Below are 279,315 nucleotides of genomic sequence, written 5' to 3'. Positions count from 1 at the left end.
GCTTGAAAGGTCTGGCTCAGACTCTCCACCGTCTCTGGCGGCCTACCACCGGTGGCTCCTTCCTCCTCTTCAATGGTCATTGTCTCTTCCACATCCTCTCCAAAAGGTGTCTGTTTGCCTTCATCCTGGCACATTCTTAGTTTAGTAACTTTAGGTTTTGTTGCTATTACGGTTCTGTCCTCCTGCACTGCCACTCATCCCACTTTTGACGCCATGTGTAAAGGGTTACTTTGGATGAGGGTTGGGTGAACATGACAAGGTGAACCAAAAGTTGCAATTATGCCAATTTAGTGCTTCTTGGAAGGTTGAAGAGAAAAAAAAAATATTCAAAAATAAAATAACAAACTTACAAGCTTCAAATCAAGCAAACAGCATAGAGCGTAAGGATGAGATTTCCACCATGCACTGGAAGAAGGCTGCTGTCAACAGACAACACCTGGACGTCCTCCACACCCAGGCCGAGAGACCTGCTGGAGAGGCTGACCACACGGGCAGAGGCAGCGCAGCCATCTTATCCATCTCCGCTCTCCGGGATGACCCAGTGGCTGATGACGGTTGTGGACGATCCCCAGTCCTTCCTCGAAGCCTTCGAGACTACGGCGGTTGTATGTAAGTGGCCGGCAGGGGAGTGGGCCGTGTGGCTGCTCCCACTGCTGTCGGGAGAGGCGCTTGCCTGCGTGCCTGCCTGCAATGGCCATGGCGTGGAGGCACAACCAAGGGGAATTGGCCGACTGATGCTGGCACCCCACAGGCGGTTGGGGCTTCCGCTCCCACTCTCCCCCCAACCCTGATCTAACCCTCTGTCTCTCTCTCTCCAGCCAGGGTTCAGCCACTATTAGCACTGCTCCTGACCCACAGGTTGTTCCTCAAGTGCCAGGGCTGGGCTACTGGAGGTGCAGCTGTTGAAGAAAAAACTATCTGAGTCTAGTTCCAGGTTGGCTGAGGTGGTGTGAGTTTATTGAAGTTCCAGGTCATGGTGAGCCTACCGACACAGAGTGGGTCCGGTAACAGAGATTGACCGACACTGGCCGGACACTCCCGGACACTTCCGGGAGTTCCCCCTCATGGAGGTCGGTCAGGTGGTCCGGGTGGCAGGCCCTCTGACTCCCTCCCCCGGTCCAGGAGCAACATACAGCATCTCCTTGAAGGGGGTTTACATCAGGCAATGGTGGACTCAGTCCACCAAAGCCTGGTTCGGCCTATGGCTTTGGTAGAGGCATCATGGGTGATATTAAATGTGTGCATGGGGACATTCATAGAGGATCTGGGGTGCCAGTGGAAATCAGATATAGGGGGAAAAAGCATTGTGTCAAGGCCGCAGTTAGTTCCCACCTGACACACCCCATAATCTTGGGCACCGATGGGCCTGGGCTTAACAACCTAGTGGGGCAATGTGTGGAGGTGTGTTCCTAACCAATAGGGACATGGCATGTGTGCGCAGTGCCCAGTGCGGGGGTGCCTCCTCCAGAGACACCACAGGCTCCCATGTTGTCCTCCATGGAAGATTTCCCTCTTGAGCAGCCTCGAGATGGTACTCTATGCTTTGCCTTCGACCAAGTGATAAAAATTGATGGTCATCCAGTGCACCCCACTTTTGTTTGATCACGGACAGACTATACAGAGTGAGTTGTGACACTCACAACAAACGAAATAGTAACCCAGTTGTTGGTTCCAAAAAGCCAGGAACTGCTTTTCCAGGCAGCTCACTTTAACCCGATGGCTGGTCACATGGGGTTCGAGAAAATACTGAACCGGACATTGGTCAACTGGTTAATCAGCTGGCCATTCCATGAGTGCCATTGCGCCCATTGCCACTGATGGAGGTACTATTTTAGTGGATTGGTATGGACCTCATCGGACCATTTCACCAGAGTGCATGAGGATATCATTTTGTGTTAGTGTTGGTGGACTAACTGGAAGCAGTGCCATTGCACACCATCTCAGCTAAGAGTGTTGTGCAGCTTCAGATCATCTTCTGAGTCAGGGTCCTGAAAGAAATTCTGACTGACCAGGGCACCTCATTCATGTCATGTACACTAAGGGAACTATACAAATTATTAGAAATTAAATCTATTCGGACCAGACTGACAGGCTGGTGGAGCGACTGACTAGGACTTTGAAATCCATGATCCGTAAGTTCATGCACAGGGACGGCTGAAATTGGGATAGGTGGCTAGACCCTCTGTTGTTTGCAGTGTGGGAAGTTCCCCAGGCCTCCATGGGATTTTCTCCCTTTGAACTGCTATTTGGCAGGAAGCCACGAGGGGTGTTGAACCTGCTTAAAGAAACCTGGGAGGACGGTCCAAGCCCCAGTAAAAACAAGGTTCAATATGTCCTGGACCTGAGACCAAAACTCTACATACCGACTTTGGGAAAACATGGTTAGTAAATGCCATACACCTATGCCTAAAACTGGGAGAAACTGTGATTTTCAAGAAGCATGGTTATTGTCAGCGCATGCATGGAGGAGGGGGAGAGAGAGAGAGAGAGAGAGAGAGATGCTCAGTCCTTCTCCCAGTAGCCTAGGCCTATGGCAGCATAGCTAAAGAGTAGAGGACTTTAACTTTTTAACTATAAGCTCTGTCATACAAGAAAGTTCTAAGCCTGGTCTTGCTAAAGAGTCCGACCCCTGGACCGATACTGGAAGTTGGTTCCATAGAAGAGGAGCCTGATAACTAAAAGATCTGCCTCCATATTTACTCTTGGAGACTCTAGGAACCCCCAGTAAACCACCATCTAGAGAGTGGAGCTTGGCCATTAAGAGCTTTATTTGTTAACAGAAGGATTTTAAATTCCACTCTGTATTTTACTGGCAGCCAATGAAGAGCAGCTAACACAGGAGAGATGTGATCTCTTTTCCAAGTTCCTGTTACTGTTCGTGCAGCAGTGTTCTGAATTAACTAAAGGTCTTTCAGAGATTTGTTTGGACATCCAGATAGTGATGAGTTACAGTAGTCCAGCCTAGAAGTAACGAATGCATGGACTAGTGTTTCTGCATCATCCTGAAAGAAGATGTTTCTGATTTTCCTAATGTTTCTCAGGTGGAAGAAAGCTGCCCAACTGACTTGTTTTATGTGAGGGACAAAGGACATGTCTTGGTCAAAGGTTACTCCAAGATTTCTTACAGTGGAGCTGGAAGCCAAAGTAATGCCGTCCAGACTGATTAGATGATTAGATAGCGTTTCTCTGAGGTGCTTAGGGCCAAGTACATTAACTTCAGTTTTGTCAGAGTTAAGGATCATTTGGCTTCATTGATAAGTACAGCTGAGTGTCATCTGCTGAACAGTGAAAGTTGATGCTGCGTTTCCTGATAATGTTGCCTAAAAGAAGCAGGTGTTACAGTTGATTCGGAAGTTGCTGTATTCAGTAGAAAATTATTGTCCAATGTAGGCAAGAGCTGATGAATTCTTTCTCTGATTGTGACAACTTTATCTGTAAAAAAGTCCATAAAATCGTCGCTGGGGAGAATCTGGGTGGCTTACGGCCACAGACCCCTTTCACCGACCTACCTACTGTTGGTTGTCAAACTTCTTCCTGCTACAGTCCTGCTCATTTCTTTTTTGTGATTACTCACCTGTCATTACACTGAGTTTCACCTCCCATCTTAAACCCACCTTTGTCTTTTCGTTGTCAAGTGTTTACCTTACTTCTTGTTTCCTGTGTTTTGAATTACCTCTCCGGATTTCTGCTGCCTGTCTGCCCACCTGTTCCTCCACCCATCTCTTTGTAGAGCTGTTCATATTAAAGTCCTCCCCACTCGATTGGCTTTCCTTTAGTCTTTCTTTATGTGTTGTGCTTGTGCTGTTGCTAGCAAAGCCTAACGCAATTTTTTTACCGCTAAAACTAATGGTGTTTTACTGTTATGCTGGATATTTCGAAATATGGATTTAATTGATTGTTAAATCTGGGGCCACTAGCATAAAACTGCACCTAGACACCTAAACTACAGCTATCTGTAACCAGAACACACAACAGAAATCAACAAACAACAACAACAACAACAAAAACACAGGAAGATGGCTGTCAAAAATCGTTCATTGTGGAATTTAACACATTGCCAGCCCCACAGGTAGGTATGAATGGATGTGCTCCCCCTCCTAATCATCCATTTGCATGTCACTCAATCCACCACAAGAGGCCCATTATTGAAAAAACAACTAGAAAGGAAGAGCAGTTTCCTTGATTATATCAGCATGGTTTCAACAGAGTAGGAGTAGCTGCTATGACCATCGTGCATAACTCCAGCTATTTATATCACCCACATCCTCATACCTGCAAACAAAAGTTACTAATGTAACTATGGTTCTATGAATCCTGAATGACTGTCAGAAGTGGTGCTTTAAGCACTTAATATTCCCCTTCGTGCACGCACAGTTCAGGTATGTATACCAACAATGTCACCTGTGACCACTGGATGACCCAGAGGAAACCATATCTTCCAGTGTCACCTGAGGATTGTTTCCTACAGAACCTTCTCGCAAGCACACAAGGATTCTGAGTGACAGAGAGTTCTGGTGGTCATTCGGGATTCATAGAACCATATTTGCATTAGTAACTTTCGTTCTATTCATCCCTGCTGACCACCAGAGGTGGTGCTTTAAGCGTTGAAGGACTCATAACAGCAGAGTCACAAATATGGAGTACAAACCTTCAGTGTCCAGAGCCAGAAGACTCCGGCCACATTCACCCTGTAGAATCTGGAGAAAGTGTCTGGCAACGCCCACAAAGCCGCAGCACAAATGTCATCCATGGACACTCCCCTCAGGACAGCCCATGATGTAGCAACACTCCTGGTAGAGTGTCCCTTCACACCAGATGGAAGGAGACGGTTACTTGCCCAATATGCATGGGCGATGACATCGAAAATCCAGTGGGACAAGCGCTGTTTGGAGATGGCGCAACCCTGTTAGGGCCACCATAAGAGAGAAAGAGCTGCTCAGACCTCCGAATACATGCAGTAGCTGCAATGTAAGCCCTCAGGGCCTGCACTGGGCACAATAGTTCAGGTTTGTCCCCTCTTTCTAATGGAGGAAGGTTGTACTGCGCAAGCCAAATAGGCTGGTTGAGGTGAGCGCAGGAGAGCACCTTAGGTAGGAATGCTGAGTTTGGCCACAGAGTGACGCCTGAACCATCTGAATTCCACCTTAAGCACGAGTCACTGACTGACAGGGCGTGCAGCTCACTGACACACTTTGCAGAGGAAATGGCCAGGAGGAATGCAGTCTTACAGGTAATCCACTTCAGCTCCGCTTGTGCCAAAGGATCAATTGGTGGCCAGCATAGTGCAGCCAGCACCAGTGGAAGATCCCATGGTGGAATTCTTGTGACTCTAAATAGAAAAAAAGAGATCAATATTATCAATATCAATCAATATCAGTATTAATAATAACAAGTTATTGTCTGTTTAAAAAGAGTAATTTGTCTTATTTCAAGTGTGGCAAATGTGGTTTTTTTTTTAAGTGTACAAGAGCCGGGTGAGGAGTTCATGTGATGTAAAGTAGCGTAACCAATCAAACGCCGTCAGGGCAGTCGCGTTTTTTCTGGGTTTTTTTTTTTTTTTGTCTCTCTCTCTGCCGGACTGTCGTCAAGGTAGCTACATGCTAACCCTTCGCTATGGATATTGCTGTTGAGTAGGAGCCAAATATTCCGATGTCTGCCTCTGGCTGGGTCTTTTTCTTTGTATGGATTGCTAGGATTGAGATTCTACAGGAATTCCTCATCATCTCTTATGGTGGCCCTCTGCTGGGATTTTCCTCAGTCCGTGGAGGTAGAAGGGGGGGTTGTGGTGAGCCACCCAAAAAAAAAAAAAAAGAAAAAAGAGACTGATTTATTCAATTACTGGGTTTATGGAAAGCTGTTGTTAATATCTTATGTGTGCGCGGAAGATTTAATTTTTTTTTTTTTTTTTTGTTATTTTACTTTCTTTAATTCAACATAATATAGCTTCAAAACTTACCAATTTGGTTGTGTGAGTTTTTGCTCTGTCACTTAACGCATGTTGCTAATACCCCTTTCTCCTGTAGCGATCTAGGCTTCTGATTTCTCTGGTCCACAAGGCAATTAGTACGCTGATAAGATAAACATATCTGTATCTCCCAGTCTTAACCTCAACAGTTGGAGCTAGGCAGGTTACACATGCCTGCCGCTTAGGTGTGGCAGGAAGTGCCTGAGAGTCAGGTGAACTGCCCGCAGCTACAACACATTGTGGTGAGTCTCACTGTGAGACAGAATGGAGTCCATAGGGACACCCCCAAGCATGTAAGCCCTGTCCCTCCACGGGGTCAAAGCGAGGACAGCCTGTATGTTACATTCAGGCCTCTATGAGCCTGAATGTAACATATGTCAGCTGGCGGCCCTCCTGGAATAGGGCAAGAAGGTGCAGGATATTATCAACCCAGTGGGGGGATGGTCTGGCTGTCATCGTGACACTGTTCAATGTCACCCTAATGAAGGATCTGGTGAGTAATGGTACCAGGCAACTCTTCTCCAAATTCTCCAAATTTTCCTGTCTCCAGGCCCGAGGCAGGCCATGTGGGACAAGAGACGCACTGTGTCCTGGGATGCCTGGGCCCTAGATGGCGCACAGATCAGCCAGTCCTCCAAGTATGGAAGAATTTTCATACCCTGAGACTGGAGAGGTGCAAGGGCTGTGGCAACACACCTCATGAACACCCTTAGAGAGAGGGAGAGCCCGAACTGCCAGAGGCTGCCTCAATAGGCGAAGAAAAGGAACTGCAGAAGTTGCTGAGCGATGGGGACATGGAAGTAAGGGTCCTTGAGGTTGATGGATGTGAACCATTCTCCAAGCAGGACATCCGCTGTGGTCAGGGTATGACCTTCATAAATCTGTTTAGTCCTCTGAGGTCTAAGATCGGGCCACTAAAGTGGGTCGGCAGACATAAGCTGGTGTGGGAGGCAGCTGAGGGGCCTGTCAGGAGGAGACATTTGCCTAAGGTCCACAAGCTGCTGAGTGTTCGCTGCTCCAACTGACAATGGTCGCAGAATAAGGTAGTTGTAGTGAAGCAGTCTGAATGCAGCTCAGTGCTTCCCAGAGCAAATTGTACACAAGAAGAAAAAAAGGAAACAATCCTCAGGTGACACCGGAAGATATGATCTCCTCCAGTTCATCCAGTGGTCACAGATCACATTGTTGGTATACATACTTGAACTGCGCATGTGGGAATATTCAGTGCTTAAAGCACTGCCTCTGGTGGTCGGCAGGAATTAAATAGAACCAATGAACTGTATTCATCATCATAAGTAAGCATCTGAAATATTATCTTTGTGGCGCTAATGGAAATTGCTTCACAACTGAGGATAGAGGAATGAAGAATTATGGCTTTGTGTGTATGAGCAATTAATTAAATTGATTAAAAACAATTAAAAACAAAGCCTTCCAGATGTTATATTACAGTATTCTGATATGACACCTCAATACTGTGTCTTTCAAATCCTCAACCAATCGCATCTGAAAAAAATCATTGGGTTCTACTGTATTATATGGTTTGTTAACAATTCACAGTTATTCCCTGTCTATAATAGAGGTAGGTTCTGACGCTGAAAAGTGAAGTCATTGCTGAGGAGTCTATCCAGTAACCATCAGACTGTATTGAGTCTATGTGAAAATAACCCTACTGACTTGATTTATTATCTCTGGAAATCTTTTCCAAATTAGTTTATGGCGTCAGTCTCTGGTTTCAAGACTTCAATTGTTGTATGAAAAAGATGGTCCATTTAGAGAATAATCGATCATAGCACACAGAAAGGATTAGGTGAAATCACACTTATAAGCTCCAAATATGGTTTCTTTTGGCTTCAAAAAATCATCAAATTCTGCTTATGCTCTCTGAACATTTATTGTTGCACAGCTCACCTTTTCATGTGTTGCAGCAGTGTAACACTTCAGGTTAAACTTTCCCTGGTTTTCAATCTTTAAACTCCTTATCTGCTGTGAGGTCCCCCACTTTGTCCCACTTCTGCTCCAGTGCTACCTCTTCTTCATCTAACGTTTGTGCCCTTGTCACTTCTCCTCCCTTGTGATCTCCCATTATGGCTCTCCTTCCTCCTGACTGCTGCTGCCACATGTTGTGATTAGGACTGAGATTATTCCCTGGAGCTTTTCTGTTTGTCTCTGTGATTGATTGTGCTATCTTACAGTCAGCCCCACTTGTCATGGCTGATTGACCAGTGTGACACTTATCGAAATACTCAGACTAAAAAACGTGATAAAAAATTTTATGGTAAACAGTAACTCTGTTTTGGGTTATTTAACTAATTAGTGACACTAAATTAGACTGGTAAGCTAGACAAACATTCACCCGCTTTCCGCTGGACAAGGAGGAAAATTAGCAGTAGAGACTAAAACTGTGTATAAAAAGCAATAAAAGGCAATAACATTTTTCATACATCTTCTCTCACATGCGCAAAATTTCATCTGATTGGAGGATCAGTGTAATCTACTGTTCTCATTTAACCAAGCTCTCATTCAAATACCAGTGTTTTTGTATTTTAGTCTTCTTTTTGGAAACAGTACCAATATAGGGGAGCAATATACTGCCACACACAAAAAATACTCAGCTCTCTCTACATATATGTATATTTTTAGAGAAACACAAGAAACTTGTGCGACAAAAAAAAATAAAAAAATGGACACCCTCCTACCAACAAATTTTCACACTGCTCTATGCTCCCTACAGATGATATCCAACTAGGCCAGTGAGCGGTGGTAGCTATCATGTCTTCGGGGTCATCAGGTGGGAACCTCCTTTCACCGGTGTTTCGTCTAGTTAGGCCCACAACACCTCCAGAAGGCTAGACCGTGAACACTGGAGTCCCAGCGTCACCCCCCTAATGCCAGCCATCACCACTCCTCACACAAAGACAACTATCTCAAACAGCACTGCTATCACCTACTCTGACCTCTCACCAACTGCACCAGTGAAAGCGGGGTGGGGATACAGACCCTGGTTCGGGTAGGGGGGGAGAAATAGAAGAGGTGGAGATAAAAGTAGGGATGGGATACAGACCCTGGTTCGGGTAGGGGGCATGAAAGTATAGAGGGTGCAGGAGGTGGAGGCAGTACAAGCTACAAGCTACACTAGCAGATTCAGCGACTAACCATCTACACAATCCTATATTCAAGTAAAATCAACACACCAACACAAGCCGACTCACCTGGACTAACCGCATAGTGGCAAAGAGGCTCAAACAGGCCACACCCCCGACTTAAATACACTTCCCCTTCCTGGATTTCTTCCTCTGCTTCTCCATAGAGTCTGTCTATCTTAAGAGCTCCCCCTGCTGGGCCCCCAGCTACTATTACCTCTTCTAACCCAAATCCACTGACTAGATCTTACTGCCTCATCTGACATTTCCTTCACTATTTTCCTCACCCTCTGGCTGCTTCCTCCTAACTCCCTCAACAAAGCAACAGCAGATCTTGCTACAAACCCTCTACATCCTACTTCCACTGGACAAATCCTAACCTTCCATCCTCGCTGCTCAGCATCCTTACCTAAATCTGCATACCTGAGCTTTTTCCTTTCATAAGCTTCTTCAACTAAATCCTCCCAAGGCACAGTCAGCTCTATGAAATATACTTTCTTTCTTCTCCTAGACCACAAAACTATATCAGGCCTTAGCTTTGTGCAGGCTATTTCCTGGGGAACCACAAGCTTTCCTCCTAAATCTACCTGCATCTCCCAGTCACTAGCATCCTCTAAACTGCCTTGCTTCCTCATTATCCTATTAACTTTCCCTCCTTCCTGAACAAACTGTATTGCAACTCTTTGTCTTAGACCCTCCTAAAACTGCCTGCCTCCGTATATCTTCAATACCTGCAGCTAAGCTTTTTAAAACCTGGTTATGTCGCCACGTATATCGGCCTTGTGAGAGACTAACCTTACAACTGGACAAAATGTGCTTTAGAGTTGCAGTACCTGAACACAATGAACATAACGGGTCTCCATTTACTCAGAGCTTTAGGTTCTGGGGAGTTGGCAAGACATCATATGTTACCCCTATCAAAAATCTAATCCTACTTTCCTCCATACTCCACAGCTTTTTCCAACTAAGCTTCTTCTTCTCTACACCTTCCCAGTTCAACCACTGTCCCTGCTTAGCCTGAGCCACTGCCCTCGCACTCCTTAATATTTCCTCCTGTCTACGCACCTGCTCTACAACCAGCTTCCTCTTCTCTTTGGGACCTGCTCTACTCCACACCGGTTTGCCTGAGCCAAGCCCCAAGCCTCCCCGGCCTATCTGTACATTACCCACAATCTCGGTATGCCTAAGAGCTGCTTCTGCTTCCTGCACTGCCATTCTTGGATTCCATTTTCTCCCCTTGGTTGGGTTCGGAACCACTTTACTAACAACCACGTCTTTACTCCCAGATAACAGGAGCTCTGTCCTAACCTTAGTACATTTAAACTCCTCCACTAAACTAGATACTGGGAGCTGTAGTATGCCTTTCCCATACAGTGCCACCGTGCTTAAACATCTCGGAACCCCGAGCCACTTCCTAATGTAAAAGCTTACTAGTCTTTCCATTTTCTCTACAGCAGATATTGGAATCTCATATACTGACAGTGGCCACATCAATCTAGGAGACAATCCAAACTGCAAACACCACAACTTCAACTTTCCTGGAAGTCCTGATTTATCTATTCTGTCCAGTCCCTCAGCAACATCTTTCCTAAACTGCACTACCTGTTCTCTGTCATTCAAATCTGCCTTGTACCACCTACCTAAACTCTTTACTGGTTTTTCCCTAATTATTGGAATTGCTTCTTCATCTATTACAAAATTTCGATCACTTAATCTTCCTCTACTTATTGAAATACTTCTAGACTTACTAGGCTTGATTCTCATACTAGCCCACTTTAAGTTTTTATTAAGTCTCTCCAGTATTCTTTTCATACATGGCACCATCGTAGTTATCAACGTCATGTCTTCCATATATGCCCTAATTGGTGTAAGGCGCATCCCATCCTGCCGCCTCTCTCCACCTACAACCCACCTAGAGGCTCTAATAATTACCTCCATTGCCATTGTGAATGCTAATGGAAAAATCATACACCCTGCCATAATACCTATTTCTAACTTCTGCCAACCTGTTGTAAAGCCTGCCGCACTTAAACATAGCCTGATATCCTGGAAATAGTTTCTTACTAAATTGACAACTACTCCAGGCACTCTAAAATAATCAAACGCCTCCCAAATAAGACTATGTGGCACTGACCCAAATGCATTTGCTAAGTCCAAGAATATCACATGCAAAAAGGCTTGGCTGCCTGAATTTGATGCCAAATCATGCTAGTGTGCTCTAAACACCCTGCGAAACCTGGTATTCCTGCCTTCTGTGCTGAAGTATCTATTAAGCTATTCCTTTCTAAATAACTAACTAGTCTCCGTGCAACTACACTAAAGAAAATCTTCCCCTCTACATTCAGGAGAGAGATCATACGAAACTGACTCAACTCTGAAGACTCCTTCTCCTTGGGAATAAGAACACCTCCTGCCCTACGCCATGCTCTGGGAATAGACTGTTTTTTCCAAACTATTCTTAACTGCCTCCACAAAAACTTTAGAATATCAGGTGCGCTTTTATAGACCCGGTAGGGGACTCCATTTGACCCTGGCGCCGAAGAAGCCTTCGCACGCCTGACTACCTCCTCTACCTCCTTCCAGCTAGGTGGTCTAACATCCATTTCTTGATCTATCTCCCCTAATGGTGGCATGTCAGGTGGAAGTCCTACTACTCTATTCTGCTCTGAATCTGAATATGTATTTCTCAGGTACTCTTCTACTTCTATCTTTGTCGCTTTAAGCTGCCCTCCCTTTTCCTGGCTAAACAATCCTTTAACAAATTTGAACGGGTCCCTGTAAAATGCTGTTCTTACATATTCTTTCCTTTTTCTCTTTTTCCTAAGATTTTCAGCCCTTCTAAGCACAGCTAGCCTATTTCTCAATCCCTCTTGCAACACATTAATTCCCTCTCTCTCTTCTTCTGTAGCTCTTTTCCACTGCTTTCTTAATTGTCTTCTTTCTTTAACTAATTTCTCAATTTCTCTTTGCCGTCTAGACTTAGCTACCTGTACTCTTTCAACCCTCTTTCTATCTTGCACCCCAAATCTTTCGACACCGTAAGAGTAAATTATGTCTCCCATTTTTTCTAATCTATCACTTGCGTCTCCTCCTAGTCTACTCAGAATTATTGACAAGTCCCTATTGACTGTCTCCCATTCCTTGCTACTATTTGCCCGTGGCCATCTAACTCTAGCTTTCTGCTCCATATCTCTCTCTCTAACTGGCCTATTCACCTCAATGTCAGCTGCATCCCTTCTTATAATCTCCTCTTCCACCCCTGTGGCTGTGTTGTTGATATCCTCCGAACTATGGTGTTCTACCTGTCGCTGGATTTCATCCGACTTACTCAATCGACTTCTTAAAAAGTTCTGATCGATGCGGCCACACTGCCCTTCCTTTCCCACACATCTCATTCTTCCTTGATGCACTCTAAGGCCTCTGACTGATGTTATTTTCTGCCAACCACAAGGACAAACCTGGAGCATCTTTCCCTCTAATCTACCGTCTTTATTCCCTCCAGCCACACTCGCTATGCCCTTCAAACTATTCTGCCCACATCTAGTCCTAGAGAATAGGTCCGTGCCCCTATCCTTCACTGAGTCACATATCCAACTCGTAGTCTTATCCGTTCCAGTATCTGTTACCGTGTAGTCTGCCTGTGAGTCATCTTCCGCCCCTGCTCTCGCTGACCCTTGGGGTATTTTCTTTAAGTGACTTGTAGCTTGTGCTGGTTGTGACAAAGCTGTTGCGCCTTGCCACTGCTACCTTGGATTGCTAGTCCACGGCAGCACCTGTGGGGTCTTTGCCTCCTGTCAGCTGTCTATCCAAGCTGTCACATGGTCTTTCCCTTGTTGTCAGCTGCCCTATTCACAGCAGTCACTAGCTATGCTAGTTTTCGGAATTTAGAGAAACACAAGAAACTTGTGCGACAAAAAAAAAAAAAAAAAATGGACCAGACTCAGTGAACACCCTCCTACCAACAAATTTTCACACTGCTCTATGCTCCCTACAGATGATATCCAACTAGGCCAGTGAGCGGTGGTAGCTATCATGTCTTCGGGGTCATCAGGTGGGAGCCTGGGGAATGTGAGATGATATTCTGGTTAATTTACTGTGTGTTACTCTCAGAGCACCCCTAGAACAACACTTGAAGGTCACATCTCTGTCAGCATCCCTTTCTGCTGGTTGCGTAGTCTGAGTACTCTGCTCCTGGATATGTCTGTCACAGCACTGGTCTGGAAAAAATTACTCTTGCCATTCTCATGGCTACCCATCTTTTAGGTGCCATTAACCAAACCCCCACATATGTAACCGCCAGCATTCTCTAGAGTTCATACAGACAAGCACTCCTCCCCTTCAAATAATAAAGTCTTACATATCCCCAAGTCACCCTCAATTGTAATGCATACTGAAGGAGAGAGTGGCTTTAAGAATTGCACTATGTGATGGCACTGAAAAGCAAGGCAAAATTCAGTATGTGACATCATATGGTCCAGCCTGCTAACAGTCTGTACACATTTTGGTCCATTTCTCTGGACATGGTACAATGGAAGTTTGACACCCTCACCACTGTACATAGGGTGATCATCTTCACATAAACATTCTCTGGATACATGGAGTTATTAATTTGACAACCTGTATGATATACAGCTTATAATACGTTGTATTGTATATATTGTGTAATTACATATATTAAATATATGTAATTACACAATATATCTTGGATACAACTTTTTTAAAGGACCTATGTTTTTCACTTTTCAGGTATTTTAGTCAGTATTGATATCCTTAAGAAGATATATTTATGCTTTTTAAGAACCAACAACCATTTTGTGTAGTTTTACTGTTCTCTGATAAGCTTATTGCTGGGTCTGTAGTAAGTTGCTCTAGTTTGTATTTAAATAAGTTTCAGAGTATTTGTTTGTTTTGCTAAATTCCGTTTTACTTTTTTTTTTTTTTGTTGCCTTGCTTGATGATGCTGAGCTCATCAACAGTAATAAATTCAGAGCATCTCTGTTTCTAAGAAAAAAAGCAGAGCTAAGAGCTATGTCCTCGGTTTTCTGTCAGCTGGGTGCTACCCAAGCTCTGCTGGTGCCAGGTGAATTGCTGACTGAAGCTTATGCAATGGTCATTACTTCAAATGTCTGCACACAAGCTGGCACCTGGGATTTGTTTCCATCTGTCTTCTGAGCCTACAATCATAGATAATCAAGGTAATTTGTGCCATCCCAGTCCCAGTCTACAGAGTGCTCAGTTGGGGATATCATAGAATTCCAAAACAATTAAGTTAAGGAAGGTAGTTTGTATTTCAGGCAGCACTCCTTCACACAACTGTCATTTCCTTGTATCTGCTTCTATCTGCTGTCACGTCCAACATCATCAGGATCAGATGGTCACTCTGCTGGCTCACCTCTGTCACCAGTGACCTAATTCCTGTTTGTTACCACAGTGTCTTACTAAGTATGTAATCCTCAACTCACTGATTTCATTTAATTATCACATGCCCTTTTGAGTCTTTGCAGGGTGGAAGGTGGAAAGTGATGCATGTATGTTTGTGTGTGTGTGAGAGAGAGAGAGAGCTCCACGTATTACTTACAACGCATTTTGTTGATATCTACCTATTTATTATTCCTTCAGACATAAAATAAGTCTCTAGAATTTAGTCTTATTTCATTCAATAGCTTGCTTTACATTAAGATAAGATTAAATTTAGGTTAAGATGTGAATCAGTCCCAATGAAATGAATGTAAGTCAATTTAATATCCTCTAGAAACATAGAGACACGACTCTGTATATGTATGTGTGTGCCACCCGTTGTTTCATTTCCTCTCTCCCCATTGGCAGTGCTGTGGAACAGATTGTCAGCTCTGCACCCCTGCTTTGATAACGCAGGATTTGCATTATGTATTTTTATCAGTAGCAGTACAGACTCTGGCACTGGAGATCCCATGATAAGCAGAGCCTGAGATGACTGCAGTGGAGGAAGTCCATGGCTAGAACAACAGCATGCTCCAAATTATAGATTAAAATAGTGTAACATACATTAGCCATAAACTGCACTACAAATTGTCATGGTTCTCTGAAATGCTCTACTTTTTTCCTGGTTGTCACGTTTCCATGATTTATGCCAAAATATGCCACGAAGGTGTAGGCATTGCTGTCATACTTGGGTGCTACCATTAAAATGTAATTCAATACCAGGATGTATTCAGATTCAATATGTAAATGGAAATACATCTGTAATACATTCAATATGGTATGCTGTGAAGCAGCAGTGTTAACCGCTGCACCACTGTGCCAGCTTACTTATCAGTTCTTTTTAATTGTCTGAGTTTTCTCAGTCCATCCTTTCATTTTTACTCCACTTGATAAAGAAGTAAACAGAACAGTCTTATTTGTTTTCATAAACAATTTTATTTGGTGGATTATAAAACTCTGCAGCACTTCCATCTGAGGCCTTTAGTCAGTTTAGTTTAGTTTAGTTAGTTAGTTTAGGCCTCAGCTGTACTTGTTGTGTGCTGCCACATTTGGACTTATCTACAAACCTGAGGCTCAGTGTGCAGCATCCTAATGTCTTTTGCAAAGCTAGCAGTGTGAGCCTAAACTGAAACTCCAAAATATCATTTCTGAGCAGGGGGATCCAGTTCCCCGTCAAAAGAATGTGTTGTTTTTAGTCTGATTATGCACTTGCCTTGTGGCATTAATAAATGAAAACCAATCCGCTTTCACAGCCCTTTGGGAAATTAGATGAAATGGTCAAAGTTGCAATAAATCAGCTGCCTGTTTAACAGCCTCCTCACAGCATTGATGCATTCGTTTTCAGAGGTTATTAGTTAATTGCCAAGGTGCACACATTGTGTGTATAATTCAAGAATGTGTATAATCTGTAATGTGTCTTTCTGTAAATTTATAGTACCTGTTTAAAGTCATGGTTAGTGGCATTGCTGTGTGAAGCCATTCATCTCAGTATCCATTCCCCAGTATCTGTATCTCATGCTCACCGTTTGTGTCTATGTGTTAGTTTGGTGTTTTTCATTTCCTCCCAACTGAGAGCTCAGATAGCAGCAGGTAGTGTTTTAAAGTTGAAACAAAAAGCAGAATTGGCCTAAAACCTAATATTCACTAAATACATGGGCTGATTTGTCTCAGTAGCAGGGGTATGTGCGTCTTTGTAACAGCTACTGATTTCCTATTGCAGACATTCTATTCTTAACTGTGAGGCAGAGAAACCAGCAGGTTTATATTTATTGTTCAAATGTTAATCACAAATCCCAATTGAAAGAAAATATAAAATAATATAATAATGTATATATAATGTAATATTTTCACACAAACCAAGCAGCATATTTTCATAGACGTCAATTCATATTTTTCTTGTTCAGCATGTAAGTCACGACAGTGTGATGTTACTGCTGTAAAGTGTGTCCTGTAGAGTTTAACAATTTTTAGCTAAATACACCTAATTTTTATACTTTTCTTTTCTTGTTTTTGAAAGCTGGCTTTTTGCAGTGTATCAGCTTGTACACACACACAGACAGACACAGAAAGCCAGTGAGGGTATCTGTCAGTTTATCAACTGAAAAACACATTGATACGCACGCTTAGACCTATGTAGACCATTAAAGTTGTTACTATTCCTCTTTCGTCAAAATTTCTCAACTTGTCTAAAGATTTTGAGAAAAACCAGAGGAATTGTATATCATGTGTGTGCCAAGTATTTTAATTACTGGATACACATTTGTGGCAGCGTAAACAAATGGGCACCTGTCATGTCTGTGTATTTGTGTGTACTCAAATTAATTTTGTTCAAATTTTAAAAGGTGGACAAAAGTCTTGTTCATTCATCACTGTTTTCTTTTATACTTTTGCCCAAAAGCTGCTGTGTGATAGGATGCACTACTAACAGGGTAAAGAACACACAGGGACATGGTGTGTAGAACACGTAAATTGCTCTTTGTGAACTGATTGCTGTGTGCACATGTGTGGGGGTCGGGTGCACTTCCCCTTACCTTTGCCACATACCCTATCTTTGATTCGGCTCCTCTGACGGCACACCTTCACCTATCTGGACTCCCATCTCTCTGTAGATCTACACAGAAACCCTCTGGAGTGAGGTGACAGAAAAAGTATCATCGCTATCCCATGTTCCTGTAATGCCTGCTGCTCCCATATCTCTATGAACTCCATCCAGCATTTCTATGAACTTCATGCAGCATCATATGTTCCTGCCTGCACCTGTGTTGAATACCTCCCCGACCCCGTGTGTCTGTCTGTGTCTCCCTCTTCCTCTCTCAGCCCGACCAGTCAAGACAGATGGCTGCCCCCACCCCAACCTCATTCTGCCTGAGGTTTCTGCCTCTTAAAGCAAGTTTTTTTTTTTTTTTCCTTACCACTGTTGCCAAGTACTTGATCATGGAGGGATCTGTTGGGTCTATAGAGTCTTACAAAGAGTTTGTCTAAATTGCCTAAGTTATTTTTTTACAAAAATTATTTATTTTTTTGCCTAAATATCATATATTCAACAAATGGTTAATTTTTTTGTTTAATGACAAATCTGAAAAAAATGACTTAAGCAATTATTTTAAGAAGGCGTCTATATGTAAAGTGCCTTGATGTAACTTTGATGATTTTGCGCTATATAAATAAATCTGATTTAATTCAATGTTTCACTCCACTAGTTCCTACCAGCACTACCTGCTTCCCTTCCCCTGTCCATCCTTCACACACCATCTTCAGTGTATAAAAGACACCTCCCAGTTCTTTAATACTTTGAGATATCTTGGACTGTGTTGTGCTGCTGTGAATAAATAAGATTCCCCATTTGACACCTGTGTCTCAGCGTCTGTCCTGACCCAGACATTATTGAGGTTGGGGCTAGGACTCTCCATTGACTTTGTGGTTTTTGTGAAGGTATCTCGTCACTCTCCATGTGCCAGCAAACAATCAAATGCCCAAAAGCTGCTGTGTGATAGGATGCACTACTAACAGGGTAAAGAACCCTGATCTAAATTTTGAGGCTGCCATACAGATAAAAAGAAGCCTTTAAGACGAGAGAAGTGGATTGAGGCAGTAAGACGGGAGGCGCCGTCGTTGGCTACACATCAGCCTCGAAGACCAGGCAGTGTGCATGCTATGACCGCTGGTTGAGGAACTAAAAGGGACTAACTGTGTGCCGTGCTGTAAATTGGCGGTGCTCATGAGCAAGTCTTTCTTAGAGGCATACCACCTCCTCTGGCTCAGGGAGGGGAAACCTATGAAGTTTGTACTCACTTAGTAATTAATATATATGTGGAAGAGAGTTACATCTCCTGAACGAGAAGCTCCTCTGGGCTACTCTCAGAGCATGTGTTGGTATACGTGTGAGTGTGTTATTCAAATCAAATCATAACAAACTTACATCAAGACATTTTTATGCACTGAGCAGGCCTAGACCAAACTCTTTATGGAGTTGTTAAAGAGACTCAATTTATCCCTCCAAGAGCAAGCACTTGACGACAATGGCAAGGAAAAAATTTAAGAGGCAGAAACCTCAGAGAGTACCGGGCTTAGGGAGGGCATCAAAGTAGGAGGTAACTTAACAAGGCTGTTGGCATTGCTACAATACAGTTGACTCACAGTTTGGCAAATTCCCAAATTTTTTACATCAAGTAACTTAAGAAAAGTCTGATATAAAATGCAATATATTAAAAAATAAAACAATTATTAAAAATTTGTATTGTGCTAACAACTTTGGGGCTAAATACCCTGAGTACTTGAAGCAATTTGTCAAAATTTCAGAAAATTGGGAGAGATGAGCAGTGTTGAAGTATCTAAAGCAGACAAAGCAAGAAATAGGTTAGTCCACGACTAGAGACTGGAATCGCCATCCCATGTTCCTGCAACGCCTGCTGCTCCCATATCCTCATGAATTCCATACTGCAGTATCATCTCTATGAACTTCATGCAGCATCATGTTCCTGCCTACACCAGTTTTGAATATCCCCTGCTCCTACTTTCATTCTTTCCCTACGCTACACCCCCATGCCTCTCTCACTCTTACTCTCTCTCTCTACCTCTCTCAACCCAACCAGTCGAGGCAGATGGCTGCCCCCCCCCCCCAAACCTGGTTCTGCCCAAGGATTCTGCCTCTTAAAGGAAGGTTTTCCTTGCCACTGTTGCCAAGTGCTTGCTCTTGGGGGGATCTCTGTTGGGTCTCCTTAAATAATTTTATTAAGAGTTCGGTCTAGACCTGCTCGATATGTAAAGTGCCTTGATATAATTTTGTTATGAATTGGCGCTATGCAAATAAATTTGATTTGATTTGATTTGATGTGTTAAGCAGCAGAATTAGCTGCGGAAGTAAACGTCAAACGTTCTGAGGTGCTTAGGGCTGAGTACAATTACTTCTGTTTTGTCAGAGTTGAGAAGTAAAAAAAAGTTCCAGTCCTCCAGACTTTTATGTCTTCAAAACATGCCTGCAGTCTGACTATCTGAGTGACTTCATTTGGCTTCATTGATAGGTACAGCTGAGTGTCGTCTGCATAGCAGTGGAAGTTGATTTCCTGATAATGTTGCCTAGAGGAAGCAGATAAAGCGTAAAGAGGATTGGTCCCAGTACTGAACCATGTGGGACTCCATGACTGACTACAGTACATGAGGAGGAGCTGTTGTTAACATGAACAAACTGATGTCTATCTGATATTGATTTGAACCACCTTAGTGCAGTTCCTTGAATTCCAATTTCATGTTCCAGTCTCTGTAGTAAAATATTATGATCTATGGTGTCGAATGCAACACTAAGATCTAGAAGGAGAAGTATGGAGGCTGATCCATTGTCTGAAGCCATTAGAATGTTATTGGAGACTTTAACCAGCGCTGTTTCTGTGCTATGATGGGCTCTAAATCCTGATTGAAACTGTTCAAACAAACTGTTCCCATGAAGATGGTCATGTAGTTGTTTTGCTACAGCTTTCTCAATGATTTTAGAAATAAATGGAAGGTTCGATATGGGTCTATTGTTTGCCAAAACATCTGGATCAAGATTAGGCTTTTTAAGCGGGGGTTTGATGACCACGGTCTTAAGTGCCTGAGGCACATAACCCAGAAATAAAGTCAGATTAATCAAATCTAGAATGAATGGCTCAATTAAATAAAATTAAATAATTAAATAATTAAATAATTAAATAAAACCTGTCTAATAGACAGGTTGACGGTCTGGATGATGAAACTATAGAAGCTAGCTCTGAGAGATTCAGAGGTGAGAATGATTCCAGATGTAAAAGAGGCGTTGCAGCTGATTCAGGAGTTTCTGTATTCAGTCGGAGATTTTTATCTAACGTAGGCAAGAGCTAATAAATTCTTTCTCTGATCGTGAGAATTTTATCTGTGAAAAAGTTAATAAAATCATCACTGCTTAGAGCTAAGGGGATCACTGGTTCAACTGAGCTATGGCTCTCTGTCAGCCTGGCTACAGTGCTGAAGAGAAACCTGGGGTTGTTCTATGTTAGAACAAGATCAAGGATATGATTGTAGTAGTGAGTGGGTTCATTCACATGCTGGGAAAAGCCAATTGAGTCTAGTAGGGAAAGAAACTCAGAACTAAGGCTGTCGCTTTCTACATTTATATGTATATTGAAATCTCCCAGTATAATGATGTTATCTGTACTGAGTACTAACTCTGATATAAACTCAGAAAACTCTGATAGGAATTCTGAGTACGGACCAGGTGGACGGTATACTGTAACTAACAGTACCTTTCTGACAAAAAGTGTCAAGTGTCAATTCATCATCTTATAATTATAATTTTAAACCATGTAACTTCATAATTCTTTGACGACAGACCTGTCCATGCTGCGTGTGCTGCAGTCAAGGGCGTAATTTGCATGGGGGATATAGGGGCCATGACCCCGCAAAAATTTGATCCAGCCAATAAACCCCCCCCCAATATAATCACATCATTCTGATTTACTATAAATGTGCATTATCTTGCATGAATATCTTGTTGATTTTTCATTATCAATATAATTTTCCAGCAAAACAGTAGCATGTTTAATCATCCAGTAATGTACCCACCCTTCCCTCCGCCGAATACTTGGTATTACCCAACCCGCCTTTTCTGCTGAATGATCACTCTTCACTGCATGTTTGGCATGGATGGAGACAGTGGAAGCATGAAGAGAGCACAAAAAGGCGGAGGGACAACAATTTTTCATTGTTGGTTGACACCAACCCCTAATAAAAAAAGAAAAAATCCTGAACAAAAAGAGGTAATACCAATATCGTTAAGTTAGGTGATGATTTGTGACTGGAGTTGGCAGGCTAGTTGTAGATTGCGGTGTCCTGTGAGGTAAAGCCACAGGGTGTCAGGGATGTACTGTGTGGGACCGGTGATGCCCACCAATACATGAAATCAGTTTGCCATGTTCAGAATAGAGGTGCAAGCTGCATTCCAGTGTGCCACCCTGTATTGTGTGATATATTGAGTGTTATCATGAATTGTGCACGACATTTTCTGTGTGTAGTTTCTAGTCTCTTCTTTTCATAGATAGTTGGCACAAACACAAAAACAGTTGAACGGAAGTTGCGGTCTTGCTAGCTAATGCTTAAACATAATAGGAATTCTGTGTCATTTTGGCATAAATAGTCAAGTACACAACTGCAACAACATCAAGTAAAAGTGTCACAAAACTGGCATGTCAAATTACCAAGACTCTTTTAAAAAAGGAAATGATTCAATAAATAAATAAACAGGCGACGAGTTTCAGCCCTCCAATGGTAGACCCAAAATTACGCCCTCAGCTACAGTAGATACCGAGAGACGAGAAGTTGTGTGTGTGTGTGTGTGTGTGTGTGTGTGTGTGTGTGTGTGTGTGTGCAGCAAGTGGCTAGCGGCTATCTGCGTGCGAGGTGCGTTTACTGACAGTAGGAAATTGTAGAGCCTCAAAATATACAACACTGTCAGTGTGCGTGACGTTTAACGACAGTGGGGAATTAGAGTGATAGAAAATAACCCGGGTTACACCTGCAAAAACATTCCATTCGAGTTTGAAGGGGAGCCTCATGAGTGTGTAGTAGAAACTATAGGCACACTAAACTCAGGCCTGATCTCAAGTTGTCCCCAGTCTTAAATGCAGATGTAAACCATCTAATCGATGGTTCATGCTACCATGATCATCTGGGAAATCATGCACCTTATGCAGTAGTTAGACAGGAAGGGCATGTTTTTATGACAGCTGAAAAATGTGAGCAACTATGCTCAGCTCAGTTGGCAGAGCTAAAAGCATTAACAGAAACATGTAAATTAGCAGAGGGCAAGGTAGCAAATATTTACATATACTACACCTATGCTCATGTTGTTTGTTTTTTGTTTGCAACACTTCGGAAATAAAGCGGTTATAAGAGAGCTGGGATCCCTCTGCAACATGGTGAGCAGATAAAACAATCTCTCTCTGCCATGATGCTGCTGACAAGATTAGCAATAATAAAGTGTTAAGCCCATAGGAAGGGCAATGAGGATGTCATTGGAGGAAAAAAATGTTGTTGATTAGGGAGCTAAGTTGGGATCCAGGTGTCAGACAGCCATGATTGTTTTCGTCACGCCAGACGACATTTTGATGCAGGAAGAAGTGAATCAGCGTAAGTGGGATCTTTGGAGAAAAAGAGGCACAACAGTGAGTGAAACAGGGTGTTGGAGGTCATATGATGGCCTCCTGTCTGCACCAGTGGCACTAACAATTTTGATTTCAGAGGCTAACAAGGCTAACATTGGCTCAGGTCAAATATATCGAACTGATTGCTTTACATATATTTTAAAGGACAACAATCCCAAAATAGGTCCAAAGAAACAGCAGGATGAAAAGGTGGATTATCCTTTGACTGATCATCTGACCTCAGTCCACCAGCTGAAGACCACACTAAAGCAAGAGCTTAAAGTGGCTGCAATAAAGACTGCGAAGAGCTAAACTGGGAGACAATACAGTCTGCTGACGTCTTTGGGTTAAAGACTTTAGGCAGTTATTGATTCTGTTTGACCTTGTGTAACTGTCCAATTATTTTTAGTCTTTCTCTGAACTCTGAGTGCTGAGTTATGAAAGGACTCTTTCTTCTCTGAGACTCAGTAACTGTAGTCCAGTATTTTTCTTTTTCCAATGAAGTGAAATGAGGCTTGGAGTATGGGGAATAATGATTTGTTTTATTTGCACAATGCAATGTGATAGAACAATGGGTTTTCCTTAAACATTTAAACTGTGGGATCTATGAGACACTAAAGATACAGAAGATGAATCAGGTTGAAGTGAAACTCAAACCATATGGCTTTAAAATGGAACAAATCAAATAATGAAATGAATAAATGTTGAGTGGAATATTATTTAGCCTTTTCTCTTTAGACAAAATTAAGAAGCATTTCAATTGTGGCTAGTCGACTGATTAAATGTCTTATTCAGTTGCTCTGTTAAATGAAATGAAAACACATTATCTATCCAATAATGATTTATTGTCCAATAACTTCTGGGGGATGGAAGTGTGGACAGAGCTCATCAACGCTGACCCTGAAGGATGGCAAATGACAAATTGCTTTTCACATTAAAACAGTTTATGTGCCAGGTGTCTGGAGGGACCTTACTGACAGTGCACTGAGTGTGTGATTGAAGATCATAAATGACTGAAGAATTGCACAAACCTTCACCCTTAGCTCTTTCCCTCAGCTGTGATCGGATAGTTGATTACTGTCAATTTTAGATAATACGTCTTAATTTAAAAAAGAAAAAGCTCCCCTGCTCTTCCACATGAAAACTAACATCAGCTAAGGCTAGAACATGTCACACTTCTTTGTATTATACTCTCATCCATAAGCCTTTGTCGAGATGACTGTCATGATCCAAACGATAAACCAAACTAGAGTGCCGAAAGCACCGATGCGTGCTGCCATGTTTCAGCATGCCTTCAGATTTATACCTCACCTTCCCAGACAGACCACTTCTCTGCACTCCTGATTCCAAAATGCACCACCAAAATTGTCCTGAGGGTGCACTTTCTCAGTTGCTGGACTGCTTTCAATACACTGCATGTGAATGATTTGAACATAATATTATGGAGGAACATACAGACATAGTCTTCTTTTACATTAAGCACAGTGCTGATAGTGTTGCTGCTGAGTGATGCAGTTTGATGTTTCCTCATTGGAAACCACGGCTGACTAGTGAAGTCTATTTTGGTGTTAAAAGACCCAATATTGCCTTCAAGTTAGGTAATGTGTCGGTGTACAGCATGGACAGGGCTGAACTGAGAAAAGGCATGAAGAGTTCCAGAAATGGGGACGAGTCATACTTAAGTTGCACACTTCAGAGTCTATGGTGACTGACACACCTGCAACTGTTTCTGTAATGTCACCCTTTGTAATTACATTTGGTTATAAAAATTTCAAAAAAAGATGGCATCAACAAAAGAAGCAGAGACTGCAAAGTCTTTAGTACCAAAATTAAGACTGCTGGATCAACTACTTCAAGTTTTATCAGGCACCTGAAAACTCACCCGGATTGGTAACTTACGTTAAGTCACATTATGGACAGTTAGCAAACATGTTTATCTTAGCATAAGCTATGTAACATTAATTTAGTTTGCTACCAGCTTTGTAACAGAATATTTGAAAAGAGGAGTGAGAGCTAGTTTGCTTGTTACACTTGTTTGCACTGAGTGATGTTGACATGACGTTAAAAAAAAAAAATGGACAGGTAACACTGCGTTCCGCTGCCACCATCTACTGGGTAACATTAAACAAAGGAAACTACATAGTTATACTTTCGGCTTACAGACAGGTTACAGGTTTATCAGGTTACCTTTACACTGGTTAATGGCTGATAGAATGAGAATGAGACTTGAGACTGGACTTGGTCTTGCAAAAAAGACAAACATTTCTGAAGAGTGCAAAGCTGGCCTACAAGAGAAGAACTGAAAACCACCTCACTGAAACCAATCCATGTTGGATATGGCATGGGATGTGTTATATGGCCAACCATAAAGGCACCATAGACACATGTTGTGAGGTCCAAAAAGAGGGGGTGGAGATTCCCATCTCCCACACCCCTCAGGTTTCAATGAGACTGTTGCCTCCAACAGAGATTTCCCAGATCTCTGCTAAGTGCTATCCCGGACTCGTATCTGACTCTGGCATTGAAAAACCCTGCTTTCCAAAACAATAAATTGCAATTCATGCCACAAATTACCAAACCTGCATAACCCCCCCCAGAGAGGTTGCCTTCTCTTCACTCGGGTTGGCCTGATAACATTAGCAGGCGACGGCTGTAAATTGCCGCTCTGGAATGCATCCAGGCCAAGGACACGAGGCTTGATATAATAAGAAATTGGATATTCCAATCAAATAAGAGTCAGCAAACATGCCAAAATTATTCCCCCCGCGAAAAGAGGACTTCACAGCTGTTCGAACCATTTTTCTACAAGATAAATTGGCAGAGATAGAATTTACATCGGACAATGAACTATTCCAATTATGTAACAACAGCACCACCTGAATGACAAACCATTGGAACTGATGGCATATTGCCTGAGCACCGAAATCGATGTGCTTGGTTGTTGCTTGTAAATGTTCTGTAAAAAGAAGTAGAAACTTCATACACAGTTTGTAGTCATACGTTTCTGATGTTCCACAGCCAGTGAAGACATGAATGAAAATGTTCTTTTCTTCGTTAATTCAGTTGTGTTTTCTGTGATGTCGTGATTAACTAATAACCATTTAATTGTGCTTCACAGTGAATACGATAAAAACCATGTCCATCGAAGTAACTACAACAAGCAGAGAAAACTGTACTCATCAAAACGATATATGTCCCTTTTTTTGTAGATGTAGTTTTAAACCTGGGTGAATGAAAGGCATAGTTAAAATCCAAAACCGCCCTCGTTACGCTGTGGAGCTAGAAATTTGATTGGACCAAATTCGTGCCAACAACCACACCGCACCCTTGGGCTGTCCACCAATAAATAGTCAATACAAAAATTTATCATGGGAATAAGTTAAAAAAAAGTCTTGAATTAGAGGACTTCTGGGGAAGCTCTGACCAATTATTGGACCAATTATCTCCCCCACCATCACACTCAGCACCAGCTCACCACAAGGCTGTGTGCTGAGCCGAACACTGTACTTGCTGTACACCAGCCCATCCCACAAGGGTCTGTGGGATGGGCTGTGTCCGTCTTAGGATTCTTTACTTTTGAGTCAGTTTAGTTTTGTCTCCAATTCCTGTTTTATTTTGATAGTTTGCTCTCGCCTTGTGTTGTCTATGTTAGCTTCCTCTCTGTGCCCCCATTCCAGCATCCTGTCTATTACCTTGATTGCCTTCCCTGCACTAATATGTTTCATCTGTGTCTTGTTGTTTCCCCCATCCTTGTGTCTTGGTGTCTAATTACGTTCAGTTGTATTTAAGTCTTGGGTGCTTTCTAGTCCTTGTTGGATCCTTTGTCTTGCCTTGCCTGTCCCGATGGAGAGTCTGTATCATCCTGCACTATTCTGTAGAGTCCTGTAGTGACCTGTATTATCCCTTAGTGTTCTGATATGTTCAAATCAAGTTCAGTCAAGTCCTGCTGTGTTCTGTCGTGTCCAGCCTAGTTCAGTTGTTTCAGTGTAGTATTTGCTTGTCACTGTTTTTGTATCAGTTCTGCATCTTTGGATTTTCTCAATAAACATATTCACCACCACCTTCACCCCGCTTCCGCCTGCTCCAGCATTTGGGTCCTCACCCCTGTATACAACCGTGACACAAACACCATCATAAAATTTGCAGATGACACTACATTGGTGCATTGGTGTTCAGCCAACAATCTGACACTAAGACCATAAAGCAAATGAAGTAGCAACCAGATCCAGCCCTAATCCTTCCCCTGCACCACCCTCTTCCCCAAATAAGGTTTCTTCTGATTTACTTCAAAATGTCAGTTCACAAAGTAGTTGGTGAAGTGCAGGTTGCACTGTGTATATTTACATTTTGCCTTTCAAAGAACTGAATCACCTAATGTTTCCCTGCTTCAACCCAACTGATTCAAATGAGTGGCTCCTAATCAGACCTCAGCAGAGCTTGATCATTAGCTGATCCTTTGAATCAGTTGTGCTGATTCAGGGAAACATCCAAAACATGCAGGGCAGCTCTAAGGCATCTGTACTTCTCAAGTTGCTGCAGCTCAGGCATATGTTTGATATGTCTAGTCCACTAATCATCCAGATTAGCATTTTTCTGTCTTCCTTGATTGTTAACCAAGAAAGAGCTGCCATAGTACAACCAGTAAGTTACTCTCCTGGTGGCAGTCTACTGAAATTGACCATCAAAGAATCACAATGAATATTAAGTCCAATAAAATCTCAGCCATTGCAAATCAGGTTGAGATCCCACGTCTGTATTGTTTTATTCTATTTGACATCTCATGTATGAATGAAAAGACAAAATGTTATGACTAAAACATGCTAGATGTGATCAAAGATAATTTAACATTTAATGGCTGTTTATACTTGTGCTTGACAAGTCACTATGAACGTCAAATAAAATCAGGATGCTTAATACAATTTCAACTGTTTTAGGATCTGACTGTGCAGGCCACTGCCTTTGTAATAAATGCTCAGGCCAAGCATTGTCTCCCACAGGTAAAGTATTTTTTCAAAACATGGAATGGAATGTCTGTAGGAGATGAAAACATCTCTGAATTCTCTGAATGTATAATGACAAACAATTTCTGTTTTGTTTATATATCAAGCGTCACTTTACAGTACAATCCACTAGAATATGACTACATGCATTCTATTGTTTCATTAATAACTAGAAAATTCCTTGTCAGAAATTTAGAGAGTGGCTTGGGTGGGCTGCTGCCGGGACATCGACTTGGCGCAATTCCAGAAGCGTGTATATCAGTCAGACTGGTCAGGCCGAGAAGTTAGGAATTGACGAAGCCCTTTGAATAAGAGGCAAAAAGTCTTTGACCAAACCTAAGTCCTGAGTTCAGTTGCTTCCGTAACAGTTGATCAGCTGCTCTCATATCAGAGGAGTCTGATGACATCATAGTCATAGTATTCGTCATTTGTGTGTATGTGTTTCTGTTTTTTTGTGTGTCTGTATGTGTTTATGTGTTTATGTGTTTATGTGTTATCTGTTTGTGTCTGTGTATGTGTTTCTGTATGTATATTTGTTCCTATTTATTTGTGTCCGTTTGTGTTTCTGTGTGTGTGTGTTTGTGTGCATCATTACATTTGTCTGTGCGTGTGTGAGTGCGTCTGTATATTTGTCTGTGTGAATCTGTCTCTTTGTGTCTGGCTAGGTTTTTGGGTGCGTGTCTCTCTGTATACGTTTGTGTGTGTGCGCATGTCTATATATGCCTGTCTTTCTGTATATTTGTGTCTGTTTGTATGTGTTTGTGTATTTGTGTGTCTGTGTATGTGTGTTCCACTATCCCTGTGGGCTGTTTTCATATCAGAGCAGTCTGATGATATCATTGACTGCAGCTGTGTGTCTGAGCTTGGATTGCATCATCCTTCTCAGAAAGCCCATTAGAAGACAAGTTCATTTCTTTTGGCGAGCCTCTCACTCAAATTTGGTTTGTCTGACTGTTAAAGTAAACACATTTTTCAAGAGTGGACAAGAATCTCTACTACTTTGACGCATGTACCTTAAACTATGTGCCCGTGAGGGCAATTTACAAATAATTTTTTCGATAATCATCAGCACACTGACACACTCTAACTGAAGAGTTAGAGTTCTAAGCCACCAATATTCCATGCAAGACACACACAGGAAACTAAAATTTTCAGCAGAAATGAGGTGAGACGAGCATGACACTTGAGCAATCGCTGTTCGAAAAGTATAAAAGGTATCAGAAAGATGAAAACACTACTTGAAAGAGAACATATTTTCCTCTGTTTTAAAGGTAAAATGGACTGTGTAGCTGGAAGTATGCAGAAGTATCAGAGGTTTGAAAAAGCTGAACATTTTTGAGGATTTTCGCTGTCTCTCATAGTAAATTTTTAATGGAGTTTTTTAGCCACGTTTTCACCGTTTACGGCGCCAAAATATCATATTCTCTGCCCAGAGTCACTATTGTCTCTATAGCCAAAGGCTATCCACCTTTTTTTTCAAACAGTAAGTAAGTAAGTAAACAGTAACAAAGTAACAGTAAGTAAATAGTGACGAACTTCCGTATTTTTGTGCAGCACTTTCGATTAGCCGCTTTCCCTTTCCGGAGCTAATGGTGCAGGCTAATGTTAATCAACAGTGTCGTTGGTACACTATAAAGAAACCTTAAAAAAACAAGATGGGAGGCTGGTACCACATCCTCAGACACTTACCAAAGCTGATGTACTGCCCAGTCAAAGCAAAGCCGACCTCCACTCTGCCTTGGCCGGCACGATCAAAATGGCTGGCTGTTCCTGTAGTCACGCATGAAATAAAAATTCAATTGACACTTGAAAATGAGAAGATATTTTATTTAACATCAAATTGTATGTGTAATTTTATAGTCTCCAAATCTTTTGGTACCATTCAGATCTTGAAATATAATCACAAAAATAGAAGAATTAATGGAAAATAGAGATGACAAAGACAAACTTTTCAGAATAAAGCGAGCTCATTCAAGAAACAGCCTCTTTCTCATAAATTTTATTTGTTTAGTTAATGTAAACATACACATAATATATGTATATATATCATATGTAAAAAAAAAAAAAAGTGAGCTGGGATTGACTCTAGACTCTCCCGCACCCCAGAAATTGATAAGCCGTAGAAGAAAAATTAATGAATAAACAATAATCCACTCCGCTCCAATCTATTTCCACTTTTATGGACTGTTTGTGGTCCAAAAGTGTTTTACACAAATAGGTTCAGGGAGATGTTTCTTTAAGCCTGACACAAACCAATTATTACCAAAAGTAACATCTCTGAAACCAAAATTCTAATGGGATGGACCGTAAATTTGAAAAGGTTAATCATGCTAGTTGTAATTTTCTATCTAAATGTCTTTGAGCCTCAAATTCTCTGCTTATTTTACATGCATTTGAAGTAAAGTTTTCTTCCACTTAAATATGAATGAAAAAATAGCTAATCACTCGACCTATAAGTGACAAAAATAGCATAGACTTAAATTCACTCAAACATGAAAACATGTCTACCGTCATAATAAGATTAATCTTTTGTGCTGTGTCTGTGAAATTATCTTGGATTTACTAAAGTCACAGGTCAGGATTTCATGATCAGAAGGGGGTAGCCATGTTCTCTGACTCATTACCTTGTCAGCATAGCTCTGCACTAACCATTAGCAAGGAAAGGAGCTGTTCTGCGTGGCAGGTTGCCTGGCCCACTCACTGCTCATCTCTCCATATTACCCATTAGCTCAGTGCTACTCTGACATTGGAACTACACTGGTGCTGTATTTTTTGAGCAACAGCAATATCAACATATTTCACAAGCCAAACCAGCAGGTATCATAGTCAGAATTCACTGCAGCACAAGCCCAGAGCAGCTGCTGCAGATTTTCACAGCTTGTCGTAGAATACATTTCCTCCCAAAACCCATGGCTGGTAGCAGTTCAGTTTGCTTTAGATTAAGAGCAATAATACAATCTTGCAGTTTGCAGAGGACATATTGGTTTTTCTTATGATCTGTAGGGTTTTTTGTGTGCAGCAGAGTTTGTGAATAACAGCCTCAACTGAGCCCTCTGATCCATCTCCCACAGGAAATCTGCTCCGCTTCCATTACAAAGGCATTCTTTTACTTTCATCAGGTCCCATGCCTGCAGCCACAGCCTCACAGCCTCACAGTAGCACTGCAGCATCCAGCTGTGAGTTCAGTTGAGATTAATTTTGGGGAAAATTTATTTCTGTCTAAACATAATCCCAAGCAATTCAATCTGAAGTGTTTCTCCTTATCATAGGCAATGGTACAGCTCACTCACATATGAGTTTCAGAGGTCTAAAGTAGTTTAGTCCGGTTTAGTGGTCTTCTTGTCTGCTTTCAAAAACTGTTCCCAATAAAAGGTCCTGGTCCCAACATCAGTTAAATCTGAGAGGCTTGGTCGTTATCGCAGGTCATTATCGCAGCCCAAGATAGAGATGACATACTCACACACTCCCACATTGATTTATCGCCCATACAGCCCATACAGTCAATGGACACCACCGGAGACATGTAAACACACACAAACGAGAGTCCTACATTATACAAAACAGTATTGATCATATATGTTATAAGTTTTTATTGAATTAATGTTAGCTAACATTATTGAGGTGCCAACTGCTTTAGACGCTACATTCTCTGGGTCACCAAGTCCCACTTCCACATACTCCACAAGGTCTAAAATGTCCATCACCAACTCCCAAGAAAGTTGAAGCACATCATGCGTAGCTGCAATGTTTTGAAAGATTTCCAGATTTCGCCAAAGCAATAGATTGGACTCGATTCGTCTAAGCCCCACCCACTGACTTTGATTGGTGAGTTTTAATTCATGAATTCATGAAGCACTGCAACAGGACCATGAAATAATTAATTATATAGTGAAATATTTAAATATATTTTTTATATTAAACTAATTAAATTAAAAAGACTGGTATTTTAATTAATGACACATTTAAGTAATTATTAAAAGATTTATTTCAATCTTTTTAAAAAGAAAATGTAAAGATTGTCTGTGCTCACCAGATTTGGTCCAGATGTGGACATAGTATCTGACCATCATGCTGTGTATGGGCCAGATTTAAGCTGTAGGACTGGAGTGTATGATACAAAAGCAGAAACATGAGCATGTTAGTATCGGCTGAATCTATTACACTATCTTGGAACTTTTTTATTTTCCTGTGGTCATTGCTAGAGATGTAGTATGTGGTGTTGAGCTGCATACTATACAGAGCTGTTTCTTGTGTCCTTTTTAATGGGACAGACACTCCAGGTGACAAGACACTTAAGGTAAAAATATTAACCTTTATTCAAACAAAAAATAAAAAAAGCAAATATAATCACAGAAAAGCACAGACATCACAATCTCCACAGGCTGCACAACAAAAACTCAGACAAATATGAACACATCTCTCAGATATTCAGTGTTAATCTCTTTATGTCCACTTGCAAGATCAAAGATGCCATTGAATGCACAGCCAGCACATCAAAAAGTTGCTACTCTTAAACTAAAACAAGTAGTTTTGAACATTTGCTCTACCTGTCACTTATCTAGCAGTCCAACCAGGATTCTCTCCTGCACATCTCCCACTCCCTCTTTGATCCACAGACCCTTTTCTAGCAGTGAGATGAAGAGTGAGCACATGCACACACAAACTCTGCTTTCCTTTCTAAGACCTATATAAAGGTGGCTTACAACACAGAACATTGCCAGAGTTGCTGCGTGAGAAATACAAACTAATCTCAAGAGTGTGACTGTATAAAAGTGTTTCCTTTACTTTCACTGCTGGTTGTTAAGCCATGGAGAAGTCATTCCTGACTATCCACAGTCTGCAAGTGATATGCACACGCCTCCCCTGTGCTGCTCACTGCACATCAATATTGCTGACTGAAGGCTGATTGGCAGTCAGTTGTGTTGTAATGCCTGTCTTTTAGGATAAGGATACTTAATATGATCACATCAAGAGAAGCTGGGAGGAAATGAAATGTTTTAACTACAGCTGCACGCTGAAAAGAAAGGCTATATTCCTGCAGAAGTACAAGCAAAAGCTTGATTGGCTATTAAAGTTATGAAATCATCTTTGACTTCGAGCTGAATATTTTTGATCGTCAGCTTACATCTGTAAGTGAAGGGGTTTGAGTGGATATTTCATCCTATTCAGCTGTTTTATTTATATATATTTTAGCTCTTCCTACATTTTGCTCAGCCTGAAGGAGAAAGGAATCTTAAAGATGAAACACTGAGTCTTTAAAATATTAACATCACAAACTGTATGTTAAAGAGGACCTGGATTCTGAGACTGTAACGGGAAGTTAATGTTGACGAGCATTAAAGCATTCTGTCTAATGAACCTCAGAGAGCAACTCTACCAATTGGAAAAAGAAGGCAGATTTTATTGATCTCAACATTTAAATTGACTCTACTTCCCCTTTGATTTATTAGCTCAGTAAAAATGTTTCCATTGAACTTGTGGTTTCAGTCTCTAGTTTCAAGTCTTCTTTAATGCGATAAAAAATATCTATCTTACAGCACCTGTCATTCTATAGGAGCAATTAATGAATAATAATCAAGCTTACTAAGCTCCCAATTCATATGCTACCACAATGCTCTACTGGCCATCAGAGAAGGCCTATTTATATTTATTTATGTATTTAATTGAAGCTGATTACAGAGTAAACACAAAATACACAGCTATATAAGGAGCACACCAGGTAGGAGCAGAGCAGAGCTGCTTATAACCAAAGTGCTGATAGAGCTGCAGCTTCCCATATCTGCAGGCTTAAAGTCTTTTCCAATCAAAATTTTCCAACCTCCCTAAATTATATTTCTTTGGTTCCCCTAATGTGATGGAAATTTATTGGCTTTTCATCCAGAGTCCCTAGAGTTTCTTTGTATGAGGTCTCCAGAGTTTTATCACTCCAGCTCCAGCATGTAATACTCTATTTTCTATTGTCAAATGCACTCACTGGCGGCAGAGGTTAGCAGTGTTGTCCCACAAGAAGTGTGGAGTGTGAGTGTGTGTGATTGTTCATCTTTGTCTGTCTCTCTGTTGACCCTGCAATGGACTGGGGCCCTCTCTAAGGTGTACCCTTGCCCAATGTCAGCTGGGATTGGCTTCAGCAACTCCTGCAACCCAGAAACGTAAATGATAAGCAGTTGAAGATGAATGAATGAAACAAATGCTCACGCTGTGTCCTAGACTCAGGGTTCAAAGCCTTGGACTTCATTACTCAATATTCAGTAGACTCCCATCTTATCTGCCTTGGTTGATTGGTATTATCCTGGTTCAGTGTTTTACACTGAATCTATCTGTGTTAAGTTCATCACATATCACACATAGCACAAACATGGTTAATTTGGCTCAATTTATGTATGCCAATCTTATAGGTGGCTACCGGAGTCATTTCACAGACCAGGCTATCTTTCTATTCAGAGCTGAAACAAACACAACCGCAGGGATATAGGGTTATAGCAAACATTTTTTCCAAGTACACCCACATCAAGCCTATGACACAGCCCAATAAGACAGAGCATAGGCTGCCTCAAGATCTTGGCTGCAGTACAACACTAAGATATTTAAAATCCGTTGGCGGTTCAGTCCTTTCGACTTTATAAAAACTAAACTTTAACAGGTTTTACTCTGGTTTCATATAAAAGCATACTTTTGACTTAGACACGAAAGATAAAGTGTGTGTGACCCTCTCTGAAGCAGTTGTTAACTTGTGTGTGAACACCAGAGTCATTTGTATACATTTCCAGACATATACTGCAACTTTCTTGAGGAATACAAAAGCTAGATAATTCAATTAACATTAATAACAATGTCTGTTGACTAAATTGAGCTTTCATTTAGTGCAGAGTTGGGCTGATTCATCAACATGACATTATGGAGTTCTCTCATTGTAAGGTCTGGGCAAATACCCATGATGATGTCACTCACCTTAGAGACTACACATTTAAAACAAAACCTGCCCTACATCCAGTGGGCATTTATGACTGGTATGATGAAAGATGCTGTCAAGTTGGGTTGTCAGACAGATCAGCACCAGGGACATCAAACATTTGTTTATGAGTTACAAGCAGTTTGAGGGAGAATTGGTTGCCTTATAGTCATGTTGTAGCCCCATTCCCTGCCAGCTCATCTATCTGCCAGTTAGACTTAAGCAAACCTTAGGTAGAGGACATTATTCACTGGCCATCAGGGCATTAAGCATACTCCTAGTCTAGGAACTATTGTTCCTAAGTATTGTCAGGTTTGATATTTTTCCCCCGTAGGAAGAATTAACAAAGGTTTTCATTTTTGGTACATGTTTAAACTGGGTGTTGTAAAATATTTCCTGATGGATGGTGTAGCTCAATCATTTATGATTTATATGCTTCATATACATTTAGAAACCACCTTTTGTTTACTCATAATAAAGAATGATTACTGTTAATCGTCCTGCTATGCTTTGTGTGATACTGTATTTATGTGTGATTTTCAAAGATATATTTGGCTTGAATATATATTTACCAATATTTGGCAATAAGTGGCTTAATATGTTCAAAAATGGCAGAAGTGCAGGAGTGGACATAAACTGGTTCTGTAAAGTGAAGCCAATGCTGAAGAGCCTTAAACCTGTATTCTATTCAATGACTGTAGGGAGGCAACACAACTTGTAGGGGGAAAAAAAAGAAAGATTGTATTGAAGTCTCTGGGAAAATGTCTCTACTTCTCCCTTGATTTATTAGCTCTGTAAATTATTGCCCAATGAGTTTGCAGTCTTGATTGTGTCTTTTTAAAACTTGTATTGAATCTTCAGCTCTCATCACTGTCAACATCATTCTGTCACACTCACTCTATCATATATCTGTCATTCTTACACTGTCATCATCTATCTGGCACCCTGTCTCTGCCATCATCACTCTGTCATCCTCACTATGTCATCCTCACTATCTCGTCATCTCTCTGCCCCCCTCAGTCTGTCGCCCTCTCTCTTATACTCATCATAGTATTTCGCACACTGTCAACAGTGTTTGACATTGTGTGTGAGAGGCTATAAGTAAAGTTTCTATTTGTGTTTTGTGAGGTATCTGCCTAACATCATATTTGTTCTGGACACCTACCTGTGTGCTGAGATATTGTGAAGTAACAATTCATTTCGCTAACTACATTTGTCATGTTCTTCTAAAGAAGTGATCACTGTTGGGGCTAGCATAGGCAGATTGGCTGCTCTGCATCACTGCTTGATATGTATAAGAAATTATCAATAGTCAACAGTGTGCTGTCACCCTGAACGCAAATGAAGACATATTAGTGAAGGCAATTTGGGTTTGTCCAACAAGCTCTCTCCACTGTTTTTACTGCCAACTGCTCCATAACGCTGCAGTCATAAAAGGTTACTATTGTGTTTGTTTTGGACATCCTTGTGCTGTGACATCAAATCTCCATAGCTAAATCAAACTAGGAGGCCTTCTGGCAACTGTTGGAAGTATCTCAACTCAGCATGAGCTCCCAAGACCAAATGTATCTTCACAAAGTTATTCTTATCAGGAGATTGAGGGCAGAGAAAAGAGATGCAAAACATGCAAAGATGGATGCATGTTATTCAGTTCTTTAAACCCCTGCAGTGGAAATAAGCTATCAAGTGAAGATGACTGCAACAATGCAGACTTGGTTAGAATTAGATTTATGGCTTGTGAGAGAAACTGTATAGAGTCTCTAGTGACAGAGTGATACTCAGGGTTGACAAGCCAATGAAATTAAGAAGCTGATATAAGAGCTAAAGGAGATTGCATGTGGTAATTATTCCCAGTAAAGTTACAGCTACTTAATCCAGAGCCGAGGAAAGAGGCTGTGGGAATTACTGATAGTGGTAACATGGGGCTGCAGTGACAGCTTGCTGGGAGAGTTTTTTAGCATGATTCTAACAGCTGCAAGAAGAAAAATTACCTATAATGAATAAGCTAAAGGTTAAAATTACAAATACAAAACATAAAGAAAACTCTGTCAATGTGTCAGAATTTCAGTTTAACCCTGAATCATTTAGCGTTCAATTTTTGCCATTTGAGGCCTCTGATGACTGCCCTTTACATAAAAACTAACCAGGACTACAAGTCCTGCCATCTGAACATCAGTTTCACCTTTAAAAAAGCACCGCCATGGACGCACATGTACCAGGCCATGATTTGGATGGTTACAACGATAAGCTCAGGGGCTGAACCAAGAGCAGAATACCTTGCCATGGTTACCGCAATAACAGTCACGGCTTGGTTACTGTAGGTTAAGGAGAAGGTGACACTAAAATGAGGAAGCTGCAGGCTGGGGTAATCCACACCTGTCTCACCTGTGTCTCTGTCTTTTCTGTAGTTGTGACCTCAAGGTAGCCTTTGTGGATATCTACACAGGTTACCACAATAGCAGAGAACTTGCATCTTAAAACAAAGGGCTCTGTGTGCTGAATTCTTACAGTGACACCTACTTCAAATTAGGTCCACATTGGGTCATGCTACTTGTTTCACACAAGTACACTAGAAGTACCACTTAGTACCACTTAGAAGTGGTAGCTATGCTAACAAGCTGCTATGTTGTTTTTCTGAATAAGTTCTGAAAACCCATAATGCCATAGAGGTCCCAGATAAGTGAAAATGCAGGCAGCATATCTGGTTTAGATCTATCTTTCCTGGATCTGTAAGAAATACTACTCTCATCAACAGCTGATGGCGCTAATCTGATGCCCAGTCTCCACCAACAGTTGTAAAAGCTAATAGTGGCATTTAGAGAAACCTACAGCAGGAGGCAGTAGGCCTTTTGCTCATGTTAGTGTCACTGTTGACATAAGAGCTTTCAAACTGCATTGAACTTGGGATATACCTGTCAGTTCAATATGGTCTTGCATTATTTAGGAGAAAAAGTTGTTCATTGAACAATTGATGAGAAAATTTGTTTATTGTGTTGCCTCTGAGTTTTCTACATCCTATGTCTAAATGGACCTGTTGCTGGATGTCCTGTGGTGGGTTTACAGAAATCTGGAGATCGGTGAAGTTTGTTGTCACGGTAATGGGACATTTTGATGTTGGTGCCCAGGGGCACAGTCAGTGTGCAAATTATATAATGACAATTGGGGGAGCCAACATTTTCTCCAGAGCGGAAAGGGAACCCAGGTTTCAACCCCACCAATCTGTTATTTGTACCTCTTTTAGGGCAGATGAAGTCAGACACATCAAGGATGTTGTGGAGCAGTGCCACAGGCCAGCGGGCTGTCATTCGCTTGCAGGTGTATGTACCAGTAAGCTGCAATACAAGGAACAATAAATAAGAGATTGGGAACAATATTGAATCTGTCGTACACAAAATGCTATGATTCACATAAATAAAAATAAAATAAAATGCATGATGGATTAAACTTTACATTACCTTATCAAGGCAGTCAACACCTCCTTTGTTCTTGTTGTAGTCCTGGATCATAATGGGCTTCCTGTCCTCTGTGGTGCTGACAGCGGCGTCTTTGTGTAGCAAGCTCATCAGGATGACATTTCTTTTCTTCTTGGGAACATATCAAATCAAATCAAATCAAATCAGATTTATTTGTATAGCCCCAAATCATAAATTTATTTAAAGAGACCCATCAGATCCCCCGATGAGCAAGCACTTGGCAACAGTGGCAAGGAAAAACTTCCTTTAAGAGGCAGAAACCTCGAGCAGAACCAGGCTCGGGGGGTTGGGTTGAGAGTGGGAGAGAGAGAGAGAGAGAGAGAGAGAGAGAGAGAGAGAGTGAGAGAGTGACATAAGCATTGGAGGAGGGGCGGGGTGCAGGCAGAAACATGTTGCTGCATGAAGTTCATGGAGTTGAGCTGTAGTACAGAATTCATGAAGTATGGGACCAGCAGGTGTTGCAGGAACATGGGATGGCGATGAGGACAGGGAGAGAGAGGAGAGGAACTGGGAGAGACAGAGACTTTGGCAGAACATGGTTAGTAAATGCAGTATAAATGCATAGAATTGGGGGTGAAACTGTGTTTTTTAAGAAGGATGGTTCTTATCAGTGCATGCAAGGGGGGAGGAAGGGAGAGCGAGCAAGAGGGAGGGAGAGAGAAAGAAGGAGAGGGAGAGAGAGGGTGACAGGGAGAGACTGACAGAGAGCGAGAGAGAGAGAGAGACAGAGAGAGAAGCTCAGTCCTTCCCCCAGAGGAGAGGAACTCTCTTTCTGCCTCTTAAAGGAAGTTTTTCCTTGTCACTGTTGCCAAGTGCTAGCTCATTGGGGGATCTGTTGGGTCTCTTTAAATAATTATATAAAGAGTTTGGTCTAGACCTGCTCTATATGTAAACTGCCTTGATGTAACTTTTTTATGATTTGGCGCTATACAAATAAATCTGATTTGATTTGATTTGATGTGAAGAAGTTGTCACATGTGATATTATGCCCTTGGAGACCGGTTGTCCGGCCCTTCCAGTACTGGGTTTCCCCATGTATACCTGCATATTCCAGGCATAGCTGCTCCTGGCGTCACATGCTGCCCAGATCTTTATTCCATATTTCCCTGGTTTGCTTGGAATGTACACCTTGAAGGAACAGCAATCTCTGAAAGGAACCAGGCGCTCATCAACTGTCACGCCAGGGCCTGGATTGTACATAAGTGGTAGGCGCTCCACCCACCTGTCCCAAATGTTCCTGATGGCAGCCAGTTTGTCATTTCGCCAGCAGCTGGGTCGTGTATCTCTGTTATCAAATCGAATAATTCTTGAAAGGACATGAAACTGTTGTAAGGACATAATTGCCCGGAATATAGGCCTCCCAGACTCTGCATCCCACAGACTTTTTGTAGCCTCATTGTTTGAGCGATATACTCCAGCTAAACTCAACAGACCTATGTAGGCTTGGAGGTCTACCAGGTCGATTTCTCTCCAGGTGTCCCCAAACACACGCTTCCCCTCCAGGTTTGTCATCTCGAGTATAATTCCCTCAATGGACTCTGGTAAAAAGAGTTGGAAGCTGGACTTGATGCCATCCACTAGAGATGTTGCATACCGTGTTGGCCTTGACATCATCTTTATGACGTTTTCCACTCTTGCTCTACTTCCTCTGTCCTGGGGGGCTGAAGACCAGAGCAAGTGTCCAATCTTGGACTGGAATGTCTCCTCAGGTGCCTGTTCTTCAGGTGCCTCTCCCTCTCCATCCGTTGACTGGTCAGTCTCCTCAAAGTCTGGATCAAAATCTAGGTTGTCTTCCACTTCCGAGACGTCCTCTTCTATCTCTGGTTCAATTTCAGTGCCCTCTTCATCATGTCCAAAAAGCTGGACCAGAACCTCTTTGACAAAGAACCGCTTGGTCAGTGGCCTACTCATTGTGCTCAGAGTAAAAGAAGTGCAAGGCAAACATCATTCTATATATATGGGGTCTGTGTGAAGATGATACATTGATTAGTCTGGAAGGTGTGGTTCACGTGGGGGATAGGCACAAAATCGTGGGAAAGAGATGCGTTCACATAACAGACACCTGTCTAGTCTGTGTGAATATATGATACATTGTTTCATCGGGAAGTTGATTCACATGGGAGGATCAGCACATAAGCAGGAAAGAGATGTGTACCCGCAAAAGACATTGTTTAGTTTGAAATGTGTGAGTGAGTGAGTGAGTTGGGGTGGTGTGTATGGGGATGTTTTCTGTCTGATGGATGAATATGGTCTGGATACCCATTCATTTCCTATGGCGGTCACTTTTGACCGGGAACACCACAGGTGTAACAAGGTTGATTAAAACACTCAAAATTCAATGAACGAGGTGATCATCACTTTTATATGTTCAAGTGCATAGTGTGGAGGCTATCATAAGACCTTGAGGCAATCAGATGTAAAACACAATATTTATGAGTGTTTTAAGTTGTAAATCGGTCAGATTTGACCCGAACACGACAGGAGGGTTAATGCCATCAATAGGTGTTAATTCTTAAGCACAATCAGTGGCTTTGTTTATAAATGGTGTCTTTGTTAAATACCATCTTGTAGTTAAGCATTGGCATTACATTTTTGCATATATCAGCTCACCTTTAGAGGGGAAACTAAGAAAAAAACTGAATAGGATAAGAAATTTGGACTAAAAATAGAATTTCTTGTGAGCAAATAGAGTAGACTTTGATAAACTGAGCTGGTGACTTAAAATGCGAGGAGACTGTCTTCCTACTTTAAGTCTTACTGAGGTTTATAATGTGTGCACACAGTGGCAGCAGTCTATGATATTGGGTTCTCCTATAATGGTTCACTTTTATGCAGCAGCAGCATCACAGAGACACCATGTTAAAGCAGCAACAGTGTCTACAGCAATTTAATTAATTTAATTAATTTCACCAAACATTAAAAGCTTTATGCAGTTTCCTACATCACTTGTCCTGCACGTTTGCTTATCTTGTCGGATAAATGAGTCAATTCCACAATTTCCTGTTGTGTCTCAGCAGTGTCTCGTTCCAATTAAACAACATGTGAAATGGAAATGAAATGGATGAGAAAGTAAATAACCCATTCCATGGATGCAGTTGCTGTCTTCTCTGCCTCCTCTTCAGTGTGAGCTAAACAAGCAGCCAACTGAATTCACAGGTTCATTGATCAGAAATCAGTGACCTGATGACTGAATATAGTCCAATTATCAGTAAATAAAGGGAGCAGAGCCTCCATACTGACACTTGGACACTAGACCCTAGAATGGAGGATGATCTCTCTATGTTAGGCCTATAGGGCTCACTTGAAAATCAGTTAATTCAAATATGTCATGGGCTTCTCTTATGACTATTTAATGCTCTTGCTGCTCTAGCTTCCACCAAAATAAATAAGCATGTTGTAATTTTTTAAACAATGCCTTCATCACGGTCAGGTCAGGTCCTCGTCTAAGATATTGCTCCAGTCTCGTTCTTCTCCACACTGCCTCTTGCCCCCTCACCCATTTACGTGATCCTGTTTTGTTTTGTTTTTTTGCAGGTTTCTAGAAGAGATTTGTGGTTGCAGCCTTGAGATGAGATGGTCAACAAGTGATGTATCCTAGTGACTTTTTCACACTAACATCACACAAACTGAAAATGGACAATTGGACAGAATATGCTGGGCTGTAACATCAACCCCAGCTCAGAAGTTCAAACAGAGACAAACAGATAATTTTTTCACTGATACAACTGCGGTGTGTTTATTAAGAGCGCGATTAGAGAGCAGATCAGTCATAGTGGTCTGGTCACCAAGAGGTCAGCTTATGGAGGCTGAGGTATGAATACATGAATGATGGACTTGCTTTGGAGGAGGTCTTTGCTAATACGCTGGCTCACTGTTAAAACCAAAACACACTCAGGAGTGCTGCCCATTAATGCTCCTGAAGGGCTGTGTAAGAACAGACTGGCACTGAAGTTTTTTAAAGAGATCTGACACAGTAGAAGGATGATGAAGGGAATTTGACATGAAGCGTTCAATGCATTTAAAATGAGAACTCTCTTAAGAAACAGTGTCCCCATTCTTCTAAATAATCCACAGCACACACTACACACTGTTCCTATCAAGTCTGTTCACAGTTACTAAAACTTGTGCACATCCAGAGTAAGTAAACAGGCTCACCAAATTGGCAGGCTTTGAGGTTTATATGATTTTCATGTGTGCATTAATGAAAACCACTCTCTATTTCACCAACTCCACAGTCCCCCTCACATTTCCATGCTGCTGATTCGGTGAACTGTTTGTTTGCAATGGTTGTTATTTGACCCACTGTATTTGTTGTATGTGTGCAAAGATTTGTTTTAGACTTTCTCAGTCCATTCATTAGGAATACATCAATATTTGGTGTGATGTTGTGTTCAGATTTGAGCGTAACTGTAAGAGCTCCCTCTTGGCTATATTTTCCAAGAGTACTGGATGGCTTTCCTCAGCTGTGCAACCGATAAACAGATTTACTTCAATTAGCCGTAACATTATGACCACCTGCTTATATTGTGTAGGTGTTGTGGAGCACTTTGAAAAGGACTCATATGTAGATGCAGAAATAGTAGACAGAGATTTATTAACAGACCAGAGAAAATTAGGAGACAAAGACCATGGGTGGTGTGGAGAGCTGGTCAGAGTTTGGATCCAGTGAAGGTGATTTCCAGAGAGCAGGAACTGGAGGCAGAGCAGGATGGCTGGGGAGGAAGAGAAAGTGGGTCAGCAACAGGGTCAGGTCTACTGTAGGTTTGATTCTAAAACTAGTGTAAGGAGCGAGATGCAGAAAGTTGACAGAGCAGAGGCTACAATCTGTCAGGGTGGAAGTGGAAGCACTAGGCTTTAATAGCAGGCATTTTTATTGGATGAGTCTCAGCTGCTGGGGCTCTGCTCCAGCGCACCTGTCTCCACTCAGACAATTACCACACACACACTCACACACACACACACAGAGCGAGAGAGAGGGAAAGAAAAAGAGAGAGCCAGTCTGGGAGTGACCCAGGTTAAATAGCAGCAGTGGAGATGGAGGGTGTTGCAGGATGAACAGATGTAACAGTGGGCTCTTTTGCTGTTTACATCACATGTCAGTGGTCATGGCATGAAATGGTCTCTTTGACATTAAATGATTACCTGGCAGCACGGCAGCATAGTGGTTAGCCCTGCCGCCCTGCAACAAGAAGGTCATGGGTGTGGTTCCCTGCCTGGAGCCTTTCTGTGTTTGCATGTTCTCACCATGTCTGCGTGGATTTCTTCTGCATACTTCGGTTTCCTCCCACTGTCCAAAGACATCATGTTTGGGTTAACTGGTGAAACAGATAAGCGGTAGAAGATGAATGAATTAATGATTTCAATCCTATTGACTCACTTTAAAAGTGGACTGGAAGCAATAATACTCTCTTCACTTCAAGACTCTGTTTGGGAAGGGTTAGGTTTAGCACCAGTCTGGAATTAAAACATCTGAGTGTAATCATCAGTTTCAGGGACACATCAAAGCTATAACAATTCAGATACTTTTAGTTTGACCAGGATTGAATTAAGACCTTAATATCCTCCAGAGTCAATTACCAGTTCACAATAACACCATTTAACAGCTGCTGCTTATTCAGAAAGCTGAGCAAACGAAGCAGAAAGAGATCATTCCACTTCCGGTCTTTGAACTGGCTTCCAGTTTCAACTTTTACTTTTTGTCTTGGAATGGACTGGCCCCTAAATATATTTCTGAAATGTTCTTTATTAGATTATTATGAATATTGTTCTCGCATTGTGCTTTTTCAATCTATTTGTATGCATTGTTTATTTCAGCTAAGCACATTGAGTGATCTAAGATAATGTCCCCTTATTCAATGTCTATACTGCTTATCTTCACAGCATCATGGCAGAACTGGAGCTAATCCCAGCAGACACTGGGGGAGCACGGGGTCCACCCTGAACTGGTCACCAGTCTATCACAAGGCTGACATGTAGTGACATGTAGTACAAGCCATTTGGAGTCTTAAGTTAACCAAACTTAAAGAACCTTGAACTGAGTTTGATCATAGACCCATCCTGCTGTAAGACAACAATACTCACCACTGAACCATGCCAGTCTCTATGACAATGTGCTTGCCTTGATTCTATGGTTCCAGGTTTTATGGATGGGTCTGAATAATTTCTGTGATACTTGTGCTGAGCTTGTACATACAAGTTCACATAAATCTATGGTCTTTATAGCCATCGTATAGCTCACTTACACGTAGGTGAGAGGATGGGGACACTTCAAGTTTATCCACCCCAGGGCACCACACTGTGTCAATTAGGACTTGGATTAACCTGGAGCTCACCATCTCTGGCAGCTATGACTCCTGTAATTTAGGAGATTTGCCTGGTGGAGAAGAAGGAGTATACTCAGCACTTCACTTACTCCAGCATTAGAGTTTTCTAATGTTTGGAATCTGAGGTGAGGAATGTCAGGCCAGGACTCAGATAGGACTCAGATGCAGAGGCTTTGTAAGACACAGACTTTATTCTTGGCAGCAATGATCTCAGACCCAAGTGAAAAAAAGAAACAGGGCTATGAAACATTAACTTAAAGATTTAGAAAAGTACCAAAAACATAGTGACACTCATAATAAAGAAGATGTTTAGTATTGTGATTGGTGTTGTGGCTTCTCCAGTAGCCCGATTCATTCAGCCCCTCCTCTCACTCAGAGCCACTTAAAAAAGATGTGAAATGTGGAGAAGATCAAAACTTGATTTTCAGACAGTACTATAAAAAGACAGTGCTGTGACTAGTCCACAATAAAGATTTTTAGTGTCCAACGACTTTGAATTGCTCAGGTAATATTTCACTTGAAATGCAACATGTGACACTATGTTTAAAAGAGGTTTAAAGATAGCACTGATTAAAAAAAATCAAGAAATTAGAGTGGTTTGTACTGAAATAAAATTTTTCCAAAGTGAAGATGATAAAAATATGTCCCCCCCTCATCTATCCAAATATTTCATCATGAGTGGTACAATCACATCGTGGCCACAGCCCCTGAAATTTTTCCCTGCTTCATGGTCTATTTTCTTCTAAATGGTACCAACATCTTAAAAAACCAACCATCATGTCGTATTGAAAAACACTATATAATGTTATATAATAGTATATAAAAATAACACCAGTCAAAAATGAAAGTCTGACACTTGTAATGATAATGGTCCCAAACTGTGTCTGTGAGATTAGCTTGGATCAAAACTGGTCTTGGATGACTGCAAGGAAGATTAACAGCGTCTCTGTGATGTGGTGAACAGTATATCTGTTTTAAACATTGTATGGAATTTCCACTGTAAGGTAAAATGAATGACAACAAATGTCTGAGGGATGGATACACACATTATGAAATTGTCAAACACCCACAAATGCTTTGCAGATGCATCAACAGTAACGTGCACAGGCTTTGTAAGGCATGCGCTGAAACAGTGACATAGTCATTGTCTGCCAAACAGGCTGAAAATATTAACTTTGGCCAATGTGGAAATAATTGCTCTGCTGTCACCATGTTGGGGATGACATTGCTTTACTTATCCATGCCTACCAAATACTGATGTTAGTTATATTAGCTAATGGACAACAGCATTCACAAGCTATGGGTGTGAAAGGTGCGTTATGAATTAATAGACACTCATGATGTGAACTTGCTCTATTTCAGATGGCAGCATGGTGAAAGACTGACACATTTCACATCTTTACCATCCTTTAGCCACATAATCCTCCAGCTTCCTGTGCTCTGGCTGCAAAGGGGCAGGAGTCCTGCCTGTTCACATTTTACTAGCCGATAGAAACCCAGAAGCCATCATTTAAATAACCAATTAAATGAGAGCAGATCCTTAGGGAGCACATACTTGCCTGAAAGGAGCCATAAAGTCTAATAAGAAAAGAAAAATATGGAGCCTACAGGAGGCTCTGCAAAGAATAATTGCAGCTAGGGAATTCCCTGCAGCCACTCCACCCACGCCCTGCTAAGCACTGACTCAAAATATCAGCTGGTGCTGGGGAGCAGGAGAAGAGAAAAATCAATTTTCATTCATCAGGTCAACGTGGACATTACTGTTCCCAGCTGGTTTTCAGCCTAAAGAATATGGAAGGAGTGCAATGCCTCCCTCAGGGTGAGAGATGGAGTCACAAGAGTGAGCGTGGCGAGATGATTACATGCTGCATGTATGTACAATCAGGTGCCTTTACCCTGGCAGCATGACTAAGTAAGACAACAGAAAAGAAGAGCTGCGTTTGCTTTGCTTTATATTAGCAACAAATGCAATGGCAATGTTGTTTCATCCAGTGGTCAACAGCCGCTGCTTGTTCCATCAGACTACTCATATTTCTTGGTATACAAACAGAATACAGTGTCACATAGTATACATAACATACAGCACAGACAGAAAGAAAACCTGAGAGACTGTTGATTCTAACAGGGAGGTATCACTTCTGTGCAAGAAAGGGGGGAGGGTGGGCAAGGAAAAGGGGCCCATGAGACTCTTATTTATGATCTCTCTCCTCTATAATAATCACCCAGCTCTATGTACTAATGTCTCACTAAATCTAAGTAAAGCAGGTGTGGGGATGTTGGCGGGAGCAGATGTGAGTGGGCAGTGGTTCCTCATAAATAGTGATGCATTCAGAACAGAGAGGATGAACGGGAGAGGAGTGAGAAGCTGAGGTCTGAGACAACAAAGAGGAATCCTCTGTCATTCTTAGAGACAATTCAGTCTGTGGAGTTTTGATGGGTGAAGCCAACTTTCTTATTGGTAAAAATGACACTAATCGGCAAGTTCACTAGAGGCTGAGGTCTGTGAACACTGACATCGATTAAAAAGAAAAAAAAAAAAAAACAGTCATGAAACTTAACCAGTCAGAGCATCAAACAATACTAGAACTCATGAAGAGACAGCCCCACAATAAAAACATTCAAAACACACAGTTTGGTTTCAGTTGTTCTGGAAGCTCTTGATAAAACGTGACTTCCAACTGAGCTGCCTCTATCTGACACACGTACCATTGACACATGAGCAGAGAGCACAGGATTTCATTAACAGAGGAGACAACGGAATACCACAATTACACACACATATCTGGGGCTTGAGGGCTGATGATTGGTGATGCTTGGAAGTACACAACTCAACAGAATATAAAACACAAATCAACAAATAACACAATAACCAGGCTGCATATTGGAGGGAAGCCACCAGTCCAGAAGAAAATCTCTCAGAGCTGGCTCTTGCCTAGGGCACCTAAGGCACCAAAATGGCTAGAGCCCTGATAACACTGAACACTGAACGCCCTGTGAACAACAGAGAAAGGAAAAAAGAACACAAACTCAGCAAGATGTGAATTGTGTACCACTCAGTAACACGTAGAACACCTTTAACTTCCAGAGTATACAAACTTTTAATAAACAGTTTATAGCAAAATAATATGGTTTACATAGACAGAACGAAAGTTGATAATATATTAAGGGTTAGGGTTAGGGTCTTTAATTGTGTACTTCATATTTGTGTCTCTTTCTGTGTCATTCACACAAGGACTGACAGTTGTTTACTGTTTCTACAGTGTTTTAAATAGTGGATAAGGAAGCGGGGCACACAGATGCTGTACTGTACAGATATATTTATCAGGGAACACTTCATCCAAACAACACTCAAAAAACATAAAATCAAATCAAGTCAGATTTATTTGTATAGCGCCAAATCATAACAAAATTACATCAAGGCACTTTGTATATAGAGCAGGTCTAGACCAGACTCTTTATAAAATTATTTAAAGAGACCCAACAGATCCCCAATGAGCAAGTACTTGGCAACAGTGGCAAGGAAAAACTTCCTTTAGGAGGCAGAAACCTCCAAACCACGCAAAACCAGGCTTTGGGGTGGCCATCTGCCTCAATTGGTTGGGTTGAGAGTGGGAGAGAGAGAGAGAGAAAGAGAGAGAGAGTGTAGGCAGGAACATGTTCGGTTGGCGATAAGTCACCACCTGCAGGATGAGGACAGGGAGAGAGAGGAGAGGAGAGGAGCTGGGAGAGACAGAGACTTTGGCAGAACATGGTTAGTACATGCAGTATAAATGCTTAGAACGTGGGAGAAACAGTGATTTTTAATAAGCATGGTTCTTATCAGTGCATGCAGGGGGGAGGGAGGGAGAGAGAGAGAGCGAGAGAGAGAGAGAGAGATGCTCAGTCCTACCCCCAGTAGCCTAGGCCTATAGCAACATAGCTAAAGATTACATGGCTTTAACTTTTTAACTATAAGCTCTGTCATAGAAAAAAGTTTTAAGCCTGATCTTGAAAATTGCTAAAGAGTCTAGGGTTAGTCTAACCCTAACCCCGGACCGATGCTGGACGTTGGTTCCACAGATAAGGAGCCTGATAACTGAACGATCTGCCTCCAGATTTACTCTTGGAGACTCTAGGAAGTAAACCTCCATCTAGAGAGTGGAGTGGCCTACTAGGACAGTAAGGAACTATGAGCTCTCTGAGATATCATGGAGCTTGGCCATTAAGAGCTTTATATATTAACAGAAGGATTTAAAATTCTACTCTGTATTTTACTGGCAGCCAATGAAGAGCAGCTAACACAGGAGAGATGTGATTTCTTTTTCTAGTTTCTGTTAATACTCGTACAGCAGCATTCTGAATCAGCTGAAGGCCTTTCAGAGATTTGTTTGGACAACCAGATAGTAATGAGTTACAGTAGTCGAGCCTAGAAGTTACAAATTCATGGACTAGTTTTTCTACATCATCCTGACAGAGGACGTTTCCTAATTTTTCTCAAGTAGAAGAAAGCTGCCCTACTGACTTGTTTAATGTGAGGGACAAAGGACATGTCCTGGTCAAAGGTTACTCCAAGGTTTCTTACAGTGGAGCTGGAAGCCAACGTAATGCCGTCCAGACTGATTAGATCATTAGATAGCGTTTCTCTCAAGTGCTTAGGGCCAAGTACAATAGCTTCAGTTTTGTCAGAGTTGAGAAGTAAAGTATTTTTGGTCATTCAAACTTTTATGTGTTCAAGACATGTTTGCAGTCTGACTTCATTTGGCTTCATTGATAGGTACAGCTGAGTGTTGTCTGCATAACAGTGGAAGTTGATGCTGATAATGTTGCCTAGAGGATGCAGATAAAGCATAAAGAGGCTTGGTCCAAGTACCGAACCCTGTGGGACTCCATGACTGACTACAGTGCATAAGGAGGAGCTGTTGTTAACATGAACAAACTGATGTTTATGTGATAAATAGGATTTATGCACTAAGGAACCACCTTAGTGCAGTTCCTTAAATCCCAATTTCATGTTCCAGGAGTCTCTGTAGTAAAATGTTATGATCTATGTTGTCAAATGCAGCACTAGGATCTAAAAGGAGAAGTATGGAGGCTGTTCCATTGTCTGAAGCCATTAGAATATCATTTGAGACTTTAACCAGCACTGTTTCTGTGCTATGATGGGCTCTAAATCCTGACTGAAACTCTTCTTGCTACGGCGTTCTCAATGATTTCAAAAATAAATGGAAGGTTCGATATGGGTCTATAGTTTGCCTAAACATATGGATCAAGATTAGGCTTTTTAAGCTGGGGTTTAATGACTGCGGTCTTAAGAGTCTGAGGTACATAACCCAAAGATAAAGTCAAATTAATCAACTGAATAGAAAAATCTCTTTAGAGGTTAGTAAACTATAGAAGCTAGCTCTGAGAGATTCAGAGATCCAGATGTAAAATAGGCATTGCAGTTGATTCAGGAGTTACTGTATTCAGTAGAAGATTATTGTCTAATGTAGGTAAGAGCTGATGAATTCTTTCTCTGATTGTGTGAATTTTATCTGTAAAAAAGTCCATAAAATTGTCGCTGCTGAGAGCTAAAGGGATTACTGGTTCCACTGAGCTATGGCTCTCTGTCAGCCTGGCTACAGTGCTGAAGAGAAACCTGGGGTTGTTCTTGTTTTCTTCTATTAGCGGTGAGTAATATGAACTTCTAGCACTGCGGAGAGCTCTTTTATATGTTAAAACTATAGTTTAAACTATAGTTATAGATAGATATCTTTCCAGGCTCTGTGAGACTCTTCCGATTAACTGGAACACCAATTTCTTTCTAGTTTCCTTGATGTCTGCTTTAAGGCACGGATATGGGAATTATATCAGGGAGCCAGCCTCTTCTGTTTGATTACTTCCTTTTTGAGAGGGGCGGTACCATCAAGATTTGAACACAGTGTAGCCATAGTGGTAATCAACCTGTGTATGGGAGAAATTCTCATTTGAATTTAGATATGGCATTGTTGGGAATGATGACCGAATGTTCTCTTTAAATTTAGCCACAGCATCTTCAGATAAATATCTTCTATAGCTGAGTTTATTCCTCAATGCTATTCAGCCCATTAAAGTAAACTCAAATGTAATAAGGTAATGGTCAGTCAGGAGAGAATTTTGAGGAAAATTTGTTAGCTTGTCAATTTCAATGCCATACGTTAGAACAAGATCAAGGATATGATTGTAGTAGTGGGTTCATTCACATGCTGGGAAAAGTCAATTGAGTCTAGCAGGGAAAGAAACCCAGAACTAAGGCTGTCGCTTTCCACATCAACATGTATATTGAAATCTCCCAGGATAATGATTTTATCTGTGCTGAGTACTGACTCTGATATAAACTCAGAAAACTCTGATAGGAATTCTGAGTACGGACCAGGTGGACGGTATACTGTAACTAACAGAACTGGTTTTTCACCTTTCCAGTCTGAGTGGGAAAGACTAAGAGTGAGGCTTTCAAAAGACCTGCAGCCAGATTTCTAGAGTTGATCAATAGGCTTGATTGAAATATCGCAGCCACCCCTCCTCCTTGACCTGTGGTATGAGGGATATGAACATTAACATGAGTGGGAGGTGTAGCTTCATTAATACTGACATACTCATCCTGCTGCAGCCAGGTTTCTACTATACAACATAAATCAATACGATGATCAGTTATGAGATCATTAACTAGTAGAGATTTTTATGATGATGATGTTATTGAATATTCAACAGTCCACATTTAATTGCAGTGTTAATTGAGACCAAATTTGTGGCTGTTTTGATTTCAGTAACATTTTTGTTTAAAACAGACAAACAAATTTTCAGTGTCTTGGTTTCTGGCTAACAGCTCAATGTGGGAATGAGTTCACTTTTTTTAAATCCCATGATCCTTTGTGGGAGAGACACAGGTCAGACCCAACAACGAATTGTGGACTTGAAACATTATCCAAGAAAATTAAGAAATAGGGCAGTAATGCAGCATAGCGTTTAATGCTGTTACCTCACAGTAAGAGGGTTCAATCCCCAGGCCTGGGGCCTTTCAGTGTTCTCTCCATTCCTGTGTGGGTTTACTCTGGGCACCCCAGTTTCCTCCCACCGTCCAAAGACATGCATCCTTGGGTTAAATGGTGACTCAAAATTGTCCGTAGGTCTGAGTGTGTGTGAGAGTGGTTGTCTGTCTGTATGTGTTGGCCCTGTGATGGAATGAAAACCTGTCAAGGGTGTACTCTGCCCTCACGCTATGTGAGCTGGGATTGACTCCAGAACCCCCTGCGACCTGTAAATAGATAAATGGTAGAAAATGAGCCAGTGAGTGATCAGGAAATATGTGTATGGCACAAGCTCTATTGCCAATTGAGTAAGGCTTTCAATGTTGGCTTAAACTAATGTTCAGTTCATTCAGACATTTTCATATGACACTGCTGCTGGCCAAGCATGATCATGCAATTGTTAGCCAATCCACACAATATGACCACCAGCCATCATTTTGGTTAAGCAGCCAAAGTAGTACTGATGTCAAATAATGTAAGAGCAATGGTAACATGTGAGACTTTGATCAACTATTCTGTCAGTATTCTGTGAGTATGAGCATGAGATCAACATGGTCGAGGATTAAAGACACTGTAAGCTATTAGTAGGGAACAACTGAACCAGTAATCATATGAGTGACATACACCCGAATATGCTGCCATTTAAGGTCATTTATGGTCGGTAGGAGCCTCTGTGTGGTGTTTAGCAGTTTGATCTCAGCTGTGGCTTTCCACTATTCATGATCATCATTCCTGTGTTCTTTCAAGCCAGGAGAATGATGCTTTATTTACTCATATCTGGTTTCTGTTTTGACCCTTTAAGAAGTTTGTGTGCGGACAACTAAATTTAGGCTGACACATGAGAGGGTTATTTGGCCATATGCAGTTATGCTGTGCTGCTCACAGATGTGCATATATGTGTGTGTAGAAATGTATAAGCAGGTTTTAAAATGCGGGTATACTCTAGGTGTTGTTATGTGACTTAGTGTGAGTGCTGATTATAACCTTCTCTATACCAACACAAGCCAAATGTCAGCAGTTCTCAACAGTTTTTTTCACCAGTGAAAGGAGACTTTAGTGATCATCAAAACCAGGAATAGGACTCCACGGTTAAGCAAAAAAAAAAGATCCAAACTGCAATATGGGCAAATATAATACGCAAATTTCAGGAGCTGCTTTTTTAAGGTTAAACATGTTGGTACCATTAAATGTGGTGATGCTAGAGATGCCCTGCCCTGCATGTAATATTTTCCAGAGAAGGGAACATGCTTGTTCAGTACAAGACACAACAAAAACTGCATAAGCCTTTTTTTTTTTTTTTTTTTTTTTAAATGATCATTCCAACTGAAATTGCATCACATTTTGCAATGACTAATCACAATGTGATTTTTTTGCATATTGTACAGCCCAGACCAGGACCTATAATCATGATAAATTGTCCATAAGAAAACAAAGATAACCATATAATTGTAACCCACAGTAATGAAACATCATTCAACTTAGTAGGACAGACACGTAATTTTCCCAGATCTCAGCAAAAAAAACGAGTTAGTATGATTCTGCAGGAATGAGGGCTTAAAGTAAGACAAGAACACTGCAATGAGATAGAATTGTCATTATGTCTTATACATATAAAATCGACAATGGCATGACTCTGCATAAGTATTAACACATACTGTACAACACTGCCATGCATTGCATTTGGAGTATGGGACATCAGCTGAGGATAAAGTCCCAATTTTCATAGAGCACCTGTCAACAACTGATGTGCCCAGGTGTCCAGGTAGTTTGGTTAAAAAGCGATTGCACAGTGAAAACAATCCTCAATACTGCTGCATCCCGTCTGTCTCTTTTTCATTAGATTATGCTCACTGCACCCTGGGAACAGGCAAACACATTTTGGCACTGAGATACAAGTTCATTCCTTGCATTAATGCCAACCTAAACTAAACAGCCTGTCAAATTGCTTTGCCCAGCTACTGACAATACAGAAGCTGTATATTGTTCCTCTCCTTCAATTATTAAAACATCCGTTACAGCCAGCCAAGCAAAGATCATAAGTTCCATGCATCAATACTCCACAACAGATTGAGAACAAGCTTAAGTTTTGGAAGATCCTTGTGAGAAATATTGTACTCCAAATGATGTTGGGCTTAGTCTCCCTGGGCCTCACATAGAATTAAAAAATAATATTTAGTGTAGCTTTTAAATCCAGGGCAAAATATAGCTCTTCTGAAGCTAGAACAGCCATCACTGGAAAGGTCCGGAGCCGAAACTCTTATCCCACTGAGACCATTGCTGATCCAACTGATCCAGCAATCTGTCCACTGAGTCCTCTTTGTTCTCAAGTTTCAGATATCGTCTGCCACAGCCCAGGTCTAGTCGAGGCCAGCTTTGGCGAGTCTGCTCCTCCGTAGAATCTGCAACCTGTCCCAGGATGTTCACACAAACCTGTGAACCAGCCTCTCTCCTTGTGACCACTGTCTGATGTGCACTTTGGCATAGTCCCTCGTCTAGGCGCAAACCAGTTCGAGCTATGGAGGGTTTGATCCTGTAGCTCAGACTGTGGCAGCGCCTTGGCTGGGCAGCTGAGATATCCATCTCTTCCCCATCCAGAGTGGACATGGAGTTGGCAGACACCAGGCAGTTGTTGCACTTGTCAAATGGGGTGGCCTGCAGATCAAAGCTGGGACTTCCTCTGTGCTCAGCCCAAGACTGTGTGTTAAACTCTTTCTCACTTGAATTGCATGAGTTGGAGTGGGAGGAGTGGAGGGAAGGTGGTGGCTCTTCCTGGTGTTGGACAGCTTCTGTTTCGAGCACAGCTTGTTGGTAGATGCCTTCCTCACTGTCCTCGTGGTCTCTGCGGTGTCTGGTCTGCAGTAGGGGCTCAGAGCTGGCCAGCTGCTGCAGACAGAGGATGTTGAGATGGGCAGCTGGTAAACTGCTCACCCACTGGTAGTGTTTGGCCATCGAGTTTGCTACTGCTATTTCTTTGAGGTCTGCTGAGGGCACAGCTGCAGACACAGAGCACATGACACTGCGCATCTGAGCAAGCAGCATCTGAGTCTCTCTGTCCCTATTCTCATAAAGGACTGTGTTGGCACATATAAGGATGAAGAGCCCCACCCCCATGATCACTGGCCCCAGCAGTTTCATTCGTTCACTGTGGATGACGCTGGCTGTGGAGAAGAGGTCCTTCGCTCGAAGAGTCCAACCAGAGGTCTTTGCCTCAGAGATGCTCTCCCCCTCTGCTGTTCTCAGGATGGATGATCTTGATATTCGGTATGGCCAGTAACCTGCCACAGCCAGAGCGGTACCAACAACCACTACGATGACCCCCAGCACCAGGAAGGCTCCAGGCATGGAGCGGATGCGGAGTTTGCCTTGGATCACCCTGTCCTTCTTCTTTCTGCCTCGTAAGGTGAAGCAAGATTTCCGGCAAGAAGGTGAATTTGGTTTACCACCTCGGGCCTTCTGGGTCTTCATGGCACAGATAAGTCCAGAGCTATGGCTTGAGGTCACACCCTGTCATAGGACTTTAGGAGTGAAGAAATGTTAAGAGTTAATACAGCAATAACTGTGTATATACTTGTTGCATCCATTAAGGCAAATGCATCTCTATCTATAGCTGTAAGTTATATCATTCAGATAATCTTTACATATCACAGCTCTTGTGTAAACACTGGGAAACAGTGAAGTCAATACAGAGTAGCTTTCAAGAAGCAGTGTGGAGGCTTTAGCTATCTATTGTCTATCAACAGAAGCTTAACATTCATCAGTGCATTGTCACCTGAAATTATGAATGATTGAGTTTTCATTATCTAAAAATGAGCCTTTGTGAACTGTGTCACATCCTTCAGAGGCTGCATCTTAACAGTGATTGCATCAAAGCAGCGCAACTGGACTGTCCCATTTTCAACAAAGCAGCAAATGGGTCCTGCTCTTTCTGAGCAATACAGGAGCCTACAGATCGATCCTTCGTGTCCCAAGATTCATGGCCCTCCAGAGTGAAACTCCAAGAGACACTTTAAAATTTAAGTATTGGGTTTTAGCTCAGTTCCACAGTTAACAGCACACATCAATAAATTGTCAGCTCTTGTCATTTAATGATTATGCCATGAGGAAAATAGGAGCTAGTCCTTACACTGAAGGTCTGCAAATCTTTTATGGAAGAGTCCAGTCCCAACTGTGTCCAAAGACTTAAAGGAAGGGAGGGTTAGGCTCTAGGACATTCTTTGGGGAATGGAGACCTTTTCTAATCTAATTCATCTTGTCAAATGTCTCACCACCTGACTAAACTCCTTTTATCTTAGGTGTTCTTTTCTTTGTTTCTCTTTTCGCTTGTTTTATCACAGTTCCACTAACAGAGGACTTTGTGGGCTGTGTAAAGGATGTGAATGCTAGACAGGTGCTGAATTTGTGAGGGTGACTTCTCTGGCAGACCTTCACAGCTGCTGAGAAAAGTGTTGGTAACACTCTGTCTGGCTTTTTACACTGAGACACAAATATGGGCCAAAATATTTTTCTTCAGATATACATTTTGTCTATCATCAAGTTTTACATTGTGGTTATTGCCAAAGTGAGCAAAATGGAAAGACAACTTCGAATACTATTGAGTGTTTTACAGTGAGTGTGAAATAGTCTCACTGTCAAACACCTCACAGCTAAACCACTTCCCCCTCCTTTCTTGAGTACAGATGGGACTGGACTTAATCATACTGGGTTTGATGGAAAACGATTCTACAGCATTTAAAGTCTCATCAACAAAATCATCCCTACTTTCTTCCAGGACTAGACAATGACAAACTATTTGTATAGCATTCTTACGCATTTTTATGAATGCTATGCCTAAGCTTTGCTTAGGGTGTTTTTTATTTGTTATAGTACAGTATAGTGTTTTTATTTGTTACAGTATGTATCATATTAGTTCTTTTTTAGATTAATCTGGTCTTTCAGTTTGTTCTATACTGTGTAACCGTCTAGATAGATCCATATGGTCACTGTGTTCTTAGTAGGCCTAGGCTGTGCAATAATATGGCAAAAGTATCAAATGTCAGCTCAGTCCACAGAAATGCTCACAATCTGTTTTCAGAAATCATAAAACCAGCTGTCAGGACTTCTGTAACATTGTGATGTCACATTAAAACAGTCAATACCCTCAGCCATGTTCTGAGCCCGGCCCACCCAGGGCTATAATTTGGTATCTCTGAGTGTTTTGCTGAGATCTGCTGTATTTTTTCTGGCCCACTCAGAAAACAGTGAGCCAATCAGAAAAGAGACTGAGAGCCTCTCTACAGTGAGATGTTGTGGTTCTCTAAAAATGCTGATGCATCTTTTGATGGATATTAACATTTCAGATAAAAAAATAGAGAGGAGTAAAATATAGGACCCGTAAGTGATCTCATAAATATGAATCTATTAATAAATGTAATCACTATTTTGATATTAAATATGATAAACTAAATGTCTTAAAGGATTTGTATGGTGGCAAACACTAATTTTTATAATCTTTTAGTTTCAGTGTTCAGCCCCTTAGTGCAACCGTTAGCTCCTTCCACCAACATCTAAAGGGATTTGTTTGTTTTCTCCAGCTACTCTGCTTTCATACCACACTGGCAACACTAAATGAATGGAAGTGTTTTTGCGTTTATATGTGCCAGCCCCGTCTGACAAATGTCAGTCAGCACAGGCTCAGGGCCAAAAAACACAACTCATGCAGCTCAAAGTAAACAGATTTAAGAGCCTAAAGATCAAATGACTAGATTTAATATGCGACATGTTTAGCCTGATGCTCTGGGAGTGTTAAGGTTGTGTACCAGCCATAACTGAATTTGGGTATACAAACCAATTTGGAGAACTAACTGAACTAACAAAGCTTAAGTTAAAGGAGCTTCCATTTGTGAAGGTTTGATACAGAGACAATGCATTAGTTGAGCATGAGAAAAAAGAAATGTACTGGTTTCTTAGCTCGGTGTTCAGGGTGACATCATCATCATCCCATTATTAGTTCATATATTCTGGCCACATGATGACAGCTGAGCCAGCTCCACCACTACTGAGCAAACAATTAAGAATTATTATGATGTTACTTTATTGATCCCCTTGGAGAAAGTGTTCTTCTGCATTGAACCCATCCTATTCATAGTTAACCTGAACCACACATACAAGAGCAGCAGGTTGACACAGCAAAGAACCCTGGGAGCAGTCCGGTGCTCAAGGGCTCAGTGTTGGTGATGAGGGTGGGGAGAAGGGTGTCCCCAGCTTTTCACTTTCCCCATTCAAATTGTTATGGTATGAGTCATACTCACGTATTCTTTGATTATAATCATCTTTTTTGTTGTTGTTGAATTAATTAATAAATTGATTTGTAAATAATGTATGTATTAAAACATTTCTCAAAGCCTCTCAAATGTAGAGAAGCTTCTTAGGTTAATAAAAGTAAGCGGCATTGCTGATGTTCCAAACTTCAAGGTGAAAGTGTCACCTTGGGCTCTGCTGAATTATGATACAAAAAAATTTTTATCAAAAGGAAGCAGAAATTTCACATTGCACGTTCAAAAGGCAACCGCTGCAATGAAACAATGGTAAGTAAATTCGGTGTGGTATTTTGTTTGAATGTGGAAACCTAAAACTCAAACATACACACTTACTGTAGCCATGCAGTCCCAGTAACCGGTCTATCGTTCCCCTCTGGATTCTGACTGCAGTAACACAAACATGTCCAGTGGAGAAATGATGAGCTGATTCACAGTGGACTGCGTTCACCAGCCCTTGCACAAGTTTAGGTCGTGGAATCTTCAGCCGGGTGTAAAGACACGACTAATCCAGAGTGCTCAGACATCCAGGCTACACTGCTGTCATTTTATTACCCGGGAATAATGAGAGGGGGCAGGGTCCACTTTTGTCTGAGCTATGCTGATGTGTCTGTCACAGGCGGTGTGTCATGGATCCAACCCCAGCAGAGGAAGCTTGACCGTAGCCGCCTTACTCCAGAGAAGCCACAAGTTGTGCTTCATGCCGGGAGCAGACGGAGTGAGCGACCGAAACTGAGATCAGCTCTCCGCTGGCAGGGTGTAGGGGAAGCGGAGCGCCGTGACGCAAAGGATAAAGCAGAGCTGAGGAGCGTGCTGAAGCCATCGCTCTCAAATCCGCATTTGGCTTCAAATGAAAAAAAGCAACCCTGAAGACAGACAGCCGTATCATGCGGGCCTATGCGATGCTGTGCGGTGTGGTGCTGTGCCGCGCTACGCCGAGCATCTCTGGCCTGATATTGTGTCTTTTGTTCGGCAGTTACAGTGACAATCAGACAGGCAGTAGAGTCTGACTGACATTCACTCACACACCATACCACACCACATGTGTGGTGTCTGTAGTGCGCGTAGTGTGTGTGTGTATACACCACATACAACATACACGCCGCAGCACCAGGGACAACGGCAGCAGAGACAGCCTCCATCAGCGGGATAGACCTCCACAGCAGAGACAGTCTCCAGCAGCGGGGACAGTTCTCCACAGCAGAGATAGCCTCCATCAGCGGGATCGTCCTCCACAGCAGAGACAGTCTCCATCAGCAGGATAGTTCTCCACAACAGAGGCAGCCTCCATCAGTGGGGACAGTCCTCCACAGTAGAGACAGCCTCCATCAGCGGGATAGTCTTGCTCAGCAGAGACAGTCACCAACAGCGGGGACAGTCCTTCACAGTAGAGACAGCCTCCATGAGCGGGATAGTCCTGCTCAGCAGAGACAGTCTCCAGCAGCGGGGACAGTCCTGCTCAGCAGAGACAGTCTCCAGCAGCGGGGACAGTCCTCCACAGCAGGGACTTTCTCCAGCAGCAGCCGCTCTGCTGCAGCTCTCCCTGCTCTCGGTCCAGCCACCATGACTTCTGCAAACTTACCTGTCTGTCTGGGCTCCTGTTGCAGCTTGTTCATAGTTTGCGGACTCGTAGCACGCTGATGTAGGATGGATGAACACTTTCCGGAGGGAGGACCCGCCAGCCGTTAATCCCGTGAACAAAGCACCACGACTTCGCGCCGCACCTCCAGCGGACGATCTGCTTCACGAAACAGCCCAGTCAAGTGAGCAGCAACTCATTTGTCCGGCGCACAATGCTTTTCAAAATAAAAGTACCAAAGGGGTTACTAAAGCACATGTTTATGTCTAGAGTGTCTCCATTACCCAGATGGAGGGCGTGACATATTTGGATCCAAACTGACTGATGAAAACCGAAAGTAGGTTTAAACAGAGCTGCAGTCGCGGTGCATACAGTGTTACAGCCGGGACAGAAGAAGCAGGCGCAGCTACTTGTCTTCACCTAGTGGAAGACAAGGGCTGTGGCAGAGTCCGTCGAAGGACGGTTTCGTTTGATGTCACGATCTCACACACGGGTGGTTTGGGAGATATAAGGGTAGGTTTCATATTAGAAATGTGCATTGGTGTACATAATATATATATATATATATGTACATAATATATATATATATATATTTCATCAAAAATAAAGCAGATTTCATGTGAACAACCAAAATCCTGTAATAATGAATGGATGGTTGGTTCAAGTGGGCTGGGTTGTTGTGACAAAGTCCCAGTAGTCCACAGCTAATTTTTGCTAGTTACTGAAGTTATTTTCTGCACACAATAAAAAACACAGCAGTTCAAACTTACACAGCTTACTAGTATATACTTTGTTGGTGGGATGTATTCTGAAATATTGATTAGAATTTATTTTAGCCTGGCAATGATGTGGGCCCGGTGGTGTCTGAGTGAGCGTTGGGTATCCTGGTGCTAAAGAGAAAAAGATGGAATAAAAGAGGCCTGGCGTCTACGCTACCTGATTTGGAGGCAGAACTAATTGAATCTGTGGACGTGGAGGGATTCACAGCGAATGAGGCCTCACTCTCAATAGTGCCGGAATCAGTCCGTTTTCTCACATCCGAAACAATACAAATTGTTTGTTAACCCGGACTTGAATGCAATGCTTTTTCTGGCAAATATTTCATTGTGCTTTGCCTTGGCTGTCGTCCCCAGTAAAGTGCGTCCAGATGTTGCTACGTTTCCTTTGGCTCATTTTGGCATTTGTTTGTTTTTCATGCGAGCGGTGCTCTCTACATGCATCTCTTCCCCCACGTTGATACAACTGCCGATATATAGCCTATGCATTAACGTGAATGAGGAGTACCGTGGACTACCCAGAAACTCCAGAGATGTCATAAGCCGTTCACGGGTCAAATGAAAGCTGCGTGCACAATTTGTTTATTTAAAAAAAAAGAGCGGCTCGCAAACGCAACACGATTTTCATCGTTCATTTAAGAGGTCTATTTCAATGGAGACGAACGTCGCATCTCTAGTGAGGGAGGAAACCCACGAAGGCACGGGGAGAACATGCAAACTCAGAAAAGCCCCAGGGCTGGAAAATGAACCCACGACCTTCTTGCTATGAGCGGTAACCACTGTGACGCCGTGCTACCCAGGTGCTTACCGGATAAGTGGATTAAGTATGAATCTGAGTCCTAAACGTCCTAAAAGAAAGATTCTGTACTTTTCTCACCTCAGAAAGTTTACCTGAAATATTCAGTTTATTCAATTCAGGCACTGCTTTAAATCCCTGCACCTCGCTCTTGGCTTTGTGCTCCTGCAGTGTTTCGCGGTGTATTCACTGCATTAATATGGAACCTAGACCTGATTTAGAATGAAACAGGTCTACATGGATCCTTAAATGACCAGTCGGGACAAACTTTCCACAAGTAATGTATTCATATGTAAAACATGGCATAATGTAACCTTTAAAAAAAAGGGTGGGGGATGGAAATAAGATAATCATATTTTCAACATGCCTTGTAGATCCAAAATTAATCCAAATCAAAAATATTTGTTTACTGTGTGTAGTTGCACCAAATTGGTTCATAGACCAATGTGACAAATTTCATTTGAGTACAAAAATAATTGCCACTGTCAGCATTATTGGTTAGCATACGGAAAGAGCGGCACATTGAACACCCTTCAGACAAGCAAATACATTTATCCTCAGCAGTAAATGGGTTCTGGCAAACAGGAGGTCAGATATTCCTGTTCTGCAGAGAACTCAGCTGAATGCCAGTGACACTCAATCAAAGCATCATACAGTTCCTCACTGACTTCCATGAACTTCCTGTTGGCCTCCACCACATCCAGCTCTGGACAGGGATCTAAAACACAGGGACTAGGGGTGAGGAAAGGCTTCACAGATTTACAGAGATGTGTTTAAGTTTGAATGTGGAACAATAAGGGAGAAAGGCTTTTGTGAGAGAGGTGAGGCTGACAGTCATGGCTTAATTCAAGGGATCATTATGGAAGAGTCAGACTAAAACTACTTTTTTTTATTTTATTTTCAGATTCCAATCTGCTGGAGGCTTTGTGTATTTGTTTTTTAATCTCTCGTGTCCTGTTTAGTCACTGATATATCCATTAGGGTAATCAATGTAAATAAAAGAACTCAAAAAATAAATAAATAAATAAATAAATAATAATTAAAAAAAACAACTGTCAGTCAACTCACTGCATTACTACTGTTTGACGATTAGAGTTAGACGGTCCATGGGTTTTATTTTAGTGGCTAAGGCGTTCTTGGTCGAAAGAAGTTTGAGAAAGGATGGACTACAGAAGCAAAAGTCTAAGTTTCCCAGGTTAGTGTACAAAACAACAATCATTTTAAGCTCTGAATCCCAAAACCAACCTTCAAGTCCATCATCCTCAGTCTCCTCGCTCTCCTACAAAGAAAAAGCATGTGTTAGAATGAGTCATGTCTGTTAACAAGGACTACCTGATGGCTGTTTAGCAGAGAGAGCTCACCTGTGGAGGGGGGTACTGTGTGTAGTCATACTGTTGGTAGTTGTAGCCATACCCTGCTCCAGTCTGTTCATAGCCCCAGGAGGGGTAATATCCAGAATAGGCCTGCTGCTGGTACTGGTTGTACTGGTCATAATTGTGTCTGTAACCAGAGCTCTGCTGCCACGATCTGTCTGTTGAGTGCTGCTGCTGCTGCTGCTGTTGCTGCTGTTGCTGCCGGTTCCTTAAACTCACAAAGGAGAGACACACTCGCACTGCTGACCTCCACCAATCATAGAGCTGCTGCTTCCAGCACAAATGAATCAGCCTGCAGCCAAAAAATAGAAAGACTCTTATAGGAACTCACTTGTTGGCGGCCAGACTCAGTCTCAGGGGTTTACTACCCAGTCCCATAGCACCCTGACACTCCTCTAATGCCCGCTTCTGCAGTCGCTCATCTGGGAACTGAACAAAACCACAGCCCCTACAATGAGATACAGTGTAGGTGGTTACCAAAAACAGTCTGTGGTGAATGACAATCCTCAAACTAATGAAATACTGATAAAATATTAATGAAATACTTCAACCTGGGAGGAAAAAAAACAAAAAAAAAAAACAGACATCTTTATACAAGACAGGACCTTTAACATTTAGATACATCCTGGCTCAAATATTACAATATGTGCAGAACAAAAGTATGAATAAAATGATTTTGTTTTCATGGTAACTATAGCAAAGTTTCCTACAAATAATTCATATTTCACATGAGTTGGGATACAAGAGGGATATGAGTGGTTGAGGTATACAAAAATGAACAAGTCACACTAGTTTCAAATGTTTCCACCCTGTGTGATGCCATGTAAAGACTCACTTAGAGTTGCCCATGCTGTCCAGCACCACTTTTCCACCCCGACATGAAGGGTAGCGGTTGTAAAAAAACTCATAAAGCATACCATCATCTACTTCTGGAGTTAGATCTCCCACAAACAGAGAATACATCTGACTGCAACAAGAGCATACAAAAATAAGAGCATCACAATCTAAAAGTAAAAATTGGAACAAGAAGATGCAGAATGTAACTGAGACGGAGGACTCATATAAAACAGATCATGTCATCTCTAAGTCACCAATGATACTCACCCACCCTCCTGTTTCCCAAAGGTGGCTCGGTTTAACTTAAATCTCGTGGGCTGTGTGAAAGAGAGGTTTTAGTGCACCAGACCAGAGTCTTCATCACCCATGATAGGAAAAGAATAATACTGTGAATTATCAATGCTCAACATACTGGGGTGGCTCCTGGTAAAGCTTTTCCATTGATTTTACGGAGACACCTCTCAGCAGTGGCCTCATCCGTCATCTCCACGAAGCAGTAGCCCAGAGCACCCCTGTTTGATGGCACACTGTTTTAAAGCAGAGTAATGCAACTGCACAATGGACAGCTACTTGCAGATTTAATCCTCACCCTGTCATTTTGTTGCGTATGATCCTCACGTTGACCACCTGCTCACCCATGGTGGAAAATGCTCTGGTGATGAACTTTTCGTCCATGTAGGACTCCAGCTGTACAGCAACACAAAAAAATTACAGTTGAAGAATAGTGCTCTGTGTAAATAGGGGTATACACACAAACATTTATATCTTTATTTATATACGTGTGTGTGTGTGTAGGGTATGAGTGTGAGAAGAGCATTTTTCATTGACTGAACTCTTACTATTGTTTGTATGGCAAAGTCTGATTTATCGACTGATCTAAGAAGCACTTTGAAACTGTAATTCTGGTGAAGTTCTGACATGTCTACGTGTGACGGTTGTCTGGACTACTTGGCCTCGATAGACCTGGGTCAGCATTGTCCAGCAGAGTCCACAGTTAGAATAAATGTCACCCTCCTGAGAAGACGCTTGAAGCTGTGCTTAGTGTTTAGGTTTGGCAAATATGAGCACGGTCTGGCCCACCTAGACTCGAGTCTAGTCTGAAGTGGTTTCACTTTTCGTGCATTCTATTACGTGTGTGTTCCCGTGTGTTTATGACTGAGACCTCCCGCGGGAATTGAACAGGCATCGAAGTCATCCGACACGCCATACAGACAAATGACGACAGACAAACGGACATTAGCAAATGCTAATTTCCTCCGTGGAGCCTTCCCACTATATCCCATTCATGCACCACATTAGGCTGGTGTCCATTCGTCTAACACAGTGCTCCCACTCGACTATTTGTCACAAAAAAAATGAAAACTTACGTTTCCCATCCACAAGGTGCTCATGGTGCAGTCGGCTATGTGAACTTTCCTCACAACGTGACCTCACAATTACGACGAAGCTTTAGAGTCACATGCTAACCACTAGCAGCGTAGTGAGGAAGAGACGTAAAGCAACGATACGTCATGACGTCAACCGACGGCGATCGGAAGGGTTTTTTTTGTGTTTGTTTTTCGTGTCAGAGGCTTGCGCCCCGCGTCCGTGGTGTGTTTTATGAACTGTGGGTTAATTCTTAAATTCAAAACTCAGTGTCCACAAACTGATCCCACGAACTAACAGGTGAGCAGCAAAGAGTTAGTCAGTTACTCTCAGCAGAGAGTTGTGAACTAGAAAATTATTTTTCTTGTGTTTTTTTTTTATTGTTCATACAATTCTCAAATTATTAATCTTCTGAATTAATCGTATTTTTTTTATTTAACTTGTTTTTTTGTGTTTCATTTTCTGTTTCATTTATTTCATTTTTTATAATTTAATTCGTAAGAATTGTCCATATCTTTTCTGATATGTTATTGATGATTTTGGACATGAAGAAGCTCAATTATTTTGTATCATATATTTATATAAGTAAAACCAAATCCATTCAATTTAACAAAAGATAAAAACTGAATTTAAAAAATACATTTGTTTGTGTATAGGACATACATAAACTGCAGTTCCTTTTGTAGACGTTTTTCCAATATATTGTCCATCCCATTTGTATCAGTGATTATGGCGCATATTAATAAAAATCTCTAGGCACAATTTACCAGCACCACAAAGTACAGCCTCTGTCAATGTCAAACACCACTACATACAAAATAAATTTGGTTATTAAAAAGACACAAGGAACTTAATGTCATTGTTCTCAGTGTTATTGAAACTGATGGTGAATATTAATCAGTATTGTAATAAAACAAAACAACAGTCTGTGTCTGGAGAGCAGTGAAGACCACTGAGGACAAATAATCATTTACATGTTCCACAACAAGCTAAACTGAGTCTAGCCTCCAATATCTCAAATAAGACTTTCCAACACTGTTGATATTTTAAAATTATATATTGACAGCTATTTACATGTTCATAGTTCCCATTATTCAACCTACAGACGTACACTAAGGGTGTATCACACATCATCAGTAAAAAACAAGAACCTTAGTGTCCTAAAAGATTAGTTTCATTAGTGATTAGATGAGATATAATCACCACAATCACAAATGAAAGAAAATGAAATCGAATAACTGTGAAATTTCAAGCTGTTTGTTGATTGTTGTTGTTGACAATACCTAATGACATACTCTTACTGCTCATTCAGGTAAAACCAACGCATCCACCCATAAATTACATGTAATACATTGATCTCATTTTAAAATTTGCAGGCATTTTAAAGACTTCACAAGTGACATGACAGTAATAAAGAATTTATTAAAGATTCAGTGATTCAGCTTCTATCGCTTATTCATTTCTGGTCACCAGTCCATCACAGGGGCAACACACGGAGACAGACAGAGACCAAAAACCACTTGTGTTATATTATATCACACAATATTAATACAATGAAACTGTTAAAAGGTCTTTGTCTTAGAGAAATACTAAATCTGTATTCAGGAACTGAATCTTAAAGCGAGCTGTCAGGACTTCTGGGACTACTGCGTGATGCCACAACAAAGTAGTCACTGCCTTTCCCAGGCCAAACCCACCTGGACCAGCCATCCAACCTTGCAGACTTCTCTCCTGATTGGCTGAGTGACCTGTTATTCAAGGGCTAGAGAAAAGCCTAGCCCTAGTGGTAGTCTTTCATTCCTAAAACAAAAAAATATATCTTCTTATGAATAGTAACACTTAAGATAAAATCACTGGAGGAATTAATCTAACAAGTAAAATACGGCACCTTTAACTCAGTATGCACTTCCTGTTTACTAAATTTTATTTTGGTATGATTGAATATATAAGTGAATGCTCAATTGGTCAAAAACACCTGAAGACCACACAGTGAAATCACAAAGACACATTTACATCACAGAACCATTGCAAAGCACAATAATCTCAATCATGATGATGTTAAAGGTTCAGATGTCCATGCTCTGTCCCTTGAGGGGCAGGTGCTGTAAAGCAGTAATCTGAGATAGGGGTTGCATTCATTTTGTTATTGACTAGAGATCCTCAAACCACGTCTGCAAGGTAACCATAAACTCGACCACACTGAAAACATGAATGTCTATGAGGCAAGATCAGGGATCGCTAGCCTTCTGTGCTTACTATGAAGTTCTTTGAATCCAGTTGAATTACTATTAAACAAATCATTAGCGAGATTCTTCATCATTCAGGATTGAGAATCAAAAACCTTCACTCTGGCTCACCCTAGTGGCAGTATAAGCAAACTACACTAGTAGTTTGCTTTGTAAGTGCAGAGAGAATGATGTCCTCCTGCGCTGCACACAGTTGTATGTCTTCCACTCAGGGTTCGTGTCTCAGTGTCAGTTTGGAGGCTCCACCTCCTAATATACTGTTTATTTGGACTGACTTCTGATCAATGAACCTGCAGATGTTTCATTCGGTCAGCTACTTGTTAAGTTCATGTTGAAGTGGAGGCAGAGAAGCGACTGCAGCCATAAGTGGTGTTAGCATTAAATAGGTTATTTACTTTCTCATCCATTTCTATCACTTCTGTTTCTCATCTACTTTTGGAGGAAACACTGCTGAGACACAACAGGGAATTGTGGAATTTACTCATTTATCTAACAAAATAGGGAAACATGTAGGACAAGTCCTGTAGGAAACTGCATAAAACGTAAAATTTTGGGTAAAATTAATATTGAGTTATAGACACTCTTGCTGCTGTAACATGTCTGTGCTGCTGCTGCTACTCAAGAGTGACCTATGGTATAATGAATAGAGTCACCCAATTTGACCACCAGCTGGGCTTTAGGAAGATGAATTTATCGGCTGAAATTGGTGTCACAAATATTATGAGCTCTTGCAACCACGAAGTGGTTGTACAACATCTGTAAATCAGTAAATTAAATAAATCTACAAGAGAAAGTCAAGTTTGTAGAAAAGGTTTATATTTAACACAAAAAAGAACTGTGTAAAAAAACATTGACCCTGTGTTTAAACCGCATGTGACTGAGTGGCATCAGAGCAAAGGTGGTTCTTTACATTCTGCATCTCTGGTGATGAAAGGTGAAAGGATGAAAGGATACTCATCAACATTATTTGTGCCTGCAACCCCCCCAGAAAATCTACAACAAGGCCAACTCTAAAGCACATCTTGTCAGGTTGTAAGGTTAGTCTGTCACAAGGATGGTATACGTGGTGGCATAACCAAGTTTTAAAAAGCTTAGCTGCAGGCATTGTAGATATACAGAGGCAGGCAAATTTAGGAGGGTCTAAGATAAAGGGAGTGGCAATTCAGTCTGTTCAAGAAGGAGGGAAAGTTAAGAAGATAGCAAGGAGGCAAGGCAGTTTAGAGGATGCTAGTGACTGGGAAATGCAGTTGGATTTGGGAGGAAAGCTTGTTGTTCCCCAGGAAATAGCCTGTACAAAGCTAAGGCCTGATATAATTTTGTGGTCTAGGAGTAGAAAGAGAGTATATTTCATAGAGCTGACTGTGCCGTGGGAGGATTCAGTTGAAAAAGCATATGAAAGGAAAAAACTCAAGTATGCAGATATAGGTAAGGATGCTGAGCAGCAAGGATGGAAGGTTAGGATTTGTCCAGTGGAAGTTGGTTGTAGACGGTTTGTAGGAAGATCTGTTGCTTTGTTGAGGGAGTTAGGAGGAAGGGGACAGAGGGTGAGGAAAATAGTGAAGGAAATGTTGGATGAGGCATAAGATCCAGTCAGTGGGTTTGGATTAGAAGAAGTAATAGTAGCTGGGAGGCCAGCAGGGGGAGCTCTTAAGACAGACAGACTCTTAATAGAAGCAGAGCAAGAAATCCAGGAAGAGGATGTGCTTTTAAGTGGAGGGTGTGGCCTGTTTGAGCTTCTTTGAGACCATGCGGTCAGTCCAGGTGAGTTGGCCTGTATTGGTTTGAGTATAGGACTGTTCAGGTGAGTTTGGTTGCTGAATCTGCTAGTGTAGCTTGTCCTCCACCTCCTGCACTCTCTACACTTTCATGCCCCCTACCCGAACCAGGGTCTGTATCGCATCCCTACTTTTATCTCTACCTCTTCTATTTCTCCCCCCTACCTGAATCAGGGTCTGTATCCCCACCCCGCTTTCACTGGTTCAGTTGGTGAGAGGTCAGAGTAGCTGACGGTAGTGCTGTGTGAGATACTTGTTTTTGTGTGAGAGGCAGTGATGGCTGGGATTAGGGGGGTGACTCTGGGACACCAGTGATCACTGTTTAGCCTCCTGGAGGTGTTGTGGGCCTAACTACATGAAGCACCGGTGAAAGCAGGTTACCATCTGATGACCCCAAGGACATGTTAGCTGTCACTGGCTTAGTTAGATATTATCTTTAGGGCACATAGGGCAGGGTGAAAGTTTGTTGTTAGGGAGTTAGTCAATGAGTCTGGTCCATTTTTTTTTTTTTTTTTTTGTCGCACAAGTTTCTTGTGTTTACTCTAGATTCAAAACGATAAATCACAATAGTTGTGAACAGGCAGTGTATTTCATGGTTCATTAAAGTGCAAAAGAAAGATGTTGATGAAGTAAAGCAGAAACAACCATCACTGTTACTCCGTCAAGAAGCTTAAAAGGAAGATATATTGCTCACTCCAGTTAAATATTGATTAGTCAACTATTTATATTTCATGTGCAAGGTTGTAAGGCTTGTCACACTGAAAAGTCAATGTATACATACTGTATAAACTCCTTTACATGTTTAGGTATCACATAATTGAATGACTGTTAAGAGTTAACTGATATGAAGAAAACAATCATCAAAATTACATCAAGTATCGTTAAAGCTGCACTAATCAATATTGTTAATATTCTATGGTCCTTACAGTCTAAAGGTAGAACCCCATGTGGTATTTGATCATAAATCAGGTCCACATTCTCTATTAATATAGTGAAAGTACCAAAGGTTTCAGTCTACAGAGAGATGCTTACAACCTGTATTCAGAAACTGAGCCTTAAAAACAGCTGTCAGGATTTCTGGGACTTTGCAATGACACAATCATCAATCATAAGAGGGGCTCAGAGCTGTTGTAACAAGAGCTCAAGACAGAGGCCTGAGAGAGGATATGTAAAACTACACTGATTACAAATATATCTTCTGATATGAGCACAAAAGTGTAAAACATGAGACCTATAACAGTTATCTCCCGATATTTTGGTGTCTTTAAGCTCATTGTTCAGGGAGCCCAATAACCCCCTATTAACTATCTGTCCAACACCAACTCAACAAACTATTAATGCAGCTTTAAAGGGCCTGCACATCTAATCCACCCACACAGCGGTTTGAACATCTCCCAATTCTGTTGGGACATCTTAAACTGTTTAGCATTTTAGTAGTAGCACAGGGAATTCAATGAGATCACATAATTTACAGCATAGCTCTACCCACCTTCAAACTGACTGAAAACATCTGAATGGGCAGGTGGGGCCTTTAACAGTTTTTAATGAAGCACAATGAAATTTGTCTTGATGTGTTTACCAATTTAAAGTGAAATGGTAAGCATGTCCCAAAGTCCCATGATAAACTTTCTACACAGCTGATAAAATAACACTAAGGAGGCTGACCTAAAGATGCAGTGAGAAAAACAACAGTGTTGAGGAGTGTGTGCAGAGGACAGTAAGACGTAGTAGACAAATGACAGAAGAGCTGTTCTGACTGAAACAGTCTGAGGGCAGCAGATCAGTCTAGAGTCCAATTGAAGAAAGAACAAAAGATGGTGAAGAAGATATGAGCCTACTGGGCCTAGCTGCTGCACGCACGCACACATAAATAGACATCACTCAGTCTATCTTTTCTTTGTGGACCAGTTTGGGGGCATCTACAAAGTCTTGGCCATTGTACATGATGATGGCAGCCGTAATCGCACTTGCAGCCCCCCAGAACATCACATAGGCCAAAGTCTCTGTCCATGTGTCACCTGGAAGACAAACAGTAGTAGTACTGTAGCGGATGTAAATATACATGCACTAAACAACAAGAGTCAATGTGTGTAGTTACAACCCCTTTGTCACCATCACTTGTGAAGTAATTATAAACACTGGCCACTTTGACTGAGGACACAGTGAGGGAGATGGAAAAGCACAGATGAAACCTATTCATTTTCAAATTGTCAATTATTCATTTCCTGTCTAAAGAGATTTCATAAGCACTGCATTAACCACCTCAAATGATGACTGGAGGTTGAGCTTACCAGCCATGAGAAGACACACAATGCACATAGAGAAGGCCACCAGCATGATTATGGGCAGCTGCAAACAGAAAAGACCATAAATCGACAATCACAATTATGGCTCCTGTTGCTGATAACAGTAAAACATTTGTATACTGACCGTAAGGAATTTCCAGTCCTTCTGCACACGGAGGGGAGTGGGTCCATCAGATTCATCAACAGCAAAGTTACCCAGAAACAAATCAATGGAGTCCTGAAATAAGCAAAAACACAGATGCAAACATTGTGATAATCATTACTAACATTAGGTTTTTACAGTACTTTGTGTCAAATTGGAGTCTCCAACATGGCATCAGGTCAACCTTTGCTCCCCAGGCACCCAAGATCCTGTCGCTGGGTGGAAACAATCTGACAGGGTTGGCCCTTGCCAACATATCAACTTCCAATACTGCTATTCACCTGCACCCTAATATCCTATCCTATGGCAGGTGCTGCACTGATAATCCACAGACTATACCACACAGTGGTATAGTCTGTGGATTACCAGAGCAAAGGTCAGATCAATCCCTCACTCCTCTTCTCCTCCAAATATGGTTTCCTCTGGTTTAAAAATACAATATGGGGGCATCCAAATTGCAAACTGGAGGCTTCAAAACAGCTGCAGACATATCAATAGCTGGCATCATCATGGGTTAGCAAAGATTAGCAGAAGAAGATGGATCATGTATCTGCAACAAAAATGTGAGACATCATACCTGTCTGAATCCATCAGAGAAGTTGTTCTTGTAGTAACGGATCATGGAATTCCAGCCATCCATCACCAGCCCCAATCGGGTCCTCTTCCCTGTCCTGATGGAGAAAAGGACTGATCACACAGGAGCCATTATACTGATATGGCAGTGGGACCCCAGAATAAAGAATTTTTTTGTCAACTGGCATATAATGTAGGGCTGTTAAAGTGCTGTACCTGGTGAAGTCTGTTTTCAGGGCTCCAGTCCCTGCATACTGTACAGCGCATGCATTGGCATTGTCAGCCCATGCTGGTTAGAAAGCACACACAAAGAACAGTGAGGATGGAGCTTTTGCTTAACACACGACACATGCTAACAGTTGGAGACGGCAAGGAATTACCATTCTTATAGATCTTCTCAAACTCAGCCTGCTCTTCAATCCGCTGGCCAACATTCAGCACCCCCATCCTCTGTCAACACATAACCAGGAAAAGCATGCTATCTGCAAAAGTTGGTTGGTTTATTTAAAAAATAAACCAACCAAATCCAAGATCCATGTTAACCTCCTGAGATCCAATTCTTTAATTTGGTATGCATATTGTTGGGAATTTATGGGAGTTTTGATTGCACACTGATCATGGTGAAGAGAGCCCAAAATGTAATGTGCTCATAGGATGATGAAGGGTCTTTGGAGGTGAGGTGATGTCCTCACCTCACCATGATGTTACCTGCTATCATTTTGTTTGACAGATTAAGTAAAAATGGTGATGGGATCATTAAACATTGGTCATAAAACTATGAGAGCCATGGAAGGGGTTGCATCTATATTTTTATTTCTTTACATAATTTCTGAATCTGCAGACTCGGCTCTACAGGTTAAATATTTTGTTCGTCATATACTAGTGAGTTGGGATAGTGGCAGGAGAGATTGGATTTTCTGACAATCTAAGTTGGAGTTGATACACACGATTAAGAATATTTTTAAATCCTTTTAATACAAGTCTTCTTGCCTCTGTCTTACTGTGTAAATGAATTGCTTAGTGATAAAAACCCAAATTAACTACTTACAATGAACAACTATTAATAAACTACTATCTCTGTTTGACCCTGAAATAAGCTATTACCCTTGTATCCTATGCCTCTAATTAAAAGACAAGGATGTAAACTTTCAGATGCCTCATTGAACACGTTTGTGATTATTTGTGTAAAAAATATTTTAATTTGACATATTTTGTATCTTTTCTGGGTTTAATATGCTGTTTTAGTGTCAATAAAAATTTATGTTTTTAATCATGTACTGACTTTGTAGTCAGTACTTTGGTAAGTCACATATTTGCAAGGTAAACTGTTTTTTTGTTGTTGTTTTTTTTAAGAATAAACTCAAATATCCCTAGAATTCAAATCTGAATTGTTTCTCTTCCTCCAAATAAATACCTGATGTTGAGGAAAAGCAACCGGTAGTAGAGGAAAGACTTGAGACGGATATGACCAAAAGCTCTGGCAGTGGAACTAATACCATCTACACTTGATTATTGTTTAGTCTGCCATGAGATGATTTATTTACACATTTCTCTTGTCCTCCAGAACCTGGGGCTGTGATTAAAGTCATACTCTGCATTGTGAAAATAAACCCTAACCCTCAAATGGATAAGCGGTAGAAGATGAATGAATGAATATTTTGCTCTTGTAAGAGGTTTAGTAGCAGCGGGATTCAAAGCACCTGGAGCTGAGACTGTAGGGAGCGTCGAGCCAGCAGGCTCTGAATGACGTTGGTCCTATCCAGACAGTCCATGCAATTACTGCGGAAGACTCCTTTCTGCTGGGCCACTGTCTTCCCCTCTGAGTTCACCATGAAGAAGCTATAACCAAAAATCAAGTTGAACACTGTATCACAGCATATAGCTACATATTTGCCCACAGCTATATTTGAACACAGCAGCCTGTTCATTTACCCATATTCATCTTGTGTCTCTGCCACAGAATCCACTAAGATCTGGAGACGGTCCCACCGCATGTGGCTGCACTCCTTGTGAAAGTCGAAAGCTATGTACCTGAGGACAGATTTAGACAATGTCACAGTGTTAAAACTCTTAAGTCAGACGAGGAGAATGGCACTTTGGTATGTGTGTGTGTGTGTGTGTGTGTGTGTGTCTCTACTGACTTCATACACATATATATATATATGAAGTATATATATGAAGCTGCATATTATCATAGAAAGCACATGGTCACTGGACATGCATCTTAATACGAGGTCTGAACAGACAGACAACATAGGCATTAGGGGAGTTAACCCTATCCCCTAACCCTCACCCTGGACTCTTACCTCAGCATTCCATTGTTCATCCCTGATACCATCTTGGCAAATGCCTGTTCCAGTGGTTTCTCTGAGCCCTTTTGATTCACCTAGGACAAAAAGCAAACACAGAAACATAGGTCTTTCTTCTGTTCCCTTTAAAACAACTATAAAGAGAGAAAAGAGGAGTCCTCACCAGGTTCAGAATAGTTTGCTTCCCATAGATGAGGAGCTGAGAGTCAAAATGCCTTTGGAAACCATCCATCTACACAAAGTTTAAAGAGGTTAACACTCAGTTTTCCTCCTCTCAGTCACATCAGTAGTCAGTCAGGCTTAAAGCACACCATGGCTCTTCTTACATGACTTGTGGTTTTGCTGATTATAGGTTTAGGTTTGTATTTCAGGTTGGGCCTCTGGCTCCAGTAAAAGGGCATGGATCCTCGTGTCTGGGGATGGAAGAAACAAAGTGGAAATGTAAATGTTTTAACACCTGATGTAAAAGAAAGAAAGAAAGAAAGAAAGACAAGTATGACAAGCCCAAAGAATACTTGCCTGCACAAATGAAGCCTTTGTTTCATCATATAAAACTATCTGCTCAGTCTCCACAAAGTTAGCAGCATGACCTTCAGAGTCAATGCCTGTAAACACAGCAGGTCTCTGGTGAGACAACAGCACCTTCAGCTGCTGGACAACACAGCAAGAGAGGCTGTGAGTAATACAGATTTAACTATCACTGTGGTCGGTTCCTGGATCCAGGTTAATGATTTGAGTCTTCATACTGAATCATGAGTCCAAAGTCTCCATTAACCCAGATCCTATGAGTCCTCTGGGTGGCTGCTGCTACAAAAATACAAAAGTTGAGTAGCCAGACTTATCAGAAACAGTTCTGAATCAGATGATTCGCAGGAAACAGTTCTGAATTGTGGACTTGCCGCAAACAGTCCTGCAACAGTTCTGAATCAGGTGCAATTGTTCACTGACTCAACGGAAACACAGCAGACTCAGATGATTTGATTCACTGACTTCACTCCCGTCAGTGAATCTAAGCAAAAATTATTGATGATGATGATGATGATGATGATGATCACCATCATCATCATCATCATCATCATCATCATCATCATCATCAATAATAATAATAATAACAATAACAATAACAATAACAATAATAATAATAATCATCATCATCATCATAATCATCATCATAATAATACACGTAGGGGGGGGACAAATCACTGATTCAAGGGACTCAAGTGAACCAGATCACTTTAGTGAGTGAATCAGATTAACCCGAGTCCATAAAATGAACCAAATTTACCACCACAAATCCACACTGCTTGGTCCAGGCATCAGCAACAAGTCTCGGGGTCTGTTACCTCTGACATAGTATCTTACTCCAGCCCGGAAGCAGCTTCTCCTGGATATGAGGATCCACTCAAAGATCTTCCCGTTTATACGACAAGGCTTCATGACAATGACTGAGCCAGGAGAGTCAAGGTAATGCTACATGAGAATTTTTTTTTGCCTTCTTTAGGCATTTCCCTATATTTGGGTCATCTCAACATGTCAGCTCTGTGACTTGCAGTGTTGATTTGGCCACTTTTTTTTTTTTTAAACACCAGCTGACCTTCCTGACACAACCCTCCCCACTTCTCCGGGCTTGGGGTCGGCACAGGCCTACCACTGGCTTGCCTTGTGGCTGAGGGTTGGACCAGGGGCCTCTGCATGCAAGGCATGGGCTGATGAACTGAAATAAACTCTGATGAGATGAACTGAGATCAGATCCTGAGCTCAGCTGTCCGTGTGTCTAATCTCATTTCACTAAACATTAAACTTTTAATGTCTAAATTTTCTTAAATCTCACCTCATCTTATATTGCCTCATGTCAATTCATCTTATCCCAACCCATCTTTACAATGTCATAGTTAAAATAAGATGCCTCATTAAAAAAAAAAAAAAAAAAAATCAGTGAAAAGGATACATCCATGAACAACAGGAAGTGCAAATTTATGAAGCTGTGGGGAAAAGTTACAGTTTTTCTGATTAAATAAGACAAATAAACTGTTCACTGCCGTCACTGAAAAACAAACTGGGCCATGGAGTAATCTTTGTTACCTCTGGCTGCGCAGCAAGTTCTCTCAGCAGGTTCCCGTTCCACACAAACCTCTGATCTGCCTGACAACAATAAGGAAGAAATGCGTCAGTATGCAGCCAGTCAGTCACAGAACCAAAAACCTGTGAAACCACCTGATCAGTTTGAAATCATTATCTCATAATCTCTATATCCAACATCTGGTGGATCCATGATATCAAGAACTGAGACTGTGTGAGAGCACAGGGAGAAACTACCGAGTATCTGTGTGGTGTTCCTAATAAAGTGATGATTCAGGCTTTGGATAACACATGCGTCTCGTGTTATGCAGACACATACCAAAAACATTTCTGATCCATACTTATGTTGTTTTTTACTATTATTATGAACAATTATTTGTGAAAATTTTTTTTACTATGATGTGTAAATATTAATAGGAATATAAATTTTGCTGAGATTCATTGCCATTCTAATACACAACAGCAGCGATGATAAATAAATAAAACAGAACCAAAATGCAGCAATACATCACAAAAGTACAGTGTATTATGCTGCATGAACATGTGTCCTCAGGCTTCTGGCCTGTCATCTCACCCTCTCTAACAGACTCATCTCCTGGAAATCAGGGCTGGTGTTGGCCAGCCGCTGCATAGTGTGCGTGAGGTCATAGTCGGTGCAAAAGTAGAAGCCGTCTGTGGTCAGCACATTGTTAATCATTGACAGGAAGGTCTTATTCTCCTGTGACTAAAAGAGGAAAGAAAACAGACTTTTAGTTTTCAGGAAAAATCATGATGGTACACTTTGCTGAGAGCAGGAAACTGCACCATTGATGTGCTGTGTTGCTGATGCAATCTTTCCTTTCCATATACATCAGCTGTATCTGTTTTACATATGCTAACTGCCAATGATAAAGCCAGTTACACATCAGGGCCTGTATTAATTCACCTTCCAAGAATTATACTGAGGAGCGCTCTAAAGTAAACAAGAGCATAACCTCTATATTTCTAAGACTAAATGCAGCAGCATTATGGAATTGCTGCTCCAAACTAACATCCTCCCCCATACCATTCATTCTAATGACAGCAATCAAACACCCAGGACAGAACTTTGTGGTTTATGTGGATTTGATCCCAAAGTGTACAGTCAGACTGAGAAAGGAAAATTATATGATGTTGATGAGTGTGGATAACATAAAAGATGCCATTCTTGCAAGAAAGAAAGCGCAATGCAAGACATCTTGGCAGGGGAGTGAGAAGCATCTCTGACATGGGATTATATCATTGTTTAATTCTTACAGGGACACAAATTCTGTGTGGTATGAGATGACAGCTTAGTCAGCTTCACTAATTTAAAAGTAAACCAGCTAAAGGAGCCACTGTTTAAAAAACCTGATTGAAATAGGACCCGGGGCAGGGGTTTTTCCAATGGACCTGGTTTAGTGAGGGGTCAGTTTATGTGCTGTAAATTGTGGCGCTGCTACCCCTTCTCCATCTTCCCCTTCAGAGCATGTCCTGTGACACAACTATCTGCGCAGAGCTAAAAGATCTAAGATAAGCCAGTTAGCACTGCTAGCTTGATGTTACACCTCCATCCTTTCACTGTTCACCCCATCTGTTTTCCTACATTCCTCCTCAGTGCTGTGCACTCTTACATGTGATTATACTCACTGACTAGTTCGCAAACAGAATGTAGAAGCTAATATTAGGTATTATCTGCTTGGTAAAAGCTGCACGGTCTAATCTCTCACAGTCAACAGTCCACTGTTTAATTGCAGCTCTACACTGCATACACAGTGCTTCACGACAAATAACATAATTTCCAGCTGCAGCAGATCTTTCAATTAGTACACCAAGAATAGAAGTAGCAGCAGATTAATAATGCACTGTCTGCTTGACTGAAATGAGAGAGCACAGGCTGCAAAGGATGACTGAAACATGAGTCTCAGTCTGGGAGAATGAACCCAGTTCGTCTGAATTTCCAAACCACTCACCAAAACCAAGAACTCAGAGCTTCCCTCACACAGACCTCATCGAGCCATAATCAGAACCCGGAGATTCCAGTTGGCCTCAAATGTTATCATAAAAGTGGAAATCTGTCAGTTTGTTTCCCCTCTGTCTGCCCTGTGGATTCTCCCCAGGTTGTCCAGCTTCCTTCAAGTGCCTCATTAACAGGTCACTGTACCCCTGGAGGCCAACATTGATGATGTTGGCTCACGGGTGTCAAACTCTGGCCCTCGGTGTAATTATATTTGGCCTGCGAGATCATACGAAATATGTATAAGAGCTGGCGTGCCTGTATATAGCACATACACCGCTAATACTACAAGTCCCAGAATGCTTTGTGTTGGCATATCAGCCAAGACCGCTAAGCACCCCTCCCTTTCTGTTGACAATCATTAGCATCCATTCTACTAGGCACCTCGGACAAACTCATCTCACCGCCGTGTTACCTAGTGCACAGTTTGCTGAAAAATTCAGCGTACTCAGTGCCAGGTTTACCCGGCATCAAAGTAAATAAGAGCAAACTGAGCTTGAATGAAAACAAATAAATGTTGTAATTTATGCACTTTTTCTACTCAAATAGTTAATAGTTGAATTTTCATTGAAGGAAACTATTATTTTTTGTTGTTTTGCTGTTGGACTGTTAAAGATTTACATGAACTTGAAAGGCTACTGATGGAGAAAGACATAATAAGAAACGAATACGACTGATATGTGTTTCTATTTCAAATTTGATTTCTCATGTGTTAATAATATTAAGCTTTGGTTGTACTAGATTCAATGTTTACGCAAAACTAAAGTTGTTTCCATATAAAAAGGTTCAACATTACATATCTGGAGAGAAGGGAAAAGATGCACAGTTGCAGTCCATTTTTTAATAAATATTTTTATCGGTCTATTTCTTCCAAAACCTGAATCATTTATATAGGAAAGCATAGAGGACATTCAGACACAATCATAATGGTAAGAACCTTTTTTCCTAAATAATGAGAGCTCATGTGGAACTGGCAGGTATCTAACTGGTTGGGTGCCTTGTGGAAACTCTGAGGTCAAAGGTTGCCGTAATATGAGCTAAAGGGAGCAGCTCATCATTTCAGACTGCTGCAGACTCCTCTCTGTGCTACCTGCTAATGTTAGCTGTTACAACACTTGGTGGAGAAAAGTCAGAATGAACATCACGTCAATGTTAGTTGAGCTGTTAGGTGTTAGGTTTATTTAGGCTAGTTTTGCTGCACCAGAGGACAAGTTCAAGTAAAGCGAGCTTTAGATCTTAACCAGATGTGTTGCTTGTACTCTCACTGTCCCCGGTGCTCTCAGGGTCTTGGGCCCCTGGGTTACTGCCCAATTGCCCTAACAGTTACTCCAGCTTTGCTTCCTCTCACTGTCTAAAGACATGTATGTCAGGGTAAATTATATTTCCTGTAAGTGAGAAAGTGAGTGTAATGGTTGTTCGTCTTTATATGTCAGTATAGAGCATGATAGTCTGAAGACAGCAGCCCTCTATCCTAAACCATTGTCAGCTAGGATTGGTTTCAATCCCCTATGAAGATCAACAGTATGGGTAATGGATGAATCAAAGTTTTTTTTTAATAAACTTAATTGTCCATCTGAGGCAGTGTTTAATGGTGTTTGTGATTCCCTCACATTGTCCCCATTCAGTATCAACACCTTTAAACACTCTTCTCTGGGGTGCTGGAGCCAATCAGAGCTCACATTGGGTGAGGACGGGGTACACCCTGGACAGGTTGTCAGTCCTTCACATCCACTCACACACACACAGACAGAGACAAACAACCCCTCACACCTACGGACAATTTAGAGTAACCAATTAACCCAAACATGCCCATGCTTATGGATGGTGGGAGGAAACCCATGCAGTCATGGTTAGAATATGCAAACTCCACACAGAAAGGCCCCAGGCTGGGAAACCAAACCTGTGACCTTCTTATTGTGGGGCAACAGGTCTAACCATTCTGCTCCTGGGCTGCCCCGTTGAATTCATGCCATAAGAAGACAATTCTCAGATCTCATTAGGTTGCTCTGAAATGACAGCATTTGACATGTGACTTTTTAAGAAATTAGTTTTAATGATTGGACCTTTCAAGAACACATTGATCCATGGAGTCAGTTCACTATAGGCTGGGCCCCAGCCCAGACCAAACTCTTGAAACTCTTAAAATTAGAGTCAGGCTCTAATAACTCTTGGTTGGATTGGCTCCAGCACCCCCCACAACCCAGAAACAGATAAGTGGTAGAAGATGAATGAATGATTTCAACAGTGTAACAAATAAATGAACCAATATCCCTTCTACAACATCAGCTCTAAATAAATCCTGCTAGTAATTTGAAATTTGAAATACTGTAATCATAATCACTTTCATCTGACACAGAGACTGGTCCTGGAGCAGTTTACGCTGGAAACAGAGGGGGGCTACTGAACCAGAGGTAACTCAAACAGCTTTGTTTTCACTGGATGTTTGAAGCAGCTCTGTCTTCAGGCTGTCATTAAAACGTGTCTGTATCAGTAAAAGAAACAACTGCCAAAGAACCCGAGTAAATCTACAGCAGTGGGTGAAACCTGCTAACATCTGGCTTTTGGTGGCAATGGAAAAGGCTACACCATTCAAACCCAGGTCAAATGACTGCAGTCATTTATCTGCTCCTTATCTGCTCCAGCAACAATCAGCATTGGTGTAAAGACAACACCTAGCTAAACATTATGATATCTCATTGAGCAAAGATATTATAGAGAGTAAGCTAAAGCAGAAATATGCTTTAAAAACAAAAATACACTGATCAAGCATCTCACATAGAGCAACAACTTGAGGAAACAAGACAAATAAAATTGGGTAGTACAGTTTGTCAATCACACTATAGCACCACCCTAATGCATCCCCTGCTTTGTGGTCTATTTTCATCTAATAGGGACCGTCATTTGAAAAATTATGGTTAATAAATGCTGTATCGAAATAACTTGAAATTAGAAAATGAAACCATAAACTCTGCTTGCTTACTCTGTTAATTCTGAATAAAACTCAATACAAACTGACCTCTTTTTACAACCACTTTCATATACTGCTTATAGTCCAAGTGTGTGTGTATGTGTCCATCTGTAACTTCATATAATGACATTTCCCCCCATTCTGAAAGGGTCATTCAATCAGCTTTTATTAATGTTAAAAAAAAACCTGACTATATCAGGTAAGTTTGGTTGAAGTGTTCCAACTCACCTGGATTTCTGAGAGGTGCAGTACTGTCTTCTTGTAAGAGATCACATCAAAATCCACAGCCTTCCACACAGCGTGGCCCAGGAGGCTACCCACGTTCCTCTTCCTGGTGATGACGATAAGGTACATCCCTGTGAGGTGGCAGCAGTCAGTTACAGCCATAGAACTGTTCAGTCTTCAGAGACATTACAATGTTATGTCAGAGGAAGCTTACCTGCTACCAATCGAATAGTTCCCATGATGCCACATATCGGTCGAGTGACTGCTGAGGGAGGAACATCCTTTTTACCTAAAACAGATGGACAAGACAAAAACAATATATACTACATGTGCTTGTAGCATTTTTGATAATTGATCAGAATGGCTCAGTGATTATGTATTTAGAGTCGGCCTGAAGGACATGCAATATTACTTTTATTACAAGGTTAGTTACATTAGTATTTTTTCACTAACCAAAATGCTGGCAATGAACAATATTCTAACACATTTCAACTTTGACTTCAATTTTATTTCCATTAATTTTTAAGACCTGGTTTAGGGTCTGGAAATTGATAAAACAATTACATAATATTATCTATAGAAAGACCATGTCTCAGATGACTGCCAAAATTTCACAAAGCGCAAAAAAAAAAAAAAAAAAATACAGTCCACACATGGCCTACATGGTTTTTTCCTCCTGTGCTGTGTACACCCAGCTCTGCAGTCATTCTCTGTAACTAGTTGCATCGGTCATGATCCCACATATTTTCTTTTATTAATGAACAAAGATGAAAATGGGAACAGTCTTTAGCCAAGTGTTGGAAGACTTTCATCTAAAGGGGATGGTGTCAGTGCTTCAGGAACAGTAGAGCCATGGATTGATGGCCATGTGTGGAGAATGAAAATAAAGATTATCAACAAAAGCTTGAAAAGTGATGAAAACTGAGATCAACCACAGCTTTGTCTCTGTGATTTCAGTTACCTGTGAGGGCCATTTCATTGGAGACTCTGTCGATTGCCAGCACAGCGTCAGCCCCCTCATCGCAGGCCTCAATGAAGAACTTCTCTGGGGTGGTGTGCCTTGAAACAATAATGAGGATGGGGTGGGGTTAGAGCTCCAAAACATGTGTCCCAGCATCAAAGATGGTAAGCAGTCAAGCCATGCAGGGAGCATGACATCACAGAGGTGTAATCATTTACACGATTTTTGATGACTTCAGGATTGATATACTGAAGCAAAAATAAATAAGAAAAAGAAACATCTCTTCATTGTTGTATGTCCACTTATCTTTTTCTAAGTATAATTTCCTGGTTGCTGTTAATACCGAATCATCACTTCACTAACCTTATCTCTGGCCTTGACAACCTCATTATAATGTTCCTTTTCACTGCACTAATCCATCAGCAACACTCAGTCTGCTGCCACTGCCGTGACAGTCTGCTACACTTAAAATAGGGCTTTCTTGGTAGCGCAGATGGGTTGAGTGCTCAGCACTCAATCCATGTAATGATAGGGTCCTTGTTTTAAATCCAACCTATGCTACAGATTGCTCCCCTCTCTTCCTGTTCCCCGTCAGCCTCTGTGCTAATTACTGTCTGAAATAGCGGCATAAAAAGTTCTAAAAATACAAAAAAATAATGTTTCCTGCCACCTTCAGACCGTGGTTTATTGGATAGTTAGTGTGGAGATGGGGGGTGACATGTATGCTGTAAAGCTGGGTTTGACTGTGCACTTTGGAGTTAGCTGATAACCATGAGTCTACTGGACCCGAGTTCAGAGTGCCCTGTGCTTTTTTTGTACAGCAATGTACAGCAACTCCATTTTGACAAAAAAATGACATCAGACTTGAGGAAATAAAATAAAAAAATAAGAACTTTTTCCACTTTTCCACCCCCCTTTCCTCTTTCTCACTCTCTCTCAACCAAACCGGTCAGGCCAGTTGGCTACACCCTCCTTGAATCTCGTTCTGTCTGAGGTTTTGCCGTCTTACAGGAAGTTTTATCTTCAGCTTTGCCATGTGCTTACTCTTGGAGGGCTTTGTTGGGTTTCACACAACTCCATAAAGAGTTTGGTCTAGATCCGTTCTAAATGGAAAGTGCCTTGATCTTGGCACTATATAAATACATTTGATTTATTTTGATTGTGCAGCTCTAGCACAAACCTAGCTGTAGAATGAGCACAGCTCAAACTGACAGAAGAAACTGCAGATGAAGGTGATGAGGTGGTGAACTGCAGTAAGAGAGTCTGAGAGTCAGAATCGATGGATGCAGTTTTAGCAAGGAGAATGTGTGACAACAGGAAAGCGAAGGCCATTAGGATTTACAACATGAGTGAAAGAGATAGAATGCCAATAATCACAGTTGATGAATTTCAGGGGATTTGAAGAACAAATAAAATTTATGGAGCCAGAGTTTAACATCACTTCAAGGAAAACCATAGCTTCCCTCTTGGAAACATGCTGCCAGAAGGAGGCTAAGCTGAGCATACAGCTAGCCACAATCAATGGAACTCAGACAACAGACTCTTAGATTGCACCACTACATTTTTTTATTTAGCGAATGCAAAGTCATTTAGCCAAGCAGTTGCCTCCTGGTCTGCTGTGTGGAGGGTGATTAACCCTCCTCTCAGTCATTGGAGAGGGTAGGCTTCAAAGATGTGTTCCATTGTCTGTTCCTCTCCTCAAGCACACAGTGGACTAGGGCTGCTGCCCCATCTGTGAAGGCTTGCCAAGCAAGGGCTATGTCCAGTCCTGAATCTATTGATGTCTGACTATTGTCTCCTTGGGAGGTCGGTGCCAGGAACCTGCAGGGTAGGGTCTGGCACCAGGTATTTGTTGGGGATATCCTTGGGCGCCCACCCCTTTTTCCAGGCTGATTGGATGGTGAAGTCAGCTGGTGAGGTGCTCTTCCAGATGGGGCATCTGGATGGGAGTCGAGCAGTGGGTGAGTTGAACATATCTTTGTGGATTGGTAGCTGGGGGGAGTCTTCAACCTTTTGAAGCCTCCTTTGAGTCAATGCTGCTCGCCGGATGTGTGGAGGTGTAATGTTTGATAGAACAGGGAGCCAGGGGAGTAGTGATAAGCAAATTGTCCCCGTTATGATTGTCATGGGTGTGTTGAGCTTGTGTTGAGCTTGTGTTGAGCTACTACAGAAAGCTACACTACAGTCACTTGCTACTACAGAGAGGGCCCTGCAGGTGAAGCCAGCAGTCCTTCTGACAGAGAGCATCTCATACAGACATACAGCTTTAAATTTAGAAAAAAAATTAACCTGACTGAAGAGTCATGAGCAATCACCGGGCCCCTAATAGCCTGTCTTCACAACAGCACACGGAGCACTGTCTCAGCTCAGATTGATAGAATGCAGCTTTAAAGTGCTGCAGTATTACACTTCCCAGGAACAACAGATGAGGACATGTACTTGAGTGAGTGTATATTTTCTGTAATTTCCAGACGCAGCATGAATCTGTGCTAGAAATGGATGTGCAGCTGCATAGTAAACTGTGACCTCTGACCCAGCTCATGAGAGGAAAAATTACATAATAGACTAAACCCCTAACGTACGGTAATCACAACAGCCCTGGTATAAATCCAACTCTCCACATTCCCCAATGAGGGGGAACTGAGAATTTATAGATTACTATTTGAGGCCATGTAATAACTTTCCCCTTAGCCCACTCAATTTGATACATTCAATAAAGTAGCCCTTTGAGCAACAAAGCTTTAAATTACTGCAGCAGAAAACTGTGAGCTCAGGGTGATGTAGTGAAACACTGAGCTGCTGTATTGGTGACAAAGCCACACAAACACTCCATTGTTGGCTGTAAGTAATCTAGTCCAAACCAAAATGCCTGTGCGAGACTACGCAACATCATGCATGGAGTAACAGCTGTTAGGGGACCACATCAAACGTTTCTATTGTGAACTAATGTGTCCCTGACTTCATATTCCTGCTGTGCTGGATGTTCCAATATTAAAATGAACCACGGTTTTCGTTAATTTCAGCAGTGCATAAGTATCATCTTGAAATGTGCTCAAGCTGTATAATCCGTCCCAGTGAACAGTTTGAGTGGAAACTAACTTAAAACTTTGTATTATAATAACTGCACATGACCATTTATAGGAGAATCAATTTAAAAGTCAACAAAATCTACATAGTGGATGGATGGATTGCTTTACCGTATTTTTCTTGTTAAATACTGGAATTTTACCTCTTCAATCAAACAGACTGAAGAAGGAAATCTCAACTTTTGTTTACATACATTCATTACTTCAACTAGGTCCAAAGGTGGACCTCCATGAAGTCTTTGAATCTAAATTAGGTCTAGCTTCTATGTTAATACAGTATTCAGTCCACAGAGAAATGCTCACAGTCTGTATTTAAACAGAAGAAACTCACACCCTCTGTTCTGATTGGCTGGTTGTCCTTGTTTGACAGAGAGGAGCCTAAGCAGAGCAGCGATATAAAGTTATAATGCGAAAGTTTTCAATTTCTAAAAACACAAATATATCGTCTGATAGATATCAACACTGGAGAAGTTAGAATATACAAACTTTCAATGATAAACTCTTTGGTCCACAGGTGGTGAGGTGAGGTGAGGTGATTCTCGCGGCGGAAGACGAGGAACCCTCTTCATCCTCAGTAACCGTGACTGTCAGGGCAGCTGTGATCCTGCACATGTAGCAGGTAGGACTAGTAAAACTGGGACTTGGGGTGTGTCTGGAAATGTACAGAGCCCTGCAACTTTGAAGGAAGTTACAGAGCAGAGCCTGAGCGGGGTCTGCAGCAGATCCAGGTGTGGCAGGACCTGCCGGGCCAAAAACTCTCCGTTGCTGCCGCTCCTTAGGCTCACTAACTTTCTCCCTCCTGTTTACACTAACCGAGCTCATGTACGCGATGGGGAACAACCGCACTCCAACCAGCCGGCACCGCATCACGGTGCCAACATTTCCTCTTCCTAATGAATGAGTGCGGAGCCGGTGCTTGCTCAGGCGGTCGAACCTTCAGCCAACTTCAGCTGCTGTGTCATCTAACCTGACGCTAACTGAGACTTCCGGCTACCCGCCGAGGAGCGTCGCCTCGAGTCTGCCTTTTAAAGGACGTAGAAACAATCACGAGGTTTAAAAACATAAATAAAAGACTAGCCGTGCTATAAGTACTTACAGATTGTATCTCTCGTAGGCAGTCGCCATCTTCACTCCGTTTACCTGACCTCAGTGACGACAGCCGTGACCGTGTATGCGTCTGTTTTGCCAGATACAGACTGTATATCCCATAGAGGGCGGTGCACTCAAAATGTGGATTTCCCATCCAGCCTGTGTGAATCCGGTACCCTGATGGCGTATGGTACTTGTAGTTCAATCACTCAAGTTCAATCAACTTGTGCCTTACATTTGTACCCAGTTTCAAATGTAAATAATCTGCTTATTTCTCATCACTGGGAAAATATATAGTTTTTGCCCAATCATAATAGCAGACATTCTTCCTTGAAGACGGTACAGATCCCCTCATCTGGTAAGCGGTAGAAATCAGTGGGCCATACTTGGGCCAACATCCTAGGCATGTTTCGGGCCACAAACCAATAATTTCATTAGATATTATTGACATAGTTATTGACATTTATATGATAATCCATTAATATACATCTTTGAAAAATGTTGTCAAGGAAAAATATATGCGCACTGTAATTATCATTAGGGTACACCTTGTAATACATCATGTAATAATAATAATAATACTAAATCAATTTTATTCATAGATCAAAACAATTTAAAAAAAATAATCCATACAGAAAAGATTAAATCAAACTAAACAAGAGAAGCAAAAAGTATGTACACGTGTATCATGGGTAAAAGTTGTTGTTTTATATTCCCCTTCGTAAAAACGACTTATAATTTGTGTTAGCTTTTTCACTGCTTTCACTAACACCAAAACAAAGTGTCACTACACCTCCTCTACAGTAGGTCGTGACGTTTTAATTGGGCGTGCCATTAAATGGTGGGAGATGAAGAAGAGAGTGAGCGAGAGAGAGTGAGCGAGAGAGAGAGAGAGAGAGTATTATGTGTAAAAACTCTGGCAGCGGACATCATGAAGCCAAATAAACATTACATTCCAATCACGCCGATAAGCCGCATTAATCCTGTGTAAGGATCAAAGGAATACAATGCAGCGACAAACTCACTTTAATACACTCGACTCATCTTCATCCATATCCGGGTCGCGGCGCTGCTGGAGCCAATCCCAGCTCAAATCCGGCGAGGGCGGGGTACATCCTTGGACGGGTCGCCAGCCCATAGCAGGGCCAACACTCAAGGACATACAGAGACAAACAGCCACTCACATTCGCATTCACACTTACGGTCAATTTAGAATCGCCAGTTAACCTATACGGTGGGAGGAAGGAAGGAAGGAAACCGGAGTACCCGGAGGAACACGCAGACACACCACAACCTTATTGTGGGGCGACAGCGCTAACCACTACGCCGCCATGCTGCCCCACTTTAATACATGTATCAAAGGAAGGAAAAACAAAGAAAAATAAATAAAAGAAAGCAAACATAAGGGGTTAGTACAAATTATACAACGATAAAAGTGGGCATAATTTCTTAGCCTGTAGGCATTGTTAATCTTTTTAGGCATATATGAAATGAGAATTCCTGTCTAAGTACCACCATGAGGGAGAGCTCTTCCCATATCACCATTTCTGTGTATCTAATATTATATTACTATATTAATATTTCACTAGAAAATCAACATTCTTATTCTTCAGATTCACACCCATCCAAATAGTTTGTTAGGAAAGGAAATCTATGTTTATGGACTAGAGAGACATCCATTCATGAAAAGATTTCCATGCACTCTGAACTGCATCACAGGTATTCTGTTGTTTCTGTTTGTGACAAAATGTTTGTACAAAAATAACAAATTTCTACCTCTAATTAATTTTTTTGATATATATATATATATATATATATATATATATATATATATATATATATATATATATAATATATAATATTTAATTTGAGCGATGTATATATTCTTAAGTGTTTTAAAGTGTATGTTCTATTTGAGGGGGATTGAGAATTTAAAAAAAATAGTTCTAATGGTTGAAATTTTAGATTTGTCATAATTTTGAAGATTAAATGTGCTTATTATTATACCCAGAAATAGGGTGTTAACATTTTGTTGCAATTTTCGTTCATCACTTCCACATTATCACATTTAACATGGTGTAATCCTCGTGTTGGCATGTTTAATATATATTTTTTTGTTGATTGAATAAGGGCTATTGGAATGTTCTGTGTCACTTTCTTATAACTCTCATGGAGCAATCCATATCATATCGTATTAAAATTGCTGAATTCAAGCAAATTGCCATTTCCATCCATAATATGTACAACAGACCATATCTGTTTTTCCATCCAGTCTTCAAAACACATAGATTTCCTTCTACTTAATGTAGCTCTATTATTCCACAGTGGGACATTATGATGGCTGAAGTTATGGTTAAAGATCAACTTTCACTATAACAATACCTGTTGATGTGACTTTACTAAATATAAGTGTAAGTAATGAGAACCATGTCTTTTCACTATTTTTTAAAAAGGTTTGGAACCATTTAATTTTTAAAGTTCCATTCACAATTTCAAAAACAAATGCCTTTAGGCCCCGCTCTTCATAATTCTTTAGTCCCCCTTTCTGATATAGAGATGTTTGTTTCACCAAGTGAAGTTAAAGTTCATTCCATTAATTTCTTTAATCCTTGGATCCTTGGAGGAATCTCTGGCAAGCATGTTGGATAGATTAGCCTAGATATAGATTAAGTTCTAGTTAATATTGTTCTTCCAAACAATGTTAATGTTCTCTTTGCAACAAGTTACTTAGTATTTTTTTTTACATTTATCAACATTATCTTTATTTATTTTTTGATTTTTTTGTAGTTGTATCTGGGCGTTTGGTAATCCAAATACCTAGGTATCTAAGGTCTTTTTTGACTGGTATATCATACAGTGAAATATCAGCACAGTCATGGATACTCATAAATTTGCATTTGTCTAGATTCAAATGCAGACCTGAGGCTTGAGAAAAAAGTTTTATTGTTTCTAAGGCCAATGGTATTTGTTCTTTATTTATAAGGAAAATTGTTGTATCAGCAAACTGATAATACATTTGTGATTGTTTCTGTCGAAGCCTCTAATATTAAAATTTCTGACAGTTAGACCTAATAATTCTTTGACCACAATGAATAGAAGATCAGCATTGCTGCAATACTGTCTTATGCCTCTTTCTACTTTGAATCTAGCACATATATCAGTATAATAATATCAGTATGTAACACAATAAACATACAAATTAACTCTCTCCACTAATTATTAGACTAATTTTTATAAATTGCAGAATCAGACTGTGTTTTTTTTTCTCCTTCCTCTATCCACATGGCTGGGGACCTTACATATGCTCCATTTGCTTTATTTACATACATCTCATCCAATCTGGACTGCAAGTTATTTATTTTCTCTCTGTTGTCGTTACTCCTATTTAAAGTGTAGATTGTCATGAATTGTCATTTGACCTCTATTGAACGACAATACTATAATAAACCTCAACATGGGTATACATAATTGCATAAGCTATACAATTATTGCTGCCTGGCACTGATCAGATTGACAAGCTATAAATAAATAGGGGATAAAAGGCAATGAGGAAGCAGATATTCTGGCAAAACAAGCAGTGAAGCACAAAGAAATCATGGACATGTCACTCAGTAAAGCTGAAGAAAAAGCAATTTTCAAAAGAAACATCATGGAAGAATGGCAGCACAGCTGGGACACAGGAAGTACAGAGCGGCACCTTTTTTAACTACAGCAGCAAGCTGGAGTAGTGAGAAGAGCCAAAAGGAGCAACAAGGAGGAGAACATCTTAACCAGAATGAGTATCTAATAGAAACAGAGTTGATTGAAAGAATTTAGATCACGCAGTCAATTTAAAGAGTTTATTCAGTTATTTGTTAATTATTTCTTTATTTATTCTGTTGTTTTTTTTTTTTTTGTTTTGTTTTTTGTGGGGAGGCAAGTTAAGTCTGGTCCACACTCCAATACAGTAGGAGGCAGTAATGCACGTTGGTTGCCATCTACCGTAAAACCAAAAGGAAAAAGAAAAATAAGACGCTGAAAATCAGAAACAGGCAATTTTGAGGACACCAGAGGCACGTGGTGCTGTCAAGGAGGACCCCAGTCTATATATAAAAGATGGGCATCCTTTCCATCAGCCCTTTCTCAACTGACGGCGACCACAGTGACATGAGGCAGAAAGGCCACATGGCACCAAAGCTAAATTTTAATGTTTGGGTGAAGAGAAGTTAAGTATGCTAAATTTTGAGTTTACGCTAACTCGCTGCGAGGCCAAGTGGAGGTCCATAGAGACGCAGAGACGTCTGCTGCATCTGAATTCCACACGTGGTGACAAATCGGCAGTGTAATGGAAGACCGAGGCTTTGGCTCAATATGCGAGCCTTATTCGGAGATATGCTGAGTTGAATCTGCAAAGAAAGATGCAGGTAACCATGTTTAAAGATGGTTGCGTGTGAGTTAAAGTTAAGGAAGGTGTTTTGATTTATTTTAAGACGAATTGGATGGCTTGATAGGTAAAAGTGCTCAACAGCTTTCATTTAATATAGATGCCCACCAAATGCTTGAAAGGCTAGATATTTGATCTGGTTAAAGTGATTGCACCATATTTTTGACCATTTTGGATTAAATGCAACCAGAACTATGCAATATAGAAGTGTTCATGAGAACTGATGAGGGTGTGCTGTTGTGCGTGTAAAGGCACTGGAATTTGCAATGTTAATGCTCCCCTGCAGTCTGACCCACAGGAGCAATACTTTGATATCCTGTGGGTTTTTTTCCAATTAAATCTCCATAGACCAAGCTGCAGTCTCTCCACATTGAGATAAAGGTGCTTTAAAATGGAATGATTGCTATCAAAATTATAAAACTGCATCTAAGATACTAGTGGGATTTGCATGTGTATCTGCTAATGTTTCTGTAAATGTACTTTCACACAACTTGTACATGGTATATTTGCAGCAACATACAAACTGGAGCAAATGGCTCGCTGGAGTTTCGGATCACACTGAAGACTGACACCTGGGACTGCTCACTGCTTCAGGACAACTGGCGTTGCCTAGTTGGCGCTTTATTCTTGCTGTGGCTGACTGCAGCCATGGGCTGTTGGTGAGTGTCAGCATTTCACCTCATTGCTTAAAGTTGAAGAATGAACATGCAACTATGATGATTCACAAGACTAGAGTCTCTGATTATACCATGAAGCTCTTTCACAGTGCACTGAACATGTGTAGATGTAGTTCTTGATAAATTTGCAGAGGATGGAACTGGTTTTAATGGCTTTGTGCTCAACAGGTTCTCATGAGGGTGACTGGATGAACACGGCTCTTGCAAGGTAGATGTGGCTCTAAAGCAGCTTCCTGTGACCTTATGTGGAGTGATGATTTTATAGACTAGAGTCTCTGAGAAAAAACATGAAGTTGTTTTCACAGTGCACTGACCACATAACCACACCGTACATATGGTATTTCAACACATTTGCTGCAGATTATATTTAACACTTTCTGCAGTAATTGGGCTAAAATAACCACACTGGTGACTCATCCCTGTCCTCTGGCTGTAGTGGTACTCATGACTCTTCCTCTCTTTATAGCTGGTCAACAAGCAATGGAGTTTTGTCTTGCTGCAGTAAGTACCAACCTCCGTGGCAGTGAAGCCCAATTAGGATGGGATTCAGTTCTCAGGTTGAGGAGGTAATTTTGTTGGGAGGGCTCAAGTCTTTTTGGGCAGGAATTGATAAATTGGCACCAAATGGTGTAACTGGACTTGTACCACAGTGCCTTTTTAATAGTTAAATTACTCAACCTACTTGATGAATTGAGACCATCCAAATGGGGCTCAGCTTTTATTCCTGGGCTCTTGTATGAGTTGCTTAATGATGATGCAGTTATTCGGTTCAACTGATCTTAAACTGAAGTTTACTCGCAGCGCACTGAGACACTCACTAACTCTTCTGTAGTCTGGCGTGTTTGAGGCCAAGCAAAGGTAAAATTACTGATTTCTGTCCTGTAAGGTACATCTGCTGAAGCTGGAAGATACTCTGAAATGGCTAATGGAGCAGGTTGGTATTGATGGGGGAAGTGGGGAGGGCTATTTTCCTCACAAAGATTTTCTTGGATGAGTGAACAAAGTCCATCTGTCTTTTCATAGATGCTGGGTCTGCTGCAAGCTTTAAATGGTCATCAAGCTATCAGCATCCCTGCAGCTGATGCAGTTCCACTAAGGCCTCCAAAAAGCTGTTGCCTGTCTTGTACAAACATAAGTTGCAAATGAAATGTTTTGTTTGTTTTTTTTTTTTTTGTCTCCACTGGATAGGTTGACTACAATAAAATTAATCACAATCTTTATGTGCCTTGTACTCTGTCTTGGGAAAGTTGACTTAACAATCCACTTTTCTGGATTTAAGCTGTAGTTCCATTGATACTCATGACCACAACGATTTCCTTTCAAAATTGTGCTCATAACTACTGTTGTGCAATGCTATATTCACAGATTACCTTAATCATCAAATACATTAACGACATTGGAAAATGGCGGGTTACATAAAAGACACTGTACCGTTAACTGAATTCGGAAAAGTCAAATTCCGGTACTACTTTCAACGTAACAGCAGATGGTTTTATTTTGAAGGCCCGAACCGGAAGTCCATCTTCACAGTAGGCAGGCGAAGCGGTCAATCGACCGCTTGGGGCTCGTCCAGAAGTAGCTCCCTGATAATTAACACTAACCTTCGTCATACTTGTCAGGCAGCGACGACCGGAAGGTGTATTTCAGGTGCTGAAGATAAACACGCTGGTGTGTTTACAGGTCAGTTGAGGAACTTGGTCTACATGTCTACTTTTTTTTTTTTTTTTTTTTTTAATGCTAACATGGCAGCTAGCTGCGATCCGTACAGAAGCCCTGAAGCTAAAATCGGCGAAGGTAGAAGATGAACATATTAGTGTAGTTGCCGTTGTTTAGAAACACCGAAAACTTGGGAAATATCCTCTTAGAACTCACCAAGAAACACAAAACTGGTGCATGTTTTGTAAGTAAATAATTTAAAACAAAAGCCTCAGAGGTTAGCTATCTACCACGACCTCGGTAACGTTTGCCAGCCCTCGTTGACGTGGAACTGGATGTCAGATTTAATGTTTCAACCAACTTTATTTTTTATTTGTGTTTATTGCAGGCAAGATAACTTACAAAAATTTGTTTCGGGACACGGAAAACCAGACACAAAAGCCCCGAGCTCTGTGTTAGTGAGCTTACGGTGTTGAAGTGAGGGCTCAATTCGGCCAGCCTGAGGACTGGGGGTTAGCCGCTGCTATCCTGCTTTTTGAACCGGACTCCGTGTGCTATTGACAGCGACGCTGTCGGCATCAAACGTTGAGTGGTTGAACCAAAGACATGTAGACAAGAAGTTAAACACACCCACAGGTGTGTCAGGCTTGAGGACGCCACTTCAGCCCAAATCCTAGTGAACAAGTATTACTACTTCACAGCTGCTCGGGCAGTCAAATAATTGTCCCGCAAAGCCACTGATCAGCCCAACCGACCCTGACAAGAAGAGTTGAGAACTGAGGAATCTTCTACCAACACAACGAAAAAGAATGACAGCTGCATTAGGCAGAGCACTGGACTGGCTGCGCTCACGGGGCAGTAGTGCCACATCAGAGAATAGCACAGTGCTGACAGAAGGCATGAAGAATGAGTGTGGCAGCCAGGCCCGACGGGGGTGGACCTCCTGGATCTGGGGAAGCTGGATACGCCAAAGCGAGCAAAGTGGTCCCGTAGAAGAGTTCTGGGAAGCGCAGGAGAAGCTCCAGCCCATAGAAGCCGATCTATATGCAGGCACGCAGGAGACCACGGTGGAGTCACGACAAAATCAGAGAGGGTGGATTAAATTTCTCCCAACGTCTTACTTTTTATGGCCAAAGCAAACAGATCCAAGCAGACTAAGGCAAAGGAAAACTGATGGTCAGTGTGGAGGTGCATGGGATATTGATGGGGACTTTTCAGACTACAGAACACCTCCTCCATCTCCTGTACCTTCTTCATCTCAGCTGACATCTCCTTTTCGATTGTTTGTGGATAGCTGGAAAGTGGAGATTGTACCAGAGCATTATGAAATCTGTTTCAACTTTCTCCGCCACCTGTTTGACTTATTTGTCGTTGGCTTCCTGTGGACTGTGTCCCCTCCTACCAAGCTGATCCTGGAGGTATTGGGGGTCCAAGGAGCACTCAGGCTATGGTTTCATGGTATGGCCATGTTTTTTGTCTCCACAGTTGGAATGGCAGGATTACTTTGGTTGATCCAGGAATATCTCCCTCAGTTTGCGTTGATTTATGGCATCATACAGGCATTGGTGATCTCTGTCAGTGTTCGACAAAGTGTCATCATGGGAATGGAGGAAGACAAAAAGAAAGATGAGGAGGCAAATGACACTGGCCAAATGACAGACAGAATGGAATATAAAGGACAAACCTGTGTACGTTCGAGAGGAGATGAAGACAAGTTAAAACTCAGGTAAGTCTTTTCACTCTTCTCGTGTTTTGTTTAGCTCACATTTAAAACCTCTGCAAATCTGTACAATCTAATGGTTTGGATTAGTTTGTACAAATTGGATGTAATTTAAAAACCTCATGAAATAGAATCTAATGAGTGTGAAACCAGCTGCAGCCACATCATATACTAAAATTGTACACATCAAAAGTTCCATCCTGTCAGTGGGATTCATGGCTTTTGGCTTTAGGTTTTGTTTTTGGTTTTTTTTAGCTATAGTGAGGTCAGGTTTTATTTCTCTGGTAGAAGTTTTAGAGTCCTTTTAAATAAAAAGGTAAGGTACATTTAGCCTTGGAGAAGTGAACAGGTTGAACTTGTCCACACATTTATTTTGGTTACAAATACCAATTTATTGTGACCCATTTATTTCCATCCAAAAAGAAATATACTAAACTATTAAATAAGAGCATGTTGACCCAGTCACAGTCAAAAACCCTAAGCATACTGTCAACAAAGTCGCTAAGTGGTTTAAGGATAACAAAGTCAAGGTTTTGGAGTGGCCACCACAAAGCCCTGATCTTAATCCCATAGAAAATTTGAGGGCAGAATTGAAAAGGTGTGTGCGAGCAAGGCAGCCTACAAATCTGACTCAGCTGCACCAGTTCTGTCAGGAGGAATAGGCCAGAATTCCAGCTAGTTATTGTGAGAAGCTTGTGGAAGGATACCCAAAATGCATGACCTAAGTCATACAGTTGAAAGGCAATGCTGTCAAATAATAAGGAAATGTATGTAAACGTCTGACTTCAAAGAAAGTAATAAAAAAATCTCTCTAAAATGTTCTCTCTCTCATTGTTGCAGCATTTAGCAAATACAAATAGCTTTGATTATCCTAACTAACCTAAAACAGGAGAAGTTTATTCTGAGTTAATTTCAGACTTATCTCTTCTTTGATATTCAGCATTAAATGTTACTAGATGTTTAATTCTGAAAACTTCAGTGGTATCATGGTCAGAAACTGACCTCCCAAGAACGCAACTTTGTGTCATTGTGTCATACACCCGCACAGCCACACCCTGAGTCTCCAGTCTTATCAGCCTGAACTATGTGATGGTCTGCACAGCAGCATTCACAGCTTGCAGAACTTGTATAAATCTCCACTCAACAGATTCACCTGCAGGGCAAATCTTTCGCACTTTGGAAAAATAGATAATATGGAAAAAATAATATGCAGGATAAATCAATGTTACTGACCTTGTCGTCTTTGTAGCAGCTGTTATGCAGTTACATTCTGGATTTTAATGCTGCAGCTATCTTCATTGATCCTGGTTTGTTGCATTAGCATTATTGTGCATTTAATCACCAACAGAGTTGGAGAGAGATTGTTTCAGACGTTAAGCTAAATTTGTCTGGACAGAGATGCTTTATCTTTAAATGTCGTTCTGTAATGAAAATGTGTTCCTGTGAAAAGGTGGTTGTTTGGACATATCCATCCTGACATCTGTTGTTTCCTCAACAAATGTATTGCTGAGATCAGCTCAGTATCCACAAAGAGTAAGATTATGAGGCAGGTTGGAAACATTACCACATCAGTGAACTGGTACCAACTGGGAAGCAAGTGAAACGAATTTTTACAATAGATAGAATAGGGTCATAAATACCTTTAAGTTGTTTTTTGTTTACTTTAACATCTGGAGGTTTGTTTTCAGGCCATCTCTTCATCTGACTGCTCTCTTCTCTTGACTCCATCATCAGCTGTTTATGTTTTCTCCGCAGATGCTGAGAAGCTGCTGCAATTCATGTGTGTCAGCCTGTGTCCAGGTGTTTGACATCACAATGGTGGGACTACACTGCGACTGTTCCACAACACTGCTGTGCTCTGCAGTGGAACTTAATAAATGTGTTGCACATTCACTACAAACGCATAGAAGTTGTACTTATGTTATTTTATATTCAACAATATTTTGCATTTTATAGACATTTGTCCACATTTGAGCTTCATGTTATGACTAAAATGTTGACACTGACGTCTATAGACTTTAGTTAAAAAACAAAAACATATAATTACTATAATTGGGGTCCGAATTGAAAGGGTCCATAAATGTTCAGGAAGTGCTTTTTAAATGGAAAAAGAGAAAGATTCTCAGTGTTTAGAGCTTTGTCCTGTTTACATCTTGCGTGCTGTGGGACTACTTTCTCGTGATTGACTGTAGTGATTGAGCACCAGGTGACGCTGAGTGAGAAGAAATAATCAGATGTGATGCCAAACCACTGAATACACAGTTTGAAGAAGCAGGAATTATAGGCATCACCTCCACGTGGAAAGAAATAACAAACTCATAAAAACTGCTCATTAATAAAAGCATAACACTCTGGGTACATAAAAACATTTGGTCAGTTCCTCAGACTACTTAAACTGTGAGACTCTTAGACTTTCTATGGACAGTCTTTCCAGGCTGGGGACAGGGTCATTAGGGGTATGTCCATACACCTTTACTGGAGAGACAATCAGACTTTTTTCACACACACAGTTAAACTGTATTATAGCCATAAAAGCTCATTAACCCAGCACTAACCTCAAATTTTGGTTTTTCAAAATAAAACCTGCATTTGAGCTAAAGACTAGTTGAAGACATGTATCTAAGAGCTATCAAGGAAATGGCGCCAGCACTCAGCTGTTTGCTTTCGAACATAATTCAAACATGAATTCCTGTTGTTGTGCAATTTTGTATTACATATATTTTTCACATATTAAACTGAGGAAGACAACACGACAGATCTGTCAAACATGAGCACTCCTATAGAACACAGTACTGTTGTTGTTTTCATTGTTGCAGGATACCAGCAGCACACTTTGATGTCCTCCCTTTGCACACTTATATTTTGCCTTATGTCATTTTCTGTGAAATTACTTTGCTTGTTAAAAATGTTATGGGAAACATAACACCACATTCTTTGTCCACTAGTAAACACTTAAAGGCACAATAATGAAGTGAAAAAACTTGTAGTGGCATGTTTTTTTTCCTCAACACTCCAGTTGTATGTATGTATCAAAACTTTTCATATACAATGTGCCAGTACAATGTACCAGTTTTTTAGAAAAGAAATCAACTGAATTGAATGGCCTGTTTAACAACCTGTTATATATGGTAGTCTGAGGCTGACAATGTTGTAGACATATAATTTAGTCTAATTGAAATCTGATTGTTCATTTGCATGGAAATGAGTTTTGACAACTTGTCTATGATTAAAATCAAAACATTTTCACCAAACTACCACACAAGCATGAGAATCAGAGGAGAATTGGCAGAACACGAGGCCAAACATGGGGAGTTATGTGTGTGTCTCGGCTGATGTGACTATTGTTTTAATATATTTTATTTTGTTGAATTCTTAGTCTTACAAAATGTGAAGATGATGCTGACCTATAAACATTGCCTTACATTTCCTAGGCTGAACAAATTCTGGAGAACATACCCAAGGGATATACTGATAGTTAAAGTAATCAACTTTGACACTTCAAAGAGGCTCTATTAATTTTGAGGATTTGGGCTATATTATGAGGTTTTTTTTCTTTAGAGCTAAAATTTGTTATAAAAAAGCCCAGTTTCATTTTCAAATTTAGATTGCACACAATACACAGGATTTCTCCATAGTTGGAAAACTTGAACTTTGTTGTCATTGAACTATTTTCAAAACATTAGAATTTGAAATGATAATCTATATAATTCACAAGTTTGCACAAAAGGAAATTTAAATTTTAATTAGATTTGGTTTTCTTTCAGTTTTAGCAGTTACACAGTTACAAAAAATTTAACGTTATATACACACACACACATATATATGAGTGAAACACCTGTTGAAACCAATTTCGGCTGCACAGTTAATGTCAAGGGTTAGTGTTAAATCTAATCAGGACTTAAATCTAATCCACAATCCAAACTGTTGAAGACTTACACTGAACCATATATAGTATATCAGTTGAAGGGAATGATGGAGGATCTGCTGTGACCTGTTACTGTACAGTAAAGTATGGCCAAACGTGAATCCAAAACTATGCTGAGGTTAAAGTCTCCCATTGAATAAATAAACGCAAGTTCTTTGATCAGATTGTTTTGGTTTTTATTTCCTACTCGTGTGTTGACTGTGGTGGGAGCCTTTGAGTGGTGGTTCTTCACCACATCCTACTGTTAGTGTTTCTTAAAATAATTTTTTGTTATAACGCATATAATGGATTTTGTTAATTTACTCATTGCTTTATAAAGCTGGTTCATTAAGATTGGATGAAAGGAGAGGAGGGTGGGTGCAAATAAGAGGCTACAGCCCACTACTGTCCTGCAGCCTATCCCATCAGAAAGCCCCCTGAAACCCGGGATAGCAGCCAGGTCAGGACCGAGCCACCAGGGCACCCAGCAACCCCCAGAGTGCAGGCAGCCCCAGGCCAACGGCATCACCGTCTCACAGAAAAACAAAGGGACTAAAGGACCCCAAGCCTCCAGAGCGCATACCACACATCACAGGCTAACCCCAGGGGCACAGAGGCCCCCCCCGGCCAGAACCCTATCAAGGGCCCCGCCCCACACAGGTGACGCAGATGCCCTGATCAGGTGAGCCGCGACCCGCCACAGCGACCAGGCCTACCTCCCACTCCCTCATCCACCCCCCCCAACGCCCACAACCAACCCCAGCCTAACCACCATATTGGAAGGCAGACCATACCCGGACTATGCAGAAAGGATAGGCAATCTGGCAATATTTGTAAGCATATTATATAAGGGATGCCATCTTGGTTTCACTTGTGCTCCTGCACCCCAAATGGTCCATGCACATCTGCGGACACACTGGTGTTTTCTTTGCTGCACCAGCTACATGTCATGAAAAAATACTGACCTGATGAAAACTTCCAGTTTGGTCTCAGTGAGCCCAAGTCTCTTAACTCCAGCTTCTGTTCCTGGTATTATCTTTCCATCCCACACTGTGAACGCAGCACACTGATTTGTATGTTACTGTGCATTGATATTTGTAAGTGGGATAAATAACTAAGTAGAAGAGAAATGTAGTTCATCCACTGACACCTTCTGGATCCATTGGGTGCCTCACTGTCCCACCCTCATATAACATAATGAGACTGATGTAAGGTAGTTTAATCACAGTTCAAAACTTTAATTCACATTAAATCTGCTCTTATTTTGCTCAACAGTATATACAGAACAGTGCATTACCAGTACAAGACCAATGTACATATGTAACAATGTCTAGTGTGTAGATAGTACAGAAAGGTGGTGGCATAAATAAGTGTGTAATCCACAGAACTGTCACATATCAAAAGTGGAGGAAGAGGAGGGTGAGGTGGTGGAGGATGATGATGGAACCTGTATCAGATGACATTTTGTCATAGCTGAGTCATGAGTGCAAAGCCAGTGCTCTGTGGTCATGCATGTTGTCATCTCCTAATCACCTGTCATCCAGTAGTCAGGAGGGGACCTCCATGTTTGACTGAGATTCATCCAGTACAGCCTGAGTAAAAAAAAATGAAAAAAAAAAGCCTGATCTAACAGGCCCAGAGACGCCCAACTACCCACTGGCCCATTCTTCAAATGTGGTTTAACCAATCCAGGCACACATCAGATTTGCCAGAAGAGTCCAGCTAATTCTCATCCAGATTTTTCACTTCTTCCAACACAGGAGAGCAAAATTTTCTTTTATTTTAAAGTAAAAGCAATTTGAATCTCAGGTGATTGGCTGGTGGGCTCATTCCTTACCAACATCTGAGTCAGATTCATGCAGGGGATTGACCACATGTTGACTAATACAAATTGTTGTACACTGAATCATAATACATAATACATAAATATATAAGCATGTCTTCTGTTTTTCTGATCGCAGGAGGATCATGAAATGCAGAGTGGAGTTCTTTTAATAATAAAGGTTGCATCCCTCATCTTTTTACTGTAAAGATGTGTAATCCACATCTACAGGCGCTTTTGTGAGTAAAGACAGATCTTGTTCTATCAATCATACAGTCTATAGGCTGACCTCTGAAGCTTAGAGGCACTTGTATAGGTTTGTAATAAAGTCTTGATGCTGCTTAAAAACAGGTTGGAAGAAGAGAAAAGTCCAGACTGTTGTTGGATCTTGGTTATATTAGCCATATATGATGAACAGAGCCCAGAGCTGAGAAGCATGTACCATAATGCTTTAAGTCAGTCTTATTTCTTCTGACTGTATTTGTCACAACAGTTGGAATCAACCTGGTGTCCAAACCAGGAATTCAAATGCAAGAGGGAGGTCTTTTTTAGTCCAGTCTTTAATCCAATCCATCAGTCTGACATCATGCTCTGCAGATGTAAGCAGACAGTGGTCAAGTATTTGCAATTTAGAATTAAGACTACCAAATAAATTTTGAAAAAAAAAAAAAAAAAAAAGGATAAGAATGAAGAAGTAATGTGCTGCGTTATATACAATGAGCTTTTACATGCACTGACGGCATGTCATAGCCCCTATACCTCTCAGAGATCCTGACATTGGATGCTGCGTTCCAGAGAGACCTTGCGGTCCAATGTGCTGCCAGCCAGGGGAAGGTGTACCTGATGTTCCTTTCCTCTCCTCTGCAACCATCTTGTGAGAACTTTGCGTGGCTTAAGTACAAAACACAAACACTGGTTTCCACTCAGTTCACCACACCACTGACACTCTACCACATGATGAAGTAATAAATGATGATGTAGTGTACATAAATGGTTTATATTAGAGGGCCTAGTGTACTGCTCAGCCCAGACTGCAATAAAGGCTTAAACATCTGTGGTAGAATTCTGAATTCTTTTTTATCCATGTCTGGGTCGTGGGGGATGCTGGAGGCAATCCCAGCTCTCACTGAGTGAAGGAGGGTTACATCCTGGACAAGTTGCCAGTCTATCGCAAGGCCAATAGACAAAGACAAACAACCACTCACACTTAGACCTACGGACAGTTTAGAGCCACCAATTAACCTAAACATGTCGTCTTTGGACGGTGGGAGGAAACCCATGCAGGCATGGAGGGAACATGCAAAAACCATACAGAAAGGCCCCAGGTCCGGGAACTGACCCGCAACTTTCTTGTTGTGTGGCAGCAGTGCTCACTGCTATGCCACCGTGCTGCACAAATTAAATAATTCCTATGTTTGTTTGAAATCTTTTGACAAAACTCATTCAACCTCCTGCTGCTTTGCCTGTATTACCCATCAATTCTGTCTCTCGTGTTTCTATTGGGTACTGATACAGGTGGAGGCCACTGAAGTGGACTTGCATACATACAAATCAACAGTAAGCTAAATGCTTAGAATTTGATTAATTTTATCAGCAAATATTTTGTGCCATTCCAAAAAAAAAAAAAAAAAGCATTCAGGAAGTGACAATTAAAATGTTGGTAATTATTAACTTGCAGTGGCAGTCAATTGAGGATGTCTGGCTTTAAAATGATGTTCATATACAGTCAATTTTCCCTGTTTTACAGAGTAAAAGAAAGGAATATTGTTGGGCATGTGTATCAACAATGACAATAATTATCGGCCACATTTCCAACAACTCTGAGATGACATTCACTGCCAGATTTCAATCCTTAAAGATGTGAAATTAATGGGAACCAGTGTTTGTCTGTAGAATATGATTTTTTTTCTTTAAATTATACCCTTCAATGCCCAGTTATAGTTAAAGTTACTGAACAAAGGGTGCAAAAAAAAAAGAAGAAGAAGAAGAGAAGAACGATCTGGCCTGGCCCTTTAAATCTGGGGATCATCACAGCTTTTGTGATAGATTTAAAAAGAAATTTTAACTGTGAACTTGCAGCTTTGATATCATGTTGTTAGATGGTAAAACACTGAGAATGCTTTCAGTTGCTGAAAATGAAAGCAGTAATTCAATTATGCTAATTCAAAAAGAGCAGCAGCACTGCAGGCTGTAATCCTGCTTCAGCAGCTGGGAGGTTCTGACTTAGGACTGGAACGCAGCACCGGGCCCACTCGTACTCTAGTGATGGACCTAAACTAAAGAAAACAAAAACCAAAACACTGCAGTTTTGGATTTTTTGTGTGGGAAGATGCCGCTCAGACCCCACAATTGACCTGTGATGCCTTTTAGTGGCCATGTGACCCTCCAGAGTTTGGGGGTGCCGTGGTCCCCCCTGCCCCTCTCTGTCCATGGCCTCTCCTGCCGTGGCCTAAGATGCAGTGAGCACTGCCGCAGCCTTCTTCGTCATCATCTCCCTCACTCTCAGAAGACGACTCTCCAAACTGTCGAGGCTTCTCATAGACACAGCAGCCTGGAACGAGACATGCACAATTCAATCCACGTGATGCCTTCACTGGCTCACTGAGAACGCATAGTTCTCAATAAGAAACTAAACACACAGCAAGACTTTCTGTGTAGTAGCAGTGTGTGCTAAAAAGTCTCAGCTGCCACAGGAGGGTTAGGATGGGGAGGTAGAATGAATAGTATTTCCTTTGACTGTCCAAAGACAAGCATATTTAGGTTAATTGATGACCCTAAATTGCTGTTAAGTATGAGTGTGACTAGTTGTTCCGCAAGAGCTGATGTCTGTCTCTGTATGTTAACCCTGCATAAGACTGGCGACCCATTCACAGTGTATTCCGCCATTGCCCAATGTGAGCTGGGATTGTAGAAGATGAATGAATGAATAAATTCTGAGTGAAGTGAAGCAGAGCAACTTCATGGCAACAAGGCCTCCAGCTTCCTTCCACAGTCCAAACACATGAACAGCAAATTAACTGGTGATTCTAACTTGCCCATGGGTGTGAATGGCTATTTGTCTGTATATGTCAGTCCTGTGATAGACTAGTGACGTGGAAAATGTACTGTCTGTGCTCTAGGACAGTTTTAAAAAATTTACTTTTAAAGCCTCTTTGTCATCTGTATTTCTGCTGAAAAAACATCAACACTTTTGTTTGCTTAAGAAATAAAGTATCTAAGACTTTGTGTTTTCACATATAAATCTTTTTGCTGATCGCCCATCTACCTGGGAGGTAGGATGGTTGTACTGTTGTGAGAGCACAGTGAAATGGCAATGCAAAATATGTAGTTTGGTTTTGGAAAAAACAACGGCTGTTCTTATCCACAATTGCCCCACCCACGAGAAATCCAGTTAAGTGCTCAGTTATTAACTTAGTACGTGGCTGGACCATGTACTAAATGTACACTTAGTACCTCATGTAAATGTAAACTGTGGGCTTAGGGCTCATATTTATTTTCAATATTATTTTTAGCGCATTTAATTACCTTTTCACCTTGAGACATTTAAATTGTTGCAGAGCTGCACCTAGCAGTTGGTGGACGCCTAATTATTGCTACTAAATTAATTAATACTGAGGGAACAGTATCAACTGTACCAGTAACAGTTTGTGCTGATGAAGAAGATAAACTCACACTTTGAAGACCTTCTTCCCAGGTGCTCATTGTCAACCGTGTCACTGGACCACTCCACCTTCTTCTCAGTCTTCCTCTTCCTCAGTTTGATTGTCAGGCTCCGTCCCTCCTGTAACGTGTGACAGGTATGCTGTGAGATGGTGGGTGGGAAATGTAAACTGTGTGAATCTGTAAGAGCAATGCATGCCAGGTACAACACACACGTTTAGAACACGAGTGATTAAAATGCAAACTTTAAATTACAGATGTTCAATTATGTAGAAGAAATCTGCTTAATAACTGAGCAGCAACAGGGAGCATTGAAGACCGTCGTTCCATTTTCCATCATATGTTTTTGTGTTGAACATGAGCAGCAAAAGCATCAGTATTTAGGTTCATACCACTTACTGGAGACTAGTAAGTTATAAGGGTCATTTTGAGAATAGCGAACTATTGTGTTGGAACAAAAAAAAAGCTCCACACGACTGAGGGGAAAACTGTCTAATATAAGATTTCTTTTCATGTGAACTAAGGGGTGCAAAACAAATATGGAGAAACAGACAGAGCAGAAGCACTCAGACTGGTAGGAGAGGCTGATATTTGAAACTGCTTTACCGTACATACTGCACTTAGAAACGCTCAATAAATCCGCTGTGATTATACCCCTGCGAATATATCAGAAATACTATTATCAAGGATGTTTGTGGTCGGTTTACTAAAAGAACCAGCGGTCAGCAGCAGGTCCGGGACCATATCTGAACCCAATGCAATTACTGTTGAGGCACACATGGGAACATTTTGTGCATACTAAAGTAATAAACCAACCAAGATTACCAACAGCTGGCTGATATCCGAAAAAGCACTGTCATTTCCAGGATTTCAACGCGTTAGGCCTTGTTAAGCTCTGGAACTGAGAGCCGTGTTCTTATCTCAGACCTGTGACGGGATGGTCGCTTCGTCACAGCCAGGTACAGCTCGGTACCGGACGGTGACACTGGTTGGGAAAACAGACATTACCATGAGCTTTTGGTTATTTACCTGCTGGGGCGGTGGTGGCGTGTTGGTCTGAACAGTCTCCGTTATCGTCTCACTTGAAGTCCCGGGAACCTCGGCCATCCCTGGAGCAGCTGAGCTAACGCTTCCGTTAGTTGTGTTCAGGGTATAAAAGAACCGGAGCGTCTATAGCGGTGAGTTGCTACAACAGCTCACCTCGGTTAGCCAAATCACTGACTGTGAAAATCGAAGGTTATTGGCCTGACTATCGTGATATGCTGATCACTTCAGTGGGATGGGGCCAACACCGAGTAAAGCTACGAAGCGAGTTGGTTAGTTAGCTGGAGTCAAAGCGGAAGTTTAATGTTTCCAGTTCATAACCACTATCAGCTCTTCTGAGTCACTATGTCTCACAAACAAATAAACCTCATCGAAATAGTGAGGGATACCGATGTTTTACGTATTGGTGGAAGCGCTATTAATTCATTGCGTTTAATGTTTGGTTAACAATGCTTTTGCACGTCGTTTTATTTTTTAAAAAAGTATGCAGGTTTCCTTTACGGTTTCGCTTGACAGTAGGTACTGTTGTCAGGAAGCTATTTCTAGACGCACAGTCGCCATTTCCGGTTGTGCTTAAGTTAGAAGACTCCGCTAAAAAAACATCCACTTTATGCCGAATTTTAACAAAAAATAAAATGAAATAAATAATTGTAGCTGGTTTACGGGATTCAGTTATTATAGCAGGCTACACGGTCTTTACGTTTTAGCAACATTAGAAACGTAGCAGAACAGTAGAAATGGGAAATCGGATGTGCAACGATGAATTGGCAAAGAAGGTGACGTCTGAACACTCTTAACTGAAAACAGTGAGTAAACTTTGATGGACAACGAACAAAGACACCGATTTTAGGTGTGGGTTAGTTATCTGGCTTCTCGTCATCACCAAAAGGGTTTTATGACACTACTGCTGTTCTGTATGTTTGTAGTGTGTCACTGAAGATGTGGAGGGCAGGTCGTGTCCTTAGCCTGGGGCTGGCAGGCAGAGCAATAGCCAGGCTCCGTCCCACTCACCCAACAAAACCTTCGCCATCATCATCTTCCTCTTTTACATCTCAGTCCAACCCCCCCACCCACCTGCCCCAAGTTGAAAAACAGAGACGCAGACGAGATCGGGAGGAGGCCATACTGTCAAGTCGGCACAATGTGAGTAAGAAAGAAACGTCAGGAGAAAGAAAAGCTGCTTTTATTCAAGTTGGTGAATCATTTAAGACAAAACCTGGATCTTGTGGTTCTCTGCTAGAAATGTAAAAACACACTTTCAAGGGTATAACGCAGATGATAAATAGATAAGCAAAGTGGAACAATCTGTGAGATAAACGGGCCCCAGAGACAAACTACTCACAACTGACCCAAATATATTTCAACATTGATGTTTCCGTTTGCAGACGACTGAGGATAAATCATTGAAATGGAGTGAGAAACAGAAGATAGTGTACACCGCTCAATCACTTCCAGGTTCAAAGAAAGGTGACTGACCTCCTCTCATGTGCATCCCAGCAATGGTTTCTCTGGGTTGTGTTTGCATATATGCGAAAATGATTTTTTTGTTTTTGCAGACACCAGTTTGCAATTCCCATCCTCATACAGTCCAGAGTATGTTGAGTCCAGCTGGTACCAGTGGTGGGAGAAAGAAGGATTCTTCAGTCCAGAGCAGCATGTGAGGGTTTTATAACTTAAGAGAACGCCATGCTTAAATAATAATGTTTGGTAATAAACAAAAGCAATGGCCATTCCATATACAGCAGGTAAAATAAGTATTGAACACTTATGGAAAGAACTAAAGATTAGAGTTCATGGAAGAGGCGCACTTAACCTTCAAGACTTGAAGACTGTTTGTGTGAAAGAATGGGCCAAAATCACACCTGAGCAATGCAAATCAAATCAAATCAGATGTATTTGTTTAGCGCCAAATCATTCCAAAGTTGCATCAAGGCACTTTACATATAGAGCAGGTCTAGACCAAGCTCTTTATAGAATAATTTAAAGAGACCCAACAAATCCCCCGATGAGCAAGCACTTGGTGACAGTGACAAGGAAAAACTTCCTTTAAGGGGCAGAAATCTTGGGCAGAACCAGACTTGGAGGGGAAGAGTCTGTGAGACTCTTCTGATTTGATTTCTGATACTTTCTTTTTTAGGCATTGTCGAGATTTGAACACAGTGTGGCCATAGTGGTAATCACAAGGTCATCAACCTGTGTATGGGAGAAATCCTCATTTGAATTTAGATATGGCATTGTTGGGAATGATGACTGAATGTTCTCTTTAAATTTAGCCACAGCATCTTCAGATAAGCATCTTCTATAACTGAGTTTATTCCTCAGTGCTGTGCAGCCCATTAAAGTAAACTCAAATGTAATAAGGTAATGGTCAGTCAGGAGAGAATTTTGAGGAAAAATTTTTAGCTTGTTAATTTCAATGCCATATATTAGAACAAGATCAAGAATATGATTGTAGTAGTGAGTGGATTCAATCACATGCTGGGAAAGAAACTCAGAACTAAGGCTGTCGCTTTCTATATCAACATGCATCTTGAAATCTCCCAGTATAATGATTTTATCTGTGCTGAGTACTAACTGATATAAACTCAGAAAACTCTGATAGGAATTCTGAATATGGACAAGGTGGACGGTATACTGTAACCAACAGAACTGGTTCTTCACCTTTCCGGTTTGAGTTGGAAAGACTAAGAGTGAGGCTTTCAAAAGACCTGCAGCCAGATTTTGGTCTAGGGTTGATTAATAAGCTTGATTGAAATATTGCAGCCACCCCCCCTCCTCGACCTGTGGTACCAGGGATATGAAAATTAACATGAGTGGGGGGTGTAGCTTCATTAATACTGACATACTCATCCTGCTGCAGCCAGATTTCAGCTATACAAAATAAATCAATACAATGATCAATTTATGAGATCATTAACTAGTAGAGATTTTGATGATAGTGATCGAATATTCAACAGTCCACATTTGATTGCAGTGTTATTTGAGACCGAATTTGTGGCTGTTTTCATTTCAGTTAAGTTTTTGTTTTTAGCTCCTCTTCTGTTTAATTTGAGTTTATTAACTTTTCTAAATTTAGGTGGCACAGACACATAGACCTAAACATAGACAGAGACTCTATTCTATTTTCGGCAGGTGACGGCTCTGACTGAGGCGCAGAGGAGCGTGTTAAACTGCGGCTCTGCCTCCTGGTCTTGACTCGGGATTGTCAGGGTTTTGGCTTTCTAATAAAATCGGCCATATTCCTAGAAATGAGAGCGGCCCGGTCCACGGTGGGATTGATACCATTTCACCTAATTACACCAGGTCTCCCCCAGAAAGACTTCAGTGAATTTCAGTGTGTTGAATAATAGTGTGTTCAATAATTTATGGACAGCTAAGGTTTGATTTCCTTGCATGTGTGGGTTGCATGGGTCGTTACTGACATCTGGTGAAAATTTCATGTCAGTAGTACCTTTAGAAATATATTTACTGAGAAAAATGGTGATGTGTTCAATGCTTATTTTACGCTCTTTAAATAACTGAGCAAAAAGATTCCACTTCACTCTACCCGTTTCAGTTACACTGTAAACCATTATGATCAAAGAAAACTTCAACACAAAAACTTACATGCATTTGAGTTGTTTTAGAGCTAATTAGAACTTTGTATCTTTACCTCATGACTTGTGCTGTTTTTTTTTGAGCAGTAATCATGAAAAATATCCTCTCTCATCTATCTTCATTCATTAGTTTAACGACTGAAGTTAGTCTTTGTTAAAATGAGTTTAATATTAAATAAACTGAAGCAGTTGCGATGCAGCAATAGCTTTTCCTTTCATTTTAATCCCAGCTCACACTGGACGAGGGTGGGGTACAACCTGGACAGGTCGTCAGTACATCGCCAACACATAGAGACAGACAGAGGCAAACAACCACTCACACTCAGACCTACTGACAATTTAGAGTCACCAATTAATCCAAACTTTGGAGGGTGGGAGCAAACTGGCGTACCTGGAGGAAGCCCACACAATCACAAGGAGAAAGTGTGACCTCTGCAGAGAGAGGCTCCAGGCCCAGGAACCAAACACGCAAACATCTTGTGAGGCAATAGTGCTAACTACTATGCTGCCGTGCTGCCTGTGTTTTTGTTTTTTATTTCATTATAATTAATTCCTTCCTGACAATGAGTATAATGGAAATCTTTTATAAATTAAAAAAAAAATAGAAATATTGGAGCCATCTTTTGACCTCTATTATATCCAACCAAGGTTGACTGAGTTTGCAAATATCACTTATGGTGATGATGATAATTGACCTATGTCTCTTTGGCCTGTTGCTGTTGCTTGTCGTTGTCATGTCCTTACAGAAAAGGTTACCTCATGCTGTGGATAAGACCTTCATTCTGTGTATCCCTCCACCAAATGTGACTGGGAATTTGCACTTGGGTCACGCTCTGACTGTGGCTGTAGAAGATGCTTTGGTTCGATGGTAATTGACAACTTCACTTGCAGTTTGTTCTGGGAGATATCACTTGTCACTCTTGTGTCCATGTAGAGCAGTAAATTATCCATCTGTGATCCACCAGGAAAAGGATGAAGGGGTACAAGGTGCTGTGGGTTCCTGGATGTGACCATGCAGGAATTGCTACACAGGTATAATGACTTCTTTTTCCATCCAGCTGAGGTTTAAAGGAGTTTGAGGGTAAATTTTACATGTTTATATGTGAATTTAAAGATTGCATTTTCCGAGAGTTCACACTTGCTACTGCTATTTTACTTTAACAAGTTAAAAATAGCTGAAGAACTGACACGCCTTTAGAAAATTATTCAGTCTGAGTCCAAAGATTAATTCATTCATCTTCAACCGCTTTATCCGTTTCCGGGGCTGCTGGGCCTAATCCCAGCTCACATTGGCCAAGGGACTGGGTACACCCTGGAAAGGTCACCAGTTCATCGCAGGGCCAACACACAAGGACAAACAGTGACAAACAACCACTATGCCGCCATGCTGCCCGAGTCCAAAGATGTGTCCAAGAAATTTTACTAACAAGTAGTACAACAAAAAATTTGTCACACTCAACCCACTCACCCACACGTCCACTTCTCACACACACAGGTGAATGGGTGCTTAAATCAGCTCTGAAAATTATACCATCACCCATATTCCTGTGACCCAGGCCCAAATTATAGGGATTACACAAGAACAAAAAGCAATATTAAAAATATGTAAATTCCTACAAACACAAATTAATACGAAACCATTCATGGCTCTCAAACTAGCCTTGAAGAGATCCTTTAATCCACCTTTATTGGACACAGACACATATGTACCAGCTTTGCACACGGTGCACTCAGCCTCCCATATGTCCTGTACGGGTTGGTAAACTGAGAATTTTTTTCACAGTTCATCTGTGAACGTGCATTTGCGCTTCGGCATCTTGAACGCTTCAGCTGCACCACCAATGTCTGCTTTCTTGTTGTCAGTTTTGGAGATCCGCTCACAGGGCAGCCTCTCTGGGATTAAGTCACACGCTAACCTGAACAATGACATTATCATCAATTAATAACCCCCACCCCGGACACCCTGGACAGGATGTAAAAAGTGGACATGTCTGGGGAGAGACGTTTGGTCAGCCTAACATATTTGGTATGATCTCGCTGGCCAAATATAATTACACTGAGGGCCAGAGTGTGGCACCCGTGCTTTAATTATTCAATTCCAGTGAAGGGAAAAAGTCCACAATCATCATTCGATTCAAAACTGGATGAGAAATTTAATGAGTTAAAATGTGGACTATGAGGCTTCAGCTATTTTATTCGGTCAACTAAAATAAGCATCAAGGTTACAATCATCTGATGGACTATTGGCTCTTGTTTGCCTGTGCTTGTATTAACACACAGGATGGTTAGCTTTGACCTACAATCCTGTTTTCAAAGTGATCATACAGAAATATGGCAGATTTCACGCACTCACTCACTCATCCTCTACTGCTTATCCATTTCTGAGTCGTGGTGGGTGCTGGAGCCTATCCCAGCTCACACAGGGCGAGGGCAGGGTACACCCTGGACAGGTTGCCAGGCCATCGCAGGGCCAACATGCAGAGACAAACAACCACTCACACTCAGACCTATGGGCACTTTAGAGTCACCAGTTAACCCAAACATACATGTCCTTGGAAGGTGGGAGGAAACCAAGGGGAAAACATGGACAGAAAGGCCCCAGGCCAGGAACCAAATCCATGACCCTCTTATTGTGGGGCAACAGTGCTAACCACTATTCCACTGGGCTGCCCTGGCAGATTTAAGATAAAGCAAATTATTGATTCAGGTCGATAACGATTTGCCATCGTGGAGAGCTGTGACATGATTCAATGCTCTGTTTGTGAATATAAGCTGTGAGCATTTCTCTGTTGGCTGAGACCTTAAATTTATGCTTGATTTGGCCTTTCAGTGTCACTAAGAATGCAACTGCTAATTTTGAAACCAGAGATTTTTGCACTTGATCTTCAATGATTTCTGACTCCTAAAATTTAAAGCTTTGAATAACACGTGAAGATGTATAATAACATACATATCCTTCAATGCACATCAGTGACCTTACATATCCAGCGGTGTCCCAGGCTTATTCATTACTTTTTAGTGTAATCATTTGCAGGTCATGCTTTGGCAAAAATAGCAAGTTTTCTTAAAATTGTGTTTTGTTTTTTTTCTTTTTTTTTTACATTTGCATGTGTTTCGTTAAGAATGCAACTGCTAATTTTGAAACAGGATGTGTGAAAAGTTGTTTGATGTTTAAGTGGTGGATGATGATCATTATTTTCTCTTTTTCTATGTTCTAAATAATAATTGTGAGTTAATAACGCCTTCTATGTTTGACCTTTGGGCCTTTTTCTTTGCTGAACATGCCTCTAGTGTGTGTGTGTGTGTGTGTGTGTGTGTCTCCTTAACTTTTGTGTCTGATTCTGTGTTTTAGTCAGTGGTGGAAAGGAGATTGCTGAGGGAAGAAGGGAAGCGCAGACAGGACTTTAGCAGGGAAGAGTTTCTGCAGAAGGTGTGGAAATGGAAGAATGAGTAAGGCTCCACAGTCACATCATCACTTTATGTCCACACAGCTGTTTCCTTTGCTCACCCCAATGCCTGTGTCTCCCCAGGAAAGGAGAGGAGATCTACCATCAGCTGAGGAGATTGGGAGCCTCTTTGGACTGGAGCAGAGCCTGTTTCACCATGGATCCAGTAAGACCCATCACTCTTAGACTGACCTGTAATTCATGTTCAATGTATTCTAAATAGATTATTAATTGTTCATACAATATATTTATGTCTAATTCATATTTGACCACTGTCACCTTAAGTACAAGCTGCTCTTCTTCATTGAAGCGTCAGATTCACTCTGAAGATAGATGACTATGCTCAAACCTTTTGTTTAAACCCAAACATCTAAGTACAGTAAATTTTTTGGGGTTTTTCTTGTCAGAAGTAAAAACAAATATATCAGATTAAAATAAACCATCCAATTCAGGTGACTGTTAATGTCTGATTATATTTTGAGTGTGTCTGAGTGTGTCTGACTGTGCATTAATGTATCTGACTATGTCACTATGTCTGTGTTTTAACTGTATCTTAGTGTATTTGTCTGACTATATCTGTGTTTGGAACATTTGCTGTGTCTGACTGTGTTTTTACTCTCTGAATGTATCTCAGGGTTTCAGCAAGGCAGTGACAGAGGCCTTTGTCCGGCTCTGTGACTCCGGTTTGATATATCGCTCAGAGGGTTTGGTCAACTGGAGCTGCGCTCTGGAATCTGCCATCTCTGACATTGAGGTGATTCACCTGAGTTCAGTGTGTATGAAAACAGTGATTTTCCTTCTCTCTGGTCAGTCATGGTTCCTCCTCACTCAACTAGGGTGGCCCAAAGATCATAACACCTCACAACTTAAATGAAGCCTTGCAAATACAAGTAACAGTGCAACGCAACTAATTACAGAAATCTGCTGCGAATAATGACAATGGAATGGGAGTGTCTGCAGGGTACATGATAAAGTGATGAACCTGAGATTTTTGCACTTGATCTTCAATGATTTCTGACTCCTAAAATTTAAAGCTGTGCACGTGCAGATGTATAATAATGCATCCTTACATATCCAGCGGTGTCCCAGGCTTATTCATTACTTTTTAGTGTAATCATTTGCAGGTCATGCTTTGGCAAATACAGCAAGTTTTCTTAAAATTGTGTTGTTTGTTTTTTTTTTTTTTTGTTTGGTGTATTTTTTTTTTTTTTTTTTTTTACATTTGCATGTGGTTCGTTAAGTAGCAGTGTATTGAATTCTCATGGCAACTGTGTATATTCTATTTTGTACTTATTTTATTGATCAACAGAAGCCATTTCAATATCAATTTCACAACAAATCCCTAAAAATGAATCAAAAGCAACCACAGTTTAACATTAGAATAAGGAATCATCCTCCAGACATACTTTGAGCAATTTAGAAATGTAAAATGCCTGATCACTTACTCTACTTCCTGATTAAGAAACCAGTATCAGGCCTTAACCACCACTCACCAACATCTGCTTGTCAGAAGTCAGAATGTATTGAAGTCTGTGAAAATGGCCTTATTTCTCACTTTATTTGTTAGGTCAGCATGTCTGTGAACACTAAGAGTGTGGGTTTGTTGTTAGGTTGACTCCAAGGAGCTGTCTGGGCCAAGTATGCTGTCTGTGCCTGGTTATGAGAACCAGGTGGAATTTGGAACTATGCTGACCTTTGCATAACCCTACACTAAAACATGGAGGAGATGGCTGTCCAACATCAGGTAGAATGTCTTGACACTTGACTTGACAGAATTCATGTGTTTGTACAGTGGTGTGAAGGTGAACAAGAACTGCAATCATGTCATCGTAGCTGATGCCTGTGAAATGACACCACTCTGATGATGAATGAACTCTTGTTTCAACGCTCCGGTCAGCAGCAGTGTCTCACGGTTCATTTTGCAGTGATTGGTGCATTTCCAGACAGCTTTGGTGGGGTCATCAGATCCCTGCTTACCAAGTTGAGCTTCCAAGCTGGACTGACAAGGAGGAGGTAGGGCCTATGTGTGTTTAAAGAATAACAGTACTGAGTAATACTGGTGTCCCAGTATTTGTTCATTCGGTGCAGGCCCAAATAGAAAAAATGGGTAAATAAATGAAAAAAGGCCAATATCATTCTGTCCTACACTCTGGCATGACATTATGTGTGTGTATGAGCTCCCAGTTGTTGGGAATTGTGTATTGGGGCCCTTGGACATTAGAATAACTCTCCAGGAAATTAATGCAAGTTTTAGCTTTGAAATCGGGAGGATAAAAAAGCTGCAAAAGTGACCAGTTACTGTGTGTGTGTCTGTGTATGTTGTAGGAGCAGTGGGTCTGGGGACGGAGCGAAGATGAGGCTCGACACAGGGCTGCCCTCAAATATGGAGTGAGGCCAGAAGCTGTCACTCTCACACGGGGTAATTTATCATTATTTTCTCATCTTATCCACAACATGATAAAAAATCTAATCAAATTTACTTATATAGTGCCAAATCATAAAAAAGTTACATCAAGGTACTTTACACATAGAGCAGGTCTAGACCAAACTCTTTATGGAGTTGTTAAAGAGCCCAAACATATCCCTCCAAGGGCAAGCACTTGGCGACAGTGGCAAGGACTGGCAACTTCCTCTAAGAGGCAGAAACCTTGGGCAGAACCAGGCTCAGGGTGGGCAGCCATCTGCCTCGGTTGGTTGGGTTGAGAGAAGGAGAAATATGGGGGGCAGAGGCAGTTTGAAAGAGTTGCGGTAAGAGCGAGCGTGAAGGAGGGGGGGGGGGGTTGGTAGAGGGATGGAGAGAAAACAAGAACAGGAGAAGAGAAGATGCTATGGAAAATGCAAACAAAACATATAGGGATTGCTACCTGGTAGTTCTAAACATGCACTAGTAAATATTAGTAGTATGGGAGAAGAAGAGGTTACAATGGGAAGTTAGTAGTGTGTAATGATAATTAAACATAACTTGCAGCACCATGTACTGAGGTACTTTTGGATGGGGACAGGAAGAGATAGGACAGGAGGGACAAAACACAGACTACAGGAAGAGACAAAGGTAGAGGAGATATGTAATGTTGTAATGCATACGCAAGGGGGAAGAGAGAGGGAGGGGTGCTCACTGCAACCCCTAGCAGTCTAGGCCTATATCAGCATAACTGAAAGAAAAAGAGTAATTAAGCCTTTTTACCTGCAGGCTTTGTCATAAAGGAAGGTCTTAAGCCTGATCTTGAAATCTGTGACAGAGACCGAACTCCGGACTGATACTGGGAGTTGGTTCAATAGAAAAGGATCTTGATAGCTGAAAGAGCTGTCTCCTGATTTACACTTGGAGACTTTAGGATCCACAAGTAAACCTATAACCAGAGAATGAAGTCACATCCCGGGACAACAAGGAACTATGCACCCTCTGAGATAGGATGGAGCTTGGTCCTTATGAGTTTTGCATGTTAGGAGAAAGTGTTCTGAATCAACAGAAGGTTTTTCAGAGAATTGTTGGGACATCCAGATAGTAATGAATTACAGTAGTCTAGAGGTAACAAATGCATGTACAAGTTTTTCTGCATCCTCTTGAGACAGGCTGTTTCTGATATTTGTAAAAATAGAATAGGTGCGATAAGACTGTCCTACAGACAAGTTTTATATGAGGGGAAAAAGCACATATCCTGATAAAAAATGATCAAAGATTCCTAACAGTAGAACTGGAGGCCAAACTAATGCCAGAGTGGTTACATGATCAGAAATTGCTTCTCTGAGGGGCTTACAACGAGCTTCAATGACTTAAATTTTGTCTGAGTTCAGAATGAAAAAGTTTCAAGTCATCCAGGTCTTTATGAATGGACTGAACCCTATGGAACTCCATGATTAACTACAGTGCGTGAGTCAATGCTAACATTAAAGAAGTGATATCTGTCTATGACAGTATGATAGTATGATTAGAACTGACTTAGTGTGGCTCCTATGAGAATATTATGGTTGATGGTGTCAAAAGCAGCACTAAGCTCTAACAACACAAGTATGGAGGCCAGTCCGTTGTACGAAGCAATTAGAATGCTGTTGGTAACTTTTACCAGTGCTGTTTCTGTGCTATGACGTAAACCTGACTGAAACTCTTCAACAAGCCAGTCCTATACAGATGTTCAAGAATTTTGGAAATGAAAGTGAGGTTAGATATGGGTTTGTAATAAGCCAAAACATCAAAAGACATTAAAACTCTCCTCAAAAGACCTAATGTGTTTTGAGGAGAGTTTTAAGATCTGCAAACTCAAAACTCGACTGTGTTACATAACCTGGAGGTAAACTCACATTGATCCGATCCAGAATATACATGTTAATTAGATGATTTAGATGATGAGATTATAGAAACTAGCTTGGAGAGATTTAAAGATGAAAAAGATTCCAAATACAAAGCAGGAGTTACAGTTGATTAAGAAGCTGCTGCTCCCTTTGATAGGGAACTGCTGCCAATTGTAGTTGGAAGCTGTTGAATTTTGGCTCTGAATGTTAAGATTTTAATAGTAAAAAAAGCCCAAATAATCACTGCTAAGAGTTAGAGGAATCACTGGTTCCACTGCTATGACTGTCATACTGGCTATAGCTCTTAAGAGAAACCTGGGCTTGTTCTTGGCTTCTTCTATCAGTGCTGAAGTATAGGAGCTTCTAGGAGCTTTCCTCTACATTACTTGAACACCACTCTCTATCCTATTTTCATGACTTTTGCTTTAAGACAAGGACATCAGTCCTCTATTGACTTTAGGCAGTTTAGCAAATGATGACTGTATATTCTCTTTAAATTTGGCCACAGCAATTTAAGATAAACATCTGCTAGAGCTGAATTTATTCTCAGATGCTTTGCAGCCATTAATTGTAAACTCCAAAGTTATTAGGTAATGGTCGGAGAGAGGAGGACTGTGCGGAAATTTTAACTGGTCAATTTCAATACCATATGTTAACACCAGATCAAGAGTGATTGAAACAGTGAGTAGGTTCATTCACACTCTGGGAAAAGCCAACTGAGTCCAGTAATGACTTAAATGCAGAACTAAGGCTACATGAATATTGAAATCACGCACTATAATGATTTTATCTGTACTTTTATCTGTACTGAGTATTAATTATGATAGATTCTCCGAGAACTCCAATAGAAACTCTGAGTACAGAGCAGGTGGATGATATTCTGTAACTAGCAGAACTGGTTTTAAAATTTTCCAGTTTGAATGGGAGAGACTGAGGTTAAGGCTTTCAAAGAGCTATAACTAGATTTTGGTCTAGGATTGATTAATAAACTGGAATGAAATATCTTAGCCTCCCCTCCTCCTCGACCGATGGTACGAGGAATATGACAGTTAACCTGAGTGGGAGATTTACATTCATTTATACTGATGTACTCATTCCGCTGAAGCCAGGTTTCAGTGATGCAGAATAAACCCATAATATGATCAGCGATCAGATCATTAACTAACAGGGATTTGGATGATTCTGATCTAATATTCAGTACGCTACATGAAATTTTTGTAACATTTAGATCTCAATTGGTGGTACTTTTGATTCCAATTTAGATCTTGTTTTTAGCATATCATCTGTTTACTTTTGGTTTAATAGATCTACAAATTTTTGGAGGTTGTGGACAGCAAGTTTGTATAGACTATACCAACTATAAACTATAGTCTATTCTATTGTAGGTAGGCAGCTGCTTTAACTGAGGTGCAGAGTGTTAAACTGCAGCTCTTCCTCTTGGTATGGAATGTCACGGTTCTAACTTTTGTAATAAATTCAATCAGAATCACCCCCTCCACGATGTCATCTCTCCTAATTAGAGCAGCCATAATTTTATTGTATGTATATATGTTTGATACAATGACAATAAAGGATATCTATCTATCAGTTCTCCCCCAGAAAGTCTTCCAGTTATCTATGTGGCCCACAATGTTTTCTGAACACCACTTTGACAACCTGCAGTGGAATGATGACTTGCGGCTATACATGTCATCACTGGCCAGATTGGGCAGAGGGCCAGAGAAAAGTAGTGTCTGGAATCATTTTTGCTAAATTACACACCAACTCCACATTAATGTTGTGGACCTCCGACTGGTGTAGTCGGGTGACGACATGAGTTACAACTTTACTTTATTCATATTTATCCTTAGCTATCAGTTTCAGTAAGACTAGATGTCACACACTCTGGCCCCAGGGATGCACTTAAGTACGGCCACCCTAACACACTGGAAAACACATCACATAATCACTGATGGAGAGTAGATGTGTGAGCTAGTGTAAACAGAAATTAGATTGTCTAGATTGGTTAGTTATAGGATCGTTAAAGGCAGTTTTAGCATTTTAGCATCCAGAATGTTACTAAACAACAGCTGCTACTAAGATAACAAAGTTACACTTCTGAAACACTTCAACAATTCATTCTCCATATTGTTTCACCACTGGTAGTCCCAGCTGATAAGATCCAATCAGGGAGTGAATGACATGACATGATGATATGTCATGGTTGCTGAAGATGAATGCAGGGAAACGTGGAGAGGAGAGTTTCAAACTGAAACATAGAGGAAGGAAAAATTTAAAACTAAAACATGTAAGAAGCAAAGAATAAAAAAATTTAAATAGCTAAGTGGACAGAGAATTTTTGCAACCCACAACAGTCAAGAAAGAGATGTTAGTCGCTGACTGACTGAATGATGACATTACACCATTGGCTGTTTGCTTCTAGTCCAGGTGTACAAACACCTCACAGGAACCAGATGAACTTCAGCTAAAAGTCTGAATACTTATGTCAATATGATATTTCAGTTTTTACTTTTTTATATTGATAAAAGTGTATATTAAAGTGTATATAAATATACACATGTATCTCTTTGACTTCCACCTGCATTGTCCCTGTGTTAGACCCTGATGTCCTAGATACATGGTTCTCCTCAGGACTGTTTCCCTTTGCCATGCTCGGCTGGCCTCAAAAGGTACTGCTCCTCCTCTAATTGCCCAGAGTGCTTCATAAAAAGCTGCATCCCTTTTGATATAATCCCAGTCTTGTTTCCCACAGACTACTGACCTTCAGTGCTACTACCCCAACTCCATGCTGGAAACAGGCAGTGACCTCATCTTTTTCTGGGTGGCACGGATGGTAATGCTGGGCACAGAACTTACTGGACAGCTGCCCTTTAAGCAGGTAGATGAAAAACCACTGTATCCGTCACAGTGTCATCACTGTGATCCATTACAGGGTCAGCCCTTGCTGCTGTTTTCCTTTTTTCTTTACCCTGACCTTTCTCATCCTGTATTCCAGGTTCTGTTTCACTCTCTGGTGAGAGATAAATACGGCAGGAAAATGAGTAAATCTTTGGGAAACGTCATTGACCCATTAGATGTCATACATGGAGTCTCTCTGGAGGTAGGTAGGACCTGGGTCTGGTCCAAAAGGTATCCTTGTTAATGACTTACTGATACTATCACACTCTGTGGATGGACTGGATGGTGATGCTTTTTAATATGACATCATCAGTATTAGAATCGGCGCAATCTACAAACAATTTGTATTTAAGCTCTCACAGCAATTAAAGGTCTGATTTTTATTTTGTCGTCCAAAGCTGTTATTGATTCGGGCCCACACCCTCCTTACTCATTACAGTAAAGCAGTTTTGGATGATAACATCGCAAAATATCTTCTTAATGGTGTCAACACTACACTAGGGAAGTTAAAATATGGAATGTTTAAGGACAAAAAAAAATCTCAATGTAGTTTTACATCTCCTCTCTCAGGCTTCACTCTGGAGCTCTTGTGACAACAGGTCAGTGAAGAGGATCCAATGAAAAACTCAGAAAGACTCAGAGAAGGCAAATACACTGCAAGGTTGGGTAGTGGGCCCCAGTGGGGCTGGCTGAAGGTGGTGACTGCTTTGTTGTAACACCACAATGTTCAAGAAGTCATGAAAGCCTGTTTTAAGGCCCACCTTCTGAACAAAGACCAAGCATTTCTCTGTGTACTAAGAACTTTGATGCTTTTAACATAGAACCGAGACCTGATTTATAATCAAAGGACACATTGAGTTGTAACAATATGGCGCTTTAAATGAATACAAATTCCAGAAATGAAAAAAGGAAGCAGGGATTCAATTCATTAAAATTTAGACAGTTTTCAAAATAGACATATGATTTAGTGTGTTAGTGTTAGCATACTAACACACCAGATATCTGAAGATATCAAAGTCCAGAGACAGATGCTGTTTTCAGTGTTTTCATTGGATTTTTTTTATAGTGGAAATGCAATTTAAACCACAAGGGCTAAAGATTTTCTGCACAACGTCTGACAGCTGAAAGTGAGTCGTAAACATCCCACTGAGACTGATTCCTAGAAAGACACTTTGTTGTGAAACCTTTTTTCCTCCTAGAAACTTCAGCAGAAAGTGATGGAGGGAAACCTTCACCTGAGGGAGCAACATGTTGCCATGGAAGCACAGGTCAGTTCCATTCCCTCCTATCTCCTTTCTGGCTGACTGAGCATGCTCATTACTTCCTTTCATATCTTTTTGCCCCATCTGCCTCCCCACAGAGGAAAGACTTCCCCAGGGGGATTCCTCAGTGTGGGACTGACGCTCTGAGATTTGCCCTTTGTTCTTATAAGACACAGGGTGAGTGACTCTCATCTCTGCTCACTTTGTCTGATGAGGAAGACTTATTGTCAGCACTCACAAATGTTATTGTGGTAGGAGAATTTGTGCCTCAACTTTACCCTGACAGAAAAGTGAAGGACTCTAGTTAGGAACTCAAATGATAAGAGCACAGATTGGTTTTCACACTTCTTTTGTCACTAACAAGTTGCCTGTTCCAGTCTTACAGATGAACTGAACAACATTGTATCAAACATTGAACTAGTTTCAGTGTTTTGTGCAGTTATGTCAATTGTCTTATGTATGTAAGTATGTTAAAAAAGTATGTTCAAATGTGAGTCTAGTTCATATTCTATCCGCTGCCTTTGCCAGGAAGGGTTGACTCCTAATGGGATAATGAATGCGTTCAGCATATTTGATGTAATTGCAGACACTGTGTGAAACCTCAGTGCTTTATTAATATCAACTGAAAAGTACCCTGAACAAAAATATAGGGCACTCTTATCCTTAAGATATACACACACCCAAACATACAGACACCTATCATTGTGCCATTTGTGTGCTGCCAATGCCTCATGTTGGAGTATCATGCTTGAGATGATCTGGATCTGGGTGTGGCACTTCACAGAGCCGCTGGAGCGACCCATCAATCAACCATTTGATCATCCATTTAGAAAGAAATATGTCATACTGCAGGAATAATGCCTTTCTGTTAGTTCTCAAACTTCCCCTCATCCACATTGTACTTCAGAATAAGTAACTTCATGAACATACCAACACTGGTAACTTATACTTGTCCACTAATGAGGAAAAACTTCTCACTGTGAAGGTTTATTCACTCTCACATTGTGTGTTTTGTTTCTTGCTCTTTATTAGGAGAAGACATCAGTCTGTCCATCTCTCAGGTCCTGAGCTGCAGACACTTCTGCAATAAGATGTGGCAAACACTGAGATTTACACTGGGAGTGATGGGTAACACCACAGCGCCAGTGAGAACATTGAAGGAGGTAAAGCATCCACAGAGCCAGTTTGGCTTTGTTTCTTTCAGTAGGTGTATTCATTTAGCTCTACTGTTGAAGGAAAAAAAGCTTGCGTTGATATTAAAGAGATATTAGAGCAAAACAAAACCTAGCCCAGGAGTCAGATTGACTATTCTGACTGCAGTGTGTGTTTTTGTGTATGTGTGTGTGTGAGAAAGAGTGGTGCATTTGACTGAAAATCTGCTGAATTTCTTCACTGCATGTCAAAACAGGAAAACAGAGCTGTTCATCAAAACAGCAGCACTTACTGTCTGAGTACAGCAGGTGGTGAAGGGAAGGCCTTGCCAAACCCTGCAATAACACTACACACATTAAACAGGATTGTATAATAACAGATTTTCAGCTCTCATTGAGCTACATAATGTCCCTGGGGGGGTTACTATTTAGTTGAGGGGGAGTTTCTTCCTCATCACCTCATCTATATCTCCACACTATGCTGACATTCAGCCCTTTGTGGTCAAGATGGATCCATCTTGGATTTCAGTAATGTGAAAATATTGCTGTAGAAGTAGAATGGTTAGCCTACACTGGCATAAACACTGAGAGCAGGTGGAACAGCTAGGCTAAAGTTCAAAGATAGACAGATAGATAGCTGTGTTGTTCTGCTGTCACTCCATAAATTGAGCTAGACTAACTACATTCTATTTTGTGATTAATGCACAGATGTTAGATTGATACATAGGTGAAAATGTCACTCTCAATCTACTAAATTTGCAGATATTGAAATGGTGAAATAGTACTTAAATAAATTAGGAGAGCAGTTCACATGACATTCCAGGAGCTATATCTGTAATTCAACAGCAAAAGTGGATAAAAACATAAATTATTTTAGGCTGTCTGTTCATATCTTAACTTGCGTAAAAATCTAATTCATCTGTCAAAAGAAGAATCAGAGTAACAAGCAGACATATTGCTCCAAAAAGGACTAAGTTAATTTATGTGTAAACCATGCACATTCACTTTTACATTACAGCTAGTCATTTGACAGATGGGTGGCATACTGAATCAGGTAAGACCTGATTAAGGCAAATTGGCTCAGTTGGGAGATAGGATAAAGATGGTGAAAGAATAAAAAATATCTGGTCATCAAACATGAAACCCATGTTTCATGCAGCCTAGTTTGGGGGTGAGAAAGGAAGAAGAGATGACCCAGTTCAGTCTTGGGATAGCTTTATATGAGAGATACCCATGTAGCCATGTGTGATGGGTATGTTGTGGGTAACTCGCTTTGTCCAAGATACCAACACACAAGAGTAGGGATAGGGATGTGGTGTTTTACTGTTTTACACACTGAGGTCTGATAAGGAGCCATTCATGTGAATCAGGTGTGTTGGAGCAGGAAACATCTAAAACATGCAGGACAGTAGCTCTCCAGGACCAGAGTTGGAGACCTGTGGTGTAAACCTCTGGTGTAAACCATGGACTGAGTTGTATTTATGCCACTTTCCACAACCTTTGTAAAGTGGTGGCCATCCATGGTCAAGAAAACTGTAATGTAGCTTTAAGCTAAAATTGTTATGAAAGATATCTTGATTCTGCTTATAAATATTCCATGTGTGTTAATGTTTTATCCTTTCAAAATTTTCAGACAACTCCTCTGAGCAGCATGGATCGATGGATCTGTTCCCGACTCTACAGCACAGTAATGCAGTGTGAGCGTGCTTTTGAAACCTATGAGCTGCACACCATCACATCTGCCCTATACTCCTTCTGGGTCCACAGCCTGTGTGATGTCTACATGGTGAGAAGAACTTTATTCTGGCACTATGGGTGCATGTTACTGTCATCACAATGAGACAGATTAAAAAATTAGATATTTACTAATTTCCTTTGTATAAAAATTAATCTACGCATTGTTTAAAAGAGATGGATGATGGATGATGGATGATGACCTGATTTATTCATGAAAATGGGATGCTCAGTAACAGGGTAGCAAAGATTGAGGTAAACAGATTAACTTATAAAGCAGTTTTTTTTTAATGGGGTTGTGATCCTTTTAGGAAATGTAGTAAGGGTTCGCCATTTTCTCTGCTGTCTGTGTTTGTCCTGTAGGAGTATCTGAAGCCTGTGCTGGCCCAGCAGGATGAGGGAGCAGTGGTCCAACCTGACATGGAGCACACTGGTAGAACGAGAGAGGTGGCCTGCAGTGTCCTCTACCATTGTGTGTCTATGTCCCTGGCCTTGCTCTCCCCTTTCATGCCATTTATTACTGAGGAGCTGTGGCAGAGACTCCAGCCCTACAGACCTGCAGGTGCTGCCCAGGCCAGCCTGTGTTTACAGCCGTACCCCAGCTCCTCTCAACTGGTAGGGCAACAACCATAAAACCTCCTCACAGCCATAACAAGGGTTTACCTTCACCACATTTGCACAGTTACAACTATGTAGGGGTCATATTAACCACCTATTTCTTGGCTATTCATTCATTTTGACAGACTAGAGCACCATTTCATTGCTTTGACACAACATGCTGATCCATTGTATTTTCAGTATTTGACATTCAGATTGTATGGCACATTTTATTCAGAACCCCACGCTGCCAGTAGGGATCCTGGACCAGATGTTGAAACATTCCTTGAGACTTTGCTCCACTTTCCTGGTGTACAACATGTCAGAGTGGTTAACTGGATTCTTGTCTGGAGGCTGAACTGAATTCACTGTCATATTGATGAAACGATCTAAACTTTGTGACATAGAGCATTATCCTGCAGGAGGTAGCTATTAGAATTGATTATTTGTGACTATGAAGGATGAACATGGTCAACAATAATACTGATACCAGGACTGATTGGTATTACAACCCCAAGTGAGTCAAGAAAATATCTTCCGAACCACCACAGGTCTCGAATGTTGACTTGAGGCAGGTTGGAACCAAACTCTTAACCTTCATCTGCTGTTTAACTGTCCAGGTTTGGTGATCCTGTTTCCACTGTGGTCTCAAGTTTCTGGTCTTGGTGGCAAAAAGTGGAACTTGACATGGTCTCTGCTGTTGTACTGAATCCACCTAAAGGTTGGATATGTTGTTGGCTGTGAAGCTTCTCTGCTTAGCACCGTTGTACAGAGTTTGGGTTAGCTGAGTGACTGTAGTCTTCCTGTCCATCCTTCCAACCATCCTGTCTACTCTTAGTGTATGCTTTTTGTTTCAGGCTCCATTCTGAGGTAAAAACTGTTGTGGGTTAGTGAAAATCCAACAGCTTGACAGAAACTCAGTGTAGCAACAATCATGTCACAGTCAGAGTCAGTGAGTCACATCTGTCCTCATTAACGGAAGCTCCTCACCTGGATCTGTAGGAGGTTACGCATTAAACTGCTGCCACTTGATTGGCTCATTAGATAACTGCTGAATAAGCAGGTGGAGATGTGCTCTTAATATTTGAACTGATGACTGGTTTTCTCAGCTGTTGAAGGCTTTGCCCGTTCTCTGACTGGCTACATTTTCAGCTTCCCTTAAGTTTTAGCTGATGCATTGTTTTTTTTATCTCTCCATCCTGACAGGCTCACTGGCATTTCCATGAAGAGGAAAGAGATTTCCTGCTGGTCCAGGAAGTGATTCGAACAGCCCGCTCACTGCGAGCGCAATCTGGCATGACCAACGAAAAACCTGCTAGTAAGTTATTAACAGCTGAAACCATTTTGTAAAGCATTTCCAAAAACAAAATGTCAGGAACATCCAGTAATATTGTGATAGATGATTTATCGCCATGTTGCTTGCATGTTTCAGTGTGGGCAGTGTGTTCATCCAGCCAGGCCCGGGTCCTTTGTCACTTCGCGTCAGCAGTTTGGACATTAAGCCGGATATCCAACCTTCACATCTACTGTCCTCATGGTACTGACCACCTCCACTCCTCTCCTCCACCTAAAGAAAGCCTTGTTGGTGTGGTGGACCACACATGCCAGCTACACCTTCACATACAGGTAAGTATTAGTTTCCTTTATATGCCCAATTATTTTTATTGTCCATGATAGTGGACAAGAAAATAAATTTAAGTGGGATTTTTAGAGCAAATTATTTTATCTGCTATAACCTTATGACCACCTGCCTAATATTGTGTAGTCCCCACCCATCGAGGTCTGGACTCTGCTAGACCTCTTAAGGTAGGTTGGGTTGGGTTGGCGAACTGGTTGTTTTTTGCTTGTTTGTTTTTGTTAAGAAGAGGAAATTCGTTTTCACTGTCAGTTACAGTAGAATGATAACAATAATCTGTCACAAACATGTTTGCATGTTAACGACAAAAATAAGATTAGATAATAATCTTTTCATAATTTCTAGAAATTGTAATATTAACCTAACCTAGAAATTGCTATCTAAATTCGGAATTAAAATGCAAACTGGAGTTACTGTATAAACGATCCTTGCACATCACTGTACAAGTTTCACAACTACTGGAAAATTTACCAGGTGATGAACACTTCATCTGATGTACAGTATGTGATTTCCTCTCTCAGAGCAGGAGGGGTGTCAACAAACAGATCCTGCAGCTCTCAAAACGCAGAGACAAGCTTGTTCTAAAGTTAAAGGAAATCCTCCACAAGGTCCAATCCTCTGACTACCTGACCAAGGTTCCTGCTCATGTGAGGCAACAGATGGACAGTAAGGTGAGCTATGAACATTCAGGTGAAGAGAAGCTGATGTTGATCATTTATAATTGGTTACTGCAGTGGGAAAAGATTTATGCATAAGGTCTTTAGTCACAGGACCCTGCTCTGAGAAGACTAAGAAATTATGAAAGTATCAATGTCTTCATCTTAGAATTAATTGTATTTGTTTTACCATGGTTCTACTTGATGGTCTAATTTCCCAGCAATTGTGCAAGTTTTGTTGTTGTTTGTTTATATATATATATATTTTGACCCTTCCTTGTGTTTAGCTCTCAGCCATGCAACAGGAACTGCAAACCATTGAGGACCAGTTGAAGGTGCTTCAACAGACTCAAGTGACAGATTAACTGCAGCATGATGTCACTGTGTGGATGTCAGAGATGATCAGCTTTATGAATAATTTATAATGTCTGTTCCTGAGATTTCTACGTTGAATATATTGTTTGCATAATGCCCATAATGTCACGGTCAGACTTTGACACTGCAGGACTCCATGGTGTCCCTAACAATTCACCTGTGGGAGGAGCCGCAGTTATCAATGGAAGGGGACATGTACATGAACATGGAACATGTACATGGAATTTCATTAATGCAAAGATGCTGTTATGGAGATTTTGACAGGAATGTTTCTGTCCTGTCAAGAATTGTGTGTTCACTGTTTTAAATACAATAAAGAAAGAAAAAAGAAATCCCTAAATGTGACAATGTTTGTTTCTTTGTTGGCGATAGGGTTGTGGAAGCCAACCCCCAGCAAACCTCGTTCAATCCTGGAAAGATCACCAGTCAGTCACAGGCAAACGGACAGCCCATCGTGATCACATTTGCACTTACAGGCAATTAAGTGTCACCAATTTAGCCAACATGCAGTTGTAAACTGAAGCACCTGGACTGAGCCCATGCAAGCACAGGCGAATATAAAGTCCACACCGGAGTAGATCCAAGTCACATGAACCACAAAATTAATGAAATAAGTTATAGTTAATGTGGGATAGTAAATACATTGAATGAAATGTATATGTAAGATGTACAAGAATGTGTATAAGAAACTATCTGCCCCAATGGTACATTTGATTCATAGACCATAAAAATAAACAACATTAAAGCCAACATTAAAACCAAACAACACCTATCCAGGAAAAAACTATGTTACAAATATATAGTTTAAGTTCATGCTTGGTATTTGAGCAAGAATGAACAGCTGCAAGGTCAATATGGAGGTCAATGTATGAATGTGAGTCCAACACAAGTGATTTTAACAATCTGCACATAGTGCAATTTTATTTCCAGGCCAACATGATAAAATAGCGTTAGGGTTAGGGTAGAATCGCCATACTATTTCGAACTGAATAAAATGTTGGTATATTTATAATTACAAATTCATGCCGTCATAACACATTCCAATTTAACACTTAAATTGCATTATGGGAAGTGCAGCATCCATTACTTTAAAAGACTGACTCGTGTAGTGAAACAATTAGAGCAGGGTTTACCTTGTTATGAATAAGACTCCGGCTCAATTCGGTCTTGCTCAAGTCAATCATCCGGAAGTGCAGCTGGGGTGGGCAAATGAAAGATGCCGTCATCAAAGGAGGCAGCCTGAAGTGGACACAGCTGGAACAGGACAGACCGAGCCGGGGCACAGACCGGACCTCCGCTGCCAGGCGACTCCGTGGAGACACATGCCGCCGGAGGGGTAACGTCTGCAGCGGAGCGCACACCGTAGCCTGCTAGTGCTAGCAGGTTACTGGCGTGTGAGATAAAAGGGCCGAGCCGGGAAAGTAAGGATGACCACAGGTGGAAGTGCGGGCAACAGTGGGGCCGCTGTATACTCACGCGGAGATGTGCAGTGAATGTGACACAGAGGGAAACGTAACGGTGGCTCCACTGGCTAATGCTATCTAGCTAGCCAGCTACCCGGTAGGCGCTGCACCTTGGTGGCAGTCTCGTGTCCTTCCAGCATGCAAGTCTGGTTCCCACCGGCGTGTGAAAGGTGAGTGAGACCGGCTGCAGCCGCCACATCCGTGTATTTGCTCAGTACACCGCATGAGTGGACAAAACCTTACCGCTCCTGCTCGGTGTTAGCCAGCTAGCTAACATTTAGCCTGCTATTTATACATTGAAGTCAGTGACACTCGGAGATGAATATAGTGGTGATATGGCACTGGCTGTGTTTAAGTCCTGTTTTAATGTAGATATCGGATAGTTTAACGGCCGTTAGCTTAATACTGAGTATGTAGAGCGGAACAGCTGGGCTTGATCTGCACAGACCAGACACCTGCTGTCCTCATTGCTTCCAAGTAAAGAGATTTTAGTGTTTGCACACCAAGTGGCGTCGCCTCCCACTTATCGTTACACGTCAGTCCCGGGTACTGCTGCCTTCCTCGGTATGTCTGTGCGGCAGGCTCCTCCGTAAGCTCCTACCAGTCAGCACCACGTTGTCTGACGGAAGGAGGAGGGGGTTAAAGAAGAAAAGAGTTTCAGCTGGTACAGTTTATGAGAGGAGCAACAGTTCCCCTCCTTTGCCCACCGTCATTCCGTGTCCACAATCTGCAAGACAAGGCAGGCTTGTGAGCTGATCCAGTCCAGGTACGATTTCACTATATAAGTATCTATTATCTGGAATCCCACGTCCTGTTAGGGAGCTTTATCTGTGTGAACTTGTACTTTTTTATGTCTGAGGAGAGGGGAAAAAGAGTCAGGGTCTTATTTCATTGTCTTCACTAATGCATTCGTTCTCACGATCTGTCTATGTGTATTTTGTTGTTTTAAAGTTAAATTAGCACTTTAGCTTGCCGGTCTGCTGGTAAAGCACTGTCAACACCTCCTCAAACTTTCAGGAAATTATTGCAACAGTCCTGCCGTGGAGAGGTACTGATTCAACAGTACTGGTTCAAGTATCCCTAATGAACTAAGTGCATACTATATAGAAAGTAAAAACATCCTTGAATCCACTTGGTCTTTGAAGAGCAACTTTTACATTTCTCATCCAAGACATGTTGAAAATAGAGAAGGACCAGATCATTCATCAGCCAATCAGTCATCTGAGTTTTTTCCCAAAAGGCTGTTATTTTGAGTTTCATGAATGTAAGAATTTGCCCCCTGATGAACTGCATTATTGTTGTAGACCCTTGTAGTTTCAATGGTCTTAAAAGAGAGCTGATAGTTTTATCCTTTTGACACAAAATTGTTTGAAATAACATGCCAAAGGTGAACTGAGGAAAAATGTAGGTATTTAATATTATTTGTTAAAATTCACATTGAGTTGAGTAAAAGCGAAACTTAAAAACAAAATAAAAATAAAAAACAGTATGTTCTCTAACAACTTTTATTTTGGACTTTTTTAAATGTCATAGTAAATTTGTGAAAATTTTTAATTCTTTGTGTTATTGACATAAAAATTATTTAGTCAGTGCATGTGTGCAGCAGTATTTTAGATCTGGATTCTATTCGAGCTACCCACAAGGTGTACTCACTCCCACCCTCAGCTCTGAATACATCCATTGTTTAAAACATATAACTGCTCTATAAATGTCACAAGGAGATGATAACAGCAGGACTAACAAGTCTGATATGTTAATGTTTTACCTATCCCAGAGCCCTGCACACAAAGCAAGGACTAATCAGAGCATCTGTTCCTTGTAGTTAAACATCCATCTTTACAAGATTATTGTGGGCCTATATTTATCAGCACTAATTGGTTAAGCCATGTCTAATTCTGAAGTACTTCCTTCATCCTTCCTTTAGTTTGTAGCATCAAAGGAAACCTTTTCTGTCACCCACACGCTGTTGTAGTTTTATTTCACTGGAGTGCTCTGTGGAATCTTTTCAACTGTTTATTCATGGGGAGTTGGCCTTTGACTGCAAGATCTCAGGTCTTATCTATAGACAGATATTGAAACAGAAGTAAGTAATTTAAAGGTTCTGTTCAGCCATATTCTATAACTTATCTTTGATGTAGAGGGACAGTTTATGAGATGCTCATAACAAAGTTATCAACCAGTTTTACTAAATTGTGGACACATTGAAAATGCTGAACTGATTACAAAAGTGGAGTATGCACTTTTTAAACATTCTGCAAAATAAATTACATCTATCTTACTGCTCCCAAGTCAGTAACATTTCACACAAACTGAAACACACAATTTGCCTCTACTACTTTGAAAGTATTTTGGAAAATCTAAGTAAATAAATAGATGGATAAATACACATACTGTACCATTTATCAAGCGTATTTATCAATACTGTGAACCCAGGCTTGGTCACTGTGCTGAGAGGCACCATATCTTTAGCAATGAACTCAGTTATTGCCTGAGTGACATCCCTGTGCCATATAGGACTACACTCATACAGAGCTACTCTTTCAAACATGTCGGGCAATGATGCCTGTCTTGGGTTTAATGTGTGTGGCGCACTGGTGCTCGGCTGTTGTAAATGGCTTTGTGGTGTTTTGTTTTTTTTTAAGTGCTGGAAGAGGTTTGTTGTGTTGTCCTGTGAAGTAGCAAAAGTAGCACAGCATGTTCTGCGCAACACCTGACGCTGTGCAGCATAAAAAGTTGATGCAGTGCAGTGGTCTAGTCTTGCTCTCTCGTAAAGTGCCTTGATGTAATTTTGTCACATCAAGGCACTTAACACACAGAGCAGGTCAAGACCAAACTCTTTATGGTTCTTAAAGAGACCCAACATGTCCCTCCAAGAGCTAACACTTGGCGACAGTGGCAAGGAAAGTCTTCCTTTAAGATCTAGTCCGTAAGAAATTGATAAAGTGCAATTGTATATGTTATGCTCTCCTGGGTTTGTTGGTTTGTGTTTATGTATCTGTCAAATAAAAAAAGTTAAAAAGAAAATAGGCAGAAACCTCAGGCAGAACCAGGCTCAGGGAGGGCAGCCATCTGCCTTGACTGGTTGGGTTGAGAGAGGTAGAGGTAGATGGTGGGGGCGGCAGAGAGAGAAGCAGAGGCAGTGAGTGACTGTGAAGGAGAGGAGAGGGGGACTTGGTAGAGGGATGGAGAGAACAAGAACAGGAGAAGAGAAGATGGCACGGAAAATTCAAGCAAGCCATGCACACATACTTGTATAGTTCTCTCATTACTTAAATGAACTCGCTGAAGTCACTGTGCAGTACAAACTGGTTGGGCACTAGAGACTTATCTCAACACGCTTCCAAGCTAACATTTACCAACAATCAGGCAACTACGGCAAATTGTAGCATCTACAGGTAGTTAACGTGGGGCGTATGAGGGTGCTTCATGCGTTACATTATCCCCCCCCCTTACCCATGAGTCATCACAAGCAAACTCTCCATCTACAGGGAAGCACCACAGTAAGGATGAATGAAATCGCTGAATATGTTGTAGAGATGCTATCTTTTCAACTTTCTCTGTTGACATGAGTGTCTCTGTAAGACTTGCCACAATGAGTTTTTGGATTTCAGGAACATAATTAGGATCAATAACAAAGAGCTGAGGAGCTCTTTTGATATCAAATCTCCTCACCATATAGTATAAGATGAGAATAAGATGTATAGTAAGGACTACTGCAATAGCTATTTTTGATAAGTGCCAATATTATACCATGTATTGATATCAGACATCATAAACATCCACAGAGCCCCTTTTAGTAGCCAAATGTACTAACCAGTACACAAGCATTCATAAATTTGACTCTTTCAATTTTTTCTAATTTCCTCAAATATATGTAATTTCCAAGACGACTTTTTTTTTTTTTCTCCAACTCGGTTCATTAAAGTGAGTCTCTATTTATGACTGAAAATAATATTTCAATGGAGTATTAAACTTTAAATAAATGTGTAAATCTGTAAATTTAAAAAGGGAAGTGTTGAGGAACCTTTACCAATGGTGAGGCATCTTTATTCCTGTTTCAGAAAATGTAGTCAAATGAGCTGCATTCATTCTGGTGATAATGTGTTTTTGTACTGTTTTCAGGATGATGGCTGAAGGATAACATACAAGTGGTCACATTCCCTCAACCCAAAGTGACCCCATCTACCCCCTCATTTTTAAGTGTTCATCTGCGCTTTTGCAACCTCCCGCTGCTGAACCTCTTCAAGTCCTCCTTCAGCCCATTGCTCCTTGTCTTTGGGATTTCATGGAATGTTTAACTTTCACAAAAGGATTGTGTAAATTAATTTTAAACACAATCCCCCTCCCGACACCCTCTTTGCAAAAAGGCAGGATGATCAAAAATCAGAAATAATTCAAATTTGGCTGGATATCAACTTCCTTTCCATCTCATATTGCCAAGTTAGTCATTAGAATTCTCTCTCTTGTTCAGTCACTTGTTGCCTAGTTTCAGCTTTTTATACAACCCCACCCATTTTTTGAGTGTTATTTGGCCATGGTTCGCAAGAAAGGTTCTTTTATACTATGCGGTGCTTTCCTGTTCGTTGCCTGGAATGCTTTGCTTCTACTTTATCTTTGGGGTCGCCCACCCATCGGCCGCCTTGGAGATGGCGGTGGTGCCGAACCAGGAGGGAAGGAGGAGTGGGGCATGGGAAAAGGGAAAGGAGGCCAAGTCAATCTGGCTGGTGAGGTGATCCGTCTGGCAGAAGAGGTGGAAGTTCAACTTGAGACCCAAAAAAAGCTACTAAAGCAGATAGAAAGTCACAGGGCAGTGTGGATTCGGCAGAAAGATGTTGGAAAGAGAGAAACAACAAATACAAAAAAAGGCAAACAAGAGAGTGCCCACTGGACAACAAAGCCCCCACTTCCTCTCAAAGGCATTGCAGATGACAGGGCCCAAACTAAAATAAAACATCCACCAAAAAACAAGAAGCCTGTTCATACAGTAGCTCCAGACTCGAAGCTTGATAAAGAGCAGGCCACTCAAGCGAAAGAAGAGAGTGTTGAAAAGAATAATTTAGTAACATCTGTTGCCAGCCCAGAGGTCATCATTCCCATTTTAGTTATTGCTTGTGACAGAGTGACAGTAAAACGAAGCCTTGACAAACTGATACAGTACCGCCCTTCTCCAAAACTATATCCAATCATTGTCAGCCAGGACTGTGGCCATGCTGAGACTGCTCGTGTGATTGGCTCATATGGAGATGAAGTGACACACATAAGCCAACCAGACCTGTCGGACATCAGAGTCCGGCCAGAGCACAGGAAGTTCCAGGGTTACTACAAAATTGCCCGACATTATCGCTGGGCTCTCAACCAAGTTTTCAACGCTTTCTCTCACTCTGCTGTGGTCATAGTGGAGGATGACCTGGAGGTCAGTGCTCTCAGACTTGTGCCTTAATTTCATAACATGGCTATTTATCACAGTTGGCATCATCATCCCTATTAGTTTGTCTGTTTAAAAAAAAAAAAAAAAAAAAAAATATATATATATATATATATATATATATATATATATATATATATATATATATATATATATATATATATATATATATATATACTTTTTCACTACTTTCGCTACTTACTTACTTTACTTACTTTTTTCATATACTTCCATTTCCCAGGAATGCATTTATTTCCCAACATATCATTCCATCTATTATACTCAAACAGGGGGTGTGGTAATATCACAGTTTCATACTGGCAGCACCAAAACAGCACTGATTCAGGCTTTAAAGCCATGCTAGTTAGCTATAGCTAGACCAGACCGTTCAAAAGGTTTTTAAAAACAAACCAGATTTACTTCTTGGAGAATGTCACTGAGGCTCAGGCACCCAGAGAAGACTCCCACAGCTTAGATGCAAAAGATTAACTTCATTATGGCATGATGGTATTCCATAGTTTCACTGCCTGCCATTGTTAAGTGTAGGAAAAAAGTGGACAAGTTGAGGTACAGACAGTAGCAAGAAAGAAGCAGATGGCACAGTCAGAATACATTGGATTAGGGCCACAACCATCTATTTCTATCAGTTTCAGACCTGTCACAAATTTAATCCTGCTTTATGTAATTGGAGATATGAGTAGCACACTAAATGGATTTTCAAATGTGGTGTTGATAGACATCATTGTTCCAAGAAAAATAATAAGACTTAACAGCTGGCAAAAATAAGTTAAGTTTACATAAATAGATTGCTTAGATGCTACTTTCTCCTGGCAGTGATTGGGGATAAGATCAATAACCTAATCACCTAATCCAAATTGTCAGAACCAATACTAAATACTATTTATTTAAGGCCTCCTGTCAAGGCACCTTTCCATCAACCTTTGAAATGTAAAATTGCAGATTATATCATGACTGTGGATTGTCAAAAAGTCTAAAATGTACAAATGTGGTAATTTTTCAGACCAATTGACACAGCTTCATTTTGGAAAATTGACATGAAAATGCAATGTTCCTAATGCATACGCTGCTTGTGGTCTATTTTCCTCTGAATGGGACCATAATTTCAAATATGAACATCATTTGTTTTGATGAAGATGTGAAAGTAGAAACTGAGATGATAAACTCATAAGGAAAACATTTAGAGCAGCAGCTTCAAAGGTAAAGATAACACCTCTAAAATTCAGTAATATGCATGAAGACTGTCTAATCTGTACATAAACTGAGTCTATGAGCTTGTGGTTGTAGGCAAGAGTTGCCTGCTAGAACTGTTTCTTGACACACATCAGTCAGACCCACGCAGGAACTGAGAAAACATGCAAACTCTGCACAGAAAGACCCTTGGCCTGGGAACCAAACCTAAGACCTTCTTGTTGTGGGGCAACAGTGCTAACCTTTATGCTGCTGTGCTTGATGCATTTATGTTTTTGTCAATGTAGGCCAAACAAATGAGGTGTATGTTAATAATTGGGTTCAACACACAGAAATATGATTGATCTTCTCACTGAAAGCTCAAAAAGAAAAGCTCCAATAGTATTTCTGTGTGTCAGGTCTCAGGAGGTTGTATAGTTTTTCCATGGTCACAATGTAATAGCATTTGATTAACAGCGAAATGTAAGTTAATGATGACTGTAGCCTTTTCCACAGGGTCCATGTTGTTATTCACACGTTGTGACAATCTCGACCCATTTCAGTGTTGTCTTAAAGTCCAGACAGAAGGCCATTTGGAACTATTTCACAATATGTGTATATGTTTTAACCTAGGGAAGGTTGTGTGTTGTTTGGTTTACAGCAGAAGCAGTAGCTGTTAGTATTGTCAGCGAATTAGTGAAACCTCTCATTGCTGCCAATGCTGAGGTAGATGGAAGAAAAAAAAATTTTAGTTGCTTTTAAAAAAAAAAAAAAAAAAAGTGCTTCAACAACAGGAAATAAGTTGCAGGAAATTTAAAGTCATTTTGACTTGAACCAGGAGCTTGAAGGAGAAACTCTGCCCTGTAAATCAGCGATTATTTTGCCAGCAAGTAGGGAAAATCTGGGTTCGCTTACATAACTGTTCTCCACTGGTTTCCTCTTAATGATAACTCAGTGACTAACTTTGTTTGCCTAATCTCTCTTTAAGTTGACAGAATTGAAGTTCATTGAACCACCGGTGGACTCTTGTAGATGACAATTGTTTATGCAGTGGGTACGGAAAGTAAAATTTGAAAATTTTCACTCTTTGTTACATTACAGCCATTTGCTAAAATAATTTAAGTTATTTTTTTCCTCATTAATGTACACACAGCACCCCATTTTGACAGGTAAAACACAAATGTAGAAATTTATTAAAGAACAAAAACTGGAATATCACATGGCCTTAAGTATTCAGACCCTTTGCTCAGTATTGAGTAGAAGCACCCTTTTGACCTAATACAGCCATCAGTCTTCTTGGGAACGATGCAACAAGTTTTCCACACCTGGATTTGGGGATCCCCTGTCATTCCTCCTTGCAGATCCTCTCCAGTTCTGTCAGATTGGACATTGAGCGTTGGTGGACAGCCATTTTCAGGTGTCTCCAGAGATGCTCAATTAGGTTTAAGTCAGGGCTCTGGCTGGGCCATTCAAGAACAGTCATGGAGTTGTTCTGAAACCACTCCTTTGTTATTTCAGCTGTGTGCTGAATCTTCGGCCCAGTCTGAGGTCCTGAGCACTCTGGAAAAGGTTTTTGTCCAGGATCTCTGTACTTGGCTGCAGTCAAAATTCCTTCAATTGCAAGCAGTCATCCTGTCACTGCAGATGAAAACCACCCCACAGCATAATGCTGCCACCACCATGCTTCACTGTTGGGATTGTATAGGGCAGGTTGAGCAGTGCCTGGGTTTCTCCTCACATACCGCTTAGAATTAAGGCCAAAAAGTTTAATCTTGGTCTCATCAGACCAGAAAGCCAGAAACCCAAGGTCAAGTGGCCCAAGGCCAGTGACAAGAAAACCTGGAGCACCTATGATGAGAGCACGTACCAACCTCCAGAACATGCTAAGAGGCAGTATAACATCAACATCATGTGTTATACCCCAAAAGAGTGCTGGTCCCACACAGATCAGAAGATGAGAAAGGGAAATTGTCCAGCTGTTCAAAGAATGACTGCTTTTGAGGAGAGCAGAGCCACATGAAGAAGGAGGCCTGAAAGAGCTTTGGAACACTATCAGGCAAAGGCTAAGACATCTCAGGAGAGCGGAGAGACTAAAGAGGGAGAGGGCAAGAACAAGATTATTTCAGGACTCATTGAAATACGCCCGCAGCTTGCTGGAGGAGATAAAGAATGGAACACTTCAGGCCACTGAGCAGGAGCTGGAACATCACATCCAAGTCCAGCTAAATGAAATCCTCAGAGGCGAATCTGAAAGGAGGGAGACAGATGGTGAGAGGGGTCAAGTCTCAAACAAGACAAAGACCCCCGCCCATATGGAGCTGCATGGATGATGTCACCACCCTCCTCCAAACAGCAGCCTGCACAGCAAGAATCCTCAAAAGGCTGGAACTGCTGCTAGCATGGGCCCACATGAAAATCAAGCCCTCAAAATCCTGCAGCCTCTCAAGCCAGAAGGGGACCAGGACTGATAACATCTGCTTCACTTTGGATGGCAAAAGGATTCCCCAGGTAGTGGAGGAACCAGACCAAGTCTCAGAAGATTGTACACAGCTGATCTCTCTGACAACCTTATGCTCTCAGCCATCGCAACCCAACTCATGGACGGCCTTCCCAAGATCAACCAGTGCTTCCTGCCAGGAAAATTCAAGGTTTGTGGCTACCAGTTCACCTTGTACCACTTGTACTACTGTGTGACATCACCATGACCTCAGTCCTTAAACTAGAAGTAAAAGCCAACAGCTTCATCACGAAATGGTTTGGCCTCCCCCCTCTTTCACAGTAATATGCTACAGCTCCCACTCCATTCAATCAGCCTTGGATACAAGAAGGACAAGGTCAGGTTCCTCTTCAAACTGAGAGACTCACCAGACCTGGCAATCCAAGGCACAATCATACAAGTCTGGACTGGACAAAAGTGGAACGTAGCTCGAGCAGTAGACCTGGCCACAGAGAGGCTGAAGCATCAGGAGATTGTGGGCTTCACACAGCCTGGCAGAGCCTTGGATGGGGAGCACCACCACCCAGATGGTCCAAAACACCAAGAAGGAGAGGAAAGATCTCATCATCTCTGAGGTGACCAAAATGGATGTGGAGCACTAAAAAGTTACAGCTGTGAGCCAACAACAGCAAGGCAAATGGATGATAAAGTTCTGCACAAGCTGGCTGAGCTACTGGAGATGTGCGGGCTGGAAGTAAACTATGCCAATGCCCCATCATCCCAGGCATGGATCCAGTTTGTCAGGCAGGGGGGTGCAGCACAGAACAGCACCAGTGCAAAGTCCACCCTGTTGTCCCCGGGTGGAGAGTGGCAGTTGGCAGCTGGTCTAGGTCGCCAGCTGAAATTTTTCACCAAGATCAGTAGCTCACTCCTTCACCCAGACATAGTGCTCTGGTAAGCACCTGGTGTATTAGGTGAGTAGTCATCCTGGTGGAGCTGACCATCACATGGGGGGAGGACATGGAGGCTGCCTATGAGAGGAAGAATGAGAGGTATGCAGACCTGGCTGCTGCATGCGCTCAAGCTTTCACATTCCCGGTGGACGCTGGGTGCAGGGGCTTCATTGACACCTCCACACAGCGGTTCCTAAAAACTCTTGGTTTCACAGGCTCTGCGATGAAGCGAGCAATTCAACACCTAGCTCAAGAGGCAGAGCAAAGAATCTTTTGGCTCTTGCTCCGAAGGATGGATAAGGCGTGGGGGTGAGAGGGATCCTAAGGCAGGCTGCAGGGAGCCTTGGGGAGACGTCCCTTCGCTGCTCCACCATCCCGAGATGTTCCAGGATTAAACGGCTAGCTCTAGGAAGAGTTCTGGACATCCCAAAGGTCTTCCATTTAAGGATTACAGAGGCCTCTGTGTTCTTGGGAACCTTGAGTGCAGCAAAAATTCTTTTGTGACCTCGGCCAGATCTGTGCCTTACCACAATTCTGTCTCTGAGCTTTTCAGGCAGTTATTTCAACCTCATAATTCTCATTTTCTCTGACATGCACTGTGAGCTCTAAGGTCTTACGTAGACAGGTATGAGCCTTTCCTAATCTAGTCCAATCAATTTAATTAAGAACAGCTATGACACCAATGAAGGTGTAGAACCATCTGAAGGATGATCAGAAGAAATGGACAACACCTGAGTTTAAAAATTTGTCTGAGCAAAGGATCTGAACACTTATGACTATATATTTCAGATTTTGTTCTTTGATAAATTTGCTTAAATAAGTACAATTCTGTGTTTTTCTGTCAAAATGGGGTGCTGTGTGTACATTGAGGAAAAAATCTACTTAAATTATTTTAGTAAATGGCTGCAATGTAACAAAGATTAAAATTTAAGGGAGGCTTAATACTTTACGTATCCACTGTATGTACAAGTTTAATCGGAGAAAATGGGAGACTAACCTGGCATTTCCTCTTTTGTATATCAGTATTTCTTTCATTCCTCTGTAGTATTTATTTGTTTTGCCTCTTTTCACACTCCAGAGGTAATAGGACATCAGGGAGAGGGAGAAAGAGAGCAGCGCTTGGCAACAGCGGGTAGTAAAATCTCCCTTTTACATGAAGAAACTTTCATTGGTTTTTCTTTTTATTTTTTTTCCCCCCCTACAGCTGCCTACCTCAATCCACATTTGTGCGTCACTATTAAAAATGTAACACCAATTGTACAACAATCAACAATTGTAATAGCAATCAGTGAGAGATGTTCTAAAGAATAGCATACATTTAAAAGTTATAAAGGACCCTAAGTAAAGGCATAGCGCCTGCACTGTGCATTTCTAAATTCATTTTTCATCACTTTACACAATCTAAAAGCAGACCTCCATGTGGTTGTGCATTATAAATGAAGGTTTAGGTTCTAGGTTGTATATTAATAAAGTGAAAGTAAGGTCCCAGGCTACACAGAAATGGTCATAGCCTATATTCAGAAATGTAGCCTTAAAACCCACTGTCAGCTGGAGCTCGAGTATCTCACCACTGTGCATCTCTTCTCTCATTTAGGTGGCACCGGACTTCTTTGAGTATTTCCGAGCTTTGCACCCAATCTTGCGCTCTGACCCCACCCTGTGGTGCGTCTCAGCCTGGAATGATAATGGCAGAGACGCCTTGGTGGATCCCTACAAGGCTGATCTCCTCTACAGAACAGACTTTTTCCCGGGTCTCGGCTGGATGCTGCTGAAGGATGCGTGGGATGAACTGGAACCTAAATGGCCCTTGGCTTTTTGGGATGACTGGATGCGTCAACCGGAGCAGCGCAAGGACCGCTCCTGTATCCGACCAGAAATCTCACGGACTATAACTTTTGGCCGAAAAGGAGTGAGTTTAGGTCAATTCTTTGACCAGTACCTTCGTTATATTAAGCTAAACACTCAATTTGTGCCTTTTACTAAACAGAATTTGTCTTATTTGCTAAAAGAAAACTATGATGAAAAGTTTATCAAAGAGGTTTACCGTGCACCGCTTGTGAAAATCGAGGAACTGCAACAAGGGGGCAGCTTGGGAGGTCCTGGACCTTACAGAGTGCAGTACTCCAGCAGGGACAGTTTTAAAGTCTTTGCTCGAAATCTGGGGGTGATGGATGACTTGAAATCTGGAGTACCTCGTACAGGTTACAGGGGCGTAGTTAGTTTCCTGTATCGAGGCCGAAGGGTGTTCTTGGCCCCACCAGAGGGATGGATGCAGTATGACATCAGCTGGAGCTGAGAGACTAATTAAGAGGGTACAATGTTAATTGGGTTAAAGAGGGGAAAGAGCCTTAGTCAGAGGAGCACCCTCTCAAACCAAAGAATATCAGCAGACTCTGTGGTTCATGAAGGAGTTAAAGCAGCACAGATTGTGCTGCACATTAATGGAGCTGCGAAGTCAAGTGTCAACCAAGACCTGTTCAGGTGCTCATTCAGGATTAGCAAGATCAGGGCCATTCAGATTTCACATGGAGTCCAGCCTTGTAGGACAGGAAAATTTCACCCTTAAACACTGTTTCCCAAAAGCTATTGGCGATGTGCCTTGCTTTATAGGCTAATTTTTGCGTGATGTTTGGGTGGTTGTTGTTTTTGTTTTTGTTTTTTTGTTTTTTTTTTCTGTAAGGTTTGGCCAAATTAGACCTAACATCATGTTGTGATGTACAGCTACTGTACAGGGAGCATTTTCAGTGTTAATGATCATAGACTGGTGACAACTGTTTAAAACATAAATTTAGGGACTATTTGATAGATGAATCTTTAGCAGAGATTTTGAAATTGATGCAACTCTTCACATCATGTTGCTGTTCCACTCTATAAAATTAATTAGAAGCAGAGTTATGTGCAAAGGAAAATCAAAGGCTTCTCCTGCAATGTCATTCAGTTGGTAAACAAAGGCCACTGAAATGTCATCATTAAAGTCTCATGGCTCAGATGGTTGTCATTAAAGACCAAGGGCTTTTTCATCAATGATGCAGAAAAAAGGAATTGCAATTGAATTTGACACGCAAACTTCCCAAACTGCAGTTGATCCAGGTACACCAGAATCTGTATTGTTGCCAGCTCATAAACATTGTTATGGGATGGCATGTTTGACGTTCTCACCAGACTAAGAAAGCTGTAAAGTTTGTTTTACTTAAGTCAGTAACTAAAAGTGCCGAAAACTACAGATAGATGACAACTTTAATATTCTGTGTTATATACATAGCGTCTGAGGAACACTGAATGTGAGCACCACATCTAAGATCATGGTTTGCACTGACTGTAATAAAAGGGACTTTACAGGCTGCTTGAAGATAACTTGCCTTCAGGAGATTAAGGGTTGCCCCATGACAAAATTGCTCTGTGGCTTAGATGTCTGAGTTCCAGGAGGAGGGAAGGGGACTGACACAGTCCTTAAACTGGGTTACACAAGATCTTCAGGGATACTGTTGGAGATAATAGTGGAAGATACCACAAAGCAAGAACATCACAATTGATGTTTCATAACATAACATAGTCCTGAGACTGTTTTGTACAGGACACAGATGTAGCAGATGTGTAACCATGGTGAAGCATGGGGTTTTTCTTGACTGAGTAGCACAGCTGATCTTAGATCAGATTATGAACATTGCCTTGAAATTGAATGTGATGATAGCATTCCATCAAGGCAGAGATTACATCTTTTGTGTGCTTCAGATGACTGAGGCGAGGCATATTTTGGTGTTTCTACCTGAACCGAAGGACAATACTAAATTAATCCACATGTCTGTCCAATGACTGTGAACGGAATGGGAGTGATTCCCCCCTTTCTTTCATAGGTTTGTAGATGACCTGATGAGCGCTTTGTGGGAAGCATACTGAGGCCTATACGGTTAAGGGAAATGCCATATTCATTCTCCAGCTCCTTTTGCTTACAGAGGGTCACAGATTTCTGCATTTCCAGCTGAGCTTTGTATTTGGGTGAATGAACTTGTTGACTAAATGTGTTGAAGGAAATTATTAATAATGAAGGATTAAAGAAAGTATAAAGTAAAGGATATTTTGAAATTATTTAACTATCTACAAATTTAAGTTCTAACAGGCTTGTCCAACTGCAAATGAGATTTAGACCTCACAGTCAGATGTTTTACTGATGAAGCACTGAGGCACTGATATGAGGTCAGGTGTAATTACATGACATCCAAACCATGGTTAGGCCATCTTAGGTTTGTTGAAAAACCAGTGATTGTTGATAGTTTTCATTTGTTCCTGCAGCAAGCGGGATGATAAATGGGTAAAGAATTGATTATCACTGTACTGTAATTAGCTTTGGGAGGTTTTCCACAAGATTGAATGAGATCAATGTCTGTATGGTCATGTGTAAAACCACTGCCTGACATGTTTATAACTTTAACACACCATGAATAAAATCAGATATTTTGATATTTGTCCACATGCTGAAGGAGTCACTCTTTGACTGACTGTAGTGATTCATCTGTTAATGGGCTTACAGTGACTCATTAATTCACACAGCTCTGGAAGATGTGAGCAATTCAAGTAAAATCTGCACCACAACTGCTTGAACAGAAAGCTCAAACTTGTTTTCAGATCTACTGTGTCTTGATCAAGTGGCCCAAATAATTCCAAACAGCACGAGCTGATCCAAAGAGCCTGGTCTGCCATCTTCATAGTCCACTTGATCCCCACCATGAAGGGGAACACATACGTGGGAGTTTGGGCCATGGTCTGCCCAAACCGATATGGGCTATAATAGCTGTAGTCCAATGTGATGTGGTCTGTCTCTAACTAGCATTTACACTCACAAAATACTTAATAATCAACACTGTGCTTATATTTGGCTGGGCCCCTATGTTGCACCACATCCCTAAACAAGATCTACCAGATCTTTGTGACAGCAAGCACCAACCTATGGGAAGAAGCGATTATAAGATGGTGAACTATGGCCATGAAGGAATGAATATGGTCAGCACTAAGACACTTAAGATATTCAGACCAGGACCAACTGGCCCCATGTGAGCCAAGAAAACATCCCCCAAACCACCACAGTATTGAACAACCAGCCTGGTGGTTTATTGGTGCAACAGTGCGGGGGATTTTTAAGCCGATTCGAGGTAGACTGGACCAGATCCGGATTTATCGGTCCTCACCTGTTCACGGTTCAGTGAGTCTGTGGCTACTGTTGCCTCAGGTTTATGGTCTTGATGTAGTGAATCCACCTGAAGGTTGGACGTGTTGTTGACTCTGAAGTTCACATTTAAAAAATTTAATTATTGGCCGTGGAGATGCCATGTGTTTACCAAGTGTCAACCCACCACCACCACAGTGAGATGTGGCTATTTCAGGATTTTTCAACATTCAGACCCAGAGGCTGTCACTGTGTGCTTTATACAGCAACAGCCTCACATGCGGATGTAAAAAGTTTGACCAGAAGTGACAAGTCAAAGCAAAAGATAACAGAAATGATGTATCTCCTGTTAACTGAGCTGTGATCAGCAGTTCACTTTTCCTCTTGTCATCCTGTTATCTCTCTGCTCTACTTCCTGTTACGCTAACATGTTAAAGGCTGTTTTAATCCCACTGAACAGGCGGCCATGGATGCTTAAATGCATCAATGGAAGTGCAAGTGGTTTGTTTTTTTTCTGTTAATCTCTAAAATGCAAGGATCCTGCAGCAGTGTCACAGTGAACAAGCCCTCAAAATGGTTGACGAGCCTAAATTTTTCACTGCTTTGATCCCATGTGTTTTTAATTTTCTGCTTGGAACAAGAGAGGAAGTTTGGTTTTATTTCAGCCAGTTACACTTCTGTAACAATTTACAAGAAATCTTTAATTTTCTTGTGTAGACTGATAAACTTGCACTACCACGACAGTTTTTGTGGTGCTGGAGAGTTGTCACTGTTTTAATTATAAATATTTAACATTTTATTAAACTGTTTTATGTGTAGATGAACTGAATTGTCTTGTATATCAGTTTAAAAAGTTGCTTCAGTTTTCACTCTGAGGGACTGATATTTAGAAATGGCCTAAAATGAAAGAGTAACAGCTGAAAGAAGTCCCCTTTCTGTTTAGTAGTGTTTGATTAAAACATCAGCATCCAGCTTCTTTAATGAAAATACTTAGTTCAACCCTAACCCTCCTGGTTGTTTCCTCCACCAAGTTACATAACATCTTAAATCTTTTTGTCCTATAGACATTTGAGTTGTCATGTTAAGCATGCAACTGAATTTTACTTTTGACCTCTGGGGCTACACAACCTGGGTTAGGTTACTGTTAAGTGTTGTGGTGCTACAGAGATGCACACCTCAGATCTTATTCTCCAGACATAAAGCCATGTTAGGGACATGGATTAATTATCATTTATTATTATATTATTCTTAAATTGATTATTTACTTTATTTATGTATGTATTTATTTATTTAGTGAAATTTCAGTATTTGACAAAGTAATAAATTATGGATTTTTTTATTTTTTTATTTTTTTTCATACTATGCAGCCCTGCTGTTGACCAAAATGTAGTGAGGTCATTCAAGAGTGAAAGGGAACATTTGAATGCAATTTGAAGACATTTCCTCCTGCTGTTGCAGGGGTAGCTCCAACCCTGGCTCCAACCCTGCAAAAGGGCAGGAAATAGTGCGTATACTTGTGACTGCAGTTCTCAGGGCCATGGACCAGTCTAAGGCAACATACTCTGTTAGCTTTTAATGTTTTCCTTAGAATATTGACAAAAGAGACTTTACCAAGCCAAAACCATATTTATTAACCCACACAGCAGTGATTTATGTCAAGTCATGTCCACTTCTCAACCCACAACTACGGCTGACAAGTCAACTTATAACATCTAGAAAACAGGCTATCCTTCATATAACAACTCCATATCAAGATTAAATATTGCTTAACAAATACTGAAATAAGACAAAGAGTCTGTTCTGACTCCCTACAGAGGAAGCTGTTCTGCCACCCACCACCCCTGCTTCAGTCTTTCAAAGAGCAAATGTCACAGGGTTAGGAAAATATCTGCTGAATGACATGCCAGTGTTTATAAAGACAGTTTGCATTTACCATCATCATGAAAATGCAAATACAAAGTGAGGAAACCCAAGGGGAGCCAGTGGTTCCTCTATCGCGCCGGTTCAACTGCAGGGGCAGAAATAGGAAGGGAGGAGGGTCAATTTGGGGTGGGGGGGCTTTTAGTGAACTTGAATTAAAGAGTGAATGAGCGCTCACTGTATGAAGAGATGTCGATCTCTTCTGGCAGCTCGCTGATGTTGACCTCAAACCGGTCCTGGACGTCGTTGAGTGTGCAGGCATCACTCTCGTCTGACACAAACGTTATGGCCAGGCCCTTCGTTCCAAACCTGCCCGCCCGAGCCACCTGCAACAAACACACGTTAACCACACCTACTATTCCCAGCTTGCAGTTTAGATATACACATCTTGTTTCTAGTGCAGTCTCCAGGAAACTTCTGGTGATGTTCTACATGTCTTTTTCAAACCTCATGCCTCATCTCAAACCAGTGACAATCAAGTCCCTCAATTTCTGACTAACAATCGAAACTACTCCCCGATGAGAAGCTTTTTAATACTGCTAAATTGTGTACTCTGGTACAGTGTCCACATCTGTGTGGGTGAGGCACAGACACACACTGTACCAGAGTATACAGTACAGTAGGTAAAACATCATGACTGTGAAGTCACCTGATCTTTCTTCATCAATGAAAATGTTTTGAACTACCCAGAAGTGTTTAGTGTTTCATCTTGTGAATGGCTCGTCAAGGTCTTTATCAACTTTTTGCCACCACACCTGAAATTACACATATTTTGTCACTGGCCAGATCTTCATTAACATTCATCTCAGATGATGCAAGTGCACAAGTGCAATCCTGTGTATGATTTAAAATAGCAGCAGCCTTATCTCCCAGCAGGTAAGTGAGATCCAGTCATAGACACATTTTAAAGACAGGGCTGATGTAAGTGTGACCCGATCACCTTAGATTTATGCTAAAAGTTATGTGAATGTTAATATACACTGATTAGTCTTTACATTATGACCACTTGCTGACCTGGTGACCTGTAGAAACAGCAGAGAACCAACCAGAGTATCAGCAGCTTCTGTGGAGGTAGTATTTTTTTTTTATTTTTTAATTACTCTCAATTCTTCTTATTAACCAGCTAACTATTTGACAGTTGTTGGAACACAATTCTGTTGGTTTTACTCATAGACTCTAGACTGGTAAGTGGAAATACAGAGTGGTATCACTTGGGATGGAACATTTTTCTCTAGTGTCCCATATCAGTTGTGTCTGTAAGGCAACCTTACCCTGTGTAGGTAAGTGTCAGAGTCTTCTGGCATGTCGTAATTAAAAGCAATATTGACTCTCTCAATGTCCATCCCCCGTCCAAAAAGGTTGGTGGCCACCAGGATCCTCCTCTGGAAGTCCTTGAACTGCTGGTAGCGAGACAAACTACAGACAACAGAAGAGAAGTGAAGCTCCAGAGCAAACTTGGAGGGTGCTGAGAGACCACACACCCCTTCCCATTACTCTGCCTTATTCCCCAAAGGTTTAGAAACACGGACACACACTCCAACACTGAACAACGTGTCAGCCTGTACACGGAGTCAAGCTGTACTGAACTTCTGGAGAATTCAGAACTTGTCACTTCAGTGGTGGGCTGTATGTATTTCCTTTCTTTTAGCTATTTCAACATTTTAAGTCCTGTGGTGGTGTGGCATTAGTACTGCTCAGTGTTTGATTTCCACAGTTACCGTTCCTCCTGGGGCATCCCTCGATGAATAGCTATTGCTGGAAAGTTCTGCTCCACAAGAAGCTGAGCGAGAGCTACACAGCGCTGGACAGACTTCACAAAGATCACCACCTGAACAGCACAGCAATAAGTTTGCTCAGCTACTATTCATGTGCCAACTCACTTCTTAATTTGTACATCTATTTTAAGAAACAAGGTCTCGGTATGCTTCAAAAATGATAGCCCCTCAGAGAATATTTGAAACTTCAAGTCTGAAAAAATTGTCATGGGAGGGTGGTACCTACAGCCTAAAGTTCATCCAAGCACTTTAGGCAAAAGAGATTTAAACATCATTTGAAATGGGAAATACTTCTCCATCAGACTAATAACAAGAAGAAAACTGCACATTTTGGATTGCAGTCTGAAAATTTACCTTTCACCATTCACTAGCTGTTAAAAAAGCAGTCTATTGTCTGAGGAGTTGGGACAGAATTTAAAAAGCCACAGCCAAACTAACCACCCAGAACCGGAGGAGTACCATGTTTGCACAGAAGTGCAGGATTTAACTGAGGTGGCTTTAAGGTAGGAAGGAGCAGTTAAACAAGTGGTAGACACAGTCGTCCTAGAAGAACAACACACCTGAACAAACTGCCTAGCAGGGGCTGAATCTTCAAGAGCAAGCTACTATGTTTGCTGGGAACAGCCGTTCATTGGACCTGTTGGCGCTGACACAGTGAAGTCAATATAGGCAGACCACAGCACAGGCGCCTTTCTTATCTGAAGCAACATATACTCAGGCCTGATCAGGTTTAGCTAAATGTCAAATGGTTTGTGTGCTTGCAGGTGTATCAGTTATGGCTGTGTGTATCCCATAAACTGGGCTTTGCAGCTGGACAAAGATAGATCATTTGAAGCATACCAGTGCCTTCATGAGTTTATAGGTCAGCTCTGCCTAATGAACACATACAGCATGTCTCAAAAAATTGGGTGAGTGGGGTCCTGTCCCAATTGGCAGACACAGAACACAGTACCTGATTGAATTCTAGTGCATCCAGGAGGTCAAAGAGCTTTCTGTTTTTCTCATTGTCTTTCAGCTTGACGTAGTACTGCTGCAGCCCATGTAGGGTCAGCTTGGTTTCATCATCCACAAAGATTTCCATCGGCTGGAGCAAGTGGGAGTAATAAAGGGTTGGGGGGGGGGCAGGGTTGAGGACATTGAAGGAAGGATATTGGTGGGGAAATAGGGAAATGTGGAAGTGGAGTTTATTAAAGCAGGTCAGATAAAATATGGTAGTGTGCCGGGGGGGGGGGGGGTAACAGCACAATAGGAGAGGAGAAACAGAAAATAGCTGAGAGAAAGTTCAAGAGATGAAGTGGACAGGGAGCAGGGAGAAGACAGGGGAAGTTGTAGTGTAGTTAGACACCTAAATCTTTCTTGATTCATCACCTAAATTGTACAATAGTCAAATGAGACACCATTGAGCAGCAGACACAAGGGGTATAACTGGTTGTTGCCTTGGAGCCAAAAGGTTCTGGGTTTAATTCCTGGGGGCTTGTCTGTGCTTCCTCCCACAGTCCAAAGACATGCAGGTTTAGGTTAATTGGTGACTTTAAATTGCTTGTGGACCTGAGCATAAATATCAGTGTTTGCTTGTCTCTGTACATCAGCCTAAGGGTCGACTAGCAAGGACCCCTACAACACCCCCAAAGAAATATCAGCTGGCTGGGATTCACTCCAGCCCAAATCTTTATTAGTGTGGGGTTATTAGATCAAAATCAAATCAAATCAGATTTATTTATATAGTGCCAAATCATTAGATATTAGTTATTAGATATTTCCTCCTACAAAGGATTAATGTGTTTCTAATTAAGCTCAGAATACCTTGTGTGTTGTCTGCAAATGTGTAATGTATCACTGACAAAATATAAAAACATTTCTTATGTGATTTACAATGTGATGACTAAATACATATGATTTTTTTTCATTACTTTGGGAAATTAATTTTTACTCTAATCAAACTCATGGGGTAATAGGTGTATTTCACCATGTCAGTTTTGATATCATTAAGAAAACATTTTTTCTTCTCTCTAGAGCTAAAGTAACAGCTGGTCACTCAGCCAGTCAGTAGAAAGGCTCTAATCATCTCTTCTGATTGGGTAGCTTTATCTGACAAAAAAATAAAAAATAAATAATAAAAAAAATTAGATTTCAGATGAAATGTGAAGATAAACCAATTCCTACAAGGTCAGATGGTGGGTCCAAGTGGGTGGGGTTTGAGGGGTTTGCTGCTTTGTTGTGACATCACAAATTTTCAGAAGTCCCGATGGCTGATTTTCAGGCTCAATTTCTGAATACAGAATGTGAGCATGTCTTTGTGATCTAAGATCTTTAATACTTTCACTGTATTAATATAGAACCTAGACCGGATTTAGAATCAAAGCCCACATGGAGGTCTACCTATAGACTGTGTTTAAAGTCACAGTGATTTCTAGTCTTAGAGAGGCAATATGTAACTTGTCTTAACATTAAAAGAGAACTGTAATAAATGCATGGCATTTACATCACTCCCACACTGTGTGCTTATGTCTTAGGCCAGATGCTACCTTCTCAACAATTTGGTTTTACAGTTTTAAAATATTTAGCACGTATATTTAAATATTTGTGCGCAGTATCAGGCAGGCAACTACAGAGCCACATACTCACTGCTGCAGCAATAGCATTAAGAACAACAATTGAAATACGTATTAAGAAAGGCAGGACTTTCAGTTGCTACTTCTATACTTTCTCTGTCACTTCTTTGATGTCTCTAACTCTGACAATATTTTCGTTTGAGTGGGAACCCCACACCACACTTCTTAAGAGCAAATATTGATCTTTGAAGCAACAAGTCAGGGTGAACAAACGTGTTTTTGTTGTGTCTTGAAAAGCTGGATGAAGCTGAGGCACATCAATGCCCAGTCATAGCTTCAATGACTTATGGCATGACAGCACAACAGCCAAATGTTTCACCACATCCCACACACTGAAGCAGCTGCTTGGAGTAAAACTTCTTTCTTGCTTGTAAGTTGGATTCACTGAGTTTGCAGGGCAACATTGACTTTGCCAGCTGTTCCAACAGGCACAGAACAACAAGGGGAGTAGTAGTGGAGGTGTGGAGGGAGTAAGAGCAGGCATGGTGGATGCAAGTGGGGACTCGTATTTACATCTTGCATGAACTTTCTGCAGACTGGACGGATCTCTTTGCTTAGGGTAGCACTAAACATCATGACCTGTTTCTCATGTGGCGTCATTCGGAAAATCTCCTGGACATCTCGACGCATGTCTGAGGAAGAGAAGAGTGATCTAGACCAGTTTCACACAGTCAGAAATACTCATTTAACAGCACTGAATAAAGAAATTATGGTGATCAATGTCAGGAAAAGTTGGTGATCAGCTTTGACCACTGTTATGTTTTTAGGCATTATTTATAATACAACTATTATATATGTAATATATATATTTTATAATAGCTTCTTTGATTATCTATAGTACTTTTCTTCTCATTCTGCTCGTAATTTACTTTATTTCCCACAATGCCATTAAAAACAAACCACCACTAGAAGACATGAAAATTTCTAAATGGACAGAAAAATATGAACATTGGAACTTTATCTTTGTCATAATGCTGTCAAATGTTGTCGTTGAATTTTACTTTTAAATGAATAAAATGCCAGTAGGAGGAAAAATGTACTGACCAAGCTGCTCAAGCATCTTGTCACACTCATCCAGGATGAAATGTTTGATATGACGCAGGTTGAGAGTCTTGTTGCGAATCAGTGCAAGGATCCTGCCTGGTGTTCCCACCACAATGTGAGGACTATCCTTCTTTAGCACCTCTTCATCCTTCTTTATAGACAGTCCTCCAAAGAACACTGCCACCTGCAGTGTCAGACACAGACACACACATGCTGTGAAACAGTCAAAATTTGGACTGAGAGGAAGACTCAGTAACCAAAGTTTTACCTTGACAGTGGGCATATACTTTGAAAATCTCTCATACTCCTTGCTGATTTGAAAGGCCAGCTCTCTGGTATGGCACATCACCAGCACAGAGACCTGGAGCAAAATGATCATAAACGTAGTCAGGTTTCACTTCTGAATTTTTAATTTAACACATTTACATCAAATGACAGCTGTTGATTCTTTCTCTTCAAAAACCGAGTTCCTTGTAGAAACCAAGTGTCGTCAACCCACCATGATGTCACCTACTGATTTGTAAACTGCCTTGAGTTTAAAACTTGACTGTCAGCCATCTTTGAATTTATATCCTGTTTTAAGGTCTATTATCCTCTAAATGGGACCATCATTTAATAAATAGAAATCATGTTGTATTGAAGAAGACTTGAAACTAGAAACTGAGACCATAAACCCATAACCCTCCCATTTGGGAAAAAAATTGAGCTAATAAATCAAGTAAGAACTAAGGACATTTTCATATAGACTTCCAATACAATCTAACTCATTCGAAAACTCACCCCCTGATGGTCATTAGATAGAATGTAGGTTTAATTCCTGCCTGACAATCTGGATAGAGTATGGAGCAGGTTAGAGCCAACCCAAACCAATGACATTAAGGTGGGCTGACACTTGGTTTAAAAGAGACTAAAACAACTGTTTTTCCTCTGGTTATAATTGTTTGGCCTGAGACAGACAAAAAAAAAAAAAAACTGCCTGAAAGTACAGACTTTTTCAGTCCTAAAAGCTGCCTGTGGTCTTTCTCTCAGACTGGCAAATAAGGTAGGGCAAACATAACTAACCTAACATGCAATACAAGATGTTTGAGCATTTACCCATCATAATTATGGGTAGTATGAAGAGACCAGATGATCAAATCTAAATCTTAGCATTTTTATCAGTGAAGAGGATTACCTGTCCAGTGACGGGCTCAAGCTGCTGTAGGGTGGCCAGAACAAACACTGCAGTCTTGCCCATCCCAGACTTGGCCTGACAGAGCACATCCATGCCAAGGATCGCCTGAGGGATGCATTCATGCTGAACTGTAACAACAACACATGTCCAATGTGTGTCTCTATTAAAGCATGGACTGACAGCACAGATACTGCTGTGAACAGAAGATGGTAAACATATTTGTCTACTTCTGGGTTTATTGAAACCTATTTTTTTTCCCTTGTTTTCCACCTGCTACTGACCTTCAGATGGATGCTCAAACCCACAGTCCACTATGGCTCTGAGCAATTCAGGCTTCAGCAGAAAGTCTCTGAACCCAGAGGAGTGAATGGACACATAGGAGCCCTTCACTCTCTCCTTCCTGATCAAAATGTCCCCTGCACCGCCAACATCACCAACCCCTGCAGCCTCCACCTCATCCTCCTCATAGTCCAATAGTTCGTTGTCCACATCATTTTCAGTCATTCTGACACAGCAGAAAAACACAGTTGTGTAAACCTCCAGCAATATCAATGATTAGATGTTGTTCAGTTGTCAATTATTTATCAAGCACTCACTGTTTACTAATGACATATAAGAGAAAAATCTATTGATATGACAACAATTCCTAAACAGTATTGACAACCTGAAATAAAGCATCATGCACCGAGCCAGTCTTCTGTTTACTGAGGACAGGATAACACTGACAGCTTGTATGAGGCTGAATAAAAAGGTTTATGCTGTGATAGCCAACAACCAATTGGTATGAGTGTCGATTACTTTGAGATATGTGTTATTGGACTAGGTTTATGTGCACAAATGGTAGTTACGCTTCAACGTTAACCTGTCAAAAAAAAACTTAAGTATTTGTGCAGCTAGCTGCATTTAGCTTGTCGGCTAAAAAGCATCTTGTCAAATCACCTGCCACAACCGTTCCCGGCTTAAATCTACATTGAAAAAGTAACCACACATTGATGTACATAATGAAAATGATGTCTGGTTATAATGTCTTCTGGGAATCAACATACCTTAAGTACGACAGATGAAAACGAACAACGTTAGTTAAAAAACAGAGCACTACTATTGTCTTTATCGAGTGACGTCTAAGTATGCGACAGTACAATCACGAAGGACCCCGTGGAGTGTGACCACGCAGATGCAAAACTTTGAGTTACATTACAGGGATATACACGGAGACGTTTCCTCTTCTCGTTAAACTGTGTGCTAATTGCCTGCTGTAACGGTGTTCCCACATAATAACAGGTAAGTGACTAAATTCTGGTGTGAATGTGAATGTCATAAACGGACGTAGATCTGGTATAGTTGTTCTCACGTGTCAAAGCGACATCTCCCTTAAAATCTGCAATGTCGATTTTTTTGATTGCTTTCGAGACGACATTTACTGTTAATGCTTTTATTCCTTTTTTTAGCGGAGCGCCCAAGTGTATGAAACTGTCGCCAAAAGTCCCAAGTATAATTCAATGTAGTGTCAATTTTACCTGATATCGCTCTATGCTAATATGCTAATATGTATGTGTTATATGTATAATATGTTGTAAGATGTACAACGTGTGCCGAGGCAGGATGTTCTACATGGTCCCTTTTCTTCACATAGGATCACATAACATGTCGTGTTTTGGTGGTGATCTCAACTTCTGCCCAGAGTGTGGAAACGTTCTTCCACTCCCAGGAGTCCAGGACACAGTCCGCTGCCCCCGCTGCTTCTTCTGCATCCCCGTGTCAGGTACAGGTAGCACCAACCCGGTCCTCTCCCTGTCTGAATGCTCTCAGGGGAAGACCAGGAAAAGGACTTGACTTGACTTAATAGTTTTTACACAGGGACTCTACTGCTGTAAACATTATAGTTTATATACAGTGACTCTACTGCTGTTAAGATCATACAGTATTCATTATCGCTCTCCTCTATTGATGAGATACAATACATGGGCCATGATGTCACTTTGGTAGTGACTGTGATGGCAAAAGAAGACGTGAACTGGGAAGGAACATAGCTTTGTATCCTCATCACAAGTCATATTGTCATTGCAAAATGCACAATGTTATCACACATTGCAGATGATATACATTAGTATTTCCGTGGATTTTATATTGCAGCGTTTTCCGGTCAGGAGATCCACTCTACAGTAATGTTTATCCCTGTGGAACATTCGTCACTGGCTCTGAAGGATGAGGAGGACTCTGAACTGAAGGGACCTGTGGTAAGAACCGATCAACTGCTACTCACTCAGTGTAATGTATGATGGCAACAACTATCCATTGTGTGAATGAGGACATCTTCTTTCTCTAGATTGACAGACGCTGCTCTCGCTGCAATAAAGAGGGCATGGTTTACCACACCAGGCAGATGAGGTCTGCTGATGAAGGCCAGACTGTTTTCTTCACCTGTATACACTGCAGGTAATTTTTTTCCCCAAAACACGATTTGTCTTGTGTCATGTAAATGAAAAAAAAATAAATAAAATTTCCATAGTATGGCTCTTTCTCTTGGACTAAAGCAGTATCTCTGGTTACCAAGTTGGTAATTGCACTTTCTATAAGTGCACACGTGTATAACATAAAAATACAGTTAGAGAACATAACAGTAGGGCCGCACAATGAACTGCAATAGACACAGTGGTGTTGGCTTGTATTTAAAATCATTTCACCCAAAGTCCAACTGAAACTAGCTACATCACTACCCTGTTTGTTGAACCCACACATGTCCATAGGTTTCCTCTCACACACACACACACACATTAATGATATGATAGACAGTTGGCCTGTGAAATGAATTCTGCCTTGGATTTAAACAAGACCACGTGAAAATCTACCAGCTCACAATGATTTGAGCCTGTAATCCTCATTGCCAGCATGTAAGCACACCTAATATGACCAAACTGTAATATGTAACATTTTGCTCAGAATTTTTTTTATTTGTTTCTTTGTTTTTTTATTCTGCTTTTTGGTATTACAGATATCAAGAAAAGGAGGACTCCTGAGTGGAAATCTGCTTCACTTTCTCTCTGTCTTTGTGAGTCTCAGGTGGTTGCTTGGATTGTAAATATAAATCTAAACAAGAAAGATGTCAGTGGGTTCTTTGCCTGTGGCATTTCAGGTTGCCTTCTTCATCACTGGAGGGAGTTCACTTTGTCATCATTTGAAACATGTTCCTTGGTTACATTTATGTGATGAATAATCTATTGATGAATGAGAGAGTTACAGTGTGTCAAGAGACCTTTGGCAAAGGTGTTTTGTTTTTTTTGTTTTGTTTTTTTTTTAACTGTTGTTGCCAAGAAGCAGAATCAACTTCAATGGTTAACATAATTAGTTTACTTCAGGTACCCCATTTATACACCTGTAATTGTGTTTGATAAAAGTTTATATTAAAAGGGGCATTTATTCATTGTTTGCTTGTTTTTCATTTCTTCATTGGGTGGGCATCCAGCATATCCTCTCTTAGGGTTTCGTCTCCCCAGCTCCTTAAGGAAACATCTGGCATCTCGCTACTAAAGCTCCTCTTTGTTCCCCAGCTTCTCTCTGATAACCCTTTTTTCTACCAATATTAGACAGTATACTGTTTGTTTGGGGGTTTTGTTATACACAATAGAAAGCCTTTAAACCAAGATAACTTTTTTGCTCAGACTGAGAACATGCACAACTTCAGGGAGCAGCATCACATGCACTTCCAGAGTACACTCACGCACACACTGTGGTGAGAGTGATCCTCTGCCTCTACTTGAGGAGTAAAGAATTTTAAGGAGAACCTTAACTTTTAGATAGATTATCATAGGCTCACACAGCAGCCATGGTTCACCATTAACCTTCCTGTCCTGTCCACCCCCTTCCCCTTACTTTAGTGTTCCTGGTCAAATTTGTCCGTTTTAATTGCTTTTAAGTTAACACAAAAACCCTTAATCGCCACCAAATTTTTATTAAACACTCATTAGCTGAAAATAATGTCTCAAGAGTAGTTAACATGAATAACTGCAGTGAAAATAAAATAGGCAAGGAAAATGTATTCCAAAATGAACATGTAATGTAAAAAAGAAATGGAAAACCAGAGACCAAACTCAGCATTCATGTAGAGTGTGTGCTTGTGTGCATGTGCATATTTACAAATAAATCCGATTTGATGTGAATTCATGCACATGAGTGGGCCTTGGAAACACAGGCATCACATTTGCAGCATCTCAGGCTTGTTTTGTTGTCTCGAGGGCTGCAGAGCTCACAGTGCTTCCTTTCCAGAGCCATGTAGACTTGGAGGTTTACCAGGTCCCATTCTCTCCAGGTTTGTCATCTCCAATATAAATCCCTCACTGGACTCTGTTCAGAAAAAAAAAAGAGAGAGAGTTGGAAGCTGGACTTGCATACCGTGTTGACCCTGGCGTCATCTTAATGATGTTTTCCACTCTTGCTCTACTTCCTCTGTCCTGAGAGGATGAAGACCTGAGCAAATTTCCACTATTGGACTGGAATGTCTCCTCAGGTACCTCTCCCTCTTCATCTGTTGACTGGTCAGTCTCAAAGTCTGGATCAAAATTGGTGTTGTCTTCCACTTCCAAAACATCCTCCTCTATCTCTGGTGTATATATATATATATATATATATATATATATAATAGAATACTATAAATGAAATAAAATACATAAAATTGATTAAATTGAAAAAAGATTGATTGATTATTCACAGCCAGACTAAAAACGTGGGTCCTAAGTTTGCTTTTAAAAATATTATTATTACGTCACCCTCAGATCTTCAGGCAGACTATTCCATAAATGAGGAGCTTAGTAATAAAAAGATGCCTCACCATATGTTCGGGTTCTAACTGTGGGTACTGGTAAAAGGCCATTTCCAGAAGATCTGATTCATATGGGTTCATATGGTAAAAGCAAGTTAGATAGATAAGAAAGTGTCTCTGCATTGGCTTGAGACAGAAACTAGCATACTTTGGCAATGTTTTTTAAATGATAAAATGCCTTTCTTTTGACGTCCTTTATATGAGTCTCAAAACTTAGTTCTGCGTCAAATGTTACACAGATTTTTGACTTGTTGACATGGGCTAAAAGAGACAGCTTGTAGTTCACTAGCCAGTTTCTCTTTCTGGTCTCCTGTACCACTAATTAAAAATTTAGCTTTGTCCTGGTTGAGCTGTAGAACGTTCTCTGCCATCCAGGATTTAATGTCTGAAATAAAGTAAAAAAAAAAAGGCATCAAGTGGTCCTGTGTCGTCAGGAGACACGGCAATGTAAAGTTGTGTGTCATCTGCATTGCTCTGAAAGTTGATGTTGTGCCTCCTGATGACATTTCCAAATGGTAGCATGTATAGGTTAAAAAGGGTTGGCTCTAAAATTGACCCCAGGGGTCATAAAATAATTTAATTGGTTGAAAATAAGCTTTTCTAGAATCTTACTTAAAAATGGCAAATTGGAAACAGGTCGATAGTTCTCTGGTAATGATGCGTCAAAATTTTTCTTAAGAGTGGCTTAAAGGCTGTCTTAAAAGCAGTGGGGAATCAGCCAGTCTGTAGTGAATGATTGATGATCATCAGCAAATCATTTTATAAAAAACTATAAACTTCTTCAAAAAATTATGTTGCAACTGAGTCTACAAGGCAAGTTGCTGAACTTAACTGGGAGATAAGTTTCTCAAGCATGTCACCATCCAGCAGGATAAATCTCTCCAGTGTTTGCTCATTTAAAAGCAAAGATTCTGAAACATTAAAATGTGCAGCCTGACAATGTAAAAGATTAGATCTAATAGTATCTATTTTGCTACTGAAGTGGACTGCAAGATCTTCACATGAAAGGTTTGGTTCAAGAGGTTGTTTAAAAACAGGGTTAATTAAATGGTCAATGTTTGAAAAACATCAATCTTAGGATTGATACTGTAGTTTGTTTTCTGCCATTTTCTCTCTGTGATTCTGTTGTTTCTCTTTAGTTTTATTATGTGACTGTTTCTCCAGGGAGGTTTTCAGTTTGTTTCAATCTTTTCAAGTTTCACTGGTCAGTGCTGACTTGAGTTTACTGTTAAAATGATCTACGATAAAATCACAAGAAGGTAAACTCTGTGGAGGAATATCATGTAAAATATCAATAAAACTTGCAGCCCCTTCAGATGTAAGATAGCGTTTCCTTACAGTATGTTCTGGAATTTCCTGTTGCTTAAAATTATTCACTTTAAAAAGACACAGAAATTATCTGATAAGCCCACATCCACAACAGAGGAAGCCTGTACTGACAGGACATGACCAGGCCTAATACATGTCCTCTGTTGTGGGTGGGCTGTGTAACAAGTTGGATAAAATTCATGTAGGTAATTAAGTTTAAAAAATCTAAACTCAAAGAGTCTGATTTATGATCCACATGAATATTAAAATCAGGTAAAATAATAATCTTGTTATATTTAGCATGGTTAATCAAGAGGAGTTCTGAGAATTCAGTGATAAAAGAGATGTATCGTTTTGGTGGTCTGTAGGTTGTCAAACTGTGTGGGAGGGCTGCTAAAAAGAAAATAGTGATATTCAAAAGATGTATTCACCAAATAAAACATTCTTAAAACCATGTGTTGCTAAAGGGTTTGTGGATGTCCCCCCTCCTCTTCTACCATTTCTAGTAGAATTAGAAAAGTCATAACGAGGGGGTGAGGCTTCAATGAGGGTTGCAGCTCCATCAGTGCCAAGTCACGTTTCAGTTAAAAACATATCATCAAGATTCTTTTCTAAAATAACAACATTTATAAGATTTATAAGTCTTATTTGAAAGAGATCTCACATTTAAAAGTGCCATGTTCAGTGACCTCTGTGATGTTTGGGGAGGAACAGCAGGGGGCTCACATGTGGTTATACGTTTCAAGTTATTGAGATTAGGGCCAGAAAAAAATTCTTTGTTGTGGTATTTCACGTGTTCTCTGGTGGTAATAATGACAGGGAAAGATGAATTGTTGGAGAAGTCTGAGGGTCCCAGTAACGCAGCTCTCACTGTTAAGGGTGGAATTAAAATGACAGTGACTTGGACCTGGGGGACATCAATCACTGACGGGCTGGTCAGTAGGTGTGGGTTTGCGGCGGGGAGTAATGGACGACGTGTGTGCTTGCTTGACGCAGTATGGCAAGTTAGCAGACAACAGACGGCTGCCGGACCTGTTCAGGTCCGGTCCGTCTGCCTCGAAAAGGTGGCTCCTCTCCCAGAAGTTCCCATCAGCCGCTTTCCCTTACCGGAGCTAACGGTGCAAGGTAATGTTGATCAACAGTGTTGTGGGTACACTATAAAGAACCTGTAATATCGTCGATGTTGTAGAAATAACGGGGCATGTTTCTTCATCAGGAACTGCTTTATTGTTAACACAGGTCCAAGCAACTAGTCATGGCGGAAGGCAGCGTAACGAAGAAACAGGTGCCACAACACCTAGTGTTTATGCCCCCTACTGGGTATGGAGTATAACAACATCTCCAAGATCACTTCACAACAGAACCCATTAAAATAAGACGGGAGGCTGGTACTACATCCTCAGACGCTCATCGATTGACAGTACCAGTTCCAGTACAAAGCTAATGTAATGCCCAGACAAAGCAAAGCCGACCTCCACTCTGCCTGGGTCCTTAATACATCGGCAGGTTGTTCCTGCAGTCACGTATGAAATAAAAATTAAACTGACACTTGAAAATGAGAAGACATTTTATTTAACATCAAGTTGTATGCGTAATTATATGAAAATCTTTTGGTACAATTAAAAAATAGAGGTGACAAACAAGAACTGTTCAGAATAAAGCGAGCTCATTCAAGAAACACCCTCTTTCTCATAAACTGTAATTGTTAAATTAATGCAAACATACACATTATATATTTATGTGTATCATGTAAAAATTATAGCACAAGCAAGGCACAATGGTCTGTAACTAGATAAAAAAAATCAAAAAATAAAAAAACAAGTGGACATGACGTTTTTGACTAAAATTAGATTGCAATTTTTACTCAGAATCCTCATGGATGAACCACAGGCAAAGGGATTTTAGTGGTGTGGAGTGCTGGACCGGAAGTGTCGCACAAAAAACCGGAAGTTGGCTGCGTTCTGTCTTGCCTCCGTGCTTCCGTGAAAAATAAGGTGGATTACATGCATCATTATGAATCTAGACCTGAAAAATGTTCACTAAAAATCTATGAAATTACTTTACACCATTCGGTTTGCTGTAGTACATTACTATTTACTACTGGTGAGATTTGCCTGAAATATCTTTTATATGACCATAGTATGCATTTATTACCTGAAAATATTAAAATAAATAAGGATAATAATCAATAAAATGACTCTTTACCATTCTGTCAGTGTTTGTTGATCCATTCTGCGAATCTGCCAACTACTACAGTAGATCTTTACTGTAATAACACCTTATAATTTATCGTACTGTACTCCAAACTCTGCTTTGCTATCAACCTAAATAACCCTAAATACAAAAATATTTTTTCTATGACCCAATAAAATATTACAGAGTCACGTTGCATTAACTGCATTCCAAAAAAAAAAAAAAAAGCACCTTATCAGGTAATTAAGATCTCGTAGTTACAAGTTATTTTGTTACTACCAAAGAATAACTCATAATTACGAAATCCTGATGTAGTTTCAAGATAAGATATATTTTCACTTCTGTATAAAAAGGAATACTCCTCCCACTTGCTCCATGCATCAGAGCAGGTTGAACTTCATTGCTGGTCCCTTACATCTTTTTACAGTATGAGGAAGGTAAGGCATCATGTTACATTACTAAAAATAAGTATTTTTACAAGCAGGAGCTAACTATTTAGTATACGTTTTATGGTGGTTGTGTCACATTACCCTCAATGATACTGCATTTAGTTAAGAAGTTAAGAAACCTTTTAAAATAGGGTTAAAAAAATCAAAATAAGCTGTGGAATTTTGCCACAATTATGTAAAGAAAATGAAATCAAAAATTTATTTAAACATTTTTTCACATATTTGACAAGATACAAGGGACTCCCTAATAGGCTGAACAAACGTCCTCTTTTCCCGTACATGTCCACTTTTTACGTCCCGCCCGGGGTGTCGGGATTTTTATTCATTGATGATAGCGTCCGCTTTTCCTTCTCTCTCTCTCTCTCTCTCTCTCTCTCTCTCTCTCTCTCTGTGTGTGCTCCTTTTCCTCCGGTTGTCATTGTTTTATTTTAGCGTGTGTGACCTAATCCCGGAGAGGCTGACCTGTGGGCGGATCTTGTCCCTTTGGCTGATATTGCTCCCACAGGGATACAGAGTATTGGACAGGCCCATCCCTTCTAGTATTATTCATGTGAACTCAAATATGAAGAGAAATTTCAGGAATTTTATAAAATGCATAGTTTATTCTGTCGATCATTTTAGATAATGAAAAGACGAAAGCCCAAGACAGATAAATGGGAGGAAGCTGGAGGCGTAGAGGCTGTTGTGAGAGCATTTGCAGAGGCAAATTTGTCCATCAAGCATATCTTACATCTCACCCACGTGGTCTGAAATTTGCCACACACTTTTTAATAATGAAAGCAAGACCAAACGACATAGGTTGTGGGTAATACGGTTGGAAAACAGGAAAAGCCTTAGGGAAAAGGTTACAAGAATTAAGTCTGAAATCCATGAACCTGTCATGACCCAAGAAGGTGAAGCAGGTAAAAAATGGATACTATGGCCATATAAAAGGTTATTTCAGGCCGCTTTATTGTTTTATTGAATACATAATTATTCACGTAAAAGTTCAAAAGACCTTTGTCCAGCCTGGTGGATATATTAGCAACTCCCTGAAAAATATGTTTTAAAAAAAGTTACATAGAATATTCTTTCTTGCATAGAGAATAACAAAAACAATTGGGTAAAGAAGGAGAAAAAAGTCACCAAATAAATGCTTGCCTCCCTGTGTACTTGAACTGAGCAACAGGTTTGACATTCTGGACGAGCTGGAATTCCCACCGCTCCCAAAAGGCTTCAACGCAAACCGCCGCACTCATCACTAGGTGTGCACCTGAACCAGCTGGCATCTCAGCATTGTCAACCTAACGTCACTTGGCATGGTCCACTTTGGGACCGTCTGTAAATTGCACATTTCAGCATTAATTACGTAATGAAAAATGTGCACCATAAATAAAAAAAATGTCCTTTTACCATTCTATTTGCTGTATTATATCACCTTTGTAATGCCCTATCTCATATTTAGGGAATGCCCACATGCTTGCAGTTTTTCACCTGTGAGCTTGTGTTGGGTCACATCCTGAAGAATTGATGAGTCCTGCCAAAAATGTGTTGAGCTGTTCATCTAGTGTATCACTATAAACCTATCTTTGACTCAGCTCCTCTATTGGGACACCTTCGCCTATCTGGACTCCCATCTCTACAGAGATCTACACAGATACCCTCTAGAGGGAGGTAACAGGAAAAGTGCAGCATCCTTCACTCCACTAGTTCCTAGCAGCACCACCTGCTTCCCTTCCCCTGTCCATCCTTCTGTATCTTTTCTGTCCTTTGTTCCTTTGTCCTATATTCACTGAGGTGTAGCACTGCCCTTCCTGACACACAAAGGTCATTCCACTCAACAAAGATCAACAAATTAGCTTCCAGGGAGGGCTGGTTTTGGTCACACAGACGCACTGAAATAATAAAATATTTAGCTGCAAGGGTTAAAGTTGACATTAGTTCTCATAAAGAGTTGGCAAACCTTGTGGGGTTAAACTATGAGGACAATTGCAGACACACACTCAAACATAAATAATCGCCCATGCATTTAGAAGAAAACAGCTTTTGAATAGCTGTCCAATATAAATTTATAACAAATGTGAAATGTCCAGAGTAGAAGTAGTGAAGTTTTCATGATAAATCTGGTGCAAGTGTTTTCTCTTATGTGCTTTTAAAATACTCCAGACTGGGAAGGCTGTCTCTTGGTCAGAGATGTAAACATAAACTTGAGGCTTTGGGATGGATATATACATTTTAGGAATGTCTATCATATAAGCATACATAAGACCTCAACCTGCTACCCTCCCTTGTAAATGTTTTGCTGTTCTGTGCTGAGGCAGCAAAGTGATGGGAACAGATTCAATGAACCCATCTGCCACTGATGTAGCAGGGGTGGAGCTGGACTCTCTGTCAGTGGTGTCAGAGAGGAGGATGCAGGCTCAGTTTTGGAGTATCTTGGACAATGTCTCTCTCCCACTCCATGGCATGCTGGCCAAACAGAGGAGCACCTACATCCTACACCTTCATCCCACGAAGATGCACCACTGAGTTATCAGACTCTATAACTCTGCCCCCTGACTGCATAAACACTGTGAGTTATTATTATTATTATTATTAATCGTACCTTCCAGTTCCCACACTCTCACCCTCCAGGTCCATCAGGTGAGGTGTGTTTTGTCTCACCTGATGGACGGAGTACTGTGTAAAGTGCTTCATGCTTGTGCTGACCAGCTGGCAGAAGTCCTGACAGGGATCGTCAACCTCCCTGTCTCTAACTTAAGACCCACCCTGTCTAAAAGGAGTCACCATCATCCTGGTGCCTAAGAAAACAACCTTTAAGGACCTCAACGACTGTAGACCAGTAGCACTGACATCTGTAGTAATTGAAATTTGAAAAGCCCGTCCTTCAACACCTCAAAGCTAGTCTCCCCAGGAACTTTGACCCTCACCAGTTTGCCTACAGGGTAAACTGCTCCTGGGAGGACACCATCACCACAGCTCTCCACACAGCTCTGAACCCTTTGGAGCTCCCGTGGACCTACAGTATGTCAGGATGTTGTTCATAAATTACAGCTCGGTATTCAACACCATCATCCCTGATATACTCCTGTATACCCTCTATGACTCTGACTTCACTCCCACTTACTCCTTGAACAGCATCATAAAGTTTTCTGATGACACCACCGTGGTTGACGTGATCACTGGGGAGGATGAGACGGTGTACAGAGAGGAAATACAGGATTGTAATTTGTACAGATTTCATCTACTTTTTCATTGATTACACACTGTACTGTGGAAGCTGCTGCAATTGTGTCATGCACCAAATTTGATGACAATAAAGGAAATTATTTTCTATTCTATTCATCCATCCATCTTCGTCTGCTTATCAAAGGTTGGGTCACGAGGGTAGCAACTTTAGCAGGGAGCCCAAGACATTCCTTTCCCTGGCCACATCGGCTAGCTCTGACTGGGTGATCTTGAGGCATTCCCAGGCCAGAGTGCAGATATATATGGTCTTTGGTCTGCCCCCGGGGCCTCCTCCCAGCTGGACGTACCTGGAATACCTCCCAAGGGAAGCACACTGGAGGCATCCTAGTCAGATGCCTGAACCACCTCAAATGACACCTCTCAATTCTATTCTATTCGATCTTTTCTACTATTACGATTATCATTATTATGACTGTGCAATACTCAGCTGCACCTGCACCTGCTGCACTTTGATATATTCACTTCAACTTCACTTACTTATAGCCCATTCACACTTATTATTATGAATTGGCTAAGTGAAAATGTCAGAATATTGATATTGATGTCAAAGAGTAATTCTCACTGAACACCAAACAGCTGTTCTGACTAAACAATTACATTCTGTCAATCATGGAAGATTTCATTCAATGTTCAACTACAGTGTTTGTGCTTCTATTTGGATTGGTCTACAGGAACCGTCCTGGGCCTCCTGATTGGCCAGTCCACTTTAGTACACATGACAAAGGTTTGTGTTGAAGTCTGTAGAATTAGACTGATGAGCTCTGGAGTTCACAATAGTCCTCCAGTTGAAAACTGACTAATCAGCTTCCAGGGCAGCTAGTTTGAGGCTCTTTACTTTGGCTTCACTTCACTGGGCCAGGCTTTATGTTGACTTTTTTTCAGCAGTTTGTATTCAAAACTGAACATGATTACCTTCATGAAGTCCAAATTAATTAAATACATTACTTGTACATGTTCACTTTCAAATCCTCCTATTCAAATGAAATTGCGTATTGTGCTTGTGTACCTCAGAGGTATTTTCATTCTCCGTGTAGTGATGCAGTCTTAGCTGATGGATGGCTGATCTGTGAGTGTTCACACTTAAAACAGCAGGTGGAGATACTGAAACCTTTAAACTGCGCATCGACCACCGAGGAAAACAACCAAAGGACCCATTGACCAACGAGCGCGTTCGCTTTAAGATCACATGACTAACTATTCAAGCTGTGCAGGAAACATAACCGTGTAGTGGAATATAAGTGCCTGATAACAACAATGCAGTTATACTATGCTATAAAATAACCTTCGAGCCCGACCCTCCTCGATATTTCATGGTAAAAAACATCGCTCTCCTCGGTGGCTGCTCCTTTTCATGAACACACAACATTTAGGAACAAACTCTACATAAAGGTTGGTGGCTGTATGAATGTGTGCTGAATGTAAGGTTGAATCAAAGAGTGGACTATATGTTTGTTAAATATAACAACTGCAGCCGTTTTGAAGTCAACACATCAACAATAAACCGCTTGTTTTTTTTTTTTTTTTTTTAAAGGGGATTCTCTCTATCTGACTGTGGTGCTTTATTTTGTTAGATGATGAAGCTGCGTGTCCAGCTGCAGTGTAAAAACCTACACGAGTACCTGAGAGAGCTGAGTCCGGACCTGCTGGACAGGCTGTACAACCACCCAGCCACATGTCTGGCTGTCTACAGGTATGGAGGCTGCGCCCTGACAGCATGCTCTGGAGGTTTGTGATGCTTAGCGCTCTCTGTCGTGTGTGATCCTCTCCAAGGGAACTCCCCTCTCTGGCCAAGAACTATGTGATGCGTATGCTGTTCCTGGATCAACCTCTCCCCAAGGCAGCTGTGGCATTGTGGGTGAAAAAAGACAGTCAGAAGTGAGTCCATCCCTCTCTTTATTATACTGACTATGATCTCCCACTGATAGTGAGTGATGCATTTTGAATTAATGGGAGGTATGCTAATATGTGGCCGGTGCTTTCACTTTGTGTGTGTCATTTACAAGTTCAGAAGGTCAAAACAATAGCAGCTATACACTGTATGGAGGTCAATGAAGCTTGTTTTAGCAGGCTGTTGACTTGACCTGGCAACTGATAAAAAGGTATACTTTAGCTTCTCTTGTGTTTTATCTGAAGGTTTGATATCCATCAGAGGAAATATATATGCTTTTAGGAGCCAAAGGCCATCTCAGTTAGTTGTACAACTCTTTGGTGGGTTAGGGTTAGGGGGAGAGAGAGAGAGAGAGAGAGAGAGAGAAAGAGAGAGAGAGAGAAGCTCAGTCCTTCCCCCAGTAGCCTAGGCCTATAGCAGCATAGCTAAAGAGTAGAGGACTTTAACTTTTTAACTATAAGCTCTGTCATACAGGAAAGTTTTAAGCCTGGTCTTGAAAATTACTAAAGAGTCCGCCCCCTGGACCGATGCTGGAAGTTGGTTCCATAGAAGAGGAGCCTGATAACTGAACCATCTGCCTCCAGATTTACTCTTGGAGACTCTAGTAACCACAAGTAAACCTCCATCTAGAGAGCGGAGTGGCCTGCTAGGACAGTAAGGAACTATGAGCTCTCTGAAATACGATGGAGCTTGGCCATTAAGAGCTTTATACGTTAAAAGAAGGATTTTGAATTCTACTCTATATTTTACTGGCAGCCAATGAAGAGCAGCTAACACAGGAGAGATATGATCTCTTTTCCTAGTTCCTGTTAATATTCGTACAGCAGCGTTCTGAATTAACTGAAGGCCTTTTAGAGATTTGTTGGAACCATATGAGGTAGCCTTGAAATTGGACAGCTAAGTTGCTGACAGTGATACAATTGGTTTTCAAATGCAGCCTTTGAAGGTGGCAGCCACTGAGTTTGGATACAGCCAAAGAGACTGAATCCTGCAAGACCTGAAAGCTGCTTTTAAGGCTCAGTTTCTGTGTTAATTTAGACACTGGACCTGATTTATGATCCTTCACTTTTTAATAACATAATAATGTAGCATATAATTTAAAGAACATGGTTTACAGAAAATTTAGACATTGTAAGGGTGAAAGTGAAATGGTAAATAAAGTTTTAGTGGCAGCATCTCCTTTATCATCTGTTGAGGATAAATACTAGGCTTGATAACTAGTTGCGTTTATTGCCTCTTTTTGTTGTTTTTGGCTTCTACCTGCAGGCATCATGATGAATGTGTTTCAGTGCTGTCAGGACTACGACTCTGGCACAGTCAACAGCTGCAGGGCGGTCTGCAGGGATACATTTTAAATCCAGTGTTTAAAGACAACCTAAGGATTGCTTTGCTTGGCGGGTAGGTGAATACAGATTTATCACAGAACAGCAGCAGAGCTCTCTCACTCTGATTTCACTCATTTCACTAAGAAATACTCAGCTCACAAATCTGTGTGTGAGGAAATATACTTCAGTCTGTTTGGTGTTTGTAGTAAATTTTTAATTTTAATACTAAGTAATGCTTGGCTTAACTTGTTTCTTAGTGTTGGCTGGACAAAATGTGGTTGTTAGAATTATAAACAAGCATCCAAAATTGTCACCTGCTGTTTTAATTGCAGGGGCCGAGCGTGGGCCGACGAGGGCAGCACCCTAGGTCCTGACCGCCACGCGCGGGACATTGAGAGTCTGGATCGCTACGCCATGGAGCGCTGGGAGGTTATTCTTCATTTCATGGTGGGCTCTCCCAGTGCTGCTGTCAGTCAGGACCTGGCTCAGCTGCTGGTTCAAGCAGGTCTCATGAAAAGGTACACACTGCTGCTGCTGCTGCCACATAGCTCTCAGTCTATGCACAATCAACAGAACAACACTTGAGTTAGTAAAATGTTCCTTCACTGTCAGTAGTAAGAAAATATACAGAGAATGGAGACAAATAATTGATAGTGACTTCATGAAAATGATACTAGTGGAGAGGTTTGCACGCCCCTTCATGAAATCAACCTCAATACGCAGTCCTCTCTTTGTCTTCATTACCTCCTCCAACCACTTAGCCTTCCTCCTGTACAGCTTTGTGTCTTCTCAGGTCTAACTTTAAGTCAGCCATGTATTATCAACTTCACATCTATTCACTGGCAGAACATTCAGTTCACTCACTCTCACTCCATGAACCTTGGAAATAAGCAAAAAGTTTGAGGTCCTCTGACAGCTTTTCCTCTCATCAAAACAAAGGACAACAATAGTTTGTCACTACTGCACATATTATCCTGGTTTCAAACATCATAAAGAGGTAAAGTTTGTTAGGAAAGTTCAGTACTGAAACTTTATCAACTTCTGCAATGTATTTTGAGGATTTCTCCCATACGCAGGTTGATGACCTTGTGACTAGCACTATGACCACACTGTGTTCAAATCTCAACAATGCCGCCCCTCTCAAAAAGAAAGTATTCAAACTGAGGAGGCTGTCTCCCTGGTATAATTCCCAAATCCTTGCCTTAAAGCAGACATCAAGGAAATTAGAAAGAAATTGCCGTTCCAGTAAGTCAGAAGAGTCTCACAGAGCCTGGAAAGATAGCCTAAAAACATATAAAAAAGCTCTCAGCAGCGCTAGAAGAAAATATTACTCAGCACTCATAGAAGAAAACAAGAACAACCCCAGGTTTTTCTTCAGCACTGTAGCCAGGCTGACAGAGAGCCATAGCTCAGTTGAACCAGTGATCCTCTTAGCTCTAAGCAGTGATGATTTTATTAACTTTTTTACAGATAAAATTCTCATAATCAGAGAAAGAATTTATCAGCTCTTGCCTACGTGAGATAAAAATCTTCTACTGAATACAGCAACTCCTGAATCAGCTGCAACGCCTCTTTTACATCTGGAATCATTCTGACCTCTGAATCTCTCAGAGCTAGCTTCTATAGTTTCATCATCCAGACCGTCAACCTGTCTATTAGATCCAGTACCAACTAGCCTCTTTAAAGAGATCTTTTATGTAATTGAGCTGTTCATTCTAGATTTGATTAATCTGACTTTATTTCTGGGTTATGTACCTCAGGTACTTAAGACCGCGGTCATCAAACCCCCGCTTAAAAAGCCTAATCTTGATCCAGATGTTTTGGCAAACTATTGACCTATATCGAACCTTCCATTTATTTCTAAAATCATTGAGAAAGCTGTAGCAAAACAACTGCACGACCATCTGGATGGGAACAGTTTGTTTGAACAATTTCAATCAGGATTTAGAGCCCATCATAGCACAGAAACAGCACTGGTTAAAGTCTCCAATGACATTCTAATGGCTTTAGACAATGGAAAATGAGAAATATTATCTAATCATCTCATCAGTCTGGACGGCATCACTTTGGCTTCCAGCTCCACTGTAAGAAACCTTGGAGTAATTTTTGGCCACAATTTTTGACCTTTGTCCCTCACATAAAACAAGTTAGTCGGGCAGCTTTCTTCCACCTGAGAAACATTTGGGAAATCAGAAACATCCTTTCTCAGGATGATGCAGAAAAACTAGTCCATGCATTTGTAAATTCTAGGCTGGACTACTGTAACTCATTACTATCTGGATGTCATTTTCAAGACCAGGCTTAAAACTTTCCTGTATGTCAGAGCTTATAGTTAAAAAGTTAAAGTCCTCTGCTGGGGGAAGGACTGAGCTTCTCTCTCTCTCTCTCTCCCTGTCTCTCCCTGTTACCCTCTCTCCCCCTCTCCATCTTTCTCAACCTCCCTCTCGCTCTCCTTTCCTCCCCCCTTGCATGTGTTGATAAGAACCATCCTTCTTAAAAAAAACACAGTTTCACCCCCAGTTCTATGCATTTATACTGCATTTACTAGCCATGTTCTGCCAAAGTCTCTGTCTCTCCCAGTTCCTCTCCTCTCCCTCCCTGTCCTCATCCTGCAGGTGGTGACTCATCGCCGTCCCATGTTCCTGCAACACCTGCTGGTCCCATATCTTCATGAATTCTGTACTACAGCTCAACTCCATGAACTTCATGCAGCAACATGTTCCTGCCTATACCCTCCCCCCCAATGCCTATCTCACTCTCTCTCTCTTTCTCTCTCTCTCTCCCACTCTCAACCCAACCGGTCGAGGCAGATGGCCGCCCCCCCCCGAGCCTGGTTCTGCTCGAGGTTTCTGCCTCTTAAAGAAAGTTTTTCCTTGCCACTGTTGCCAAGTGCTAGCTCATTGGGGGATCTGTTGGGTCTCTTTAAATAATTTTATAAAGAGTTTGGTCTAGACCTGCTCTATATATAAAGTGCCTTGATGTAACTTTGTCATGATTTGGCGCTATACAAATAAATCTGATGATGATAAAATCTGGTATTTTGAATATAACTGTGCAATAGAATCTGAAATTTAGCACAGAATATCAACACAGTCTGGAGTCAGTGGTGAGGATTCTAGCAGCTCCCTTAATGGGTTACTCTTGCAAACCCCCACAAAGCCCAGCTCCAAACTCACCCTCTGCCTGAGCTCTAACAGACAGAGAGCATTGATGAGTCCATGCTTCATATTTGATTCGTTAGATATCTATTTCATTTCATTGCACATTGTCTTCAATGTTTGTCGAACTTCCAGAAATCCTGTCACATGAAAATTTTGCCATCACAAAGAGGATCTTTAAAACCTCCATCTCCACTCAGAGAACTTGTTGTTGTGTATTTGTTGAGAAGTCATGTTTGTACTTTACCTCATGCTACCCTGTCATCTGTTCTGTCTGCCAGTGAGACGGGAGAAGCTCCCTATATAACTTCAGCTGGTTTCCAGTTCCTCCTGTTGGACACGGCCTCTCAGCTGTGGTACTTCACCTTGCAGTACCTCAAAACTGCTCAGGTACCTGTGTGTCCATCTGCTCTTTCCGCTTGATGAGGTTTGAATAAGCTTATACAGTGACAATCATCTATCTGCCAGACTCCAAAGTGTTAATCTGTCATTCGTTCAATTAGCACATCTTTAAGCAGCAAGGGAGCCATTCAGTGGAATGAACTGGGACAGCAGGAGAAGAATAGTGTTCCCAGCTGTGGGGATGTTTTGGAAGATCCTATAGAGTTTCATGTTAAGGAAATCACATTCAAATACAGTGTATGAGAGTATGAGATTGGACACAATACACAAGATGACCTCAATATGAGGAGGATGAAGAATTAGAATTGTATAAAATAATTGACCTTACTGTTGTAATTTATGATGAATCTTATAATAAGAAGATGTTGACTGTGCAGATGTCTCTGAAATTATCCCTCCCTTTCTCTGAATGTCAAATCTCCCTAGCAAGTTTTTTGCTTCAGTGTCAGCAGCTGAGTGAATAAAAAAATTAATAGAGGATGAGGAAAAAGAGAAGCCATTTTCAGCACAGTGGAAGGAGTGAATGTAGTAGAAATGTGGATTATGCTAAATGTACCATGTGAGCCATGGTTTTATCACCAGGAGTGGTTGGTGACTGTCATTTATTTATTCATGTTAGCTGTTTTTGATAAAATTTACTCATATCACACTCATGCATTTTATACTGTGTCCTTTCAGTCCAGAGGGATGGACCTAGTGGAAATCTTGTCTTTCCTCTTCCAGCTCAGTTTCTCTACTCTAGGCAGAGTGAGTCCACGGTATTTTGCATCTATTTGACCTGTGTTTGAATGTGTGCTGAGAAGAAAAACAACAATATGAAACACAATGGATGTGGGAGTGTGGGGTTTTAAAGAATACAGTTTTGGCTAAGTTTCTTTGTGGGCATTGATCATGCATTGCCTGTGTGCCTCAGGATTACTCAGTGGAGGGCATGAGTGAGTCATTACTCACCTTCCTGCAGCACCTTCGGGAGTTTGGCCTGGTCTTCCAAAGGAAGGTGAGGCATTGAGAAAAACACTGTCAGCACCACTTCTCTATCATCTCCCTCAAGTGAGAGAACACTGATGAACCTCATGGGGATGATGATGTGTCTCCAGCACTAACAATAGTGACGCATTGCGCATGCAGTCACACTTGATACTTTATCGCAGCTAGAAGGATTTAAAACTGAAAACAAGGTCTTTTCAGGGAGACATTGCAGGTACCGTAGCAGTAGAAATTACCTCAAATGGCAAAATCATACATTTTTTATAGTATTAGAACTATAGTACCGCAACCTGACCCCGGATAAGTGGAGGAGGATGGATGTATGAATAAAACTATAATACATGTACACCTAACAGTGATAACATTATGACCCCTTACTAATATTGTGTAAATTCCCTTTTACCACCAAAACTGACCCATCTAGGCCTGGACTCTCTATAGGTGAGCTATGTTATCTGAACCAAGATGTTAGAGGCAACTCCTTTAAGTTTAGGCCAAATTCCTAGATTTTCTCCAATAACTTTATCTTGTATATATCCTTATCAACCCCAAATACTGAACTAGTTTAAACCATTTTAAAGTTTCCTTTATTATTTTCTTTTTATATTCCAATCTGCCTCATCAGTGTCTTTGTCAATTTTACAAGTATTTAATTCCTGTAGTGTGGATTCAGTACTATACTACAAATATTTTTTAATGTTAAGCTTTTGCTTTCATCTAAATGTACTACTTTGCTCCCTAGAATTGGACTGTTAAAGAGCGGCTCTGCATTTTTATATCAAATAAGAGACAGACATGACCAATGTAAAGGTGATGTTTATGAACCTAGATTGAACAATTATGAATGATTGAATGAGCTTGGCTATACTGTTGATAGTTAAAATATATTATTTGTTTTATCAACAGAGGAAGTCAAGGCGGTACTACCCCACCAGGCTGGCCATCACTTTGGCTGCAGGGGTCACAACCAGCCCAGTCTCATCCTACTCCAAATTGGCCCCCACACCTGGTGCTGGAGATGCAGGCTTCATTGTGGTGGAGACCAATTATCGCATCTATGCCTACACAAGTATGTCTGAGCACAAGCTGTTTATGATGCTGTTTATGATACTTATTAACACATTGTAGCCAGAGTCCCGGTTCATATGAAACCACTGTTGACAGACTCTTTGGCACAAGCTGACTGGGAGTTCAGTCATAAAACCACTGATTCCTGCTAACTTGTATTGCAGGATCACCAACTATACAGTCAGGAAAGAGACCTAAAGGAAGAGTTTCTGAAAGTGAGATGAATATTGCTTTAGCTTAGCATGATGCAAGGAAATGGAGATATAGCTGGCCTATCCACTTGCACTCAAGATTGAGCTAATTGGTTGGAATTTGGTAGTCAAAGGTCCAATAAGTCTATGGATATTCTCATTCATCCAGGTCATTGTTCTCTCTCTCAAAATTGATTTGTAGGCAACTGGACTTGTATTTGTCTATGAAGACGTTTAGCCTTTTATCCAAGGGGCTTCATCAGTTTATGCTTGTTGGTCTACTAGTCCGCACTAGTCTGACCACGACAGTGGAGAAAGACCCAGGGAGTACTTTACTACCTATGTGGCTGTGTTCACCAAAAGTACCTGTGAAAGTACTGGTTACACTTGATCATTGTTGTGGTCACATGTGAACAACAGTCGTTAGGGTCAGGTGTACCCCTGGTGGATCCCTGGAAGTTTTCAGCAATATGTCTATGAATATTCTCATTCATCCAGGTCATTGTTACTTCTTTTACTCCTCTTTCAAACCATCTGTCCTCTCTGTCCAGGATCTTGGACAAATCCCTGTAAGTTTCAAACCCATTAACACTCTCAGGCAAAAACTGGTACATCCTAAGGACAAGGTACCACACAACCAAAAAAGCAACCTGCAGAGCACACCCACAGAGGTTAAATACCTGGGTCTTTCTCCACTGTTTTGGTCAGACTACTGCGGACTAGTAGACCAACAAGCATGAACTGATGAAGCCCCTTGGATAAGAGGCAAAACGTCTTCATAGACAAATACAAGTTGCCTACAAATCAATTTTGAGAGAGAAAAGATCCAATTCTCACTAAACATGTTTTTGGCCATAGTTCAAGAATTTTTATGATCATTATGAAACATTACAGGAATGTTTGACATGAAAAAGAATGATGTGGGGATTTTGTAATAAAAAAAGTCAAAGGCAGTGAAATCATATTTTTCATACTCTGTGTTTGTGTGTTCCTCTCAGACTCGGAGCTTCAGATTGCCCTGGTTGCTCTCTTCAGTGAAATGCTGTATCGCTTTCCCAATGTAGTGGTGGCTCAGGTCACAAGGGAGTCTGTGCAACAGGCCATTGCCAACGGCATCACTGCACAGCAGGTACCGAATGAGTGCCCACAGCCACCACAGCCACCAGTGGAACTCTTCCCATTTTCCATCTATATCCATACCTTCCTCATCGAAATAATCGCTGTATGTCATGCATAGTTTACACTCTGGAAAGCAAACTTTCACGCTTCATACTTTAACTGTTAATGAAGTCCCCTCAGGTTTAACCCAACTATTTCACTTTATTTAGTAGCACAGTTACAGTACAATTTTGGACAGCATAAGAAACTGAAATTGCCTTTGCAGGAGATGGAACCGCAGAGGGTTCTGCATTTCCAAATGTTAAGTAATGAATATAATAGAAATAAATCGAGTCAGTAATTTTAACATTTCAAAAAAGATTCTATTTGGGTAAAATATACTTTTAAAAATGTGAGTCGTGATAAGTTTATTATTAGAACAATAAACTTTTCACGTTATAACGTGATACTGATGTTTTGTTGTTTTTTTTCTTTTACTGGCATGGCAGCACTACACTTCCATAATTTATAAATGGACAAAGGTTTAAATTCCCTAAGTTTCCCTAGTAATTCTTAAAAATCCCTTCTATCGTGAAAATGTCAGCAGCTGAAAACAGCATTCCAGCAATTGATGTATAGATGGATAAAACTTTGTTACATAATGAATAAATTATTTTAAAAGGCTAAATCATAGAACAAACTTGAACGCTACGGAACATAGATACAAATACTGAATTTGTACACATTAAATAGACAAATTAAGGAGTAATTCTAGATATTTTTAAATTCCAGTGTATCAACTTCCTCAGTGTTTTATCTGGCATGTTGATATCGACAAGATGCATCTCAGGGTAGTTTTATATCTTGTCTCTCAGGCAGCCAGAAAGAAGAGAGGATCTGAGTGTCTTCTACAGTTCTTTAACCTTGGTTTGATTTATTTCCCCACAGCCTACGTCCAGGGTTATAGTGAGTCTGTGTTCATGCCCTTAATTATAATGGAAAAATTTAGTAGAACCTCTCATTTGTGACGCAAATAATCAATGTCTCGAACAACCTGAACATGTGAATCAGTCTCCTCTGGAAAACATTTTCTAATCTGTTTGAATATGAGTAACCAGTATGTCTTTTCTTCTACAGATTATCCACTTTTTAAGAACCAGAGCTCACCCTGTCATACTAAAACAGGTATGTCAGACCCACCTGTCTCGTCAATCAACTCAACAACTTATGATTGCTATTTCCTGCATCTACATCCTCCATCCTCCTCTTCCTCAGACCCCAGTCCTGCCTCCAACCATAACAGATCAGATCAGACTATGGGAGCTGGAGAGAGATCGTCTGCAGTTCACAGAGGGTGAGCATCTTCATTCCACAGCTTGTGCTTCTATCTGTTTGTGTGCGTGCATGTATGCTTGTCTGTGTGTGTCCCCGTGGTAGAGCCTGAACCCTCTGCTGATTGATTTCTCAGGCTGGCAGTTATGACTGACAGATGCTTTAATAATGGAGCTCAGTGAGTGGGACCAAGACGTCGGTCTGCTGTGTGCGAGCGTGCGTATGTGTGTATGTGCGGTGTAATAGAGAGGATTAGTATTAATGTTTCTCAGTTGTGCTGTCTGTCTCAGGAGTGCTCTACAACCAGTTCCTTTCCCAGGCGGACTTTGAGGTGCTGAGAGACAGAGCTCAGGTTGGACTTTTGATTTTTAAATTCTTGACTGAATGACAAATAGACAATATTTAGAGTATCCATATGATATTTTTTCAAAACAACCCCTTCCTTCCTATCCCACATACAGTTTAAACATATTGTTCATTTTGTTTGCGTATTTTTAATGATTGTGTCTCTTAGGCTTTCCAAATTATTTATGTGGACATAATTTTGTCATAACTTATAGCCTTCTACTACTTACTAGAAAGGAGGTTCCCACCTGACATCCCCAAAGACATGTTAGCTATCACTGCTCACTGGCCGAGTTAGATATTGTCTGTAAGGCACATAGGCAGGGCAAAGTTTGTTGTAAGGGAGTTAATCCCTGAGTCTGGTCCATTTTGGTCCAAGTTTTTGTGTTTAATCTAAATACAACTACAGAGTTAAGACCACATTGTAATACACCATGGTTTTCCTTGAATACACCATGATTTATACTCCCATCCCAAATTTAACCCTGTTCATGTGTATATCCCCTTGTTCTTCTATGTGATATTAATGCTTGCTCGCATGATGATAAAGTCGTTTGTACAGGAAGGAGCAAAGTTATTTTGTAACCACGTTTGTGTTGGTCCAACTGTAGTTTTAGAGAGCTATCCCCTTCCTCTCCCTTAGCAGCTCACATTAGATTTTTTACTGTTTCCTGACATATTAATCAACTCTGTGCAGTTATATCTGTTGGTGTTAGATGGCATTTGGACCTCTTTAATTGGATTCCTGTCAGTGAGAGGTGGATACTGTCTATTAACTGCTGCTGCTTAATGGAGTTTTTGTGGTGCAGGGTCTGGGCTGTTTGGTGTGGCAAGACGTCCCTCGCAGGGTGATGGTGGTGACACCGCAGGGACATAGCGAGGTCAAGAGGTTCTGGAAACGACAGAAGTCTCACACCTGAATGGCAATAATAAAGAAACATACACCACTGTTCATTCTACTTTTCTTTTTGAGATGTGAAATACTGCTTTATAAACTGCAAATAAATTATGTTAAAAGATGTATTTCACTGATTAAATTTTGATGTTAGTTAAATGTACTCACGTAACCAACCAATAGTGAGGCTATAGGACTCCTGTTTTTTGATACTGTGCAAATGGATGAGGCATCAGGACACAGCAATGCACAGGAAACTCCACTAAATATGGCTTATTCTGGTTGCTTCTGGAGGCTTCAAAATGGCACATTAAGGTGGAATGTTATTTTTCCGGGACACATAACAGCTCAAGGAAAGAAATCAATTTGCATAAATGTCAAAAGTGAGTCTGATTAATTTTCTCAAAGGAAATAATGCTGTGTCAGTGGGCAAACTTACAAGAGCACACCAAACAGTAAATTATTTCCAATTCTTTTAACAGAGTTATTATTTATTAAAACCAAGCTTCAACCAGGCTTCAGCTATCCACTGGCATGAGAATCATGAAACCAAAGTAAGAACATCTTTGTTAAATGAAAACTGAACTACCAAAGTCCCCACACTTTCAGACCTTCACAGCAGGTCAAAATCTTCCAGCTTCCAGTGAGTCCACCAAGGCGTCTTGTGCACTACTTGTGATGATTCACAATACATTTTTTTTTTTTTTGTTATTTATTTTTTTCCCTGAGAATTTATTACAATAATGGGTTTGGTATGTCACATGTAAAATGTGCGAAGGCCTAAAAAAAGACCACATACACACATTCAGGGGTAGCTCTCAGTCAATGAGAATTCTTTGTCGAGTGACACATCACACAACATTCAGTGATGTGTAAATTAAGTTGGGTTTCCTCTTCTTGCTATCAAGTTAGGCAAATGCAGATGTTACTCCATAAAAAGTTTGGTCTAGACATGTAAGTGTAAAGTACCATTATATAACTTTGCTATGATTTGGTTCTATATAAAAAAATCTGATTGAAAAATCTTGATTTGATTTCCAGAATCTGGCTCTTGGCTGAACCTGACTCCCATGGACCTGCTTCAAAAAATGCTATGATTTGAATGTGAAAACATGTTTTCCTCATCTGTTTGCAATTAAAAAAATGTGCATGAAGTGCTCAGGTTTTCATCCATCCCATTATTCTGGTCATGATATCTAATGTCTTCAAATTTGGCACAAACATCCAATTAGACTCAAGGATGTTAAATTAAAATTCAGTAGTAAAAGGTCAAAATCCACACTTTGGCTTGAGGCAAAGTACCTTAGAAACTCCTCAGAAAGCCTGTTGTGATTGGGTTCACTGGGACTTGAGGATGAACTGATTTTCATCTTGTCAAAGGTCACACTTTTTAGCCATAACACATAAGTTTTCACAAAGCAATTATGACAGAATTTCATACAAGGAGCTGTTGGAGAAAAGTTTGTCAGGTGTGTCTGACCAGGATGTGGAATTGATTGGAGCCAGTAGTATTACACAATGATGCCTCCAGGTCACTTAAGTTCCGTAAGAATGGAAATTTCTGTCAAATAAGAGGTCATTTGTATCCAGCAAGTAAATGTAATTAATATTCATATATTCTCGTTTTTTTCGGAGGGTTGAAATTACTTAGGTCTGCTTTCACAGGGAATTAACACTTTTGCAATAACTGAGAATTATTTTTAGGAATGTACTGTGTGTGAGCTCATATTTGGGCAGTTTGCCTGATCTGCTTGTAGTTAGTAAATGAGCATGTGGTTGCTCAGGCCAGTATATTCATACTATGGGGAGTTTTCAAAGAAAGCCATGCAGCTGCTCATGGACATTGTAATATTGGACCCATCACCCGATGGACAGACATGGACAGACACAGGCATGGCCAGTTGTGGGTCTGGACAGTTCAACCAAGCAGCTCAAGTTATCCCTCAACTTAAATGTGGAGGTGAACAACCCTTTCGCAGCATATGTTTGAGGAGCTTGTGCTCATTTTTGAAATACATTTCTATGTGTCCTTAATCAATGTCAGTCACCTCTTTGCCTCATGCTTATGTAACCTATGAATGCCAAAGTACTGCACAATTTCAGGGAAATTGTTGTCTGTGCCAAGATTAAATACAGTTTACATACAATACATCATTGATTTTAAAGATGACTTTGACATTAAGGGACAAACTCAGCTTGATGCATGATGTGTTTTTTTTTTTTTTATGTATTTATTTATTTATTTGCTTTAATGCCTTCTCTTACATCTAATAACTTTGAATTAAAACCTGTTTTGTAACAGCACCTATGTTGTTCCAGTGTTCCAATCATTTACCTCCTGGATTACAACCTTTAATGCCATAAAGGCCCTTAACCAGATACAGTTCTTTAAATATTTACCAGTAAGACTGCTTGCATTTGGCTGATTGTCCAGTTGATCCTGGATGATATGATCCCTTTCTGAACATATACTTAATTAATTAAGTATATGTCCAGATTTACTCTTGGAGACCCTAGGAACCACAACTAAACCTCCATCTAGAGAGCGGAGTGGCCTGTTAGGACAGTAAGGAACTATGAGCTCTCTGAGATATGGTGGAGCTTGGCCATTAAGAGCTTTATATGTTAAAAGAAGGATTTTGAATTCTACTCTTTATTTTACTGGCAGTCAATGAAGAGCAGCTAACACAGGAGAGATATGATCTCTTTTCCTAGTTCCTGTTAATATTCGTGCAGCAGCGTTCTGAATCAACTGAAGGCCTTTTAGAGATTTGTTTGGACATCCAGATAGTCATGAGTTACAGTAGTCCAGCCTAGAAGTTACAAATGCATGGACTAGTTTTTCTGCATCATCCTGAGAAAGGATGTTTCTAATTTTCCTAATGTTTCTCAGGTGGAAGAAAGCTGCCCGACTAACTAGTTTTATGTGAGGGACAAAGGACATGTCCTGGTCAAAAATTACTCCAAGGTTTCTTACAGTGGAGCTGGAAGCCAAAGTGATGCCGTCCAGACTGATGAGATGATTCTGAGGTGCTTATGGCCGAGTACAATAACTTCTGTTTTGTCAGAGTTGAGAAGTAAAAAGTTTCCAGTCATCCAGACTTCAAGACATGTCTCCAGTCTGACTATCTGAGTGACTTCATTTGGCTTCATTGATAGGTACAGCTGAGTATCGTCTGCATAGCAGTGGAAGTTGATGCTGTGTTTCCTGATAATGTTGCCTAGAGCAAGTAGATAAAGCGTAAAGAGGATTGGTCCAAGTACCGAACCCTGCGGGACTCCATGACTGATTACAGTACATGAGGAGGAGCTGTTGTTAACATGAACAAACTGATGTCTATCTGATAAGTAGGATTTGAACCACCTTAGTGCAGTTCCTTTAATTCCAATTTCATGTTCCAGTCTCTGTAGTAAAATATTATGATCTATGGTGTCGAATGCAGCACTAAGATCTGGAAGGAGAAGTATGGAGGCTGATCCATTGTCTGAAGCCATTAGAATGTCATTGGAGACTTTAACCAGCGCTGTTTCTGTGCTATGATGGGCTCTAAATCCTGATTGAAATTGTTCGAACAAACTGTTCCCACCCAGATGGTCGTGCAGTTGTTTTGCTACAGCTTTCTCAATGATTTTAGAAATAAATGGAAGGTTCGATATGGGTCTATAGTTTGCCAAAACATCTGGATCAAGATTAGGCTTTTTAAGCGGGGGTTTGATGACCGCGGTCTTAAGTGCCTGAGGTACATAACCCAGAAATACAGTCAGATTAATCAAATCTAGAATGAACGGCTCAATTACATAAAAGATCTCTTTAAAGAGGCTAGTTGGTACTGGATCTAATAGACAGGTTGATGGTCTGGATGATGAAACTATAGAAGCTAGCTCTGAGAGATTCAGAGGTGAGAATGATTCCAGATGTAAAAGAGGCGTTGCAGCTGATTCAGGAGTTGCTGTATTCAGTAGAAGATTTTTATCTAACGTAGGCAAGAACTGATAAATTCTCTCTCTGATCGTGAGACTTTTATCTGTAAAAAAGTTAATAAAATCATCACTGCTTAGAGCTAAGGGAATCACTGGCTCAACTGAGCTATGGCTCTCTGTCAGCTTGGCTACAGTGCTGAAGAGAAACCTGGGGTTGTTCTTGTTTTCTTCTATGAGTGCTGAGTAGTATGAACTTCTAGCAATGCGGAACGCTTTTTTTATATGTTTTTAGGCTCTGTGAGACTCTTCTGACTTACTGGAACGCCAATTTCTTTCTAATTTGCTTGATGTCTGCTTTAAGGCACGGATTTGGGAATTATACCAGGGAGCCAGCCTCCTCAGATTGAATACTTTCTTTTTGAGAGGGGTGGCATTGTCGAGATTCAAACGCAGTGTGGCCATAGTGCTAGTCACAAGGTCATCAACCTGCGTATGGGAGAAATCCTCATTTGAATTTAGATATGGCATTGTTGGGAATGATGACCGAATGTTCTCTTTAAATTTAGCCACAGCAGCTTCAGATAAATATCTTCTATAGCTGAATTTATTCCTCAATGCTGTGGAGCCCATTAAAGTAAACTCAAATGTAATAAGGTAAAGGTCAGTCAGGAGAGAGTTTTGGGGAAGAATTGTTAGCTTGTCAATTTCAATGCCATATGTTAGAACAAGATCAAGGATATGATTGTAGAAGTGAGTGGGCTCAGTCACATGCTGAGAAAAGTCAATTGAGTCTAGCAGGGAAAGAAACCCAGAACTAAGGCTGTCGCTTTCTACATCAACATGCATATTGAAATCTCCCAGTATGATTACTTTATCTGTACTGAGTACTAACTCTGATATAAACTCAGAAAACTCTGATAGCAATTCTGAGTATGGACCAGGTGGACAGTATACTGTAACTAACAGAACTGATTTTTCACCTTTCCAGTCTGAGTGGGAAAGACTAAGAGTGAGGCTTTCAAAAAACCTGCAGCCAGATTTTGGCCTGGGGTTGATTAATAGGCTTGACTGAAATATTGCATCCACCCCCCCTCCTTGACCTGTGGTACGAGGGATATGAAAGTTAACATGAGTTGGGGATGTAGCTTCATTAATGCTAACATACTCATCCTGCTGCAGCCACGTTTCAGTTATACAAATTAAATCAATACGATGATCAGCTATGAGATCATTTACTTGTAGAGATTTTGATGATAATGATCAAATGTTCAACAGTCCACATTTGATCGCAGTGTTATTTGAGACTGACTTTGTGCCTGTTTTCATTTCAGTTAAGTTTTTGTTTTTAGCTCCTCTTCTGTTTAATTTGGGTTTATTAACTTTTCTAAATTTAGGTGGTTGGGGGACAGACACAGTTTCTATAGACCTAAACATAGACAGAGACTCTATTCTATTCTCTGCAGGTGACCACTCTGACTGAGGTGCAGAGGAGCGTGTTAAACTGCGGCTCTGCCTCCTGGTCTCGACTCGTGATTGTCAGGGTTTTGGATTTCTAATAAAATCGGCCATATTCCTTGAAATGAGAGCTGCCCCGTCCACGGTGGGATGGACACCATCTCTTCTGATTAGACCAGTTCTCCCCCAGAAAGACTTCCAGTTATCTATATAGCCCACGTTGTTTTCAGGACACCACCTCGACAGCCAGGGGTTAAATGACGATATGCGGCTGTACATGTCATCACTGGTCCGATTGGGGAGGGGGCCGGAGAAAAATACAGTGTCCAACATTGTTTTAGCAAAAGTACTAACCGATTCCACATGAATTTTTGTGACTTCTGACTGGCGAAGTTGGGTGTCGTTACTGCCGACGTGAATAACAATATTAGCATATTTTCGTTTACCCTTAGCCAGTAGTTTCAGATAAGACTGGATGTCGTCTGCTCTGGCCCCCAGGATACACTTCACTATGGCCGCCGGTGTCGCTAACTTCACGTTCCTCAGAATAGAATCACCAATCACTAGAGTCGGCTTTTCAGCGGGTGTGTAGCTGAGAGGGGAGAACCTGTTGGAAACGTGAACTGGTCGGTGGTGAACCGGGGGCTGCTGCCTTCGACTATGCCTCTTGTCTCGGACAGTCACCCAGCCTCCCTGACTAGATTCTGGGTGCTCGGGCGCCACTGGGAGGGAGGAAACTATCTTAGCTGCAGTATGAGCTCGTCTAGGTCGGCCCGCACCGGCTACAGGGTGGAGGCTAGCTACACTAGCATAAGTTGGGCTAGCTAAAGTGCGGAGCCGTGATTCTAACCCATTAATTTTCGCCTCATCCTACATCTATGACAAGAGGTGCTATCATAAAAGGAGGCAGAAGAATAACTACACATGAGACACACAGAATAGGAGAGGAGAGGAGGAGGAGAAGGAGGAACAGAGAGTGGAGAGAGAGAGCTAGAGGACACTCCTAATCGGGTAGTGTGATTAGCGGAGGAGCAGAATCGGTTATAATCTTTGGAGAAAGAGGAGATATTGACTTTTAAACCTAGTGTTGGTGTGAAAATAATTTGCTGTAGGATTAATCGAGTGAATTAGGAAATAATAGCAGAACAGTGGAAACAACACACAAGATGACAGAGAGCACAACCGCCAGTGACCGGAAATGATGCAACACGCTTACTGCACTTGTGATGACCCTTATAGTCTAGCTGAAAATTTATTAGGTATGCCTTTTCCAATCACGACCTGAAGATATTTATTCAGTTTTACAATCATTTGACAGATTCTTCTGTTGCAGCCATAGTTAATAAAATAATATATTATCACCACATACAGCACCAGTCAAAAGTTTAGACCCGTTTTCCTAATCATTTGAATGGAAAAGTGGCTGAATGCGAGTTTGAGTGGTTGGCCCTGCGATGGACTGGCGACCTATGTGCCCAATTTGAGCTGGGATTGGCTCCAGCAGCCTGCTGACCTGGATAGGATGAAGATGAGTGAGTGTATAATAAGTATTTTCACATAATACTGTGTATACATCTGATCATGTGTTATGTTAACATAAGTTATGATACTTTTTGACCTGACACTACTTTACAGTTAAATCATATAACCCTTACCCTATGCATATTAATTAAAATAACATACATATAAAATAAAATTATGTATGTTTAAACATGTTTGTCTTATGTGTTAAACTATCAAATCGACTTCAGTCACTCAGACCAACTCGTGGCGTAGCCCCTTCTGGCCGAGCGATTCGGGTCCTCTATGGGAAGATAGAAACACATACATATGTGACCAAGTTTCGCGTTTGTAATTCGTTGTGGCAATTTTAATAGGCATTGGCTAATTAGAAGACCAATGATGCTGTGAGTGATGGTAATAATAAAGCGAGGTTAGTTGAAAAAAAAAAAAAAAATCACATAAAATGGTTCTTAAATGATGGAACGGGGCCGAGTTGGGGGTGGGGGGGCAGAGCCGCGCAGTGACAGTGCTGTCCAGCCCGGAGTAAGCGGCCGTGCTGTACGGCGGCGGCTGCAGTTCGTGTGCGGTTTGTGTCAGAGACACATAGCGGAACGTTTCGACACCGAGTTGCTCTGTGTTGTCTACAGACACTTTTAATATAGCTTAAACCCGCTACTGTAGCGGGAGGTTTACAGCCCAACCACAGGCCGCACATGGAGCCAGGGACTTCGCGTGAAATTCCGAGCGAGGCGGGGTTCCCTCAACCGGCAGGGTTGAGGGAGAAGACCTTGGGGAAAGAGCTGAGAGGTGGGGCGGGAAGCGCCGCGGCGCAGCGCAGAGGAGCGGACGCTGACACCGCCAAGGAGGTGAAAGCGCTCTGGGACGATGATAGACAGTCTGACAGCCAGATGAAACCCGGAGATGGAAAGGATGGCGGTAAATACGAGGAGGAACTGGACCCGAGAATTCAGGCATGTTCCAAAGTAATCTTTAATAATAAGACAGAGACAGACAGACAGACGAACAACCACTCCCACTCCGACCTGTAGGCAAAACATATATTGTGCTAGACTGTTTGATGCATTTTATACCAACCAACTACTGAACACTAACTCTCCAGTAATCCCAGCACATCCATCTTCTGCTCTGAATGCTAATCATCCACACCCCTTCTTGTCTCCCCAGGAGGAACTGGAACACCTCAACCAGGCCAGTGATGAGATCAACAAGCTGGAGCTGCAGCTGGATGTGAGACAGTTGTTTATGTTGAGTTCACTGACTTCTCACATACTATCACATCTGTGCGCCATGAATGTCACGATGCTGTGTTGTGTGATTGCTGCCCTCAGGATGCCAGGTCCAGCTATAGGAGGATTCTCACTGACTCTGCCAGGAAACTCAACACTCAGGGCTCCCAACTTGGAGCTTGCATCGAAAAAGCAAGGCCCTACTATGAAGCCCGTCGACTTGCCAAAGAGGTTTGTGTTACAGGTGCAACCTGAGTCTTCAGTGTTACATGCATGAGTGACCAGAGTGAGAGACAAACTTTGTTAGGTCATCCTAATGTCCAGTCAGTGGAGTCTGAATTGTCCCGCCGTACATCCCAGCTGAATGAAAAATTTGTTTGGAGCTGGTATTTAATTGTATTGTAACAAGAGGTTTTTTCAACATTTGGTCTACATTCAGTAATATGAATGAGTTGGATGAATTATTAGAAACACCTCCAACAGGCTGAGGTGAGGGTTGCTGGATTGGCTGAAAATGTTTTCATTACTGAAGTTTGTGGAGTGATGGATTGAGTATCCTTTCCTGCATGATGTTGTTGGGGAAAGTTGCCACTCGTGCTGACCACCAAACAAAAACAACAATCACATTAAGACCAACTAAATAAAAAATACCCCTGAGGTCAAGGACTATGTAGTAGTAATTCATGCATCTGCACAATCACACAGCTCACATGGTGGTTGGTTATTACAACAACGCCCTCCCACAGCCAGTAAAGTTACAATGTTGATTTAGCAGCTATGCTCTTTATTATACTGTGTCTTTAATATAATGTGAAATATTATGGAAACACATAGCAGGAGAAACCACAAAACAGCAGCAGTTGTTAGTGTTGCTATGAAAAGAAGTAATCCTGAGAGAATAGATCTGATTTACTGAGAAGAACATGACAGATGCGAAAGTCAGCTGTAACCATGGTTACTGTACATAAGAAATAAGATGACAGCTGTAGCCTGAAAGGGCTTGTGTGTCCTGTAATATTTGATTCGTCTCAAGTGTCTTATCCAAAGTGTTGATATATTTATCCATCTCATTATGTATTAACATCTCCTGTCTCAGTCTTCTCTCTAGAGCCCATTAACACCAGGTCAGTCAGCCAATCAGAAGAGAGGATCTGATCTGTCAATGAGATCCCTCTTGAGGGGATCTGATCCGATCTTCTAATTGGCTGACTGTTTTGCATGGTAGGGGGAAAAAAAGTAGCATAGTTTGGGTGGCCGGTCCAGATGGATGACGCTGTGGGGCATGTACAACTGTACTATTACTGTTAGGCCACCATAATGAAAGCTTTGTTGTGACATCACAAAGTCCCAGAAGTCCTGACAGCTGGTTTTAAGATTCAGTTCCTGAAGCCAGGCTGTGAGCATCTCCGTTGACTGACAGCTTCTACTTTCAGTATATTATCATAGAACCTGGACCTGTATCAAATCAATGAAAACATGTTGACCTTTAGATCATTGGATGATTAGAATGCTTAGAAAGTTCGTGCAAGGAATTTTCCCAACAGTCATGAAGATGGAAGATGAGGCTAGGATGACCTACTTTGCTATCAAAGGAAATATGGTCATAATCTAATACTCAAGATTATTGTCTCCTTATTGTCCTAACAGTACAGTTGTGCAATATAAGTGTTAGGTTAAATGCAGAGCTGAAACGATTAATCAATTAATCAGCTCAAATCAATAAAAAAAAAGTTTCAATAATAATTTTCCTGAAGCAAAGCTTTGTTGGCTTGATTTCGTCGTTGTGTTTCACGTGCATGTTTATTGTGACGCACATGACATCAGCATTGCCACAAACCATTGAGTGAAGCTCAGAAGACACTTTAAAATGGATTAAAAAAATACAGTACAATGCATCCACTGTGGTATGGAGCTCATTTTTCATAAGGGCATGCTTTTCAATATCATCAATTCAAGTGCAATGTAATTTTCAATGGCAACCTCACTGAAGGGTTCCCTGTGGAATCTGGTATATGCCAGGGATGCATCATCTCCCCCATACTCTTCCTGACTGCCAATGACTGGACCATGTGAAAGACCATCTCAGACAATCCCAGAGGCATCCAGTGGACTCTCTTCACCCAGCTAGAAGACATTGATCAATGTGATGACCTTGCTGTTTTTTCCACCAATTACAGCCACCTGCAGGAGAAGACTGACAAGACTGACAGATTTGCCAAACACATTAGTCTGAACATGAACACCTCCAAAACTCAAGTGATGTGCATAAACTCAACACCACATGCACCGATCACTGTGGATGATAACCCCTTCGTTTATGTTGAGGAGTTCGCATACCTGGGAAATCCCCTCAGTAAGGACAGTTCATGCAGCCTGGATGACATTTTAAAGCCTTCAAACAGGCTGGAATTCCAAGCAGTACAGCCTGAAAACCAAGTTCCCACTATAAACTGCAATTATAAATCACACCTGCTGTATGGCTTGGAATTTTGGCGAGTGCTTGACAGGGACATGAAAAAGAACAATGCATTCAACAATCCGGAAGATATGTCGCATCTTTTGGCCAGAAAAGATCTCCAATGAAGACCTGTACAAAAAGGCAAATTGTTGCAATGTGGTGCTGGAAATTAAACACAGATGCCTTCGATGGCCTGGATGTGTCCTCCCAGGACCAGGACTGCATTCCCGAAGTAGCTCTGAAATGGACTCTAAACTGGAAAGAAGAAACAAGGGAGGCCAAAAAAAAAACCTGGCAGAAAACTGTGACCTCAGAAATGAAGACGGTACACCTAACATGGGGCGAGGCACAACATGCTGCATGAGACAGAACCATACAGAAGCAGATAGTCGCAGCCTTATGTTCCACTGTGTAATGTAAGAGAGAGAGTTGATAGTGAAGGCTTTGTTTGCAAAGAAAGCAAATTCACTGCGTAAAACTTGACCTTTAAGGGACCAGGTCTGTGTATTAGTCGTGTTTAATCAACATGCTGAGGAGTACTTTAAAACTGTAATTGACCTCATTAAAATTGTGTAGAGAAAGGAGCAGAGGTCTAATTGAAAGCAATAAAGCAAAATTGGATTATTAATCTGAAGTGTTAAACAGTGTCATTTGTGGTTGTAAAAATGAAATTTAGAAAATGCCATTAGCATTGCATCACTGGTGCTCATGCACCAGTTTCAGTGTTCTTTGCCATTTTAATTGCAAGTAAAAACTTGATATGAAAAACGCATCTTCAGCAATGACCTCCAGTATCCATCTCCATACAGCAGAGTCCACCTGCTGCTCACTCATGCAGAGACGTCAGACTAATGTGGATGCGGCAGCTTTCCCACAAACCAATACAGATGTGCTTTCTCTTAGAAGTCTCTGAGCATGACTTTGTTCTTAAATCAGGATAAACCTGTTTGACAGGGAGATTTTATTTTAAAGGAAAATCTAATGTGTATATATCTATATATACCCAAATGACTGAATGTGCGCAAATTGTGGAATGTATTGAAAAAGAATGCATTAAATGTGAATATGTATATTTAAATGGGAACACACACTCACACAGCTGCCCTGCTGCTGCCCTGCCGTTGCAAGGACCAGCCCCTTTGTGCTTTGGATGTGGTGATGGGTTGCATCTTTTGTCAGCTGCTGCTGTCTGTTTCCCCAGGCCCAACAGGAGACCCAGAAGGCTGCTCTGAGATATGAGAGGGCTGCGTCTATGCATACTGCTGCCAGGGAGATGGTGTATGTGGCGGAGCAGGGCCTCTTGGCTGACAGGAACACCATGGACCCGACCTGGCAGGAGATGCTCAACCACGCCACTTCCAAGGTACTCAGCCAAGCCTCTCCCCGCCCCCAAAGTTCTGGTTTGTTCTACCTCAGCAGTATCAAAGGAATTAATGTTCTGAGTAGGGTGTCTGTTGTTGAGGCTCAGGCACTGACAGCAACAAGAGGTGATAAGTGGATGGATAGATGATTTTTGCATAACTGCATTACTGCAAAAGACCAAATGAAATAAGAATGTTTTCCATAAGGTTCATTCAAAATCATCCTGATATTTGTGATAATACTGGTGATTTTTAACACTTGACCCCCCTAAAAATTAACTGCACAACGAAAATATATTTTATGTGGTTATGTGTATGGCGGTCCAAATAATATTTATTTATCATTTAGTCAAGTTTTAGAAATGTTTTGATTCATTATAAACCAAAAACTGAACTGTATTCATGATATCATAGACAATAGCCCGATGTATTCTGCCTCCATAAGAATAAGTAATGTGCTCGAGCCAATCCCAGCTCACAATGGGCAAGGGTGGGGTAAACCCTGAACAGGTTGCCAGTCCATTGCAGGGCCAACACACATAGACAGACAAACAACCACTCACACTCAGACCTATGGACAATTTAGAGTCACCAATGAACTTAAACCTGAATGTCTTTGGATGGTGGGAGGAAGCTGGAACACCTGGAGGAAACCCATGCAAACTCTTCATAGAAAGGCCCCAGGCTGGGGAACCAAACCCGCAACCTTCTTGTTGTGGGGCAACAGCCCTAACCACTATGCCGCTGTGCTACTCACAAATCTGATAATAGCACCAACAATTCATGGAAACAAGCTCAAGAATATGAAGCACTGAGAGATCATTATATTTTGTACCCCTAAATGTGTATGTCCAAGAGGAAACCTGCCTGTTAGAAGCTGTTGGCCTGTTGCTGCTGCTGCTCTAGTCATCTGGTCAGTGTTGTGGATGGTTTTATTCGCTGGAGCTGCTTGAGTTGTCACGTCTCTATCAGTGCTGGTTTGGGGTCAAAATTGAAGGTATACAATACTCTACATGTGTATCGCAAAAAATGTCACATCTTAAAATTAATTTCACTAAAGTTGCTTATGTCAAAATATTTAATTTTTTTCTGAAGAAGCTACCAGGATTTGGGGAAAGTGTGCCTCCTGTTCCAAAACTGTGTACACTCCCTGTAAACAGGAAACATATCACAGTGCCACAGCTGGTGGCACCAAATACAGACACTGAAGTTGAACTTCTGCTGTTTACAACAAAGAGGAGGAAAAGGCCCCTTAGATTGTGAGGCATGCAAAGGTCACAGCCACAGTCCAAACAAGTCCAGCGTGGAAGAGGCAAGAGTCCGAAATCCCAAAAGACAGGGTTATAATCAATGGACAGGTCAGGCAACTCATGACAAACCACAAAATAAAGCACATAATACACATTGCATAACAGTGTGACCATCGAGCAAGGGTACAGTATTGTATATTCACGCAAGATTCAGGTGACAGTGAACTAATAGGTTTGGCAGCACATAAAAACATAGACACATGGGTTTTTCTAATAAACAGAATATATAATAATACACAAAGGGCAAATTTTCACATAAAGAACATCTGGAAAGTATTCACTTTTTCCAATGCTACAGTATGCTGTTTAAATGAAATCAATATATCAAGCAGCACTGGATTTAAATTTGGTCCTGTAAGCAAGCAATCATCAGGTAATTTTTTGTATTTTCATCAGCAGAGCCATCAAACACTATGCACAATTTTCTTGTTATGCGCTCTTCATTAATTACTGCATGATGAGGAATTATCTTCTTGCTCTTTATCTGCAGTTTCTACAATGTTTTGCTTCAGATAATCAACTATAGCCTCATTGCATCCATCATACAGAACAGTGTTTGTCATGAACGTATTTATCAAGTTGTTCAAATTGTTATCTGCTATCATGAGACTGGATAACTAACAGTCATTCTCCATGACCACTTTCATCACTCCCACTTCATGGGCCTCTGTAACTACATTCATTAATGAGACTGAACCTTGAATAAACCACCGAAGATGCTTTCAATTCTGCTGGTGACAATTTTCCAATAATATTCTCTTCTAATCCAAACTCCAAGCTCCATATTTTCCATTCCATTAACAAGTGTGTCAGCAGTCTTTTCAATTCCACCTCTTTACACAGCGCTTCTCCTACAATACTCATTTTAGAAGTATACACTTGAGGGGTCTCCAGTAACTGGATTTTTTGTCCATTTGTGACATTCCTCAGCTTGGTTTTAGCTTTTTTATACTAGTCTGGGTTTGTCCAAACCAAATGTGTACAAGTTGATAGTTACATCTATCACTGGAAGTTTCAGTGCATGGGAAATATATTCTCTTATAGAGATGCACATACTCCCACCATCTGTTAAACACCTGGGGCCTCTTTTATAAAACTGTGCGTGGGATTGTTACTAAAAGTGTACATATGCCCAAAAGCCTAAGTTTGCGTACACCAGAAAATATTCAGATTTATAAAACCCTGCGTACGCACACTTAAAGCATTCTTTCTTTTATAAATCACAGACTGACTACAAGTGTGTGCACCTGTATCGGCTTCATGTCACACCCTGTACACGCCTATTTTTAACCATAAATGGTCCAATGCAAACCAATGCAAAGCACCTCATGAATGGGGCCTGCATATAAAATAGGACTCAGATACAAGTGTTGTGTTTTGTTGGAAATTATGCCGGATGCAGGAAGAAAAGGTAAAACAAAAGCAATGAGGCAGTTCTGGGGCAGAAGTGGAGATGCTCATCTTTGAGGTGGAGGCCTGTGAACCATCCTGTGAACAATATCAGAAGGACGGACCACACGTTGTCAGAAAAAAAAGAAAGTGGTCTGAAATAAAAGGTACATCTTTTTATTTCTTTACACACAGCACATTTGAAAAGTATAGCTTAAGTGGTACTACAGGTGGATGCAAAGCGGGGGCTCTCCTGCCACTGCCAGAACGTGGCTGCAACTTTACACACTGACAGTGTGTAAAGTTGCTGCTGAACCAAGCTTCTTTTTTTTGTATTCATAAATCTTTGTCTCTCATTTTTCCTTCTTTTCTCTCTTTCTTTTTGAGCACCATCATTTCTAATCAACTTTGCGGTTAGATTTGCGGTCCATTCTCTGCTCTCCACTTTCTTTAAGAATTGCATGAGCTGATTAACATCCAGTATCCTATCTTCATCCCTTGTACGACTGAAGGACAAGGTGTTGTCTTCAGTGATCATAGCAATAGCCAAATGTGTTGGAAACTACTCCCAAGTTTACGTAAATCAAATCAAATCAAATCAGATTTATTTGTATAGTGCCAAATCATAACAAAGTTACATCAAGGCACTTTACATATAGAGCAGGTCTAGACCAAACTCTTTATAAATTTATTTAAAGAGACCCAACAGTTCCCCCGATGAGCAAGCACTTGGCAACAGTGGCAAGGAAAAACTTCCTTTAAGAGGCAGAAACCTCGAACAGAACCAGGCTCGGGGGGGGGCGGCCATCTGCCTCGACCGGTTGACCGTAAGGCAGTGATGTCATAGGATTTCCTTACTGGAATTAAACTGAGTAATTCCTGCATATGAGCATTAATCACTAAGTCTTTTTGGCCAAATTTGTTGCTCAGCATTTCAGTTGCACTGTCATAATTTGCTTCTGTTAATACCAGACCTGCAACTACATTGGCAGCTGCACCACTCAGACAAGACCTGAGATAGTTACATTTATCTGCTTTACTGACTCCAAAATGTCTGCCATGAACAGATGTCGCCATTAGGGATGAGCGAGTACACCAATATCCATATCTTTTCAACCATCTACATTATCTGTCGTCATACTCAGAAGGGATGGTACTTAAACCGGAAATAGATGTGATTTCTATGAAAGTTGTATTTTTAAGCCTGAAATTGATATGGGTTGATCGGAAGTCACTATATTTATTGTAAGCCTCAATATATTTTTATTTACAGCTTTTAATTAATTAATTAATTAATTTATTTTATTTACAGAGCGAGCCTACAGGAAATAAACCTGACCCAGTGAAGAAACAGCGAGAATGAGAAACATGATGCAGGGTGCATGCAGCCCTGTGTTGTCACAAAAGCACCACTTCAGTTACAAATCAAGCTTTTAACCCATAACCCCATAAAGTGGGACAGATTTGAAACATTTGGGTTATAAAAAGCTATTTTAAAATGATGATGTAGTAGCGTGGATTTAGCCTAACTGCTTATCGCTATTAGGTTAAATAATGATCTTACTGGAGTACTTGATCAGGTAGTTGTAAATATCGATGTATGTCACCTCCGGCTGTTCAGTGGGATCATTTCTCCATGAAAATTAAGGCAAGCAGAACGGACATTAAGAAAGATCCACATATGAGTTTTTCATTGTACCGTTTTTTCTCTGGTACAGCTAGCATGTTAAAATAATCATCTGACATGTTGAAATAATGCTTTGGACGGTATATTTTAAATTGTGCCGCTGATTGTTTTCCCCTCTGGTGGGTGTGGCTTTCGGGGTATGACAAATTGCGCTCTGTCTCTATCACAGGACGCCCCGAAGAGGATTTTCCCTCAGCCCGAGCAGGATATTCATTCGTATTACTTGTATGCTACTCATGCTACATAAATATTTTTTAGAATTATATATATTGTATATACTAATTACCAGACACAATCATTATATCAATGTTTGCAGTAAAAAGGGAAAAGCTATATGCCTTTGTTATAAGGCCAATGAGGTAATGTAGCCAACAAGATGAGGACAGAGGTACACTGTTTAACAGTGCAACCTAAAAATATATTTTCTTTATTGAAAATATTCTGGCTCTGCCCCTGCCCATTGTGAACTGGGATTGGCTCCAGCACCCCCAGAGACCTAAAAACTAATAAATAGTAAAAGATAAATGATTGAATATCAGATTTAATTTTCTGAAGCTTTTTTTTTTTTGCAGCTCAGCTCCAATGACCCAAAGCAGCAGACTTAGCAGAAATAGAGAATACTGTCTCGTCTGCATACAACCATACAATCACCTGCATCGTAGCTAGCCCTTCTCCCAGTGTGAATACTATTAAAACATGGGTGTGTTCTAGCAACCACAGAGGTTCGGTAGACAACAAAGGATCAGACTGTGGACAATGGATTGCACATATAGCATTTTTAGCCGCACTGAAGAACACACATTTGAGCGCATAAACCGTTGAAACATATTCCACATACAGAGGCACTATGGGTTTAAGTATCCCATAAGGACACATCAACAGGTGGACAAGAGGAGCCGGTAAAACCACTAACCTTCAAATTGCTATTTCCTGACCCACAGTGAACCAAGTGAAACCATTCACTGTAACAGTACTCTGTACATTTAAACAATTTATAAACGTGTACCTCCATTACAATGTGGAAAACACTATGAAAATATGGCCTTCCAAACAATACCCCAACTCACTCCCTTTCTCTGCTGGTCTGTGCCTATGCCAGCTTTCTTTTTACTATTTCATTCTGCTATATATGGCTCAGGGAGTTTAAATTTCAACTGCAGTTTACACTCATGCTATTTTCTATTCAACTTTGTCACACGTACCAAAATGTCTGTCAGGAAATAGTTTTAAATTATCCACTTGAGTCAACTTGAATCCACTTGAGGTCATGCATTATTTGTGTGATTATGTAGCACTCACGCTCTCAGCCATGTCTCCTATGCTGCTCAGGTGAACGAGGCAGAAGAGGAGCGCCTCCACAGTGAGCGGGAGCACCAGCGAGTCACACAGCTCTGTCAGGAAGCAGAGGCTCGAGTTCAGACCCTCCAAAAAGCTCTCAAGAAGGTCATCCTCAAGTCCAAACCCTATTTTGAACTCAAGGCTCAGTTCAATCACATCCTGGAGGTTTGTTGCATTGTTTTCTTTTCAACATACAGCATGTTTTCATACCACAAGAGACAAGCTGGTACACTCTGCCTGCAACTCAGCATTTTCGAAGGCATGCCTTTCCTGTGGCTGTGTCCCATGGTGGCTCTTAAAGCTTAACACACTGGAACCTAAGAAGATGCATGTAAACCATAGACTGAAAAAAAGAAAAGTCGTAAACTCTGTGTTTGTAGGGCCAGTGCTGGAGAGCATTGTCTGAGTCAGACAGTCTGATCCACATGTTCAGGTTCCACAATATGTGGTGAGTTGGTTTCATGTACGTATTTGACCAAATTCTCCCACTATCAGTAAAAGCAGACACCTGATGTACACCTGAGTACATCTGATGGGAGCCTGTCACTTTATTTAGCCTACTGGCTAATCTTCCCCTAGCTAAATGACCTACAAAAGCATGTTTGAATGTCAAATCAAGTTTCTGTTTTTAGAGAAGCATCTTAAGAAGTGTGCAGGGGAGGGAGAGCTCCCCCTTAAAAACCTTTATTCCAGAGTAAGCTTGTTTTTTATTTCCCTACAAAGTAATGATTTGCACAAACATCATCTACACCTGCTAGTTGTGACTTTATACCCCAGATTGCATTGTAAGAGAAAAATAAGCTTTGTTCGACACTGTACAGCATCACATTAACACAACTAGCTAGCAAAGAGCTGTGTACCGTGGGTACTAGTTAAAAATTTTCACTTCCACATTTGACCGCAGTGAAGCTGCAATGGACAGTGGTGCTGTGTACACTGTTATTAGCAGCTATGGTCAAGAGAGCTAGAGGGTGAATGAAGAGAGGGGCCACTAACAGTAAGAAAGCCGGTGAAGCCGATCAATAAAACTTTATTTTTCTGATTGTTTCACAGTGGTTTCGTTCAACAGCACAAATAAACCCCGCAGCTTAAATATGGATGTTAGGGTTTTTTGTTTTTTTTTTGTTTGTTTTTTATTGTTTGCTTGTAACATTTGTTACCTTGTAAAATAAAAATGAACGACCTGAATTATTGTCCCCCCCCAAAAAAAAAAAAAGCTAAAAAATAATTGTCTAGGGTGGTTGTACACACAACCCCTCCCCGTCTCTTGCAACGACTGGACAGTTTTAATAGGGAGCCTGAGGCACTGTTCAGTCCAATGCATGTTTTCTTCGACTTTCCTGTCCTACTTGTTACCCTCCTCAAGACAATTCCTTTCTTTCTGTTGTCATTCACAAACACACACACACACCCTAAGAAAAAACCCTTCACGGACTCATTTTGTTTAGTCATTGAGCCTAAGTAGTTGTGGCTTTCATTAGCATACAAAAAATTTTTCTACTCCTTTTTATCTGAGACAAATTTTATTTTTATGCTGTTTCATTTGTTTCAAATTTAGTAGTTTGTAAAAATTGGTTTTTAATTATGTAGAAAAAAATTGCAGAATTGATTGATAGAAAAAATACAGCAGAATAGCCTACTATATAATAGAATACAGTATTACACATCGTTTTCTTTTAATGCTGAGGAGCCCTGAACCTGCTTACTATCTAATGACAATTAGATAGGGGGTTGCATTAACGGAGAATTCTCCAACACTGACGGATTTTAAGATTTGACGGACAAATCTGAAGACCATCTGTCATTTTGACGGGTTTCAGTTACTTCAGAACAATATCAAACCATGAGAAGCAGTCTGTCTGAGGCAAAGGTACAAAATTTGATGACAATCACCTCTGCAACAACTTCATTTGACACATTTGATTATGCACAAGCGGGCACCCTGTTTCATGAGACTGAGTTCAACCCGCAGCAAGTGAACTGGATTAAATTCAGCTGATTTCTTGCAAAGTTTGTTCATATTTTAATTGCAAATATTTAATTCTGTAAAACTGCTTTGTTCATTTACGCATATGGCCACACTTAGTGTTTTTAGTGGCCACCGATGTCACTGCGGGTAAATATGGTCTTGACATAATGAATGTTTTCCCTCATGCCTTTATAAGTGCTTCATTTCTTTGTTCTAATTGAATTTGCATTAAAAGTGAATGAATGAAAATTAAATGCTATTGACAATGTCTTTATTATAATTAAAAAATTTAAATTCAAATGACAGATAAAAAAAGATTATGACAGGTTTTTTGTTTTTTTTTATCGGTCATTCAAAATGACGGACAATGAAAAAGTTTAGTGCAACCTCTGATCAGGATGCTTCGGTCACAGCAGAGGATTAATTAGGGATTGTGTTTAAAGTGTGATTGACAAACTGCCACACAATCAGGATAGAGTCCAGAGTAGGTCAGATCCAATCCTCACTCCTCCTCAACTGCACCTCCTTCAAATATAGATGGACATTGGGAGGCTTAAAAATGGCAGCTCACCAAAGAAGACAATGATTGGCATCATGGTTGGTTGACACTTGCAAACACACTGTCAAATTCAGAGAAATTAATCTGCATTGTGTTGTCTTCTCTCAACCTGCGTGGACAAATTTGCAGATCTCAATGAATAAATGACATATTCTAATACAATTGTACACAAATGTGTCAAATCACTGAACGTTAACTGCTTTCAGGTCCCTCTCACTATTTTGTGTTCCCTGCAGTCCCTTCCATGTAGTTTGTGCTGGTGCGCAGGAGCTCAGAACAGATAAAGATGTTTTCTGTTTTTGTTTTCATGTGTTTTCTTATGCTGAAATGTGTTGAGCTCTCAGGGGCACTGTAGGTTTCAGCTACATACTTATTACTATAAAATGTGGATGTGATTCACAGTGGATGCAGACATTTTGGGCTCACAGTCATCACAAGCTGCTGCTTCGTGTTTCATCCTTCAGTGACTTTCATTTGAATTTTGAAGATATCCCACACTTTGTAGCTGTTTAGACAACTCAAAGGCAAAGAAAAATGAAAAAATATGAAGTGTGTGAAAATATGAGTCATGTGAAGTTACTGACAAGTGTTGTTCCCTGACACCAGACTGACACTTACAGTGGTTTCTAAGCAGAAGTGTACAACTATAATACATGTTAGTTCTCCTTTGCTGCTTGTAGAGACAGGTACATTCAGAGGGACACTAATCTTGCAGCAATTAATATTGATTTAAAAGTTACTATTAATGGGATGAGTAAATGAAAGTTTAATGAAAAATAAAACCTGATAGTAAAACATCTTAACACTTTAGTCCCAAACTAAGGCTTTTCTCTGTCTTATCATACCTCTGTGTTTTTCCAGAAAAAGTTGACCAAGTCTGCAGTCATTCAGAATCAGCACAACTTCAGCTAATTAAATACAGAACCAGTCAAAAGTTTGGATACTTTCCAATTCAAATAAACACCAAAGTGCGTCCAAACTTTGACTGGTAATATATATGAAAGACAAAACAAAACAGACATTGAATTTTTCCTTATTTTCTATTACTGTTGTAAATTATTATAAACCAAAGTTGAACATAGAGTTCCACATGTGTTTGGGTTGCACTAGAACTGATTTGAGGTTTCTATCTTTATCTGATCAGCAATAGTGCTTGTTCTTTTGAGCAGTAATGATGAAAAATCAGATCCAAAGCCTCTAATATTCTAAAGATGTTATTGTCCGTGTCTCTCTGTTTTTATTTTGTCAACATAATAAACTCAGACCACTCAGTCCTCACTCTGAGATCAGAAAAATTAGACACTGATTGGTTGTGACATCGCCAATTAGAGCAAATAGGAGAGTCTGAAGTTATGACTTGACTCTAGCGTGGACTTGCTAGCAATGATGGGGGATGAAAATATGTGGGTAAACACACAGAAGTAAGGCAGCAATGCTCCAGTCAAATAGTCTGACTGATCCAAATATGAACTAACTTTCTTCTTTGGATTTCTGCTCAAGTCCATGTCATACAGTGTAGGAAAGAGCTGATTCTCTAATTTAAGGAGTGAAAACAGCATGTCTCAGTTTAAAATCATTGTGGAGCAATAACACTCCAAACACTGAATGGACCTAATTGATTCTTTGAACTGAGAATTTTCTCACTGTTTCTAACCTTCTTCTACTTGTTTTTCAGGAACATAAGGCTAAAGTAGTCCAGCTGGAGGAGCTGGTGGCAAAAGTAAAAACACGCTACTCTGTGGCCCTTCGGAACTTGGAGCAGATCAGTGAGCAGATCCATGCACAGAGGATGCAAATTCGGCCCAGCAGGGGGCATCCTGCACTGTATGGGGGGCGGAGCTCCCCTGTAGGTGCTGAGGCTGAAGTCAGGGCCGCCCTTGCGATTCAAGTCAGTAGCTGCGCAGCAGTTGGCAATATAGAGAGCAACTGGGCTGACAGTGACAGTGAGAAAACTCGGTTGTGGGTGGAGAGACACAGAGAGTGTGGCTGGGGCCAGAGGGAGCAACTGGAGGTGGAGCAGGCAGGTTCAGACAGCATGTCAGTCATCAGCCTGCAGACAATTGCCTCCGACTTGGAAAAGTGCGACTCTGTGGAGCACCTGGGCGACCTGAGTGATGCTGGAAGCGTACTGGGTGAGGAGCGTGACCACAACAGGAAGTCTCATGAGAGGCCACACAGCAGGGAGGTGTGGACCCATGGGCCCCAACAGAGGGAAAGGGAAAAAGTAGTGATCAGTAGGGAAAAGCAGGAAACTTTTGTCAAGCAGCATTACAGAAGTGTTAGTCTATGATAGCAGCAGGAGCAGGAGGAGGAGTAATGATGATTGAGGATCACATTGAGCACATGATGACAGATCAAAGAGGAAGTCAGAGAGGAGAGAGAGCAAAGCAGCAGTAGATGGCAGGAATGTGAGATGGTGAGGCTGACTGACAGCACTGCACTGACACTCCAGTTAGGAATAGCAGGGAGGGTTGGCAGGTACACTGTGCGCACACTAATGAATGTCTATGTGACAGCAATAAAGTGAGAGAGCAGTCTTGCAGAGAGCGCTGACCTCCTCACACTCATAGCTCGCAGTGCCTGATCCAGTCTGTCTTCACACACTGAAACAGAGCAGCAGGCTGAGGGGAAATATCATTACAGAGTACAAACTGGCAATTTAGAAACAATGCAAACACATGCTGGTGTCTGCTGTTCAAAGTCTCTTCAGACCATTTTCAACAGTGACTCTTTGTTTTGATTTGGTCCTAGCAGGAGTTTTGCTTTAGGAATGAGCCCACTGGAAATATAAGCAGACTGGCATTGCTCAGTTTAACAAGCTGAAAAAATTAGAAGATAGAGTGTAAACAAGCCAACGGTTCATGCAAATGATTTTAACTGCCTGTTAAACTGAACCACTGTCCATAATCCTAAGTGACATAGCAGCTCTGTGTGTGCACTACTGTATCCATGTTAGGTACAAAGTTCAGGTGTTGCAGATTGACTGAGGTGCACTGTGCGTTGGCTGACAAGGGTCAAACGTACTGCACCAGCAGAATTTGTCTCAGTTAGAGAAAAATGCTTCGAGTACAGAAACAATGCAAATTCACAAACTCAAACACAAGTCAAAATGAGGTACAAACAGAGGAATGTGGCGCAAATAAAAAAAATGTGCTGCAAAAAATAAAGACAAATGCATCATCATCAAAAGTGCTGCAAATAGAGAAACAATGCAAAGCACAAAATTATGCAAACCAAGAAACCATCTGCAAACAAAAAACTCTGCATAACCGGTCACTACCAGCGGAGGTGCTCCAAACCTGCAGGGAATGCTCTCAGCGTCACAGCTCCACAGAACCACAGTGTTTGAACATACAGCTGGAACTGTAATGTGACTTTTATTTGATTACATTTATATTGCTGTACAACGTTGCACATTACATAACGTTTAGTTTATTGTATTTTACGCTGACCGGTTATGCAGTGCGTTTGATGATGATGGATTTGTCTTTGCTTTTTGCAACACATTTTTTCATTTGCACCACATTCCTCTTTTTGTACCTCCTTTACGCACAAGTTTGTGAATTTGCATTGTTTCTGTACTTGAAGTTTTTTTTTTCTAACATTCTCATTCTCTAACATTCTCTAAAATTTCTCAAACGCATTCAGTGTGTTTGGCCCTTGTCGGCCACTGTAGAACTGTCATTAAAAAGGCATTGAACCGAGCTGACACATGCTTTGCTTGGCCAGAGAGCAGCAGTGTCTGATCAGGGGTGGAGGCACTGTTGTCTGTTTCCTTTTATGTCCTTCAGAAATGTTTAAACTCCTGTCTGATCATATGACTTTATATGAGTGATGTTCTCATAGGTCCTCATAAAAGTTAAAGGAAAAGGCGTTGGAAAAATGAAGATTGAAGCAAGACAAACTAAAAGACAGTTGAATCATCATCTTAATGATTAAGATAAACAAAGAAAAGATTGACTCTTCAACTCTTCAACCATGACACATAGTTTTGCTTACAATAGTTTGGCTAAATGCTACTAATTGCTTAAAAGGACACCAACATCCTAAACCTTTTTCATTTAACTAAGTACAAAGGTTTACGGAGTGAGTACATTGAGGGTGTGTCCAAACCCACTATAGCTAGAGTAGGTAAACACTGTCGTGTCTGGTTCCGTAAAGTAAAGTAATCAAATACTGCACCACTGAGCAGGTTTTTGTTGGTGAGTCACTTTCCGCCCCATGAGAAGGACAACCTGGGTATCTGCATTAGTCTGAAAGTAGCAAAGACGCACTTAGTCGGGCAAATTGTAGCAAGGACAAAGACAGGACACAGTCCTCCTTTTGAAGGCTTATACAGTTCAGCTTGTTTTGATTCAGGAGTGGGATCATTTTAAAGACTAGAGTTTGTACTGCAGTTGATCTATTACCAAAAGGACAGGTGTATTGATGTGACAATAGAAATACTTCTCTGTATAGCGTACTGCAGCACGGACCACACTCCTCCATCAATCAAATCAAATCAAAAACTTCATTGTACCCTGAAGGAAATTTGTGTTGGGCCACGAAGTACCACTGCAGGTGCGTGCAATACACATATTCACACAATTCCATGTGCATGACAGGGGAGTCACAATCAATAAAAATAATTAGTATTTAAAAGAAATAAATATATAGGATGAAACAACATGTCTACACAGTAAGAACAAGGTTGTCCCAGCAGCAGATAATAGTGTATTGGACAGTCCCACAAGATTCCAAATTGCATAGAAAGACAAGCATTCAAGAACATGCTCAAGATTGTACAATTTAAAAGTATATAGCCAGCCTCATACAAATACTACAAACACTTGAAATAAATGCAGGTTCACTATACTGTCAGACTTTGCATTAGCCTGCATTACTTTTTGCTGGATGTACCCATAATCTGCCAAGTGAGTGTAAATATGTACTGATGAGATCAACTGAGAGCAGATGGAGGGGTTTTTGTGCCCCAGATATCAACCGTAAGCAGGCGTTCTCACAAAAGGAACTTCAAATATACACAATACACTGATTCTGGACGTATCACTCCAGGAGTCAAGTTTATTGGTGGCGTGGTCTAGTACACTACGTGCTGACACAGGGACAGCAGGGATAGTGAAAAATGTTAGCAGTGTGGGTGGTCCCTCAACCTGAGCTACTGGTACCATCACAGTTTATCTGTCAAATTCAATTTAAATACTGATTCATCAGCCTCCTCATTTCCACATTTCCACATTTGTGGAACAGCCAGATTAGATGGACCAGGACTAACTGAGACATCAGGAAGAGAAATAAGTGTGTAAATAAATAAATAAATGTATGAAATAATTGTTTGTTTATCAATGATGCCAGGCCAGCTGGGCAAAGGTTTCTGGTCAATCATGGACCTAAATACCAGACTAAAATAATTAATTGGTCCTTCTCAAAAATGTTAATGTTGACATATATTAAAATATATTATCAGCTCTTTTATCATTATCATAATACAACACAATTTTCTCCAATTTACCACCAGTCTTGTCATATATGTACACCCAGGAACTAATGTTTGATGCGGTGGTGATTAATTTTACTGTGTTCAAAGTCTTTGTGAGTTACAGTTAAATTGAAACAGAATAGAAAGTTATTTAAAGGAGCCTAATGTTGTTTAAGGTTGATTAGAGCTGTATGACCTAAAAGTTCATGTTTGGCACCGAGGATGGTATTATCTTTTGCACGTTTGTTGTCCATGTTAAGACATTACATGTCCAGAGTTTGTTAACAAATGAGATACACCAGTAAAGTAATATATGTGGTTTTGATGTGTGTTTGTGTGAGGTAGTCATAATCAGTCTGTTACTTAGATCAGCTCCCACTTTAAGGGAGCAGCAGCTGCACTGGTACAAAAGATTAGTGATAAACTGCTGTTGACCAGATAGGATAAAAAACTCAGCTTTAAAAAATACAAACAAAAAAATCAAATCATTGTCATATCAGTTTAAGTGTACACTTTATTTTGAAAATTTCACCACTTCACCTTCCCCGAAAGCAGCTTTTCACTTTGGAACTGTATTATCTCAACCTGAACTGTCATAGTCCCAATAATACCCAGAATAGAACAAATAGGAGTCACAAGCATTGTCATTATTTTTAAACATTTAATCACTAAATGTGTTGTTGAACTACCCCTGAATTCAATGGTAGAGAAAATGCCATTCCACAGCAAAAGGCTGTTTGAAGGAAGCAGTGAACATGGCCAACATTGCTTCAGGTAGCACACTGAGTACAACTGATAACACACAACCACACAGTAGACAACCCCAACTAAGGTTTTCATCTTGGGTATTTTTTTTTTTTTAAATCTCTGTATTGCTGAGCCAGTTGATTTCAGTCCATATGCTAAAATACACGTAGATTAGCCCTATACTGAGTCCAGCTCTCTATGTGATGCCCTGATACAGGGTTGATGATACGTGAAATATATGGTATATGAAATGCAATTTAAAACAAAGCTAATATTTACTGTAACTGGACAAGAGTGGGTTTTTTTGTTGTTGTTTTTTTTATGGATATATGTGTTTTCTTATTCAGAGGCAGGGAAAGCACCATTCAGCCAAACACTATTGTGACGTTTGTTTAGCAGATCTGTGCTGTGATTTCTTTTGAGAAGCGGTTTAGCACCACTGCAGCATGTTTGCACTGGATTTCTGATTTAACTTATTGAATGACTTCAGTCTCAAGTGTGGTGTATAGCTTTACCATGGAAGACATTGTGTTAACTGCTTTTATTGCTGACAAGCCAATGTACAAAAGTTTCTTTATTAAACTTGCTTTACTTTGTTAAAAGTGGGAAGGTTTTATAGCAGCACACGATCCCTTTCACAGCTGTGTGGGAATAATAGTAAAAGAAAAAGAATGGTAAATGACATCTGTGGTTATTAGATCTTCAGATCAGAGTGAAGCGCTGCTGAGGACAGGGTCAACAGGAAAACCGAGGTTTGATCATAAAAATAGCCAGAGCTAACTGTAGTTCTAATTTGGAAATGAATCCTTGGAGTCGTGGATGAGGTAGAACCCCAAAGGATTAGGCTTCTTGTTCCAGTTGATTCCAAAGATGCTGGATTGGGTTGAGATTGAAAGAATTTGGATCCAAGTCTAGACTTTGAACTGGCTGCGCTTCCTCAAATTTATTCCTGAATAATTGTTGCAGTGACAGGGAGCATTATCCTGCTGAGGCAATGAAATCATGGGAATACTGTTTCCACAAAGGCCTAGACTTGGTCTGAACCAGATTTAGGTCGGTGTTGTGTCAAAGTAATAGTCACACGAATGGAAAGAGCCAAAATGTCCCATCAGAAAATTGTTCAAATTATCACACTGTTTCCACCAGCTGGTCTTCTTCCCATAATACATCCTGGTGCCATGTCTTCTCCAAGGTACACAGGAGAATAAAAAACACACAAATATCTGATCATCCATGTGATACAGAAGACAACCTGATCCATCAGACCAGAGCATCCTCTTCCATTGCTCTGTGGTCCAGTCCTCAGGTGTTCATTGTAGGATCTTTCGGTGGTGGACAGGGGTTGGAATGTACACCCTGACTGGTCTTCAGCTAAACAACCCCACACAAAACAAACTGTGATGCTTTGTATGTTATTACACTTTTCTATCAGAACCAGCGTGAACTGCTTATGCAGTAGCTACAGCAGAGTTGGATTAGACCATATCCAGCCTTCACTCCCCACACCCATCACTCACGCTTGACCCGTGACCCTGTCTGTCGTCCAGTGAGTTTCCTGCTTTGGACCACTTATGTTGGTGATGCTCTGTCTCAGTCATCTACACATCATAGTTTGGTTCTTGTCAAAGTCTCACACATTCTCACACTTGACCATTGTTCCTGCTTCAACGTCAAATTCAGGGTAAATGCTCACCTGCTACCTAAACCTACCGACAGGTACCATGGTAACTAGATGACCAATGTTATTCACTTCATCTGTCAGGTGAAACAAAGCAAAAACTTAAAGGGAGAGGACTTTTTTTTAGGTAAATATTTATTAGTGTCTAAACGGGTTTGACATCTGTCCACTGCAGCCCATCAATCAGCTCCTGGTGCTTTAACAAGCTGGAATCCAAATCTACTGCACATCGATTATAGATGAAAACCTGGAAAACTTTCCATACGCATACTGGGTTCATGGACAGACATAATAGTTTCAGCATATTGAACAACTTTTATGAGGGGGCCTGGTGCACACTTTGATCATGTGATGAACACTGAACCATCAACTTGATCAATTCTGATTTGTGGTCCAAAAAGGAGTTAATAGCCAAATAGCTCATCTCCATGAACTTCATGCAGCAACATGTTCCTGCCTACACCCCCCCCCAATGCCTGTCTCACTCTCTCTCTCTCTCTCCCACTCTCAACCCAACCGGTCGAGGCAGATGGCCGCCCCCCCCGACGGGAGGACGGGATAAATACAGGAGAACACAAAGAAAAAAAAAATGTAAACAAGACAGCCTAAAGGTGGTTCATTGCCGTGAATTTCTGAAAGAGTAAAATATAAGCTGTTATAAATTTTAATTAATCCAAGTCCAGAGTCAAAACAAGTATCCCGACTATTTCGACTCTTTTTCTGTTCTGTGACATCCCTGATGGTCTGTGTATACTGTAACAACACTGCATTGAATACAATTAACTTTACTATGGTGGAAGGACCATAAAGGATTACCAGAGGATGGGCCATGTGGGGCCAGTGCAATGCATACACATACCTGGTCAGGGTCTGGGTAAAATCTTGGGTACTACTCCATGATGAACAGTTTATCTATATTCCTGTAATTTTTGTGTATAGTTGCCAGCTACAGCACAGGCTGCCATGTAATATTAGTTTTGGTTAGGTCAAGTCCAGGTAAGAATCAATATAAATCTCATAAGCACATTGTGATGACAAGACTTTCAGGAATCTGAAAAAAAAACAACGCTGCACTGGCACTGCACTGGCTTTTGTTTGTATTTGAATTAGACAAATAAGGTATAGTGTAAATCAGTCAGCAGGAGTATATAGTTCCCAGTCTTTATGCTAACGCAGGCTGTGATGGACGAATTATCACATACAGGAGGTTGAGATCCATAAAAATGCCCAGTTACTCCTGTGAGGCATTTTGAAACACTGTAGATTTCAGCACTTCCATTTATAAAAAGGGAAGGACTTCAATTACAATGCCTTTTCGATGTCTGAATGCCTCTTTTCTACATTTAGACAAACAAATAAATACAGAAGGAAAAATTAATTGTGTGACAGGACAGGCAGAGCAAGATCAGAATTGTCAGACTGAATTCAAAATCTGGCTGCTGCTTCAATGAGGCTTGACTGCGGTGCATGCTCTACACATGGTAAGATACTAGGCAGCCCCAATATCCAATTTCTAATAAAGGCTAGTTTTAACCTGTATTTGCACAATGGCATTTTCTGTCAGGCATGTGTGCACAACCTGTTCTATGTCCAACTGCTTGTTAATCAAGCAACTCCAAATCTGTTAGCGTGTGAGCATTGAAAGCTGGATTGAACATCTCATATTCCCATGTATGATAAAACAGGAGATGACTAGAAGATGGTGTCTGTGATGCGGTGTAGTGTCTGAAACTGTGAGCTCACCCAGGTCTACCAGTCATAAGTAGGTATCCCAAGCTCTTACCACCTGGTTTAAACAGGTTAGAACTGGATAACATCCCCAGTGACGTACAGTACTCACACAAAGCAGAAGCACTAACACTGTTACAAATTGCTTTGAATTGTTGCTATTAGCTTATGTTTAAGCTTTTATGTAATTTGCGTCAATTCCATTGACTTAGCACGAAACAATCATTTTCTATGAAAACAAATAGGGATGTAATAGCATTGCGAGCAGACAACCAAGTCACATCCTTTGTGTGTTTTATGTAATCCAAATTCTGGTCTTTGTTTTGGTGTCTTGTCAACACATGGGTGAAAATGACCATAGGCGGATGGTTGTTATTAGATTGCCCCTTACATACACAGGAGAACTTTAATCAGCTGTGTTACTTCTTGTATGATTAGGGGGACACTTTCATTCACTTCATAACCCTGTGCTGACAAAGAACTGGGGGCGAGAGAGAGTTGTAGCCGAATTGAAGCTGATGGTCAACAGTGTAGACAGGCCTGTGATATAAACAGTGGTGATTAGGGCAGGCCAAGACAACTTAAATCCTCTATGATCCATGTGTCAGATGGTGTGGACTATTCCTCACATAAATTACATTTTACAGTTCATAGTCCATCTGTTTGCTGACACATATTAGCTATTGACAGCTAATGTCTGAAAAAAGCATGCATGCATATTTTTCTCACTGCACCGTGATGCAGCCAGGAGAATCAAGCAATGTTTCATACTAAATTGGACTGTGTCTTCTGATAAATTTGTATCTTTTCTCCACTTTTGTGACCCAGCCCCCCCGTCTCTACTCCACACTATCAGAGAGAGCAAATAACGAACATGATCATGAGGCTCTCCTCAAAGGGAGCTACATGCTACAGAGGCTGGCTGCAGGGGGAGGCCATGGAGACCAGCTAAGTACGGAGGGCTGACTGGTCAGCTGTGAGAGGTATCAACTGTTTATCTGACACAAAGTGGACAATATGTCTTTCTGTCAGCCAGTCAGCACTCCAATTTTCTCCACTTAACCAACTGCATAGAGAAGTACAGGGATGCTGCATGGGCATGTGAAAAATTGAAATAACCAACAGGTACTGTGTGTGTATATTATATCTTATTGAGCGACAAAACTTCATTGGAGTTCAACAGTAATGCGACATGTTTATGTCAATGAGTCATACTGTGACACTAAGTGGCATCCAGTTCATTAAGAATCAGTTCCACACATACCAGGCTGCTGTTCCAAAACCCAAACTACTACAGTATACAAAACGGAGACCACATAAAATAGTCCCTAAAAATCGACCTCTTCCATCCTGTGTGATTAAAATACCTTGAAAACTACAGGGACCACAGAAGGGAAACTAAAAAGTAAAGGGACAGATAAACACGATGTGGGGTTTTGGCCTCCTGGTTGTATAATCTGACAATGAGGAAAATATGGATTAAAGTCTTTTCCTTTTGTTAAGATGGCTCGGTTTCCAGAAATGTCCTAACTTGTTTCAAGATAAGTGAAGTGTTGGTCACATTCACCAAGGAGAGGTGTGTTAGCAGGCAGGGAGGCTCAGGAGAGGGGACAGGAAATACCTCCATAAACATCTGATATGTGGATAAGAGAGGATAAGATAGATAGATAGATAGATAGATAGATACTTTATTTATCCCAGACTGGGAAATTGCAATTTCAATTAAATTAATAAAATACAATCAAAAAAAGATTGGGGAGATGAAAAAAAGTTATTGGGGGCTGTCAATATATGTTCTGCTTTATAACTGCACAGAAATGGAATGGAAAGAATAGATACTGCAATGAAATAATTAGGCTGTGTTGTGAGATCAGACAGGCTTAAAGTTCTTTACAACAGCAATGCATTCTGTAGTTGGATCCATTTCTGAAGGAAAGTATTTTTTTATCATGAAGTAATCCATTTCTTAGAAGGGTTTTACTTAGGGAAAAAGCTCTGGTGAAGGTGATGGTGAGATATTGGTCAAATGTAAACAAACCTATTTCATCATATTTTGCCAACCTTAGCCAGGTGTTGAGTCAGTAGGTTTTGTTTTGCAAAATGAAATGTTTTGACAACAAAGACATGCTGAGTCCATTGACTAAATACTGATTCTGATTCTGCCAGTCAGAATAACAACTTTGAGGTTTAATGTGGGCTGTCATTGCCATCTTACCAGTGTCTGATTCCACCCCTAACTTCCATCTAATCCACAAACAGGCAAAGACATGGGGACTGTCTGGATGCCAGTTTTTTGGAAAGTGTATGTTCACCCACCTGCTACTTTAACGGGCCACAGCTTTAATACTACCAAAAAAAGACTTCAAAATATTCACCCATCTCACCAAGGAAGATCAGTTATTGATACCAAATAGTTTTAAACACTTTAAACATCTTGTAAACCTACTGTAAAGTTCGATATTTTAACATGGGCGTCTATTCAGAGCGGTCACCTGCCGAGAATAGAATGGAGTCTCTGTCCATGTTTAGGTCTATAGAAACTGTGTCTGTCCCCCGACCACCTAAATTTAGGAAAGTTAATAAACCCAAATTAAACAGAAGAGGAACTAAAAACAAAAACTTAACTGAAATCAAAACAGCCACAAAGTCAGTCTCAAATAACACTGCGATCAAATGTGGACTGTGGAACATTCGATCATTGTCATCAAAATTTCTACTAGTAAATGATGTCATAGCTGATCATCGTATTGATTTATTTTGTATAACTGAAACCTGGCTGCAGCAGGATGAGTATGTTACCATTAATGAAACTACACCCTCCACTCGTTAATTTTCATATCCCTCGTACCACAGGTCAAGGAGGGGGGGTGGATGCAATATTTCAGTCAAGCCTATTAATCAACAGCAGACCAAAATCTGGCTGCAGGTCTTTTAAAAGCCTCACTCTTAGTCTTTCCCACTCAGACTGGAAAGGTGAAAAACCAGTATTGTTAGCTACAGTATACCGTCCACCTGGTCCGTACTCTCTCCTGACTGACCATTACCTTATTACATTTGAGTTTACTTTAATGGGCTCCACAGCATTGAGGAATAAATTCAGCTATCGAAGATGTTTATCTGAAGCTGCTGTGGCTGAATTTCATCCTGCAGGTGGTGACTCGTCGCCATCCCATGTTCCTGCAACACCTGCTGGTCCCATATTTCATGAATTCTGTACTACAGCTCAACTCCATGAACTTCATGCAGCAACATGTTCCTGCCTATCCCCCCCCATGCCTATCTCACTCTCTCTCCCACTCTCAACCCAACCGGTCGAGGCAGATGGCCGCCCCCCCGATCCTGGTTCTGCTCGAGGTTTCTGCCTCTTAAAGGAAGTTTTTCCTTGCCGCTGCCGCCAAGTGCTTGCTCATCGGGGGATCTGTTGGTTCTCTTTAAATAATTTTATAAAGAGTTTGATGTAATTTGGCCCTATACAAATAAATCAGATTTAATTTGATTTGATATTCTGTCTGAATAAAATGTTATACAACAGTTACACAACATGCATGTGTGCGTACGTGCAAATGGTGTAATGGGTGATGGGGATGACAACATCTGTATAGGGCTGATTGCCATTGATAGGATAGGATGTCCAGTTCTTCCATTGAGTTGTGAGGGTGTTTGCTGTGAGGTCGATACAGATGGAGCTATCCTGGTGCAGTCAATTAGATGTCAGAGCCAATGGTTCTTGTCTGCTCCTCTCCTGGAGAACTGAGGTCCTAAAGCTTCACTGCATCCTATGAGAACACATTAAGGCAAGGCAAGCCATGTTTATTTATAGAGCGCAATTCGTACACAAGATAATTCAAAGCACTTTACAGATAAAAAAATACAAGAAGGCAGATAAAATCTCTCATCTCATCTCATCTTCATCTGCTTATCTGGGGCCGGGTCCCCACCTGGTCCTCGGCCTGCCCACCTCCCTTGGGAGGTGTCCCGATGGCCTCCTTTAGCTCTACTCCGAGTACCTCACGGTCTCTAAGGGAGAAGCCAGCCACCCTCCTGAGGAAACCCATTTCGGCTCCTTGTACCCGCAATCTCATTCTTTCAGTCATGACCCACCGCTCATGACCATAGGTGAGGGTAGGAACAAAGACTGACTGGTAGATAGAGAGCTTTGCCTTCTGGCTCAGCTCCGTCTTCGTCACAACAGTGCGGTGGAGCGAAATGAAACACATCCCCTGCTGCTCCGACTCCCATGCTTCATTTTACCCTCACTCGTGAACAAGACTCCGAGATACTTGAACCCCTTCACTTGGGGTAAGGACTCATTCCCTACCCAGAGTACACAGTCCACCAGTTTCCATGGCCTCCAATTTAGAACTGCTGATCCTCATCCTAGCTGCTTCACACTTGGCTGCGAACGGGTCCAGTGAGCACTGGAGGTCACAGACCGATGGAGCCAGTAGGACCACATCATCTGCAAAAAGCAGGAATGTAACCCTCAGCCCTCCTCCCCCACGACTACACCTCGATATCCTGTCCATGAAAGTCACAAACAGGATTGGTGGAAAAGCGCAGCCCTGGCGGAGGCCAACCCCCACCAGAAACAAGTCTGACTTATTGCCGAGGACTTGGACACAGCTTTCACTTTGGGAATACAGGGATTGGATGGCAATTGGATTGGAAGATCTTTTCCCACACCTGCTGCTTTGCCTCCCTCAACGCTGAGGCTGCAGTCCTTTGGTCCTGTCAGTACCATGCAACCGCCTCAGGAGTCTCCTCGGTTAACATACCGTCCTGATTGAGTCGGACGGCTTCCCTAACCACCAATGTCCACCACGGTGTCCGAGGGTTACTGCCCATTGAGGTACCTATAGAACCTAGAATAGAATAGAAGCTTTCAACATCGAGTGTCCAACACATGCAGCCTCAGATCAGATGACACAATCACAAAATTGATTATTGACCTTCGGCCTAGGGTGCTCTGGTACCAAGTACACTAGGTACATGGTGTTCATTATGGACAGTCCATGGCTGGCACAGAAGTCCAACAACAAACAACCGCACGGGTTCAGATCAGGAAGGCCGTTCCCCCCATCACACCCCTTCAGGTGTCTCCATCATTGCCATGTGCGCGTTGAAGTCCCCCAATAGGACTATGGAGTCCCCTACTGGAGTCCCATACAAGACCCGATTCAGGGTCTACAAGAAGGCCAGATACTCTGAACTGCTGTTTGATGCATACACGCAAACAACAGTCAGTGTCCCACCCCCAAAACCCTGAGGCGTAGGGAGGTGACCATCCCATCCACTGGGGAAAACTCCAACGTAGTGGTGCTCAGCTTGTGAGTATCCCCACACCCACCCGGCGCCTCACCCCATGAGCAACTCCAGAGAACAATAGAGTCCAACCCCTTTCCAGGAGTAGGGATCCAGAACCAGGGCTGTGCGTAGAAGTAAGCCCCACCAGATCCAGCTGACAGCGCTCCACCTCCCACACAAGTTCAATTTCCTTCCATCCCAGCGAAGTGACATTCCATGTTCCCAGAGCCAGCCTCCACACACTGAGCTTTTCGAGTGTATCTATAGGCCCATATTCACCTGCTGTCAGTGACACGTAGATCTGAGTGTCATCTGCATAGCTGTGGTAGAACACAGTATAGCTGTGTATTAGCTGGCCTGATGTAAGCATGTACAGATTAAACAATAGGGGTCCCAGGATTGACCCCTGGGGAACCCCACAGGTCAGAGCCATTTGGTCTGAGACACAGTTGCCAATTTCAACAAAGTATGTCCTGTCCTCAAGATAGGACTTAAACCAGTTTAGAGCTGTACCAGAGATTCCCACCTAGTTTTCTAACCTCTGTTTTAAGGCAAGGCAGCACTCAAGTCCAACAGAAATAAGACTGAGACTTTGCCTGCATCCGTGTTCAGGCAGATAGCATTAGTCACCTTGGGTCACCTTGAGCAGAGCTGTCTCCTGATTGGAAAAACGCTATTAGACAGGAGAAAGTCAGTAAGTTGTTGGTATACAGCTTTTTCCAGGACTTTGCCTAAGAATGGTAGGTTTGATATGGGCCGATAGTTGCTCAGTACATCAGTGGCATCATGACTGCTTTTCTTTAGAAGAGGCTTGATGACAGCATTTTTATGGCCTTTAGAAATGTTCCAGTCTGAAGAGAGATGTTGACTAGTTGGGAACTCGTAGGTATAGTTTATCAAGGCATCAAGGCAGCACGTTGATGGACTCAGATGATCTATTCAACTGTTTTGTCAGTGACAGGTGTGAAGTGTGTCAACTCTAAGTGTCTAGCTGGATGTAGAGTAGTCATCTGTGTTGTGGAGGTTATCGCATTTTTCAAACCTAATCATTTCCATAAACTGTGTCCCTGTGCTGTCATTTATGAGTCTTCCTTGAACAACTTCAGACCCAATTACCTGTTTGGGTGTAACAGAAAAGTCAAAGAAAACACAAAAATTATCTGATAAAGCAACATCAACAATGTTCACATTTGAGATAGAAACACCCTTGGTAATGATCTTATGCCTCAGCATGGAGGAGGTTTCCCGTCAGTCGTCTCACTCCACCTCTGTTCAGGTGTGGGCCTTTTCCATTAAACACATCCTCTCTTTCCCAAAAGAATTAAAGTTCTCAATGAAATGCAGTTATTAAAAAATAACACTTCAGTTCAGACTGAAATTGCTCAACAAAAACTGTGATAACTTTAGTATTTTTGTCTTTTAGTAATGTGTCAGCAAGGTTGGGCACCAACTGGCTGACATTTGTGTTGTGATAGTGATGTGTCTCAAGATCAAGACCATTTGTTGATCCAAAAAATCACCGTGCCACAGATGTTGAAGGACAATTGCCTCTACAGGAGAAAGAGCTGCAGGTGGCTAAGCTTACATAAAAGCTACCCACCATCCTCAGATATGATGACACATCCTTCCTCTGTTCTAGCAGAGTCATCACAGGAACATGTTGTCTCTGTGTTGTACCTGAAGCCCCGAAGAATTTCGGGCCAAAGTATACATTCAAATGACAACTGGGGTGGCTGTAAACATTTGCCAACATCCACTCCAACTTTGGCCTTTATATATGATGTTTTTAATTGATCCTGAATTGGTGTACCCTATTTGTATCATTCTTTGTTTCTAATAATTAAAAGCAATGAACAAACTAATGAAATGATGCAAGTTCCATGTGATAAACTATACTTTTATACTTTTTTGTTTGGCTTGAATAACTTAGAGGTCCCATCCCGAGTCTTTTCCCATAGGAATGGAATGCAGCATCTCAGGCTGCCTCTCCCAGTGACGTCACCAGAGAGCGCAAGGGAGTGTGTAAGGGATGTGTGTGTATGTATGTGTGTGTTGGGGGGGCATCGGGAAACGTTGTCTTAGTGTGTGTGTGTGTGAAGGCTGTGCAGTGCCTTGGAAATAGCTCCACACCGCCAGCGAGCAACCAGGCTCAGCTCTAACCGCTCCGTGCCGCAGACACCGCCACTCTCTCCGTCTCCCCGCCAGCGACGGCTCCGTCCACCATGAGTGAGTATGCCTGGACGCCGAGCCGCCTGCATGACATGTTCAACTTTGCTTTTGACGCCGTGAGAACCACCGGGTTCCCAAAGCCCCTTACGCACGTGAGCCTCGCTGCTGACGCCAACTGATTCCAGCCGAGAGTTTGAGTCGACTCTGCAGGGCTGCCGCTTCCTCGACGATGGGACTGCAGCGCGCTTCTTCCTGGGAGTCTGGGAGCTCCGGTTGATCAGTGGCATCATTTTGCGCTTTCACGTGCGCCCTCATCGCAGCGAACTCTAGTGTGTGTGTTTGTGTGTGACAGTGAGCAAGACTTAAAAGCGGTGTTGCTCTTTGCATGGCTATGCAGTGTGGTCCATTTATCTCCCTCTGTCATCTGCTCACATAGGCTGTAGATGTGTGTGTGTGAGTGAAAGAGAGAGAGAGACGGAGCAACTGTGTGCTGCTCTCGGCTTGATGTGGCTGCTGAAGCAATGGCAGCAATGACTGCCAAAGCATCTCTGGTGGCAGCGGCGCAACTTGGCAGTGAAAATCAAACAGTCAGCTAAAGTGTGATCTCCAAGGCAGCCTAATGATACACTGTCTGAGATAAACACGTAGAGGATGATGCTAATCAGGAGATGTTCCACCCACAGTAATGATCTCAAATCAATACACAGCAAATTATGGGGTACCTTTTGATTCTGTCACTCCTCCAATAAAATAGACTTTTATGTTTCATTGAACTGATGATCACCAGAAATACCACAATTGCTTAGTGTGAAAACGATCCTTCATCTCCAGCACATTAACTTAGCACAGTTTCAGTTTGACTTCAGTTTCTGGCCTCTTCAAAGTCTCTACAGTAGTGGGAAGCAGCTCTTAGGAAACTGAAGAAGTCCTTAATGATCACAGTACAGAAAATGAGCTATGTCATATGTGTCAGAACTACTCTTGGGGGGGTTGTGAAAATGGAATAAAGACACATGTGTGAAAGAGTAGTGAAGCTTTAAGACAGCTTGCCAGCCAATGTGGCTGTTGTATCCATCAAACTGTTTTTTTTTTTTTTCAACTCTGTGCACCTCCTCCTTTGTATCCATTCACACATTACAGCAGAGCCCCTCAGTTGTGCTACCAATCCTCCATCTCACAGGGATGGAGGATATGGAGTAGATATGCGCCTGTTTTCATCAGTTTCTGTCTCCACAGCTCGCTCATCACTCACATACTTCATGTTTTTGCTGTCACAGTGAAAGTCACTCTCAGGGTTTGATTGAGCTCTGCACTTCAGTTCCTCTGAATCTTTGTTGCAACGAGATGTTGGTTGTAAGGGCTGATCTATTTTACCATGGCTCCTTTTTTTATTTTGTTCTAACATGCAATAGAAAGTTTCAGTGATGGTCTCTAGCTCCAGTAATGCACATAAATACTGTATAGTATTATTGTGTGTAACAAGTGATGATGTATGTTCCAATTTCAGTTTTAGGAAGGCTTTTCCAAATATTTAACTGGAGAAATGTTTTAAATTTGACAAATAAAATATTGTGATTATGGAATGTTCTCTTCAAATTGCACACAGAGATGTGGGTTTTTAAAGTTTTAATTCCCACAGCATCCGTATCCACTTCCACACTCAAGCTGATGGTTAGGAGGTGGGAGTATTAGTTGACAGGTCTATTTTCCTCTAAATGGGACCATTTAATGGGATCATTTGGACAGTGTATGTTGTATTGAAAAAGACTGAGATCATAAACTCATTTGGAAGTTTATTGAGCTATTAAATCAAGTGAGAAGCAGGCACATTTTCCCATAGACTTCAATCAGGGCTGTCACAATCTAAAGTTCACAATATGATTATCATGACCAAAGACATTAGGCGCATTCACACCAACAGTTCTAGGGTCTCATTTGGTAGGAACTACAAACCGGGGGAGCTCCCCCTAGAACTACAAACATTCTAGGGCATTCTATCTGTGTGCATTCTCACCACCAGTAGGAATGCTGACATGATGTAAGCCCGTCGATGGTCAGTATTGCAACATTGCTTCTGTGCTACACACAATTCTGGACATAGGCAAAATTCTGCTAAGGGGCCCTCTTAACTGAACTCCAAAAATTTTCAAATCTAGGGTTAATTATTTATTACATAATTATTTATTTAGCACCACTGTCATAATATTTAATGAGTTTTATTCTTTCACTAAGATATTTGCATCTATATTTTCCTGTGGGCCATCCAAGCAAGCAACATGCAGATAAACAGAGACCAGGGTTCACCGCCCATACACAGACTAGTCCCTCCCACTCTCCCATCCGCAGAGGAGAGTTATCTGACTGCTGTTCCCGCAATTCATTATCATGCTGTTTCTTCCTCCTTTTTTCATTCCCCAAGGGATAACTTTGCTTCATCGCGTTTTTTTTTTTTTTTGTTGTTGTTGTTTTTCCACGGGGCCCCTATTAGTTTGCCCTATGCAAGGAACCGGTACTGCATGATAACGCAATTAGCAATGAAACTTGCGAATCAGGTGTTTGAAGTGCAAGACGGAGAGCTAAGAGGAGAAAACTCCTCTGAGAATTGGCAGTACTTCATATCAACAGGTAACTAGCTTTAAAACGAGCTTGCATTTCCACGTAACGCATAATTTTGATCATCCTAACATGTTCATTCATTCATGAAAAAATTAAAACTGTGAATATGAAATATTCGTACTAATAGTTCTAGGTTATCAAGATTATCAGGCACATCGGCCCATACTAATGTTACGGCTGTGAAAACAGTTTGCAGTTTTCTTAAATACCTTGTCCATATCCATGACTGCATGTTAGTTGTGCAGGTCAAGTCAGAGGCATCAGAGTTGAAGTTTAATAAATTGTGAGGGGATGATAAATTATATACATATTTTATTTAAAAATTAAGCAAACAAGAACAAAAAAAATTTAAGCAGACTGGAAGCATGACCATCTCTGAGCTATGAAATGATAATTGGCCTGTGGTTTTGCTTTTGGGCTAATGGGGTGCTAAGCCCTGAGGGGCTCAGGCTTCAATGCTGACCTGTAAGATGAACCCTGCCATTGCACCAACCCTGTGTATATATATATAAGCAATATTCATGATGGATTTCCTGAAATGCTTGTGTGAAGCAACAGTAGCATCAAGTATGAACTGCACAGAGACAGATACAACTATTGAAGCTTTATTAATTTCTTACAAATTTATGAATTTGATTTTTCATTCTGTAATAAGTTGGCAGGAGCAGTGTTCCCACAGCCAGATAGAGGGAGAGTGAGCAGGTGGGGGGCAGATGCTGACGTCTCTAATGAAACAGAGCAGTGCACAAGAAACCAGTAACCTGTGTATGTATGGAAGTGATAAAATGCTCTCAGTTTTCATATGTTGGTGCTCATTTCCTTTTCTTGTGGAGACATTTGGCCACCACTGGAGAGGGTGTCTTAGCTTGGCATTGTGTGATGGTGGGAGGGCCTATGAACTGGTTTCTGCAATGGAAACCGAATGGCACAGATCACTCATCCACCATTGTTGAATTGTGTCACTACTATACAGAGGAGTCAGAGTGTTGGACATTAATTTGAAATGAATAAATTTGCCATTTAATATCTGCAGTGTTAGGTCTGAGTTTTAGATTGGACCCTAAGAAGGTGCAGAGACAGGGAGTTTAATCAACACGGATTAAGTTATTGTAAGCCCAAAAAAAAAAAAAAAAAACTGAGAAAACAGGGCTGGTGGTGGCTGTAGAGAGCTGGCTGCACTGGAGGCCCACAGGAGAACCGCATTAAAACAGAATTAGAGAAATACAGGAAAAAGGAGATCTGCTTCAGGATTCAAGAAGATAGTTTTGGAGCTAAACTGTGTTACTGACAGCAATGGGAATAATCAGGCACAGGAGTGGAGACTTGACCAGGGAGAGAACAGAAAAAGAAACCCACAACAAAACTACAACCATGACATCACCCCCCCCAAATCAACGGATGCCTCCTGGTGGCCTGGAAAGTCACAAATAAGGCCTGGGTCCAGAATCAAGGCACGGGAGACCCAAGACCTTTCCTCCAGCCCTTACCCCTCCCAGTCCACTAGGAACTGATATCCCTGGCCACGTCTCCACACGTCCAGCAGCCGCTGGACCGAGTATGCCGGATGGCCATCAATAAGACGGAGAGGAGGAGGCAGGTCTGCTGGAGGGCACAACTCACTGACAGGTTTCAATAACACATGGAAAGCTGGGTGAACATTCAGGGCTGGAGGCAATTTGAGTCTCACCACACTGGCATTGATCACCTTCTCAATTTCATAAGGTCCAACATACTAAGGGGCCAGCTTCCTACTCTCAATTTGGAGAGGAAGGTCTTGGGATGAGAGCCAAACCTTTTGGCCTGCTTGGTAAGCAGGGGCCGGGACGCGATGACAGTCAGTCAACCGCTGATTCCAAATAGCTGTACGTGTGAGGGCTGCCCTAGCCTCACACCAAACCCGACGGGCATACCGAAGGTGATCCTGGACTGAGAGAACAGCAACCTCTTCTTCCTGGGCTGGAAAAAGGGGGCGGTTGAAAACCCATCAACACCATAAAGGGAGACATACCAGTGGCAGAGCTGACCAGGGAGTTTTGAGCATACTCCACCCATGGGAGATGGCTGGACCAAGAGGCAGGATGTGACACACCGGAGAGCAGCCCCAAGTCCTTGGTTTGCCTGCTCTGTCTGACCATTGGTCTGTGGATGGTACGCTGATGAGAGGCTGGCCAAGGCCCCCAATGATTGACAGAAAGCCTTCCAGACCCAGGAGGAGAACTGAGGGCCTCTGTCGGAGACGATGTCCTGAGGGATACCATGGAATCTGAAGACGTGCTGGATGAGGAGGTTTGCTGTCTAAGTCAGAGGGCAGTTTAGGCAGGGGGACAAAGTGCACAGACTTGGAAAACCGATCAACAACCGTGAGAATAACAGTGTTACCTTCCGATGGGGGAAGTCCAGTTACAAAGTCAACTGCTATATGGGACCAGGGGCAATGAGGAATGGGCAAGGGGCGGAGGCCTGTAGGGGCTTGGTGAGATGCCTTGCCATGAGCACAGATTGAGCAGGCGGAAACAAACTCCCGGGTGTCAGCAGAGAGGTTAGGCCACCAAAAATGCTACTGGAGGAGGGCAAGGGTCTGGTGGAATCCAGGATGGCAGGCAAGTTTAGATGTATGACCCCACTGTAGCACTTGGAACCTGGCAGATGGTGGGACGAACATCCGGTTAGGTGGGCAGCACTCTGGGGCTGGTTGTTCCCGCTGAGCCTCTTGAACCACCTCCTCAATCGCCCACCTGGGTGCCCCAACCACAAAGGAGGATAGAAGGATAGTCTCCTCAGGCAGGTCCTCCACCGGGGCAGCAAACTGATGGGAGAAGGCATTGGACTTAATATTTCTGGACCCCGGGCGGTAGGTTAGGGTAAACTGGAATCAGCCCTGTGCCTGGTGGGAGTTCAACCAATGAGCAGATTGCAGGTAGGAGAGGTTTTGTGGTCTGTCCATACTATGAACGGGTGTCTGGAGCCCTCCAACCAGTGTCTCCACTCTTGAAGGGCAAGGACCACAGCCAGGAGTTCTGTTGCCCATGTCATAATTCCTCTCCGCTGGTGAAAGCCGACGTGGGGAAAAATCTCTTCAACTGTCTGAATGCAGCATCAGCTCACACACAAAAGGATCTTTACAGGAAGTTAGCTGGGTTAGTGGTGCTACCACTCTACTGTAGTTTTGAATAAATCTCCTGTAGAAATTTGCAAACCCAAAAAACCTCTGGAGTTGCTTTCGGGTAGAAGGGACTGGCCATTCGGAGACAGCTTGGACCTTAGCAGGGTCTGTCCTCAGTTGTCCCTTCTCCACCGCAAAGCCTAAGAAGCTAACTGAGGGGACATGGAATTTGCACTTCTCGGCTTTGACAAAGAGCTTGTTCTCCAACAGTCTCTTGAAGAGTCTTATGTGCTGCACATGTCGTCCAGGTCTCTAGAGAAGATCAAGATGTTGTCTAGATAGACAAAAACAAAGCGGCCCAACGTGTCGCATCACACATTGTTGATAAGAGCCTGGAAAACTGCAGGGGCATTGGTTAATCCAAAGGGCATAACCAAATACTCAAAGTAGCTGAGAGGAGTGTTAAACACTGTCTTCCAGTCATCTCCTTCCTTGATTCTAACCAAGTGATAGGCATTGCGGAGATCCAATTTAGAGAAGACTGTATTGGTGCAAGGGGCCAAAAGCAGAATCTATTCGTGGAAGTGGGTACTTATTCTTGACCATGATATCATTGAGACCCCGGAAGTCTATGCAGGGGCATAGAGTCATATCTCTCAGTCACGAAGAAAAACCCTGCACCAACTGGAGACGAGGAAAGACGAATGAGGCCAGCAGCTAATGAGTCCGTGATGTACTGCTCCATGGCCTCCTTCTCAGGCTTAGAAATGTTGCACAACGTCCTAGAAGGAAGCGGGGCACCAGCAAGTAATTCAATGGAACAGTCATATGGCCTATGTGGAGGCAGTGAGAGAGCTTTGTCCTTGTTAAAAACCTCCTGGAGGTCATGGTAAACTGAGGGCACATTAGACAAATCTATGGGCTTGGTTGGCACTGGGGGTGTCGGGACACTAGAGGGTGAAGCAGTGCGTAGACAGTGAGAGTGGCAGAAAGTACTCCAATTAGTGATGCTGGAATGCGCCCAGTCAATATAGGGGTTGTGTAACTTAAGCCAGGGGAGACCCAGAACTATGGGACATGTAGATGAGGGGATGAGAAAAAGGGAAATAACTTCATGGTGGTTACCAGAGAGCTGAAGGGACAGGGGAACAGTACGGTGAGTGACATAAGCAAGTGCTTGTCCATTCAGGCCAAACACCCTCTTTGGCTCGGGGAGCGTCTCTGTGGGCAGATCTGTTTAAGAACAGAGTTCAGAGTCAATAAGATTATCATTGGCACCAGAATCAGCCAAAACTTGGAGAGGGAGTTCAGAGGAGACCATAGCATACCTTGGAGCTGAACAGCTCCAACAACCAACAACTTGGTTGGAGGGTGTGCTGGAAGAGGCAGTCTGGCTCATCAGTGCCCCTCCGGTGAGCCGGCTCGTTTGCATTTACTGTGGCCAGCCCAGCCATGTCCTCGTTTCCTGCCCCCAGCTGCCAGAGCCTGAGCTGGAATCTATGTTGCCACTCTGCTGGTGATAGCCTCATCCTCCCAATCTGCATGGGCTCTTCAGCGTAAAAAGTGGAGGTTGAGCCCGGAGGAGGAGTTGTTGCTGGAGCGGCACCACAAGGAGCGGGACCCTCCAGTGGTGAGACTGGAGATGAAGCAGGGGCATTGATCCAGTAAGGGGCATGGGGGGGGCCCTGTCTGCCTGCCCTCTCCCTATGTCTCTCTCGTAGCTGGTTATCTAGACGATTAGCTAAAGAAATTAGCTCATCCAAAGACTCAGTCTCATCACATGAAGCTAATTCATCTTTTACACTATCTGCTAAGACCTTCAGAAATACACTCTTTAAAGGCTGTCTCATCCCAACCACTCTCAGCATCAAGAATGCGGAAATCTAAGGAGTCAACTACTGGCCTCTTTCCCCTGGACTGGATGGTCAAACACTTTACGCATCTCGCTAACAAAAGAGACATAAGACTGAGCGACTGTGGAGGTACTGGAAGAAACAGCTAGAGCCCAAGAGGAAGCACAACAAACTCATAATGAAAGCAATCTTTAATCTATCGGTAGCATAGGTCTGGGGCTGCTGCTCAAAAACTAGAGAACACTGGTGCAAAAACTGGCCACATGTCCCTAACTCATCCGAGTACGTGGCTGGAGTGTGAATAAAGGGCTCACGGAAAAGGGTTGTTGGGGAGATTGAAGGATCCACAGGTGCAGGCAGGTCCACAGGAGGAGCCAAACGGTTGACCGTAGTGATTATCTGATCCAAATGACCGTCCAGCTGGGAAACACTGGTGGTGAGGTTCTGCAGGGTTTTCATGAATGGCCTTTTCAATGTTGTCAACATGTGTGCCTTGAATTGACAAAGCCTGCCGCAATCTGTCTGTCTCTGCAGGGTCCATAGTGGCCAGATTATTCTGTTAGGTCTTAGTTTTAGATTGGACCCCAAGAAGGTGCAGAGACAGGGAGTTTAATCTGAGTTGGTTTATTGTAAGCCAAAAAAGGAAAAAACAGGGCTGGTGGTGGCTGTAGACAGCTGACTGGAGTAGAGGCTGTAAGTGGCTGGCAAACAAAGGCTGCACTGAAGGACACGGAGGTACTGGAGGCCCACAGGAGAACTGCATAAAAACAGAGAATTAGGGGAGTGCAGGAAAAAGGAGATCTGCCTCAGGATTCACAGAAGATAGTTTTGGAGCTAAGTGCTGCGTTACTGACAGCACCAGGAATAATCCAGCACAGGAGTGGCGACTTGACCAGGCTTTTATGGCAGGACTGATTAGTGGATGTGAAACAGGTGAGCCTTGTTGCAGAGCCACACAACCAGCCACGCCCTCCACAGCACACTCACTCTGCCTGAAAAACAGAAAAAGGAGGGGTAGGGAGAGACAACAGAAAAAGAAACCCACAACAAAACTACAACCATGACATGCAGTGCTGAGAGTCAGGACTACAGGCAGTCAGATAGTGTTTTCAGGTCTCATTTCTTAAGTTTTCTTTCGCACTTTGTGTAAACATTCATTTGCCATAACTCATGAAATGGAATCTATGTAAAAATTAAACTATTTGCTCATAGTTTACAGCCGAAAGGTCAAAGGTCCACATCCCTGTGACATAGTAATATCCGTTGAAGGGCTGTGGTTGAAAGGTAAAAGTCTTTCCTAACCACTGTGCCTAGTACTGATGTAAAATGTCATGAGTTGAAGAGAGAATCTGATTGAACTTCATTAAGACTTTATTAAATCAACTTTATTCAAAACATATGGACCAAAAGTTTTTGTTGTTCTAACCACAAAAACAAACAGGCTTCAAGTGTTGATTCTTGGTATTGATATACCGCTTTTCCTCCAAATATCATTTTTTCTGGTTTCAAACAAACCTAGATGATTGACAGACAAATTAGGGGTGTTTAGACACATCTAACATTTGCTGAATGTTTTATTAGCAACACCTGCTTATTCAGCAGTTATCTAATGAGCCAATCGTGTGGCAAGAGTAACCTCCTGTAGACACGGATGAGGAGCTAATGAGGTAATGAGGACAGATGTGACTCTGTGACTTTGGCTGTAGTTGCATTTCCAACACAGTTTTTCTCAAAATAAAAGTAATATTTCTAAAATTTCGAAAGAGTACAGTTGTGATTTTCAGGTGTTTTGTGCATGAAGCCTAATTCTCGTAAGGTCTAGCCTCAAGACATCCCATAATTCTCTTAAAATCTAAGACCCCCTACATCATGTCTGATGAAGTGTAAATCAAAGAAAACAAATTTCCATTGCACTTTTGTGATACACATCTTTCTCAACGCATCTGAAAAACCACCTCATGAAAGTGTTCAAACTTTTTTATTCGATATTTGAGAGGTTTTTGGAAATGTAGGTGTTACTATTTCCATTTTTATTGCACAATTCTAGGGGTAATGGAAACGCACCTAGAGGCAGGGTTGCTGCTGCTCTGAGTTTCTGAAGCTGCTGGATTTTTCACCCACCACAGTTTTTACTCACAATGGAACTTGGAAAAAAAAAGAAAAAAAAAGTTAACAGTCACTGAGATATTAGGATAAAAAAAAAAAAAAATATATAGATGGAATATAGATGGAAAGACTCCATTCAAAGATGTATTTTGTAATTTGTGTGGTTTTTCTGTTAGAAGTTGCAGTGTTCTGATCACAATGCTGGTTTTTAGGGTTGGTTTTATAAGAGGTAATCAGGGCATTAAATCATCAAATTTGAACATGAATAAATAGAAAAAGATGTGCAGAGATTCTCTTCGTTTCAAATATTATTTAACATGGTTGCAGTCTCTACTTCGTGATTAATGGTGGAAAATGATGTCCAGAAGTGTTGTTGTGGATGTGCATTATGGCATCTGGGTATTTGACCTTTTGGATTTAAACAACACCATGATTTCTTCATACCATAATGAGTGGATGAAGTCATGAGTTACAGCCAAAAATGTGTTCAGTGACCTTTGACTATCATATTCTAATCAGTTCCTCCTCGAGTCCAAGGTAGTGTTTGTGTTGAATTTGAGAAAAATCCTGGCATCAGGTGTATGGGCAGAGGCATAATAAATTTGATCTATGGCACAGTTTCTAAAGACTAATTTGATATGAATAGAGGAAAAGGAAGAGGAGGAAAAGGAAACAAAGATTTTAATTTGGACAAACATTTGGACAGGTGAGCAGCATGCTCCAGATGCTTCTGCTAATTTCGTATTTTTTCACTTTTTCTTGATAGTTGTTTAAAAAAGTATTAGGAAAAAAATTTTATGAGCCATTATCTCCTGTTATAGTTTACTGAGGTCTGTATTGAGTGACCGTGACAGATATAATTAGCTGAGATTGTACTGATTGTGAAGTGTGCAGTGTGTAGGCAAAAACATAAAAATAATAGGGGTAAAGCTTTTCAAAACTTTGTTGTAGTAACAGTAACACTTTTCTTCAATCCTGCATGGTACTAACAGGCAACACACTGTTTTCAGTGCATGTAGGATGTTGGATTTACCCACTTTGTACTCTGACTACAGCTGGAGCTTATTTACTATCTTTATAGGAGGTCCAGCAACCTCACTGTTTTCATACTGCTGGTGATGTGATGTGATGCGATGATGGGAGTTAAGACTGGCATCATTAGGAACACCCACATCTCTGACTTACTTACTGTGCTTTAGGAGAAAAGAGGGATGTCAGCATGGATATAATCTTCTGCTTCTATACCAGGGGTATTCAAGTAAAACCCAATAGTTTTTTGATAATAACTAGGCTACCATATACAAATATTGTTTCCTCTGTCAGACTGACTTGGAAAATCCAAGATTTGTTTGGCTCAAAGGCATCGCATAAAAGAGTAAACCAATATTAGAAATACTGGAAATGCTGTGAAGCCTAAAATAGTGAAGCTTTTTCAAATGGCAGCAGTTCTCAACATTCTGGACTCTGTCTGCATACTCCAACTCCTGGCTCTGGACACAGAACACGGTCCACTAGTTAGTGACCCCTTTTTTATACCTATCAGGGTCTACTATCTAATTTCATTTTTTATGAGACTACTAAAACTTTCTGTTTGTCTCCATGTAGAAAAATTTATTACCAACTGGGATTCAAGAGAATATTATAGGAACCCAACTTCACGGTTGCCCAGACAAAACCAAGGTACACACCCTCATTGCAACACATTTTTACCTGGATATTTCAAAGCTCCTTCTGATGTCCTTGTGTCCAGTGTTGGAAAGATTACTTTGTAAATGTACAATTAAAAGTTGCTCTCTAGAAAATGTAATGTTGCATACTTTATCAAAGTAATGTAACCAATTACTTTTTTGATAACCTCTCCAAACTTACTTCCCACTTCTTCCTTTGACTGAATCAAATCAAAACAAATCTGAATTATTTATATAGCACCAAATCAAGCTACATCAAGGTACTTTACATAAAGAGCAGGTATAGACCAAACTCTTTGTAAAATTATTTAAAGAGATTCAACAGGTCCCCCGATAAGCAAGCACTTGGTGACAGTGGCAAGGAAAAACTTCCTTTAAGAGGCAGAAACTTCGGGCAGAACCAGGCTCAGGGGGGTCGGCCATCTGCCTCGACCGGTTGGGTTGAGAGAGAGAGTGAGAGAATGAGAGCAGGAGGAGGTGATACAGATGCAGCAGGAACATATGATGCTAGATGGAGTTCATAGAAATATGAAAGCAGCAGGCGTTGCAGGAACATGGGGTAGCGATGATTCACCACCTGCAGGATGAGCACAGGAAGAGCAGCTGGGAGAGACAGAGACTTTGGGGAAAACATGGTTAGTGTGCATGTTATCAACTGTTTTTTACATGATCCGGTGTGCCTTATGTATGAATTCTTGTTGCACTTACTAACCCCGAGCCAATTTTATGTGGTAAACTGCACTCAAAAATCTGTCAAAATGTTTTAGTGCGACTTTGGTAAGCAACGAAGCCGCTCCGCTTGATGGATTGTCGGAGCATTCCCAGCTGACACAGGGATATTGTATTAAGGGTTAGCATTGGTCCTTGGTTGGATATGGGTTGCAACGTCAGACAACGTTAGATAACTAATTATGTAGTGCTGGCAAGCAACCATCACCCAACATTTAGTCGATGTTACCTTATTATAATTAAACGTCAAACCCAACATCCCTCAAAAGAGAGTATTGCCTCCAACCGAGATTTCTCAGATCTCTGTTAAGTGCTATCCTGGACCCTTATCCGAACCGGGCATCTAGAGACCCCGCTTTCCAACGATCATAAATTGCAGTCAACGCCACAAATCAGCATGAACCTGCCTTGCCCGCAGAGAGGTACCCCTTCTCTGACCCTCCACTCAGGCTGACCTGATAACCTTATCAGACAGCGAACGCAAATTGCTGCCCTGGAATGCATCCATACTCATAAGATTGACAATATAGAAAATAGGATACTCTGAGCAAGTAAGAGACTGCAAAGACACCGACTTCTCTGCAAAGAGAGTACTTCGTAGCTGTTCGAACCGTTTTTCTACGGGCCGATTCGGCAGAGATAGGATTTGTACTGAATAACGAACTACTCCAACCACGCAGCCACAGCACCACCTGATGGCGAGTCATCAGAAACGATGGCGTGTTGCCACTACATCATTCCTACGTACTTGGGTCCACACATAAATGTCTGAGAAAAGAGAAAGATACTTCATACACTGCCCATAGTCATGTAATTCTGATTCTTCCTAACCAATCAAAACATACACGGAAATGTTCTTTACTTTGTTCAATTGTATTGAACTTGTATTGTTCTGTCATGATGTGAGCACGAGATAACCATTTGATTGTGCTTTGCAGAAGATGTATGATGATGATGTATGAAGATGTAGAAGTATCCCGCGCCCATTGAATCGACCATGGTGTATGGAGAAACTGTACTCAAAGTTCTCAAAAAAACTCAAAATTTGTCTGTGTAAGATGTAATTTAAAACTTGGGTGAATGAAAGACATAATCGAAATCCAAGACCGTCCCCTAACGCCGAGAAGCCAGAGAGAGAAATTCAATTGGACCAAATTTGCGCCGACAACCAGACCACACCCATGGGTCGGCCTCCAAATAAAAGTAGTCATAATTCAATTTTTTCAGGGAGTCTTGGGTATTCTGGGGAAGTTCTGTAGAGGAGAGCTTCCACGGGAGACCTGACGAAGCAATAACAACCACAGCAGAAAAAGAAACTCAGAATTCAGAATTTAGCCGCTAAGCTACAGGGCTAAGTTTCAAGTTGAAGCTGAAGCTGCTGGAGCCTGGAACAAGTTTGGCTGCACGGCACTCAGCCTCCAGTGTCTCGAGTTGCCGTGGTAACTAGGTCCGCTTGTACCGCCCGCGGCTCAAGTCTGTTTTCATCAGGAAAGAGAAGGATAATTCGGATATTAACTTAATAACCAAGCTGGTCGCACGAAAGACAACACTGAAGAGGGACGAGCTGTCGGTCTGGCTCGTCGATCTGCCATTCATTTGCCCAAATCCTCAAAAATCACCAGCCGCTAAATTATCATTGTTATATCATGCCATTCTATTTACATAGCCAAGATCACCTGTTTCACCTAGTTTATGCTTTGACTTGCACCTGTATATAATGAGCACGTTTTTATTTACCCCTTTTTAATTAATAAACCCCCCCATAAATTAAGCCATTGTTACACTCCCTTCAGTAATTGTTCTTAAATCAATCCACAGTAAAGAACGTTCCTTCTAGATTGAGATTTGATAAGAGGCAACACTATACATGATCCAAGACACAACATCAGTGTGATATGACCACATGTTCCCCCTATCAGGGGATACCTTGATATCACATTTACATTTATGCCTGGATACTTTACATACAAGTTTAAAATATATACATGAAAGGAAATGCTGTCAAATATGTATATATTTGATATATATAAAAATATATAATCACTATGATTCATTTTAGGTATTTTGCAGTATAATTGCATATATCGTGTATCACAATAGGAATCACTTTTATCCAGTAGTTTTTTTGCACGAGGTATTTGTTTTTTTTTGCGAAAACAATAAACAATGCCAGAAGGAAAAAAATGGAGACAAAGGTCCAAATTGGAGGTTTCTGAAGTGAAATACACATCTACTGAATTAAATATGAATGGAAAATAAATAAAAATGAAAGGAGGGGTGTGATTCTAGAAAAAAAATAATCGAAATTCTATGTACAGTACAATTACATATTTATATTGGCAGATGGCTGCATAGTGGTTAGCACTGTTGCCTCATAGCAAGAAAGTTGTCTCTGTCTGTCTCTGCAGTGTTGCCAACTTAGCGACTTTGTCGCTATATTTAGCGAGTTTTCAGACCCCTCTAGCGACTGTCTCAAAAAGTGACTAGCGACAAATCTAACGACTTTTTGTAGTGTCATTGGAGACTTTTGGAGACTCTGACGTTAGAGTACGTATCAGCTACTCTTCTCAAGGAGCAGCGTGTGCTGCCATGAGCCTCGCCCCCCTCCCACAGCACTCATAGGTGGCCCAGTCCTCGCGCGTCACAGCAGTCCCTCCCAGCTGCAGTCAGAGACTTGTGCACTCCTCCGCATCCAGACTGCAAAATGAATCACGCATGCGCAAAGCCGCCGTTGGTGTTGAACCCGTAGGTTGAACCAGGGCGGGAAGTAAATGTAAAACTTTCTTTGTCTAAAACAAACCACTGCAGTAAAATAAATCACTGCATTTCACTCACACAGTCTCAGTCATTTATTCACCTCGTCTACTGTGTGTGTGCCTTTCTGTGAAACCGAAAATCTCTCAGTCTAAACTTTACAGTCAAAAATACAGGAAGGAGTGAGAATCAAACCCAGAGTTCAAAGGCTGGTTGAAGGTGATGGTACATGGGCATACTGTATGTATTGTAAGGCTGATTTCTATACCAAACTGTACAATGTAAAAAAACACGACAACACAAAAACACATTCAAAAGGCAAAGCCATATAACACTTCCACACAAAACAAGCTGCCATTTATGGTTAAAAAAATTGATTCTGCAAAAAAGGCTGAGGCCACCTTGGCATTAGCTATCGCTGACGACTGTTCAATGCTGGGATGTGACCTCATTGGAGAAGCATGTAGAGTGGCTTTCTCAGACTCATCTGCTGCTACCCACTTCAAAATGCAAAGGCAAAGTGCACAGAAATGATCAATGATGTCCTAGCACCTTACTTTCTGAAAAAGTTGTTTGCAGATGTGGGTGACCAGCGTTTCAGCCTCCTCCTCGATGAATCCATGGATGTCAGTGTTTCGAAGTACCTGGGGGTTGTAATAAGGTACTTTAGTGACAGCAAGCAGACAACTGTGTCTACATTTCTGGGACTTGTTGAGTTGGAGGGAGGAGTGTGGCCTTAAAAAAGAAAAACTCCTGGGGATAGGGACTGACAATGCCTCTGTTATGACGGGGATTAACAATGGGGTCTATAAAGTGCTGAAGGAGGAATATGGCCTCAAAGATCTTGTGCTTATTCGTTGTGTGTGTCACTCTCTGCAGCTTGCTGTTTGTAATGCTTCAAATGACACCATCCCTCGTAGTGTGGAATACTTGGTACGAGAGACTTACAATTGGTCTTCAGTGTCTCCAAAGTGCAGGGAGGCCTACAAGGCCATATATGAGACTATCAACTGTGGTGAAAAACCCCTACAGATAACTAAGGTGTGTGCCACACGTTGGCTCTCCATTGAACCTGCGGTTTCACGCATTTCGGACCAGTTGGAGGAGTTTGGGTTCCATTTCTCAGTCACAAAGTCCACTGAACACTGTTACGTGGCTGAGGTTTTATACAACATGCACAACGGTCCTCAAAACATCTTGTGTCTAACATTTTTAAAGTCAGTGCTGGGTGAGGTACAGTTGGCCATCAAGGCTTTTGAGGGAGAGCAGGTTGATCCTCTTAAGCTACTTGACAACTTGGTGAGCAAGATAAAGTCTGTGAGCATCAGGGTGCTGAATCCACTGGCAAATGTTAATGTGCTCAAAGGGCAAATAGATGGACACGTCAGTCCCAAACCATACCTTGGTTATCTTTTTGAGTCCAAGGCAGCTGAGCTCCACCTCGTGCCTGAGGATGAGAACAATGTCAGAAAGCGGTGTGTAGCCTTCACCATCTCCCTCAATAATGAGTTGAGGGTGAGACTGCCAGACAACATCGAACCATGTGAAGGAAACACTGAAGCACAATAAGAGCCCTGGAGAAAATGTAAAAATTAGCAAACTCCTTGGCTGCAGAGATACACACGTTTGTCCAGCAATGGCGTGTCATCCATCTTTGTAAATGGAATGAGACAAAACACACACTGGGCTTCTGGAGTGAGATTTGGAAGTTCAGGGATGCAGCTGATACCAACCCGTTCCAAGAACTTGCCATGGCTGCTGCGTCTGTGTTGTCATTGCCACACTCGAATGCTGAAGTCGAGAGAGTATTTAGCCAGATGAGTGTGGTAAAAAGTAAAATCAGAAATCAGATGCCCTTGCAGACCTTTAACTCCATCCTGCACATCTGATATGGACTGAAGCTGTCTGGTGAGGCTTGCTATGATCACCAGCTGCCTGATAATGTTTTGCTGCTTTTTTGCACATCAGCAGCTTACTCATGTAAGTCAGTTCCCTCAGTTGCTGAACGTGCCATAGAGAGCCTTGACCAAAATGACAATGACCCACTCTTTCTGTGAGCCAGCACAGCGTCTGTGTTTGTGGATGGGGATTTGGGAAAAAAAAAACAAACAATGAACCTGTGTTAGGGCCAGACCAACATCATTGTCTCACATTGCCCCTGACAGTTTTTTTTGTCTTTTTTTGGTCCATTTAGATTTAGATTGTGCAAACTGTTTAGAATGTTATAGTTGAAACCTAACCCTAACCCAAATTGTCTCAATTGGGTCATTTTTGCCGGTCCGAAGCCCAGATAAAGGAGGAGGGTTGGTATTGTGACATTAAAAAAACAAGAATCGACAGAAGAAAGTTCATTTGTAGTTCTAAACATATTTGGGCTGTTTCTTACTCACGTTTTGTCTCTCCCATGACATTGTTCTTCTCCCTTACGGCTTCCAATACAATTTGGCCAATTATGCAAAATAGGCAATTACGTCATTTAGCAACTTCTAGCGACTTTTAGGACAGCCAGTAGCTAGTTTCCTCACTGAGGAGTTGGCAACACTGCGTCTCTGTGTGTTGGCCCTGTCATGGACTGGTGACCTGTCCAGGGTGTACCCTGCCCTCACCCAGTGTGAGCTGGGATTGGCTTCAGCACCCTCCATGATCTGGAAACCGATAAGTGGTAGAAGACAAATGAATGAATGAATATTGACAGGGTTTGGGATGCATGTGCACTGTGTATACACTGTGTTCCAAATTATTGTGCCTGTAATATTGTTGTCCATCTTTTCTTAAATAGTCTACAAAATTGGCAGACAAATAGTCTACAAAATAGACATTTGAACATTCAAAGCCAAAAGGATTTTTCATTCGGTGCGCTACTTCCTCCAAATGGTTGAGCTGGAGCCCAGCTGAAGAAAGCCAGCTCAAGATAGCTGTGGCTGAAGAGAACCCACATTTGGAACCCCTCTTAAGGTGAAGGCTAGTCAGTCTTCGCTGCCCAACTCAGGTGAGAAGTACAGGTGAAACACCAGTGAACCTGAGATCCCTACTGATGATGCATATGGATTTCCAACAATCTTGGAAGAAGAGCCACATTACCATAGTTAGTGTAGTTCCTGCAGTTTAAACTTGTGGCAAAGCATCTCTGATGTTTACTTCACCTTACTGTGGAGGTCAAGAACTAAATATGGCTTACAAAATCTGCCTAAAGGGGATGAAAATATAATAAAGTTCATCAACAAGTCAGTCTGCTGCCTTGATAAGGTGGCAGTGTTTAATGAATGCAGAAGTAAAAGAAATGCAGAAAAAACATGCTCGAGCAGGAAATAGAGGAGCAAGTCAGACATGCCAAATATTCAGAAGCTTATCACAAAAGACCCTGTTATCTGGAAAAACAGGAGCATAAGTGGAATCAAGTACCTCATCAGGCTTTTTTATTTGACAACACAGTCAGATGTGAACCGCTTTGGTGTACCCTCTGACTGAAAGAGGGCAGTGTTAACAGAAAATGTTACTTGTGCTGCTCTGTAAATGGTGAATCTAAGAAGTGGGAGAACAGGTATTATGATTGGCTCCTGACATACAGAATAGATTTACTGTAAAGGCTTTTTTTTTTTATTTTTCAAGGTGAAAACTTCTGGACTATAGTCTACCAATGACTCATGGGGTCACTTGGCTCTGAAATCCATTACTTTCCAATGGCTTGTGCTGCACCATGACAATTTGTCTAGCAGACCATAATCCACTTGGCCAAAAGAAAAAAGACATCCAAAATAAAAGGAAAATTAACCTGTAGCCAGTTGCTATGAACACAGCTCCTTCTCAAGCTGTTTTCTGTACCTTTTTGTGCCAAGTCCTCTTCCTACTACTTATGTTCTTCATATTCGCAGTGCTAATGTTTAAACGGGTTAGGGTTATTGTGGGGCAACAGCTCAAACCACAGCCGTGCTGCTACAATAAAATATATTTTATTTTATTATATTGTACTGTGGCTTGTATCACTCTAAGTTTGTTATAATGCATATGCTTTTCTCTATCTTCCACGAATCCCCTAAACAACATAATAATTTCACCTACTGCTCTCAGCTACTTAACATTGCAGAGGAAATTAAGGATGCTTTTGGCTGCAGGTGTCTCTCTGCTCCATTTCCATCACCCTGCTTCAGTGGCAATAACAATTGGAGAATCCTGAATAGACTTGGTCCTGCTTCTGGTCTGTGTTCTGAGTGGCAGCCTCTTCATGACTCTCTTTGTGTGTGCACTAATGAAGAGCTGAGTGGTTGCTGCACTGATGTGGATGCAGTGCAAGTTTTGGCTGATTCACTATAATCAGAGTTGTCTGCAGCTGAGGGATCAGTGAGGGAGGCACTAATGCAACGATTAGCATTCAGGGTGTGCTGACACATACACATAGACACACTGATCTATGACAAATTTTAACCTCTGCTGAGAAGCAGACAACTTCCTGCTCTCCTCTGTCAGCAGTCAGTGAATAAACTGACACTCTCTCTCTGTGGCAGAAATCATTGGTAGGATCATGGTCATGAGGTCAGGAAAAAGGTGTCATTCTTCAGTGAACAGAGCTAAAGATAGAAGATGAATGAATGAATGGTGTGGTGTATGATCTGTGACAAACAAAAACTGCAGCAGTATTGGCTAGCCTTATGCTGATTGGTGCTGTTACTCTGGTTTTACATCTGCTTTTAAAATTACTTTTTTTGACTCTTCTTTTTCTAACATATCTTTCCTTTAACTTGCTCGCACACTGAGGATCCCTACTTATTTTATTTTTTGTTTTTTTTTTATTTAATTTGTTTTTTTCGCTCTCATAAAATGGTGTCAGAGCTCATTGCAGAGCAGAAAAACAAAGTTTTCTTCCTCTTTGATCTATTTTTACTTTTTATAGAGAGTTACCTCACTGAGCTGCCAGCCCGCTACTGAGTAAATCATCATGGAAATGGTTGATTTTTCATGTGAATGAAGCTACCTGTTAAAGCTTCTCTAGTCCAGGTTGAAAGGCAGAGCAGGTAACCTCCAGGGGGTCAACCCTAATGTCCAATAATGAATAATGAAGAACAACAAATCAAGATCAAATCATATTTATTATTTATTAGTGCCAAATCATAACAGAGTTACATCAAGGCACTTTACATATAGAGCAGGTCATCAGGTCAGCAACACAGGCCATGTGTCAGAATTTATTTGAATTTTTTAACAGGTTTAATTGTACATGATAGAAGTATTTCTGGAAAGGCAGATTATAACAATTCCAGACTTTATCTCATTGTCATGGCCCTCAGAGACAGGGCTATAAATGTCTCATGTATTGAAGGGGATTAACTCTGACCTTGGCACCAACCTCTCTCAGATAGTAGTAGGCTCCCCTCCTCTGTCAGCTTTGGAGAATGAAGCACCGGTGTCAGGTTTTGTTACATCAGTCTGTTTCTCTATATATGTTGGCAAGCTTGAGGATTTCTTTGCTGCCATGGTAAAGTATGTGTGCTCACAGTGGCTACAGTATCCTGGCAGAGGTAATGGTTATTCTCTCTAACTTATTGTTCAACAGTAGCGGAAAATTGCTGATTTACCGTTGACTGTTATGCCATTGTTTGGTGCTCCTGAGCTTCCAAAACAAGAGATGAATCAGTTTGTAATTCAGTAATGGTTCTAGGTCTTGGGGAAGAAATTGTGATGTTATAGATATACTACTTTATACTATTATATACAGTACGGGCCAAAGGTTTGGACACATCTTTTCATTCAAACGAATAGGAAAGTGTTTCCAAACTTTTGGCCTGTACTGTATAATACTAGTTATACTACTTCTCCAGCTGACTGTTGTTTTAAAATTTACGCTCATGAATCTGTAATGGATGGAGGATGAGGTTGCTGATAAAAAAGTGGCTGAAATGAAATTCCTCCTCAGGGTGTCTGGGCTCAGGATTAAAGATGGGGGAGGAGAGTTGGAGCAAGCTTAGGGTCAAGTCACTGCTGTTTCAAGTCGAGGTGGTTCAGCAATCTAAGAAGGATTCCTCCTAAACATCCAACTTGAAGGAGACCATTGACTCACTTGCATTATTACATATTCCATCTAACCTGAGAATGAATTGGCATACCCCAAGAGGAACTGGGAATTGTTTCTGGAGAGGGGGGGATATTTGGAATTCCCAGCTTAGCCTGCTGGGAACCCAATATGATCCTGGAAAACCGGAAGAAGACAGAGGGATGGCTCATGAAGCATTTAACTTTTCATGTAGTTGTCAGTGGGGAGAACACGATGACCTAATTTGGCTGACTGACTGAGTGATGATACCTCCCCCACTTCTTGGTGGACAGATCTCAAACTGGTTTGAGTTTACTTTTGCCACCTTACCTAGTTTACTTTTCCTTACCTACTTGCTACAGTATGACTGTTAGAAAAAATAGAAAAATAACTTGTATAAAATATATAAGATAGTCTATCTTTTCTAGGTTTCTCTCTGAGTGATGGTTTTATCAGAAAATCTGATCTGAAATCACAGTTGAGTCTTTTTCTTTCTTTTATTTCTTTTTTATAAAATCAGGGTTGGATGGAATCTAGTAATTTTCTAGGTTTGATTTTTAGTATGATAGACAATATTATCTAAAAATCAAATTACCCAGATCAATTGCCAGATTTTATGCAGATAATTTATCAACAGGCCCTGTGATGGTATCAGGGTTTTGTCAACGGACCCAGAAGTGCAGAGCACAGAAAAAGATCCAAGACAGGGATGATGCAGAATCCAAACATGGGTATTTATTCCAGAGTGAAGTGGAAAAAGCACAACATAGCCTAGAGCACAACATGATAAGGCCCCATCTTCCCCAAGTCCCAAGTAGCCACCAAAAAAAAAACAACTGTTTGTAGCAATGGATGGGATTTTATTTCACAAAGTGCTCTAGGCACAATACATATACAAAGATGAACTAAAGGTGAGCGCTAGGCTTCAGGGTGAACCAAGGCCAAAACAACAAATAAAGGCTTCCCTATCCAAGACTACTCAAACAAAAGACAGAGGACTTACCTCCCTACCTAACAAAACAAGAGAAAAAAACCATAAACCAAAAATAGCAGTCCACCCCTACTGCTCACAAGTTCCTAATGCGGCACTAAGCAATCTAGTGTGTCCGGTTAGGAGAGGGGGAAGATGAGCGAATGCCAGCTGCCTCCTCACGTCCGCCACCTGGCCTCCTCTTATATCAGGCGGCTCTGGTCGTCAGCTTATCACAGGCCAAGCTAGAACTCAGCCACCAATCGGCTACTGGCTATGGAACACATCTATTTACATAGGGGATAGAACACAGACACACACACACACACACACACACCAGGTCCAACCCACACTACCATGCACTTCTCACAAACATAATGACTCCAGTCATAACAGTACTGTTGTGTTGTCTCAACAGTGAGAGACACAGGACTGCATAAATACATGGTGGACTAATCACACAACAGGGCACACCTGGGGAACCAAAGGACACCCGGTGATGACATGAGTGGAGACGTTGTGAGGTGAGGACACCGCATGAGTTGACCAGGAGGACATCTAGAGGATCAGGAGGGACGCACAGAGACAAGAGGTAAGTAGGGGAATACAAGAAGACACAAGGGCGTGACAAAAACATACTGCAGTGATGGCCAGGCGACCTGTCCAGGGTGTACCCCGACCCTCGCCTGATGTGTGCTGGGATTGGCTCTAGCAGCCCCTCGACCCGGATACGGATAAAGTGGGTGAAGATGAGTGAGTGAGTGAGTGATAGCCAGGCAGGACCATCACAGATGGATTGGCGACCTGCACAGGGTGTCCCCAGCCCTCACCCATTTTGAGCTGGGTTTGGCTCCAGCACCCTGCGACCCAGAAACGGATAAACAGAAGAAGATGTGCTCATTAATGAAGAGCCATTGTGCAGAAAAACGCTGCGTACAATGTGTAATTTCAGCTGGTAATCTGACCTGTGGGTCTCATTTCCATTCCCTTACCTCATTCATAGAGTTTTTGTAGATGGATCTTTTTTATTGTATATTTTTAGTAGCATGTTTCAGCACTCATTGGTTGTGAGCTACTGCTTTGAAGTCTACAGTTTGCACTCTTTCTGTTGGCCATTTTGGTTTTTCAAAGCCAGAAGAAACCACATTTGGAGGAGAAGGTGGAGCTGCGGAGGAGTGAGCTGGATCTGACCTGCTCTGTACTCTATCCTGATTGTATGGTAAGGTCTGTCAATCACACAGTAGCCTTATCTCATCCCCTTTTTCCATCATTTACAAAAATAAACATCATGCTGGATTGATGACTTGAAACTAGAGACTGAGCACATTAGGAACAACTCATTAGGAAAATAATTACCGAGCTAATTTATCAAGGGAGAAGTAGGAACATTTTCATGTAGAATTCAATACAATTTAAGTTTTTCTTAGAATCAGTGCAGTCGCCCCTGATGGTTAATAGATGGTCAGATGGCCAGAATTTACGTCCAAAATTGATCAGGATTTTTACCTAACACTTAAAACACATAAATACATAAAATAAAAAATACATATATTTGAAAGCACACACTAAATTAAGTGACATACAGTGTTGTCCCACCCAAGGTTATACTAGTCCAAAAAATTAGAAGCCTAACCTGCCTATTGCAGGTAAGCGTGCGGTAAGCGTGTTGCGTCATTTCCGGTCACTGGCGGTTGTGCTCTCTATTGTGCTTGTGTTGTTTCCACTGTTCTTCTGCTATTATTTCCTAATTCACTCGAGTAATCAGGCAGAAAATTATTTTCACACCAACACTAGGTTTTAGAAGTCAATATCTCCCCTTTCTCCAAAGTTTATAACCGTTTCTGTTCCTCCGCTAATCAAACTAGCCGATTAGCAATATCCTCTAGCTCTCTGTCTCCACTCTCTGTTCCTCCTTCTCCTCCTCCTCTCCTCTCCTGTTCTCTGTGCCTCATGTGTAGTTATTCTTCTGCCTCCTTTTTCCTTTTTTTTCTGCCTCTTGTCATAGATGTAGGATGATGGTAGAAATGGAGGCGAAGATTAATGAGTTAGAATCCCGGCTCCGCACTTTAGCTAGCCCAACTTATGCTAGTGTAGCTAGCCCCCCCCCTGTAGCCGGTGCGGACCAACCTAGACGAGCTCATACGGCAGCTAAGATAGTTTCCTCCCCCCCAGTGGCTCCTGAGCAGCCGGGATCTAGTCAGGGCGGCTGGGTGACTGTCCGAGACAAGAGGCATAGTCGTAGGCAGCAGCCCCCGGTTCACCACCGACCAGTTCACGTTTCCAACAGGTTCTCCCCTCTCAGCGACACACCCGCTGAAAAGCCGACTCTAGTGATTGGTGATTCTATTCTGAGGAACGTGAAGTTAGCGACACCGGCGGCCATAGTGAAGTGTATCCTGGGGGCCAGAGCAGGCTAAGGGTAAACTTATGAATGTGGAATCGTGTGTACTTTTGCTAAAACGATGTCGGACACTGTAGTTTTCTCCGGCCCCCTCCCCAATCGGACCAGTGATGACATGAGTACAGCCGCATGTCGTCATTTAACCGCTGGCTGTCGAGGTGGTGTCCCGAAAACAACGTGGGCTACATAGATAACTGGAAGTCTTTCTGGGGGAGACCTGGTCTAATTAGGAGAGATGGTGTCCATCCCACCGTGGACGGGGCCGCTCTCATTTCTAGAAATATGGCCGATTTTATTAGAAATCCAAAACCCTGACAATCCCGGGTCGAGACCAGGAGGCAGAGCCGCAGTTTCACACGCTCCTCTGCGCCTCAGTCAGAGCGGTCATCTGCCGAGAATAGAATAGAGTCTCTGTCTATGTTTAGGTCTATAGAAACTGTGTCTGTCCCCCGACGACCTAAATTTAGAAAAGTTAATAAACTCAAATTAAACAAAAGAGGAGCTAAAAACAAAAACCTAACTGTAATTAAAACAGCCACAAACTTAGTCTCAAATAACACTGCGATCAAATGTGGACTGTTGAACATTCGATCATTATCATCAAAATCTCTACTAGTTAACGATCTCATAGCTGATCACCATATTGATTTATTTTGTATAACTGAAACGTGGCTGCAGCAGGATGAGTATGTTAGCATTAATGAAGCTACACCCCCAACTCATGTTAACTTTCGTATCCCTCGTACCACAGGTCGAGGAGGTGGGGTGGCTGCAATATTTCAGTCAAGCCTATTAATCAACCCCAGACCAAAATCTGGCTGCAGGTCTTTTGAAAGCCTCACTCTTAGTCTCTCCCACTCGGACTGGAAAGGTGAAAAACCAGTTCTGTTAGTTACAGTATACCGTCCACCTGGTCCGTACTCAGAATTCCTATCAGAGTTTTCTGAGTTTATATCAGAGTTAGTACTTAGTACAGATAAAATCATTATTCTGGGAGATTTCAATATACATGTTGATGTAGAAAGCGACAGCCTTAGTTCTGGGTTTCTTTCCCTACTAGACTCAATTGGCTTTTCCCAGCATGTGAATGAACCCACTCACTTTTACAATCATATCCTTGATCTTATGGCATTGAAATTGACAAGCTAACAATTCTTTCCCAAAATTCTCTCCTGTCTGACCATTACCTTATTACATTTGAGTTTACTTTAATGGGCTCCACAGCATTGAGGAATAAATCAGCTATAGAAGATGTTTATCTGAAGCTGCTGTGGCTAAATTTAAAAAGAACATTTGGTCATCATTCCCAACAATGCCATATCTAAATCTAAATTTAAATGAGGATTTCTCCCATACGCAGGTTGATGACCTTGTGACTAGCACTATGGCCACACTGCGTTCGAATCTTGATAATGCTGCCCCTCTCAAAAAGAAAGTATTCAATCTGAGGAGGATGGCTCCCTGGTATAGTTACCAAATCCGTACCTTGAAGCAGACATCAAGGAAATTAGAAAGAAACTGGCGTTCCAGTAAGTCAGAAGAGTCTCACAGAGCCTGAAAAGACAGCCTAAAAACGTATAAAAAAGCTCTCCGCAGTGCTAGAAGTTCATATTACTCAGCACTCATAGAAGAAAACAAGAACAACCCCAGGTTTCCCTTCAGCACTGTAGCCAGGCTGACAGAGAGCCATAGCTCAGTTGAACCAGTGATCCCCTTAGCTCTAAGCAGTAATGATTTTATTAGTTTTTTTTCAGACAAAATTCTCACGATCAGAGAAAGAATTTATCAGCTCTTGCTATGTTAGATAAAAATCCCCTTCTGAAGACGGCAACTGCTGAATCAGCTGCGGCGCCTCTTTTACATCTGGAATCATTCTCACTTCTGAATCTCTCAGAGCTAGCTTCTATAGTTTCATCATCCAGACTGTCAACCTGTCTATTAGACCCAGTACCAACTAGCCTCTTTAAAGAGATCTTTTATTTAATTGAGCCGTTCATTCTAGATTTGGTTAATCTGACTGTATTTCTGGGTTATGTACCTCAGGCACTTAAGACTGCGGTCATCAAACCCCAGCTTAAAAAGCCTAATCTTGATCCAGATGTTTTGGCAAACTATAGACCCATATCGAACCTTCCATTTATTTCTAAAATCATTGAGAAAGCTGTAGCAAAACAACTACACGAGCATCTGGATGGGAACAGTTTGTTTGAAGAGTTTCAGTCAGGATTTAGAGCCCATCATAGCACAGAAACAGCGCTGGTTAAAGTCTCCAATGACATTCTAATGGCCTCAGACAATGGATCAGCCTCCATACTTCTCCTTCTAGATCTTAGTGCTGCATTCGACACCATAGATCATAATATTTTACTACAGAGACTGGAACATGAAATTGGAATTAAAGGAACTGCACTAAAGTGGTTCAAATCCTACTTATCAGATAGACATCAGTTTGTTCATGTAAACAACAGCTCCTCCTCATGTACTGTAGTCAGTCATGGAGTCCCGCAGGGTTCGGTACTTGGACCAATCCTCTTTAAGCTTTATCTGCTTCCTCTAGGCAACATTATCAGGAAACACAGCATCAATTTCCACTGCTACACAGACGATACTCAGCTGTACCTATCAATGAAGCCAAATGAAGTCAGTCAGATAGTCAGACTGCAGGCATGTCTTGAAGACATAAAAGTCTGGATGACTGGAAATTTTTTACTTCTCAACTCTGACAAAACAGAAGTTATTGTACTCGGTCCTAAGCACCTCAGAAAAATACTATCTAATCATCTCATCAGTTTGGACGGCATTACTTTGGCCTCCAGCTCCACTGTAAGAAACCTTGGAGTAATTTTTGACCAGGACATGTCCTTTGTCCCTCACATAAAACAAGTTAGTCGGGCAGCTTTCTTCCACCTGAGAAACATTAGGAAAATCAGAAACATCCTCTGTCAGGATGATGCAGAAAAACTAGTCCATGCATTTGTAACTTCTAGGCTGGACTACTGTAACTCATTACTATCTGCATGTCCAAACAAATCTCTAAAAGGCCTTCAGTTAATTCAGAACGCTGCTGCACGAATATTAACAGGAACTAGGAAAAGAGATCACATCTCTCCCGTGTTAGCTGCTCTTCATTGGCTGCCAGTAAAATATAGAGTAGAATTCAAAATCCTTCTTTTAACGTATAAAGCTCTTAATGGCCAAGCTCCATCGTATCTCAGAGAGCTCATAGTTCCTTACTGTCCTAGCAGGCCACTCCGCTCTCTAGATGGAGGTTTACTTGTGGTTCCTAGAGTCTCCAAGAGTAAATCTGGAGGCAGATCGTTCAGTTATCAGGCTCCTCTTCTATGGAACCAACTCCCAGCATCGGTCCGGGGGGCGGACTCTTTAGTAACTTTCAAGACCAGGCTTAAAACTTTCCTGTATGACAGAGCGTACAGTTAAAAAGTCCTCTACTCTTTAGGTATGCTGCTTTCGGCCTAGGCTGCTGGGGGAAGGACTGAGCTTCTCTTTCTCTCTCTCTCTCTCTCTCTCTCTCTCTCTCTCGCTCTCTGTCTCTCCCTGTCACACTCTCTCCCTCTTTCTCTCTAACTCCCTCCTTGCATGCGCTGATAAAAACCATCCTTCTTAAAAAAAACCAAAAAAAACCAAAACAGTTTTACCCAGTTCTAAGCGTTTATACTGCATTTAATAACCATGTTCTGCCAAAGTCTCTGTCTCTCCCAGTTCCTCTCCTCTCTCTCCCTGTCCTCATCCTGCAGGTGGTGACTCATCTCCATCCCATGTTCCTGCAACACCTGCTGGTCCCATATAGCATGAATTCTGTATTACAGCTCAACTCCATGAACTTCATGCAACAACATGTTCCTGCCTACACCCCCCCCCCCTCCAATGCCTGCCTGCCTGTCTCTCTCTCTCTCTCTCTCTCTCTCTCTCTCAACCCAACCGGTCGAGGCAGATAGCCGCCCCCTCTGAGCCTGGTTCTGCTCGAGGTTTCTGCCTCTTAAAGGAAGTTTTTCCTTGCCACTGTTTCCAAGTGCTTGCTCATCGGGGGATCTGTTGGGTCTCTTTAAATACATTTATAAAGAGTTTGGTCTAGACCTGCTCTATATGTAAAGTGCCTTGATGTAACTTTGTTATGATTTGGCGCTATACAAATAAATCTGATTTGATTTGATTTGATTGCCTTTAAAAAGCAATGACTTTGGACAGTCACATGTTATCAGGATAACTGGCAAAGCTGTGACCATGGTAATCACATTCATGTGACACACTGTTTACACTCATTGCCAATTGGATTCAGGTCAGGCTCAGTAACTGGTTTCTCTGGCTAAGGTTAGGCATGGATGCTAAGACGGAATGTAAGCCGCACTCTAATGCAGCGAAAGGCAGTTCCCTCCTCCAGCTAGAAAAGGAAAAAAATGCTGGCTAATTCCGTTGCCTAGCAACTATTCACACACTCTCCTGTGTGTGGATGCCTCTCCACATTTAACCACTGATGATCGTCTCCTCTGGTCCCCATCATGCAGCTGTTCCCTTACACCGACAGGCTGATAAAACACCAGCCATCACTTCTTTTTTGCTTGTATAATTACACACGCCGCATATAACATCAGCGCAGGCACACACACATACACCCACCGTGTAGAGAATTTTTTGTGCTAAAGTTTTAAACATACTATGTGAAAACCCTTTGATGGAGGCAAAAACCTCGTTCTGCTGTGGTTTATCTCAAGAGTTCATGACACACAGTCAATGAGGCAGCCCCACCTCACACATTTACACTAAGCCACAAACATGTGGCATGTGTAAAAGAGAGAGAGAACCAAATATCTTCTTCATACTGACACCTGAGAACTTATTTTAAGTTATAACCTGTGTAAAATATATATATGCAAAATACGACATGGGACATCATAACTCCATATCTAAATTCAAATTAGGATTTCTCCCATACACAGGTTGATGACTTGTGATTAGCGCTATGGCCACACTATGTTCATATGTTGACGATGCCGCCTCTCTCAGAAAGAAAGTAATCAAACAGAGGAGGCTGGCTCCCTGGTATAATTCCCAAATCCATGCCTTAAGCAGACCTCAAGGAATTTAGAAAGAAATTGTCATTCCATTAAGTTGGAAGAGTCTCACAGAGCCTGGAAAGATAGCTTAAAAGCTCTCCGCAGTGCTAGAAGTTCATATTACTCAGTACTAATAGAAGAATAGAACAATCCCAGGTTTCTCTTCAACACTGTAGCCAGGCTGACAGAGAGCCATAGCTCAGTTGAACCAGTGATCCCCTTAGCTCTAAGCAGTAACGATTTCATGGACTTTTTTACAGATAACATTCTCATAATCAGAGAAAGAATTCATTAGCTCTCACCTACATTAGACAATAATCTTCTACTGAATACAGCAACTCCTGAATCTACTGCAACGCCTCTTTTACATCTGGAGTCATTCTCACTTCTGAATCTCTCAGAGCTAGCTTTTATAGTTTCATCATCCAGACCGTCAACCTGTCTATTAGACCCAGTACCAACAAGCCTCTTTAAAGAAATTTTTTATTTAATTGAGCCGTACATTCTAGATCTGATTAATTTGACTTTATCTTTGGGTTATGTACCTCAGGCACTTAAGACTGCATTTATCAATCCCCAGCTTAAAAAGCCAAATCTTGATCCTGATGTTTTGGCAAACTATAGACCCATATCAAACCTTGCATTTATCTCTAAAATCATTGAGAAAGCCGTAGCAAGACAATAGTTTGTTTGAAGAGTTTCAGTCAGGATTTAGAGCCCATCATAGCACAGAAACAAGGAACTGCGCTAAGGTGGTTCAAATCCTATTTATCAGATAAACATCAGTTCATGTTCATGTTAACAACAGCTCCTCCTCATGTACTGTAGTCAGTCATGGAGTCCCGCAGGGTTCGGTACTTGGACCAATCCTCTTTATGCTTTATCTGCTTCCTCTAGGCAACATTATCAAGAAACACAGCATCAACTTCCACTGTTACGCAGACGACACACAGCTGCACGTATCAATGAAGCCAAATTAAGTCAGTGAGATAGTCAGACTGGAGACATGTCTTCAACACATAAAAGTCTAGATGACCCATAATTTTTAACTCCTTAATTCTGACAAAACTGAAGTTATTGTACTTGGCCCTAAGCACCTCAGAGAAATGCTACCTAATCATCTAATCAGTCTGGATGGCATTACGTTGGCTTCCAGCTCCACTGTAAGAAACCTTGGCGTAACCTTTGACCATGTCCTTTGTCCCTCACATAAAACAAGTCAGTAGGGCAGCTTTCTTCCACCTGAGAAACATAACGAAAATCAGAAACACCCTCTCTCAGGATGATGCAGAAAAACTAGTCCATGCATTTGTAATTTGTAGGCTGGACTACTGTAACTCATTACTTTCTGGATGTCCAAACAAATCTCTGAAAGGCCTTCAGTTGATTCAGAATGTTGTTGCACGAATATTAACAGGAACTAGGAAAAGAGATCACAACTCTCCTGTGTTAGCTGCTCTTCACTGGCTGCCAGTAAAATATAGAGTAGAATTCAAAATCCTTCTTTTAACATATAAAGCTCTTAATGGCCAAGCTCCATCATATCTCAGAGAGCTCATAGTTCCTCACTGTCCTAGTAGGCCACTTCGTTCTCTAGATGAAGGTTTACTTGTGGTTCCTAGAGTCTCCAAAAGTAAATCTGGAGGCAGATCTTTCAGTTATCAGGCTCCTCTTCTATGGAACCAACTTCCAGTATCGGTCTGGGGGGCGGACTCTTTAGCAATTTTCAAGATCAGGCTTAAAACTTTTTTGTATGACAGAGCTTATAGCTAAAAAGTTAAGAGTTCTCTACTCTTTGGCTACGTTGCTGTAGGGCTAGGCTACTGGGAGAAGGACTGAGCATCTCTCTCTCTCTCTCTCCCCCTCCCTCCCCCCTGCATGCACTGATAAGAACCATGCATCTTAAAAATCCCTGTTTCTCCCAGTTCTAAGCATCTGTACTGCATTTGCTAACCATGTTCTCCCGAAGTCTCTGTCTCTCCCAGCTCTCTCTCATCTCCATGAACTTCATGTAGCACCATGTTCCTGTCTTCACCCTCTCTCTCTTTCTCTCTCTCTCTCCCACTCTCAACCCAACCAGTCGAGGCAGATGGCTGTCCCCCCTGAGCCTGGTTCTGCCTCTTAAAGGAAGTTTTTCCTTGCCATTGTTGCCAAGTGCTTGATCATTGGGGGATCTGTTGGGTCTCTTTAAATAATTTTATTAAGAGTTTGGTCTAGACCTGATCTTCATGTAAAGTGCCTTGATGTAACTCTGTTATGATTTGGCGCTATACAAACAAATTTGATTTGATAAATTTAATTTGATTTGACAACTGGCCCAAGTTTACAGATGCCCTGCCCTGCACCATTTGCAGCAGCATCATCCAGCAGCATCACTCTTTCCTTTCCTCCTTTACCCCCAGAGTACTTGAACCCGTGACTACTGGGCAAAAGAGTTGGGTGGATACAACAGGACTTCAAGTGGGCACCCCCCTTCACTGGTGTTTTGTCAATTTAAGCCCAAAACACCTCAGGGGGTCTTGACAGCAGCTCCAGCGTCCTTGCTCTGCCCCTGCTGACCTGCACACAACTCTAAGCCGTCCCTTCAGCATGATGGCTCTGCCACCTCACCTCCCACTGTATCCAGATCGACTGCCTGCTTGATGACATTGCCTATCAGCTGCTTTCGTGCCACCCCTTCAATTCCCAGAAGCCCAAAGTCTCTCCAGAGTGGCTGCCCAGCAAAACCCCAGCAGTCGACCTCCACAGGTAGGTTCCAGCCCTTCCATCCATTTTGCTTGCTAATGAGGACCAGCTCTTGATATTTCTTTAGCTGGTCTGGGCTATTTCCTCTGGGAATTTGAGACACTTTTTTTGGGTCTACTCGCATCACCCACTCGTTTGCTGAGGCCAGGACCCTTTTGTTCTTTGGTTCTACTGCTGCAGAACCATCTCCTGATTTCACAAATAGAAATGGAGTCCGTCTGATTGTTGTTGTCTTTTTTTATAAATGTTGGATCAAATGTTCCCATGCATGTTCTACCACACCCACCAGCTGTCTTAATATGTTATTGTGATGCCATCGAAATCTTCCGTCTGCCAAACTTTACTGGCACAATGAGAAGACATGCTTGAGGTTTGCTAACTTTCCACAGAGATTGCACTTGGGGCTCTTGGCTACCCCCTGTGTGGAGGTTTGATGGAATCGGCAGAACATCATAGACAGAATACAGCAAGAACTTTATCTTGTGTCCTTCCATGCTCCAGATGTCCTGCTAAGTCAGCACCCTTCCTTGTGCTCCCTCACACCCTCCAGCTGACCTCTTCCCTCATAGCAACAGCCCTTAACATGGTGGGTTTCTTCCTTAGTTCTTTGGACCTCCCTTTACACCATGATCTGCTGCTCTCTTGGGTCAGCTTTGCTCCAGCTTGTTCTGGTGGAGCAACCCAGTCCAAGCCTGCCGTGGGCTACCACCCCAACAATGTCAGCATGCTGCAGGTGATTCTCCTCCTATGTCAGACTCTGTTGGCTGACTGCTTGCAGCCTGACCTGACCACAATGCCTGTCTGTCATACCCTCTCATCCCTGCTGTCTCTCAGCATCATAGCCCGATTTGTCTTTGATGCCTTATACTTCTCACTGTTGTTATTGGCAGCTGCAGCTTGTTGCCTTTGCTGTACAGCCCAATGGAGCAAAGGATTCTTGGGACACCCAGCCATCTCCTCATGTAGGTGTTAATCTTCCTCTCCAGTTTCTCCACAGTGGAGGGCAGTACCTCATAAATGAGCATAGGCCAGAGAAGTCCTGACCAGGCAAGTCACTCCTTTCCAGAGACTTCATGTGTCAGACATAAGCACAGTTCAAAGCCACTTGTTTCATATCCTCTATTCCATTCTTGATGGTTTCCAGCTCCGTATCTTATCCCATACATACATCTTGGTCTTTGGTTCTCAAAGAAAGAAGCTGAGTAAATGATAGTTTGTCATCAGGATGATCACAGTCAGTTAACAGGGCATTCATTCCGTGGTAGAAGACGTTCCAGGACTCCTCTAGACCAATAAAAAGAAAAAAGAAAAAAAAAAAAATTTATTAACGCACTGAGGACTTAGTGGAAGTGTTTAAAAGTGCTACACATGTTCTAAACATTATTTGGGTGTGTGAGTCACAGGGACACAGTGTGTGTAATGCTAATGTTCTGTGTGTTGCAGGTGGAACAGTGACTGATGTTTTCTGACATCATGAAAAACGGGTTGCAAAATGGTAAATTACATTTTGTAATCTGTCTTTGAACAGTAAAACAAAGAGCAGAACAGCAATTGTGCTGAAATCAGCCAATGTGAACAGTTGTATGACTGTACCCCATTATCATAATTAGATTTGTCCTCCCATTAACCCTCACCTAGAAGCAGTTTAAACAGGAAACAGGGAAACATTGGAAAAGGAACAGACATGTCAATTATGAAAATTCAGTTGAAGATGTGCTCAAGATAATGAATACATATCAGAGTTGGAGTGGTTATCCTACTTGATTTAAAGACTAAAGAGCAAGATAGAAGTCAGTAGATTGTTGATTAAATTTACTTCAGAAATTCACTGTTTAAGTGTCAAAGTGGCAGAGTGCCCTTTGCATGTAAGCATTTCCACAGGAGAAGAAAGAGCATCTGCACTAGTAGTAGTACGTATTATTATTATACTGAAGTTGAATGGATTCACTTGAATCCACAATATTTGATGTTTTTCTCTAAGAAAAAATGTTGGATTAAATGGTTTAAAGTTTTGAACCCAAATATGAACATAGACAGGAGATGAAGAAACAGTTGGTGCCATTGGCTGCAGTGAGTGGAATATTACAGGCAGATACTGATTGTGGCTGGCAGACCAGGAAATCCTGACAGACCAAGGATTGACCAGAGAAAACAATACACCACACAGAAGAGCCAAGAGTGAGTGCAGGTTATTTGCTGCTGCTTCAGGTGTAGTTAATGAGCTGATGTAAAAGTAAGAGACAAACAAAGAAGAGACGAAAGAGGAGGGAGAAGGGAGGATAAAGAAACTGAAGATAAAAGAAGGCTGGGGGGAGGTAGATTTCCTCCATAAAAGCAGAACTAACATTTTTCTCTTAGGTGAAGGCATCACACTGTAGAGAAGTGCTTCATCTAATACCAGAACTAATGCTGAGCCCTTTCCTCTAAATAAATAAAACAAATTTCTTTCAACAAAGTGTTTGTTGCTTTCAACAAACCCTTCTCCAGGTGTTTTGTTGTTTCTGCATGAACGCACAAAATTATTCGAAGGCACTGAACAGAGAGGTAACACATCATCACTGAGCCAGGTTTGGACACATAACAGATTGTATGGGTTGGACAGGGCTGGATCTGACCTGCTCTGTACTCAAGGCTAATCCTAACCCCTAATTCATCCTCGCTTTATTGTCTATTTTCCTCTAAACCATCTCATCATTATGAAAATGCACGTTATGTTCTCTTGAGGACTTGAAACTAGAGACTGATAGCATAAACTTATTAAGAAAATATATACTGAGCTAATCAAGGGAGAAGGAGGGCCATTTTACTACAGGCACCAACACAATCTGATTTCTTCCATCAGGGGAGTCATCCCCTGATGGTCATTAAATAGAATGCAGGTTTAAGGTTCTTCAACATTGGCTTCACTTTGCAGACCCCAAGTCTTCATCTATTGTGACTACTGCCCATTCTTAGGTTTTGTTTCCAGGCGATATCTGCTGGACAGAGTAATGACAACAGTAAATTTCCAGATCAGTAGGTTTGGGTAGATGTGTGCAAAAAGAACACAATATGAGAAGGTTGGTGTTTGACTCCCATTTTATGTATTTTAAAGCAGTTTATGTAGTTTTTATTATCCATGACTGCTACACAAAGCAGGTAAACACGTGTAACAATCACCTATAGCTCTTTATTCCTGGGGTTTGAGTAACTCATTGAAAGTGTTAAGCAGCTAATGAACCTGAGAGCCAGAGATTTTTCTCTATCTTTTCTTGACACCTTCCTGTGGCTCAGAGAGATCATTTCTCTGCTTCCTCATTGGGTTTAAGGATAAAACATCTGCAGAGCATTGACTAATTTAGAGAATGTTAAGTCAGTGTAAAACTTCTAGCTGAGTGCGCATCACATGATATTATTTTTCATACCATTTGACTATATATCATTTAGCCTTTACTACTAGGTGGGGTAGGAGAAAATGACAGGGGGACGGCTTCCAGCCTGTGTGGGCAAAAAAATTTGGAGGGTCAAATCCCCCAAAAACCCAGAAAATGCATTGAAAACTATGCATTTTGGGGCAGCTATAACTATAATACAATACAAACAACAAGCCTTACACCCACATCAAGCTACAGCATCACACTTGTTGGCGTATCTGTATTGCCATAGGTCTGACCTCTACCCTGAAACCTGAAAGTGAACCATTAAAAACAAAATGGTCCTTCCCTTGATTGTCTGAACAATGTTTTAATTCAAAATAAATTCACAAAAGAAAGACAGGAGTTGGCAGCCAGCAGTGGTGTGTCTGTGCTCTGTGTCAACAAGAGAGAGACTAACCAACACTTGCTTGCTCCTCACTACGCACCAATGGTGAATCAAAGCAGAGCATTATTTGGAATTGTGACACATGAATCTGGAGTCTGAGGTGTAGAGGGAGAGCAATTCTTTATTTTTTATTTTTTATTTTTTTGGATTATGAAATGGTGTTGGTTTGGTAGTGCAACAGTTGTAGCATAACATGAATATATTTGATATTTTTTTTATTTTTACTTTTTTTCATGCCATCATGTTTGGTGGGGCAGTCAGGACATTTAAGGGGGCATTGCCCAGCTTATCTTTGTGCATGCTATACTTTGAGACCTCTATCATCAACCAATTAACTGACAAAAACTAAATGACTTGTAAATGGGATTGTGTGTTGGTTTCCCTCTCAATAAGCAGCCCAATTGAAAGATGCTGTTCATATAGAGTCAAGGGCTGCAGCTTTAAATATTTACAGCCAACCACCATAAATTTTTCCTTATCAATGTGGCTTTTATCTGGAGCTCTGTTGAAACAGCTTTTGTCCTTTCTCACTCTAGATAAATCTCTGGATTGTAAAGAAAAATACAAAATGCCAATTTTCTTTCTGCCAAAATCACCAGGGACGTCTGCATTGGGAGGGAAGGAGCAACTCTGGGACGTGACTTGATATGGGGCAACTGAGGGAAACAGCCTCAACATGAATTCAACAAGACTACACATTAGCCAGACAATAATGTGGTCACACAGATTCAGCTCTCACTGTCCACCCACACCAGACTGAGCCACACACTCCAGCATCTTTTAATGAGATAGGCAGGAGAGTAATATGTACACCTTCTCATAAAACATGAATCAAATCAAATCAAATCAGATTTATTTGTATAGCGCCAAATCATAACAAAGTTACATCAAGGCACTTTACATATAGAGCAGGTCTAGACCAAACTCTTTATAAATGTATTTAAAGAGACCCAACAGATCCCCCGATGAGCAAGCACTTGGAAACAGTGGCAAGGAAAAACTTCCTTTAAGAGGCAGAAACCTCGAGCAGAACTAGGCTCAGGGGGGGCGGCCATCTGCCTCGACCGGTTGGGTTGAGAGTGGGAGAGAGAGAGAGAGAGGCATTGGAGGGGGGGGGGTGTAGGCAGGAACATGTTGTTGCATGAAGTTCATGGAGTTGAGCTGTAATACAGAATTCATGCTATATGGGACCAGCAGGTGTTGCAGGAACATGGGATGGAGATGAGTCACCACCTGCAGGATGAGGACAGGGAGAGAGAGGAGAGGAACTGGGAGAGACAGAGACTTTGGCAGAACATGGTTATTAAATGCAGTATAAATGCTTAGAACTGGGTGAAACTGTTGTTTTTTTTTTGTTTTGTTTTTTAAGAAGGATGGTTTTTATCAGCGCATGCAAGGATGGAGTTAGAGAGAAAGAGGGAGAGGGGGAGAGAGGGTGACAGGGAGAGACAGAGAGAGAGAGAGAGAGAGAGAGAGAAGCTCAGTCCTTCCCCCAGCAGCCTAGGCCTATAGCAGCATACCTAAAGAGTAGAGGACTTTTTAACTGTATGCTCTGTCATACAGGAAAGTTTTAAGCCTGGTCTTGAAAATTACTAAAGAGTCCGCCCCCCGGACCGATGCTGGGAGTTGGTTCCATAGAAGAGGAGCCTGATAACTGAACGATCTGCCTCCAGATTTACTCTTGGAGACTCTAGGAACCACAAGTAAACCTCCATCTAGAGAGCGGAGTGGCCTGCTAGGACAGTAAGGAACTATGAGCTCTCTGAGATACGATGGAGCTTGGCCATTAAGAGCTTTATACGTTAAAAGAAGGATTTTGAATTCTACTCTATATTTTACTGGCAGTCAATGAAGAGCAGCTAACACAGGAGAGATATGATCTCTTTTCCTAGTTCCTGTTAATATTCGTGCAGCAGCGTTCTGAATCAACTGAAGGCCTTTTAGAGATTTGTTTGGACATCCAGATAGTAATGAGTTACAGTAGTCCAGCCTAGAAGTTACAAATGCATGGACTAGTTTTTCTGCATCATCCTGAGAAAGGATGTTTCTGATTTTCCTAATGTTTAAGGTGGAAGAAAGCTGCCCGACTAACTTGTTTTATGTGAGGGACAAAGGACATGTCCTGGTCAAAAATTACTCCAAGGTTTCTTACAGTGGAGCTGGAAGCCAAAGTAATGCCGTCCAGACTGATGAGATGATTAGATAGTATTTTTCTGAGGTGCTTAGGACCGAGTACAATAACTTCTGTTTTGTCAGAGTTGAGAAGTAAAAGATTTCCAGTCATCCAGACTTTTATGTCTTCAAGACATGCCTGCAGTCTGACTATCTGACTGACTTCATTTGGCTTCATTGATAGGTACAGCTGAGTATCGTCTGCGTAGCTGATAATGTTGCCTAGAGGAAGCAGATAAAGCGTAAAGAGGATTGGTCCAAGTACCGAACCCTGCGGGACTCCATGACTGACTACAGTACATGAGGAGGAGCTGTTGTTTACATGAACAAACTTATGTCTGTCTGATAAGTAGGATTTGAACCACTTTAGTGCAGTTCCTTTAATTCCAATTTCATGTTCCAGTCTCTGTAGTAAAATATTATGATCTATGGTGTCGAATGCAGCACTAAGATCTAGAAGGAGAAGTATGGAGGCTGATCCATTGTCTGAGGCCATTAGAATGTCATTGGAGACTTTAACCAGCGCTGTTTCTGTGCTATGATGGGCTCTAAATCCTGACTGAAACTCTTCAAACAAACTGTTCCCATCCAGATGCTCGTGTAGTTGTTTTGCTACAGCTTTCTCAATGATTTTAGAAATAAATGGAAGGTTCGATATGGGTCTATAGTTTGCCAAAACATCTGGATCAAGATTAGGCTTTTTAAGCTGGGGTTTGATGACCGCAGTCTTAAGTGCCTGAGGTACATAACCCAGAAATACAGTCAGATTAACCAAATCTAGAATGAACGGCTTGATTAAATAAAAGATCTCTTTAAAGAGGCTAGTTGGTACTGGGTCTAATAGACAGGTTGACAGTCTGGATGATGAAACTATAGAAGCTAGCTCTGAGAGATTCAGAAGTGAGAATGATTCCAGATGTAAAAGAGGCGCCGCAGCTGATTCAGCAGTTGCCGTCTTCGGAAGGGGATTTTTATCTAACATAGCAAGAGCTGATAAATTCTTTCTCTGATCGTGAGAATTTTGTCTGGAAAAAAAACTAATAAAATCATTACTGCTTAGAGCTAAGGGGATCACTGGTTCAACTGAGCTATGGCTCTCTGTCAGCCTGGCTACAGTGCTGAAGAGAAACTTGGGGTTGTTCTTGTTTTCTTCTATGAGTGCTGAGTAATATGAACTTCTAGCACTGCGGAGAGCTTTTTTATAAGTTTTTAGGCTGTCTTTCCAGGCTCTGTGAGACTCTTCTGACTTACTGGAACGCCAGTTTCTTTCTAATTTCCTTGATGTCTGCTTCAAGGCACGGATTTGGTAACTATACCAGGGAGCCATCCTCCTCAGATTGAATACTTTCTTTTTGAGAGGGGCGGCATTATCAAGATTCGAACGCAGTGTGGCCATAGTGCTAGTCACAAGGTCATCAACCTGCGTATGGGAGAAATCCTCATTTAAATTTAGATTTAGATATGGCATTGTTGGGAATGATGACCAAATGTTCTCTTTAAATTTAGCCACAGCAGCTTCAGATAAACATCTTCTATAGCTGAATTTATTCCTCAATGCTGTGGAGCCCATTAAAGTAAACTCAAATGTAATAAGGTAATGGTCAGACAGGAGAGAATTTTGGGGAAGAATTGTTAGCTTGTCAATTTCAATGCCATAAGTTAGAACAAGATCAAGGATATGATTGTAAAAGTGAGTGGGTTCATTCACATGCTGGGAAAAGCCAATTGAGTCTAGTAGGGAAAGAAACCCAGAACTAAGGCTGTCGCTTTCTACATCAACATGTATATTGAAATCTCCCAGAATAATGATTTTATCTGTACTGAGTACTAACTCTGATATAAACTCAGAAAACTCTGATAGGAATTCTGAGTACGGACCAGGTGCACAGTATACTGTAACTAACAGAACTGGTTTTTCACCTTTCCAGTCCAAGTGGGAAAGACTAAGAGTGAGGCTTTCAAAAGACCTGCAGCCAGATTTTGGTCTGGGGTTGATTAATAGGCTTGACTGAAATATTGCAGCCACCCCTCCTCCTCGACCTGTGGTACGAGGGATATGAAAGTTAACATGAGTTGGGGGTGTAGCTTCATTAATGCTAACATACTCATCCTGCTGCAGCCACGTTTCAATTATACAAAATAAATCAATATGGTGATCAGCTATGAGATCGTTAACTAGTAGAGATTTTGATGATAATGATCGAATGTTCAACAGTCCACATTTGATCGCAGTGTTATTTGAGACTGAATTTGTGGCTGTTTTAATTACAGTTACGTTTTTGTTTTTAGCTCCTGTTCTGTTTAATTTGGGTTTTTTAACTTTTCTAAATTTAGGTGGTCGGGGGACAGACACAGTTTCTATAGACCTAAACATAGACAGAGACTCTATTCTATTCTCGGCAGGTGACCGCTCTGACTGAGGCGCAGAGGAGCGTGTTAAACTGCGGCTCTGCCTCCTGGTCTCGACCCGGGATTGTCATGGTTTTGGATTTCTAATAAAATCGGCCATATTTCTATAAATGAGAGCGGCCCCGTCCACGGTGGGATGGACACCATCTCTCCTAATTAGACCAGGTCTCCCCCAGAGAGACTTCCAGTTATCTATGTAGCCCGCGTTGTTTTCGGGACACCTTGACAGGTCCTTTGATCTTAGTTGACCTTTTGACCCCTCCCCTCTCGACCAATGAGACCGTTTCCCCACTCCTAACCACTCCCCTAGTGTGTCCACGCCCCTGGCGATGAGGTCACAACCAATCAGATCATTCGAGAGCGGGTGTTAACATGTCTGAGAAAGGCATCATGAAAAAAGCATATTATAACCCGGTTCACCCGGGCGATTTTGGAGGAGCGGACAGACTCCGCAGAGCCTTGCAAGATGAAATGGGTAAAAAAGTAAATGTGGAAAAAGTTAAAGAATTTCTATCAGAGCAGGATGCTTATACTCTGCATAAGCCGGTCAGAGTAAATTTTCCTAGGAATAGAGTGTTTGTGCCACGACCGATGGTTAAATTTCAGACCGGTATGTGCGATATGCAGGCTTTGGCCGAGCATGACGACGGTTATCGTTATCTCTTGACGGTCATAGATGTATTTTCTAAAAACTTGAGAGTTTTAAAGAATAAAAGCGCCTCGGAGACTGCGAAGGCTTTTGAATCTGTTTTTAAAGAGAGCCGGACCCCTGAAAAGTTACAAACAGCCTTTCAACAAGAATTTCCAGAGGCTGATGAAGAAACACAAGGTAAAACATTTTGCCAAACATTTTAGCAATCTGAAAGCTTCGGTGGTGGAAAGATTTAACCGTACGTTGAAAACTAGAATGTGGAGGTATTTTACCGCTAAAGACACCCGGAGATACTTGGATGTTTTACAGGATTTGGTGAAAAGTTATAACAACAGCTACCATAAAAGTAAAATACCTCTCAAATTTTTCAAAATCTGTGCGGTTCTTTTCCTCTCAGATACAAAGCCAGGTTCAAGATGAATTTGAAACAGGGGGACATGGTTAGAATATCCAGACTGAAGGGAAAGTTTGATAAAAAATACGAACTGAGTTTTACCAACGAGCTATTTAGAGTGTCTGAATGCATACCGCGTCTACCGCCGGTGTATAAACTCAAAGACTACGACGGCGAACCTATTGAGGGAACTTTTTACGAAGCCGAGTTGCAAAAAGTAAAGACGGCTCTGGATAAACTCTATAGAGTGGAGAAAATTTTAGCCAGGAGGGTGGTGGGGGGTGAAAAGCAAGCCTTGGTGCGATGGAAAAATTGGCCCGAAAAATTCAACAGTTGGATCAGAGGCGATGATCTGAAAATGTATAAAACAAATCCCGCGAGCCGCCCGTGTATGCACTTAATTTTTTCCCTCATAGCGTTTGTACAAAAAATCATGAACGGGACGGATAGCGAGGGTTTTTACATCACCCTTCCCTCCAACGCCAGCCGCAATGTCTTTAAAAATAATACGGCCTCCGTTTTCCTGGTGGATTTACCTCAACACATTGATTTAGACTTTGTCTGGGATTACAGATGGCGGTGATATTGCAATCCAGTGCCACTCACCCATACAGGGCCATGATAGAAACCTTACTAAACTATTCGGAAGATGCCTTAAAAAGTCGCACGCTGTGGCCTTAGCAAAGGGAATCGCTCTCTATCCTTTGGCCCGGATGAACGTGAAAACTTATTCCATCTGGGAAAATTCTCGAATATGTAACCAAGAGAATCTATTTCTGGGGACCATGCCCAAATACATTGTTTTGGCTATGGTGCACCACAAAGAGACTTGTCTCCGTTCAATTTTATCCACAACGACGTGGAATACATGGCCCTGTGTCGTGATGGGAGACAAATTCCGGGCAAAGCTTTTCAACCTCAATTTAACCGAGGTGAGAGTTTTACAACGTGCACTGTAAAAACTCTTGCATAGATCCAACTTAAAAAAAATTAAGGTAACATTTTCCAATCACTTTTTGCAAGTTTAGTGAACTAACTGGTATTTTGAGTTGGGAAAACTTCATAATATGCATTTCACTATATGCTAAAAGAATAAGTAGAGTCTATGAGAAACAGCCAAGAAATTGAGTAAAATGAATGTCAAAAATGTTAGCATATTAAACAAATCAAACTTAATTAAAATAAGTAAACGGCTTCAAATAATTAGTTACAATGACCATAAATTAACAATTATAGAGGACAGCTATCAATTTTCAAGATTTATTAAATCATTACATGAAAGATCATGTGAACTGTAAACATCTGACCTCAGCTTTGCAAAACATGTTAACAGCAGTGTCTTTAAATTTGTATATATTGACACATTACCTGGAACACTTCACAGACAGATCTCAGCTTTTAAAGTGCATTTCTTTAGTGTGTAAAAAAACATGAAATCGCAATTTACAACCACAAGTTATGCCTTGCAGCATTCTATAAAACTTTCAAAGTACAAACAAGTGTAACATCCTGACAATTTCCACTCATCAGGCTCTGATAAATGTCCTCAAAGACCGGCAGATACCGGACATTATGCACGCATGTCAAACCACATCTTAACTTGTCAAGTGCATTATTTTAGTGTGTAGAAAACATTAACAACTAAAACAATTTACACACCATAAATTACACCCTGCAGCATTCTACAAAACTTTCACAGTACGAACAAGTGTAACATCCTGAAAAATTCCACTCCTCAGGCTCTGATAAAATGTGTAAAATTCTTGAACAGACAACAAACCAGCCGTTCATAAGTGCAGGCTGACAGTCATGTTGGCCTAGGCTAGAAGCTTGTTTTTCAGAGTCATGAACCTGGAAGATGGTTTTGGACGCAGTGTGTCGAGTCCCACAAAAAGTCGCTGAAAGACCTCAAAAGTTTTAACAAGTTTGGAAGGATACTGGAGATTAAGTGCATATGTCAATCCAAGGAGTAGGCTGCATGCTCTAGCCAGATTGCCAAGATCAGTGAGTACTGGGATTCCCTCGAGGATGATGCCCACTCCATCTGGCTCACGACACACATAGATCCTCATAATGTCCGTTTTCAGCTCCTCATGCACACTGGTCTCTGCTGTCCCCTTTAAAACATACAAGCAGACCAACTGTCTCATTTGTCGATGAAAGATAAGAATACATTAAATAGATGTTATGTGATTTAATTCAGATAGCTTCTCTGAAGACCACTTTGAAAACTAGAACATTTCAGAACAATCCTAAATTGAGATCTTGTACATTAGACTTAAGATACAGGGTGCAATTCTATCCACTCTCATCCACACATATTCCAAAAAGCCTAGAATGGAAACACTAGAATATAAAAAAAAATCTTGAAATATCACTTAAGTTTTAATGCTCACTTGAAGTGCTTTTTTTCCCCAGCTTCTTATATTTTTTCCCTTTAACTAGCTGTATGCTGCTAGCTTTCTCCACCTACACTTGACTCACGCCGGTTCAGTCAGTTTACATAAAAACAACCCAGTTTAAGCTCATACAGCTGACCGATCCAACCCTGCTTTCAAACAATACTTACAGAGTAGTCAGAGATGAGCTCTTGTCCACTCTCTCCCATATACTCGATGAGGCATCTCAGTGCTATTTCTCTCTTCTTCACGATACAGGTACCTGGGTCCTAGAGTTAATAAAAGAATAACGAAAAATTAATCTTGCAGACAATATCAATCCGTGTATCATTTGTTCTTTTAATATTAATTGAAAACAAAAACAAAATTGAAAAGAAAAAGAAACATTTGTTATTTCACTATTTGTTCATGAATCTGATACCAAAAAACAAATAGTTTGTTTTTTGCACTTTTGATTTTATACTCACATCAAAAACAGGATTTGAAAAACGGGCCACGGGCCAGCATTATTTTGTTCCATTTGTGTGACTCAGAAGTTGCTCAAATTTACCATTTTTGATCTGGGCATAAAATCAAAAGTGCAAAAAAAAAAAAAGAAAAACTATTATTTGATTTTTGGTATCCGATTATCATCATGTAATGACATAAATCATTTTTTTTCATTTTCAATTGAATCTTAAAATAACAAATACACAGATTAATATCATTCCAAAATAGCAATACCATCATAACTTTGAGTCTGTATTTCTTATTCCATAAAGTTTTTTTTTCAATTCAATTTTTTAACCAAAACAACTTGAAGCTATTATGACTGAAAATGTTAAATGCAATATCCACCCAGAAAAGCAAGATAAGTAAAACTACTCAACGTGATTATATTGTTCTTTAAACCTTTTTACCAATTTTGCCCCACCTGTATCAGCTCCATCAACAAGTTCTTGATGCGCTGACCAACTGCTCCTCCCTTGACAGAGAACAGCTCCAGGAGCTTGGGAGTATACCTGTCCAGCTGGGACAGGAAAGTTGATTCCAGTGGCACAGCAGTGCATCTCTGGAACTCTGCATTTATCTGTAAGACAGCAAATTTTTGTCTGTTACTTGGGACATTTAGAAGATGTAAAAGCTAGCAAACTTTCAGTTTTATGCAATCCAATACTCCCCCAAAAATGAAAGTTAGTGTCAGTATGTTTAGAAAAAAATTGTGTCTAGTATCTCAAGTTCCATTCACAATGACTCAAGTCCACATTTCTGCTCTGTAATGAGAAGTAAATGGAGACCCTGGAAAACTTGAATGATAAATCATTTTTTACCTGGAATGGATCAAAGAGGGCAGGCCATCGCTCCTTAAACTCAACCACCCCTGGGGACTGTCCTACAACCTCTTGTCTCCTCCAGCTGTACGTTGTGGCCATCATGTCATTCATGCTCTTCACACTGTCCTTTTTCTTGCTGGCTGCAATCAGGTCAATTCTCAAAGTCTCAAGAGTGTTGTCTGTTACACCAGGTGGGTGTGGGGGCAGGAAGTTTACTTCTGCCTTCTTTGGCTTCTTGATATTTTTAGCAGGCTTTCGCTCATCCTCGGTCTTGCCTTTCAGTGAGTTGATCAGGATTTCAGGGCTTCCCAGTGCCTTGCGTTTTGTCCGGTAGTTTCCACATTTGTATTTCAGGCTTTGCTGCCACCCATAAATTCCATTAAATGATCCAGGCTCCTTCAAGCAGGGATGTTTCTCTACTAGTGCCTCTGCCACTACAGATCTCTGGGCATCATTGGGGTAAGCTGTGTATACAAACTTTGTGGCTACGATGTTTTTTGAAACAGTACACCGGTATGACGTCCCTCCGCGGCCCAGCGGTAAAAGTCCCGGTGCTCCAGATGGCCAGTAACGTTACAGCGCTGTTCATACCGCCCAGACCAAAACTGCTTCCCCCCATTCAAACGGCTGCAGGCAGCGAGTCACCGCACGGCGGTGTGTAACGCTAACGGTAGACCGCACATGAAAGCAAAACGCTGTACACTCTCACACAGAAATGAAACGCCTGCATACAAATTAGACTACAGTAATAAGATATCATAATTGTTTTATCTCAACCTTAAAAGTTTGGTTGCTAGTGGGAAGGGGACTTTTTGGTCTGGCCTACACGACAGGCCTGTATGTTACTGAAAAGAGCAGCGGATTTATTTAAAATGTCGGACTCCTAGCGAAAAAAGGAGTGACACAGCATAACATATGATAATTATAAAAAGCACATAAAATATAAACAGTAGGCTATCTGGCTAAAGTTGACTAGCTGTTTGAGATTACAGCACACTTAGGCCAAAGGCCTTTTTGGCGGTAACGTTAAGGCCTAGTGATGGCGGCCGCAAAATTGGCAAATGGAGGAAATATGCTTTTGCAAACAATGCAATGCAATCATGATAATTCGCTTAAAAATCTAAATTTAAACAATGCAAATTGTTACTTACATGTGTCGTAGAAAGTACTGTCCCTCCTAAACTCCGTGAACAAGTGCGTTGGTCCTTTCCGTGGATAGTGCGGTCCAGAGTGAAAAACATACGTACACGTTGTCTATTGCTGCAAGTGGGCGGGAACTCTTCCTCTGTTGAATTTTAGTTCTGATAGAAGCTGTTAAACTGAGTTTCTTGAACATCAATTTATGGTGAAGTCCAATAAAAACAATTTTATGCTAGAAAATACTAAGTTACAAAAATATTCACACTTTTTAGTTTCAGATAACTTAGAAAAACAATAAAAGAAAATAAATTAATTTATCGGAATAAAAACACTTTAAAAAGTAAAGTCATATGTACAGTAACACTGAAGGACTTTTTACAGTGTGTTTTATCTCATGCATCGTTTACTGGGAAATGTTTTCTGCAGAGTTTGGGCCTCGGATCAGTTGCCTTTACTGACATCATCTTTCACTCTCCCCGCCTATATGATTGTGAACACACATCCGGGACACAAGCCCGGAGAACACTGGTTGGCCCTTACTCTGGAAGAAGATGGAACGGGGACTTTCTTCGACTCTTTTGGATTCCCTCCTGATTTTATATACTGCCCTAAAGACATTTTAACATTTTTAGAAAAACGATGCAAAACCGTGTCATATCACGGCAGACAGCTGCAACACACCGTCCACGTCTACGGCCTGCAGCCAGCATTGTGTTTATTATTTATGTCACAGACCCTGCGGTTTAACTTTTAAAAAATGTTTTATCTTTGTACGGCGGTGAAGACGAGGCATTAAAAAATTATGATATGGTGACTCGTTTTGTGAAAAAATATCAAAGCTGTACGAGGAGTCGTAAAGACTCTCACCACACCGTCTGCTCTTTACAAATGTTTAAAGTTTGTCACAAGCTGGATAAGAAATAAAAGACGCACACACACAAAAAAGAGAACAGTCTCAAGTGTGTTTTTTTTCTTTTTCAACTATAAACTTTATTGAAATTCAATCCACGGAGGTTCCCTTATACACAAATTCACCGTTTGGAGTACACCCACTGTTACTCTTGCTTAATTTCTTCATGATATAGGAAGCATTTTTACGATTGCGAGGAGCGACGTTTTGCAGTACTTCAGAGACCGCGTCGTCCTGTTGTTGTTGTTGTTTTTGTCGCTGTAGCAACGGCTCCGCCTCTTCTTCTTCTGCAGCGGCATCGGCTGTAGGTTGTCTCTTCACCGCATCTTGTTTGACGAGGGTGAGATATCTTTGCAACAGATTTTTACATTTTCTCATAAGGGGTTAGTCCCGCCTCGTTTAATACAGCCGTCATTTTTTCATCCAATCTGAGTTTCCTACCCAGGACCACTGGGGCCTGACGTCTGCTTCAGTCGGCTCAGCTGTTCAGGATTCAGCAGAAACATCTTCTGGCTCATTTTCTGACTCATGATTTAGTTTTTGTGAATTAGACCGCCGAGAAGCTGACCGAACATGGGTACCATGACAGAGAGCAGAGGCAAAAGAAAACCTCCGGTCTGTTTCATCAAAACCCCTTGTTTTCTCTTCAGACTAGTTTTTTAGTCTGCCAGCAGTCTGCTAATTTTCTTCTGGCTTTTGAGTTTTTCATATTGACAAGCGTTCAACGGCACATTTCCTTTCAACACGTGTAGGTCCACCAATAAATAACCAAAAGGATCTCAAGTAGCGTCTTCAAAACTTTGAATAAAAAATTTTTTTTGACCGGGACATATTTATTTAGCCAATATGTTGATTTGCAATTTATCCCGTGGGTTTTTAAACAGCAACAGGTAATTACTGTTTAAGCTGATGGTGTGACTGTATTTACCTTTGCAAAATACATTTTGGGTCAACAGCATCACGCTCATATTTTTATGGTGTCTGTATTGTGTGAAAATTCTTACCACTTCTGGATGATCCGCCGCTTGTAATAACACGTCATCTAATATAATGAGATGGTTTTGTTGAGGGGGAAATAATTGAATGTTGTTGCAACTACACTTGCTATGCTTCTCTCATGGTTGCTGTCCCAAAGTCCAAATTAATGCGAAGACAGATAAAAACCGGGTGAGGATAAACACTTCTTTATTCAACAATCGTTGGAGAGCATTACATGCAAGCGCCGTGTGTGAAAATGCTCTGAACAACAAAGAGAGGTCTCAGTCCTTTGTTCCCCCGGATTTCCCTATGTTTTTTGCGTACGCAGTGTACGCTGAATCGGTATAGATGTTCACCTTCTGTCCCGCACTCATTTTTAACTCTTCTATTACCGCCCTGACTTCTGCTCTCTGTGCAGACTGTGCTCCTTTCAATTTTTCTGCCTTTTTCACAGTGAACTCTCCTGCTTGTTCCTGCACAACTGCATATCCTGCTTTTAACCCTTCCTTCTCATCCCTATAACAACATCCGTCTGTGTAGAGGTTCACTCCCCCTTCTAAGGGTTCAGCTTGTAGATCTTGTCTGACTTTCTCTTCCTTTGCTACCTGTTCCTCGCAGATGTGTGGCTCTCCTACCCCTATCCTCTCTGCAATATTGATTCTCTCATGTGTGTATGTGATGTTGGGGGCATCCAGCACTTTGCTTAACGTAAATGCCTGAGAGTGTATGTATGCTACTACACTATGTGCAGTTAAAACTTTCAGGGAGTGTCCCATGACTATGTGGGCAGTTTTCTGAATCAAATTGGCCAAACCTGCTGCATGCTGTGTACATTGGGGGTGTCGTTGTTTCATTCTGTCTAGCATTACACTCACATACATCAACACTTTTCTTTCCCCCCTTTTTTTCTGGAACAGGACACCATTCATTACTCCTCCTGTTCCAGAAACATCGAGGAAGAATGGACAGCTGTAATCCGGGGTAGCCAGATCCGCAGCAGTTGCCAGAGCCTGTTTTAAGGCAATAAAAGACTGCTCCGCTTCTTGAGACCAAACAACATCCGAATTGAGGTTTCTCATCCCCTGTTCCCGAATACAGGCTCTCAGGGGCTGAGTTAACCCGGTGTAGTTGGGGGCAATCTGACGACTGTACCCCGTAAGACCTAGAAATGACAACATATCTTTGACCTTCTGCGGGCGTGGATGGTGCAAGATAGTAGTTCTGTGTGCTGGTGAGAGACTGGCCCCCTTTTGAGATAGTACACGACCTAGCAATGTGACCTGTTTACGGGTCACCTGAAGTTTCGACTTACTGACCTTAAATCCTGCCCTCGCCAAGCAAAACAACACTTGTGAGGTGGCTTCCAGGCAGGTTACTGCCGTAGGTGCGGCCAGAAGTAAATCATCCACATACTGCACCAGTGTGACCCCCTCTGGGAGCTCACACTCAGACAACACATTCTTAAGGACTGTTCAATTTCCCTAACTGCAATGCTCCTCCCTCTGACACAGGGGGTAGCTTGGCCTTAACATCTCCCAGTCCAAAAGGTCGGTATTTATGTCCTTGTGCTATTGACAGTAATGGCATGGCTAACCCTGGCCCCTTGTGTTGCTTGGATCTTAGAGTCATTGTATGTGTCCCTTTTGCTTGTACAGTCTCTCCTCTTTCCCCTAACTTTTGGTGTATATGCTGTAGCAATTGTCCTGATGCCTCCAACATCTGCTCCAGGCCATCAGTGCTACCTGTCTCACTATCCTCTGCTTCTTCTTTGGGCTCTCTAGTTTCTCCTCCGAGCCAGGCGTCCCCCTGGCTTTCTGCCCACTGTCTGCTCATTTTTTCTGTGACCTACCCTGCGCTCCCATCCTGCCATAAACCTGTTAGGTGCAATCCCACTTGATTATCTCCTCCTTCCCTGTGAACCTCTCCTATTCATTCTCTCAGTTTTTTTTCCCCCCATGATGCTCACCTTTTCTTCCTCTTGCTTCGCCTTATCCCTCTCCTCCTTGCACTCTTTTTTTTTTTTTCAAATTACTCTGCCTAATAGTTCTATTTCCGTACCATCTTTGCCAGCCTGTTTTAAAGCCTCTTCAAATTTCCCTCTTATTTCTTTTTCAAATTCTTCCTTCTTTTTTTTTTTTTTTTTTTTTATCTGATATTGTAGCGGCTGCTGATATTACCTTTTGAACTTGTGTCAGCAACGGCTTCCAGATTGGTGGTCCCCACCCGTCATCATCGATCTCCCTGTAGAATTCACCATCCATCCTAATTAATCTCTCAGCCGGTCAGTTGGTATGACACTTTCGTTCCGAGTAACTGACCCTTCTTCTACCTGCTCAGTGTAGCTCAGAATCTGGTAGGACCCGTCACGGTCAAGATATTTACTGAGTGGCTGCTTTTGACTCCCCGAGTCGGGACCTCTAAACCCTGAACTCAGTACCGAGTGGCTGCTTTTGACTCCAGAGAGTCGGGGACCTTCTAAACCCTGAACTCGGTGACGAGTGGCTGCTTTTACACCGGAGAGTCGGGGACCTTCTAAACCCTAACTCGGTCTTTCCTCTTTTTCCTCACTTTTATCTTATTCAAGTACTTAATTCACAGTCAACTTCTTATGTTATTTTAGAATGCTCAATAGTGCAGTTTTTAGAAAAGGTCTGCTTACCTTTATTTTGTCGCGACTAGAAGTTGACTGATCCTTTTTCCTTGAACCCATCCTAATGAAGATTAGCGGACCTGTCTCGTGATCCCGGACGAGCCCCCAAATTGTTGCAACCACACTTGCTATGCTTCTCTCATGGTTGCTGTCCCAAAGTCCAAATTAATGCGAAGACAGGTAAACCGGGTGAGGATAAACACTTCTTTATTCAACGATCGTTGGAGAGCATTACATGCAAGCGCCGTGTGTGAAAATGCTCTGAACAACAAAGAGAGGTCCCAGTCTTTTGTACCCACGGATTTCCCTATGTTTTTTGTTATATTATCATATTATGGCGTTGTATTTCTGCTTTCGAATGACAGTGAGTCTTTGCAGCTCTCGGATCCCCCTCCCCTTCTTTCTTGTTCAGAGCAGTTTTCTCAAGGCCATTATTACCTAGGTCGTTCTGCTTTGCACAAGCAGCTCCTCAAGGCCATGATTACGTAAGCTGCTCTGCTTTACTGTTACACTACTAGATTATGATTCAAACATATTATGATTCAAACATATTATATGAATCCTCACACTTGTTACAGTATCAGATTATGATTCAAACATATTATGATTCAAATATATTATATGAATTCTCCACAACGTCTTCTAAAGAATCCGGCAGTCCTTCGACAAATTTAATATTTTTATTTTTCTTTTGCAGTTTTTCGTACATGCTTTGATAAGAAGTATAAATCCATACAATATTCTCGGGTACACGGTTCATCACATGTTGACAATTTTCCAATACATTTTTTACAAAAAAAGCTTTTCCACAACCGCTGGGTCCCTCAATCTGGCATGAAAAAGGACCAATCTAGGATCAAAATCAATTTCTTCAACAAGGTGTGACATTTTTTTTAAAAACCAAAAGGCAAAGTACAACCAGTAGGCAGCAACTGTCTCTTGTCAAACAATGCAAAACATTTACTGAAATGAAGAATTTTTTTAAGAGAAATCCCCTTTTATCCCTCACAATGTTCTGCTGAGGGGTTTCAATGAACCCCTCCCCCTCCCCACTCTCAGCATGCTGTCTCACATAACCGTCCACCAGTCGTTTGACACTGTCAAAGTTTACTCTTTGACAACTGTCATGTGTCTGCGTAATGCCTTTGACTTTGAGCACAGCTTTTTTTTTTTGTTCCTGGTTTGATTAGCGTAGCTTTTAGGACTGGCTGCAGCAAATTCTTGTATACTGTCTCCGTCTAATTCATTGGTCAAATCTCCCTGGTAGTTGCCCAGAGGCAGTGTGTTTTGGCCCTTTCTAGTGGTGTAAATGAGGCTGTCTGTGTCAAAGTAAAGATCTGTTCCAAGTAACCGTACAATTTTAATCTGCCGTAGGCCGTGGTGAAAGCAGCTACAAACACATTGTCTACCTTGGGCCCATCTCCAAAACCTTGTTAAACTCTGGCGTGACCCAGACCCCCTTTAAAGATTTGGCCTCGTCACTGAGTGCACGCCCCCTGCTGAAAACTCATCTCTGCGCAGGTGCGGCACAGAGTAAACACCAGTTTACCCGAGAGAGTTCTGTACGGTAGAACGGGGAAAAGCAAACCTCTGGGCGGACACACTACAGCTTTGATTAGCCCAAAGTAGCTGCTGGGGTGTTCAAAATCTTTAGAGATTATTTCAGGGTGACCCAGAGGATAAGGGAAACTGCAATTTACATAGGGATACAGGGAGGTCACATCCATGTAACAGACGGTCTCGTCAGGCTCCGCAGTGTGCCTCAGCTTCACGGCACACGTCCTGCCTCCGTACAAAGCCTCGCAGGGTGACAGAGGCTGAGGAGCGTCGTAATGCCTGAGAAAATATTTCACCCCCTCGTGTGTTTTCTCATCTCCGCTCACCTGCGCTCCGTCATGATGACCGGTGTTACACTGTGCACCGAACACAACCTCTCTAGTCTCCTCACTGTGCTAGAGTGGAGCTCCTCAAATATGGTCCCAGAGCGTTCTTGAGGCTGAAAACACACAGGGCAACCGTGATAAAAACATCCCAGATACTCCCAGACGTAGTTAACGCCTCCTGCGTCTGCGTAACCGTCTACAAAGTAGTTACCCAGCTGTTTTTCACTGGTGTTCAAAGCGTTCTGTATAAAGATGCCGCGGGTGTTAGAAACCCATTCTAACCACTGTATGCTGTCGTGCGAATAAGATTTAAACTGACGTTTGTAATGATCGGGAGGAGGAATGGCTAAGGTTCTGGGCCTGAGAAAATTAGTGAGAAATACTTTCATGCAGACGTAGGCTATGGTCGACCTGCTGAAAGGATCCACACCCATTTCCTGGATGTAACCGTTTCTGAAAACGGTACAAGCCTCAGAGAGAATGTCCACGTCGTTTTCACAATAAAACAGCGCTTCTTCTTCAAAGTTAAAGATTTTCACACTGTTTGTACATCTCACATTGACTAGCGTACGACCCAAACCCTACTCTCTCAACGGGCTCCTTGTGTTTACTCAGACAGTAAGCAGACTGACACGTTCTGTTCCTCACAAAGGACGGGCTCGAACCTGACTTTACAAGACGAGCTGTCCAGACACACGGAGCACTGCCCTGGACAGCGGTGGCTGCAAACGCTGTCTAACCCCGTGTAACAGTACTCACACAGGTGACAGGCTCCTAGAAAGGATTGCACATTTTTTTTGCCATAATAGTGATTCTGGTGTAAAAAACAGTTTTGTCTTTTCTAGGGTTAGGGGTAAGGAATTTGGAGAGGGCTCGTGCGCCTTTGTTTCTATAAAATACTACAATTTTACAATCCAAGGCCCTCTCAAATTTTGAAACATCAAACGTCCTCCGTCTGATCATCAAAACCTACAATCGTCTGAATCTCTCTGGTCTTTTGCAGCAGGTGTGCAGGTGTGCCAAATTAATAGCAAAGCACATTTTATTGTGGAGATTTTCCATCACGTACAAAAATCTTCTCTTTTTCAAAACCTCCTTGTCCAACATTTTATCTAAGCTTCTTTTCCCTCCGCCGCGAGGATTGCGAATCAACTGCACCACTAATTCAAGACCGGCGTCCGTCATGACATAACCAGTTCGTCCAAGAGATTCTGAAAGGTGTAGAGACCCCCGTCAGCGTTCTCAGCTCTGACTATTGAGGACACAGATTTACTCAGTCTGTCCCCTCTCAGCTCCATCTGTATAACGTCACGAGGCTGTGCTTGCGAGAAGACTCTTTGAGACAGCTCGTGAGTAGCTCCCATCACAGCACCATAAAACTCTCCATAATCAGCTATGCCCAACGGAGTCGGGAAATTTAAAATTTGCCTAATTTCTATATTATTGAATCTATCTATGATCACTTCCCTAGAAGATCCTACATCCCCCTCTCCCCCTCTGCCCCCCTCCTCCTCCCTCTGCCCCTGAAACTACACCTGCATTTCCCCCCTCCCGAATCTCTAACAGGTGTGCGGCCCTGTCTATGGCATTCAAACATTCAACTCATCTATAGCAAGAAATTGCTATAGTCGCAAGAAAAGGGTCGTCTGAAAAAGTCCTACAGTCGTCATTCACTTTTTGCTCCATGTCACACTTTTTTTTTAACTCAAACCACATACGCCAGTGCATACAACCTGTCAAGGAATCTATCGAGGTGTCTGCACGGAATCCTCCTGCAGTTTGGCGATCTCCTGTAGGATGGCGATCTAATTCTTCTGTAGGATGGGGACCTGTTTCTTCTGTAGCGCGAATTCCTCCTCTTCTCCTTCCTATAAAAAATAAAATAAAATAAAATTAAAATTCCCACGGAGCTATACATGGTTGAAGCAGCTTCGCTCTGTTTCACTGTTCATGCAGGTACACTGTTTGAAGTACAGGCTGATATAGGGGTATGATAGATGATGATAGATATGGGGGGAAAAAAAAAAAAAAAAACAAAAACTTACAATCTCTTCTGCTGGCGTCAGAGGAAGAAGATGAAGAAGAGCTGCTCGAAGACTCCTTGGATCTTTTCCTAGATTCTCCTCGAGCTTCCTCCCGTCTTGATACCTTCGGGTCCTGGAATAGTTGTTTATCCCCGTGTGGCCGTGGTTCTTCAGCCGTGGCTTTCCGGGAGCCTTCGGCCTCTGGAACTGTCTCTGGTACGGGCCCAGTCACGGGAGAACTTTCTCTGAAAACTCTTGCGTACAAACTACTGAAGAAAATACCGTAAAAAATAAAAATAACATGAATATAATCTCGATAAAGACGCAACACTTACCTTCAGGAAAATCATCAAAAGTGAGACACTCCAACTCACCCTCTAGAAGACCTCTAGAAGTCTTAAGAAAATACACACACACGTTTTTGTAAGTTTTGCATAGAGAGAGAAACACTGTGTCATGTGAATATCACTGTCAATATCCTCTCCTTTCATTACAACAGAGGTTTGAACACCAACAAACGAAAACCTTTAAACTAAAAATGACAACGACCCTAGTGCGTAGCCCTTCATAGAGAGAGAGAGAGAGAGAGAAAAACACTCTGTGTACCATCTCATGTTAATATCATCGATTTTTTTAAATATATATACATACATACACACGCATACTCAATCTGCACTTCAACCTCTACATGAATTTACTGCCATTCTGCTCATACCCGCCCTTGAACGATCTCAACTCCTTCTAGAGTTTTAACCAGAACAAAGCTCAGAGTACATTGCACTGGCTCCCAGTTAGTAACAGAATAGATTTTAAAACCCTGCTATTTTGCACTGCTTTTGGGACCAGAATACATCTTTGACATGTTTAGAGAATAAAAAAAACGTAGGACTCCTACATCCATGGACTCAGGTCAGCTTTTTCAGACCAGAGTCCTGACTCAGAAGAGGAGAGAATGCTGGAGAAGCAGCATTGAGCTTTTATGCTGCAAACAAGTGGAACAAACTGCCAGTGTAGGTTAAATCAGCACCAAATGTCAATACTTTTAAATCCAGGTCAAAAACATTTCTCTTCTCGTGCGCTTGTGTGTGAAACCTGCACTGCACTTTTCTTAACCAAGCTGCATATTATTTTAATAATTTGAATGTAATTATTTTTTCTCTTCTCTATATCTATGGAAAGGATACGCTATAGAAATACACTTGCTTTGCCTTTCCTTGCCTAAACAGGAGTTGGATGGATAGCTAGCTGGCTGTTTAACTGCCAGTGGAGGTTAAATCAGAACCAAATGTTGCCTTTAAGTCCAGGTTAAAAAATATTTCTTTTCTTATGCACTTATGCATGAAACCTGTACTGTACTTTTCTTGACATATCCAAACTGCTGCACATTCTTCCATTTTAATTGAATTATTTCATGATTTTATGACTTTGGTTTTATGTATGTTACTGTTATTTTCTCTGTTCTGTATGTATGTAAAGCGCTATATACTAAAATTGACTTGCCTTGAATTCTCCTTGACTTCTCAACTGTTCCTATCCTCTGGATTCCAAATCCTGTGATTTTGCTTTTTAATGACCCAGCATACTTGATCTGCTTAACTCTTGAAGTGGAGAGGTTTATATTTGACAGGAAAGGTAATGTAAGTTCCTTTCTTTCCAATCTGGTACTGAAAGATGAAACATCTTCTGCTACAATGTTATGCAAATCAGAGGAAGTGAGGGAGACAGACAGGAGGAGAAGGAAGGACAGGGTTGCTTGACAGATGAAGAGAGGAAGAGATAGGAATTCATGTAAAGCAATAGAGCAATAGAACTGAATTGGGTGGGAATAAATGAGTGCTTGTCCCACTGCGCAGAAGAAAGGAAGTGGGGTACTGGTTGTGTTTCAGTGAAAGATGCTGGCTGCTTCCAGTAAAAATTTCAGAGGATGGTAGAGAAACAGCAAGAGGAACAAGGAGAGGATGATGAGAAATGCCAAGAAAAGCAGGAAGAGAAAGATACTGTTTTACATGGACTGGGAAAGAGAACAGGATAGTTCTCCGCTGTTTGTTAGAAACTGTTTTAATGACACAGCGATAGGTTCAAACCAAAAAATATAAAAATAACCCAGCCAATTTTTTATTCAGTCCAGGGAGGCAGGATAAGGTATGGATGAGGCAGAGCCAGGACTACAGAGGCTCCATTGTAACAAGTCAGTGTAAGTGTTATAGTAGAATCATTTAAATGTACTTTCCCTAGCCATATTTTACATTAGACAGTCACTACTGCTAATGTAAAAAATAGATCATCATAGATCATCAAAATAGATGATCAGTTCTTTCAGTTTCCATCCTGTGATCATGCCTCCTGACACAGCCAGGATGAAGTGGAACCTTCAAGTCCCTGTGTGTGATGCTGCAAGCTGACTAATGAAACCTTGTGTGATTAACTCCCTAACAACAAACTTTGCCCTGCCCATGTGCCCTACAAACATAATAGAAGGAATAAAGCAGTCCAGCATTGTTGTGGGTTTTCCTCCTTCCTTAGTGTTGTCTTACAATATGTGTGAGCAACGTATATACAGATTAGTATATATATAAATATATATATATATATACAAATATGTGTAATAAATAGATTCTTTTAGATGAATTATTTTATACATGGAGTTGAGGTTGACAGAGTGGAAGGCAGAGTGTATATGTAGGGGCTGTATGTACCGTATAGACAGTATGAACAAAAGGTTGTATGCACATTATAAATAAAGTAATGGACAGCGGGAGAGAAACAGTCAGTGCAAGATAAGCAGTGCAAACACAGATATAAAAGTACAGGAACAGTGCAGTGATGAGCGCAATAATAATGCTTAGAGCTGTGGTGTGGAGTTAAGCAAGGCCACAGCCTCATGAAAGAAGCTGTTCTTGAGCCAGCTGGTGCAACAGCAGAGGCTCCTGTAACGCCTAGTGGGAGGAGGGTAAAGAGCCTATAGCGGTGCCTGGAGAAGCCTGAAGACCATCTCAGGATACAAACAGGCTGTCTCCTAGGCTGAGGGGGATCAGAAGTGGGTGAATGATCTGCACCTGTTTTTCAACAGGTTCGGTCAGACACCTAACCCTCCCCTAGCCCAGTCCTCCTTGCTGCAGCCCCCCTTGTCGACACGCCCTGTATTTCCCTGTATTTCCCCCCCTCCACCCCGACTCTTACACAGCACTCAGATTGCAGCCAACCCCTGCTGCATCCACCTCTACTACCCCACCCCCCCCACTCTCGTTCTCAGCTCCTCTCACATCTCCAACCCCCACACATCCCAAATCACCCTGTCCCCAAGCCCAAATCTGTCCCTCTCTGCTGACCAGGCGAGGAGAGAGCTCAGGAAGATCAAGGTGAAAAAGGCTGCAGGTCCTGACGGCATCAGTTCCAGGCTCCTCAAGTCCTGCGCAGACCAGCTCTGTGTGATTGTGGAGCACGTCTTCAACCTGAGCCTGAAGCTGGGGAGAGTTCCACAACTCTGGAAAATATCCTGCGTGGTGCCAGTGCCAAAGGCACCGCACCCAAAGGAGCTCAACAGCTACAGGCCAGTGGCACTGACATCACACCTGATGAAGACACTGGAACAGCTGATCCTTGCCTTTTTGATGAAGGTGGAAGAGCTGAGAGAGTTTGAAGCATGATACATGTTCCACTACAGCTCTGTTGATGTAAATTCTTCTGAAGACTTACACATGCACCTGATCCCATTGCACCCCTGGTCAGAGCAGGTCTTGGTCCTGTTTGGCCTCAAGACTATTTTCGTGTAAATATATAAATCTGTGGATGGCACTTAGTTGTTTCATATATGCTTTCAACTCATCTTGCAACTGTTCAAGAGAGGGTCGTCTATAAGGACCTCTTAGAAGCGGCACAGGCATCAGTGGACACATAAGCATTTCATGCAGCGTCAAATGTGTACTTCTATGTGTCTGAATGCGATAGCTCACTAATGCTAGTTGCAAAGCATCAGCCTAATGTAGGTTAGTATGCATATAACTTATTCAACTTTGCTTTCAGAGTCCATTGATTCTTTAAACCATCCCTTGACTTTTTGGACGACAGCTCCTAATCTCTGTGAGAGAATGCCAAACCGTGGGATAACATTTTTTTTTCTTTAATTCCGTAAAAGCCAGCTTCCTCATTGGCTTACGCTCATTATGTTTTGCATAGCAGTCCAACACTTTGGGTGGTTTTTTTTTTTTTTTTTTTTGGTTGGCAGTGGGTGTTTTATTTCTGTTTGACTTTGTACTGGATTTCTTGTTCTATCCAACCCTGGTGACTACTTTTTACTTGTTTGATCATCTTCTTGGTTGTTTAACTTTTTACCTGTGCCTGACCTTGAGCTTCACCACTTGCATTATCATTATCTGTCAACATTACCATTTGGAAGTAGGCCTGGAGCTCCCTCTAGCATTTCAGAGTCACCTGACAAGTTGACTAATCTAGCCAGGGATGGGTAAACTCCTGCTGGCTCCTGCTTTGTTCCTGTTGCTGTTTTGCTATAGTTTTTGCTAGATCTTTCTTCTAATTCAGCTAGGCCATCTCTCAATATATTCGTGTAGCTCTCTCCCTATTCCTGAAAATTTTCACATTTTCTTCAAATACTCTGGGTACTTAGTCCCAATCAATGCAGTTGGCACAGTACTCATATTTATTTATTTTTTTTATTAGGATACATTGCACTGTGTGTCACTGTATATTTTCCTTAGTTTCTAAGTGTAAAAACTATATTTTATAGTGCTATTAGTGCTCTCCCTAAGCAGCCTCCTACCCCACCAACCGCCACTCATTCTGGCTGAACCTCAATCTTCAGCATGTACATGTTTTACAGTATAAAAATACATTGCAGATTTTATAGCAAGACACAGTTTGATTCTGTGTCTTCTGTGTCTATTACATTTTATATATATATATATTTATATATATATATAGATTTTTTTTCTTTTTTTTCAATTTGTAGATCTTAATTTAATAGATCAATGAGACCCATGAAGCTTTTGTGTAAATGTTATTTTCATGCACAGCACTTGCTCTTTCACACTTCACTCTCTTCTCTTTTCAGGCACATGCACACACTCATTGACTAGTGGTGATGATATAACTCTTCTCCACATATATATTAATTACTAAGCAAGTACAAACAATGGGTCCCCCCAAGCCCTAGGAGCTGGTATGCCACTCAGAAAGCCTAGACCATGAGCAACACAGATTTACAGCATAGAACACGGCACGCTTGTCCCGTATCCCCTTTAGTTCTTCAGCTAGCGTTTATAACGCGTCCACAAAATTCACAGTGCACTACATTTCACATATTTCCTCAGCACCTGGCTTGAGAATCTTCATCTCCTTTCTGTACTTGGACAGTTTCATGTTTCTAATACACAGTGGGACCCAACTCATCTCTCATAACTACATAAACTCAATAAAACAGTATAGACATATATATATATATACAAGTATATATGCCTGTATCTCCCTCTTGTGCGGAAGCCTCTTTTTCTCCCCAACAATATTCAGAATCTTCTCAGAATTTTCTCCAATAACCTTAAATTGATGATATAATAAATCAATTCAAAAGATCCCATGGAACAATGAGTGAGGAAAACAGTGACCCTGCCCGGAGGAAGCCTGGGGCCCTCTTCTGGAGCCAGGCCTGGAAGGAGGCCCGTCAGCAAGCGCCTGGTGGTCGGGCATGCCCTGGAGCCCGGCTGGGCATAGCCCGAAAAAGCAACGTGGCACTTTCTTCACCCCGTGAGCCCACCACCTGCAGGGATAACCGATGGGGTCGGGTGTGCTACCAGTTGGGTGGCAGTGAAGGGTCTTGTAAGGGGCTCCGGTAAGGGACTCCATAGTCCTATTGGGGGACTTCAACGTGCATGTGGGCAATGATGGAGACACCTGGAGGGGCGTGATTGGGAGGAACGGCCTTCCTGATCTGAACCCAAGTGGTGGTTTGTTGTTGGACTTCTGTGACAGCCATGGACTGTCCATAATGTTCAAGCATAAGGATGCTCATAAGTGTACTTGGTACCAGAGCACCCTCGGCTGAAGGTTGGTGATCGATTTTGTGATTGTGTCATCTGATCTGAGGCAACATGTGTTAGACACTCAGGTGAAGAGAGGGCCGGAGCTGTCAACTGATCACCATCTGGTGGTGAGTTGGGTTAGGTGGTGAGGGAAGACTCAGGACAGACCTGGCATGCCCAAACATAGTGTGGCTGAACTGGAAACGTTTGGAGGAGGCCTCTGTCCAACAGTCAGGAGCACCTTGGGATCCCCAATCAGAGCTGGCCAATGTGGCCGGGGAAAAGGAAGTTTGGGGTCGCCTGCTGCAGCTGCTACTCCCGCAACCCAGCTCCGGATAAGCCGATGAAGATGAAAATGAAGATGAAGATAAACTCCTAAAAGAACTGTTCATTCGAGTGCGTCCCCAAATGGACAAGGATTCAGACGTCACACCTCGCAGCAAGTGCACTGAATGTAGGTTAAATACCAAACTACCTTATTCTGCAGATTTCAGTGCAGGATGCACCAGCTTCCCTCTCAGCCCGGGGAACCAAGCTCTATTATGTTAGGGTCACTAATCATGTTGTGGCAGAGTGAGGGATCAATGGAGATCAAATGTCGAGATAGACCCAGAGAAACAGGTGTCAAATGGGGAATCTTCTTTATTCACAGCAGCCCTAGTAACAACACAGTCAGAGATTACAGGACCCAGAGGTGATAGTGTATGTGTGTGTGTGTGTGTGTGTGAATGCAGTCTCCATCCTGTTTTACCAGATTCACTATGGGAATGTAATGTAAGTCACCACCCAAGAACATTTCTTCATACTATTTGTCATGGAGCATTACCAATGGTTGAGGTCGTTCTCCCCTCTGTGTGTATTGCCTTGTGTTTTGGCTCAACCTAACTCGGATATTGTCAGGGTCACAACACACTGTCATCAATGCTCAGGTCATGGTGAAAAGGCCAATCCACTGTCCTAACAACACCTGTTATTCAGTGATGTTTTCATTTTTCCACTCCAAGAATGGTTGATGACCTGCTGTTCTCCTTTGAATATGTTGGTCGGAGGACTGGCTCATTTAATAATCGAAAAACCTTAAGTTGATGACAAGACTGGATTTTGATTGATTGGATGGTCACATGAGAAATTAAAACATCTGATTTGAACAGCAACAGTTTACATTCAGTCACTCAGTCAGCACCAGACTGACACCTTGAACACACCTGATACTTAGATACTAGTGTGTGTATGTGTGTGTGTGTGTATAATAAAATAAAAAATGGGACAAATTCTGATGAAGAGCAACAGCATCATTAATTAACCTGAAAAATATGCAGATGACATTTGCAGTATCTTTGTACACATAGACGAGTTTTTAAGTGCCTCTCTGTCTTCTCTTCTTCAGGTAGAAAGATGGGACTCTCCTTTCTTCTTTTCTTTGCTGTGTTGTCCCGATCCAGCGTTTCTGCGTACAATACATCTGCTGGTAATGACTGTGCTGTCTCACACATATGACCAGTCTATGTTTTCTGTACAAAATGAGCTACAGATGCTCTGTAACCCTGCAGGTCTGGTGTACGTTTGCTCATCTAATGGTCGGATGGTATGCACATATGCTCAGGACTTTAGGAGTTATATGACAATAAGATTCTTATACATTATTACATCCTTTTGCTATAATATTGTACATTGCTTAAAATAATTAATAATCTGATTAGTAATCAGTTTGTTCCCTTTGTTTGCTTTCAAGATGACAAAACACTAAGACCACACACTTGTTGTCATCTGGCCCACTAGTCTTTGTGCCAGTTTCAATGTTTCAAATTAAAATCTTCCCACTGTCGGTCTGCACCAGAGGAAAACAGTTAGAATCTGACCAGAAGTAGAAATATTACAGGCCAGACTTGAGCTAGGAACCCAGACATATGTTGTGCCTTAAAGTTTCATTTTGCTTGCTTTGTTTGCCAAAGCATCACAGGAAAAGTTCGATTCCTCAGTCAAATGTTCAATTGGAGTTTTAAAAAACTTGGACAATGTGCCTGCTAACATCAAAGCCATCCCGGGGGCCCTAGGAGGGTGACTCTGTAGGTAAGGGACTGACGACTGACTGAAGCAGCAACTCCCCACTCTAGCCCAATAGCTTTCCCTCTTAAATTAATGGCTTCCACCTCCAACTCCTGGTTTCTCACCTCCACCTACCTTATGTGCAGAACCAACTGTAGCCCCTCTCCAGACATACCAGTATGAACAGGGAGGGCATGGAGTGGGGCAGAAATGCCAGCCAGTACAACTCAGCTCCCTTTGTCGGAGCTGGCTCACCAAACAAGCTCCTTTCACTCAGCTTGTCACACAGAAGCTTGTGTAATTCCCTTTTGGTACCATTAACAGGCACAGCCATATAAAAAAAAGTCCGCAATTAAAATACAGTAATATTTCTTGCAGTATTTCTTCTGCAATTTATCTTTTGTTGGACTGATAGTGAAATCTTCCAATCTAAACATCATTTTAACAACACCACAAAAGACAAAAGACTAACACAATACTCCCAATACACAGTAGAAAAAAATTAAAACAGTGCAACTAGTGAAGTATTTTGGTGAAATTAATATACATTACAAAAGACACACTGAACATAAAAAAATATTATTCCAAAAGTTGTTCATTGCCCTTTTGTTTTCTACTTGTTACACAAGCAAAAACTAGGGAAAAAAGAATAATCAAACTTATCTCATAAAACAGCAATCGAAAAAAGAGAGAACGTAAAAGACCCCAAATCAGATTATGCCCTTGGTGTTCGGGCTCCCATTCTTCCTTACGCCCCGGAAGTTCCACCAATACAGGAGAGCAGAGTTCAAAGTAAATTTTTTTTAATGATTTCAGAGAGACAACAAGGACAACATAACAAACGAAAAATATAAATAACCCCTAGCTTCCTAACCCAGAAGAAAAGAAAATGAATGACAAGAACTTAAACTCTGGGAAATCAATTTTTTTGGGTGGAGGGTCCATGTAGGTGGGGCCTGGGGAATGTTTGCTTGGCGTCATCTGAGCTCCTAGTATTTATTAATCTGTTCACACTAATTGACAGATATTAGTATCTATGCTCATCATAACTCATTAACTCATTAATTAGCTTGCATATGAACGAGCCATTAAAACACTCACCTGAGCTAACAATGCTAACAGGAGTATATCCTCTCCCTACCTGCATGGACCAAGCACCGAACCTGGGGGTACAGAGCCTTTTCCATTGCTGCCCCCTCCCTGTGGAACTCACTCCAATTCACTCAAATTTATATGGGACTGCACACACCTCCCATTTATTAAAACCCAGCTCGAAACCCACCTTTTTAAATAAGCTTTTAACTTATGATTTTGGGACCACTGCTGGCTCACCTATTTTTTGTTTGCTCTATTTTAATATGTTTGTCTATTTCATAATATGTTTTATATGTTTATATGTATATATACAGCGATTTTGAGCATTTGTAAAAGCACTTTTATAAAAAAAAAAATATATTATTATCATAATTATAATTATATGCTCAGCAGCACTGCGGCATAATGTTGCCCCACCATAAGAAGGTTGCGGGCTTGGTTCCTGGCCTGGTGTCTTTCTGTGTAGAGTTTGCATGTTCTCTCCGTGCCTGCATGGGGTTTCTTCCGGGTGCTCCGGTTTCTTCCCACCTTCCAAAGACATGCATGCTTAAGTTAACTGGTGATTCTAAATTGTCCATAGGTCTGAATGCGAGCATGAGTGGTTGTTGGTTTCTGTGTGTCTTTGTGTGTTGGCCCTGTGATGGACTGGCGACCTGTCCAGGGTGTACCCTGCCCGTCACCCGGAATGTTGGCTGTGATTGGCTCCAACACCCCTGCGACCTGGAAACTGAAAAGCGGTAGAAGATGGATGGATGGATGGATGGATTAATTTACGCTCACCACAATTATAAAAACTAAGATCCAATAAAACCTTGGCTTCACCCACAGCTGCATCTTTTTGTCCATTTTCACATTAGCCAGGATGTAGGGATATAGTCAGTAATTTCCAAGATGGTCAACATGATAAAAAAGAGCTTTGACTGCTTGAAGCTTGAACTGCTCTTCAGAAACCTGCGGTTGATGTCACAGAAGCCAAACATCATTAGTAGCCATGTTGGATTAGAGCAAATCTGAGAAAAAGTGAGGTGTCCCCAGTTTCTTTTAGATCTTTGTTCATATAGATTCTACTGTGTGATCTTTGTTTTTATTATGGTCTGTCTGACCTGTCGGTGACTGATATAGCACAGGAGTGAACTCTGTTTTCATATATTGTGTGTTGTCAGTATTCTACCATTGTGGGTCATTGTCCATCTCATATATCAGTCAGTTTCTGAGCATAAAATTGCTCCCACACCTCCTGAGCATCGTACCAGACAAGCACCATTTCCCACCTCTAACAGCCCAGCTTGGCAGGCAGGCCCAGGTTTAAAAACCAATCTGCAACCAATGGATGATGAAAGCATTAATGAATATTTGCTGCAAACTCCTGGTGCTTCAGCTTTATATCCCAGTTC

General features: G+C 41.5%; 11 protein-coding genes, 2 long non-coding RNA genes and 1 other non-coding gene across 23 annotated transcripts; 9 read left to right on the top strand and 5 right to left on the bottom strand.

Moving 5' to 3' along the window:
• Positions 1–52,870: 52,870 nt before the first annotated feature.
• Positions 52,871–59,461, bottom strand: tmem200b (transmembrane protein 200B). 3 transcript variants are annotated; one of them, XM_029514415.1, is made up of 2 exons: positions 59,361–59,461; positions 52,871–55,000 (listed from the first exon to the last, which is right to left on the bottom strand). In XM_029514415.1, the coding sequence occupies exon 2, from the start codon at positions 54,948–54,950 to the stop codon at positions 53,715–53,717; it is 1,236 nt and encodes a 411-aa protein (XP_029370275.1). In that variant the 5' UTR covers positions 54,951–55,000; positions 59,361–59,461; the 3' UTR covers positions 52,871–53,714. The 3 variants fall into 3 exon arrangements, with proteins under 3 accessions (XP_029370275.1, XP_029370274.1, XP_029370272.1); XM_029514414.1 differs by lacking the exon at positions 59,361–59,461 and adding an exon at positions 58,107–59,281; XM_029514412.1 differs by lacking the exon at positions 59,361–59,461 and adding an exon at positions 58,115–59,281.
• Positions 59,462–61,194: 1,733 nt separating this feature from the next.
• LOC115051093 (tRNA selenocysteine 1-associated protein 1) lies at positions 61,195–64,630 on the bottom strand. 3 transcript variants are annotated; one of them, XM_029514380.1, is made up of 9 exons: positions 64,507–64,630; positions 63,729–63,826; positions 63,552–63,666; positions 63,407–63,456; positions 63,138–63,269; positions 62,634–62,750; positions 62,291–62,516; positions 62,175–62,208; positions 61,195–61,647 (listed from the first exon to the last, which is right to left on the bottom strand). In XM_029514380.1, the coding sequence occupies exons 1-9, from the start codon at positions 64,528–64,530 to the stop codon at positions 61,487–61,489; spliced, it is 957 nt and encodes a 318-aa protein (XP_029370240.1). In that variant the 5' UTR covers positions 64,531–64,630; the 3' UTR covers positions 61,195–61,486. The 3 variants fall into 3 exon arrangements, with proteins under 3 accessions (XP_029370240.1, XP_029370241.1, XP_029370242.1); XM_029514381.1 differs by having other exon boundaries at positions 62,291–62,510; XM_029514382.1 differs by having other exon boundaries at positions 63,552–63,651.
• A 4,347-nt stretch (positions 64,631–68,977) lies between these two features.
• Positions 68,978–86,384, bottom strand: sacm1la (SAC1 like phosphatidylinositide phosphatase a). The gene is made up of 20 exons (XM_029514163.1): positions 86,285–86,384; positions 82,103–82,200; positions 81,356–81,430; positions 81,145–81,272; positions 76,509–76,658; positions 75,938–75,997; positions 75,804–75,837; positions 75,199–75,300; positions 74,375–74,460; positions 74,182–74,268; positions 74,019–74,087; positions 73,853–73,932; positions 73,479–73,577; positions 73,247–73,385; positions 71,927–71,996; positions 71,763–71,835; positions 71,551–71,644; positions 70,956–71,048; positions 70,817–70,874; positions 68,978–70,543 (listed from the first exon to the last, which is right to left on the bottom strand). The coding sequence occupies exons 1-20, from the start codon at positions 86,311–86,313 to the stop codon at positions 70,407–70,409; spliced, it is 1,761 nt and encodes a 586-aa protein (XP_029370023.1). The 5' UTR covers positions 86,314–86,384; the 3' UTR covers positions 68,978–70,406.
• Positions 86,385–90,409: 4,025 nt separating this feature from the next.
• Positions 90,410–92,550, top strand: LOC115051297 (uncharacterized). Its single transcript, XR_003841265.1, has 6 exons — positions 90,410–90,680; positions 91,213–91,359; positions 91,546–91,585; positions 91,844–91,878; positions 92,264–92,311; positions 92,401–92,550. It is a non-coding gene; the product is annotated as an uncharacterized LOC115051297 (long non-coding RNA).
• On the top strand, positions 91,624–91,693 carry LOC115051555 (small nucleolar RNA SNORD52). Its single transcript, XR_003841289.1, has one exon. It is a non-coding gene; the product is annotated as a small nucleolar RNA SNORD52 (small nucleolar RNA).
• A 369-nt stretch (positions 92,551–92,919) lies between the features above and the next one.
• c11h6orf47 (chromosome 11 C6orf47 homolog) lies at positions 92,920–98,834 on the top strand. The gene is made up of 3 exons (XM_029514988.1): positions 92,920–93,057; positions 93,422–94,759; positions 96,509–98,834. The coding sequence occupies exons 2-3, from the start codon at positions 93,843–93,845 to the stop codon at positions 96,513–96,515; spliced, it is 924 nt and encodes a 307-aa protein (XP_029370848.1). The 5' UTR covers positions 92,920–93,057; positions 93,422–93,842; the 3' UTR covers positions 96,516–98,834.
• Positions 98,835–99,879: 1,045 nt separating this feature from the next.
• ppp1r11 (protein phosphatase 1, regulatory (inhibitor) subunit 11) lies at positions 99,880–105,461 on the bottom strand. The gene is made up of 3 exons (XM_029514348.1): positions 105,169–105,461; positions 104,152–104,260; positions 99,880–103,030 (listed from the first exon to the last, which is right to left on the bottom strand). The coding sequence occupies exons 1-3, from the start codon at positions 105,244–105,246 to the stop codon at positions 102,846–102,848; spliced, it is 372 nt and encodes a 123-aa protein (XP_029370208.1). The 5' UTR covers positions 105,247–105,461; the 3' UTR covers positions 99,880–102,845.
• Positions 105,462–105,737: 276 nt separating this feature from the next.
• On the top strand, positions 105,738–127,145 carry vars2 (valyl-tRNA synthetase 2, mitochondrial). Its single transcript, XM_029514442.1, is given in 24 exon segments — positions 105,738–105,989; positions 106,110–106,326; positions 106,569–106,650; positions 106,740–106,840; positions 109,526–109,647; positions 109,745–109,811; positions 112,132–112,229; positions 112,310–112,391; positions 112,860–112,979; positions 113,836–113,969; positions 114,151–114,238; positions 114,551–114,644; positions 119,114–119,184; positions 119,268–119,393; positions 119,511–119,615; positions 120,613–120,681; positions 120,774–120,852; positions 121,708–121,838; positions 123,460–123,612; positions 123,924–124,175; positions 125,364–125,475; positions 125,590–125,783; positions 126,315–126,464; positions 126,737–127,145. Coding segments are annotated over 23 exon segments (2,712 nt in total). The 5' UTR covers positions 105,738–105,989; positions 106,110–106,122; the 3' UTR covers positions 126,815–127,145.
• A 790-nt stretch (positions 127,146–127,935) lies between these two features.
• mgat1b (alpha-1,3-mannosyl-glycoprotein 2-beta-N-acetylglucosaminyltransferase b) lies at positions 127,936–146,262 on the top strand. Of its 3 annotated transcripts, XM_029513409.1 has the most exons (4): positions 127,936–128,457; positions 132,410–133,700; positions 139,885–140,152; positions 146,181–146,262. In XM_029513409.1, exons 2-4 carry the CDS (start codon positions 132,822–132,824, stop codon positions 146,213–146,215), a joined length of 1,182 nt encoding a protein of 393 aa, XP_029369269.1. In that variant the 5' UTR covers positions 127,936–128,457; positions 132,410–132,821; the 3' UTR covers positions 146,216–146,262. The 3 variants fall into 3 exon arrangements, with proteins under 3 accessions (XP_029369269.1, XP_029369267.1, XP_029369268.1); XM_029513407.1 differs by lacking the exon at positions 146,181–146,262 and having other exon boundaries at positions 139,885–142,745; XM_029513408.1 differs by lacking the exons at positions 127,936–128,457; positions 146,181–146,262 and adding an exon at positions 128,916–129,053 and having other exon boundaries at positions 139,885–142,745.
• On the bottom strand, positions 145,068–153,086 carry ddx39b (DEAD (Asp-Glu-Ala-Asp) box polypeptide 39B). Of its 3 annotated transcripts, none has more exons than XM_029513410.1 (11): positions 153,023–153,086; positions 152,258–152,481; positions 151,977–152,104; positions 151,071–151,163; positions 150,803–150,986; positions 150,272–150,390; positions 148,099–148,416; positions 147,090–147,199; positions 146,643–146,787; positions 145,550–145,697; positions 145,068–145,459 (listed from the first exon to the last, which is right to left on the bottom strand). In XM_029513410.1, the coding sequence occupies exons 2-11, from the start codon at positions 152,478–152,480 to the stop codon at positions 145,443–145,445; spliced, it is 1,485 nt and encodes a 494-aa protein (XP_029369270.1). In that variant the 5' UTR covers position 152,481; positions 153,023–153,086; the 3' UTR covers positions 145,068–145,442. The 3 variants fall into 3 exon arrangements, 2 of the variants coding, with proteins under 2 accessions (XP_029369270.1, XP_029369271.1); XM_029513411.1 differs by having other exon boundaries at positions 148,099–148,230; XR_003841210.1 differs by lacking the exons at positions 145,068–145,459; positions 145,550–145,697 and having other exon boundaries at positions 146,762–146,787; positions 147,707–148,416.
• A 35-nt stretch (positions 153,087–153,121) lies between these two features.
• On the top strand, positions 153,122–155,378 carry polr1h (RNA polymerase I subunit H). The gene is made up of 5 exons (XM_029514554.1): positions 153,122–153,257; positions 153,610–153,738; positions 154,110–154,213; positions 154,303–154,412; positions 154,969–155,378. Exons 2-5 carry the CDS (start codon positions 153,621–153,623, stop codon positions 154,991–154,993), a joined length of 357 nt encoding a protein of 118 aa, XP_029370414.1. The 5' UTR covers positions 153,122–153,257; positions 153,610–153,620; the 3' UTR covers positions 154,994–155,378.
• Positions 155,379–158,954: 3,576 nt separating this feature from the next.
• Positions 158,955–159,648, top strand: LOC115051374 (uncharacterized). Its single transcript, XR_003841272.1, has 2 exons — positions 158,955–159,225; positions 159,340–159,648. It is a non-coding gene; the product is annotated as an uncharacterized LOC115051374 (long non-coding RNA).
• A 5,538-nt stretch (positions 159,649–165,186) lies between these two features.
• gtf2h4 (general transcription factor IIH, polypeptide 4) lies at positions 165,187–178,843 on the top strand. Of its 2 annotated transcripts, XM_029514056.1 has the most exons (14): positions 165,187–165,359; positions 165,542–165,660; positions 165,741–165,845; positions 167,125–167,256; positions 167,516–167,701; positions 170,623–170,731; positions 171,422–171,490; positions 171,657–171,740; positions 172,637–172,799; positions 173,988–174,118; positions 175,225–175,272; positions 175,363–175,441; positions 175,710–175,771; positions 176,574–178,843. In XM_029514056.1, exons 2-14 carry the CDS (start codon positions 165,542–165,544, stop codon positions 176,682–176,684), a joined length of 1,398 nt encoding a protein of 465 aa, XP_029369916.1. In that variant the 5' UTR covers positions 165,187–165,359; the 3' UTR covers positions 176,685–178,843. The 2 variants fall into 2 exon arrangements, with proteins under 2 accessions (XP_029369916.1, XP_029369919.1); XM_029514059.1 differs by lacking the exons at positions 175,710–175,771; positions 176,574–178,843 and adding an exon at positions 175,556–175,675.
• A 5,249-nt stretch (positions 178,844–184,092) lies between these two features.
• On the top strand, positions 184,093–200,166 carry sh3bp5lb (SH3-binding domain protein 5-like, b). The gene is made up of 6 exons (XM_029514367.1): positions 184,093–184,509; positions 184,724–184,786; positions 184,888–185,016; positions 188,445–188,606; positions 194,320–194,493; positions 198,532–200,166. The coding sequence occupies exons 1-6, from the start codon at positions 184,252–184,254 to the stop codon at positions 199,144–199,146; spliced, it is 1,401 nt and encodes a 466-aa protein (XP_029370227.1). The 5' UTR covers positions 184,093–184,251; the 3' UTR covers positions 199,147–200,166.
• Positions 200,167–279,315: the final 79,149 nt, after the last annotated feature.

The sequence above is a fragment of the Echeneis naucrates genome, chromosome 11, assembly GCF_900963305.1.
Source record: "Echeneis naucrates chromosome 11, fEcheNa1.1, whole genome shotgun sequence".
NCBI classification, from domain to species: Eukaryota; Metazoa; Chordata; class Actinopteri; order Carangiformes; family Echeneidae; genus Echeneis; species Echeneis naucrates.
Note: the sequence above shows the minus strand (reverse complement) of the source record. Positions and strands in the feature narration are given on the sequence as shown.

Coding starts and splice junctions, on each gene's coding strand:
- c11h6orf47 (XM_029514988.1), top strand. CDS start 93,843: ATGACAGCTGCATTAGGCAGAGCACTGGACTGGCTGCGCTCACGGGGC.
- sh3bp5lb (XM_029514367.1), top strand. CDS start 184,252: ATGGAGCCAGGGACTTCGCGTGAAATTCCGAGCGAGGCGGGGTTCCCT. Junction 185,017..188,444: donor CCCGTCGACTTGCCAAAGAG/GTTTGTGTTACA, acceptor CTGTTTCCCCAG/GCCCAACAGGAGACCCAGAA. Junction 194,494..198,531: donor AGTTCAATCACATCCTGGAG/GTTTGTTGCATT, acceptor CTTGTTTTTCAG/GAACATAAGGCTAAAGTAGT.
- ddx39b (XM_029513410.1), bottom strand. CDS start 152,480: ATGACTGAAAATGATGTGGACAACGAACTATTGGACTATGAGGAGGAT. Junction 152,105..152,257: donor GTTTGAGCATCCATCTGAAG/GTCAGTAGCAGG, acceptor TTGTTGTTACAG/TTCAGCATGAATGCATCCCT. Junction 145,698..146,642: donor CTGACACTTACCTACACAGG/GTAAGGTTGCCT, acceptor TGTTTGTTGCAG/GTGGCTCGGGCGGGCAGGTT.
- sacm1la (XM_029514163.1), bottom strand. CDS start 86,313: ATGGCGACTGCCTACGAGAGATACAATCT. Junction 73,386..73,478: donor GAGACACAAGATGAATATGG/GTAAATGAACAG, acceptor TTTTGGTTATAG/CTTCTTCATGGTGAACTCAG. Junction 71,645..71,762: donor CTGAAAACAGACTTCACCAG/GTACAGCACTTT, acceptor TTTCTCCATCAG/GACAGGGAAGAGGACCCGAT.
- tmem200b (XM_029514415.1), bottom strand. CDS start 54,950: ATGAAGACCCAGAAGGCCCGAGGTGGTAAACCAAATTCACCTTCTTGC.
- mgat1b (XM_029513407.1), top strand. CDS start 132,822: ATGGTTCGCAAGAAAGGTTCTTTTATACTATGCGGTGCTTTCCTGTTC. Junction 133,701..139,884: donor TAGTGGAGGATGACCTGGAG/GTCAGTGCTCTC, acceptor TCTCTCATTTAG/GTGGCACCGGACTTCTTTGA.
- ppp1r11 (XM_029514348.1), bottom strand. CDS start 105,246: ATGGCCGAGGTTCCCGGGACTTCAAGTGAGACGATAACGGAGACTGTT. Junction 104,261..105,168: donor CGCCACCACCGCCCCAGCAG/GTAAATAACCAA, acceptor CACACGTTACAG/GAGGGACGGAGCCTGACAAT. Junction 103,031..104,151: donor GGGAAGAAGGTCTTCAAAGT/GTGAGTTTATCT, acceptor GTCTCGTTCCAG/GCTGCTGTGTCTATGAGAAG.
- LOC115051093 (XM_029514380.1), bottom strand. CDS start 64,530: ATGAGCACCTTGTGGATGGGAAAC. Junction 63,457..63,551: donor CTTTACCAGGAGCCACCCCA/GTATGTTGAGCA, acceptor TCTTTCACACAG/CCCACGAGATTTAAGTTAAA. Junction 62,751..63,137: donor GACAGCATGGGCAACTCTAA/GTGAGTCTTTAC, acceptor ATCTCATTGTAG/GGGCTGTGGTTTTGTTCAGT.
- polr1h (XM_029514554.1), top strand. CDS start 153,621: ATGTCGTGTTTTGGTGGTGATCTCAACTTCTGCCCAGAGTGTGGAAAC. Junction 153,739..154,109: donor CTTCTGCATCCCCGTGTCAG/GTACAGGTAGCA, acceptor TTTATATTGCAG/CGTTTTCCGGTCAGGAGATC. Junction 154,214..154,302: donor CTGAACTGAAGGGACCTGTG/GTAAGAACCGAT, acceptor TTCTTTCTCTAG/ATTGACAGACGCTGCTCTCG.
- gtf2h4 (XM_029514056.1), top strand. CDS start 165,542: ATGATGAAGCTGCGTGTCCAGCTGCAGTGTAAAAACCTACACGAGTAC. Junction 167,702..170,622: donor CAAGCAGGTCTCATGAAAAG/GTACACACTGCT, acceptor TCTGTCTGCCAG/TGAGACGGGAGAAGCTCCCT. Junction 175,273..175,362: donor ACCCTGTCATACTAAAACAG/GTATGTCAGACC, acceptor CCTCTTCCTCAG/ACCCCAGTCCTGCCTCCAAC.